General features: G+C 41.1%; 1 protein-coding gene across 1 annotated transcript; it reads left to right on the top strand.

The window, feature by feature from the left end:
- Positions 1–27,471: 27,471 nt before the first annotated feature.
- COL22A1 (collagen type XXII alpha 1 chain) lies at positions 27,472–193,018 on the top strand (the record flags this gene model as incomplete). Its single annotated transcript, XM_081324712.1, has 64 exons — positions 27,472–27,559; positions 31,132–31,698; positions 62,634–62,708; positions 67,286–67,397; positions 70,682–70,805; positions 74,429–74,704; positions 78,306–78,386; positions 81,408–81,521; positions 84,571–84,615; positions 86,195–86,248; positions 87,953–87,991; positions 89,543–89,596; positions 91,686–91,739; positions 95,143–95,196; positions 97,321–97,374; positions 99,942–99,986; positions 101,154–101,207; positions 101,634–101,687; positions 104,970–105,005; positions 106,157–106,184; positions 106,793–106,842; positions 108,168–108,221; positions 111,260–111,313; positions 114,281–114,334; positions 114,962–115,006; positions 118,762–118,815; positions 119,977–120,021; positions 120,482–120,526; positions 121,525–121,587; positions 123,358–123,411; positions 126,391–126,432; positions 127,659–127,691; positions 131,027–131,080; positions 132,884–132,937; positions 135,848–135,901; positions 136,238–136,291; positions 138,584–138,637; positions 142,429–142,533; positions 144,774–144,818; positions 147,132–147,209; positions 148,277–148,312; positions 149,846–149,899; positions 153,723–153,767; positions 154,743–154,790; positions 155,550–155,663; positions 159,270–159,323; positions 161,236–161,289; positions 166,277–166,330; positions 167,401–167,454; positions 168,980–169,033; positions 172,062–172,115; positions 173,002–173,055; positions 174,952–174,996; positions 175,651–175,704; positions 176,465–176,518; positions 176,939–176,992; positions 178,854–178,925; positions 179,742–179,777; positions 180,045–180,089; positions 181,707–181,886; positions 182,761–182,827; positions 186,625–186,807; positions 189,677–189,754; positions 192,831–193,018. The coding sequence occupies 64 exons, from the start codon at positions 27,472–27,474 to the stop codon at positions 193,016–193,018; spliced, it is 4,830 nt and encodes a 1,609-aa protein (XP_081180838.1).
- Between the last annotated feature and the right edge of the window lie 77,915 nt (positions 193,019–270,933).

Raw genomic sequence — 270,933 nt, 5'->3', positions numbered from 1 at the left:
TTCAAAGCCGAAGAGCCAGCGCTTGTCCGAGGACGTCTCCGTGGTCATGTGGCCGGCATGACTAGACGCCAAAGGCACATGGAACGCTGTTACCTTCCCACCGGAGTGGTCCCTATTTTTCTACTTGCATTTTTACGTGCTTTAGAACTGCTAGGTTGGCAGAAGCTGGGACGAGTAACAGGCACTCACTCTGTTGCGCGGCACTCGGGATTCGACCCGCCAAACTGCCGACCTTCTGATCGACAAGCTCAGCATCCTAACCCACTGAGCCACCGCGTCCCTTATGTATTGGGTAGCACTGTTAATTTATGGCAGACCCTGGGTTATTCTTTTAGATTTAGGAATTTTCTTTTTCTTTTCTCCCAGCAGGTAAGATAAGATAAGATAACCTTTATTGTCATATTTTTTTTTACTGTGGGCACAACGGCACGCATCAAAAATGAAATTTAGTTGCCCACCCTCAAAGTGGAACACATACATGGCACACACCTAACCATACTATATACACATATGTATAAACCCACACCCCTACATATACATAACAAATAAATATTAAATACTGTCCATCTTAAATATATAACGGAAAGAGGAAGCTTGAGAGTTCACAAGGTTAATGCTGTGTGGAATGAAACTATGGTTGAATCTGGATGTTCTGTTATGGATACCACGAAGCCTTCTATAACTAAAGTCACTTTTTGAATGAACTTCTTTCCCTCCCAACTTTTTCCCAGTTGGGCTGAAAATAGAATTTTCAGCTGTTTCTTGCATAAATTATAATCCTGGAGTTCTACAAAGTTACGGGTGGTCCCTCTTTAATGGCCACTTGTTCAGCAACCGTACTGAACGTATGTCACTGCTGGATGAGTGGGAGTTCTGACAGCTCCTCAGAAACAGCCATTGCAGTGTCCCACAGTCCTGTGGTCACAATTTGCAACTTTCTCGGCCAGCTTCCAACAAACAAAGTCAATGGAGAAGCCGATGGGAAGACACAGTTTGTGTTCACAGGAGGTCTGTCTTCACTTTATGACCCATGCAGTTCTTATTTAAGATTGGCCACTGAGATTGCTTTTGCTCAGTGGCATGGTCATTTGGTTCCCCGTCCCCCACTTGCATCTGTATCACCTGACTATTGTCAGCCTGTCCAAGTAAACTAAATAGGAAATGTGACTAGATGAGCTAATTCTGCTTTATTGTTGCATTAGCGCAGGGGTTTTTCAAACTTGGCCCTTTTATGGCTTGTGGACTTCAACTCCCAGAATTCCTCAGCCAGGCACGCTGGATGAGAAATTCTGAGAGTTGAAGCCCACAAGCCATAAAAGGGCCAAGTTTGAAGACCCCTGGTATAGCAGAATCCCACAAGACTGAAGGTTTCAACTTTTCACAGGGACTTTTAAGCCCCTGATTAATTAGGGTGGGTCCTCCCTAAGTTTCTTCCTTTGACAGTTAAGCTTTAGAACAGGGTAGGCAACCTCGGCTCTTTTATGACTCATGGACTTCAACTCCCAGAATTCCTGAGTCAGCTATGCCGAGGTTGCCTACCCCTGCTTTAGACAATAACCTCTCTCTCTCTCTCTCAACTGATGGTTTCTAGCAGTGCTTTTTTTGTAAAAGAAAAAGGTGCCGGAACTCATACATGTCATACAACCCGCCTTGCCTACCCTACAAGGCTCCATCCAAAAAAGGTGCTGGAACTCCGTTCTGAGCGTTCTATGAGAAAAAAAGCCCTGGTTTCTAGGCAGCAAGGTTTTTGGTCCCAATTAGCATCCGTAAATGAGGACTGCCTGTATTTTAACAGAATTACCCCCCCCCCCAAAAAAAAAACTACTAACTCCTTCAAAACGATCCTGCCCCACTTCTTGCCATAAACGTGACGCTATTGGTCAGGGATCTCCAAGTTTGGCAACTTTAAGACTTGTGGACTTCAGCTCCCAGAATTCCTCAGCCAGCATGGGGAATTGTGACAGACAGTCCACAAAGTTGCAAGTTTTGGAGACCCCTGCTCTTGGTCTGTGTTCTTCTACTCACGCTTTTTTCTTCAAGTATGTCTTCCTTTACATCTGTGATGTGAGGTCTCATCCAGTGGTGGGATTCAGCCGGTTTGCACCAGTTTGGCAGAACCGGTAGCTATATTTTTTTTGTTGCCCAGGCCCAGAACGGATTTCCAGAAGCAGCATCCACACAGAGAACCAGTTGTTCACCTATTTGAATCCCACCACTGGTTTCATCCACATTTGGTCTTAGCAATAGCAATAGCCTTATATACCACTTCAAAGTGCTTTACAGCCCTCTCTAAGTGGTTTATAGAGTCAGCATTTTATCCCCAACAATTTGGGTCTTCATATTACCGGCCTCAGAAGGATGGAAGGCTGAGTCAACCTTGGAGCCGGACAGGATTGAACTCCTAGCAGTGGGCAGAGTTAGCCTGCGAAACTGCATTCTAACCATTGCGCCACCACAGCTCTTAGGACATGACATTATGGTCTCTGCTTGCTTTTGAGAACAATACAGAACTATAATTTATAGTAACTGTGCTACATCCCCTCTGGAACCTTTCCATGATTTTGCACATCTGGCCGAACCTCAGTTAGTGGCTGATGGTTCCGCTAGCCCAAGAATCTATGTCTCATAGCACCTGAAGCTGTCAATCAAATGTCCAAGCAACTTCCTCTAATAACAGAGTTTAGGACTTCCTGTCTTCTCCTCCCATCTTTGGGCAAACGTAGCTGCCGAATTACAGACCACATAATAACAAGTAGCTAACCACTTAATGGCAGATGCCAGAAAAAGAACAGCATCCCAAAATAGACATATTTTGTGTGAAAAGAAATAGCTGGCGGCCACTTTACAGTGTGGAGGGACAGCTGGAAGATTCATCTGACTTAAAAATCCTGTTTAACAGCTTTTGTCCGCCTTCTTAACATATCCATAATCTTGTCTTTTGCAGCGAAGGAGTTAATTTTAAACGAGGCCTCTTCTGCTCAAGTTGAGATTTAAACTCCCACGTAGAAAGCAAACTAGGAAATAGTAAGACATTGCAGAGATAAAGGTGAAGCCTGGGAAACAAAGCAGAGGAAATGTCCTGACATCTGTTTTAGAAGAAACGTCAGGGTGTAGAGTAGAGTATATATTTTAAACTATATCTTACAGTGGGTGAGGTTTACATTAATTACACATGGATATATCAATCTTGCTGGTTGTTTCCTGCATCCAAGTTGATTTCTTGTACAGCATTCTGTTGAGTGACTGTAAAATTTATTCTTTCTTCTTACATACCAATAGGCATGCCTGACTTTCCCTTTCATTTCTAGAAACAACTCTTCCAGTATCTTGCAGAATATCAGTGCAGTACAATGGAAATATTGGGCTTGCAAAATTTATCTTCTACCACCAATGGACTTAAATGATCTACAAATGCTCTTGCCAATCAGCTTGGAGAAAGCAATTGAAATCAATTATAGTACAACTAAGATCTTGATCTTGGCCAATAGGCCTAAACTACATGCCTGGTCGATAAAAAACTATTGAACAAGTAAAATATTTGGACATGGTTTTCCATAGCTCCAGCAAATACAGTGCGCACCAGTAGTAGTAACAATAGCACTTAGACTTATATACTGCTTCATAGTACTTTACAGCCCTCTCTAAGTGGTTTACAGAGTCAGCATGTTGCCCCCAAAAAACTGGGTCCTCATTTTATTGACCTCAGAAAGATGGGAAGGCTGAGTCAACCTTGAGCCGGTCAGAATCAAACTCCTGGCAATAGGCAGAGTCAGCCTGCAATATTGCATTCTAACCGCTATGCCAGCATGGCACCAAAATTAGATTTTAGATTTAGATTTTATTAGATTTATATACCGCCCTTTCCCGAAGGACTCGGGGCGGTTTACAGGGCATTTTAAAATCACATCAATATAAAATACAAAGTTAAAAGAGAATTAAAAGATTAAATTATCCCTGAAAATAAAACCCCAGTTAAAATTCTCAGCCTGGGTCAGAGAGCTCAAAGAGCCAAGTCTTCAGGTCCTGGCGGAATGAGCATAGGTCAGGGGCAGTCCTGAGCTCCACGGGCAGCTGGTTCCAGAGGGCAGGCACACCCACAGAAAAGGCCCTTTCCCTGGGTGTTATCCGCCGGCAATCTTTTACCGGCGGCACCCTGAGAAGACCCTCCCTGTGGGAGCGCACTGGACGAAGGGAACTTGATGCTGGCAGCAGGTGTTCCCTCAAATATCCCGGACCCAAGCCATTTAGGGCTTTATAGGTCATCACCAGCACCTTGAATCTCACCCGGAGAGCAACCGGAAGCCAATGCAGCTCACGGAGTAGAGGTGTTACAATTAGATTATATAGAAATGCTAAAAAACAACAACACAGTGGCTGCAAATCACTTTTCACTTCATCCAAGAAGAATGGCATATCCTAGAAACACTGAAGCTGCGTTCAGCTAAAGCCGACACCCAATTATTTTTCAGTGCCCAGCTAGGACTTTACCCTTCCTTTACTCCTCCTGAATGGGCCCAATCTACAGTAAATTCCTAAGGGCAATGCTCCAGGTAGCCCCTTGTGTACCAAATGTAATATCAAGGAGAGAGGAGGAGTTGTCTGAAGTCAAAACAGGTGCATAGATCATTATCATAGAACATTGGTTGAAGTTACTATTCTTTCCCACGGATTTGAGTTCCTTCCTTACTGAGGACAATTACAGATCAATATGAATTGAACTGAATACTTTATTTGGCTTCGTGTAATTGGACACTAATTAATTAGTCATTAGACATTAGAATTTGTCTCCAGTACAGAAGCACTCACTGCACATGCAAAGCAACAGAGAGGATAATAGAATAGAATAGAGATGGAAGGGACCTTGGAGGTCTTCTAGTCCAGCCCCCTGCTCAAGCAGGAGAACCGATACCATCTCTGACAGATGATTGTCCAGTCTCTTCTTGAAGATTTCCAGTGATGGAGCACCCATGATTTCTGGAGGCAAGCTATTCCTCACCGACAGGAAGTTTCTCCTTAATTCCAGGTTGTTTCTCTCTCTGATCATTTTCCAACCATTGATTCTCGTCCTTCCCTCTGGTGCTCTGGTGAACAATCTGACCCCCTCCTCTTCTTTGGGGCAGTCCCTCAAATACTGGAACGCTGCTATCATGTCTCCCCTGTTTCTTCTTTTCTTTAGATTAGCCAAACCCAAGTCCTGCAAACGTTCTTCGTATGTTTTAAGTCTCCAGGCCTTGGATCATCTTAGTTGCTCTTCTCTGAACTTTTTCCAAAGTCTCAACATCATTTTTTGCAGTATGGTGACCAAAATTGGTTGCAGTATTCCAGGTGTGGTCTTCCTAGGGCTTCATAAAGCAGTACTAATACTTCACATGATCTTGATTCTATGCCTCTGTTTATACAATCCAGGATTAATACCAATAAAAGGAGGAAGTAATAATAAGAATAAACAATAATAATAATAATAATATACAGCCACACTTTTTGGGTTAATGTACACAGAATTTCACGGGGACGCGGTGGCTCAGTGGGTTAGGACACTGAGCTTGTCAACCAGAAGGTCGGCAGTTTGGCGGGTCAAATCCCAAGTGCCATGTAACAGAGTGAGCGCCTGTTACTCGTCCCAGCTTCTGCCATCCTAGCAGTTCGAAAGCACGTACAAATGCAAGTAGAAAAATAGGGACCAACTACGGTGGGAAGGTAACAGCGCTCTGTGCGCCTTTGGCATCTAGTCATGCCGGCCACATGACCATGGAGACGTCCTCGGACAAGCTCTTGGGCTTTGAAACGGAGATGAGCACCGGTCCCTAGAGTCGGAAACGACTAGCATGCATGTGCGGAGGAACCTTTACCTTTACCTTTACCTTTACACAGATTTTAGGTAGAACCGAGAGACCTTGGCATTTAGCAGAGTAATGGCATGAGGGGAGAAAAACTGTCTCTGTGTCTAGTTGTCTTGGTGTAGAAAGCCCTTTAGTGCCATTTCAAGTGAAGGAGTTGAAATAGTTTATGTCCAGGATCTGAGGGATCTTCAGATATCTTTTCAGCCCTCAACCCTCTTCCTAACCCTTGCAATATACAGATCTTCTATGGAAGGCAGGCTGGTTACAAATAACCTTTTGCAGTCTTAACTATCCATTGGAGTCTGTTCCTCTCCTGTTTGGTTGCTGTACCAAACCAGAGTTTTTTTCACCTTATAATGAGAGTCACTTTCCTTAAGTTCTTTTTTAAGAAACACGTATTCAGTGCTTCTATTTTCACAGGGGCCTATTTCCCCCCTATTCTTAAAAGATTTGCTTGTTATTTCTGGACTTACTACAAAATGGGGGAACCGTTTATGGATGTGCCCTTTTCAGTCCATCTATCTTTTTAACGTTTCGTTTAATTCCACTTCGGTTTGGCCTCTCCAATGCATTAAAAATTCGAGGTAAGATAGTTAAAGGCGAGATAAAATATAAAAGATATTTTTGAAATAACAAATTCAAAATGCCAAAATAGTCCACACGAAATTGACAAGGTAGCTTATCAACCAGAGCTTATCCGAAAAAGAATATCTTTGCCTGGACAGAGAGAATATCAAAGTTGGAACTATCTTGAATTTCCTTGGCAGGAAATCTGAGAGTTTGGGAGCAGACATTTCTTAATTTCTCACCCAAAAAACAACAACAATCTTTTTTTTTCCAATTAGGAGGGCACAGACTGAAGAGATTTAAATGTATCTTACTGAATATTGCAGGAATGGTGTAGTTGTTGCACTAAAGTTAACTAGTAAGATGTGTACACATAAAATATATATCCATAGATGCTTCATTGTTATTATATATTCATAGATGCTTCATTTGTTTCTTTGCTGGGTCCAGGAAAAAAATGTATTCCATGCTCCCATAAGATAGCAACTATGGTTATATATCTGACTTCAGCCAAATATGAACCTCAGGACTCAGGGCTGCATCCATGAGTACATGAAAACCTGAGTTTTCAAGAGAAATGTAACCTTATTTAAGACAAACTGAACATCTATTGACTGCTCTACTTTTTCATGAGAACAGTGTCCCTTCCTTAGTGGATTGCCCTTGAGTTTGTTCCTCCTCATGAACACTCGATTCTAAGTCATCGCTCAGACGTTCCTGCAGGTCCTTCAATGTCATTGTGATAGCTGTTGTCTTTAGGCATGATCTGGCTGGTTCTAGGCAAGGCTACTTAGGGCTTCAGAGACCATTGATCTGGGTTTGCCACAGGGAAAAAAAATATTGCTGGTTTCCAATGCGGCTTCACTCAGTTCCGTGAACTGCAACAACATTTTGGTCTCCAGAGGCTCATCAGCCTTGCTTTCCTCCCTAACCAGTTTGGTCACCAGGAAAGGGCCACCAATGAAGAGATTGTGAAGTCTACTCTACTCTTCTGCTCTGCTCTGCTCTACTCTTATTCTATTCTATTCTATTCTATTCTATTCTATTCTATTCTATTCTATTCTATTCTATTCTATTCTATTCTATTCTATTCTATTCTATTCTATTCTATTCTATTCTATTCTATTCTATTCTATTCTATTCTAAACACACTAATAAATCTTTTTAATGGTCTGCTTTGGGGACTAAATTGCTAATTGGTCAAATGTTTGTCCTGATAAAGTCAATATTTATAGGCAGATTGTAAATAGAAATGCAGGCAGGTTATACTTACCTTCTTTGTAAAAGACTTTGCATTTAGAGCAGCACAGAAGAACATTTTTGGAGGTTTCATGGCTATTAAGGGAGCTCTAGAAAAGAATGCTCTAAAGCTCAAAACTTTGTAACTCCTCCAGATTTTTTTAAAACATTTATTAAAAATAGGTGAGGGCTTCCACCTTGCAAAGTTTAGAAAGCTGGTAGATATTTCTAGCATGGAAACTCTGACATACAGGAGTTATCTTCTAGAAGAGGAAACAAGCAGGCATTTTAATTCATCAGCACAAAAACAGTTAAATAGAATTTGTAGCCTGCCTGAATGAATAGATCTGTCAATCTTTTTCTTCCAAATTCTTTATTTTCCATTCGTGGCAAAACATATGCATTGTGCTTCCTTCTTATCAAAGCACACCTGATTTACATTCTTGTCCTTCTTGCTCTAGAAAAATAACCTTTGCCATCTCTAACACTTTTTGATGGAAATTCACTCCTCTGTCTCCGGTTTTCTCTCTTAACTACAAATTCCAGACAGTGATAAAAAAAAGCCTGTACTTTGATGAATGATAAGCAGGGGAATTCCTGAGCCAAAGGAAAAGGTTTAAAGACCTGTTGCCTCCACTTTGCTTCATGTTTCCAGACATTCTTATTCAGTTTGTTCATTTATCTGTTTCGGCTGTCTGTTATTCCTGCTTCTTTCTGGTGACCACTGTATAGGAAAGAGATATCTCATCGCAGGCAAATTCCAGGCATTTGGAATTCTGGATGTGGGCACATTTGTGAGTTGCCACTGTCACGAAGGATTTGATTTATTGTATTGGAGATTACATTTAGACTAATGAGCAAAAATTCCCCAGGGAGATTAGGTGGTTACCACAATGTAAAAAAGATGTTGAGATTCTGGAAAGAGTGCAGAGAAGAGCAACAAAGATGCTTAGGGGACTGGAGGCTAAAACATATAAGAAACGGCTGCTGGAATTGGGTATCTCTAATGAAGAGAAGGATGAGGGGGGGACATGACAGCAGTCTTCCAGTATCTCAGGGGCTGCCACAAAGAAGAGGGACCCCTGAATTATGATTATGGTGATGGCGATGATGATGATGATGATGGTGACTATGATGATCAAGATCACGTGAAGTACTAATACCACTTTACGATGCCTTGGTAAGGCCACACGTGGAATACTGCATCCAGTTTTGGTCACCACGATGTAAAAAAGATGTCGAGACTCTAGAAAGAGTACAGAGAAGAGCAACAAAGATGATTGGGGGACTGGAGGCTAAAACATATAGGGAACGGTTGCTGGAATTGGGTATGTGTAGTTTAATGAAGAGAAGGGAGAGGGGTGATATGATAGCAGTCTTCCAATATCTCAGGGGCCGCCACAAAGAAGAGGGAGCCAAAGCACCTGAAAGCAGGACAAGAAGCAATGGATGGAAACTAGTCAAGGAGAGAAGCAACCTAGAACTAAGGAGAAACTTCCTGACAGTTAGAACAACTAACCAGTGGAACAACCTGCCTCCAGAAGTGGTGAATGCTCCAACACTGGAAGTTTTTAAGAAGAGACTGGCCAGCCATTTGTCTGAAATGGTATAGGGTTTCCTGCCTTAGCAGGGGGTTGGACTAGATGACCTCCAAGGTACCTTCCAACTTATGATGATGATGATGATGATGATGATGATGATGATGATGATGATGATGATATCTATTCAGTTGTGTCCAGCTCTTGGTGATTCTATGGTCCACGTCTTTCCACATCTTCTGATTTTGCACTACTTCTTTGAGTTTTTCAATTCTCTGGCTGGTGTCAGCTTTGGTGGTGTCTAGCCACCCTCTTCTTTGATGACAACTCTTCCCAACATAATTGATTTCTCCAGCGAATTTCCTCTGCCTGATAAGGCCAATTAAATGAGATGCGGTTTGTGATTTTGTCTTCTAGTGACATGACTGGTGTTCTGCTCTCCAGAATCAGGATAACATTCCTTCAAACCTTGTTCTATGTAAGAGAAACAGAAACCTTTTTTTCCCTAAACCAATTTAAGCTTAGGGGCTCCACCCGTCTTCCCCGGCCCCATGTTCAGTGCCTATAAAAAGGCATGACACATTAGTTCTTTTATTAACACAATTCCAGTACTGTACTAAAAAAGAAAAGGTTAGATTTCATGCCACGGAGCCAGAATAAATTCCCTCCAAAATATAAATAGCAGGAGGCAATTGCCTCTCTCCTTCCCTCTCTCTTTCTCTTTCTGATGGTAAAAACTGTATCCTCTGAACAAAATTCTTAGTGAGCATTTTTTAGAAGTGGAGAATCCCTTGGAGATGATTTTGGTACTCCTCAAAAATGCTCAGGCATAATCACCAATTCAAATTCTACTCGACTTTATTTTTGTTTTAAATTCTATTTCATTTTAAGTTTAAGTTTATTGAATTTATATACTGCCCTTTTCCCATAGGACTCAGGGCGGTTTACAAAGTATTTAAAAAAACGTCAATACAATACAAAAGTTAAAAACAGTTAAAAATAATTAAATTTGATCCCTGAAAAATATAAAACCCCAATTAAAAACTCTTAGCCTGGGCCGGAAAGCTCAAAGAGCCAGGTCTTCAGGTCCCAGCGGAATGACCGAAGGTCGGGGGCAGTCCTAAGCTCCAAAACAACTAACCAGTGGAACATCCTGCCTCCAGAAGTTGTGAATGTTCCAACACTGGAAGTGTTTAAGAAGAAACTAGACAACCATTTGTCTGAAATGGTATAGGATTTCCTGCCTGAGCAGGGGATTAGAGTAGATGACCTCCAAGGTCCCTTCCAACTTTATTATTATTATTATTATTATTATTATTATTATTATTATTATTATTATTATTATTATTATTATTATTATTATTATTATTATTATTATTATTATTTATCCATTAAACATGAACCTCAGTCAACTGAAGTTTCAAATTGACTTGGCACTGATGGTTAACAAGGTTGCTTCCAGCATCCTAGGTATCAACCAGGTACCTCCTTAAAATGTAAGATGTTCTGAGTAGTGCAGTTTTTTGTAGCATTGCTGGAGTTATTGCAGGAAGCGGCAGTTTCTTGATGCATTTTGCAAAGTTTTTGGACATAGTTCCCAGTGCAACGATGACAATAGGTATCACTGTTAAACACTTCATCCATAATTGCGCAGTTTCGATGGCCAGGTTGTGGTATTTCATATTTTTTCCAGTTCTTTTTATTCGACTCTGGAATCTCCTGGTACAGAGAAATCTATGATGATGATGATGATGATGATGATGATGATGATGATGATGATGAGATGGTTGTAAAGTGAATCTGGCTTCCCCATTGACTTTGCTTGTCAGAAGGTCACATGACCCGGGAATACCGCAAGCATCATAAATATGAGTCAGTTGCCAAGTGTCTGAATTTTGATCATGTGACCATGGGGATGCTGCCACAGTCGTAAGTGTGAAAAACGGTCATAAGTGATTTTTTTCAGAGCCGTTGTAACTTTGAATGGTCATTAAACGAACCTTTGTAAGTGAATGGCTAGCTGCAATTGTAACAGTTGTTTTATAAAGGAAGTATGATAGTTTGGAGTGAGCCGAACACACAGTTAAATTTCTGTCCATAACCAGAGATTGTCTTACATGGTCTACGAAATCCACTCCTCATAGTTAGATCTGCAGGAGTGCTTCTCTTACTGATCTAACCAGTCAGATTCTCAGAGAAAGAAATATGATCCTTCAGATGAGCCTGTAGCCACTTGGTTAACACTTGTCTGTGGTGTCTATTTTGAAATTAAAAAGTTCCCACATCAAGGCAGGAATTGAGCCTCACATTCTTTCTGCCTCCTCTGCTTCAAATTCACTCTCTTCTCTTCAAATATGTGTCAATTTGAGGCATGGTGGAAATTCTAATCAGAAGCGGGTTAAAATTATCCCGGCAGATCTTAAGGAAAACAAGTCATGAATGAAAATGACCGTTTAAGAATGGTATCAGATCTAGAGGGGAACTGAAGCGTGAATTGTGCATGCTGATGACTTCAAGAAAAAAAAAAGCCCCTGCTTTGGGGGAAGAAAAATGAATGAAGGCATAGATAAAAACACTGCTATTGCAATGAAATATGAATGAATGGCATCCCTGTGATTTTTTTTGGAATTGTTTTTATATAGCTTGATATGTCCTTTACTACCAAAGTCAGGGGTCTTGGTGGTGTACACTAACATTTGGAATAGGGGTGTTTATGGTCGTTCTCAGTCATCCAGGTCATGGGTGTTTCAAAGGTGATTTGAAACAACCAACAGGCAGCTGGACCTTCTGGTTTTTCTCTGAAGATGTTTTGCTTCTCATCCAAGAAGCTTGTTCAGCTCTGACTAGATGGCGGGAATTGGGAGGATTTATACTCCTTGCAGACGGCTGGTCATTTGCATCCTTGTAGAGAATCATTGAGGCCATTCGGGGTTTTACCTGTGTCCTCAGGGTCATCTGAGTAGTTCAGATGGGCATGGAGCCTTCTTGGCTGCAGGATGTTTTCTGCCCTGGGTCCCTACACTATTGAAGATGGGCGCAGGCAGTTGCGGATGAATCTGTGTAGTCTGAATCTCAAACTCATGTTGGTGAGACTGTTAAAGGTCGTTGGCGCTGTTTGAATTTGTTCTGCCAGCAGCAAGATCTGACTGCTGGCCCAGTGATGGATTCTACTGCAAATCAGGGCTGTTTCCAGAGGAGGCAGAGGAGGAGAGGACCTGGAGCTTATGGGGCAAAGGAACTGGATGAGGCTGTCGGCAGGCCCAGAGGAAGAGAGAGAGAGAGGCTTTTGGAGGAGTTGGTGGCGGCGGCAGCAGCGTGCTCCAGGGGCGAAAAGAAGCAAGGCCTCTTTAAGGAAAAGGTGGAAGAGTCAGGATCAGAAAAAGGAAAGAAGGCGAGGTTGTCCGAATACAAGCTAACTTGAGGGCTAATCTACATGGAGCCCCATTTCCATCTGTCCTGTGTGCCATCGTTCACTCCCTAGAGACTAAAATGGACAATGTGAAATTTGAGCGGGCCACGAACAAGAAGTATATATCGGAGGCGGTGACCCTTTGAGAGCTGTATGCAACGAAATTTCATTTTGATGTATGCCGATTGTTGTACATTCAAAGTGACAATAAAGTTATCATCATCATCAAATGGTTCCTGCAGTCTGCAATGTTTCCTGACAATCCGTTCATCCTCCCTCACCCTTTGAAAGGGGTCCATCCATCCCAAAGTGCATAGCTCAATGTCTGTGGAGTTTCTCCGTCATCCAGGTCACGGTTGTCTCAAAGATGGTTTTCCAAGAGGCAACAGGACTTCCTTTTTTTTTCTTTTTTTTTCTTTGAGGACGTTTCGCTTCTCATCCAAAAAGCTTTTTCAGCTCTGACTGGATGGTGGGGAAATGGAAGGATTTATACTCCTTGCAGACAGCTCGTCATTTGCCTTTTTTTAGCGAGTCGGTAAAGAAGACAGGGGAGGTAGGTAAAATGAGGACCCAGATTGTTGGGGGCAATAAGCTGACTTTGTAATAATGCCACTTGGGGGGGGGGGGCGAAAGCGCTAATAAGCAGGCGTATACTATGAAGGCTATTGCTAAGCACATTGATTTGTGCTTTAGAATTGTAAGCCGCCCTGAGTCTTCGGAGAAGGGCGGGATATAAATGGGATTTAAAATAAAAATAAAAATAAAGTCCACATTTTGGACAGAGAGGACCACTGGTTTGAAAGAGGGGTCAAGGAGGCCATTTATGTCAAAACTGAACAGCCCTCTCTCAACAGAAGGGGGAAGGACACGCCATCATCCATCTCCAGTCTACAACACAGTCCTTTCAAGCAGTTCCAAGAAGGCTCCACACCCATTTGCACCACTCAGGTGACCCTGAGGAGACAGGTAAAATTCCATTTCACCTCAGGGACTCTCTAAAAGAATGAAAATGACCAGCTGTCTGCAAGGAGTATAAATCCTTCCATACCCCCACCATCCAGTCAAAGCTGAAGAAGCTTCTTGGATGAGAAGCGAAACGTCTTCCAAGAAAAAACACAGAAAACCCAGTTGCCTCTTGAAAAAGCACTTTTGAGACGTTTGGAATAGGGTATGCAGTTTTATCTTAGGTGTTCAGCCAGGATGTAGGAAGGTTGGCAACTTGTCAAAAAAAGAGACTCAAAAATAATTCGCAATCCTCTGTTCATAAAGGTTTGTACAGCAGTGAGGACTGATAGGCACTCAGCTCCAGAAATAATTTCCTACATAGATAGTCCTTGACTTACAACCATTTGTTCAGTACCCATTCAAACCTACAACAGCACTGAAAAAAATGACGACCGTTTTTCACAATTACAACCTGTGCACCATCCCCGTGGTTATGTGATCAAAATTTGAATGCTTGGCAAGGGACTCATATTTATGATGGTTGCAGCATCCCGGGGGTGTGTGTGTGTCATGTGATCTCCTTTTGTGACCTTCTGACAAGCAAAGCCAATGGGGAAGCCGGATTCACTTCACAACCATGTTACTAACTGAATAACTGCAATGATTCACTTAACAGCTGTGGCAAGAATGGTCATTAAAATGGGGAAAAAACTCTCGAAACAACTTTCTTGCTTAGCAATGGACATTTTGGACTCAAATATGTCAAGGCCTTGAGCGCCAAAGAATTGAGGCCTTTGAACTATAGTGCTTGAGAAGACTCCTGCGAGTCCCTTGGACTGCAAGGCAATCAAACCAGGCAGCCCTAGAGGAGATCAACCCTGACTGCTCTTTAGAAGGCCAGATCCTGAAGTTGAAACTCAAATACTTTGGCCACCTAATGAGAAGGAAGGACTCACTGGAGAAGAGCCTAATGCTGGGAAAGATTGAGGGCAATAAAAGAAGGGGATGACAGAGAATGAGGTGGCTGGATGGAGTCACTGAAGCAGTAGGCGTGAGCTTAAATGGACTCCAGAAGATGGTAGAGGACAGGAAGGCCTGGAGGAACATTGTCCATGGGGTTGCAATGGGTCGGACACGACTTCGAAGCTAACAACAACGTGTCAAGGCCTTTCCTGACTGCTTTCAAAATTGGAAGCTGAGTATAAAAGGGACATTATTTTGATTCCAGAAGCAGACACAGTATCTGTTTTGAAAATGGGATGAAAATATACTGTACCTTCGTGTGATGCCATTATGTGGTAAAATCATTGTGTGAATGATGTTGTGTGCCTTCCTTCTTCCCTGCTTGTGACTGTCTGTGATGTAGTTATTAAAGAGGAAAAAAGGAACACCGTTTTACAAGGGCAACAAGTTATGATCCTGAACAACAGCAAGAAAAATATGGGTGAGATGATTATATGCCAGAGAATTCCATCAATATTTAGCCACAGACTCCATGTCTCTCTCTCTCTCCAGTGGGCAAAAATATATTTTCAAAGTCTCAGCTGGTCCTTGTTCAGGAATGTTCAAACTTTGTCTCTGTCAGGAACCATTAATAGCTTCTTTTAAGAGCAAGAGATCAATATAGGTGAGAATTCTATTCTAAACATAGTATTTTGAGCAAGGAATTGTACTCAACAACTGCAAAAGAAATTAAACTTAAATTCCATTTTTAGTCTTTTTAAAGGTTTTTTTGGGGTAGTATTTTTATGAAAGCTTACAATTACAACAGCATACGCTAATACAAACTGAAAATGATAAGAAGACAAAAAGAAAGAGTAAGAGGTGCAGAAAAGAAAAAAGAGAGAAAAAAAAGTAAGAATAAAAAGTATCTTCCCACCTTCGTTCGTAGTTAATTTATGATAATACACTACATATGTCTCAAGACGTCTTTAATACATTCTCCAGGAAATGCTTCAGAGAGGCTATTATCTCAATATTTCTTTCATTCCACTCAAGAGCCAAAATGCCAACTTAGATTGTGCATATCAAAAGCTGAATCTCATCAAAATGGGACCATGTCTAGCGCCCAGTATGTTAAACCCTGGCTTGATTTTGTCAGGGTTTATAGAAAAAAAATCCCTACTGCTTAAACAACACATTGTAATATTTCAGAATAATGGTTTACAAAGAGTGGTGGGATTCGGCTGGTTCGCACCACTTCAGCAGAACCGGTAGCTAATTTTTTTTTGTTGCCCAGGCCCAGAATGGACTTCTGGAAGCGGCATCCACACAGAGAACCAGTTGTTCCCATATTCGAATCCCACCACTGTTTACAGCTGCAACACCTAGATACCTGTATAATCTAGGCCTGGATAATAAACCAATTTGAAATATAAATGTACTTAATCTAGACTCTTTTAATAGTGTAGCTTTATAGCTTTTGCCAATAAGATAATTGTAGCAAACTGGGAATAGAGATAATTTAAAACCTCCTAACCAGATCCCAGCCTAATGCTGGGAAAGATTGAGGGCAAAAGAAGAATGGGACGACAAAGAATGAGGTGGCTGGATGGAGTCACTGAAGCAGTAGGCGTGAGCTTAAAGGGACTCCAGAAGATGGTAGAAGACAGGAAGGCCTGGAGGAATGTTGTCCATGGGGTCGCGATGGGTCGGACACGACTTCGCAACTAACAACAACAAACCAGATCCCTCTTTTCAAGGGCTCCCCTTAAAAGTTATTTGGCACTAATCACATTCAACTTCTGGACCAACAATCTGTCTGGGAGTCCTTTCAGCCAGATCCTGAAGTCTTCTCATAGTGATGTGTTTTAAGCCAGAAGATCACAAAGATTGTCTGGGTGTCACTGTGGAAGAGTTAGCCGACTCTATGCCGTTGTCCAGGAGACATCTGAAAGTAAGATTCCTACCCTCTTTGGGGAGGTGACCCCAAAGAAGCTCTTCTCTTTAAAATGTAGCTGTGATGCCCCCCAAAACAGAGAGTGTGACATATTATGGAACATGCCCTCTGAGACATATCAGGAAACCCCAGACATATCCAGTCCCATCATGTATGGGCTATGCCAGAGGTTCCCAACCTTTTGGGCACCGGGAACCAGTTACATGGAGAGAGGCTTTTATACGGACCGGAGGAAGTATGTGCTGCCTATATCCCATGGATGGGGCTTTGCTTGTTTGTGCTTGTTTGTGGAGTTGTTATGCAATTCCATCATGTATGGGCTATGTAAATAGTCTACCTTTGAATTTGCAAATAGAGCAAATAGTTTGATATCTGATCATTGAGAATGTAATTGCCTTGGTGGTGTGGTGGTTAAACTGCAGTATTGCAGGCAATCTCTGCGCAAGGCCTAGGGTTCGATCAGCAAGAACTGACCAATGGAGCAGCTTGCCTTCAGAAGTTGTGGATGTTCCATCATTGGAGGTTTTCAAGAAGAGGTTGTTCAGCAATTTGTCTGAAATGTTATTGGGTCTGCTGCTTGAGCAGGGGGTTGGACGAAAAGATCTCTAAGGTCCCTTCCAACATCTGTTATTCTGTTAATCCATCCTTCCCAGGTCACTAAAATGAGGACCCAGATTGTTGGGGGGTAATATGCTGATATTTGAAACCACCCAGACGTTGCTGTTAAAGCATTACGGGGACGTATATAGGTCTAAGTGCTATGGCTATTGCTAATTGTGATGTGCTTCTTAACATGTTTGTCATAAGCTAAATAAATAATCCAGCCAGAGCTAACCATCATAATTCATCATGCATTTCCACCTTTTTGCACTTGCAACTTGACATTGCAGGCAAGTATCAAAAGGTGACATCTTGAAGCATCTTTTGTTCCTTCATCCTCTCCACCTTCTTCCCTTTGAGGCCTGCAAATCCAGATTTAGAGCAATCCAAAGTTGTGTTTAGAAGTACACCCTAAACTCAATACCTTTTCATCCAGGTTTTCCTTTGAATTGTTAAATGATTAAATCTACAAGTGCCATATTATTATTATTATTATTATTATTATTATTATTATTATTATTATTATTATTATTATTATTATTATTATTATTATTATTATTATTATTATTATGTGTCTTTTATCGGTGCCTCCAACTAAATGATAATAGAATACCTTATGCTAGCAGGTTTTCTTGATTTGGATAGTTCAAAACTGCAATACCTGTGGTCAAATTTAGGTAGCGTACACAAAATTGTACACAGTAACATCTTTCCTGAAAATGAAAAACAAAATAGTTTTAATTGTAATGTAACACGTGCGAACAACCACTTTAAATTTGATTATAAATATTTCGATTTTTATAACACAGTTATAGAAGTCTGACGTACCTTACCCAATTCACTTCTCTCAGCTACTAATTTTTTACAGTCCTAATTCCAACTTAATTTCTGTCGACCTCATCTCATATTGAAGAGGTTCCTAAAGGGGTGTGTATAAGTGCACTGATGTGTCTCTATTGTCCCTGTTCACGTTTTAGGGTTTTTTAAAATTATTATTATTTTGTTCATTTCAAATTTGTAATTTTGGTTTGCTTGAAGAATAAATGAATGAATAAATAAATAAATGATTTCCAAATTCCCAGTCTGGCTATCAGACTGAAAGCTTGCCCAAAATATGTGTTTGTGTATGTGCATTGTCTAGCTGTATTAATATTTAATTACTATTGGCTGAGGTCTCTTTACCAAATTAATTCAAGTACTAATTTGGGAACTGTAATAAAATCTGATTTTATTATTAATGACAGTAAGATGGTTTACCCAAGAGACAGTGGAATGGCTAAGTCCTCTATCACTTTAAGTGCCCTGTGCATATGATGCTGCAACTTATGGTTAATCACACAAAATGCTTCCTGGCTCCTGATTTGTTTAAGTTACATGAAATATATCTCTCATAAAAGAGAGTAGTGAGCATCAAGCTTGGTGAATCATTTTAAATAGACCACATTTAATATCAGGATTTGCTGAACTGGATTGCAGTACTGTATTATTATTTTTGTTTTTGTGTTTGTGTGTGTGTGTGTGTGTGTGTGCATGTGTGTACTTGTCTGCAAAAAAAAAAGCTACAACTGTATATTATGGTGTTCCTAGGACACCTACTGGACAATGCTTAAAATATACAGCCTGGCACAAAACACAGTTTTTAAAAATCAGCTGCCGCGAATGCTGGAAGGTTTCCAGATTCTGAATAAGACTTTAGAATTTGATCTTGAAAGGGGAAAATGTTGCAACTTCATGCAAGATATGTTCACGGGAAATAGTTCTCACTGGTTTCAATGTTTTTTACTAATTGAACAGAGGTGCATAGAATTGCCACTTTATTTATCTATCATTAAACAAATTGTAAAGGGATGCGGTGGCTCAGTGGGTTAGGATGCTGAGCTTGTCGATCAGAAGGTCAGCAGTTTGGCGGGTCGAATCCCGAATGCCGCGTAACAGAGTGAGCGTCTGTTACTTGTCCCAGCTTCTGCCAACCTAGCAGTTCGAAAGCACGTAAAAATGCAAGTAAAAAAATAGGGACCACTACGGTGGGAAGGTAACAGCGTTCTGTGCGCCTTTGGCGTCCAGTCATGCCAGCCACATGACCACGGAGACGTCCTTGGACAAGCGCTGGCTCTTCGGCTTTGAAACGGAGATGACCACCGGCCCCTAGAGTCGGAAATGACTAGCACACATGTGCGGGGGAACCTTTACCTTTACCTAAACAAATTGTGACTTCAGGTATCTTACAGCATTAAAAAATCTACAGTATAAAACCTATAACCCCCCCACCCCAATTATCATTCACAAATGTTTCCTGAAATATTAATAAACATTGTAATTGACGGGTGTTGAAATGCAGACACCATTTTTAAATTTACAACTAAATTTGGTGAAGAGCCCTATAGATTTTGAAGCTTGGCACAAAAATGCAGCAACATGAAACGATGAATAGTGAATCCGGTTCTGAAAGAGAAAAATAACAAATAAAATAATGTCTGCCATTTTTCAATGTTTTGCTTAAAAAATAGGTCTACTTGTCCCATATAATTAGTTCAGCACAACTGCTCTTTAGCTATTCCTTCTAGTATCTCGTCCTTTTTCATGCTTATGTTTGAGCTTAAAAAAAAAGCACAGCTAGTTTAAGAGTTGTATCAAAGCAATCACAATTTATGTGTTACCTCCCCAGGTTGATACAGAAACTTGAAAAAGGACCTGCTAATTTAAAGAATAGCAGAGACATTCTGGGTCATACTCCTGCAACATCTGTCGCGCTTCTTTCAAGTTATTTCCAAAAATAATATTTATGTAGAAACCCAACATAGTAACACATTTCCTGCCAAACGTGCTACTGCACTGAGGCTAGAAATAGCTAATTTCTCTCTTTACTGACACTTCTATTGTATAAATATTCTCGGTGGCTTGGAACCACCTTTATCCCTGATAGAAACTGCCGTAGAAAATATGTGATTGGTCACTCACTTTCCTACTAAGAGATGGAAAACTTGTATTTGAAAACCATTTAAAGGTATAGCTGTAAAAAAAAAATCACAGACATACAATAGGGACACAAATTTGGTATCTATCCAACTTGAATAGGCAAAATTGCTTTATTTATCAAAGCCAGATGGAAGGATTTCTTTGGGGTCCTTGAAATTCTCTGAGCTTGGTTGTTTTCTTGCAGACTTTTCAATGCCCAGCTAGGTAACATCTTCAGTGCTAGGAGGATTTGTCCCTTCCACTGTAGAGTAGAGACCGTCAACATGAAGACAGTAATGTAGAGACAGTAGAGTAGAGACCGTCAACATGAAGACAGTAATGTAGAGACAGTAGAGTGGAGACCGTCAACATGAAGACAGTAATGTAGAGGCAGCAGAGTAGAGACCGTCAACATGAAGACAGTAATGTAGAGACAGTAGAGTAGAGACCGTCAACATGAAGACAGTAATGTAGAGACAGTAGAGTAGAGACCGTCAACATGAAGACAGTAATGTAGAGACAGTAGAGACCGTCAACATGAAGACAGTAATGTAGAGACAGTAGAGTAGAGACCGTCAACCTGAAGACAGTAATGTAGAGGCAGTAGAGTAGAGACCGTCAACATGAAGACAGTAATGTAGAGACAGTAGAGACCGTCAACATGAAGACAGTAATGTAGAGACAGTAGAGTAGAGACCATCAACATGAAGACAGTAATGTAGAGGCAGTAGAGTGGAGACCGTCAACCTGAAGACAGTAATGTAGAGGCAGCAGAGTAGAGACCGTCAACATGAAGACAGTAATGTAGAGACAGTAGAGTAGAGACCGTCAACCTGAAGACAGTAATGTAGAGACAGTAGAGTAGAGACCGTCAACCTGAAGACAGTAATGTAGAGGCAGTAGAGTAGAGACCGTCAACATGAAGACAGTAATGTAGAGGCAGTAGAGTAGAGACCATCAACCTGAAGACAGACTTTCCTCATGTTCCTTGTAAAGTATCTCTGATAACGGGGGATGGAGTAAAGAACTTCTCCCACAAATTCTGTCAGCCAAACAGGTTGCTAGAGAAGAATGTGATCCCACACTGATTCCCAGCAATTCAGGATTTTACATGTTACTCTTCCCACCTTACTTTTTTTTATCTGTGGCAATCCTTTGTATTCACATGTATGTTTTTGTAAACAGGCAAATCTATACATTCATTTATGTTCTTTTTTTTAAAAAAAAAGTCAGGGATGTCCAAGCTATGCTCAATGGAACAAGAGAATTGCTCCTGCAGTCCACTTGAAATGTTTCTGCCAGTTCAGCTTAGAAAGAGCTATTGTAAATAGGCCCAAGTCTCCACAGAAGAAGACACAAAAGCCCTGAGGAAAATTTCCAATCTTCTGTCCTCAACAGTCTCCTGTTCTTTTCCAATAATCTTCTCCCTTTGGTCCTTCAACAAAGACCTTTTAATCTGCTCTTTCAAAACCAGTAACTTTGCAGTTGCTACGTCTGTATATAAAATCCAGCCACTTCAGTTAGAAAGGATTAACAATGTTCCCTTTTTTGGGGGTGGGGGATGATTATCGAGAACAAGGTATCCCTGTGAGAAAGGCACACAGCTGAAAATTGTTTCATGTACAAATGCTTTTGTGTGAGATTCACTTGTGTTCTTCAGTTGCTAAGTCAGGTCCAACCCTTCATGACCCAGGGACCATAGCAGGCCAGCCCCTCTGTTCTCCACTGTCTCCTAGAGTTTGCTCAAATTCATGCTCATTGTGTTCAGTGACACTATCTAACCATCTCATCCTCTGCTGTCCCCTTCTCCTTTTGCCTTTCATCTTTCCAACATCAACTCCAAGGAGTCCTCCCTTCTCGTTAGGTGGCCAAAGTACTTGAGCTTCAGCTTCAGTATGTGAGGGTTACTTTGGGCTATATTTATGTTAGAAACATGATGCAGCTAAGATCCGTTCAAGAGGCTAAATTCAAGAGAGAGCAGAAGTAATTTTGACTTCTTGTTATATCCATCTCTGAACATAAAAATCATGGGCACTCCAAAAGCAAGGTTATGAAATAGTTCATCATATAGCTAGCAGCAAGCCACCACATTTAATTTAATTTAATTTATTATCATTTCTATACCGCCCTTCTCCCGAAGGACTCAGGGCGGTGTACAGGGCAAGAATAAAACACAGAAATTTACAAAAATTAAAAGATAATTAAATACATGCCCGATTAAAATACAATAGATACATAGTAAAAACCCCAATAAGAATGATAAAAAACCCCACCAATCCCCCCTCAGGCCAGGCCGGCTTGCTCGAACAAGTATGTTTTCAGATCGCGGCGAAAGGAGCGCAGATCGGGCGCCGTCCGGAGCTCAACCGGTAACTGGTTCCATAGCTCCGGGGCGCCCACAGAGAAGGATCTCCCCCTGGGGGCCACCAGACGGCATTCTCTGACCGGTGGCACCCTGAGGAGGCCCTCTCTGTGGGAACGCACAGGGCGCAGGGAGCTTGATGCCGGCAGCAGATGTTCCCTGAGGTACTCCGGCCCCATGCCATGGAGGGCTTTGAACACCATTACTAGCACCTTGAATCTCACCCGGAAGACAACTGGCAACCAATGCAGCTCACGGAGCAGAGGTGTCACGTGGGAGTATCGGGAAACTCCCAACACAACTCTCGCGGCTGCATTCTGTACCAGTTGGAGCCTCCGGGTGGTCCTCAAGGGAAGCCCCATGTAGAGGGCGTTGCAGTAGTCTAGACGAGAGGTCACGAGCGCGTGAGTGACCGTGCATAAATCATCCCGGCTTAGATAGGGCCGCAACTGGCGCACCAGGCGAACCTGGGCGAAAGCCCCCCTAGTCACGGCCACCATGTGATCTTCCAAGGTAAGCCGCGAATCTAGGAGGACTCCCAAGTTGCGAGCCCTATCTACGGGGGGTAATAATTCACCCCCCATAGAAAGAGATGGAATATCCGAATAGACCCGGGATGAAGGTATGCAAAGCCACTTGGTCTTGTCGGGGTTGAGTTGAAGTCTGTTCCTCCCCATCCAGACCCGAACCGCCTCCAGGCAACGGGACATCACGTTGAGGGCATCACTGGGGTGGTTTGGGGTAGAAAGAAAAAGCTGGGTATCATCAGCGTACTGATGATACCCAACTCCAAAGCCACGAATGATCTCACCCAGCGGTTTCATATAGATGTTGAACAGGAGAGGCGAGAGGACCGACCCCTGAGGAACTCCACAAACGAGAGACCTCTGCCCTCCTGTCAACACCGACTGCGAGCGTCCCTGGAGATAGGAGGAGAACCACTGTAAAACCGTGCCTCCCACTCCCAATCCCCTGAGACGCCGCAGCAGGATACCATGGTCGATGGTATCGAAAGCCGCTGAGAGGTCCAATAGGACTAGAACAGAGGAATGACCCCTGTCCCGAGCCCTCCAGAGATCATTCACCAGCGCAACCAATGCCGTCTCCGTGCTGTGCCCGGGCCTGAAACCCGATTGGTACGGGTCTAGATAATCCGCTTCATCCAGGACCAAAGGGAGCTGATGCGCCACCACACTCTCAACAACCTTCGCAAGAAAGCGAAGGTTGGAGACCGGACGAAAGTTGTTCAATACAGCTGGGTCCAAGGCAGGCTTCTTGAGGAGGGGCCTCACCACCGCCTCTTTCAAGACGGCAGGGAAGCTACCCTCACTCAAAGAAGCTGATATAACTGCCTGGAACCAGCTGCGTGTCCTCTCCCGGGCTGCATAAATCAGCCAGGAAGGGCACGGGTCCAATAAACATGTGGTGGAGCTCAGTCTCCCCATAATCCTGTCCACTTCCTCCGGAGTCACAGAATCAAACTCCTCCCAAGTGATATCGACAAGACCACCCGCGTCCTGATCGCCAGACTCTGCCCAGTCGGAGTCCAGACCGGTCCGAATCCGAGTGATTTTGTCCAACAGATAATTGTTAAACTCCTCGGCACGACCCTGCAAGGGTTCCTCCCTCACCTCCTGATTAAGGAGGGAGCGAGTCACCCTAAACAGAGCGGCCGGGCGATTATCTGCGGACGCGATAAGGGTAGCGAAGTGATTAGACCTCGCCACCCTTATCGCAGCGAGATAAGACCTAATATGGGTTCTTAGTCGCAATCGGTCGGATTCGGATCGGCTGGACCTCCAACCGCTCTCTAGGCCCCGTCTCCGGCGCTTCATCTCCCGGAGCTCCGCGGAGAACCATGGAGCTCGACGGGATCTGCATCGGGTCAGGGGCCGCAAGGGTACAACTCGGTCAAGAGCCTCAGTGGCTGCCCTTTCCCAAGCTTCCACTAAGGCATCTGCCGAGCTGTGAGTGGGGGAGGCAGGTGGGGACCCCAGCGCTGCCTGGAATCTCGCGGGATCCATTAAGCGTCTGGGGCGGTACCATCTAACTGGTTCCACACACCCACGGCGGGGGGTGGCAAAACGGAAGACCAGCCGCAGGAGATGATGATCGGTCCATGACAGGGGCATAATAATTGGGGAGCCCCCACCAAGATCATCTAACCACCGCCCAGATAAGAAAACTAGGTCAAGGGTGTGGCCTCCCTCATGAGTCGGCCCTGAAATTACTTGCGTCAGGTCCATGGCCGTCATGGAAGCCATGAACTCCCGAGCCAACTCAGATGATCCTCCCAGAGATGGTAGATTGAAGTCCCCCAAAACTATAAGTTTCGGGAACTCAACCACCAACCCAGAGAGGACATCGAGAAGCTCAGGCAGGGCTGCTGCTGCGTGACTAGGCGAAAGGTACACCAGCAGCAAGCCCAACTGCGCACCAGGGCCGCATCTCAAAAAGAGAGACTCACAACCGACTATCTGCGGAACGGTGGCCTCCCGCGGAGCTAAGGTCTCCCTCATAACAACAGCCACTCCCCCACCCCTACCCTGAGCCCGAGGCCGGTGTAGCACCCGGAAACCTGGTGGGCAGAGATCAGCCAGAGGAATACCGCCCTCTGGGCCCAACCAAGTCTCCGTGATGCAAGCCAGGTCCGCCTGCTCACCCTCGACCAAGTCACGGACGAGAGGAGCTTTATTAATGACAGACCTGGCATTCAGGTACACCAGCCGGAGCTCAGGAGGCTGCACATCCTCACTCCCGGGACCTCGGGGTAGAACAAGAGGATCGGAACGCCTCACCGCTTGCAAGTAGCGGAGAGGCCTTCCCTGGAGTCGATACGGCCCTCTGTTCCTGCACCTGCTGCCATTCCCTAACGTCGTGGGAATAGGCATTCCCACGACTTGCCCTGGAGCCCCGGGGGCGACCGACCTCCGCTCCTCCCCTCCGCGATCAATCCCGGCCCTGGCCTGAACAGTGGTTGCTGGACTGCCCCCCATATCCGAACAACCAAAAGAAGTACCCACCCCCCTCCCTAACCTCCTAAAAAATTTAACCAAAAAACTAACCAGGGGCCTCCTATTTGGCTTATATCGGAGGCCCCTACCCATGCCCAGCCATCTCTCAGGGTCCCAACACTCGGGCCCTTCATCAAGAGGAGGTGTAAAAAGTAAGGCGGGTCGCTCCCAGGATGGGGGGGCCCCCCTGAGAGCGTATAAGGTCGTGCTCGAATAAGTCAGACGCATGATCTTAACAAGTCCGTAGTTAACATACTAGTTAATGGATTCTAAGCCTTAAATCCTAAATTAAATCCAAATAATGATGATCTTACCGACATTGGAACAGAGTTTGGGGGAGTTATGTCATAGCTGTTATATGTTCACCTTGTGTGGGTGATCTTCCTTCCCTCGTTCTTATGCTTCCTTCAAAGGGAGTTTCTGCTTTCCCTTGAGATCTGCAAGCAGAGACACAACTTCAGAGTGTTTCCAGAAAGAGGTCCCTGACTACTAGTCTTTCAAATAAGTCCACAGCCCGTAGTGACTTCAGCCTTGTTATCTGAGCATAGTTACTGCTAGACTTCATGATTAGATACAGGTTCTCCTGCTTGAGCAGGGGGCTGGACTAAAACACCTCCATGATCCCTTCCAGCTTCTATTCTGTTCTGTTCTGTTCTGTTCTGTTCCATTCCATTCCATTCCGCTCCACTCCGCTCCATTCCACTCTAATTCTATTCTATTCTATTCTATTCTATTCTATTCTATTCTATTCTATTCTATTCTGTTCTGTTCTGTTCTGTTCTGTTCTGTTCTGTTCTGTTCTATTTTCTGTTCTGTTCTACTCTAATTCTGTTCTATTCTATTCTACTTTACTGTACTCTACTCTAAAAGGTAAAGGTAAAGGTTCCCCCGCACATGCGTGCTAGTCGTTTCCAACTCTAGGGGGCAGTGCTCATCTCCGTTTCAAAGCCAAAGAGCCAGCACTTATCTGAGGACGTATCCATGGTCATGTGGCCAGCATGACTAGATGCCAAAGGTGCATGGAATGCTGTTTGGCAGGTCAAATCCCAAGTGCCGCATAACAGAGTGAGCGCCTGTTACTCATCCCGGCTTCTGCCAACCTACTCTACTCTACTCTACTCTACTCTACTCTACTCTACTCTACTCTACTCTACTCTACTCTACTCTACTCTAATTCTATTCTATTCTATTCTATTCTATTCTATTCTATTCTATTCTATTCTATTCTATTCTATTCTATTCTATTCTATTCTATTCTATTCTATTCTGTTCTGTTCTGTTCTGTTGTGTTCTACTGTAAGTCTGTTCTATTCTGTTCTACTCTACTTTACTCTAATTATATTCTGTTCTGTTCTATTCTGTTCTATTTTCTGTTCTGTTCTACTCAAATTCTGTTCTATTCTATTCTACTTTACTTTACTTTACTCTACTCTACTCTACTCTACTCTACTCTACTCTACTCTACTCTACTCTACTCTACTCTAATTCTATTCTATTCTATTCTATTCTGTTCTGTTCTGTTCTGTTGTGTTCTACTCTAATCTGTTCTATTCTATTCTATTCTATTCTATTCTATTCTATTCTATTCTATTCTATTCTATTCTATTCTATTCTATTCTATTCTATTCTATTCTATTCTATTCGTTTCCATTCTGTTCTATTCATTTCTATTCTATTCATTTCTGTTCTATTCATTTCTATTCTATTCTTGTGTTTTCATATCTTTCTTATCTGATAGCTACAATAGACGGTGCCTCCTTTCCATGAAAATCAATTGTTCAATTTGAAAATGTCTGAGATGTCTCTCAGTGTAACAGAATATACTGAGAGTCCTTCAAAAAAAAAGTCAGGGCAAAGGGAAACCAAGGGAAATCATGTACCTTTGGAGAATCAGATCTGATACCCCCTTTATCTTCTTGGTGCTACCCTATTAAAATGGTGATTTCTTAGTTGAAGAATGTCAGTTACATTATTCTCATGTTTTTGTTTTCTCTCTCTCTCTTTTAAATCTCCTTTTCTCAGGCATGCATCTGCAGAAGAATTCCATATACTAAAGGGGAGAATAAAAAAAAAAGTTGTGTTATCCCTGGGATGTAAGCGGAGATGCCTTTTGTAGGAAGATACGTGATCGTTGCCATCTTGGCGCTCATTCTTCTCTGGGGTGGAGAGAAGATTACAGCTCACAGGGCAGGTATTGTTTGCAAGAAATGTTCATTTGAGAGGGGATCTTTAAAAAGGAGCTCTGAAAATTACAGCGGGCAATATGATTGGGAGTTTTCTCCACCACTTAAGATTATTTTACCTATACAGGTGGTCCTCAATTTACAACAATTCATTTAGTGACTGTTCGAAGTTACAGCAGCACTGGAAAAAGTGATCTATGACCATCTTTAACAGTGTTGCAGCATCCCCAGGGTCACATGATCAAAATTCAGACGCTTGGCAACTGGCACGCACTTATGACGGTTGCAGTGTCCCCGGGGTCACGTGATCCCCTTCTGTGACCCTCCGACAAGCAAAGTCATTGGGGAAGCCAGATTCACTTAACAGTCATTTTCCTAACTTAACAACTGCAGTGATTCCCTTAACACCGGTGGCCAGAAAAGTCTGAAAATGGGGCAAAAGTCATTTAACAACTGTTCCACTTAACAACAGAAAGGTTGGGTTCAATTGTGGCTATAAATCAAGGACCAACTGAGTGGCCTCGCCATTATTTATTGCTCTTGAGAAAACAAGATATGCCTTACTTAGATCGGAAACATGGAAAAAAAACCGGTTTGTTGTTTTTCATAAATTAAATTTCATTTCATTTTTTCATAAATCCCGCTTACAGGAGCCGAGTGAAAGAGGGTCTCTGCCGCTTAAAAACGGAGAATAGCTTCCCACTTCAGTGGAGTTGGAAAGGGACCTTGGAGGCCATCCAGTCCAACCCCATACTGTGTGTAGCTCGGTGTGGCGGCCTCCTTACTAAATCATTCCAAAATACCGGTGTTTGAATCAAACCAATATCCAAACTGATTTGACGGAGTGCATTCGGCACATCAGATTCCTTCAGCGATTCGGTTCGAAGGGTTGTTTTGTAAAGGATGATTTGGTCAAATGGTTTTTCAGGCCCATTTCACAGCCTGCCAAATTCTTCCAGTAGTTGTTGCTCAAAGTGAGATCTTCAGCGAGGCCTCTCTCATGAATAGCTGAGGAATAACTCCACTTAACGTGACAAGACTTGCTTTAGAACTCTGTGTGCGAATACCATTGTAGCTCTCACGTAAAAGCTACACAACCCTGGGCCTCCATGCAATTGTTGAAGCATTTTTGGGAATGACTAAAATTGTTCACTTTAACCTTTGATACATATAGAGGCGAAGGATATGCACAATCTCAGTCATCACTAGCCAGACTTCGTCAAATGTGATAAAACTTTCATCCTGCTATACTTCTTTATTTAAATGGGCTGCCTGATTTTTGGGCAGTATAAAACAAAAGACAAATAAAATAGAATAATTCAAAGATCCGGTCAAAGAGATGTCCGGTGAAAAGAACACCTACACAGGTAGTCTCAACTTACGACCACAACTGAGCCCAAAATTTATGTTGTTAAGTGGGTTTTGCCTCATTTTACGACCTTTCTTGCTACAGCTGTTAAGTGGATCACTGCAGTGGTTAGGTTAGTAACATGGTTGTTTAGTGTGAGTCTGGCTTCCCCATTAACTCTGTTTGTCAGAAGGTCACAAAAAGTGATCCCATGACTCCAGGACATTGCAACCGTCAAAAATATGAGTTGGTTGCCAAGCGTCCGAGTTGTGATCATATGACCACGGGGATGCTACATCAGCTGTAAATGTGAAAAATGGTCATGGGTTACATTTTCAGCGCTGTTGTAACTTCAAATGGTCACTAAGCAAATAATTGTAAGTTGAGGACTATCTGTACTTCAAAAGCAACTTTTCTATCAGGACTTACCAACCAGTCTAGAAGGCCTAGAACAGGGGTAGGCAATTTGGCTCTTTTATGACTCGTGGACTTCAACTCCCAGAATTCCTGAGCCAGCCACGCTGAGGGAAAAGGCAAAGGTTTCCAAGCTGAGCCATGCTGGCTCAGGAATTCTGGGAGTTGAAGTCCACGAGTCATCGTTCCCTCACGCTGGCTGAGGAATTCTGGGAGTTGAAGTCCATGAGTCATAAAAGAGCCAAGGTTGCCTACCCCTGGCCTAGGCCTAGGCTACTTTGTGACTCGTGGACTTCAACTCCCAGAATTCCTGAGCCAGCCATGCTGAGGGGAAAGGGAGAGGTTTCCAAGCTGAGCCATGCTGGCTCAGGAATTCTGGGAGTTAAAGTCCACAAGTCATAAAAGAGCCTTAGTAAGGCCACGCCTAGAATACTGCATCCAATTTTGGTCACCACATTAGAAAACAAGATGTTGAGACTTTGGGAAAAAATGCATAGAAGAGCAACTAAGATGATTAAAGGCCTGGAGACTAAAACATATGAAGAACAGTTGCAGTATTTGGGACTGGCCAGTCTAGCTAAGCTTGTAAGCCGCCCTGAGTCTTCGGAGAAGGGCGGGATATAAATGGAATTAAAATAAAAATAAAAAATAGAGAAAAGAATGACTGGGGGTGCCATGATAGCAGCATTCCAATATTTGAGGGGCTGCCACAAAGAAGAGGGGATCAATTTATTTTACAAAGCACCAGAAGACAAGAAACAACAGATGGCAACTAATCAAGGAGAGAAGCAACCTGGAATTAAGGAGAAACTTCCTAGCATTGAGGACAATTAACCATTGGAACAGCTGGCCTTCAGACATTGTGGGTACTTCATTACCGGAGGTTTTTAAGAAGAGACTGGACAGCCGCTTGTCTGAAATGGTATAAGGTCTCCTGCTTGAGCAGGGGGTTGGACTAGATGACCTCCAAGGTCCCCTTATAGCTCTATTCTGATTCTGATTCAGTAGAAATGGAATTCACACCCAGCTAAATCTACGATCTATTTTCTTTAAAGACTCGCTTCTGAGGACATAGTCTGTAAACCCATGTTTGCCTACTTTATATGAGCTTGCACACAGAGGGAGAGAGAGGCTTCCTTTGGTAAAATAACAATTGTGAACGTTTTGTTCTCAGGGAATCCCCTACAATGTCAGGTTTTGCTCCCATCTCCTTTCGTGAAACCTTTTCCCTGGCGTTAAAGAAAACCCTTCTCCAGACTAATGATTAATAAAATATAATGGCACTGGTTAAGAGAGAATAGGTAGAACTGTGCAAAGAGCGAGACTGGGTTGAAGGCAGACAATCTGATATGCCCAGGCATTTTTCAGCTTGTGGCGTTAAAGCTGGAAAGGAAGGCGGGAGAACAGAGCTTAGTCTGTTGGGAGTTTCTTTCTTTCTTTTTTTTTAAAAAGTTGCCTGATAGACATGCAAACAGAGTAGACAAAAAGGGGCTGAGCCAAGACAGCCGCCGGCGCAAGGGAGAGAGAAGGTGGGGGAGACGAAGTTTGCAAACCACAGCCAAAAAGCTGCATTCGGAACTAGGTTTAGAAACCGCAATTAAGGCAGACCCTGTAAGAAACGATTTAGCAGGGAGAGAGAGAGAGAGAGAGAGGATCCGCCAGGTGAAAAATGTTCCATGCTTTGGAGAAACAGAGGTTTGCTAAGTCCTTTGCTCAGGTAGACTTTGCTATGTTGGACAGAGATGTCTATGAATGTTGCTGTTCTCCTGGCTCTCTTCCTCTCCCTTGCCTCAGGGGCTTCTCCCGTTTCCCTTGCAGGATGTAAGAACGTCCACTACGATCTGATCTTCCTGCTGGACACTTCCTCCAGCGTGGGCAAAGAAGATTTTGAGAAGGTCCGCCAATGGATAGCCCACCTAGTGGACACGTTTGAGATTGGACCAGACAAAACCCGCGTTGGGGTCGTCCGCTACAGTGACAACCCAACTACTGAGTTTGACCTGGGGAGTTATGGGACTCGACAAGAGGTCAAAAAAGCTGCCAAGGGCATCAAATACCTTGGGGGGAACACGAACACTGGCGATGCCCTGCAGTACATCAATAGTTACAGCTTTTCCGCACAGGCCGGCGGGAGGCCAGACAATGAAGCCATCAAGAAAGTAGCGATCCTCCTGACGGACGGCAGGAGCCAGGATTTTGTCTTGAGTCCTGCCTCGGCAGCGCACAAGGCCGGCATCCGGATTTTTGCAGTGGGGGTCGGAGATGCCCTTAAGGAAGAATTGGATGAAATTGCTTCTGAGCCAAAATCGGCCCACGTCTTCCATGTCTCTGATTACAACGCTATTGATAAGATACGGGAGAAGCTGAGAAGAAGGCTTTGCGAGAGTAAGTAAATAAACCAGGGACTAGCCACCGAGAAGCTGTAGAAGGTGAATGGGTTGGTTTAATAAAGAGTAAGCCTATGAATTTTAACTCGCTCTCAGTGCGGGAAAGGGGGCCGTGTTCTCAAAGGCCTCACCCGCAAAATTAAACCAGCCCTTAGTAAGTGTGTTGCAAGATTCACGCCTTGGTTATTTATGCTGAGTTTCCTTTCTATAGGGAAACAAACTGAAGTGTTGTCTATGGAGATTATCAATCAGCCAGGTCAGAGTTGTCTCCAAAAGGCCACTGGATTTTCTTTTTTTCTTTGAAAATGTTTTGCTTCTCACCCAAGAAGCTTCTTCAGCTGTGACTTTAGTTAGAACTGAAGAAGCTTCTTGGATGGGAAGCAAAACATTTTCAAAGAGGGGAAAAAAAACACCTCTGGGACAAACTGATGTCTTTTGCATCAAAGTTTGGAGAGAAATGTGCCACTAGTCATTGGCATTCTGAACTGGGAGAACCCAACTTAACTTTCTTTCCTGTCCTTTTAAGATTTCACCAGGATAAAGTTTGAGAAAATCTTCTTTGCAAGGCACTGAACAAAATATTGGCCAGATTTAGGGCCTGAGAGTTAAGTTGGCTGAAGGATAATCTTCATGAGTGTTCACTTTCAATATTATCCATTGATCATTTTTATGGAGAACGTTGTAATTTTTATTTATTTTTTGTCTTCAAAAAGGAATAAGCACTAATATGATAGAGTGACAGTTGAACAATAACACAAGTAGGATCCTGCAGTGTGTTTGCTCAGATGCTTCCGTTTGGGTAAAGTATGCATGAAATTAGAAGTTTGGAATGGAGATCTGAAGATAAAATAAGACAACCTTTACTGTTGTTTTTTTGAAGATGAGATCTTTGGTGTTGCATTTAGAAGAGCCAATAACACACACACAGACACAGACACACACACAGACACACACACACACACACACATCGAGCCTTTACATCATTTAGGGGCATCTATCAGCTATACTTACAAAGTCAATATGGTAGCTGCAATGATACGATTGAAGTTCCGCTTAGTTTTTCTCTGTGCTGTGTCTTAACTTTTTGGTTAAAATTAACGTAGCACATAAAAAGTAGGTGGGGCTTTGTTCACACCAACGTAGCCACTGGCTTGATTGTTTTGACCCCACCCTGCAAACCACCTTGATACCATGGATGAACAACCATGCAGCTCCACCAAATCTGTGGCAATTAGCTTGCTTTTTGGGACTCAGTCTACACACTGTAGAAGTCTCCTAATTAATGGCGACCAGTGGAAGAGACATCTATCTCCAGGTTAGATCCTGGATATTCTGCAGCTAAGCAGTTGATTGACAGACTAACAGTTCTACTGTACTTGGACAACTGTTTTCCTCAATGCACTAATGGTTTGTGGTTTGACAGGCTGCCAATAAGGGAAGGATTAAAAAATAATAATAAGTGTGAGTGTATGTGTGTATTTGCAGATGTTCATCCTCTTATATGGCATGTTCTGTGCTTTTGATCAATGTTCCGTTCAGTTTAATTGAGTGATCAACAGGTGGACAATTCATCAAATATTACTTGAACAGCATGTTATCCAGTTATCGTGGGGTTTTTCATTTTAATCAAAGTTAATATCTTTGCCTGGTATTTTTAAAAGCTGATAAGTCTTGAATCTGATTTTGTTTTATATGCCCTTTGCATTCTTTATAGTGATTAAGTTGGATTGTCTGGCTAGCTGATGACCCTTATTACTCTCCATAGGGCAGCACATTGGTTGTTTTAAAGCTGCGTGGTTATTTATGTTAGTTAAAATTCAGGGTTCATGTCCTGAACTCTTTAGCAGTAGTGGGATTCAGCCAGATCACACCAGTTTGGCAGAACCAGTAGCTAATTTTTGTTGAGCTTGGTGAACTGGCTGAAGCTCTAGCTCTTTTTCTCAAGGCCCAGAACGACCCTCCGGACGTGAATGGATGCCGCTTCCAGAAGTCTGTTCTGGGCCTCAGAGGCCTGGAGGAGGCCTCCCAGGTCCAGAACAGCCCACTGGAAATGCGTGGATGCCACTTCTGGAAATCCGTTCTGGGTCTCAGAGGCCTGGAAGAGGCCTCCGAGGCCCAGAATGGCCTGCTGGAAGTGCATGGATGCCACTTCCAGAAGTCCGTTCTGGGCCTCAGAGGCACAGGCTAAGAATGGACTTCTGGAAGCGGTGTCCACACAGAGACCTGGTGGTTCGTGTATTTGAATCCCACCACTCTTGCTTACTTCTACCCAAAGGCGAGGCTTCCTACTTTTCAAGCTATGTGAAAATCTCCACATGTTACACAATGTTGAGTCTGGTTGACATTTTCATTTGATCGATGTCACACTTTGCTGTGATCATGCATCACACTCTCTGTTGGAGTTTACAACTTGAAAGGAGGAAAACAATAACCTTCTAGGGGGACACCTGGCATTCCAGATGAAAGGAAAACTATTTTCTGTCCTCTCACACAAGGATTCTGTCAAAAATAATGATAACTGTACTTGTAATGCAGCCTGGATGCAATACCACAAGACTTAGCTGTTTATCTTTTTCTCCCAAAAAGATTTGCAGCTTTTTTGAAAAAAAAAATCCTTAATGATATTATAGTCATTGCTTTGGAATAATCCCTTTCTTTCAAGAAATGATGTCCTCCCTCTGAACTGCCTTTGCCTTCAGTGACATTGTTGTTGTTGTTAGCTGCGAAGTCATGTCCAACCTATCATGACCCCATGGACCACGTTCCTCCAGGCCTTCCTGTCCTCTACCATCTTCTGGAGTCCATCTAGGCTCACGCTTACTGCTTCAGTGACTCCATCCAGCCACCTCATTCTCTGTCGTCCCCTTCTTCTCTTGCCCTCAGCCTTTCCCAGCGTTAGGCTCTTCTCCAGTGAGTCCTTCCTTCTCATTAGGTGGCCAAAGTATTTGAGTTTCAACTTCAGAACCTGGTCTTCTAAAGAGCAGTCAGGGTTGATCTCCTCTAGGATGACCAGTTTGATCGCCTTGCAGTCCAAGGGACTCGCAGGAGTCTTCTCCAGCACCACAGTTCAAAGGCCTCAATTCTTTGGTGCTCAGCCTTTCTTATGGTCCAACTTTCACTGCCATACATTGCAACTGGGAAGACCATAGTCTTGACTATACACACTTTTGTTGGCAGGATGATGTCTCTGCTTTTTAGTGTGCTGTCTAGATTTGCCATGGCTTTCCTCCCCAGGAGCAAGTGTCTTTTAATTTAACATTGATCAAAATCTGAATATGTCTTGTGGTATAGCATTCATTTTGTTTTTATGGGACTGAGTGAAAAAAACAAAAAAAACCCAAATCTGGTCCATTACTTCCTGAATATGAGAAATGATTTAATATTGTCTCCACCAAAGCCAGGTAATACAGGTAGTCCTCAACCTATGACCACCGTTGAGGCCCAAATTTCTGTTGCTAACTGAAACATTGGTTGTGAACTTTTCCCCATTTTATGACCTGTCTTTCTATGGTTGTTAAGTGAATCACTGCAGCTGTTAAGTCAGGAACAGGGTTGGTTAAGGGAATCCGGCTTCCCCATGGACTCTGCTTGTCAGAAGGTCGCAAAAGGGGATCACGTGACCCCGGGAGACTGCGACTGTCGTAAATATGAGACGGTTGCCAAGCATCCGAATTTTGATCACGTGATCATGGAGCTGGTACAGGGGTGGTAAGGGTGAAAAATGATCATAAGTCACTTTTTTCTGTGTTGTTGTGAGTTTGAAAAGTCACCAAATGAACTGTTGTAAGTCAAGGACTACTGGTATGTGTGCTCAGACTCATCTCTCTGTGTGTATGTATGTCTCTCTGTGTGTGTGTGTACACGTGAAGTATTAATACCACTTTACAATGCCTTGGTAAGGCCACACCTGGAGTACTGCATCCAGTTTTGGTCACCATGATGTAAAAAATATGTTGCGACTCTGGAAAGAGTACAGAGAAGAGTAACAAAGATCATTAGGGGACTGGAGGCTAAAACGTATAAGGAACGGTTGCTGGAATTGGCTAGGTCTAGTTTAATAAAGAGAAGGATGAGGGGTGACATGATAGCAGTGTTGCAATATCTCAGGGGCTGCCACAAAGAGGAGAGACTGAAGCTATTCTCCAAAGCACCTGAAGGCAGGAGAAGAAGCAATGGATGGAAACTGATCAAGGAGAGAAGCAGCCTAGAACTAAGGAGAAATTTCCTGACAGTTAGAACAAATAACCCGTGGAACAACCTGCCTCCAGAAGCTGTGGTTGCTCTAAAACTGGACGTTTTTAGGAAGAGACTGGACAGCCATTTGTCTGAAATGGTATAGGGCAGTGATGGCAAACCTTTTAGAGACCGAGTGCCCAAACTGCAACCCAAAACCCACTTATGTATCATCGGGTGCCGGATGGGCGTGGCTCTTTGGGTGGGTGTGGCCAATTGAGTGGGCGTGGCCCATTGGGTAGGCATGGCTGCAGTGGTAGCGGCAGACTGGGTTGGACTAAAAAGTTCAATCAATCAATTCCAACTTTGCAAGATCTTATTTTTTCCTGCGTGAAGTTGAAATTGATTGATTGATTGAACCTTTTTTTCATTTTTTTGCACACGGCAGTGGAGGCCTAAAGCAAAAAGGGTTTATAAAACCCAGCTGAAGGCCTAGGACTGGGGCGAGGGCGTGCGTGCCCACAGAGAGGGCTCTGCGTGCCACCTGTGGCACGCATGCTATAAGTTCGCCACCATGGGCATAGGGTTTCATGCCTGAGCAGAGGTTTGGACTACATAACCTCCAAAGTCCCTTCCAACTTTATTTTATATATGTGTGTGTACGTATGTATGGATAGGGGTTTATTTGTGTGTGGGTTTATATACATAGCCTGCTGTGGATTGCTTTGCCTCTGTTAATTTATCACCTTCAGCTTTTGACAGTGCTTGATATTGCTATTGGTTGCAGTTCAACGGTTTTTGCTATCAGAGTTATTTAGTTCCACCATGACTTACGATTAGTGTTGTGGCTGCTGTGGCTGCCATATTTCTGATTTAGATGCTTCAGTTTTTATCGTGGCGCTTTGAAATATGGCTTTTAATGCCACACGTTGCTGTGCCTGTGGACAACTGGGAAATGTTACAAATGAGAAAAAAATACAGAGAGGATGTTTTCCCATGTGTAGTGTTTGGGGAATAATTGGTCTGGAGGCTCCTTGAGTTACACTATACACGCATGCAACCAGAGAACATGGAAAATCAAGACATACAACTCAGAGTCACCCACATTTCTTTCTGTTGCAAAGGACTCTCCATTAGCAGCTTTATTGCTGTCTCAGTTGCAGAAAAAAAAAAGAATTTCATAGATCAAGAACGGAGATCAAAAATATTCTTTTTTGAGCTGATATATAATAGCTTCTTTTAGAAAATGAGAAATAAAGAAATAAATAAATCTGCGCCCACTTCAGCAGTTGTTTTTATGGTTAGTTGAGGGAAAATGAACGATCTTTTGAAAACAATGCTTGACTTTAATATTCCTTCCACCCTTCCTCTCCCGCTCAGCCACCCACAATTCCAGAATCCGTGCCCTGTCAGAAACTGGATGGTTATTATGTATCTATTTATCTAGTGATTTATCGAGTTGTTTCTCAGATACCGAGAAACAAAAACCCACACAAGTCTGGGGCTTCTTTAAAGACCTTTGTCTGTTTACCATGTCTCCGAATGGTTTTTCCTTTCCTGACCGTATTGCATCTTTCCAATGCTTTGAAGTCTATGAAAAACCTCCTCATTTTAGCTCACGCCAAAGGAATAGAGGAGAATCTGGGAAAAGTATTTCTGCAATCCTGCCAGCTGTTTGGGTGTCGTAGGCACTAGATACTTTGATCTGTTTCCATTCAACTAGAAGTTATTTGCTCATTGTTGTTGTTAGCTGCGAAGTCGTGTCCGACCCATCGCGACCCTATGGACAACATTCCTCCAGGCCTTCCTGTCCTCTACCATCTTCTGGAGTCCATTTAAGCTCACGCCTACTGCTTCAGTGACTCCATCCAGCCACCTCATTCTCTGTCGTCCCCTTCTTCTATTGCCCTCGATCTTTCCCAGCATTAGGCTCTTCTCCAGTGAGTCCTTCCTTCTCATTAGGTGGCCAAAGTATTTGAGTTTTAGCTTCAGGATCTGGCCTTCTAAAGAGCAGTCAGGATTGATCTCCTCTAGGACTGACCGGTTTGATCGCCTTGCAGTCCAAGGGACTCGCAGGAGTCTTCTCCAGCACCATAGTTCAAAGGCCTCAATTCTTTGGCGCTCAGCCTTTCATATGGTCCAACTTTCACTGCCATACATTGCAACTGGGAAGACCATAGCCTTGACTATACGCACTTTTGTTGACAGGGTGATGTCTCTGCTTTTTAGTGTGCTGTCTAGATTTGCCATGGCTTTCCTCCCCAGGAGCAAGCGTCTTTTAATTTCTTGGCTACAGTCCCCATCTGCAGTGATCTTGGAGCCCAGGAAAATAAAATCTGTCACTACTTCCATTTCTTCCCCATCTATTTGCCAGGAATTGAGAGGGCCAGATGCCATGATCTTGGTTTTCTTAATGTTAAGTTTCAACCCAAGTTTTGCACTCTCCTTCTTCACCTGCAACAAGAGGCTCTTTAGTTCTTCTTCACTTTCTGCCATTAGAGTGGTATCATCTGCGTATCTTAGGTTGTTGATATTTCTTCCGGCAATCTTAATTCCAACTTTTGATTCATCTAGCCCTGCCTTTCTCATGATGTGCTCTGCATATAAGTTAAATAGGTAGGGCGACAGTATACAGCCTTGCCGGACTCCTTTCCCAATTTTGAACCAATCAGTGGTTCCGTGTCCAGTTCTCACTGTTGCTTCTTGACCCGCATATAGGTTTCTCAAGAGACAAATAAGATGGTCTGGTACTCCCATCTCTTTAAGAACTTGCCACAGTTTGTTATGATCCACACAATCAAAGGCTTTAGCATAGTCAATGAAGCAGAAGTAGATGTTTTTCTGGAACTCCCTAGCTTTCTCCATGATCCAGCGTATGTTGGCAATTTGATCTCTAGTTCCTCTGCCTCTTCGAAATCCTGCCTGTACTTCTGGTAGTTCTCGATCCACATACTGCTGAAGTCTAGCTTGTAGGATTTTAAGCATGACTTTACTAGCATGAGAAATGAGTGCAATGGTGCGATAGTTTGAACATTCTTTGGCACTGCCTTTCTTTGGAATTGGAATGTAAACTGATCTTTTCCAATCCTGTGGCCACTGTTGAGTTTTCCAAATTTGCTGGCAAATTGAGTGTAGCACTTTTACTGCACTGTCTTTTAAGATTTTGAATAGCTCAGCTGGAATACTGTCACCTCCACTAGCTTTGTTGTTGCTCAGCTTTTCTAAGGCCCACTTCACTTCACATTCTAGGATGTCTGGCTCGAGGTCAGTGACCACCTCATTGTGATTATCAGGGACGTTAAGCTCATTCTTGTATAGTTCTTCTGTGTAATTTTGCCACCTCTTCTTAATCTCTTCTGCCTCTGTTAGGTCCCTGCCATTTTGGTCCTTTATCATGCCCATTTTTGCATTAAACGTTCCCTTCATCTCTCCAATTTTCTTGAAAAGATCTCTGGTCCTCCCTATTCTATTGTTTTCTTCTATTTCTTTGCATTGTTCATTTAAGAAGGCATTCTTATCTCTTCTAGCTATTCTTTGGAATTCTGCATTCAATTGGGCATATCTATGTTTTTCTCCCTTGCCTTTCGCTTCCCTCCTTTCCTCAGCTATTTGCAAAGCTTCCTCAGACAGCCATTTTGCTTTCTTGCATTTCTTTTTCTTTGGGATGGTTTTGGTTGCTACCTGTTGTACAATGTCACGAACCTCTGTCCATAGTTCTTCAGGCACTCTGTCTATCAGATCTAATTCCTTAAATCTATTTGTCACCTCTACTGTATATTCAACAGGGATATGATTTAATTCATACCTGACTGGCCTAGCGCTTTTCCCTACTTTCTTTAATTTAAGCTTAAACTTTGCAACAAGAAGCTCATGGTCTGAGCCACAGTCAGCTCCTGGTCTTGTTTTTACTGACTGTATAGAGCTTCTCCATCTTTGGCTGCAGAGCATATAGTCAATCTGATTTCTGTGTTGACCGTCTGGTGATGTCCATGTGTAGAGCCGTCTCTTGGGTTGTTGGAAAAGAGTGTTTGCTATGACCATCGTATTCTCTTGACAAAATTCTATCAGCCTGTGCCCTGCTTCATTTTGTACTCCAAGGCCAAACTTGCCTGTTATTCCAGTTATCTTTTGGCTTCCTACTTTAGCATTCCAATCCCCCATGATGATAAGGACATCATTTTTTGGTGTTAGTTCTATAAGGTGCTGTAGGGCTTCGTAGAACCGGTCAATTTCATCCTCTTCAGCACCGGTGGTTGGGGCATAGACTTGGACTACTGTGATATTGAATGGTTTGCCTTGGATTCGAACTGAGATCATTCTGTCATTTTGAGGATTGTATCCCAGTATTGCTTTTCCTATTTTTTTATTGACTATGAAGGCTACTCCATTTCTTCTGAGGGATTCTTGCCCGCAGTAGTATACCTGATGGTCATCTGAATTAAATTCACCCATTCCTGTCCATTTTAGTTCGCTGATACCTAAGATGTCAATGTTTAGTCTTGTCATCTCTTGTTTGACCACGTCCAGCTTTCCTTGATTCATGGATCTTACATTCCAGGTTCCTATGGAGAAAAAATCTTTACAGCATCGGACTTTCCTTTCACCACCAGACATATCCACAGCTGAGCGTCCTTTCGGCTTTGGCCCAGTCGCTTCATTCTTTCTGGCGCTACTAGTACTAGCCCTCTGCTCTTCCCCAGTAGCATATTGGACGCCTTCCGACCTGAGGGGCTCATCTTCCAGCGTCATATCGTTTTGCCTTTTGGTACTGTCCATAGGGTTTTCATGGCAAAGATACTGGAGTGGGTTGCTCATTAAAGGTTGCTCATTAAAGGGGCGAATTCCCAGGGCCCTTTTGGAAAAGCAAGTTAACATGCTCCCTTTTAAATTTCTCAGCCTGGAGGTTAATAGGGATGAGAAAAACTAACATCTCTATTGTGGGCGGTGTATAATAGTTTGTTATGGATGTGCCAAGTTTCTATGCTGAATCCATCAGCAGTGCTACAAGTGTCTCATTGGCCTAGCTGAGATGTGTTGAAAAAAAAATCTTCATCAGGGTCCAGTCCAAGCTGGGAATAATCAAAATGGAGACTGCTTTAAAAAGAAGGTTGTAGTTTAGTGAAGAAGAGAGCCAGACAGAAAGATGGCTCTGGAAAAGACTGACCACATGTAGTAAGGAGTGGTGGGTTTTTATAACTTCTTGAGCTTTTGTTTGGAGTTGTTCCTGTGGCATGAACTTTGACCTGAGTCTGTGTCTTTCTGGTATTCTGATGGTGGTGGATTAATCCTATTATGTCCCAAAGGTCATATCCTGCTTCCCTGGAGCTGTGGCTGATGACTGTTAGGTTTTTGGTGTGAGGAATGGTTGATTCTAGAGATCTTTGTCTTTCTAATCCCAGCTTCCTGGCTCCAATCTTTCTGATAAGATTATCACATCTGCATTTCTAGAGACCTAGTTTCTGTTTGGGGCAGAGAGACTTGTGTGTGTGTGTGTGTTGGTTTCTTCCTTTAAATTCTTTTGGGGAAATATATTCTGCTGTTTTTAGGGACGCGGTGGCTCAGTGGGTTAGGACGCTGAGCCTGTCGATCAAAAGGTCGGCAGTTTGGCGGGTCAAATCCCGAGTGCCGCGAAGCAGACTGAGCGCCTGTTACTCGTCCCAGCTTCTGCCAACCTAGCAGTTCGAAAGCATGTAAAAATGCAAGTAGACAAATAGGGACCACTACGGTGGGAAGGTAACAGCGTTCTGTGCGCCTTTGGCGTCTAGTCATGCCGGCCACATGACCACAGAGATGTCCTCGGACAAGCGCTGGCTCTTCGGCTTTGAAACGGAGATGAGCACCGGCCCCTAGAGTCGGAAACGACTAGCACGCATGTGCGGGGGAACCTTTACCTTTACCTTTTTATTCTGCTGTTTTAATATTCCCTAAAATTTTTCTTTCTCTGGATGCTTTCCACAGATGTTTAGGTTGAGTAGCTCTTCCAGAAACTGAAGATAGAAGTAGTCCTTGACAGATGACCTCAATGGTAATACAAAAGAGAAGTTCAAAAGTAATATTAGAAAGTATTCCCAAAAGTGCTTTTTCAAGAGGCAACTGGACTTTCTTGTTTCTTTGAAGACATTTTGCTTCTCATCCAAGAAGCTTCTTCAGCTCTGACTGGGTGGTGGGGGAATGGAAGGATTTATACTCCTTGCAGACAGCTGGTCATTTGCATTCTTTTAGAGGGTTGTTGAGGCCACTTGGAGGCTTACCTGTGTCCTCGGGGTCACCTGAGTAGTGCAAATGGGGGTGGAGCCTTCTTGGCTGCTTTCTATCCTGTGACCAGAGTTACAGGTAGTTTGTTTTTTTTTACAACTTCTTTGCTTAGTGACTGTTCAAAATTACAATGTTACTGACAAAAGTGACTTACAAACATTTTTTCACACTTCAAATTATTGGAGCATCCCCAAGACCACATGCTCAAAATATGGGTGTTGGGCAACTAGCCTGTATTTATGACGGTTGCATGTCCCTGGGTCATGTGATCACTTTTTGCAAAGTCCCCAGAGAAGCCAGATTCAATTAAAAACCATGTTAGCAACTTAACAATTGCAAGGAACTGTGGCAAGACAGGTTGTATAAAATGGGGCAAAACCCACTTGACACCTGTCTTGCTTAGCAATGGAAATTTTGGACTCCATTGTGCTCGCAAGTCAAGGACTACCTGTGTAGCAAAAAAATAAAAAATAAGAATGCGTCATAAGATCATTTAAAAATAAACCCTAACTTTATTTTTCCTTCCAAAATAGGTCTACGTTTAATGTTGCTGAAGGTGGCGTATACATACAGCATTCTCAGCTTGATGCTAGAACACCGAAGGGATTTGTTGCTTGTGGCCATGAGAGAAATTAGCTTGTCTTTTTATAGTTTCAGCTAGAAGGGGAACCCCACCCCACAAAGTTATTTTGGTAAACACAGGTTACTTTGGGGAAATGGGATTCGTCCTTTCATAAAATGCAAACATCACAGGACTTGGGACCACAGAAGCAAACAAATCTGCTATTCGCAAGGGGAGGTTCAGCTAACCACTAACCCTAACCCTAGTTTTTAAATACCAAGGAAAGGTTCTTGCAACAAATTAGAGGTGGCAAACTGTGGCCTTTGGATCCACCTTTTTGTGGTCTCTGAACCCCTCCAAGACTAGAGATGTCTATTAATTTCCCACCATTTCAAATTGGAAGGCAAAGAACAGAGGGCTCAAAAAAGGATGAGCCACAGGGGAGGGACAGAAAAAGGAAGAATTCCAGCTACTGAAAATTGTCACTTCTTGTTATAATGTTTAGTGTTTGCAAAAAAAAATAAACTATTTTTCCTTCACATTTGTGAGCCCAGGTTTCCCATACAAGTAGCCATCAACTTACAACCATTCATGCAGTGACTGTTCGAAGTTACAATTGCACTGGAAAAAGTGGCTTATAAATTTTTCACCCTTACAGCCGTTGCAGCATCCCTCATGGTCATATGATAAAAATGTGGATTTTTGGCAACTGGCTCCTATTTAGGAAAGTTGCAGTGTCCTGGGGTTATGTGATCTCCTTTTGCGATTTTCTGACAAGCAATCAATCAATGGGGAAGCCAGATTCAGTTTACAATAGGGTAATAATATAATACCCTACAACAGGGATCTTCAAACTTGGCCCTTTTATGACTTGTGGACTTCAAGTCCCAGAATTCCTCAGCCAGCGCACTGGCTGAGGAATTCTGGGAGTTGAAGTCCACAAGTCATAAAAGGGCCAAGTTTGAAGACCCACGCCCTACAATATCATACCCTATTTTACAATAAGGTGAAAATATTATACCCTACTAACTTAATAACTGTGGCAAAAAAATGGTCATAATTCACTTAGCAACAGAAATTTTGGGGTCAATTGAGGTCATACATCAAGTCAAGCTGTATTTGATTTAGAAGTCTCAGAGTTTTAGGCTAGCCGAGGATTGTTTGTTGTTGTTGTTGTTTAAAAAAGCAATAGAGAAGCATTTTCATATTGCTGTCTTGAAAATTGCATGGGTGTTTCTATGGAATAATCAAGGTCCATGACTTTTTTTTTTTAATCCCATTTATATCCTGCCCTTCTCCGAAGACTCAGGGCGGCTTACAATTTAAAGCACAAATCAATGTGCTTAGTAATAGCCTTCATTCTATGTATATGCCTGCTTTTTAGGGCTTTCGGCTTGAGGGAAACATTAAGATTTAGCTGAGCTACATATTACTTTGAGGAGTATAGCTTTCCCCAAGTTCAACTATTTATTTATTTATTTATTTATTTATTTATTTATTTATTTATTTATTTATTTGATTTATATACCGCCCTTCTCCTGAAGGACTTAGGGCGGTGTACAGGGCAATAAAAATAAGAATACATTAGTTAAAATAATATTAAAACCCAAATCCATCCAACTATCCAAATATGAACAGAATAACAGAACTGGAAGGGATCATGGAGGTCTTCTAGTCGAACCCCCTGCTCAAGCAGGAGACCCTATACCATTTCAGACAAACAGCAGTCCAATCTCTTCTTAAAACCTCCAGTGTTGGAGCATTCACCACTTCTGGAGGCAGGTTGTTCCACTGATTTAATTGTCCCAACAGTCAGGAAGTTTCTCCTTAGTTCTAGGTTGCTTCTCTCCTTGATTAATTTCCATCCGTTGCTTCTCCTCCTGCCTTCAGGGGCTTTGGAGGACAAGACAATTAATTCATATGCATGCTGTTTTTCATTTCTGTTCCATGTTTTAGTTTTAATATCCTCCTGTTTATTGGAGTTCAGTCTTCTGAGACCACCTTTGGGTCCTGTAATTTTTTTTTTCTGTTCAAATATGATCTGGCAAGAAAGCAAAGTTGATTATTAAAAAAAAAAGGAAACACCATGCCCACACGCACACATTGTTTTTCACACTGATTTCTTAGCCCCCAGCATTCCAACTCCCCTTATGTGAGTCTAGACTCGTAACTCTACCACTCTATTTATTCAGTAATTTCTAGTGAATCAGGGTATCCAAGCAGCCAGAGGATGTGGTCAAAGGGACTGGGGGAGGTGGGAATCCTCTCCAGCAGTTTAGAAAGCAAGACATGTATTTACATAGACAGCGACAAGCAAAGCTGGAGACTTTCTTTGTAAAACATAAAGTAATGGAGGAGGAATCCAGCTTGTTGAAAGAAAAAATCTTCATCAGGGTCCAGTCCAAGCTGAGAATAAACAAACATGGAGATTGCTTGAGAAAGAAGGTTGTAGTTTATTGAAGAGGAGAGACAGACAGAAAGATGGCTCTGGGGAAAAAAAAACTGACCACATGTAGTGGGGTTTTATACCTCCTTGGGCTTTTGGTTGGAGTTGTTCCTGTGGCATGAATTTTGACCTGAGTCTGAGTGTGCCTTTCTAGTATTCTGAGGGTGGTGGGTTAATCCTATTATGTCCCAAAGGTCATATCCTGCTTTCCTGGGGCTGTGGCTGATGATTGTTGGATTTTTTGGTGTGAGGGATTGTTGATTCCAGGAATCTTTGTCTTTCTAATCCAAGCTTTCTGGCCCCAGTCTTTCTGACAAGATGATCACATCTACATTTCTGCAAACCTGGTTTCTGTTTGGGGCAGAGAGACTTGCGTGTTTGGGTGTGCATGTGTTGGTTTCTGTCTTTAAGATTCTTTGGGGAAATATATACTGCCTTTTTAATATTTCCCAAAACATTTCTTTCTCTGGATTCTTCCCACTGTAACATAAAGTAATGGGAAGAATCCAGAGAAAGAAATGTTTTGGGAAATATTAAAAAGGCAGTATATATTAAAAATATATTAAAAATATTAAAAATCCAGCGGCTGCAGGCTCAGAAGCTCTGAAATGATGTTTTGTTGCAATATACAGGTGGGTTGGTGGGTGGGGAGCAAGGTTTTTACTTTCCACTGGGTTGATGAAGCAAATCTAAATTCGCACAGACCTAACTAGCCCTCAATAGAGCTGTGCAAACATTTACTTAGCAGGTAAAAGGTAAAGGTAAAGTTTCCCCCGCACATGCGTGCTAGTCGTTTCCAACTCTAGGGGCCGGTGCTCATCTCCGTTTCAAAGCCGAAGAGCCAGCGCTTGTCCGAGGACGTCTCCGTGGTCATGTGGCCGGCATGACTAGACGCCAAAGGCGCATGGAACACTGTTACCTTCCCACCGTAGTGGTCCCTATTTTTCTACTTGCATTTTTACGTGCTTTCGAACTGCTAGGTTGGCAGAAGCTGGGACGAGTAACAGGCACTCACTATGTTACGCGGCACTCGGGATTCGACCGGCCAAACTGCCGACCTTCTGATCAACCAGCTCAGCATCCTAACCCACTGAGCCACCGAAAAAGGCTCAGGAGATCTCAGGATTGAAGCTAGCGAGGGAAAAATAAAAGCTACGCATTAAGCAAAGATGTCCACCTTCCAAGCTGGGGAAAGAATAGCCAAGAGGCTATTGATATTTGAAAAGTGGGCAGAAAACCCCTAGAATTGTTAAAGGTTTAAAGGCAGAGGATTTGGTTCCCACAAATTGACCTTCTGCACACTTACCACTCCTTTTGCCGCCACAATAAAAGCTATTTATTTAGCCCTGCTATGCATTTGAGCTTGGCACATTTAGTTATTGAGTGGGGAATTGAATTCTTGAGGGAAGCGTTATTTCTAGGCCTGACAGCACGGCATTGTTCATTGTGCTGGGGTGTTAAATGGAGAACAACAGAAGGCAAGTTATGGGATGGCACTTGCAAATGGAAACGGAAGAGATCTGTAATCAAATTAAACCATGAACTTGTGAGCACCCCGTGGCAAACATGCTAGCAATTTGTGGCTGTGGAATAAGAAAAACCCCTTGTACATTGTGGGAATAAATATTGGAGAAAGTGCCGATAAATGCACTCGCTAATGATGAACTTTTTCTACCCACTCTCCTACGGAACGGTAATAGGCACCACTGTGAAAGGATTAGGAATGGAGGCAGCGGCCGAGGGACTCCATGACTGATCCTCTCTTTCTCCATGAGTTGGGAAGACAGCGGTCTTTCTTCCAAGCTTTCCTCCTATAGGAAGAACAGAGTCCATCCTCCTTCCCTCTCCTGCCTCTTTCCTTCCTCCTTCCTTCCTACTCATTTCCCTTCCGCCCTCCTTCCTTCCTCGTTTCCCTTCTCCCTCTCTCTCATTCTCCCTCCCTCCCTTCCATCCTTCCTCCCTCCCTCCCTTCCTTCCTTCCTTCCTCCCTCCTCCCTCCCTTCCATCCTTCCCTCCCTCCCTCCCTCCCTCCCTTCCTTCCTCCCTCCCTCCCTCTCTCTTTCCTTCCTTCCTTCCTTCCTTCCTTCCTTCCTTCCTTCCTTCCTTCCATCCTTCCCTCCCTCCCTCGCTTCCTCCCTCCCTTCCTCCCTTCTTTTCTTCCTCCCTTCCTTCCATCCTTCCTCCCTCCCTTCCTTCCTTCCTTCCTCCCTCCTCCCTCCCTTCCATCCTTCCCTCCCTCCCTCCCTCCCTCCCTCCCTTCCTTCCTCCCTCCCTCCTCCCTCCCTTCCATCCTTCCCTCCCTCCCTCCCTCTTTCCTTCCTTCCTTCCTTCCTTCCTTCCCTCCCTCCCTCGCTTCCTCCCTTCCTCCCTCCCTTCCTTCCTTCCTTCCTTCCTTCCTTCCTTCCTTCCTTCCTTCCTCCTCTCTCCCTTCTCTCCTTTCCTTTCACTATTTTTCCTGTTACCCTAAGGCAGAAAACTTGGAAATTAAGGCTATTAGGACCCAAGTTTTTGTTTTGTTTTTAAAGTAAACCTCTCCGCAAATAACGTTTTGCAATATACATTTCTCTAATATGAGCACCTTTTAAAGGAACCTCATTTCACTTTATGTATGCAATTTTCAGAAACAGGTTCCCTTTAATACTTTTCCATAAATGTATGTTTTTTTTCTATCTCTCAATCTTTCTCTCTCTCCATGAACACCAAAGAGAAAGATAGATATCACATACCAAAGTTATTAAGTTCTGTAACACTTACAAATAGGTGTTACATTTCTCCCTTTTTACTAGTTAGCAAAGCTTTTGCTCTATTTCTGCCTTTCCCAGAGACTACATGCTAATAACACACTCATTCATTAATCATATATCTGTTCCTTCAACTTCTCCATACATCCAATAAGTGCTTCGCCCAATCTTGAAAAATGAACTTGTCGGCTGAAAGTACATTTTCATATCTCATTCCACCTTTGCATTTAGGAGCTCTCTTGGAGACATTCACCCTGCAATATTAAATAGTGAGGGGTCCTTGATGCCCTCTGACCTTGTTGTTTTCTTGCAGACATTTCATTACCCAAAGTAGGTAACATCAACAGTGCACTGATAATATTACCCAGTGCTTTTTTTGTAAAAGAAAAAGGTGCCGGAACTCACAAATGTTATACAACCCACCTTGCCTACCCTACAAGGTTACATCCAAAAAAGGTGCCGGAACTCCGTTCTGAGCGTTCTATGAGAAAAAAAGCCCTGATGTTACCTAGTTGGAGAAATAAAACATCTGCAAGAAAACAACCAAGGTCAGAGAACACAAGACCCCACAGTCCTCCTCCTCCTCTTTCTCCTCCTCCTCCTTCTCCTCCTCCACCTCTCTTCTTGATTGTCTATCTGGTGCCTAGTTTAAATATTCTTCTTTACTGATATTAAATGCACCCATGAACATGTGGTACACCATTAGTCAGTAAATAGTGCCATCGTGTCACAGCTGCAAAACATAGTAGCCCAGAGTTATCTGATGGTAGCAAATCTTTGTCCAAGAATCAGGGTGGTTTCTTTCTTGACATGGACTAAGTTGGTGGGTCTCATGGAACTTTGGCTTTGACACCTGAAACATGGTTGCCAAAAGTCTGGCCTTGGAAAAGGAACGAAGGCAAAAGGAAATTCTAAATGAAGCTCAGTAGTGGGTTAGGACGCTGAGCCTGTCGATCAGAAGGTCAGCAGTTTGGCGGGTTGAATCCCGAGTGCCACGTAACAGAGTGAGCGCCTGTTACTCGTCCCAGCTTCTGCCAACCTAGCAGTTCGAAAGCACGTAAAAATGCAAGTAGAAAAATAGGGACCATTACGGTGGGAAGGTAACAGCGTTCCGTGCGCCTTTGGCGTCTAGTCATGCCGGCCACATGACCACGGAGACGTCCTCGGACAAGCGCTGGCTCTTCGGCTTTGAAACGGAGATGAGCACCGGCCCCCTAGAGTTGGAAATGACTAGCACGCATGTGCGGGGGAACCTTTACCTTTTACCTAGCAATTTTTGTGGGAGCACATGACCTGGCCAGGCACATGCAGTTACCAACTCTTGGGAATAAGACTGAGAAAAAAATGTGCATTCTTTACCCACAAGGTATCTTAACTGCTGCGTATGTGATGACATTTAGGAGCAGGTGAGATCCTGCATTTTTGCAGATTTGCCAAGGCCACTTTTCCAAGTATTATTTCCCCTCCCCCACCCCACCCCGTCATCTGTCTAAAAGCTTCAAACCTTTCTCTCATTCTTATAAAAGTAAGGAACAAATAATGCCTCTAAAATGTTTTCCTGCCAATTCGTATAGATCTCCAGTTGTTCAGAAAAATGGAGTATACAATTGTCGAGTCACACCCCAATCCTGCTTGTTATGGTTCCTAGTTTTCTCCATTATCTCCCTTGAGTCCACCTTTTTTGACCAGTTTTTTTTTTAATAGTTCAGAGGAATTAATTGACTCTATCCAGGAAGGCTTCGTCAAACAGGAAATCCTTTTCCCTGCTTTAATTTACAAAATTTAAAAACAGCTCCAGGAATGTATATATATATATATACATTGTGTATATGTACATACATATATATACATTTGTTTCTATTTTTAGACTCAATGTTACTGTTAATTAAACTATATTAAAGTTAATATATAAAGTAATTTAATTTAATTAATGTAATTTAAAATTAAATAAAATTAAAGTCAGCATCTTTAGAATTAGTTCACCGTTAAGAACATTTTTTTCCCCAAAGTACAATTCCCAAGAGTAAACAGGAAACAGCATTTTGGCCAGAAGAAGCCAACATCAGATGTTCTTGCTTGACATTATATTGGATAAAATTTACATTTAATTTAAATTAATTTCATTGTGATTCATGCTGTTATTCTCTACACATTTAATGCCTTTCTTTCTTTGTTAAATTAAATTAAAAATTGAAACCTGGCAGCACTTTTTGGAGAAATACTATTCAGTATTTTTAAATTTGTTTATTTTAAAACAAGATACAAAGAAAATACATAAAATGGCAAACTAATTGGGGGTGGGGGTGGAAACCAAGAAAGAAAAAAATTATAAATAGAAATAAAAAGAGAAGCATGGTTAATGATAAACTTTAATAAACAAATCAGAAAAAGGAAATCACATCTCTTACTTATGAAGTGTTAAAAAACCCCCAGAAAAGTTCAACTATTCAGGGTAACTAGAAAACTATTTAAAATTGTTTGGCAAAAGAGAAAAAGCGAATTTGATTAGCAGACAGAAAACACAAGAGTACAACTTTTTTGGTGTCCCTTTATTGTGATAAAACTTAATAATAAAGGAACAATCCTAAAATCTGTTGATTATTCTGTCTGTCAAATTTCACTGAGGTTTGTCAGAGTTAAAATCGGTTTAGTAAGAAGGCCATTTGATCCTAGAGGATGAAAACAACAAAGTTGGTAAAACAACACCTGTCTAATTAAGAATATCACCCTCTTTTATTTTCTTTTTGATGGTAAACATGCCAGAATTAAATCTAATAACCTTTTGCCTGTGTGGGTCATTAAAAGTCTCCAGTTGCAGATCAAATGTTAAATGAACTGGTCTTTTAATTATTGTCGGTGCCTGGGAATTTTAACCTCACTGAGCAAGATTAACTTTTCACCATTATTTTTTTTCCCTTTGCTTTGAACTGATGTCACGTTGAATAAGAGGATAAATGGGTCTATAAAAGTCATTTGTGAACCTTGTCAACTCTCAAGTTTCCTTTTTCCACCATGCATTCAAAATGCACAGTGATTAATAACACACACACACACACACACATATATATATATATGTATATATGTGTGTGTGTGTGTGTGTGTGTGTGTGTGTGTGTGTGTGTGGTATATGTATGTTATGTATGTGTATGGGTAGTTATATATTGTAAAGTCGCGTGCTTCACATAGAGACGGACACAGAGCTGGGGTAAAGATGAGTTTATTCTGAACAGAACGAACTGGGGAAACAGGGAAGCCTGGCGTCTATTTGTACCTGCCCAGGTGGATGGCATCCAATCAGTTCAAACCTGGGCTTCCTGCCAGTGCAGGTGACAATGGGTGTAGATCCTGGCTTCCCACCAGGCTGACCATGCCTGGGGCTGTCAACAGCTTAACTCAATAGGCTTATCCTGAGTGAGCAGTTATCGCCAGGAGCTGTCCAACCCCTCTGCTGATCTGCACCATCAGCCTCCTGCTGTGCTGTCCTTTGTGTATGCTGGGAGGCATGCACTGCATATATTTTCTTTTGAGAGCAGACAACAGAATTTCATTTTTAATGTGGGCCAGTGTGCTCATAGTAAAAAAATAACAATAAATCATCTTATCTCATCTCTTATCTTTTATCTCTTAATCATCTTCCTTTCCTTTCCTTTCCTTTCCTTTCCTTTCCTTTCCTTTCCTTTCCTTTCCTTTCCTTTCCTTTCCTTTCCTTTCCTTTCCTTTCCTTTCCTTTCCTTTCCTTTCCTATCCTATCCTATCCTATCCTATCCTATCCTATCCTATCCTATCCTATCCTATCCTATCTAATCTAAAAGCTTTTCTTGTGGATGATTCATGACCAAAACACATAGAAACAACCTTCTAAGACAGTGGACAACTCCTTTATAGGCAGCTATAATTTTACATTTTTTTAAAAAAATATTTTAGGGTGGCCACTTATCTGATACTATAGATAAATATTAACATCTAAAGAACTGCAGAATATCAACAACTCCACTTTGTTATGGGAACTGTCTGCTTCAAATCCACACCTGTTCTTGTGTCCTTGACAAAGCTTCAGGCTCCCACGGTCTGCAGCTGAATCGAAGAAGTTTCATTTTGCCACCTACCCACTTGAAAATTACATCTCCTTCCACCATTATCTTAAGGCAAGTTGAAACACAGAGGCACATAGCTGCCCAGGTTGCATCCTTGACAATGGAACACTGAATTAACACAAGCGGGTGCAACAGGACATATTCTTCTGGGACTACTCTGAAGTCACCAGATTCCCTTTTATTCAGGAGGCCAATATCAACAGAGCACCATCACTGCCAAGAGCTGTGAGAATATGCTCCTGAACATTACACTGAAAAAGAGCGCAAGAAGAAAAACTAACAACGGTGCTTGAAAAATTAGGAATGTTTTCACTCTAGTTGATTGGTGGTTACTTCACATTTCCATTGAACTGTGGATGCTCGGCGCCTCCATTTCAATATATTAAAAGGACTGATCAACAGACAGATGACACCTAGAGGAAGAGAGATAGGCAGAAAGACAGATAGACAAACAGCTTTGGATCTGCCCCTCAGCAAAACTGAATCCGATCTTCCTTTGAAAGGTTTCCGCATTCCGAGTTTTTTTTTTTTAACTGCTCAGTTTGCTCTGAGGTCTGAATTCTTGCCAGAGGCCAAATGAGCAGAACAGCTGCCGTTCCTGTCTCGTCTCTAATTTTGCCTCTGGAAATAGCATGAGCCGAAACCCCCAGCTGATTCACTTGCTCTCCAAATTGGCACTTGGTTTACCGAGACACAAGGGGTTAAATGAAAGTTAGAGGGTCCGATTTTATAAGAAGACAAGTCGTCACTGTAATTGTTTTGTCGTTCCCTGTAATTTGCTGTAGACAAAACAAGGGTGAAACACTAGTTGGTTTTAGATCTGCATAAGGGCCTCTGTATGATTGTTAACATTTCTAAAATGCTTGCTTAATAGGTTTGGTGAGTTGTGTTTTTCTTACTCTTTTACAGTATGGGAGTAAACGTGTCTTGTTTTTCATGAATGGGTCTAAGATATTTTTTTTCCCCCTTGATTTTCATCTATCAAAAATTCACATTTGATGGCAGTTGACAACAACAACAAAAAAATGCCCGAGGCGTCCTTGGTGCTCTCTGATCTTGGTAGTTTTCTTGCAGAGATTTCATTACGCAACTAGGCAGCATCATCAGTGCTAGTAAGGAGTGGGATTTGCTGTCATTTTATATTCCATTCTAGTGGCTTGTCCTGTCAGTATTGATGGGGTGTGATCTTGGCAGTTCCTTGAATAGGCTGTTTACTGGTAGCTTGTTTGAGAATTCCTTGATTGGGGTATTGTTTATTTATTTAGGAAATTGATTTGCTGCCCATCTTGTATCCAATGATTTACAATGCGTTTACAATGCCTTAGTAAGGCCACACTTGGAAGACTACGTCCTGTTTTGGTCACCAAGATGTTAAAAAAAAGATGTTGAGGCTCTAGAAAGAGTAAAGAGAAGAGCAACAAAGATGATTGGGGGACTGGAGGCTAAAACATATAGGGAACAGTTGCTGGAATTGGGTATGTGTAGTTTAATGAAGAGAAGGATGAGAGGGGGGGGCATGGTAGCAGTGTTCCAATATCTCAGGGGCTGCCCCAAAGAAGAGGGAGTCAAGCTATTCTCCAAAGCACCTGAAGGCAGGACAAGAAGCAATGGATGGAAACTAACCCAAGAGAGAAGCAACCTAGAACTAAGGAGAAATTTCCTGACAGAACAATTAATCAGTGGAACAACCTGCCTCTGATTCTGGGTGGAATCTTCTTGATTGTCAATCTGATACCTACTCTGGGTAATGAAATGTCTGCAAGAAAACGAAGCTCGGAGAGCACCGAGGTCCCCTCCTTTCAACCGGCAGCCACAAATATTCTCCTTTACTGGTACCACATATGGGTGTCAAATGCTTCAGAAAGCATGCAAATGGTGAAAAGGGACTCAGTTAAGGAAAGGAGAAGACACTAGAAAAAAATGAATGGATGGTATGAAAGACAGTTGCGCAACTATCTCTGACCCCTTAACCCTTTGTATTCTGTATAAATGAACGCATATTTCGTTCTAGTTGCCATATTAAAATTGGTAGACAATCCACTCATAGGTGGCCAGTGCAATCCACTGAGAGAAAGTGGACATAGATTGTTTATTTCCAATGGGGCAATATTAGTCTTTTGGTCATAGCAAGGATAGGGAGAATCCATTCATGTTCTTCAAAGAGTGAAGCAACCTGGAATTAAGGAGAAACTTCCTAACAGTGAGAATAATCAACCAATGGCAACAGCTTGCCTTCAGAAGTTGTGGGTGCTCCATCACTGGAGGCTTTTAAGAACAGGCTGGACAGCCACTTGTCTGAAATAGTATAGGCTATCCTGCTTGAGCAGGGGGTTGGACTAGAAGACCTCCAAGGTCCCTTCCAGCTCTATTTTGATTTGTTTGGTTGTTAAATTCCTTGTTCCAGGTATGTATTTTAAGAGAATAATATCCTCCAAGAATTTTAGCTGTTGTTGTGCAGTCACATATGTTTATATAGTCTCCTACTTTCTCCCAAGCCTTAATAAGTATAGGGCATTGTAAAAACATGCATTTTAAAGAAGCATTATCCTTATTACATTCCTAACAAAAGGCTGGTTTTGACAGTCCTTCTCCTTACAAATGTAACGGAGTCCAAGAAATTCTAAACATTATTTTTGTGCTGGATGAGTTGTAATTTGTGGCCTATAGACACTCTTGTTATGGACATTAAGACACTCTCTCCTAGCCCAGACAACTTTCCTTGGAATATAAATCAACTTCTAACCTTAACAACTTCAGTTCGGATCTACTTCCCCTTGGTTTTGATTTGATTTGGCTTGTTTCTCTCAGATGTGGCCTCTCTTTAGGAGATTCAGTCTCTAGAATCTAGATCATCCTGTCACCTGAAAACAAGTAACATTTTATTTACATGTCTGTAAGAGAATTCCTTGGGAGGAAAGCCATGGCAAATCTAGACAGCACACTAAAAAGCAGAGACATCACCCTGTCAACAAAAGTGCGTATAGTCAAGGCTATGGTCTTCCCAGTTGCAATGTATGGCAGTGAAAGCTGGACCATAAGAAAGGCTGAGCGCCAAAGAATTGAAGCCTTTGAACTAAGGTGCTGGAGAAGACTCCTGCGAGTCCCTTGGACTGCAAGGCGATCAAACCGGTCAGTCCTAGAGGAGATCAACCCTGACTGCTCTTTAGAAGGCCAGATGCTGAAGTTGAAACTCAAATACTTTGGCCACCTAATGAGAAGGGAGGACTCACTGGAGAAGAGCCTAATGCTGGGAAAGGTTTGAGGGCAAGAGAAGAAGGGGACAACAGAGAATGAGGTGGGTGGATGGAGTCACTGAAGCAGGAGACGTGAGCTTAAATGGACTCCAGAAGATGGTAGAGGACAGGAAGGCCTGGAGGAACATTGTCCATAGGGTCGCGATGGGTCGGACACGACTTCGCAACTAACAACAACAACAAAGAGAATTACCAACAAGGCTGGAAGTCTATTCAAGAGATGGAGGCTACTCTTCAGAGGAGAATGCTAAAGAACTGGCGGAAAAAAGAAGTGCTCTGGAAAAGTTTGAATGAAGAAAATGTATTTTAGGGAGTCAAAGAATTGGTGTACGTACAGTTGCCTTCCATCCTCCAGATGTGTGCCTTTTAACTCCCTGAATTCCTCACTTTAGAACTTCAGAATCCAGGGACTCTATAATATGCCTTGTGCCTCATGACTGAGATCCTACTAACTTGTGATATCAAAGACCTTTCTGCATGAAAACCATAATAATGCAACTCATAGATGGATTATCAACGATCTGATTAACAAGAGGGAACAAAAAAAAAAGATCTAGTTATTCCCAATCCCAATCTATAGGAGGTTTCATGTGTGATTCAAAGAACAAGGTGGTTCGCTCTTAATTAATCCTCCTACACACACTGGCAATTGTTCCCGTTAATGAAAGATTCCAGACCTTGGACTCATTCTTGCAAGCTTGAGTGCCTGCTCTGTTAGAGGCTCATTTGTCTCCAGGGCCTTGATTTCACTTTGTTCTCTCTCACCATTTGAGTTTCCTGTGTCTCGTTCCCCTTCATTTCCTTAAATCAATTCTGGGGCTCTGTTCTTTGAAGACCAGCTGGAAGGCAAAGGAACGTGTACACTTTTGACTTAAAACTTGTTAGCGAAGGAGGAAGCTGTTTTTCTTGGCACTGGCAGTTTGAATGCATGATAAATGGACAGGAATTGAAAGGTATTTAGGTGGTGGTGTTTTTTTACAAGGAAATATATTTATTTTAATTCCATTTATATCCCGCGCTTCTCCGAAGACTCAGGGCGGCTTACAAGCTTAGCAGTAGCCTTCATTCTATGTATATGCCTGCTTATTAGGGCTTTCACACACACCCCAAGCGGCATTATTACAAAGTCAGCTTAATATGTATGTCCTCTGCGTCTTAGCGTGTTATTTTCAGTTTTAACCCCATTAAATTGTGATATAGTTAGAAATGAAAGATTGTTAGATTGTCTGTCTGTCTGTTTATCATCTCCCTCTCCCTGCCCCTTTTCTTCCCACTCCCCTCCCCCTCTCTTTCCCCCTCTCCCTCTCTGTTCCTTCTCCTTCTTCCTCTCCCTCTCCCCCTTCCACTCCATCTCATCTCTCTCTTCATCTACTGTATCTGTGTGTGTGTGTGTGTGTTTCTCTGTGTCTCTGTCTCTCTGTGTCTCTGTCTCTTTCTCAGTATATATATATGTATATATACATATACATCAGAAAATAAATATATATACATACATATATATAAATACATATATATATATATATATATATATATATATATATATATATATATATATATATATATATATATATATATATATATATATATATATATATATACAGTAGATAGATAGATAGATGTAGATGTATAGATATAGATATAGATATAGATATAGATATAGATGAGGGACGCGGTGGCTCAGTGAGTTAGGACGCTGAGCTTGTCGATCGGAAGGTCGGCAGTTTGGCGGGTCGAATCCCGAGTGCCGCGTAACAGAGTGAGCGCCTGTTACTCGTCCCAGCTTCTGCCAACCTAGCAGTTCGAAAGCACGTAAAAATGCAAGTAGAAAAATAGGGACCACTACGGTGGGAAGGTAACAGCGTTCCGTGCGCCTTTGGCGTCTTGTCATGCCGGCCACATGACCACGGACATGTCCTCGGACAAGCGCTGGCTCTTCGGCTTTGAAACGGAGATGAGCACCGACCCCTAGAGTCGGAAACGACTAGCACGCATGTGCGGGGGAACCTTTACCTTTACCTTATAGATATAGATATAGACATAGATGATATAGATAGATATAGATATAGATTGGAAACCTATATGCGGGCCAAGAAGCAACAGTGAGAACTGGACACGGAACCACTGATTGGTTCAAAATTGGGAAAGGAGTCCGGCAAGGCTGTATACTGTCGCCCTGCCTATTTAACTTATATGCAGAGCACATCATGAGAAAGGCAGGGCTAGATGAATCAAAAGTTGGAATTAAGATTGCCGGAAGAAATATCAACAACCTAAGATATGCAGATGATACCACTCTAATGGCAGAAAGTGAAGAAGAACTAAAGAGCCTCTTGTTGCGGGTGAAGAAGGAGAGTGCAAAACTTGGGTTGAAACTAAACATTAAGAAAACCAAGATCATGGCATCCGGCCCTCTCAATTCCTGGCAAATAGATGGGGAAGAAATGGAGGTAGTGACAGATTTTATTTTCCTGGGCTCCAAGATCACTGCAGATGGGGAATGTAGCCAAGAAATTAAAAGACGCTTGCTCCTCGGGAGGAAAGCCATGGCAAATCTAGACAGTACACTAAAAAGCAGAGACATCTCCCTGTCAACAAAAGTGAGTATAGTCAAGGCTATGGTCTTCCCAGTTGCAATGTATGGCAGTGAAAGTTGGACCATAAAAAAGGCTGAGCGCCAAAGAATTGAGACCTTTGAACTATGGTGCTGGAGAAGACTCCTGCAAGTCCCTTGGACTGCAAGGTGATCAAACCGGTCAGTCCTAGAGGAGATCAACCCTGACTGCTCTTTAGAAGGCCAGATCCTGAAGCTAAAACTCAAATACTTTGGCCACCTAATGAGAAGGAAGGACTCACTGGAGAAGAGCCTAATGCTGGGAAAGATTGAGGGCAAGAGAAGAAGGGGACGACAGAGAATGAGGTGGCTGGATGGAGTCACTGAAGCAATAGGCGTGAGCTTAAATGGACTCCAGAAGATGGTAGAGGACAGGAAGGCCTTGGAGGAACATTGTCCATAGGGTCGCGATGGGTCAGACACGACTTCGCAGCTAACAACAAATAGATACAGATAGATATACAGTATGTATGTATGTATGTATGTATGTATGTATGTATGTATGTATGTACGTACACATATAAATATAAAAAAATCCCATAGGTGGAGTTCTTTCATCCTTTCCATTTAGATTCTCCATTGCTGATATGGGATAAATACAAACCTTTAGCCCTTAATGAGTGAATGTGGTACAGAAAGTCAACTGTGGTTGATTTGCTTTACCAGACATTTGGGAAAACCCCTTGGAAAAAAAATAGGAATGGATACAATATGAAGTCATCAGTTGTGAAAGGTTGTACTGGAACCCCACATGTATTATGAAAATATCTTTAACTATTGCAGTTCTTTGGGAAAGATCCAACAAAAACAACAACAACAACAACAACAACAACAACAACAACAACAACAACAACAACAACAACAACAATAATAATAATAATAATAATAATAATAATAATAATAATAATAATAATAATAATAAAGTTTCAGATCCGGGCACCACTTATAGATTGTATGTAAATTGCAATCCTCCTTCTCCTCCTTCTCCCCCCCAACCCCCCCCCCCCCAATGCTTTTCTTATCTCCAGCTCTCTGGAGTTCTTCATCTATCCATAGGCAAAGAATTTCAACAGTAGGTGTTCATTTCCTCCGTCTTTTGTGTTTCCGAAGAAAGAACGTTGGATGTAAAAAAAAATGAATCTGCCTCTGGTTACTACCACACTGAGATCAATTGTGTGTTCCACACTCCAATAAATAAATCAAAATTATGTACCATCTGTGATGAAAGAACGTTCAGAGGGTTGGGGAAAAGAAAAAACAAAGGAAAACAGTTGCCCAGAGATGAGCTGAGATGGACTATTTTGCTTGAGATGCTTTGGGACTTTTTTCTATACCTTGCTGATTGCTGTGTGGAGTTTCTTTCTTACACCATGAGTCATCACACAGATATACTCTCTGTTTTGATACACCCCACTTAATGATTGCTTCTCAGCTGAAGGTCAATAGCTGTGGTTTTTAACCACTTTATACAAATCTGGAAACCCTGAAAACGTTTGGGGATGAATGGAGAAGCAACCTGCTCACCATCCAAAAGAGAGAAGAGACTCCATATTTATAAGCACAAGCCTACTGCATAAATAAGCCTCCTTTGGTTTTGAATGTTTCATTTCTTCCTCCCCTGCATCTATTTATGTATCTGTTTATTCATATTGGTGGCGTACCATAATCTGGTCATAATTGTTAGATACGTAGTATCGTGCATTGGTTGAACAAACATATGCGGTGCATATTTATTAAAGTTAGGTCCAAAATTATGCGCCCGATCTTGGTAAATCAGTTTTGCTTTTTGCTAGGGTTTTGTGTGTGTGTGTGTGTGTGTGTGTGTGTGTGTGTGCTATTTCTTCTACTTTTCAATCAGCCCCATTGTGGCTACGTGGGTTCATTTTGCAAACAAAATACTGCCTGGTTTCATGATTACATAAGGTAGGGCAGGATTATTGGAGAGTTCAGCAGGCAACAGATTGTGAAGACCTTCCCTCCAAGGGCAACGGTATGTGTCAGAGGACAAGCATTCTTAGAAGAGAATAGAGCTGGAAGAGACCTTGGAGGTCTTCTAGTCCATCTCCCTGCTCAAGCAGGAGAATCTATACCATCTCAGACAGGCGACTGTCTAGTCTCTTCTTAAAAATCTCCAGTGATGGAGCACCCACGATTTCTGGAGGCCAGCTGTTCCACTGTTTGGTTGTCCTCACCGTCAGGAAGTTTCTCCTTAATTCTAGGTTGCCTGTCTCTTTGATCAGTTTCCAACCATTGTTTCTCCTCCTTCCCCCTGGTGCTCTGGTGAACAACCTGGCCCCTCTACCTTGTGGAAGCCCCTCAGATACCAGAACACTGCTATCATGTCTCCCCTATTTCTTCTTTTCTTTAGACTAGCCAGACAGAAATCCCGCAGCCGTTCTTCATATGTTTTGGTCTCCAGGCCTTTAATCATCTTAGTTGCTCTTCTCTGAATTAGTATGAGATTAATGAGTTAAATGATGCATGTCATAGATGAAAATAGTATGTTCTAGTGCTATATAGGGACACGGTGGCTCAGTGGGTTAGGATGCTGAGCTTGTCGATCAGAAGGTCGGCAGTTTGGCAGGTCAAATCCCGGGTGCCGCGTAACACAGTGAGCGCCTGTTACTCGTCCCAGCTTCTGCCAACCTAGCAGTTTGAAAGCACGTAAAAATGCAAGTAGGAAAATAGGGACCACTACGGTGGGAAGGTAACAGCGTTCCGTGCGCCTTTGGCGTCTAGTCATGCCGGCCACATGACCACGGAGACGTCCTCGGACAAGCGCTGGCTCTTCAGCTTTGAAACGGAGATGAGCACCGGCCCCTAGAGTCAGAAACGACTAGCACGCATGTGCGGGGGAACCTTTACCTCTACCTTAGTGCTATATATTGATATGCACAGTTTAACTAGCTATCTTCAGTTGTTGCTTGGCTTTCCTGAGAATAAAACAATAACAGAGTTGGAAGGGACCTTGGAGGTCTTCTAGCCCAACCCCTTGCTCAAGCAGGAGAACCTATACCACTTCAGAGAAATCATCATCCAGAATTTTCTTAAAAGCCTCCAGTGATGGGGCACCCACAACTTCTGAAGGCAAGCAGTTCCACGGGTTAATTGTTCTAGCTGTCAGGAAATTTCAGACCCAGCTCGCTTTGCTTGTTAAAAAAGACTTGGATTTTCTTTTCCAAGTTGACCAAATAAAGACAATTTCAATAATTCCATATTTATGTCTGCCGGACAGCAGGATAGATGGAAGGTCAGAGTAAATTTCTTTCGTAATCAAATAGGTGTTGTTGTTGTGTTTTTTTTTAGATTTGATCATTATCTAACCTCCTTCACGCTGGGCTAGAATCATGGAGACAATTATTTCTTCTAATACTTTGAAGCAATATATAAATGAACATAGAAAGAATACCTTCATTGTGCAAAGGGATGCGGCTGAATATCATATAATTTCCAACAAGTTGTTATGATGAGTTTCTTTGGGGACAATTCTCTTCATTGTGGTTAATGCACTGGTTGATTCTCAACAGTTGAGGAAGGGCATCTGGTTTTGCATCCTCAGACTAGATTCATCCATCCGCTGTGACTGGTTGCAACTTGGTGATATATTGCTTGCATGGTGAGAAAACTCTATGAGTTTTTCTAGCAACAGAAGGGATTTCTCGGCTGCCCATCCCGTGCAACTCTTTTCCTTAGTCAGCCATGGCTTCTTGATGAATCTGCCTTGGTGTGCAAAGGCATTTTATTATCTGGTAAACTACTGTCTTGAGCAAAGGTGCTTTTCCAAAGAAGAGAAAGGGAAGAGAATAAAAATAGTCTGATCCCAGTGGAAACCACAGCTGGTCTATTCATTGATTGGAATAGAGGTAGACTGGGCTTTCCTTGAGGGTCTATGGCAGTGGTCTTCAAACGTGGCCCTTTTATGACTTGTCGGCTTCAACTCCCAGAATCCCTCAGCCAGCGTGCCTGGCTGAGGAATTCTGGGAGTTGAAGTTCATTGTCATAAAAGGGCCATGAAGTTCAAAGTCATAAAAGGGCCACGTTTGAAGACCCCTGGCCTATGGGCTTGGGAAGGTCTGCCCCAAAGCATAGATGACAAATTCTGCAGACATTTCCCTGTACATTCTAATGTAGCTTCATCACTACAGTGATCCAGAAATGGGCTTGCCTTGCTGTATTTATGTTAATCCATGTGGGCTTGAATTCTGGGCTGTTGATTGGGGGTAATTCTGTTCTGATTGGTCTGTCTTGTCGGTCTGATGTGAATGGTTTGGGTCTTGTGTCTGATAGGACGTAAATCTTATCCAATGTTAGGGTACCGGAGTGCCAGACTTCCAGAAATTCATGATTCTTCTGCGGTTTGCTTGGTTGATTCTTTCTCCAGTCAAATGTGTGGATGATCTGAGGGCATAGGTAGCTATGAGATATTCTGGTCTTGTTCTTTTGCGGCTGTGTGTTCATTGTTACTTTACTGTAATTGGGGTCCTATTCACCCTCATGTGGTGCTGGTTGCAATCTTGGCAGTCAATTCTGTTTGTGATGCCAGTTTCTTTCTCGGTGAAGTGTGCGAATTTTTTTTTTTGGCTTATACAACTTCCTTTGTAGTGTTTTTGTGGGTAAGAAAGATGCCCAGGACTCATAGAGTCTCCACAATCTATCAAAAAAATAATAAAAAAGTACTAAATGTTGGTTCTACTTTGCCAAGACATGATAACACAAAAACAAAAGAAAAAAAATCAATGGATATCTTAGCAATAACTCTGGTTTAAATATCTCTTTCTTGATATTCCCTCTGTGCAGATGTCCTGTGTCCAAATGTTCACGTAGAAGCAGACCGGTTCCAACACACCAATGGAGAAATGGATGACATACCAGGTAATGCAATATGAAAGACAACCAGTTCTTCTTTTTTTGATGATAACTGATGATAACTTTATTGTCACTTTGAATGTACACCAATCGGCAAACATCAAAAAGAAATTTCGTTGCATACAGCTCTCAAAGGGTCACCACCTCCGATATATACTTCTTGTTCGTGGCCCGCTCAAATTTCACATTGTCCATTTTAGTCTCTAGGGAGTGAACGATGGCAAACAGGACAGATGGAAATGGGGCTCCATGTGGATTAGCCCTCAAATTTGCTTGTATTCTGACAACCTCGCCTTCTTTCCTTTTTCTGATCCTGACTCTTCCACCTTTTCCTTAAAGAGGCCTTGCTTCTTTTCGCCCCTGGAGCACGCTGCTGCCGCCTCCACCAACTCCTCCAAAAGCCTCTCTCTCTTCCTCTGGGCCTGTCGACAGCCTCATCCAGTTCCTTCGCCCCATAAGCTCCAGGTCCTCTCCTCCTCTGCCTGCTCTGGAAACAGCCCTGATTTGCAATACAATCCATCACTGGGCCAGCAGTCAGATCTTGCTGCTGGTAGAACAAATTCAAACAGTGCCAACGACTTTTAACGGTCTCACCAACAGTTCCAAAACAACTAGAAACTCGCCAGGCCAGCAAAGATTGTCGGTCGTATGTTGTGTGTTACCTTAGTTCCACCATGTTGCTCAAACACATTAAAATCTTCCTGATCATGTGGCCTATAGCCCTTACTATCCCTCCCAAAACTATTCGCCTTCAAGAGCCAATGCAGCCGCAGCCATTCCAGGTGCCGCCATCTTAGAATTCTTCTCATCACATCAGAAAGCAGAGATATATTTTATATACTAAGAGCCTGTATTAAGCCCCAAAGTGCCATTTATTACTGGCCAGGACAGAACCTGCTCTTGAGAATAGAACAGAACAGAATGGAACGGAACAGAACGGAACGGAATGGAATGGAATGGAATGGAATGGAATGGAGTAGAGCTGGAAGGGACCGTGGAGGTCTTCTAGTCCAGCCCCCTGCACAAGCAGGAGAACCTATACCAGGGGTAGGCAACCTTGGCTCTTTTATGACTCGTGGACTTCAACTCCTAGAATTCCTGAGCCACAAGTCATAAAAGAGCCAAGGTTGCCTTCTCCTGACCTATACCATCTCAGACAACTGATTGTCCAGTCTCTTCTTAAAAACCTCGAGTGATGGAGCGCCCACGATTTCTGGAGGCAAGCTGTTGCACTGGAAAGAGAACAAGCATCCTTAGAATAGAATACAGCTGAAAGGGACCTTGAGGTCTTCTAGTCCAGCATCCTGTGCAAGAAGGAGAACCTATGCTATCTCAGACAAGTGACTGTCCAGTCTCTTCTTAAAAACCTCCATTGATGGAGCACCCACGATTTCTGAAGGCAAGCTGTTCCACTGGTTAATTGTCCTCACTGTCAGGAAGTTTCTCCTTAATCTCAGGTTGCTTTTCTCTTTGATCAGTTTCCAACCATTGTTTCTTCTCCTTCCCTCTGGTGCTTTGGAGAATCATTCGACACCCTCCTCTTTGTGGCAGCCCCTCAAATACTACTCAAATACTGCTCTCATTTCACCCCTATTTCTTTTTTTCTTTAGACTAGCCAAATCCAAGTCCTGCAGCTGTAATTCATATGTTTTAATCTCCATGCCTTGGATCATCTTAGTTGCTCTTCTCTGCACTTTTTTCCAAAGTCTCAACATCTTTTTTGTAGTACGGTGGCAAAAATTGGATAGAAATAGATAGAATTATTTAAGAGTGCCAGGCTGTCTTTATCGGTCAATGAGCGGAATATGAGATGGGAATAGTTTGGATCCACTTACCTGCTTAGCATCAGCTTCAGGAATAATAGCACTGAAGCAAAGCTTTTTCTTTGGTGGAGTTTATCTTTAGTGGTAAAAGGAAACCAGGCCATCCAAGAATAGGGTGGCCGGACACCATCAAAGCTGATACCAACCAGAGCATAGAACAACTCAAAGAAGTAGTACAAGATCAGAAGATGTGGAGAGACTCGGTTCATAGAATCACCAAAAGTCAGACACGACTGAATTGATAACATCATGATCACCACCAGGGCTTTTTTTCTCATTGAACGCTCAGAACGGAGTTCCGGCACCTTTTTTGGATGGAACCTTGTAGGGTAGGCAAGGCGGGTTGTATGACGTGTGTGACTTCCGGCACCTTTTTTTTTTTTACAAAAAAAGCACTGATCACCACCATTATCATAATGATTATCATCATCATCTTCAAAATCGTAAGGAATAATAATGGGATTCCCCCCAAAAAGAGGGGGTTTTGTTTCTTCATTGAAGTACTTCAAGGGGAGTTTAGGGACAGTTGGATCTTTATGTGTGTGTGTGTGTGTGTGTGTGTGTGTGTGTGTGTGTGTGTGTGTGTTTATTTTGTTTTGCATCTGTGTCTCTTTTGGTGGGGAAAGAATTTTACGAGGTTGCAAGGAGCAGTGCCATTTCCATGCATTATATTTCCCCATCTAGTCAAGCTCTTAGAAATGGCGCTACATACCGACATAATGATACATCATCATGTCCTCCAGAAATAATGTTCTTGGAGCAGAAATATGGTAGATCCATTTGACCATCAGTGAAAAAAAAACACATGCATTTGATGCAATGCAGGGGAGAAAAACTGGCCCTACAAATATTTTCAATAAATTCTTCTTTCGTGCAATATGTATATAAGCATTTTTTTTGAAAAAAAAAATGAAAACGAACAGGTCAAAGCCAATAGATATTTACTCTCCCAGGAGGGTCTGATGATTTTTTTTTTAAAAAAAGCAAAATGCGTTTCAAAATGGAAAAATAGACATAGGTTTCTCCCCTATTAATACAGAATTTCCATAGCTCGGTATGTTTGAGCCAGTAAGGTTCTCTCTCAAGTAGCAGTAAATCGTGGCTGCAGTTTGCAAGACCATTTGCAACAGTGGTAATATATCAAAAATGACCTCATTATAGTTCTTTCCAGGGTCTTTCATGGGGTGAAGCCTATGGGCACTGGACAAGAATATTTACTACTAATTACTTCTCTTGATTGACAAAAAAAGAGAAAGCACAGAATAAAGGGAGGAAAGAAAAATGTTCAGGAAATAAAGAAAGTACCAGCCAAGTAATTATTTCCAAGCTGTAATATCTCCAAAATTACAGGCTTGGCAAAGGATCACAGTACACTTTCTACCGTGCCAAATGACATCACTTTCTGAAGAGATTGAAAATTCTAATAGAGGTTCCTGAACTGAAACCGTTTGTGTTTTATTTGTATGTTTGTTTGTGTGTGTTTTTTTTGTGTGTGTGTGTGTAAAGATGCTGCCTGGGTTTATATAGCCTCCAACTCTTACAAAGTGCTCTGTTTGCATAAGGTGCTAAGCCCAAACCAATTAATCATGATATGAGAGATAGCCAGGGTTATGCAAAAATGGTTGGATCCTCGTCAACATGTTGCATCGCAAATGGATCAATCTTAGTTTAATTAAGCATTCTTGACTCTGGCACTGAAAAGAAGCTGCTGGTCCCTTCCCTACTCTAAGGACATATGCAACACTGCAGATTTAGATGGCTATTGTACTGTGCCCCGTGGAAACAGGTTGCCACAATTAACTGGAAAAATACAAAGAAGCTGTGTGCCAATGGACTTATTTTTTAAAATAAAATACAGGAAAAATAGTAATAAATAAAGGAATTTCTAGCTGCGTTGAGGAAAGGTCTTAGAAGAAGCGATTGTGCAGTCCAGGCATTGAGGAAAGAGTGAGAAAGAAACATCCCATCTTGGTTTTGTTACACCTAGCCATCTCTTTGGCGGCACATTTCAGGATGCCTTTATTGCTTAATAGCTAACTCGAGGTGGTGAACATGAATAACAATCTTTCCTCATCCTATTTTCCCCAGAAGAACATAGACCATAGAATAACAAAGTTGGAAGGGACCTTGGAGATCTTCTAGTCCAACCCCCTGCTTCACCGGGAGACTCTACACCATTTCTGATAAATGGCTGCCAGTCTTTTCTTGAAAACCTCCAGCAATGGGGCACTCAGAACTTCTAAACACAAGCTTATTCCATAGGTTGATTGTTCTCACTGTTAGGAAATTTCTCCTTAATTCTAGGTTGCTTCTCTCCTTATTTAGCTTCCATCCCTTGCTTCATGTTTTGCCTTATTGATGCTTTGAAACATGCATAGACTCCCTCTTCTTTGTTGACAGCCCTTCAAATATTGGAACACTGTGATCATGTCTTCCCTGGTCCTTTTCACTAGACTAGACAAACCCAACTGTGTAAGGTATAAGAAGTGTGTCAAGGTGGGTTAGGCTGAGAGAGAGTGAGGATCCAAAGTCACCTAGCCAGCTTTCAAAGCAAAGGCAGACTAGAACTCCCATTTTCCTGGTTTCTAGGCAACCACATTCAGCACTACACCAAACTGGCCCTCTTTTCATAATGAAAGGTATGCTAATTTTAACTATTATTAATTCATATCAGTAGATATGAATAAATAATATCTATCAGCAGCTAAACAGTCTTTCTTTGGCCTTTTATGTTTGCTTTTGTTATTGTTGTTTTGGTAGGGTTTGACTTGATGGAATTATTTAGTGTGCGGGAGATATTCCGAATGAAAGACAATGGAGTCCAGAGCTCTTATGTTCGGCTTGGAAGCGTTCCCATTGTTCAGCAAACACAGTAAGTTCCTCCTCTTCCTTTGAACCTTTTCTTTTATTATTTCAGATCCCTGATTCAGGGTGGCACTGGCGAATTGAAATCATCCAGACTTATAATACACCAATAAGACTTAAACATAGAGTCCAGATTGGCCATTGTCTAAATTTCCTCAAGATCTAGATCAGCGGTTTTCAAACTTGGCCCTTTGATGACTTGTGGACTTCAACTCCCAGAATTCCTCAGCCAGGCACGCTGGCTGAGGAATTCTAGGAGTTGAAGTCCACAAGTCATCAAAGGGCCAAGTTTGAAGACCCCCCCACCCTTTGATGACTTGTGGCCTTCAACTCCCAGAATTGCCTGGCTGAGGAATTCTGGGAGTTGAAGTCCACAAGTCATCACAGGGCCAAGTTTGAAGACACCCCTGCCCTTTGATGACTTATGGCCTTCAACTCCCAGAATTGCCTGGCTGAGGAATTCTGGGAGTTGAAGTCTACAAGTCATAAAAGGTCCACGTTTGAAGACCCCTGATCTAGATAATGACCAGTGGAAAGATGATATTGGTCCCATTTTTCCCCAAACAGATAAGATAAGATGATAAGATAAGATAAGATAAGATAAGATAAGATAAGATAAGATAAGATAAGATAAGATAAGATAAGATAAGATAAGATAAGATAAGATAAGATAAGATAAGATAAGATAAGATTTATTGTCATTTTTTACTGTGGGCACAACAATACACATCAAAATGAAATTTAGTTGCCTGCTCTCAAAGTGAGCACATACATGACACACACCTAAACAACATATACATACTATATACAACATGCAGAAAATGAAACGGAAAATGAAAGTGGTAACAAAGGACTTAATGAATGGAAACTCCTATTTCCCAGTTGGTTTTGAAGAATTTCTCCTTTTTCTATGATTTATCAGGACCTTAGAGGTAGAAATATATTTTCTATTTATTCATAACAGAGGTAACTTTCTAGATCAACAAAATGGCTATGCTCTAGAACAGCAGATCATGCCAGGAAAAACAAAAGTGGCAACAGTCCTAGATATGGTCCTAAGGGACAGAACGAGCCGAAGGGCTGTTGATATTGATCTGAGCATTTTTGGTTCTTTTGAAAATAGGAAGGAATGCTGAAATACAAGTGTGTTGTCATCAAAGTCGACTCTAGTCATAACAAAGAAAAAAATCAACAAGGCAAAAAGGGTACAACAATACCAAAAACACCCCCCCCCACACCCCTACCAGCAATCAACATCCAGATGAGCCTAGATCAGTGATGGTGAACCTTTTAGAGACCGAGTGCCCAAACTGCATTGCCGGGTGCCAGGTGGGCATGGCCATTTGGGTGGATGTGGCAATTGGGTGGGCATGGCCCATTGGGTGTGTGGCCCATTGGGTGGGTGTGGCCCATTGGGTGGGTGTGGCCCATTATTTGGGTGTGGCTGCAGTAGTAACGGCAGACTGGGTGAGACTAAAAAGTTCAATCAATCAATTCCAACTTTGTGAAATCTTTTTTTTTTTCCACGAGAAGTTGAAATTGATTGATTGATTGAACTTTTTTTTTTGCACACGGCGGTGGAGGCCTAAAGCGAAAATGTTTTATAAAACCCAGCTGAAGGCCTAGGACTGGGCCGACGGCACGCGGGCCCACAGAGAGGGCTCTGCATGCCACCTGTGTCACGCGTGCTATAGGTTCTCCACCATGAGCCTAGATTAACGTCAAGAATAAGATCAGACCAACAATCCAGAACTAAATGATGAAGGAACTGCCAAACAAGCTAACAGTAAACAACCCACCCAAAGACCACTCTCGCCAACAATAAGAAAACAAATCGGTAGACTATAAATTGAGAGCAAACTCCGATGATGTTACCTAGCTTGGGTAATGCAACAAAATAGCCAAGCTCAGAGACCACCAAGGATCCCTCAAAGAATCTTAGTTAGCTCAAATGTGTACTGGAGATGAAGACAGTTTCAAATGATTTCAAGTGGAATCCAACCTCATTAGGAAAACTGAAGGAGAGAAACAAAGAGGGCAAAACAGTTTTTCCAAACTGGAAATTTGTCCAAATAAGGAAAGGAGAAAAAAACCCAGATTCTAGCAGACACCACCAGCAGACAATAAAGGCTATGTCTGTGTAGGGCTGAGAGAGAGAATAAGGGCTTCATATGATAAAACAATTTGAAACACTTCGTGTCTGATTAGTTCATTAGTTCATTTAATTCTGCATCAGCACCAGGCAGGTTCCAAGGAGGAGCAAATTCTCACTGAGCCCTTTCATTCTAGAATATCACAGAAGAGTGGACATCATTTAAAAGCCAACTGAGAGAAGGGTATTTCCATTCATTATACCCACTTCTGCTTCTTTCATTTCCTGTATGAATAAGACAACACGGTTCCAACTGCTCCTTTTCCAGCACATGCTGCCAACTATTACTGAAGTAGCCAAAGGCCCAAGCATGAACATTTAAGTACTGAAGTTACTGGACATGACACCAGAGGTTCTCAGATTTTCTGTCAATGCAGAAGTTTGCAAACTTCTTCTTAAATCAAGGTTCACTCAATGTGCTTAAGGGCATACACATGTAGTGTGGGAGCTCTAGTAATGAAAGTCACTTAAAGGGGAGTTAAAGCACATTATGAATTTGCTTAATTGTATATTATGCACAATTTTTATTTAGAATATGATTATTGTAACTATAATCCTGTATTTAGCTCTGGGAAGTGGGGGGGGGAAGTGGGTGGGTTTGGGGTGGGAGGGATTTGGGGGTATATTGTAAAATTTTGTTTTTGTAAAACTCTTTAATAAAAAAAAAAGAAAGTCAGGAGCACAACGAAAATAGGAAACAAACTGAAATATACAGTAGAACAGACATGTCAAACAGAAGGCCCGGATCCGGCCCATGAAGTGGTTTCATGTGGCCCGCGAAGCCATCCTGGAAACACTGAGGGAACGGTCCCCACTGCCTTGGCCCTGGCCCAGAGACCCTCCTTCTGCCAGAGACCCTCAGATCTGTCCCACTCCTGCCCAGGCCCCCAAAGGCACCCTCGATGCGAACAATGTAGAGCTGGCCACGCCCACCCAGTAGGCCACACACACTCTAGCCATGCCCACCCAGTAGGCCACACCCACCCTGGCCACACCCACCCGGCCCCCTGAGGGCAACCTCAATGCTGATGCGGCCCTCAATGATATTGAGTTTGACACCCCTGCAGTAGAATAATGATAGGTATATATAAAACTTAATGCTTTTCATTATTTTTTATCCCCTCACCTCCTTCTTCCAGAGATGTCTTTCCACAAGGACTTCCAGATGAGTATGGCTTTGTTGCCACTTTCAAGTTCCGCAAGTCATCCAGGCGAGAAGATTGGTACATTTGGCAGATCATTGACAAATATGGCATACCACAGGTAAGGTTGCTTGTTCAGCCTTAAAGAAATTGGGTTATTTCTCTCCAGCTTATTGCACAGCACTGTTGGCTTGAAGTCCACAAGTCATAAAAGGGCCAAGTTTGAAGACTCCTGTCCTAGAGTTCTTGTTGGCTGTGGTACCATTGACATCTTTGGACTGCCTGCTGAGATGGTCCTTCATTTGGCAAGGGGCTGCCATGATAAGAATTGTCTTTCTGTTGTTTTGATTGCTTTTGGGTATTACTCACTAAAATTGAAAGGTGGGAAATAATTGTACTCAGTATAGGACAACTATTCTGGTCTAGTGGTTAAGATGTTTTATGGAGACTGGAAATCTTAAGTTCAAAGGCATCATAAGCTACAGAATCTTACTATGTGAGTTTGGGCTAGTTCAGAATTTCAATTGTCTAAATTTCCTCAAAATCTAGATCAGGGGTCTTCAAACTTGGCCCTTTTATGACTTGTGGACTTCAACTCCAAAAATTCCTCAGCCTGGCATGCTGGATGAGGAATTCTGGGAGTTGAAGTCCACAAGTCATAAAAGGGCCAAGTTTGAAGATCCCGGCATGTAGCACCTTGATTAACAAAATTGATTGGTATGTAGATGGGCTAGGTGCCAATATTTAAGAAGGCCTGACTCTCCAAAAATTAAGGAAGATTATGTTAATTAGAACATAGAATAATAGACTTGGAAGAGATCTTGTAGGTCTTCTAGTCCAACCCCCTGCTCGAGCAGGAGAGCCTACACCATTTCAGACAAATGTTTGTCCAGTCTTCTTCTGAAAGTCGCCAGTGATGGAGCATCCATGACCTCTGATGGCAAGCCATCCAACAGTTGATTACTCTCACCATTAGGAAATTTATCCTTAGTTCTAGATTGCTTCTCTCCTTGGATAGTTTCCAACCATTCTTCATACTTTAGTGGGAGTCCATATGCCAAGAAAAGAACATGGATAGTTCCATGAAGCTTTATACTGCACTTGGAATATTGCATCACAATATTTGATCACAAAGATGTTGAGACTCTAAAAAGAGTGTGGAGAAGCACAATAAAAATGATTAAGGGACTGAAGGCAAAATTAACAGTTGCAGGAATTGTATAGGTCTAGTCCAGGGGTCTTCAAACTTAGCCCTTTTATGACTTGTGGACTTCAACTCCCAGAATTCCTCAGCCAGCATGCCTCGCTGAGGAATTTTGGGAGTTGAAGTCCACAAGTCATACAAGGGCCAATTTTTGAAGACCCCTGGTCTAGTCTAACAAAAAGGAGAAGCAGCGATGACATGATAGCAGTCTTCCTATATTTGAGGGGTTGTCACAGAGAAGAGGAGGTTGAACTATTCTTCAAAGCACCTGAGGGCAAGAGAAGAAGTAATGGATGGAAGCTTATCAAGGAGAGATCCTAGAATTAAAGAGAAATTTTCTTTCAGTGAGGACAATTGATCAATGAGATGTCTTGCCTCCAGAAGTTATGGGTGCTCATCACTGGAGCTTTTAAAGAAGACGGTGCGGCCATTTGTCCAGAATAGTATACAGTCTCTTGCTTAAGTAGGGGGTTGGACTAGAAGACCTCCAAGGTCTCTTCCAACTCTGTTATTCTGTTAAGTCACCAGGAGATGAATTTATTTATTTATTTAATTTAATTTGTATACTGCCCTTCTCCCAAAGGACTCAGGGTGGTGAACAGGGCAATAAATATCAAAATACCGAAATACAAAAATTAAGAACAGATTAAACCATAGTGCCCAATACAATAAATAAATTACATTAAAACAATAATTTAAAACCCAAACCCATCAGACCAGGCCGGATTGTTCAAACAAGTAGGTTTTTAGATCACGTCGGAAGGAGCGAATGTCGGGAACCATCCGGAGCTCAACCGGTAAACGGTTCCAAAGGTCAGGCACACCCACAGAGAACGCCCTCCCCCTGGGGGCCACCAGTCGACATTCTCTGACCGGTGGCACCCTGAGGAGGCCCTCTCTGTGGGAGCGCACTGGGCGGAGGGAAGTTGATGCCGGCCGTAGGTGCTCCCTAAGGTATTCCGGACCCATGCCATTTAGGGCTTTATAGGTCATTACCAGCACCTTGAATCTCACCTGGAAGGCAACTGGAAGCCAATGCAGCTCATGAAGCAGAGGTGTAACATGGGAGTATCGGGAGACCCCCAACACAACTCTCGCGGCTGCATTCTGCACCAGTTGGAGCCTCCGAGTGGTCCTCAAGGGAAGCCCCATGTAGAGAGCGTTGCAGTAGTCTAACCGAGAGGTCACGAGCGCATGAGTGATTCTGATTCAGAACAGAATGGTTCAAAACAGAATTGTTGTATTAGAGTTATTTGCTCTCCAAGGGCTCTACACAGCACAGCATGGCAATTCTAAACACAATACTTTAATTACAACACACACCTTCCCTAACTACAGGCTATTGCTCTGGATCATCTCCGCCCTTCAAGGACTTTGCAAGGTGATGTTGCCAATTAACAACATGTTTAATATTCAGTCCTTTACGCCCAGTTTAAAGAAAAATCTCAAAGTCTTTAAAATAGCACACACCCTTTCTCCAAAAAGGTTCTTGTGCTAATGAGGATGAGGTATGGCTTCAGTGTGGTTGTTCCTTTTTGTAATTGCTACTGAGCTTTCAGCAAAGCTCCAAGCTCCTGGCAGGATTTGTACCAGGACATGCTGCTCAGCGTAGTTTGCAGACCTGGCAGTTGACTGAAAGTCCTCACGCAAGATTGTAATAGGTGCCAACCTGCACGCATCACCTCCGCTTCTCTGTCTGTAGGTGATTTGCATTCCATGTTTCGTGCTACACACACCCTTTCCCCAGTCTGCCTTAGCATTTGCTTTCTGTAAGCTCGAAAGACTGGGTGGGGTGAAGTTGCCTCTGGACATATAGCATGTCCTCGAAAGCACCAGAGTGTGGCTCATTTAACACAGCCATCTGCAACAAGGGCTTGAATGCTTGTGAGTAAATTTATGAGTGCATGTCTGAATGCACGAAGGAAGTGCAGAGATGCGTTTCTGCCTGGCTGCAGCTGACCGCAGAGCTGTGGTGGTGCGGTGGTTAGAATGCAGTATTACAGGAAACTAGTCAAGGAGAGAAGCAACCTAGAACTAAGGAGAAATTTCCTGACAGTTAGGACAATTAATCAGTGGAACAACCTGCCTCCAGAAGTTGTGAATGCTCCAACACTGGAAGTTTTTCAGAAGTCACTGGACAACCATTTGCCTATCTTGCACAGTTATGCTTTTTTCTTGTCTTTTGTGTCTAGCATGTTGATCGTATATAGTAATGAACCAGGAATAATGAATCCTCAGAATCAGGGATACCCCTAGCTGCAGATTAGAACTTATTAAAGCCATCAACATTCTGGGTCCTCCAAGGCTGTTAAATTTGATTTACTGCTACACTCAACCTAGGGTCTTCCATAATTCCTCATAATTGGCAATGCCAGCTGTAGCATTTGAGTTTGTGGTGCAAAACATGTGGGGCACATAGAAATGGATTCTCTGTCTGATGAAGTTTGTTCTTACCCTTCTTCTCATGACTGATCGCTCCTTTGTTGGGTATTTGTTCTATATAGATTCCTCTCCTTACAGTAATATCTCTGTTTTCAAAGGTTTCCATTCGGTTAGATGGGGAGAACAAAGCCTTGGAGTACAATGCAGTTGGACTCACCAGAGATGCTGTGAGAGTGGTTTTCAAAAATGGACCTGTCAGTGACCTGTTTGATCGTAACTGGCATAAGATTGCCCTGAGCATCCAGTCCCAGATGGTCTCCTTATACATCGATTGCAAACTGGTCCAGATATTACCTATTGAAGACAGAGAAAATATTGACATCCAAGGGAAAACAGTGATCGGCAAACGCCTTTATGACAGTGTGCCAATTGATGTAAGTACCAGGGACAAAGCCTACCCAAAAAAGGGGTGGGAATCAGTTCTACCACCAATCATATCCCTAAAATATCCTCTATATTTATTGAAACTATGTTTTTTTTAAGTCCCTTTAATTTGGTGTGGGGTTGAGACAATTGGGTGGAGCTGAGCGTTTACTGGCTGGATGCCCTTCCTGACACCTATGTGGAGTTTGCAGCAGATATTTTCGCTTTGTACCCTTGAGAGAGAAACATCGTCCATTACTTAGGATCGAACTCTCAACCTTCCAAGTGGGAGAGGAGCATCTTCATCACTAGGCCACTGTATCTCTCATTTATTTAAATTATGAATACAGACTTTTCAAGGAGTCTGTGGCATTAAAATGTCTTCAGTGCAGTATAGAATAATGGTAGATTTAATATTTAGCCAGTGGCCACATTTCTATTTTTATCTTATGTATATATATATATATATATATATATATATATATATATATATATATATATATATATATATATATGTATATATGCTGCCTATGCCCTCTATAAGATGACTCTGGGTGGCTGACAAGTTTAAAAAAACAAGTACAAATAATTAAAATATTAGACATTAAAATTATGCAGATTGAAATATTATTAACGAAGTGTACTAAAACCAAAACTATTGGTAGTTCTCTGAAGACAAAGTGTACTAGGGGTTGTCATGATAGCAGTGTTCCAATATTTGAGAGTGGGTCAATCTATTTTCCAAAGCACCTCAAAGCAGGACAAGAAACAATGGATGGAAACTAACTGAGGAGAGAAGCAATGCAGAACTAAGGAGAAACTTCCTGACAGAGAGAGCAATGAACCAAAGAAATAACTTGCTATCAGAGGTTTTGGGTGCTCCATCACTGGAGGGTTTTAAGAAGAGACTGGACAGCCATTTGTCTGGAGTGGTATAGGGTCTCCTGGTTGAACACGGCTTGGACTAGAAGACTTCCAAGATCTTTTGCAATTCAGTTATTCTGTTAAACTGGATGACTTCTGAGGTCCCTTCTGTTGTGATTCAGAGTCAGCCTGTGGGTTCGGCAGTTGGGTCAGACGACTCAGAGGAGGAGGAGGGGGGTGTTGAAGAGCTTGCTGAGGGGATTGGACAGCTTGATGAGAGCCCCCAGCAAGGCCCCTCTCATCTGGTCACGATGCAGACCCAGCTGTGTGAGCCTGACAGCGTGGATGAAGATGACCCACAGCTGGCCCTGTTCAAGGACGCCCGACGCAGGAGGCAGTCAGTCAGGAGTAAACAGAGGAAGGCTATGGGGCACCTCGGAAGGAGGCACAGAGAGGCCACGCCCTGAACTGTATTTAAGGGGAATGTGTGGGAGGGCTGGTTTGCTGAAGGCAACCACTTGGATTGTTCCTGCTTCTTAGCTACTGTTTTATGGTTGGTGTCTTGTCTTGCTCTGTTTTATGTGAATAAATTTGGCAGGCGTATTCCAGCCTCTTGCCATTTGTAAAGGGGTTGTCCCTGCCTTCTCTGCAGGGCCGGTAGCAGGCTGGTACAGAAAACCTTCCCCCCTTTGATTCTATAAGCTATTCACATTGTAAGGTTGGTTCCTGTACCTGTTATCATTATTCTACTTTGTGTGTGTGTGTTTGTGTATGTGTGTGTGTGTGTGTGTGTGTGTGTGCTTCCTTTTTTCATTGTGCTCCTGACTTTCATTACTAGAGATTTATTATTTTCATTACTAGACCATTCCAACTCTGTTATTCTGTTAGATTCAGATTCAGATTTATTAAATTTATATGCCACCCTTCTCCCCAAGGACTCAGGGCAGCTCACAACAATAAAAATTAAAAAAAAACATAAAGTACAAAATTTTAAAAAGAATTAAACAATGAGTATAATAAATAAATGACAATTTAACCCAATAAAAGCCAAATTTAAAACCATAGTCAGTCCAGGCCCGCTTGTTGGAACATCCATGTCTTCAGGTCATGGTGGAAGGACCGAAGGTCAGGGGCCATCCGCAGCTCCGAAGGCAGTTCATTCCAGAGGGTTGGCACGCCCATAGAGAAGGCTTTCCCCATGGGGGTCGCCAGCCGGCATTGCTTAGCCGACGGAACCCTGAGGAGGCCGACTCTGTGGGAGCGAACCGGGCAATGGGAGGTTGACCATGGCAGCAGGTGGTCTCACAAGTACCCCAGGCCTAAGCCATGTAGGGCTTTAAAGGTAATTACCAGCACCTTGAATCACACCCGGAGGGGAACCGGAAGCCAATGCAGCTCGTGCAGGAGTGGTGTAACATGGAAGTATCGAGATCCTCCCATAAGCACCCGCGAGGCCACATTTTGCACCAGCTGAAGCCTCCGGGTGCACTTCAAGGGCAGCCCCATGTAGACAGCATTACAGTAATCCAGGCGAGAAGTGACAAGGGCGTGGGTGACCGTGCATAGGGCATATCGGTCCAAAAAGGGGCGCAACTGGCGCACCAGGCAAACCTGTGCAAAGGCCCCCCTGGTCACAGCAGTTAGAATCACACCCTCTTTTTTTTCTACCATCTTTAGCATATGCAATTTCTGGACCTTAAACTTTGATAAGCAGACCAATCATTCATGAAATGGAACAGAGTTTTTAAACCTTGCCAGAAATTTCTGAATTCTGACACTGGTTCTAAAATCATCAACGTAAATAAAAGCGGCACACAGAAGATGGAGAGAACGGTGAAACATTTACTGCTCGTCTTCCTATCCTGACATGGATTTTAAAACCTGGAATTACCCAGAGAAGGACTTTGAGGGTTAGACTTCTACATGACAGAAATATTTGCAGTTTCATTCCCCCAAACAATTAACCAGTTTTCTAAAATGTCTCACCTATCTTTTGCCTTCTCTTGTTCCAAGCTTTCTGCACCTGTAAATGTTCACACATTCTTCCACTATTTTTTTTCTCCTTGCAAGAGCAAATGTAAGTCTTACCTTCGCTCCTTCCGTCGCGATCTGAAGACATTCTTATTTGAACAAGCCGGCCTGGCCTGATGGGGGATGGGTTGGGTTTTATGGTCTTTTTTAATATTTGTATTTACTGTTTTTATTTTTTGTTTTTATTTTTTATTTTAATTCCATTTATATCCTGCCCTTCTCCGAAGACTCAGGGCAGCTTACAAGCTTAGCAGTAGCCTTCATTCTATGTATATGCCTGCTTATTAGGGCTTTCACACACCCCCGCAAGCGGCATTATTACAAAGTCAGCTTAATTGCCCCCAACAATCTGGGTCCTCATTTTACCTACCTCGGAAGGATGGAAGGCTGAGTCAACCTTGAGCCTGGTGGGATGCGAACCTGCACTGATTGCAGGCAGCTGGTGTTACTTAAGGAGGCATATGTTTGCAGGCAGCTGGTGTTACTTTTAGTCGGGCATATGTTTAATTTTCTTTTAACTTTTGTATTTTTGTATTTTTTATATATTTGCCCTGTTCACCACCCTGAGTCCTTCAGGAGAAGGGCGGTATATAAACAACATTATTATTAAATTATTATTATTATTACGATTGGCATTATGTCAGCAAATACTCTTGTGGGCCTATTATTCTGCTACAAATGCAGGAAGTGAACTGATGCCATTTCTTTTTCTTTCAGTTTGACCTTCAGCGGATGGTTATTTATTGTGATTCACGACACGCTGAATTTGAAACCTGTTGTGATATTTCTCCTGGACCTGTAAGTTTAAACTGTGAACCTGTTTTGCAAATGTGCTTAAGGACATACTGTACCCTTATGACAATGGTTCCTTGTTATACCTTTGGATGGAAGGGTTACATTTGACTGAGATACATGAACAAACCAGCCACCATTCTAGGGAAAATATAGCTAGTCCTCCCTTTACAACTATGGTTTGGTTTGGAATTTCCATCATAAGTCTCTGTGGCTAGAAGTCAAATCAGACCTGATCTTATAGCCAGTTTTACAGCAGTTCTTAAGTGAATCCAGCCACCCCGCAAAAAATAAAAAAGGTCACAAATCATGACTACAGGATATTGCAACCGGTTGTAAAAGTGAGCTGGTTGCCAAACACTCAAATAGCTATCACATGACCATGTGGGTGTTGGAACAGTTGTAAATGTAAGTGCAGGTCATACTGTATGTCACTTTTTCTGGGGCTGTCATAACTTTGAACTGTTGTGAAACAAAAGGTTGTAAATTGAGGCCCACCTGTGTTGATTTTAATAGTGATGTATTAAATAAATATAGTTCAGTGTTGAGTTGTTGGGTTCTTAGCAATCTCTGAACTTCTTCTCATTCCTCTTAGATGTTTTGTGCCAGCCATGGCAGTTACCCAAAAAGGTCATCAGATGGGAGCAAAGAGCCTTCTTTGCTTCCACTGATGGGTTAGGGATCCCCGGCCCCTGCAGCCCCATTGGCGAGAGAGTTTTATGGTTAGGGAGGGGCTGAGACCCCCCATAAATACCTCTGCTCAAGGGGCTGCTCTTTGTTCTAGTTCTGCTCTCTTCTAGTCTACTTTTGTTCTCTCTCACATGCAGGCATGGATGCCACCATGCCAAGTAATTCTTTCTCTCTAATCTATCGTTGAATAAAGCTTCATATGATTGCATCTCTGCGTTCTGCTTTTCACTTGGAAGCACCATAATGATACATCTACCTCATGAGACCATCTCACAATTCCAGACATTTCTTTACAGACTAGGCAATGAATCATCAGTGTATGGGGGAGTAAAGTTGGCAAACCTTCCCTTGTGCTCTGATTTTGTTACTTAGCCTGGTGATAAAATGTCTGCAAGATCCTCAGGATATTCGTTGCCATGTAGCCATAGTACACATTCAAAATATCCCAATCAGACTGGGAGTAATCATCTCTGATGATCTTTCAGTTCTCTCTAGAATCTCCTTGAAGCTTTATTTATACTGTTAAAATAAACCATACAGATATTTGTTTCTTTGTTTTATTACTCCTTCCCCTTTTCTTCTCTCTGTTCCTTACTCCTCCCTTTTCTCTGGCCTTGGCATGGTGAAAAGTTCAACCACAATTTTTTAGAGAAAAGCAAGTTTTGCAGGATCACCATAATACGTACACTCTTTATTCCAGAATCAGTACAGTGGTAGGGCACCCTTGGTTTTGTACTCATGCAAACATGGCTATCTAGAGCAGATTCGGTTTAAAATGCAGCATTTCTAATCCTGTCACTGATTCAATAGTGGTGTTTTGCAAGACTGACAAATTCTGCTTCATGCACACCTATCCTGGCCACGAAAAGCCCACCAATGAAGAAGCTTTGACAATAGTATTGCATCATTATTGTGCAGTTGGAATCAATAGGAGTACAGATAGTCCTTGACTTACAATCTTTTGTTTAGTAACCATGTAAAGTTACAACAGCGAGACACTGGTGAAGCGGGCACAGCAGCGCCTGCATTTTCTGCATCGCATGAGAAAAGCTCATCTTCCTTCCCCTGTCCTGACCACTTTCTACAGAGAGACGATTGAGAGCATCCTGTCATACAGCATCACAGTCTGGTTTGGTAGCATCCCTGCTTCAGACAGGAAGGCAGTGCAGAGAGTGGTGAGGATGGCAGAAAAGATCATTGGAAGTTCACTTCCTTCTATCTAGGACGTGGCACATAAGCGATGCTTGAGCAGGGTCCGCAAAATTGTCTGGGACGCTACACATCTTTTCCATGACCTGCTTCCTTTGTTACCTTCTGGGAGGGGACTTTGTGGTATCCGAAGCAGAACATCCAGATTCAATCACAGTTTTGTTCCATACAGTATTAATCTTGTGAACTCTCAAGTTTCCTCTTTCTGCTATGTATTCAAGATGGACAGTGATTAATATTTATATGTTATTTATATGTAAGAGTGTAGGTCTATATATATGTTGTATATACTATGTTTAAATGTGTGTTATGTATGTGTACACTTTTGTGAGCAAGCAACAAAATTTCATTTTTAATATGTGCCGGTGTGTCCATAGTAAAAAAAAAGACAATAAGGGTTATCTATCTATCTATCTATCTATCTATCTATCTATCTATCTATCTATCTATCTATCTATCTATCTTTCTTTCTTTCTTTCTTTCTTTCTTTCTTTCTTTCTTTCTTTCTTTCTTTCTTTCTTTCTTTCTTTCTTTCTTGCTAGCTATCATCTATTATCTATCTATCTAAATATCTATTATCTATCTATCTATCTATCTATCTATCTATCTATCTATCTATCTATCTATCTATCTATCTATCTATCTATCATCTATCTACAACGGCACTGAGTTATGACCGTTTTTCACATTGACAGCATCTCCATGGTCTTTTGAAAAATATTTGGACTCTTGGCAATTGATTCATATTTATGATGGTTGCAGTGTCCTGGGATCATGTCACCCCCTTTTGCGACCTGACAAGCAAAGACAATGGGGGAACCAGATTCACTTCTCAACTGTGTTATTGCACCTACAACTGTAGTGCTTTGCTTAACTATTGGGACAAGGAAGGTCATAAAATGGGGCAAAACAACAACTGTCTCACTTAACAAAAAAAATGTTGGGTACCACTGTGTTCATAAGTCAAGGACAATCTGTAGTGCCAAATATTCTCCAGTTATAAATTGTTGATAAAAGTGAACTATTTCCTTCTTCTTGAAAACACATCCATACACATCTTTTCTTTTTAAAATCCTGTTTAAATCCTATTGATGCAGTTTTATTACTGTTTCTGTTTTTTACCAGAACTGTGAAGTGACAGTTGTTACAGATGTTCCCACTCCGGTAATTCCATCAACTGTTCCAAATGAGCAGATTGGACCTACCAAGACAGTCAATTGTTCCTGTACTCCAGGAGAAAAGGTTTGTTTCCAATAGTGCCGAATATCTGTAGCTCAGGTGTAGGATGAGGGTGAAGATTCATTTTTGTGGGTTGGTTTCCAAACATTTTGTTACCAGGCTAGGTAAGCTCTTCAATGGAGTATAAGGGGTGTCAGTGTTGGTGTTCTTCTGTGTACAGCGGCTTTGTGTGGTCAGTAGGTCTTGTGATGGAGAGGTCACATCAGATAGAAGATAGACAGGTAGATAGACAGATGATAGATAGATAAATGGATAGATAGATTGATAGACAGACATATAGATAGATAGATAGATAGATAGATAGATAGATAGATAGATAGATAGATAGATAGATAGATAGATAGATAGAGACAGATGGATGGATGGATAGATAGATAGATAGATAGATAGATAGATAGATAGATAGATAGATAGATAGATAGATAGATAGAGACAGATGGATGGATGGATAGATAGATAGATAGATAGATAGATAGATAGATAGATAGATAGATAGATAGATAGATAGATAGATAGATAGATAGAGATGATAGAGATTTGCAATACTGGCAAATTTCTGTAGCTCAGGTGTAGGATGAGGGTGAAAGTTCATTTTCCGAGCTTGTGGGTTGGTTCCTGAACATTTCATTACCAGGCTAGGTAACATCTTCAGCGGAGTTGAAGGGATATCATTGTCTTCTGTTTATAAGGGCTTCAAGTGTGGGTGTTTCAGGTGAGGTCTGTGAAAAGGTTTGTATCTGAATTCACCCTGTTATAAATAAGGGTTACTTAAAGCCCAGCATATCATAGCAGGAATGGATAACAAAGTCTTGTGCCACTTTTGAGCTGGGAAGCTAATTAAAACTCTAATGTAAACCCTAAAATAGGTGTAGAGCTATCAGGAATTAAACCCAGGAAATCATTTTTAACAGCCTCATATGCTTGCCTTATGAGGCCCCACATCTGTTCCTTCTCAGAAGTTATGCATGGGCATAAAAATTGTCGACTTCTGTTCTACAAGAAAAGAAAGATAGATACTGTGTTTCCCCAAAAGTTAGACCCAGCCTGACAGTAAGCCCTAGCTTGATTTTGGGGGGTGGACCTAATATAACCCCTACTCCAAAACTAAGCCATAGTTCTAGGGCGAGGCACACCCTTAAAAGTCAATCGGATAAGAAAGCCAGCTGCATAACACATGGATAAAGAGGCTCAGAAGGGACTCTGCCTAACTTGCCAGGCTGTAAAGGAAATGGTGGGAGAGCTATACTTTCAGACCTGCAAGATTCTATTAACATATTTTTACAATAAAATAGCCCACCTAATATTTTTCCCCCTCATCTGTTATACCTGGGAAGGCTGACATCATTTTTGCAAGTCTGTAAATGTAAACTTCCTGCTATTTGCTTTGCATCCTGAGAGGTTAGGATCCCTGGTGACACAATGGTGAGAATGCAGTATTGCAGACTAACTCTGCCCTTAGCCAGGAATTCGATCAAGGACAAATTCAACCTAGAAATAAGGAGAAATTTCCTGACAGTGAGAACAATCAACCAATGGAACAGGTGGCCTTCAAAGGTTATGGGAGCTTCATCACTGGAAGCTTTCAAGAAGAGACTGGATTGCTATCTGTCAGAAATGGTGTAGGGCAGGGATGCCAAACTGCTGGCCTGCAGGCTGGATGCGTCACACGGAAGCCGTGCCCACCCCAGCTCCAGCAAGGGGGAAAAAGTCACGATGCGTCACGACACGTCACGTGACGTGGTGAGTTTGACACCCTCGGTGTAGGGTCTCCTGCTTGGGTGGGGGGGGGTTGGACTAGATGACCTACAAGATCCCTTCCAACTCTGTTATTCTATTCTAATAGAGCCTTTGATACTTTTGAGGTTCGTAAAATGAGGAGCCAGATTGATGGGAACAATACGCTGATGTTGTAAACTGCTTAGACAGGGCTATAGAGCACCACAAAGAGGTATATACGTCTAAGTGCTTCTGTGCATTTTTCTCCATCTGTTATGCAGCTCTGGGCACACCCTCTCTTATCTGATCATTCTCTAGGCAACATTTCTTGCCCCTGTTTCTCAAGGTCTTTCTCACCTACAATTACATCATCTGAATTTTACAGCCCAAATATGGTAGCCTCAGTTAAAACCACTATAATAATAATAATAATATAAAGTTCGAAGGGACCTTGGAGGTCATCTAGTCCAACCCCCTGCTAAGGCAGGAAACCCTATACCATTTCAGACAAATGGCTGTCCAGTCTCTTCTTAAAAACTTCCAGTGTTGGAGCATTCACCACCTCTGGAGGCAGGTTGTTCCACTGGTTAATTGTTCTAACTGTAAGGAAGTTTCTCCTTAGTTCCAGGTTGCTTCTCTCCTTGACTAGTTTCCATCCGTTGCTTCTTGTCCTGCTTTCAGGTGCTTTGGAGAATAGCTTGACTCCCTCTTCTTTGGGGCGGCCCCTGAGATATTGGAACACTGCTATCATGTCACCCCTCACCCTTCTCTTCATTAAACTACACATACCCAATTCCAGCAACCGTTCCCTATATGTTTTAGCCTCCAGCCCCCTAATCATCTTGGTTGCTCTTCTCTGTACCCTTTCTAGAGTCTCGACATCTTTTTTACATCGTGGTGACCAAAACTGGATGCAGTATTCCAGGTGTGGCCTTACCAAAGCATTGTAAAGTGGTATTACTACTTCACTTGATCTTGATTCTATCCCTCTGTTAATGCGGGCTAGCACTGTGTTGGCTTTTTTGGCAGCTGCAGCACACGGCTGGCTCATATTGAAGTGATTGTCCACTAGGACTCTGAGTTCCCTCTCACAGTTACTGCTATTGAGCAAGGTACCACCTATACTATACCTGTGCATTTGATTTTTCCTGCCTAAATGCAGAACCTTACTTTTTTCACCATTATGTTTTGGGTCCCCCCCCAATCCCATGTAGTTGTTTTTAGCAGTTATTGTAGATGTGCAGACTGCTTACACCAGACCACTAAGTCAGGATTCATAACACGTTAGAAGCAATGATGAATTTTGCTATTAAACAGCCTACATTTTTCATTTCAGGGGCAGAGAGGCCTTCCTGGAGCTGACGGACCAAGAGGACAAAAGGTCAGCCTTGTCCGAAGAATAAAACATATTTTTAAAAGGAAACATAAACTCCAAACCTTTTCTTAAGGGTTTCTTCTTCTTTTCAGGATTATACCCTTTTATTGTTGTTTTTTTCCCCCAGCCTTAAACAGGGTGGCCATATTTTTTAATTTAACTAATAAGGGAGGCTTTCGCAGAAAGAATGAGAAATTGCTAAAAGAAAAAAAAAAACAACTATTCAGTGGTGGGATTCAGCCGGTTCGCACCACTTCGGCAGAAACGGTAGCTAATTTTTTTGTTGCCCAGGCCCAGAGTGGACTTTCCGGAAGCAGCATCCACGCAGAGAACCGGTTGTTCACATATTTGAATCCCGCCACAGGAACTATTGTCTGATGAGCACAACACTCTTATCTTGTAATAGCCATCGCCTTAACCACGGCTGGCACTCAAGATGATTCCAAAGATGCCAAACCCCAGCCAACTTAATAGAACAAAATGCAATTATTGAACAGGATTCTGCCTGTGTAAGAAATCAACCTTAAAAAACTCATTCCATTTGTGGTGTCCCATAGCATTTCCAAAATAGTGCCAGATACAATACAGATTCCTGTTTAACTCTCAAAGCAGACCTGCCTACACGATTGGTTTGATGTGTCAAGTGGTTTGTTTGACGCTGACATCGCATTAAAGGCTTCTGCTTTTTTGTTTTCTCCTTTTAATGTTGTTTTTTTTCCACCCATGATTTATGTTTTCACAGAGTAATGGTGGGATGGTAATATTTTCCATCAACATCTTTGCAGATGGCATCTGTAAATGCTTTACATTTATTTTGCCGTCTTAGTTGATTAGAATTTAGAAAAAAGACAGTATAATAAGACTAAGGATATGACACATTGTAGTTTTATTTATTCTAATTTATTCAGAACGTTTGTGGATGTGTATTTTCTGACTAACTCTATAGCTCTGGAAATGATAGATACCATTTGAACATATGCACAGAAGCAATATTCTTGGATGTAGATCTTATCTATGCAATCTTCTCATTATCCTCCCCTCCCTTCCTTCCTTCCTTCCTTCCTTCCTTCCTTCCTTCCTTCCTTCCTTCCTTCCTTCCTTCCTTCCTTCCTTCCTTCCTTCCTTCCTTTCTTCCTCTCCATGTTAGATAAAGAGATGCATGTTTCACCATTAAGTTTTTATATAAAAAAACTGGCTATGGTAATAAAGGTCAGTGGGGGAAAATCATTTCCTTCTTGCTATAAAAGGTAAAGTTTCCCCCGCACATGCATGCTAGTCGTTTCCAACTCTAGGGGCCAGTGCTCATCTCTGTTTCAAAGCTGAAGAGCCAGTGCTTGTCTGAGGACGTCTCCGTGGTCATGTGGCCGGCATGACTAGACACCAAAGGCGCACGGAACGCTGTTACCTTCCCACCGTAGTGGTCCCTATTTTTCTACTTGCATTTTTATGTGCTTTCGAACTGCTAGGTTGGCAGAAGCTGGGACGAGTAACAGGCGCTCACTCTGTTACGCGGCACTCGGAATTCAACCTGTCAAACTGCCAACCTTCTGATTCTTCTTGCTAACATATCTTTATTTTTGTCAAGGGAGACATTGGACCAATTGGACCTTCTGGCCCAAAGGGAGACAAAGGAGAACCAGTAAGAAAATTTATGAGACCCTAAATATTCTTTTTTTCCAATCCTAATGTAATCATATACTTGTGAGAAAACTCACACAGTTTAAAAATAATCAGAATAAGTCCTGACGGACTAACTTAAATAAATTCTAAATCCAGATATGGAAGAGCCCAGTTGAATATTTTAAAATAATTAGTTATGGAGGAGGTCTGCAGTGGTCTCAGGAACTCTGCCCACAGTAATATCCTTGACCTTCTCATCATAGGAAAAACAGATGGTAGAAACTTCCTCTTCAGAGAGCCAAAGTCATAGTCATCGAAAAATAGTTATAAATTCTATTTAGATCAGGGATGTCCAACTTTGGCAACTTTAAGATTGGTGGACTTCAACTCCCAGAATTCCCCAAACAGCCACTCTGAGAATTGAAGTCCACAGGTCTTAAAGTTGTTAAGATTGGACACCCCTGATTTAGATCCTTGCCCATCCATATGGAGAAATCTTGGTTGGAGGAGACATAAATCAATGTGTTCATATATGTGTGTTTTCCCTGATTCAACATCTCACTACAGCCAAAGTTTTGTTATGAATTATTTCTGAAGGGATCTAAAGAACTAGCTTAAAAAAATGGGAGCAGAGATAATATTGACTTTCACAAAATTAGAGAGATTGTCCTTGAATCTACCTCCTTGCTTGCAGGAGAAATTCTAATTAGAATTTTTCAGATCTCATTTACCAGAACATATACCTAAAGTTTTACAACCTTTCATAAAAATATTTACTTCAGCTATCTTTCAAAGACCTCTTGTTATTATTGTGAAGTATAAAATAGTTGTCATGGTTCTGACAGATGAAACCCTTCCAAAGAACTTTGAGGCATTGTTTACCTTAAATAATATTTTATTCGGGAAACAAAGTATCGGCACTGCATAGTTGAACCCCAAAACTAAATTCACCTCCCCTGAATACAAAGTAACAAAGTACAATTCCCACCTCCAATAAACAGTCATAAATCACATTCCCCAATTAGCTTGACGTGCGGGCTTCCTCCCCAGCTCTCCAGCCTGCCAAAATGCTATCAGCTCTGGGCCCAATGACCTTGGGTTCCCACAGCCGAGTATTTATTGTTATGACTAGCTGGACTCTCATCCCTATCCCTCCTCCCAGCATCAACTAATTCTAAAAGCATAGAGAAAATGGCTGCATTTTCATCTGTTATCAAAGCAAGAATATCCGAGGTTAGCAGCATTGACAATAGTGTTCTGATCCTTCCCAATTTCAAAGAAATTATGTGACACGGCTAATAAAGGTGAGGTTTTCAAGTGTTAAATTCTACACCACCCTGTCAATTGGGTTGTTATCCAGTTGTATCAAAGAAATTATCCCACCCCCTTACAATTATCTGTATTAGCTGGGGATTATGGAAGCTGAAGTTCAACATACCTGGACAGCACCTGTTTGATGGAAGTTCCTCTTGATTCTAGTTAAGGTCGTAATAGTAGGGACTTTTCCTTGACCTCTTGGTTAGAATCTTCCACACAATCTGGTTCATGCTTTACAACCTTGATGCTAGCAGAAGATACAATGGTTTATTAATCGGATGTGTTCAATTAATCAGTGTGCTGTTTCATAGCTTGATATAGCTGTCATCATTGTGTATTACTTCTGACCTTTCATATCCTTATCCTTGCATCTGTGGATCCTGGATTTATTAATTTCTCTTTTCAGGGTGGGGAAACATTTGGACGAGGAGAAAAAGGACAAAAGGTATCACTGAAATATAAGTTCAAGAGCATCTTGAGTGTATGGTCTAGTTTGTGTTAATTTCCTGTGTCTCCCAGTTTCATTCCAGGTTCAAATTCAAAATCCTGGTTAGCACCTTCAAAATTCTACTTGGCATAAGGCCAGATATAATTAGTGGATTGCCACTCCCATAGGATATCTGCCAGCCCCATCAAATCAGATAGTTGGGGTGCTTTCGAGGTCCCCTCTAATAAATGATGCCATCTGACAGGATCTGGGATGTGGGCTTTTTCAGTAGTGGTACCTGCCCTATAGAATTGTGTTCACAAGTTATCCAGAAGGCCCTTAACCTCTTGGCCTTTGGAATGCCTTTTAAGACCTCATTGTTTTCCCAGGTATTGACCCTCTGTCTCTCCATCCATCCATCCATCCATCCATCCATCCATCCATCCATCCATCCATCCATCTGCCATCTACCTGCCCAACTATCTACCTATCTACTCTTCTACCCGTCTATCTGTCCATCCATGGATTAAAATCTGCTAGATGGAAAGTGCCCACATCACAGTCCAAGGCCTACCTTCTCTGCATGTGTGTGAGAGACATATATAGGTAAAAAAAAAAAGGAATGGGGCTTGGCTCATGATGCTTCATGTAACTTCTTGAAGGTCACAACTTCTCCCTTCCCTGTCAGGGTGTGTATCTGTCTCTCTGTTTGTCCTGTCAGGAGTAAAAAGATGCCGCCTGAAGTCCTCATGGCCTAGTTGTCTCCTAAATTCAGCACCATTCAGCTCTGATTCTGATCGATTTTGCTCCCTACTTCACTAAGAAGACAAAGAACTTGTGTACATCATTGCTGCATTTTCCCCCTTTTCCCCTCCCCCTTATTTCATCTTATGTTTTGATTCAAAGAGGTGACAGGCAGAAAATGTCACCCTATGCTACTTCTTACTGTGAGGAAGATCTGTCTTTCAAAGGCTTCAGAATATCAGCTTACTTGTCCCTTCATGCCCAGATAAGAAAACTAAGATTTGTGTGTGTGTGTGTGTGTTGTGTTGGTTGTGTCTTGATTTTTCTTTCCCCTTTGGAACACAGCAATTACAGGGTTTCTGTTTTATTCACTGACCCAAAATACTAAGCATATAATTGTTTTGAGATCCTGTAATTGCCTGTCTCAGCAGCTGATTTCTCAGCCACCACAGAAATTTCAGGGAGGGCAGATGGGCTGGCAAGTTTATTTGGTTCTTCTTGGCTTTAGAAGGGCCTACAACATTTTATTCTGATTTTTCATCCTTCCCTGGAAAGCAAATGGTCTTTCATGGCAATGCACTGACATCTACTGGATGCGTTGATAAGGTGAAAATTTTCCCTTGCAGGAAACATTTGAGCAAAAATTGGCATACAAATCTTGAGAAACTGAGAAATTTGCCTTGTTAGCAAACCCTGTGAATAATTTCCTTTTCAAAAAATATCAACAGGACTCCTTGTGGATTGTAGTGCTTGTACTCCTTTTACCTATTTTAGGAGAATGCTATATTTTATACAAATATTTTTTTTCCCATTCTGCTCTTTTAGGGTGAAAAGGGACCCCAAGGTTTACCTGGTTTAATGGGTGAGAGAGGAGAAAGGGTAAGTATCTCTACAATAATAAAATAAAATATAAAATGATAACATAACACAACAAAACACAGCACAGCACAGCACAACAGAACACAACATAATATAACATTTTCAGGGGCATAAAAATAAACACATCTAAGCAATAGCGCTTAGATTTATACACCACTTCATAGTGCGTTACAGCACTCTCTATGCAGTTTACAAAATCAAAATATTACCCCCAGTTTGGTTATTCTTAATCTATTTGGTTATTCTAAAGCTTAATATAAAATATTCCATTTCCCACATCGTTAATTTCTTGGATCTGATTTAATATCTGTTCATTGAAACATTTTCCTTCAAGATAGCTTGAAAGGAAAAAAAAGAGAAAGAAAGAAAAGATAGATCAAGTGCTACGGAACCAGTTCTTAAAAAAAAAACCTATTACTTGAGTGCTAAAATATTTCTTGGCTGTTATCATTACAGAACAGAGATTTTTTTCCTGGCCTTTTAAGCATCTGAGGGACAGAGAGATTACAATTTAACTGCCTTATTAATATTTTACTTCTCTGGGGATGCGTGGAGAAAGGAAAAGAGAAGAAGGTTGAACACATTTTGATGGCATTTTTAAGGGTACTAAAACATGAGCACTTGTTTATCTTGAACTGCTCATGGTTTAGTTAAGAGAGAAGTGGCTTTCTAGAAGATTATTATCCTCTGCCTTGCATTGGCTGAACCTAGAAATCCTTCAAGCACCATTCTCACAGAATCTCTTTAGTAAGTTTTATTAAGAAAAAAGGGAGGGGACTGTAGGAATTATGACAACTAAACTCTTTACAATTTACAACCAATATGTGTCGAAGAACACTTACTGAAAGAGAATATTTTAGCTCAAGAGTTCAACCGTAGAGTCCTTGATGTTCCCTCAGCTTGGTTGTTTGCAGATGTTTGAACACAATCAGTATGAGGTTTACTGCTTGCTCTGTGTGTGTTTGTGTGTGTATGTACACACATGATATTGCAGTGGGGTTTTTTTAATCCCATTTATATCCCGCCCTTCTCCGAAGACTCAGGGCGGCTTAACAATTTAAAGCACAAATCAATGTGCTTAGCAGTAGCCTTCATTCTATGTATATGCCTGCTTATTAGGGCATTCACACACACACCCCAAGCGGCATTATTACAAAGTCAGCTTATTGCCCCCAACAATCTGGGTCCTCATTTTACCTACCTCGGAAGGATGGAAGGCTGAGTCAACCTTGAGCCTGGTGGGACTCGAACCTGCACTAATTGCAGGCAGCTGGTGTTACTTAAGGAGGCATTAGCCCACTGCTCCACCAAGGCTCTATGGAACATAGATATGTTCCAATATCTATGGGGCTGCCACAAAGAATCTATTTTCCAAAGTACCAGAAGGCAGGAAAAGAAGCAATGGATGGAAACTAACCAAGGAGAGAAAGCAACCTAGATGCAAGGAGAAATTTCCTGACAGTGAGAACAATAAAACAGTAGAAACGCTTGCCTCTAGAAGTTGTGGGTGCTCCCATCACTGGAGGCTTTTAAGAAGAGACTGGACAGACACTTGTCTGAAATGGTACAGGGTCTCCTGCTTGAGCAGGGGGCTGGACTAGAAGACCTCCAAGGTGCCTTCCAACTGTGTTATTACACCACCAAAACTGGCAGGGCAACCTACTTAGTTGAGTAATGAAATGTCCGCAAGCAAAACCAAGCTCAGAGAGCATGAAGAATTCCCAAATATATTCAAGGGGACTTTGTCCCCATTTTTTGAAAAACCGTATGATCTCTTCATAGACAGAGGGGGAAAAAATTGCAATTAGTTATTTATAAAAGAATCCACTGAACCTTTTGAGTTTGGAAATTGGCGTTGTGGTACATCACTCCAACAAGCATTTATCAAATAATTAATTCGCTGCTTAATCCCTGTATTTCGGAAGTGATGATATGTCAGCTGTGAGATCACAAATTAATGTGGCTCGAGATGAACGTGTCAAGATTTGTCTTCTTTATTATTCAGGCCCTCCTGCTTTTAGCCAATGCTGTTTTAAAATCTCATTATGATTTGCCATTTATTTTGCCATCATAATCTCTATCCTTTTAGGGTTCCACTGGTGCATCTGGCGTCCCAGGGAACGATGGAGCCAAAGGAGAAACTGTAAGCTTTTTTCTTCTCTTTTTTTTTTAAAAAAAATCCTCTTTTCCTTGTAACGTAAACCAGCTCTTTGGATCAATCATTACTGAATGGAACATGTCTAGGGGATTAATATTGTGGTTCCAGATGTAAGAAAACAAATAAAAGCAGGTTATTTACCTATTGTTGGGCCAAGGGAGAAAACAGACTTCTTATAGATTATTGGTTCTGGGAAGCTCCGAGGAGGAATTTCTGTTATCATCCATTAAAATGTTACATTGTGACTAGAGATTTCTCAAAAGCAGTTGAGCAAAACAGTTCAATAAAATGCAGTTATTTATTTATCTGCAAACAAAAGTATGCCATCTGAAATTCAGTGGGTGGAAACACAGGAACTCTGGCGGGATCTGAAAAAAATTGTTATCCACTTCTATGCCTCCAAGGGCATGAGCAATATTCTTCAGCAATAGTACCCATTTTTTTAAGGTAAATGTTTACCCTGTCCAGCAGTGTCCAACTCTAGGACACTGTCTCTGTTTCCTAGCCAAAGAAGCCAGCATTGCCCAAAGATGCTTCCATGGTTCTGTGGTCAGCGTACATCAAGGGGCATGGAATCCTGTTATATTCCTACTGAAGTGGTACCTATTGATCTACTCACATTTGCATGCTTTTGAACTGCTAGTTGTGCAGCAGCTGAGGCAAGTAATGGGAGCTTACACCATCGCATGATGCTAGAGTCTCAAATTGTCAGCCTTCCAGTCAACAAATGCAACATCTGAGCAATAGCAATAGTACTTAGACTTATATATCATTTCATAGTGTTTAAAGCCCTCTCTAAGTGGTTTACAGAGTCATCATATTGCCCCCCAAAACCTGGATCCTCATTTCAAACCACCTTGGAAGGATGGAAGGTTGATTGAACCTTGAGCTGGTCAGAATTGAATTGCTGGCAGTTGGCAGAACTAGCCTGCAATACTGAATTCTAACCACTGCACCACCACGTCTCTTAACCACTAAGGTGCCAAAAAGATTTCGAGTAATGAAGTCAGCGAATCCCCTTTCCCTGGGATGTAGACTTCCATATCCCAAGATGTGACCTGTTGTAATGGTATGCGAGAACAACCTTGGGAGGCAGGGTGAAGACCAGCAGCCTAGGCTTTGGACTGATATAGGACACCTCAGTCCATAGATGGGGGTAGGGGAAAATTAGAGGGAGCTTCTCTAACTTCCCAAAGACTAGAAATAGAGACGGCAAGAATTATTTTTCAGTCTTGCAAGATCGATGTCAGCCTTGCAAGGTAGTCCAGACAAGAAAGATACCCAAATAAATTAATCCTACTTTATTGTAAGGTGACATTAAAAGAACCTGTCAGGCTAGGTTCTGCTTCCCAAGGTCGTTGTTGTTGTTAGCTGCGAAGTTGTGTCTGACCCATCGTGACCCTATGGACAATGTTCCTCCAGGCCTTCCTGTCCTCTACCATCTTCTGGAGTCCATTTAAGCTCACGCCTACTGCTTCAGTGACTCCATCCAGCCACCTCATTCTCTGTCGTCCCCTTCTTCTATTGCCCTCGATCTTTCCCAGCATTAGGCTCTTCTCCAGTGAGTCCTTCCTTCTCATTAGGTGGCCAAAGTACTTGAGTTTTAGCTTCAGGATCTGGCCTTCTAAAGAGCAGTCAGGGTTGATCTCCTCTAGGACTGACCGGTTTGATCGCCTTGCGGTCCAAGGGACTCGCAGGAGTCTTCTCCAGCACCATAGTTCAAAGGCCTCAATTCTTTGGCGCTCAGCCTTTCTTATGGTCCAACTTTCACTGCCATACATTGCAACTGGGAAGACCATAGCCTTGACTATACGCACTTTTGTTGACAGAGTGATGTCTCTGCTTTTTAGTGTGCTGTCTAGATTTGCCATGGCTTTCCTCCCGAGGAGCAAGCGTCTTTTAATTTCTTGACTACAGTCCCCATCTGCAGTGATCTTGGAGCCCAAGAAAATAAAATCTGTCACTACCTCCATTTCTTCCCCATCTATTTGCCAGGAATTGAGAGGGCTGGATGCCATGATCTTGGTTTTCTTAATGTTCCCAAGGTCATTCCTACATAAATTACATGTGCTTGTCATTCAGTTGCATGTCCTTATAAGATGTGTACTCTGCTTTTCCTTAAAATAGGACTTCCCCCCCCAGATAACGTATGGAGCCAGATTCTATCAGCGGGGAAGAATGGCAGTTTAGCTATCTGGGCCAGCTAAACATTGATAGACACCATTGTTGGACCTTTTTTTTTTGGGTGATAGCTCTTCTTCCCACAGTTGTGAACAGTTTCCACAGAGGTGAACCTGTCCAAACATCTTGCTGTTGCATCATATAGGTTCTTGCAGATCATGTTGCACCTTTGGATTTATTTATTTATTTATTTATTTATTTATTTATTTATTTATTTATTTATTTATTTATTTATTTATTTATTTATTTATTTATTTATTTATTTTTGAGCTGGGAGATAAATTTAAAAATTCAGCAAATTTATGGTAAAGGATATTAAGAAGGCTTGATTTTAAAGTGCACATCTTGAAATCACGTTTTTGACCTGTTGATTAAACCATATCTTTAAAATGTTCATAACAGGACTGAGCAACCAGTGGATCGTAAAAAAAATGTTCATTTTTGTTCAATGCGAAGACATTTTTTTTTTCCTCCCACAGACATAACTAAATGGAAGGGTGGGACTTCCAATGCGGAAGATCTGATTTTCTTCCCCTTGAATCTCCAGCTGGAGGATATTACACTATACAGCAAATCTGGTGAACCTAAAGGTCCTTTTTTAAAAAGGCAACTGGACTTCATTTTTTCCTTTGAAGACATTTTGCTTCTCATTCAAGAAGGGTCTTCAGAGCTGAAGAAACTTCTTGGATAAGAAGCAAAACGTCTTCCACCATACCCTGATGATTGAGAATCTCCATAGACAACACTGGTGAAGTTCTCTCTTCCAGAAAACCTGGAGTTATTGCGTGAAAAAAACTTTCCATTTCTCTCAAAATAAGCATCTCTTTTGGTTTCATAGATCAACTACTTTACGGCTTTTCAGTATACCCTGGTTCTTAAGGTGTGTAAGTCTTTGCTGTCCAGTTTTTTAAGAAGAGACTGGACAGCCATTCGTCTGAAATGGTATAGGGTTTCCTGCCTTAGCAGGGGGTTGGACTAGATGACCTCCAAGGTCCCTTCCAACTTCTTCTTCTTCTTCTTCTTCTTCTTCTTCTTCTTCTTCTTCTTCTTCTTCTTCTTCTTCTTCTTCTTCTTCTTCTTCTTCTTCTTCTTCTTCTTCTTCTTCTTCTTCTTCTTATTCTTATTATTATTATTATTATTATTATTATTATTATTATTATTATTATTATTATTATTATTATTATTATTATTTTCCTTCTTTTTTTAGGGAGAACCTGGTCTTCCTGGAGCATCTGGTCTTCCTGGACCATCCGGCCCAAAGGTGACTATATACAAATCTTTTTGAAATTTCTTTTTTTTTTTTAAAAAAAAGATGTGATTCTAGAAAGAGCACAGAGAAGAGCAACAAAGATGATCAGGGGACTGGAGGCTAAAAGATATGAAGAACGGTTGCTGGAATTGGCTATGTCTGGTCTGTCGAAGAGAAGGATGAGGGGTGACATGACAGCAGTCTTCCAGTATCTCAGGGGCTGCCCCAAAGAAGAGGGAGTCAAGCTATTCTCCAAAGCGCCCGAAGGCAGGAAAAGAAGCAATGGATGGAAACTCATCCAGGAGAGAAGCAGCCTAGAACTAAGGAGGAATTTCCTGGCAGTTCGAACAATTAACCAGTGGAACAACTTGCCTCCAGAAATGTTACAGGGTTTCCTACCTGAGGAGGAGGTTGGACTAGAAGACCCAAAAGGTCCCTTCCAACTCTATTATTGTTATTTATTGTTTTGTTCTGTTTTGTTTTGTTTTAAAATGAATGAGATTCACCGGAGCTTCAGGAAAGATTTACAGTTAGTGATTTCCAGCTTAAATATGTCAGGGGCTCAGATGCACCAGGTTACTGGTAAGAAGAGATCCCTAACTCCTATTCCTACATTAACAGTTTGTCTAAAATCTGATTCACTGGAAAATGTAGTATTGTTGATTCTATATAGAATGATCACGTATAGAGGCTTTTTGATTGTCCCTTTGTCCCCTTAAATAATATTATTTTTTCCAAACAGCTGCAAAGCAATATTTACTTATTTCCACTCTAATAAAATAGTACTACTGCAATATAATTCTGTAAAGTTGTCAGCATATTTTTCCCCCCTTATTCCCTTACTTCCTTAGTCAGCTTTTTACCCTAATGTAATGACTCATTTATTAATGTGCCAATATTTGACTATACTGAGAATGTTGTGTTTGATTTCTAAAATACAGTAATAATAGCTTGCCTGGCTGAAAGCCTATTTGAGTCATCAAAGATTAATAGCGATACTAATTTTGATTTATAATCTCCTTTGTACTTAAGTTTCTGGTGTGTTTTTTACAGTTTCAGCAAAATATCCGCCAGCATTTGTATTAATGTTTTTGCAACCTAAAAAAAGTCAATACAACTCTATACTATTTCTTATCAAATTTTGACTCAGGGAGTTGTAGACCATCACGCATAACCTCCAAACCTAGCCACACCTTCAGTGTCTCCCCTACAGTGGAAAATGCAAGACTGGGATCCTGATTTTTCTTAAAGGACAACTAATTTGGAAATTCTTAGGGGAAAAGTAACACCATTGGACAATAGATTAGTTTTGGGTCCTGGTACATTAGTCCATTTTGATGCCACCCTTTCCCTCCTTCATACCTCAACCTCCTTGGATTTACAAATTTATATTTTCAACATCCCTTCCTTCCACGTAAATGAGACATAAACCATTCTTCCCAGCCAGCATGTATAAGGCTGAAGGCTTGGTGACCTCATGGATACATCATGTAATGGATGTTCTTCCAGGATAACTTTCTGAGACATTCTCTGGATTTGGGCAGCTAATAAATTTGAATGAATGAATGAATGAATGAATGAATGAATGAATGAATGAATGAATGAATCCGTATGTACATACATGCATACATATAAACATACTTTTTTTATTATTTCCCAGTCTAGGCCTTAGTTCTTAGTTTATCTGAAGCTTCTGACTTCAGAGGAGATCAGCTAAGTGCTTTCTCTTAGTTGAGTCAAACACATGCAACCCCTCCTAAATTTGTTGCGGGCTTAATCCAGTTAAACCATAAATTAATCCAGGTGTGTGACATGCACATGATGGCTTAATCCTGTGATGGAATAAGTAGCTGATGCGGCCTTTATCATCTGTTGCAACATATAGACAATGCCATGACTTTTCATCTTTATGTCAGGTGATTCGGTCTGAAGCAAAAAATATATATGCTGTTGATGAGACACAAATAGCCACCTGCTTTTAGCGCTCAAGTAGTTTGCTTTTCAGCAAGGCTAACAAGATGTTTACAGTATTGTAGAATTACTTTTTAAAGAGGTTTTACACTTGTTCATGTAAATAAATTACCATAGATTTGGATTGTGTCCTCAAGACCTTGTTTTCCTTTCATTTTTGCTTAGGGAGAAGAAGGGCGTCTTGGTCCCCCAGGTCGTCAAGGTTATGTGGGAGCACCTGTAAGTCAGGATTTGTTGTTGTTGTTAATTTAATATTCTAAATGGAAACAATCTAATTTGAAAAATTGTCTGGGGCAAGAAGATACGTGATTCTCAAACCAGAACCAGAGAATTGGCATATTGTTGTTGTTAGCTGAGAAATCGTGTCTGACCCATCGTGACCCTATGGACAACGTTCCTCCAGGCTTTCCTGTTCTCTACCATCTTCTGGAGTCCATTTAAGCTCACGCCTACTGCTTCAGTGACTCCATCCAGCCACCTCATTCTCTGTCGTCCCCTTCTTCTATTGCCCTCAATCTTTCCCAGCATTAGGCTCTTCTCCAGTGAGTCCTTCCTTCTCATTAGGTGGCCAAAGTATTTGAGTTTTAGCTTCAGGATCTGGCCTTCTAAAGAGCAGTCAGGGTTGATCTCCTCTAGGACTGACTGGTTTGATTGCCTTGCAGTCCAAGGGACTCGCAGGAGTCTTCTCCAGCACCATAGTTCAAAGGCACTCAGCCTTTCTTATGGTCCAGCTTTCACTGCCATACATTGCAACTGGGAAGACCATAGCCTTGACTATACGCACTTTTGTTGACAGGGTGATGTCTCTGCTTTTTAGTGTGCTGTCTAGATTTGCCATGGCTTTCCTCCCCAGGAGCAAGCGTCTTTTAATTTCTTGGCTACAGTCCCCATCTGCAGTGATCTTGGAGCCCAGGAAAATAAAATTTGTCACTACCTCCATTTCTTCCCCATCTATTTGCCAGGAATTGAGAGGGCCGGAAGCCATGATCTTGGTTTTCTTAATGTTTAGTTTCAACCCAAGTTTTGCACTCTCCTTCTTCACCTGCAACAAGAGGCTCTTTAGTTCTTCTTCACTTTCTGCCATTAGAGTGGTATCATCTGCATATCTTAGGTTGTTGATATTTCTTCCGGCAATCTTAATTCCAACTTTTGATTCATCTAGCCCTGCCTTTCTCATGATGTGCTCTGCATATAAGTTAAATAGGCATTATACATAGATATTTGGTGGGTTATAAAAGTTAAGGAAGGTAGAACAATTCCATGCAATAAGGTCAAAGGCATAGCTATTCAGCCCTTCTGATTCAGTTCATAAGATATATTTTCTGATAGTCCAACCCTGGAGAAGATGAAGGGTGGAGAAGCAGCTTCTTTAATATCCCTCGAAGTTTGGAATCAAATGCAGAACAGATTTACTCAAAAGTCCATTTAATGTGTGTCATGCATCTGAGGTCAACTATGGACGTAATAGTTCCTTAGGAATTTGTGTTTGGGCCATACTATTTTGCAATCTGCAGGTAACACATTGATAAGCCTGTACAATGAATTTATATAGGCTTATCAATATGTACAGTAGACAAATGAATTGTAGTTTCTTTTACTGTCTTTAGAACCTTTAAGTCTGCATTACCTGTTCAGACATCTGAACCAGCTTGAGTATTTGCATAATCCAAATGGGCAAAATAGAAAAGGATTAGTAATTAACGTATGCCAGATGTAAGTATTCCTTGTAGACATGCCCTCTCTTTCCCATTCATTCATCATATTCTAGACACATTGTGTAACAGTGTTTGTTGCTTAATGAGAAATGAATACATTTTTAAAGTATTTTACATCTTCATAGTAATTAGGTTTTTTGGTCTCAGCTTGTCTTTTATAGGTTGCAATTATATCCCATTTACCTGATATTAGTTTTCACAAAATATTGAGGAATAATTTAGATTGTTCTTTGCAATAATTTTGACTCCAAGGAATTTATACACATAGATTTATCCCTTCGTTGAGCTGCTGTACACAATTAAGTTCAAGGAGATGGTCAATTTTGTATAACTTATCCATAGCAAGTGTGCATATATTGACCTCAACAAAGCTCATCTAGATTGATTCTAATTCTATGGGTTCTCATCACATGGATTATACTGTACATCTTTTTCCTTTATAATGTCAGCTTTTACTTGTTGAATAATGTCCCTGTTCATCAGAGGAGACCATGTCTTTTGTTGGAGAAGGTTACTCAGTTTTCACTAGCTTCCTTTTGCTGGCTGCAAAACAGCTTACTTTTTATTTATTTATTTTTTTAAAATAGCTTAAAGTCAAAATATTGAGTTTGTTGATCAATGCTCCAAGGCCAGTTAGCACAGAAGTTTTGAAAATTGCTGTATAGTGTTATTCTATGTGGGGTCCTTGCTGCTCTCTGAGCTTGGTTGTTGTTGTTGTTTTTTTTTTGGGGGGGGGGGTTGGTTTCTGTTTTTTTGCAGATTTTTCCTTACCAAACTGCCATCACTGATGATGTTACCTAGTTTGGTTTTGAAATGTCAGCAAGAAGACAACCAAGCTCAAGCTCATTTCAATCCTGAGCTACAAATATTTTCCTCTATCAGTTTTATTCAAGAAAGGTACTTAATAAATTGAGTCTAAAATAACTTCTAACAGCACTCAACATTTATTAAGCCACTCTGAGAACATTCCTAGCCTGTTAATAACTCATCCAGTTATTCTCAGAGGTGTTGGTGTCAATATGATTCCTGTAATTTTCTACTTTCTTTCTTTCTTTTTCTTCTTTTTTTTAGGGTTTGCAAGGTGAAAGAGGAGAAAAAGGACCCCGTGGTGACAAGGTGCGAATAATTTATCAAATAATATACCACGAATATGAGTACAAGTTTGGAACAGAAATTGGCTCATGAAAGACATTCCTTGCCAAATATGTTATACTTAGGAAAATACGTTTCTTTGGAAGTCCATGTTGTGATTCAGGGTCAGCCTGTGGGTTCGGCAGTTGGGTCAGATGACTCAGAGGAGGAGGAGGAGGGGGGTGTTGAAGAGCTTGCTGAGGGGATTGGACAGCTTGATGAGAGCCCTCAGCCAGGCCCCTCTCACCTGGTCACGACGCAGACCCAGCTGTGTGAGCCTGACAGCGTGGATGAAGATGAACCACAGCTGGCCCTGTTCAAGGACGCCCGACGCAGGAGGCAGTCAATCAGGAGTAAACAGAGGAAGGCAATGGGGCACCTCGGAAGGAGGCAGAGAGAAGCCACGCCCTGAACTGTATAAAAGGGGAATGCGTGGGAGGGCTGGTTTGCTGAAGGCAACCGCTTGAATAGTTCCTGTTTCTTGGTTTGTGTCTTGTTCTATTTGTTTTTGTAGCAATAAATTTGGCAGGCTTAGTTCCAGCCTCTTGCCTTCTTGTAAAAGGGGTTGTCCCTGCCTTTTCTGCAGGGCCGGTAGCAGGCTGGTACAGAACAGTCCACTTGAGTTAGATCATTTTATAACTCATGTTTTATATATCATGTATTCTATGCAGGCTACATAGACGTAACATGACCAGGAATCTTCACCCTTGTCATTGATCAAACACGGTCTGCATAAAGATATCAGTTCATTATTTGAATTTATCAGATTCATCAAATAATTAACTCACTGCTTTTCGGGTGTTCTCAATCTCAGCACTGAAGCAAGCAAACATGGGATTTTCTGGGTTTAATTTTGGAAACACTATGTAGGGAATAGATTGGAGATATTGTCCAAAGATGGGGTGGTCATTGGGTGTCACGCTGGGCAAATGAGAACAAAACAATCAAAACCAGGTACACAATTCAGTTCAGGTTGGAGTTTAGAATCCATGACAGGAAATCAAACAAGAAATGATTTTTTAAAAGCTAGCAGTTCAAAACAATCTACTTCCATATTTAATCCCATGCAGATGTGTTCATGATAATGCAGCTTTTTCAAGATTACTTCACAGAATAAGATGTCCAACAGAGCTTTTATGTTTGTTTGTTCAGGGAGAACGTGGCCTTGACGGTTTTCCTGGGAAGCCTGGCTTGGATGGAAAACAGGTATGTGGTTAATTTTTAAATTAAAAAAAAAAATAGAATCCTTTTTAGAACTAGTTATGCATATGCAATACAAAGACTTAGGACTGGTAATCAACTTCTGCAATGAAGGCTTTGCATAAACCTAAGACCAAGTTCTACCACACATCCTTTATGACTTATGGACTTCAACTCCCAGAATTCCTCACCAGAGCGGCTGGCTGAGGAATTCTGGGAACTGAAGTCCACAAGTCATAAAAGGGCCAAGTTTGAAGACCCCTGCTCTACATTTACAATGGTGGCTCCTCAAGTGGCCTGATGGGGCGACAGAAAAGCATTATGGCCTCTACAAAATGGTTTAGATGAACAACCTTAAGAAAACCCAATGATCATCTCTTTGATCCTCGTCTTTATTTTAAACCTTCTGATATCTGGTTATTTTTATTTCAGGGTGCCAAAGGAAGTCCTGGTCAACCTGGCCCTGTAGGACTGCAAGGAGAGAAGGTAAAATGAAGATTATATAAAGGAATGTTGTATGTGTTCATGATTTGAAAATTATTTTTTAAAATAATTGGAATGTAGGGGACAGCAAGCTTGAAAGCAGATGCATTTTTTAAAAAAATTGCACTGAAGATACAGCTACCATAATAAATAACCTCTTTTTTGGGGGGGACTTCCGGGTGGCGCTTCAGCGGCGAGGACGGTCGGATTCGACGGCCGGCCCTTCAATCCTGTTGAAGCGGTGGAATAGCCAACGATCAGCTGCTCCGCTGCTTGAAAACCCTTCTCCTTGGGCAAAGAGGGGAGGGGGAGCTTCCAGGTAGGGGTAGAGCTCCCCTAGAGCCCCAGAACATTTGTTCTGGGGCATGAAGGGTGAGAGCCCCCCCAAAGCCTGGAAATGCTCCGGACGAAGGACTCTTCTGCTTTAGCAGAACAAGACGCTGAATCCACTCCTGCTGGATCTGATTGACATCTCAAGTGACTGTAGCAGCAGAGCTGATGCAGGAGCAGTATAAATATTAAGTACAAAGCTTTAACTCTGAAACTTAAACTCTCTTCCTGCTCCAACGATCGTTTTGAAAGAAGGGGAATATGGCGCCTGACTGATTTTTTTTTCTTGTTAACAAGAAGCAAAAGTGTTTTTTTTTCAAAGTAAAGTGACTGTTTGAACTGAGTAGGAATATGTAAAATGGACTTTTAAACCTTAAAAGAGCTAGTTATAATTTGGAGGTGTTAAAAAGTTATTTTCAAGATTTGGTTATTTCACAGTTTAACTACAAAGTAATAAATGGACTAGAAAGTGAAAGTGTGTATTGAAAGTTATTAGTTGCAAAATTGGCTCCCAAACCACATAGACCCGTTTTTAAAAGTGCAGAGGTATTGTTTGTTCAGCAATCTGGAACACAGTCTTTGAAGTTACCTCCCAAAGCTGCTGCATCTGTATTGACTTTAAAAGATTTACAATATGCTCTAAATGATGCCTTAAAAATTCAGTCTGAAAAAATATTTGAGAAGGTGGCAGAATTTATTGGAAAGGAGAGCAAGAAAATAAGGGAGGATACTTTGATGGCACTTCAAGTGTTTTCAGGCTGTATTGAGAATCTGGATGAATGTGTGGAAGAAGTGAAACAAAATAATCTGATGCTGGAGGCTAAAATGGGTGAAGTGGAGAATAAAATGGAAAAACTTGAAGATGAAATGATGATGATGAAATATAGAGATATGGAATTCGCCTTGAGGATCAGAGGCTTGAAAGAAAATCCGCAGGAGAATCTGGAAGAGATGTTGGTGGATGCCCTGGCGCCTATTTTGAGGTTTCAACTTGAGGATTTTTGGGGGAAGATAGATAAAGTATTTCGTGTTAATTCTTGGATTGCTAAACAAAGGAAACTGCCAAGGGATGTGGTTGTGTATTTTACAAAGAGAAAGATTAGAAATGAGATCATTCAAATCTCTAATAATAAAAGACTTAAAGTGGCTAATCAGGATTCTGAAAGAGATTCCTCCAAGAATTTTGAGAAAAAGGAGTTTTTTCTTTTCTTTCTGACAGATGAATTAATGAAACAACAGCTTTGGTTCAGGTGGGAGATACCAGTGGGGATTGTGGTGAATTATTCTGGAGAAAGATATTGTCTTAATACAGTAGAGAAGGCACATGATTTTTATTTTAATGTATTGAAAGCAGGCTTACCGTCATCCTCAGAAGTCAAAAAAGGAAAGGAAGAAGGAGAGCGACAGTTACAAGAAATAGTTTCGGAAGCTGTGCAATCCTTGGTTAAGGACCTTAAGATTCAAAGAATGACACGGGCTGCATTTAGATTTAAGGAATAATAATAATAACAGTAGAGATTAATGGAGGACTTTGATAGAAATAAGATTTAGAAATGGAACTTGTTAAAGATTGTAGGATAATCAAGATCTAATAATGGTGGATATTTGGGGATGGTATTTACAGTATATCTTAAAAATTAGTATGTATGTATTTAAATTGTTAGTCTAAATGTTGAAGATGTGGTTGTGATGATGTAATGCATTATTATGTATGGTTGAATTGTAAAAGATTACAATTTTAAAAGTTAAAGTAATTTAGTGGAATATATAAGATCTTTAAGATATTGGAAGAAGGCTGATTTCTTTATTATAGAAGAATGGATTTTGAAAGTTTTGAATCAGATAGAAATGGTAGAATTTGGAATATGTGAAGAATATTTGTAATGGAGATATATTATGATGTTTAAGGAGAGTTAAAGCGCGACTGGATTTAAAGTGTAATTATAGTTAGTTAGTATGTTTTAGATTAAGATTGTGAAAATAATACCCTGTATTCTGCTTTGGGAAGTCGGGGGGGGGGGGGCTGGGGGAGGTAGGGGTATTGGGTGGGTTAGGGTATGGGTTAGGGGTAGGGGGGTTGGGGTTTATGTTCAAAAATGTACTTTAAAACTTTTTAATAAAAAATAAATAAATAACCTCTTTTTTAAAAAAACAAACAAAAAAACCCTGCATCTTTTTCAGGCAAATGCCTGAAATTTTTCTGTTTTCAGACTTGAAAATAGATATTGCCACTTTAAAAAAAAATCCTATGCTTGCAGTCCCTCCAAACCATTCGTACTTCATTTTTGTCCAGTAACTTCTATAGAAATGCTGCAAGTATCTATTATTTATAACCTGCTTATATTCAGTTTATTCATTCGGTTTCATTTACCATCAGGAACAAAATCTATTTAGTCCATAAGAGTTTCTTACTGGCTTGATGGCACGCAATCAATATTATCTAAATAATTATCATTATGCCACCAATACAGTAATCATATTTTAACAATCGTAGTTTTTGCATATTTCAGTAGCTGCAATCTGTAGGGATAAGTCATTGATGTAGCTTTTCCCTTTTTGTTACACATTTGTTGTTGTTGCTTATTCCACATTGGAAATTTATGGAAGTTCTTGTGATCTAGTGGTAAGATACGTCTATGGAGTATATGTAGAGACAGATCACTGTTTTTGGCATCTGGGGAGGTCTAGGAAGGCTGGGGTGGGGTGCTCACCCCTTTTTCGGTTCTTCCCAGACAATTTTTATATAAATCAGTGTTTCTCAGCATGGACAACTTTAAGAGATGAAGACTTTAGCTCTCAGAGTCATGCTGGTTGAGGAATTCTGACAGTTTATGTTCTCGTATCTTATAGTTGCTAGGGTTGAAAAACATTGGCATAAATCAGTTAACAAGGCTGTAGGAGACTCTTTCAGGTCATCCATGTAATTATTTGTCTCTGATTTCTTTTCAAATATAGGGTGAAATTGGACCTCCTGGGAAAGCAGGCTCAGCAGTAAGATTTATTTTATGCACAGCTTTAGTGTGGGATGGTGGGAAAAAAATAATTCTCTGGTATTGATGTGAGATTTGTAACTCTTGTGGATATCTCCTATCTTTGATAAAAGGAAGACATGCTCGTGTCCATGGATTAATGCTAAAAAAAAAAGTCTGAAATTGGAATCTGTCCAACGGGTATTTGTGCTTTGCAGGTTGGGGATCAAGAGGAAGAAATTTTGAGGAGAGAATAATATGGGAATAATGAAGTGAAGGCTAATTCCTGACACCTGGTCCTTATGATTAAGGATCATTAATCAAGATTATGATTAAGCTTACAGCCCTGAAATAGGTTAGAAATTGACAGGCAAATCAATTGTGTTGTACACATGGATACCAAACAGCCTAATATATCATTAATGGTAATAATGATTTGATTATAGATGTACCATATGCCACTTTATATAGATTGGATAACATTTTGAATTGCTCTAACTGCTGTTACCATGTGTTCATTTTTCAATGGGTTCTGAAGTTGTCCTATAAATTCTATTAAAATCTCATTACTGATATTGTTATTCCAGTGTGTATAAAATGCCACAGGCTGAAGGGACCATTTCACATAACAATTCAAAGCAAAATGGTCTCATTTTTCATAGTCATTACTATTTTTTGGTCAGGCTATTGAAACAGATTTCATAGGTTAACCTCTTGCCAGATTTAAGCTGAGTTGCATTACTTACGAAGATTCCCCATGCAAGCCAACCTGTAGTTTTATCAAACAGTGTAGCTGACTCAAGAGTTGTGTCGTAGCAAATAAGTTACTTGCTTCCAATTCAGTTTGGAAGCAATGTATAATATGTACGTTTACTCTGAGCTTTGCTACTCACAGTGGTCATTATTGCCGGCGCCAAGTCAGATAGAAATAGTTTCTCAAATGTAATTTCACACAATTGTTGAGATAATCACTAGTGTTTCAATAGTATGTTTGGTTTACATTTGTATGCTGTAAATCTCTTTCACTGTCTTCCCTCCCTCCATCCCCCCACCCAAAACTAAGTGTCTTCCTATATGGACCTCAAATATAGTCCCTATGTAACCCTGAAGACTATCTCTTGGCTACCAAAAATGTCATTTTTATAGATAATCTTTTTTGTTGGTTTGTTTCAGATCGAAGGCTTGAAAGGAGAGCAAGTAAGTGTTCCTAAATTCTTTAGTACAGGTGATACATGTACAGGTCGATTTTCAAGGTTACTTAAACTCATTCTCTTTGTGCTCAGAAATGATATTTCTATCTCTTAATTTTTTAAGTCAAGAAAACTGACATATACAGTATATGCACTACTTAAAAGCTGGGTGCTGCATAACTTTCTACTATCTAAAACAACAGCATCTAATTAAAAAAGGGGTACCAAACATAATCAAGACCATTTGATAAGGCCCACCCCAGAAAATCACCAGAAAACGATTAACTCTTAATAGATGTAAAAAGGAACTTATCAATCAAGTATCTGAAACAAAAGCCTTGATTCATTCTTCTGCACTTTAGATGGATCTTGTCAATATGTTAAAAAAACATGATACAAAAATGCTAGTCATCTCAGATAATATAATGCTACACTTACCTTCAATGCTATTTTTGTTGTTTTAACTTGAGGTGTAAAATAAAAATTCTTCCACTTAAGAGCTTGATGAAGAGTAAATATTATAAACCTGAGATCCCATAATACATCCCATCAGGAGAGTTTGAATGCAAAACAAAACTTCACCGTGCCTTTTTTAACTTTGAAATTTGTTTATAGGGAGCTCCTGGCCCACGGGGACCTATGGGGCCTCCAGGAACTCCTGGTATTTTAGTAAGTAATTTTATTTCTGAATGAATAATTTCTAATCTGAATAATCTATCTGTCAGGTGCAAGAAACCAGGAACCAAGGTTGTTCAGATGAGTACAAGTTTATTGTATGCTAACTCTCTACAAGAATCTGAACTACTAATGGTCAAGGTAAATTGGTTAGATACAGTAAGAGTCAGTGGAATTCAAGGAGGGCTGAACTTAGATCTTTTGTGGGCATGAAGGGATTCCAAACTGATGGCACACTTGACCCCTCCCTCAGGCTCAGACTCCTACACTACTGTATACAATAATAGAATACATTAAACATCACCTGAAGCTCGACTACATTTCATTTTGAAGTTAGGAAATAATGCAGTGGTGATTTGAGAAACCAGGTTTGAGAAATACTTCTGTTAAATGTCTAGGAGAATCACTGTAGTACACAATACAGGTTTATCAGATCAGCAGTATAGCTTAGTGGAAAGAAGGTCGGTACATATTTAATTGTATTGCTTTACTTGTCTTTATAATTACATAGTTGGCCTGGGGTGCCAAAGCGGGGAGCACCATTCTGGAGTGCCTATCGGATTAAGAGAAGACCTCAGCTCCTCTGTATAATTCCCCCATCTTTTAATTGTAAATTATTGTTATTTATTTTTTTAATATTTACCAGTTTTTAATGTTTGTAAGCTGCCCAGAGTTCACCTCTACATGAGAAGGGCGGCACACAAATCTAATAAAATAAAATAAAAAAATAAAATAATTATCCATCACTCTTGATGCACCTTTTCTATCTCCTATGTAAATCTTTGTCACTCTGTTAGCAGAGTTCTCATTTGGATATCACCATTTAAGAGGGGTTGTTTTGTATCCCATTGCTTTGGTTCATGCAGACATGTCAAACACAAGGCCCGGGGGCCAGATCCGGCCCGCGAAGTGGTTTCATGCGGCCCGCGAAGCCATCCTGGAAACAGTGAGGGAACGGCCCCCACTGCCTTGGCCCTGGCCCAGAGACCCTCCTCCTGCCAGAGACCCTCAGATCTGTCCCACTCCTGCCCAGGCCCCCATAGGCACCCTTGATGCAAACGATGTAGAGCTGGCCACGCCCACCCAGTAGGCCATACGCACTCTAGCCACGCCCACCCAGTAGGCCACGCCCACCCTGGCCATACCCACCCGGCCCCCTGAGGGCAACCACAATGCTGATGCGGCCCTCAATGAAATTGAGTTTGACACCCCTGTATAGGGGATACCTATTTTTTTCCATGACATCCCCCCAAAATAGAAATCATTTAATATCATTGGCCCTGTATGCAACGTAAAGGAAAAAAAAATCTTTTTTTCAGGGACCACCTGGACCAGAAGGCAAGATGGGACCTCCAGGTCTACAAGGTCTACGGGTGAGCAATCATTCTTGTTTTTAGATGCGTCCATCTAAAAACCTCTCCTTCCTAACAGAGTTCTCTATTTTATTTCAGAAGAAAAAAATGCTACCCATCTTTTTTTTCCCCTTTTCTTGCTTTGAGCTTAGAAAATTATTTTAAAAATCACTTGTCCCAAATGTCCCCTTTCAAAGGGCAATTGGCCTTTTTCTGACTGAATGGTGGAGGATGAAAGGATTTATGTTTCTTGCAGTCATCTGGTTGTTAAGACTCTTTCTCAGAGTTATTGAGGCCACTTGGGGCTTTATCTGTGCCTTCACGGACACCTGGATAGTGCAAATGGGTGCGGAACCTTCTTGGAACTGCTGAAAGGACTGTATTGTAGATAGGAGATAGGTGATGTCATATTAGTCCCCTCCTGTTGAGAGAGAGGGACACAGATAAACGGCCAAGTGGCCTCAATGATTCTCAGAAAGAGGACTAACAACCAGATGACTGTAAGGAGTATAAATCTTTCCATTCTCCACCATTCAAGCCAGAACTAAAGAGGCTTCTTAGATGAGAAGCAAAAAGTCCAGTTGCACTTTGAAAAAGCAGCTTTGGGACAACCATGACTTGGATGACTGAGAATCTCCACAGACATTGGAAAATCGCTTCTTTCTTCTCGTGCTAAGATAGTGCAGCAATGTAAATGTAAAACTTTATGGGACAGCTTTGCAATGGAGACGCCCCTCCAGACTGCCAAGTTTCCAGAAGAAAGAGTTCATTTTCCTCTTCTCTTTTGCCTATTGGTATCCATGATTTATAACGGCTCTTATGTTCCTGAGATGTAACAGGAAATCCCCAGTGATAGTTGCCAATTCTGAGAATGCATTCTCGGATTCATGTTCTGCCTCAGGGCTGGCTATGTACTCTTTGCTGATCAATACAGAAAGAGGAAGGTGGATGATATAACACTTTAGAATGACCCCCCCCCCCACACAGCAAATCATTATGTGAGCATCATTAGGGATAGAGTAGTAAAATGAAAGAGGTATTTGCTGCCATGCTGATAAATCTGTGTATTTACAATAGGCAGGTGTGGAATATACTATAGATTACCAGAGAGATAGGCAGCATATTTATACACCGAGCAGGTTGTTCGCTTGTCTATAAAACTTATTTTAAGAATACACAAAGTAAGTAATCGATCATAGCCTAATAGGAAAATCTCATTACACGCCTCTTGATAGATTTTTGAACAGTTACTGTAAGAGCAGCCAAGTTTTATAAGAGTTATAGAGACATTCATTAATGAGGATTAAGCTACTAGTGAGTAGTAATTTTCATGAATGCTTGCTACCTCTTAAATCCTAGGCACCGTGTGTTCGAATCCTTCAATTTTTTTTCCTGTCTCTTCCTTGTACTTTACTTATATAGATTTTTATAGAAAGAAAATTTTGGATTTTTATTTCATTGCTAAAGATCCATGTTTGATCCTATTTGGGACTATACTGGAAAAGTGGATAAACATGCTATTCTGCTGCTTGGATGAAAAGCAATATATATATAAATATATATATATTGCTTTTCATCCAAGAAGCTTCTTTAGTTCTAACTGGATTTATATTCTAAGGATTTATATTCTTTGCAGTCATCTGAGGGTCACTGAGGCTGCTTGGGGGTTTATCTGTATCCTCAAGTCATCTGAATCACAGTGCAAATTGGGATGACTGCAAAGAATATAAACTGTTCCATTCCTCACCATTCAGTTAGAACTGAAGAAGCTTTTCGGATGAGAAGCGAAACCTTTTCAAGGGGGGAAAAAAGTGAGAAAGTCCAGTTCCCTTTTGGAAAAGCACCTTTGAGACTATCCTTAGGTAATGTTGAAACAAGGAAAGAAATCTTTTTGCTAAACACTGTTGCAATTAAGAGTGATCTAAGAATCTTTTTATTAAGGAAGGCAGAAAAAAATGACGCCCTGTGTTCTTTTAGGAGGAAATAGAAACATGACACAGACATTGACATAAAAACAGATAATCTATATGGGGTTGGTTGGCTTTGAAAGCTCATTCCCAAATTCTTTGTATTACCTTGGAATAAAATATCTAGTTCAATTAAAGTTTTCTCTGTTAGAACACTTGTTTGGTTGAGTTTAAATATGAACCATCTTCTTCTCCTTTCATTCCTTTCCCTATGCTTATCTGTCTGGGTTATTGTTTTTAATTGCTTATTTCTGCACTCTGGGTGCAGAATGAGAATTCATTCTTTGTTTTTTCCTGGCATAATTCTATTCTGCTGTAGTAATGAAAATTGTACGAGGTAACCCATAAAAAATAATGCAATGGACTCTGGGATAATAAATTCTCATATAGAAATGAGATTAAACTGTCCCTTTGTGTGCTATAAATCTGTACTGAATTACAGGTTTATTTTCCTTAGCTCCTTCATTTTACAGAAGCCAAAGAGGATCTGTTTAATAGCCCTGCTTGCAATGAGAGGAACATGGACTTTTTCAAAAAGCAACATATTTTTTTTCTCTCGTTTAATCATGTTGTTCATTTGGATTGTATTTTGCACAAAAAAAATGCCTTCAGCCCAGTGTGGAAATGACACCGATGGTGATATTCCAAAGCAATTGCTATGTCAAAAATCTAATCATGGCTGACAAATTCTACTTAAATTGCAACATAGCACCAACAATTCAATTCCTGAGTCTTCATGAATTTTCATTGATTTCTCCTTGTAACAGAATAACAGAATTCAAAGGGACCTTGGAGGTTTTCTAGTCCAATATGGCTGCAGCATTTTGGTCCAGTTAAAATATCTGGACACCTTTTTTTTTTAAGGAAAGCTCCCCATGAAGCATGTTGCAGCACTGTAATCCTCATCAAAATTAAGGATTATAAATTCTGTGTAAAGCAGGTGCTGTAAAATTAAGAAGACCCCTTGAACCCAAGGAATTATTTTACTTCAAATCTAGTTTTAGTTTATGACTCAGAGTGAATTGGCCAAATAATCAGTTCAACTTGTTTCTTTTCGTGATGCCGTTCATAACTTTCAATCCTCTTTTGTAGGGCAAGAAAGGAGAAGCAGGTCTCCCCGGAGTTGATGGATTATCTGGACCTGCTGTAAGTAAGGCTGAAAGGGATACAAATCTGATCTCTCTCCAAGTTTCTTGGAAATCAAGCTTACATAACGTTTGCAATGTGTAAGATCAAGAAGCTCTTCTCTAATGTGGAAACTTGAATGTCAGCCTCTGTACTGTTTTATTTACTGAACTTGTTTTACTTGAAAGGCCCTCCATGACTAGGTATACAAAATGCATTTGGTTCTTGGCTTCATGCAAAGCCATTTCTTTATACTTTGTCAGGGAATTGCGTGGCCGGTGTCCAAATGAAGTCCTAGATGCTGACAAGTAATTGTAGTTTTATATAAATAAATATATTTTACATCAACATCTACAGCGAAATAGATAGTCAGGCAAAGAGGAGCATCATGAGGTAAATCACAGAGCACACAAGAAAACACAGATGAAAAAGGCGGGAAAAAAGGGAAACTCCCCCTACATACTCACACCAACCAATCACAGCGCAAATTACCTCACACAAGTAACGATCTGGTAACAATCAACCACAATTGTGTGTTCTGCCTCACTGCACAACCCCATTGCTCCAACTACTACATTTAAATATTTTAACACACTTTGAATTGCCCTTTGAAGTGCAAATGATCTACACACAGAGGGCAGAATGCCCCTTGTGTAAGTGATGCTTTAAAGAATATCAAAACACAAATTCCAGGCGTTGAGAATTTACTGTCTGAATTTTCTTGGAGAAGGCTCAAAACCTACAATACGTTACCTAGAGTGAACTACTCAAATGAATTATTCACTTTTGTTTTTGTTTTGTTTTTTTTTAAAAATCATGACTTGTTTTGGGATCACTGTGCAAGAAGAGCCTGGAAATTCTTGCTCTTTGGACTTTTATTTTTCATTAGTTTTTCATTCCATGTTAGTTACCGGAAAAAAGAATTGATGAAAACATCCACCTTGACATTTTCTCATTACAGCTTGAAATGTGACATGAACCCAAACAACATAGAACAAATCTTAAAAAAGCTCTACCTTTTCCGATGTTAAGATTGACCTTTGGCTAACTCAGTTTCTCTTTTAGCCTGGCTAGGCTTTTTTTAATTAGTATAAAATGTCTGGTAAATTGAGTTGCTTGTGGAGAGAGGAACAGGAGGTGGGGGGAAAAAAACAACCCACCAAATATATCTAGCAATATTTTTTTTTAGAGGAGATTGGAGCTAGGGAAGATATTTCAAAGATATTTCTTAACAGAATAACAGAGTTTGAAGGGATCTCAGAGGTCTTCTAGTCCAACCCAGGCTCAAGCAGGTTCAAGATGACAGAGACTCCGTACATTCTTCTGGAACAAGATCACAAACGGATTTGGGGAACATGAGAAATATTGCTATATGCTAATCACTTCTTTGTTATGAATCAGAGTGGATTTTGTCTTCAACAATTCACAGAATAATACTGAGTATTGACTTTATTTAGCTCACTTATCATTTCACTTAGCATTTGCCCAGATTCGCCTAATATACCAATTGCGCCCCTTTCTGGACCGAGATGCCCTACGTACAGTCACCCACGCACTCGTTACCTCCCGTATAGACTACTGCAATGCTCTCTACATGGTGCTGCCCTTGAAAACCACCCGGAGGCTTCAGCTGGTGCAGAATGTGGCTGCACGGGTAGTGATGGGAGCTCCCCAATACTCCCATATAACACCTCTGCTCCATGAGCTGCATTGGTTACCGGTTGCCCTCTGGGTGAGATTTAAGCTGCGGGTACTTACCTTTAAAGCCCTACATGGCTTAGGCCCGGGATACTTGCAGGACCATCTGCTACCGGGAACGAATTCCCATCGCCCAGTACGCTCACACAGAGAAGGCCTCCTCAGGGTACCGTCGGCTAGACAATGTTGGCTGGCAACCCCCAGGGGGAGGGCCTTCTCTGTGGGAGCGCCAGCCCTATGGAACCAGCTCCCCCCCGAGCTTCGGATGGCCCCAGATCTCCAGTCCTTTCGCCGCGGCCTCAAAACACTCCTTTTCCACCTGGCTGACCTGGACTGACAGGGATTTTAATTATGTTTACAATTTTTAATTTATTTTTAATTTTAATTTATTGCACAGATGATTTTAATTTTATTTTTATCTTAATTTCTGTACTTATTATATGTTATTGTTGTTAGCCGCCCTGAGCCCTTCGGGAGATAGGGCGGGATATAAATCCCATAAGGGACGCGGTGGCTCAGTGGGTTAAGATGCTGAGCTTGTCGATCAGAAGGTCGGCAGTTTGGCAGGTCGAATCCCGAGTGCCGCGTAGCAGAGTGAGCGCCTGTTACTCGTCCCAGCTTCTGCCAACCTAGCAGTTCGAAAGCACGTAAAAATGCAAGTAGAAAAATAGGGACCACTCCGGTGGGAAGGTAACAGCGTTCCGTGCGCCTTTGGCGTCCAGTCATGCCGGCCACATGACCACGGAGACGTCCTCGGACAAGCGCTGGCTCTTCGGCTTTGAAACGGAGATGAGCACCGGCCCCTAGAGTCGGAAACGACTAGCACGCATGTGCGGGGGAACCTTTACCTTTACCTTTATAAATCCCATAAATAAATAAATAAATAAATAAATAAATAAATATCTCTGAAAAGGCAGGTGTCACTCAAGCGCCATTCACTGGCAGAAAAAAAAGGGGGTTTACACTGAACAAAGCAATACAAACTCATTTTTATTATTTATACTTTTCAGTACTCCCATCCGTTAAACTGTTTTCTGGGCAAACTGCACCATAAAACTATAATGGTAGGAAAAGTAGTAGACAGAGAAGAGACATCCTACTTCTAGAGGGTAAAGAACAGTTATTCATCTCTGCTAAAATGGAAAATTAGAAACAATGCTTGTGGGGAAAAAATCTGTTGATGGATGGATTCATTCATTCATTCATGCAATTTCTATAGCCGCCCATTTCAATCAATGACTCCTGGACAGGTTATAATTTAATGTAATTGTCTTCTACGTTTCTTTTCAGGGTCCCCCAGGACCTCCTGGAATTTCTGGTTCTCCTGGACTTGCTGGATCTCCAGTAAGGAAATATATATATATATATATTTCTAAAAATAGGAAAGTTAGCAAAGTTAGATAGCACTCTTTATCTAAGATTTAGAGGTGATCTCTGGCAGTGCAATCTGCTTGGCCAATCTCAACTTCATGGTCAGCCTAGGATGCAAAAGATAAGTTAGATAAAGGAAGGCATGAAAACAATATTTTTTTCCTATATTCATGAACCAGGTATGAAGAGAGGAGAATGCAGGCTGAATTCAGTACTGACTCTAGTAAATAATCTAAAAATAAGCATAAGTGACTGCCAGTTTGGTATAATGAGTAAGGCACCAGGCTAAAAACCAAGACATCATGAGTTCTAATTTTGCCTTAGACTCAAAGCCAGCTGGGTGATTTTGGCCAGTCATTCACTCTCAGCTCTAGGAAACAGGCAATGGCAAGCGACTTTTGAAATCTTGCCAAGGAAACTGCAGGGACTTGTCCAGGCAGTGACTAAGAACCATGACTGACTTGAAGACAGCCCCAAAACAAAGCAGAACAGAACCCATAGGAGCTTTTGTTGTGGAAATGGCTGAAAAGGGGGTGGGAGATAACATCAGGGAAACCTCAATATTACAATTTGTTTTTACTGTGCTTTATATTGCCCTAGGGTCAACCTGGAGAAGCTGGCAGAAATGGTGAACGAGGGCCACCGGTGAGTTCGTGTCATAGAATATTCAATGTGCATTTGGGTGGATATATAGTTAAAAATAAGGGACACGGTGGCTCAGTGGGTTAGGATGCTGAGCTTGTCGATCAGATGGTTGGCAGTTTGGCGGGTCACATCCCGAGTGCCGCGTAACAGAGTGAGCGCCTGTTCCTCGTCCCAGCTTCTGCCAACCTAGCAGTTTGAAAGCACATAAAAATGCAAGTAGAAAAATAGGGACCACTACGGTGGGAAGGTAACAACGTTCCGTGCGCCTTTGGCGTCTAGTCATGCCGGCCACATGACCATGGAGACATCCTCGGACAAGCGCTGGCTCTTCGGCTTTGAAATGGAGATGAGCACCAGCCCCTAAAGTCGGAAACGACTAGCACACATGTGTGGGGGAGCCTTTACCTTTACCTTTATAGTTAAAATAAGCAAACAGCTTTCTCCTAGGTCAGCCTTTAAAATGTTGCTTTTAAAGGTAGTGAGATAATTAAAAAGAGTAACAAGACTATGAGTTAGTCCTATTATCATTTGCTAGCATCAGCCCATATGCCTCCAGTTCTTATCTAGGACTCTGATTTATGCCACTGATTAATTGTTTTCACTCTCAGGAAATTTCTCCTTAGTTGCAGGTTGAATCTCTCTCTAATGAGCTTCCATCCATTCCATTCCCCTCTTCCCTGTGACAACCCTTCAAGTATTGGAAGACAGCTATCAAGTCACTCCTCATTATTATTTTTTTGTTAGTCTAGACCAGGGATAGGCAACCTTGGCTCTTTTATGACTCGTGGACTTCAACTCCCCAAATTCCTGAGCCAGCATGCCTAGCTGAGGAATGCTGGGAGTTGAAGTCCACAAGTCATAAATGGGCCACGTTTGAAGACCCCTAGTCTCTAGACAGTACCTGGTTCCCTTAAATGTCCATTAAATTAGGCTATAGACCCCTTAATATCTTTGCTGTACTCCTTCTAGGGTCTCAGCATCTTTTTTTTTTGGTATCACAGTGACCAAAACTGGATGCAATATTCCAAGTGTGGCCTCACTAGTCCAGCATAAAATGGTATTGTCACTTCATGTGATCTTGATGCTATTTCTCTGTTGATGCAGCCTAGGCCTTTTTGGCAGCTGCAGTGCATTGCTGGTTCACATGTAAGTAGTTGCCCACTAGGATATCTTTCCTTTTGAGGCAGGTACCATCTATTCTGTATCTGTGCATTTGGTTTTTCCTGCCTAAGTGCAGGAGATTAATTTTCTCAACACTGAATTGCAACTTGTGGGCTAGGCCCAATGCTCAAGTTTTAGCAATTCCTCACAGCTTGATGTCATCTGCAAATTTGATGAGTTCTCCATCTATCCCTTCACTTACATCAAACTGCTGGCCCAAAGGCTGGATGCATCATGGCGAAAGCGCGCCCACCCCATTGCCGGCAATGGAAAAAAAGTTATGATACATTGTGACATGTCATGTGATATTGTGAGTTTAACACCCCTGATCTACATCATTTATGAAGAAGTTGAAGAGCGCTGGCCTTAATCTTAAAGTCGATGAGATCAGGAATTACTGGCGTAGTCTAATAAAAATGCAGCCTCTTGTGGCTTATTTTATAACCAAGATGTAGCAACTTGTGTATTAAGTTGATCATAGTTTGCTGAATTTCAGTAACTATTTTTAACTATTTCCAAGTTTTCAACTAGCCTTTCGATCCTTTTCTTAGCCAGTGCTGACATCTTGTGGTCAGTTCTGAGATTGCTCTCTTGAATTGTTTTAAAAGGAGTTCCTGACCATAGTTACTCAGATAAGACACCTGCTGAGCTCAAATGTTTTTAGCCTTGGTTCCTTTTCTCCAAACATGGGATAAATATCTAGTACTGCATTGGCAAATCTCTGAGACAGAATCTCACCTTTCCCAACCTTGGCCTTATGCAAAGATTGTCATCCTTCAGAGGAGCTGTGTGCCTCTCAACTTGTTTTTCAGTTAATTGGTGGAACGAAGGAAAGCTTCACAAACATTTGCCATGCCATTTGAAAGCTGCGTGGTGATGCTTTAGTAGAAATCAGCACATTATCCCAGATTGATTAAAATTGTCAGCTAGGTGCAAAAGGTTTTTATTCAAATTGTCCGTTTGATTCACTAAAAAGAGTGGTTTCACATGTACAAAAATTTGTCAGTTAACAAAGCTATCCTAACTCACCTGATCTGATTTTAAAAGGGAACTTGACTGAACCATGTTTAAACCATATCCTGTATCTGAAGGGAAGCTTTACAGAATAACAGTGTTATTCTAGTCCAACTTCCTGCTCAAGGAAGAGATTTTATACCATTCGGACAAATGGCTATCCCATCTCTTCTTAAAAACCACCAGTGATGGGCACCCAAAGCTACTGTATTCCACTTGTCAGGAAATGCCCCCTTATTTCTTTTTATAATGCAGAAAATTATTTTTTTTTTTAAAAAAAACACCACCTTTATAAAGTAAAACCAGGCATAACACAACCCAGGTGGCCAGAAAGGCCCAACAGAGTCTCCACTTCCTCAGGGTCTTGCGGAAGAAGAGGGTAGAACAACAGCTAATGACCCTCTTTATTTTTTTATTTATTTGTTTTTATTTAATCCCATTTATATCCCGCCCTTCTCCGAAGACTCAGGGCGGCTTACAATCTGTTCTGTACCAGCCTGCTACCAGCCCTGCAGAAAAGGCAGGGACAACCCCTTTTACAAGAAGGCAAGAGGCTGGAATTAAGCCTGCCAAATTTATTAACATAAAAACACAGAGCAAAGAGAGCAAACACGAACCATGAAACAGGAGCTTTTCAAGCGGTTGCCTTCAGCAAACCAGCCCTCCCAGACATTCCCCTTATATAGAGTTCAGGGCGTGGCTTCTCTCTGCCTCCTTCCAAGAAGCCCCATTGCCTTCCTCTGTTTACTCCTGATTGACTGCCTCCTGCGTTGGGCGTCCTTGAACAGGGCCAGCTGTGGGTCATCTTCATCCACGCTGTCAGGCTCACACAGCTGGGTCTCTGTCGTGACCAGGTGGGAGGGGCCTGGCTGAGGGCTCTGCGGAGCCTCAAGGCCATCATCAGCAAGCTCTTCAACACCCCCCTCCTCCTCCTCTGAGTCGTCCGACAGAACTGCCGAACCCACAGGCTGACCCTGAATCACAACACAATCTAAGCACAAATCAAATGTGCTTAGCAATTTTACCGGTCTACTATAGAGAGCGTCCTCTCGTATGGTATTGTGGTTTGGTATGCTGGTCTGACAGCCGCGGACAGGAAAGTATTACAGAGGGTAGTGAGCACAGCACAAGACATTGTGGGCTGTTCCCTGACACCACTGGATGACATCGCCAGGGCTCGTTGCCTTGGAAGAGTGAGGAAGATTCTCAGGGATGACTCACACCCTGGACGGTATCTCTTTACTCTCCTACCATCCGGTAGGAGATATAGGAATATAGCCAGCCATACCAACAGGCTGAAAAATAGCTTTTATCCGTGGGCTGTTAGGCTTTTGAATGGGATATAATCTCTGTGAACTTATGCAGAATTGACTTGGGAGGCCGGTATGTGGTGCAATTAGTTCACATGGTGTAATAAGATGGAGGGTTTGTTGTCACTGTGAGTTGGGGGGAGGGAGCACGGGGGGGGGGAGGCTCAGCTAATCTCAATGTACACATGTTGTACTTTGACAATAAAGGTTTATTTATTATATGACGAAACCAGAAATTAATGTGCATTGTTTTTCTTTTCTTTTCTTTAGGGTTTACCTGGAAAATCTGGTCAAAATGGTTTTCCTGGTCTTCCAGGCTCAAAAGTAAGTCAGCTTAGTGGCAAATCTTTGCTGGAAAGGCTTAAATTGATCATTCCATGTTCTGATAATTTCAAACAGTCATTAAGTTTCTTGCTTCTTTACTTAGTACTAGGATTCATGATGAATTTCTGGCTAAATTCAGTGGCTAGTGGCTGAAATGTTGTGGCTTATTGATTCCAAACTAAGCATATTGGAAAAGGGAAAGAAAAATCAGAAGCCATAATATGTGTTTAAATATCTGGAAGCTACAATGTTGTTAGCTGCGAAGTCGTGTCCGACCCATCGCAACCCCATGGACAACATTCCTCCTGGCCTTCCTGTCCTCTACCATCTTCTGGAGTCCCTTTAAGCTCACGCCTACTGCTTCAGTGACTCCATCCAGCCACCTCATTCTCTGTCGTCCCCTTCTTCTCTTGCCCTCCACCTTTCCCAGCATGAGGCTCTTCTCCAGCGAGTCCTTCCCTCTCATTAGGTGGCCAAAGGATTTGAGTTTTAGCTTCAGGATCTGGCCTTCTAAAGAGCAGTCAGGGTTGATCTCCTCTAGGACTGACCGGTTTGATTGCCTTGCAGTCCAAGGGACTCGCAGGAGTCTTCTCCAGCACTGTAGTTCAAAGGCTTCAATTCTTTGGCGCTCAGCCTTTCTTATGGTCCAACTTTCACAGCCATACATTGCAACTGGGAAGACCACAGCCTTGACTATACGCACTTTTGTTGCCAGGGTGATGTCTCTGCTTTTTAGTGTGCTGTCTAGATTTGCCATGGCTTTCCTCCCCAGGAGCAAGCGTCTTTTAATTTCTTGGCTGCAGTGTCCATCTACGGTGAAGCTACAATGCAGGACATCAGATATAGAGGTTTTTCAGGAACTTTTGTCTCAGTTTCAAAATTTCCTTGCACAAATAAGGTAGCCTCCATATTTGCATGTGCAAAACACGTCAGCCACCATTCTTTCACCCTTTTTTGTACTTGAATTTAATAAATCAAAATTTATGATTCTTCATTTACTTAGAAGGAACAAGTAGAACTGATAAACGGAAAATGTGAGGAAGCATTTTTCAGTAACCCCCAAGTGTTCTTTGAAACATTTAATTCTGTCCTTATTCAACAATTGTATTTCATATTGTCTTTTTTTTTTTGGCTAAAGTTTCTTCTATGATTTTTTTACAGGGAGAACAAGGGGAAAGGGGAGAAGCTGGTGAAGCAGGCTCTAAGGTTGGAAAAAAAATTCATTTTTTATAAAATATGAGAAATATTGTAAATAACTAAAAGTAAATAATTACTGGAGCTGGCTGCTGGGGTAGGAAAGAAGATATGATTCATATTAATCTTAATGGTTTTATATTTATGTTTCTATTGTATTGTAAGTCACCCAGAAAATAAACATTTTCGAGCAGGCAAGAATGACTTAAATAACTATCAATAACATTTAATGGCATAATATAATACATCTTTCTATGTGCTTAATAAAGACATGCATAGCATTCTTCACAAATCCTTGTTTGAAAGAGATTGAAATGTTTGCAGTAGGTTCTTCCTTCACTGGAGCAAAAAAAAAAATAACTAAAGGGAATTCTGCTTTCTTGTTCATACATTAGTTTTAGAGATAGATATATAAAAGTTTAGAAAATAAGACAAAAGCCCTGGGAAACTTGCTATTTTTTCTATTTTTCAGGGTGAATCAGGCCCCTCTGGACCCCCTGGCATAGTGGGGGAGAGGGTAAGTATTGTTCATGCCAAAGTAGTCTAAGTCTATAAGGTTAATTTGTTGTTTATTTGTTCGATTTATATTGTAACTCCTTCGCTTCTGAATGCTGAAGGCAGCTCACATGGAAATCTTGCTTCATTATATAATCACAGTAACACTCTGTGGAAAAGGATGAACTGACAGTGAGTGAGTGGCTCAAAGTTCTCCTTGAAATTGTGATGAAGCAAGGTGGACAACCTGGATTTTCCGTGGCTTAGTCCAGGGGGATAGGCAACCTTGGCTCTTTTATGACTCGTGGACTTCAACTCCCAGAATTCCTGAGCCAGCCATGCTGAGGAGAAAGGGAGAGGTTTCCAAGCTGAGCCATGCTGGCTCAGGAATTCTGGGAGTTGAAGTCCACGAGTCATAAAAGAGCCAAGGTTGCCTACCCCTGGCCTAGGCCTAGGCAACTTTATGACTGGTGGACTTAAACTCCCAGAATTCCTGAGCCAGCCATGCTGAGGGGAAAGGGAGAGGTCTCCAAGCTGAGCCATGCTGGCTCAGGAATTCTGGGAGTTGAAGTCCACAAGTCATAAAAGACCCAAGGTTGCCTACCCCTGGCTTAGTCTTACAACTATAACCACTACTCCTCACTTATGGCACTGTTTCTAAGTGCTCATTTTATTGAAGCAAAAAATCCTTCCTAAAACACCCAGCAGTCAACAGTGTCTCTACAGCAGTGTTAGCAGCAATCTCAGTTGGAAAGATTAAGAGGATACATGCATAGAGCCTCAAAAGAATATTTATGCGACTCCTATTAGATGTTAAAAATGAAACAAAAACCTTGGCAGAAGTTTGTCAAAATCGCTGAATCAGTTCAGCGGCACCCAGTCTGATTTGCTGCATTAAATCCGTGGAGTAGTAAAACTCTCAAATGGTTACATTCAGAAGGGGCAATGAAACTGAAATTTCAAATCAAATTCCTTGCAGCTGAATTTTCTACAACTCTAAGAATAGTATATATTTTTTAGGGTGAATCTGGTCTTCCAGGCCCACCTGGTTTGCCTGGTCCAAGAGGAGAAAAAGGGAACCAGGTATGTAATTCAGGATGTCTACCCATTTTTGTTTGATTCATGTTAGTTGTTGTTAGTTGTGAAGTCGTGTCCAACCCATCATGACCCCATGGACCACGTTCCTCCAGGCCTTCCTGTTCTCTACCATCTTCTGGAGTCCATTTAAGCTCATACCTACTGCTTCAGTGACTCCATCCAGCCACCTCATTCTCTGTCGTCCCCTTCTTCTCTTGCCCTCAATCTTTCCCAGCATTAGGCTCTTCTCCACTGAGTCCTTCCTTCTCATTAGGTGGCCAAGGTATTTGAGTTTCATCTTCAGGATCTGGCCTTCTAAAGAGCAGTCAGGGTTGATCTCCTCTAGGACTGACTGGTTTGATCACCTTGCAGTCCAAGGGACTCGCAAGTCTTCTCCAGCACCATAGTTCAAAGGCCTTAATTCTTTGGTGCTCAGCCTTTCTTGTGGTCCAACTTTCACAGCCATACATTGCAACTGGGAAGACCACGGCCTTGACTATACGCATTTTTGTTGGCAGGGTGATGTCTCTGCTTTTTAGTGTGCTGTCTAGATTTGCCATGGCTTTCCTCCCCAGGAGCAAGCATCTTAATTTCTTGGCCTTTCTTATGATTCTTTTGATTAATAAAAGAGCGGAAACTTCTACTTGAAGAACAGTTGGATCTGTCAACCTTCTAGACCAGGGGTGGGCAATTAATTTTCCCAAGAAGCCACATAAGAAATGGGGGCTGCTGTGGAGGGCCTCCATCACCAACCCACCGCCTAATGCCCCACTGTCCTGCTGTCCCATACCTGACCACCGTCTACACTGCGGGCAGATGTGGCCTGTGGGCTATAAAATGCTGAGGTCTGTTCTAGACTTTCCCATAAGGAAGTGATCTGTCTCTTTGTTAACCTCTCTTTTACTGCAATTTGTTGCTTTTTACATGTTCTTTTTTTAACCCTGTGTTTGAGAGACACATCATAGGGGATGAGGTGCTGCTTTAAGATGGTGGTTGTCATTTTCAAACCTTTCATGGTTCACGCTCTAAGGATCTACTGGACTTTTTTTTTGACAGGGGGACATTTCTGCTCACCCAACTTGGTGAGAAAGACAGAGTTTGACTTTCATAAAGAATATCATCTACAGAACCTTTTGGATTGTTGTGCGCTGTCCCTGGAACAGCATTGTCCCCGAAGTTTCACATGCCTTAATATAATTTGGATTTAGAAAGGCAGTGAAATCTTATTAATTAAGCTTGCCACGGGTGGCAAGGGGAATAATCTGAGAAGGATCGCTCCACTGTAGAGGTGCAGCAGTTAGGATATAGTATAGCAGGACTTTTCAACCAGTGGTACGGGTACCACCTGTGGTACATTGACACCTGGCAGGTGGTACGCGACCATCCTAGAAAAGTGGTAGTGGGGGAATGGGAATGAGCTGAACCGGTGGCAGCACTGCACAAGCCTGAGCGAGTGATGGCTGGAGCTGCAGGGCTGTCAGGGCTGAGCGGAAGCGCCAAGATCAGTGCTTCTTCGGGTTGTCAGGACTCAGTGGAAGTGCCAGAATCAGTGCCAGGCTCCAGCTGGAGCTCAGCGCTGTTCCTGGCATTTCTGCTGAGCCCAGAAGAAGTGCCGATCAGCTGGAATGCTGCAGCATCTCCAGGGTCTTGTGATCTACATTCAGATGCTTGGCAACTGATTCATATTTATGATGGTCACAGTGTCCCAGGGTCATGTGAAGTGATCACAACCTGCTGCAAGGATCACACAAGCTCTTGGGTTATTTGTGTTTACAGGGTGAAAAAGGAAGAACTGGGCTCACTGGCTTCAAAGGTGAGAGAGGAGAAAAGGTAAGTTACCAGATAACTGATGAATTTCTATGGTTTATATGTACACGGACAAATCCATTTGTTTTGTAGGTCACATCATTGTTTCTGTATGACCTATAACGGACCATATATGCTTATAGGATTATTAGCTGCATTGAGCACACTAGATAGACTATAAAATAGATATTCCCAAGTTTATGCTGTGATGGGACATTAGAACTGTCACTCAAAGAAAGATAAGGAAGAGTATTTTCCTCCCATTTTAAAGTTCAGATTAATGAAATTAATCTGATTAAAAACCAAGGATTTTTGTAAGAATTTCATGGGTTTTTACTTGCAAACCACACAGAATCATGTGGGTAATGAGATGTGCAGTGTACAAATTTGGAGAAAAGAGAAAGAAAGAAAGAAAGAAAGAAAGAAAGAAAGAAAGAAAGAAAGAAAGAAAGAAAGAAAGAAAGAAAGAAAGAAAGAAAGAAAGAAAGAGAAAGAAAGAAAGAAAGAAAGAAAGAAAGAAAGAAAGAAAGAAAGAAAGAAAGAAAGAGACCTACATATACACATAGTATGCACAGATGTCTGCATTTCTGTATATATATATAAAATGAAGCATATTTCCTTTTTAAATGAGACCCCTGATTATTTCAGTTACATCTTAATTTTGAAATAAGGAAAAATCAGAAAAAGGAGGCTATCCAACAGAGCATGGAGGGTGTCAATCAACTAAAGCAAAATGATCAAGCATCCAGCTGAGTCAGGTGTAATTGCTCTTTGGAGATCATACATCTTTGAAGTGGAAATAATAATAACAATAATAATAGTGAAAGTCTTCTTGTGGCTTCAGTCAGGGCTTGCCTACCTTCCAAACTTGAAAACATTCCTTATGATCTATCTTGGGAAAACAGAGCTGAATGTGAGAATGATGCACACAAGACAGGGGGTCAAATTTCAAGATGGTAGACACATGCAAGACTCCCATTGTGCAGTTGTGACTGCCATCTTTTGGACTCCTCCATGGAGGCTTCCCTGGGCATTCTTGAGTTATTGCAATGGCCTGTGAGAATATCCATGGGAGACAGGAGGAAGAAGAGATGCCACCAGGGCAATGGAGAGATAAGAGACATCTCAGCTTGTAAAAGGAATTGGACCATGGAAAGTTGCATTAACAGAAGGATTCAGTTAAGATCACGCGAGGCAGTAATACCCCTTTGTAAAGCCTTAGTAAGACCACACCTAGAATACTGCAATCAATTTTGGTCTCCACACTATAAAAAAGATGTTGAGACTCTAGAAAGAGGGCAGAGAAGAGCAACAAGGATGATTGGGAGACTGGAGGCTAAAACATATGAAGAACAGTTGCAGGAACTGGGCATGGCTAGTCTACTGAAGAGAAGGACCAGGGGAGACATGATTGCAGTGTTCCAATATTTGAGGGGCTGTCACAGAAAGGTCAACCTATTATCCAAAGCACCTGAAGGCCAGACGAGAAATAACAGATGGAAACTGATCAAGGAGAGATTCAACCTGGAAATAAGGAGAAATCTCCTGACAGTGAGAACAATCAACCAATGGAACAGACTGCCTTTGGATGTTGTTGGTGCTTCATCACTGGAGGCTTTCAAGAAGAGACTGGGCTGTCATCTGTCAGAAATGGTGTAGAGACTCCTGCATGGCCAGAGGATTGGACTAGAGGACCTACAACCTCTCTTTTAACGTTGTTATTCTATTCTGTCCCACAAGGGATCATCCCTAGTTTCCCTAGGAAGCAAAGGTGGGTGGGAGGAATGTGGTTTCACACTTGCAAGATTCTGTTAATGTAACCTTACAACAAGGGTAGTGATAGTACTCACGGATTGCCTCAAAAGGCTAACAACAGCCATCTTGGAACCATCTAAAGCAGAAGTCATGACCTAGGCTGGTGTCAGCCAAGTCAAGAAACGGACTGAACTGGAAGAAGTGCTTTAAGGTAGAACAAAAGAAGCTTGAAAGCTTAACTACAGTAGGCCTATCTCTGTCTAAGCATACGCCGCACAGAATTAAAGTGGGATTATTTTGGGGTTGCTTTATCACATTTTGCTCTTTTTCCGGGATGAGTAGTCTTCCCTTTAAGTCCCCCCTCCCCCCTTAGTGGACCATTTGTTCCTTCCCTAATCCCCAAGCTCAACTCTACATTCTTTTTCATCTGATCGCTAAACCAATACGCTTGAGAGCTGATACAATTAGATCAGAGTCACTTTGGGGGAGGTTAAAAGGAATAAGATTTAGGGTGATATTTAGGGTAAAGGTCAGGAAATTGGCAGGGGAAAAAAACACCTTATTTTTACCCTGCACTGGTCTAATTAAAACTTCCTATTCAAAGAGAAACCATTGTCTACAACTGCCAAAAAATAAAAACAAAAATATTTTATCATGTCTATTTTAATTGCATACCATCAATTCAATGAATACTTATGGAATGTAGCAATATAAATGTCATGAATATTTATTAGATTTATGGCACATCCTCCCCTTATTGCAGGGGTGTCAAACTCAATTTCATTGAGGGCCGCATCAGCATTGCGGTTGCCCTCAGGGGGCCGGGTGGGTGTGGCCTGGGTGGGCGTGGCCTACTGGGTGGGCGTGGTTAGAGTGCATATGGCCTACTGGGTGGGCGTGGCCAGCTCTACATCGTTCACATCAAGGGTGCCTATGGGGGCCTGGGCAGGAGTGGGACAGATCTGAGGGTCTCTGGCAGAAGGAGGGTCTCTGGGCCAGGGCCAAGGCAGTGGGGGTCGTTCCCTCACTGTTTCCAGGATGGCTTTGTGGGCCGCATGAAACCACTTCGTGGGCCGGATCTGGCCCCCGGGCCTTGTGTTTGACATGCCTGCCTTATTGGAAGATGAAGTTGTATACCATAGTTTTACGTTTAATAAATTCAGATACAAGACTGGCTTCTCCGTTTCTTTCTTTAATCCTTCCTCTCTTCCTTCTCTATATCTTTCTCCCTCCATCCTTCTTTCCTAGGGTGAAATTGGTGCTCCTGGTCTGCCAGGCCAACCTGGAAAAGTAAGTAGAACTGCATTTAAAAAGCTGTAAGGACAACTAGTTAAACCTGGCTGATTTCAATCAGCTAAGCAAGATTAGATCCCATTATTTCCTGGTGGGGTAATCCTACCACTATAGACTATCCACCATGTCTGTCTGTCTGTTCAGTCCATGAAATCATTGCAAGTAGAACTTGAAGTGTCTTTACCTTAAGGAAAAAAAAACCTGTAAGGATTATAAATGGAATGAGGACATAAGGGTGGAAAAAGTAAACCAATGTTTCTGAAAAGAAAAGTTTTTCTGTTATTTAATATGTTGTTATAAACAATAATCCACAAACAATAACCCCATCAACCAATCAACATGTAACAACACAGCCAACCAACCCGCTTACAGCAACAAAGCCAGTACCCCACACAACCCCACCAATATTTATAGAGAGACGGCAGCTCCGATCACGCTTTGCTCGCACAAACACGAAGCCAAAGATACCAGCCTGAAGATGACGAGTGGGACCTTGTCGAAACGTCGCCAAGACACCCTCAATCTTACACGGGAAAAGACCCGAATATGCCAAGACCTACACACACACACACACACACACACACAGATATATATATATATATATTAACCAGTGGAACCACCTGCCTCCAGAGGTGGTGAATGCTCCAACACTGGAGGTTTTTAAGAAGAGACTGGACAGCCATTTGCCTGAAATGGTATAAGGTTTCCTGCCTGAGCAGGGGGTTGGACTAGATGACCTCCAAGGTCCCTTCCAACTTTATTATTATTATTATTATTATTATTATTATTATTATTATTATTATTATTATTATTATTATTATTAATGTATCTATGTGTGTGTGTATGTATATGTATGTATATGTATGTATATGTGTGTGTGTGTATATATATATATATACTCCTACAAAATTTTTGCTTTGTGTTGCAAGCTTTTGTGTAGCCCTCCATGGAGTTACTGAGTCACAAGTTTTATGGCCCATCAATAGCAAGTGATGCTGAACATTGAGAATCAGCACATTTGGAGACCCACACTTAGAGCATTCGTATGATGAGTTTCCATTGCCTTTGGGATATGTTATGTTTTTGAACTATTTTGAAGCAATAATAAAAAAGGAGCCTTACCATGTATTTATCACCGTAATGCAATCACCCTTATGTTGTTGCTGTTATTATTTTATGAAGTTTGATACTGAAACCTCTTATTTCCATTGTTTGCACTCTAGGTTACCTCATTTACACCAAGGCCTAGTATTCCTGTAAGTAATTTTAAATTCTTTGACATCCTATGGTTATGCTTATATTTAACATGCTTAAAAGGGAAACTGTATTAAACATTAAGCCATGGAATTTCATATAAATGTACTTTTCAAAAAGATATACATAAAGAACAGAGGCTGATGAGAATCCTGCAGTTCCTTCTTACAATGGGAAGGAAGATCCAGCAAATATCCATGGAAGCCAAAATGTCATGGGAATCTGGGATCTTACAACATCAGATCTTCAACTGGATAAAATGAACCACTGGAATGGCCAGAGATGGTCTGGATGTCCACCTAACTTGGACATCAGAATAAAATCTCCATGTTCCATCTCTACTTTAGCATTAGGTAAGACCTGCCTCAAAAACAGCGACTGTGAGAGGGACCTTGGAGTCCTAGTGGACGATCACTTGACTATGAGCCAGCAATGTGCAGCAGCAGCCAAAAAAGCTAATACAATCCTGGGTTGTATAAACAGAGGCATAGAAGCAAGATTATGCGAAGTATTAGTACCACTTTATAACACCTTAGTAAGACCACACTTGGAATACTGTAACCAATTTTGGTCACCATACTACAAAAAAAGATGTTGAGACCTTGGAAAAAGTCCAGATAAATGCAACTAAAATGATCCAAGGCCTGGAGGCTAAAACATATGAAGAACGGCTGCAGGACTTGGGTTGGCTAGTCTAAAGAAAAGAAGAAATAGAGGTGACATGATAGCAGTATTCCAATATTTGAGGGACTGCCACAAAAAAAGAGGGGGGTCAAACTATTTTCCAAAGCATCAGTGGGCAGGACAAGAAACAATGGTTGGAAACTGACCAGAGAGAGAAGCAACCTGGAATCAAGGATAAACTTCCTAACAGTGAGGACAATTAATCAGTGGATCAGCTTGCCACCAGAAATCATGGGAGCTCCATCACTGGAGATTTTTAAGAAGAGGCTAGACAGTCACTTGTCTGAAATAGTATAGGTTCTCCTGCTTGAGCAGGGGGCTGGACTAGAAGACCTTCAAGATCCCTTCCAGTTCTACTCTACTCTACTCTACTCTACTCTACTCTACTCTACTCTACTCTACTCTACTCTACTCTACTCTACTCTACTCTACTCTACTCTATTCTATTCTATTCTATTCTATTCTATTCTATTCTATTCTATTCTATTCTATTCTATTCTATTCTATTCTATTCTATTCTATTCTATTCTATTATCAGTTGGCCTATGGGAACAAGATTTCATATTGCCCATGATAGATCTGAACTGAAATCCAGTGCAATTTTTCCTCTGTAATTTTAGGTCATTTGCTGAAAACAAGTTGACCTACAAAGAAGGATTAATTCTGTTGATACGTCATCATCATTCTGTACGATATAAGAAAGGAAATTTTGTCTGGGTTAGCAAATCCAATTATTTCTTGTTCCCTCAATTTTAACAGGTGGGATATCCATGCTTTTCCAATCTTCTTTCCAATCTGTCTTAAAATATTTCAAAACAAGCAAAGAAAAACAATTGAAGGCAGAGAATATCAGGCTGCTTCCCAAGATTAACTTCCTATCTTAGTTTCTACAACAATAAGAGCTTCCTTTTATCCTTACCTGGTATAATCCTTTTTCTTAATCTAATTATTACAAAATATTGCACTTTAGGCAACTTTGTGGTTAAAGAAGGGATTATAAACTTGCAAAAGTGTTGTTAATATTTTCCCAAGTGAGCAATCAGAAGAAGCTGTTAGTAAATTAAAGACAGTTCAAATAGTTTGCCTTAATTCAGATAGTTCACATTTCCCTGTCATGTTCCTCTAGACCAGAAGAGGACAGCAGATGTTCTTCATAAAAAATAATCTTGTTTAACTCTGTCTTAAAGTTTATCTTGTTGATTATCTGTATTGGTTTATGACAGCAATAAATTGAAAATTAATTGAATTGATGCAGTCATGTTACAAGTAGTCCTCAACTTATAGCCACACTTACGTTGCTAAGTAAGAGCTTTGCCCCATTTACGACCTTTCTTGCCAAAGTTGTTAAGTGAATCACTACATTAAGTTACTAATATGGTTGTTAATTGAATCTGGCTTCCCCATTGACTTTGCTTGTCAGAAGGTCACAAAAGGGGATCACATGAACCCGGGACACTGCCACCGTCATAAATATGAGTCAATTGTCAAGCGTCAGAATTTTGATCATGTGACCACAGGAATGTTGCAGTGGTCATAAGCATGAAAATGATCATAAACCATTTTTTCCAGCATTGTTGTAACTTTGAATACTCACTAAACGAGCTGTTGTAAGTTGAGGACTACCTGTACTTTACAAAGATATTTAAATTTTGCAAAACCCTTTAAAACAAGAGAATAAGTGTTCCCTGTTCATCCACCCTCTTTCTGAGGGATAGATTTCTGCCACAGCATATTTTCCTCTATAGAATTTGTGTTTTGTAGTATTTTTCCACTGGGGGAAAAATTGCACAATATTCATGGACTTTTTGAGAATTTGAGAGTCAGAGATGGAAGTTTTCCAGAACTTGATGATGCTTAATTTGGGGACTTAATAGAACTTTATCAGCTGTACTCTGAAAAAAATGACAATGCCAAGCCACTTCTATAGGGTTGCTAAGAAAACTACAGGAGTTGTCCATGTCAGGCCTGAGTCCCGGAGATGATATCTTGAGATCTACTAAAGCAGAGGTCCCTAACCTTTTGGGCACCAGGGACCGGTTCAGTGGAGAGAGGTTTTTCCACGGACCTGAGAAGGTGTGGTTTTGTGTGCTGCCTGCATCCCACGGATGGGGTTTTTCTAGTTTGTGTGGACCGGTTGCTGGCATGGCACAGACCAGTACCAGTCCACGAACTGGGGGTTGGGGACCCCTGTACTAAAGGCCAGTTCTTTGTTTATAGCTAATAGACAGAATCTTGCCAGACTAAAGCTATAACCTTCTAACCTAACAAATATATCCTGAAAGTTTCTAAGGTATGGCTACTGCTGACTTTCCCTCCTCTCTTCTCCTTTAGTTGCACATTCCATCATAGCCTATGAAGTCACTACAAGTCAAGCTTGACTCTAGAGAGACTTTATTTTTAACTACTCTCGCAAAATGTGGAATCAGACCATGTTCCTGCAAAGTTGCCTGTGGCCATTTAATTAATATGAGTGTCACCTTCGGAACAGAAGAATCAATTCCGCAGCTGGAATGGACTTGCTAATGAATTTCTATCTCTTCACAGATAGGAGCCAGATCATTCTGCTGTATTGGGGGCTGTCGTCTTTAGCAGTTCTATCACTCTTTATCTAAACCAACATACCATTATTTCCTTTTTTTCTGTTTTACTCCAGGGAGAACAAGGGCCAAAAGGTGAAAAAGGTGATCGTGGAGAAAGAGGTGAACCCGTAAGCAGATTATTATACTCTTTCTTTTCAGATAAACCATTTCAAATGAGTAGAAAGTTAAAATATAGACAGTGTGGTGATTTTTTTTTAAAAAAAACAAATTATAGAGAAAGATGGTAGAAGATAAACAGATAATAGATCTGATCCAACTATCTATGTACAGTATCTACTTAAGCATTATTTATGTATCATATATCATGGATAATACATCTATAGTACATCTATAGTTTATAAGTAGATCGATGTATTATAGCTACTATTTCTATTTTTTTTTAAAATAATCATTTACATTAATAAACTAAGATGGATAATGTTAGGAAAATAAACAGAGTAAATTGTTGGTCTTATGTTATAACTGTGTTGGTCTTATGTTATGAACTGGAATTTTATTTATTTATATAGCTGCCCATCCCACAAAACGTGATTCTGGGTGCCCTATAAGAATTGAATGATAAATATAAAAACATAAAATCCGGATAAAAATGAACATTATAAAAAGAAATATACCAACACTAGTCAAAGGGAGGGTGACAATGGGTATTTAGCAATGGAACTGTCTGAGCATATCTTCTGTTACCTGTGAACTTCTGGCCTGATCATATAACCAGGTCTTGAGGGGATTCCAAAATATTAGAAGGGATGGAGCTTATCTGATTTTGGAGGAAAAAATGTTCCATAAAGCGGGCACCATGACAGAGAAGGCACATCTCCTGGGAGCCAATAAATTTAGATCTACAGCTGATGGTACTCATAGGATGGAATGGGACAACTTGTAGCCAACTTGCCATGGTCAACTCACCACAGCCAACTCACCACGGCCAACTTGCTACAGGACAACTCAACTGTGGGACTATTCAATAATTCAATTTAATTATTTACAAATATTTTAATTTTTGTCATTCACATTTCATTTTGTCCCTCCTTTGGCATCCTTTCTTTAATGATTGTATTCCACTATTTTTTCGATGTTAGCGAAACTCTTATCCCATGGTGAGTTGGCCACAGCATGTTGGCTGTGGTAATTTGGCCATGGCGAGTTGGCAACAGTGAGTTGTCATAGACCTGAGCACGGAATGGGACAACTCATAGCATGCCTTCTCCGCCAGATCTAATGGGGCAGTCTGATAAAAGTGGAGAGAGACAGTCCCTCAGATATTCCCCTTGTCTAGGTTTTAAAATGGTTTTGGTGCAGGAGAAGGTAAAATTCCTCTTCTGATGCTTTCATAATTTTTTATTTTATTCAAAAGATTGAGATACAAAATCCAAAGGGGGGAAAAAATAACAAAGACCAAACAAATCTAGACAAGAGCATTAAAAATGTGAATTGAAAAGGTTAAAAAACAAAAACACATATTATTATCACTACTTGTACACTGACCAATCTATTGCAACAGGAATAGCTTCCCCCCCTATGCAAAGCAGGTCCAAAATGTATAAACTTCTACAGCTATTTGCAACCTGATTGACCTGTCATACATTGAATATATGGGGGGGGGAAGTGTTAATGGGTTAAACAACCACAACATTAAACTTCAAGATCCTCTGTTAACAATCTGTTATTGCAATTCACTCCTAGAAAATCTACAACAGTTTCTTCTCTGACACAGATTACCCCAATCATTATCTCTGATATGTCCAGGATCAAATACCCTCATTTGGCTCTTAATAATGAACCTTTTCTGATGCTAAAAGAACATCTCTTTCTTAGATCAAGATACTCTGATTCACTACATTGGAAAACAAATCACCTAAAACTGAGATCATTTATGTGTGTGTTTTTTTTCTGCTTCTTCCTTTCTATAGGGAGAACAAGGTGTTCCAGGAAAACACGGTCCAATCGGACCTGCGGGGCAACCGGTAAGTTAAGCTAAAATGAAACCACTAAACTAGCTCATATATATCATAGAGTGGTGAAAACTGTTCATAGGACCACTGATTAAGACATTGATAAAAGGTAAAGGAAAAGGTTCCCCCGCACGTGCGTGCTAGTCGTTTCCGACTCTAGGGGCCGGTGCTCATCTCCGTTTCAAAGCCGAAAAGCCAGCGCTTGTCCGAGGACGTCTCCGTGGTCATGTGGCTGGCATGACTAGACACCAAAGGCGCACGGAACGCTGTTACCTTCCCACCGGAGTGGTCCCTATTTTTCTACTTGCATTTTTACGTGCTTTCGAACTGCTAGGTTGGCAGAAGCTGGGACGAGTAACAGGTGCTTACTCTGTTACGCAGCACTCGGGATTCGACCCGCCAAACTGCGGACCTTCTGATCGACAGGCTCAGCGTCCTAACCCACTGAGTCACCACATCCCTTAAGACATTGATACAGCTAACCTAAAGTCCTCTTGTACTGTCTGAATTGGCAATCCCAACTGAGCTGTCTTTTATGTATTGATTTGCTTGCTTGGCCATCTGAGGAGATAGCCATCCCAATGTTTCAAGGGGACCTGGTCACTTCAGTGGTATCCTTGAAAGTCAGATGATAAACAGGCAGAATTTATTTATTTATTATTTATTTATTAATTTAATTTGTATACCGCCCTTCTCCCTAGGGACTCAGGGCGGTGAACAGGGCAATACATAAAAACTAGATACAAAAATTAAAATTATTAAAACATGATTAAACAATGCCCATAAATTAATACAAATTTAAAATTAAAGTCATTTATAAAAATCCCACCCCATCCCATCAGGCCAGAATTGATCTTTAAGAGGTTTATAAGTTAATATTCATCCATCTGTCTCTCTTCCCATCTGTGGAGTGAAATCAGAATGGTTGGACAAAACTAACCAAGGAGAGAAGCAACCTAGAACTAAGGAGAAATTTTCTGACAGTTAGAACAATCAATCAGTGGAACAACCTGTCTCCAGAAGTTGTGAATTCTCCAACACTGGAAGTCTTTAAGAAGAGACAGGACAGCCATTTGTCTGAAATAGTATAGGGTTTCCTGCCTGAGCAGGGGGTTGGACTAGATAACCCCCAAGGTCCCTTTCATTGTCATTATCATTATTATTGTTGTTGTTGTTGTTCTTGTTGTGCTTTGGAATGGAATGGGTTCAAAAAATAATATAAAAACAAACATTCATTGTTTATAGGTATAAGTAAAAATACATCAAACTCATACTCTAAGATTAAATTTGTCTCCCGATACTCCCATGTAACACCTCTACTCCGCGAGCTGCATTGGCTTCCGGTTGCCCTTCGGGTGAGATTCAAGGTGCTGGTGATGACCTATAAAGCCCTAAATGGCTTGGGTCCGGGATATCTGAGGGAACACCTGCTGCCAGCATCAAGCTCCCTTCGTCCAGTGCGCTCCCACAGGGAGGGTCTTCTCAGGGTGCCGCCGGTTAAAGATTGCTGGCGGGTAACACCCAGGGGTAGGGCCTTTTCAGTGGGTGCGCCTGCCCTGTGGAACCAGCTGCCTGCGGAGCTTAGGACTGTCCCCGACCTCCGTTCATTCCGCCGGGACCTGAAGACCTGGCTCTTCGAGCTCTCTGGCCCAGGCTGAGAATTTTTTAATTTTAATTTTAATTGGGTTTTTTACTGTTCTCAGGGTTTTATTTAATCTTTTTTAATTTGTTTTAACGTTTGTATTGACTCTCTTTTAAATGCCCTGTAAACTGCCCTGAGTCCTTCGGGAAAGGGCGGTATATAAATCTAAATAAATAAAATAAATAAATAAATAAATAAATTATTTCCATAATCCCAAATAATTCTAATTATCAATTCAACTTTTCAGTTGTTTTTTTTAAAAAATCAGTAGGAATAAATATAACAATTTCTGTACTGACTTTAACCATGTGTACTTGAATATAGAATAAGCAAATCTTCTAATTTGTCGCACATTCTGATTGAATTTAAGATTCTATTGTTGATCATGTGACAGACTTCATGCTTTTCCAGTATAATTAATTGCTGGACATAGAAACTGCAATATAATTGTTATGATCACTATGAACATATCAGAGTAATTAAAATCTCACATAAATATAACTTTATTTCTTCTTCATTTTTCAAAAGATCTGCCACTGGTGTTTGAAAGTATCATCTGTGTCTTCTCCTTTGTTGGCCAGGTTGTTGTGACCAACAACATTATAACTTTTATTTGTTGTTCATCTTATTGTTATCACATCTCCAAGTTCATTTATGTCAGGGGTCTTCAAACATGCCGGCTGAGGAATTCTGGGAGTTGAAGTCCATGAGTCATAAAAGGGCCAAGTTTGAAGACCCCTGCTTGTGGACTTGAAGTCCCAGAATTCCTCAGCCAGGCATGCTGGCTGAGGAATTCTGGGAGTTGAAGTCCACGAGTCATAAAAGGGCCAAGTTTGAAGACCCCTGCTTGTGGACTTGAAGTCCCAGAATTCCTCAGCCAGGCATGCTGGCTGAGGAATTCTGGGAGTTGAAGTCCATGAGTCATAAAAGGGCCAAGTTTGAAGACCCCTGATTTATGGAGATTGCTGAGTAGGAATGAATACCCTTAACACTTCTCCTTTCCTTTTGCTTCTGCTTCTCCTTTCCTTTTGCTTCTGTTCCTTTTGAACAAATAGTATCCTTTAAAATAAGATGATAAAGACCTGGGTATCTCAGCTTGATGTTCAGGTGTTATTATCTTTTAGTGAATGAAACCAAGGCGCAGCATTATTTTCCTTCAGTTATTGAAATTCCTTCAACCACTATCTTGGCATGGAGTCAACTTGCTATATTGACTTCCTCAGCTTCTGCATCTTTGACTCTTCTATCTATTAGACTGAACCCTTGTTTCTTTTCCTTAGGGACTGAAAGGAGAAGAAGGGGAAGTTGGTCATCCTGGACCTCCAGGAGAAATTGTAAGTAACTGCCTTAAGAATATTTTTTTCCAGGTAGATAAAGATTTAACAAACACTGGGATATTTAAGAGCCTTTCCATACCTGAACCAGTGTCATTGCAGTGTTGATCCCGAAAATAAATCTAGGGAATAAATATTGTTAGCAGACAAAACACAAAGGTGATTCTGTGTGAGAGTCCACCCCTTTCTCCTATTTATAGGGAGAGTCCACAGGCATCGAGTGGCCACTAGATTTAAAGGAAGAAATAAAATAACACTTGAGACCAAATTTACATAAATATCGTTTATGAGCACCAATATATTCTTCAAACCTGTGGTTATGATTTATTTTAACAGGGTATCCCTGGACTTGCAGGACCACCTGGCCCACGTGGTTTGCCTGGGAATGTGGTGCGTATACAATGACAAGGAAAAGCCAGTTATTTGGAAGAAGAGCAGTTGTGCATTTGTTCACCAGCTAAATCCACACTGATTGTGCTGGTGATTCATCACCTTTGAAGGGGATGGGATTTTACCTCTATCAACTGCACCCACAACTTGCATGACTTCTTCCTTGGGACCTGCTGTCCACATCTTCTTCCCTTCTTGTTTACTTCCTGTTTTATTGCTTTGGGTGTCTAGGGAGATACAAAGTTCTGTTTCTTGCTCTTCTAGCATTCTCAGCCACTGTTATTTGATGCTATTATTTGATAATGTTGTCTCTCCATCTTCTTCCGGGTCTGCCTCGTGTCTTTGGCCATCTCCTCTTTCTGTATATGTCTTGCACAGTATGGAATCCTATTTTATTAGTTAAATACAGGAACAAGGTTGCAATGGACTGGAAGTACAGGAAGTCTTCAAATTACAGCTGGTCTCTTACCATGAAAAAAAAGTTACTTATGTCCATCCTCAAAGTTATGACTGCCACATACCCTACAGTCATGTGAGGGGTATTTTGACAGCTTGGCAATCAGCTGACATTCATGATGGGTTGCAGCATCTTGTGGTCATGTGACTGTGTTTTGCAACTATTTTACCATTTTCCAGCAAACAACTCCCATTGGATAAGCTAGATTTGGACTTACAATCATATGACTTGCTTAGTAAACACATGACTCATTTATTAACTGTCATAAAATTGAGTCCAGTGATATGGTGACTCAACATATGACTCCATGATTTGCAACCAAAATTCCAGGCAAAACTGAGGTTGTAAGTTGAGGATTTACACCCACGGACTCTGAGTTAAAATGTCAGCGAAAGGATCCATGATGTGTACTATGTAGTTTTTTTTTTTTTGCTTCAACTCATCCTGGGAAAATGAGTTCAATGCCTTTCTTGTAGTCTGTTGAACTGTTCTTATGAGTCAAGATTTTTTTTCCCCCCAACATGAACTTGGAATCTATCTCCCTGTAACGTAACTGCAAGAAGCAGGTTTTCTAAAAGACTCTGGAGTATATATCTGGCTGTTTCAATGTGATGTCATTTTGTGGGAACAAGTCGTCTTCCCAATAAAAGGAAAGGAACTTTCAGTGCAAAAAATGGTCCTTGCTGTTTTCTTATCCTTTTTCTCTCTGCTTCGAAAGAGCTATGGGACTCCGGTCACATTCTTTGAAAAATAATTGAAATCCGTTGCAAGACACAAAGCTATATTTTACTTCAACATGCAGCTGCAAGGATGCCTTTAATTGCCCTTGGATGAAAAAGTACAGCGTCTGCTGCCCAATATAGCATACAAATATTTACGATAAACAATGTTGAGGTGTTTTTAATGGGAAATGATGTACAAACATCCTCAAGGAATAAATATGGAACATTTAATAAAAATTCCATGACAAAATATTCACGAGTAGTAATTAAAGTGATGATTACAATTTTCATTAGTTTGTTTGTTTGTTTGCATCCTGTTTTTATTTTTATTTTTTACAAATAAAAAAGTCCTTCAGGAATAGGGCGGTATATAAATTCAACTAATAATAATAATAATAATAATAATAATAATAATAATAATAATAATAATAATAATAATAATAATAATAATAAATAACTCAATGTAGTTAACATATTCCATACATCTTCCTCCTCCTATTTTCCCCACAAAAAACAACCCTGTGAAGTGAGCTGGGATGACGTATAGTGACTGGCCCCAAGTCACCCAGCTTGCTTTCAGAACTAAGGCAGGGCTAGAAATCACTATCTCCTAACTGATTGGTCCAAAGTTACCCAACCGGCTTTCAGGCCTAAGGTGGGACTAGAACTCTCAATCTCCTGGTGATTGGCCCAAAGTCACCCAGCCAGCTTTCATGTCTAAAGTGGGACTAGAACTCACAATCTCTTGGTGATTAGCCCAAAGTCACCCAGCCAGCTTTCATGTCTAAAGTGGGACTAGAACTCACAATCTCTTGGTGATTAGCCCAAAGTCACATAGCCAGCTTTCAGGCCTAAGGCGATACTAGAATTCATAGTTTACTGATGATTATCCCAAAGTCACCCAGCTGGTTTTCATGCCTAAGATGAAACTAGAACTCACCCTATCTTGCTTTCTAGCCTGGTGGGTTAACCATTAGACCAAACTGGCTCTTCAGGTTTATTGTTGCAAATAATCTGTTTAATTTTCCACATACCTGAATCAAGCTCATATAATTCCCAATCAACTTGTTCAATAGAAAAAAAATGATTTGTTGCATTTTGTTTTCTTCACAGGGTATACCAGGAGCTGCTGGTCAGCCAGGAACTGTTGGACAAAAGGGAGAAAAGGTGAAAAGATGGATCCACAGCTAAGTTGTAATGGTTATTTGCAGGAGGGAAAGGGTGACGGCTAAACATTAAAAGAGTTACAGGTAGTCCTTGACTTATGACCACAGTTGGAACTTCCGTCACTAAGTCATTAAATGAATTGCACCGGCATCTTGGGAATTTCAGATTATTCCACCTTTAACCATGGGGGGGTGAGATATTACCCCCCCCCGTAGATAGGGCTCGCAACTTGGGTGTCCTCCTAGACTCACATCATATAGGAGCCGTGACTAGGGGGGCCTTCGCCCAGGTTCGCCTGGTGTGCCAGTTGCGGCCCTATCTGGACTGAGATGCCTTGCGCACAGTCACTCATGCGCTCATGACCTCCCGTTTGGACTACTGCAATGCTCTCTACATGGGGCTGCCCTTGAGGACTACTCAGAGGCTTCAGCTGGTGCAGAATGCAGCCGCGCGAGTGGTGGGGGGGTTTCCCGATACTCCCATGTAACACTTCTACTCCGCGAGCTGCATTGGCTTCCGGTTGCCCTCCGGGTAAGATTCAAGGTGCTGGTAATGACCTATAAAGCCCTAAATGGCATGGGTCCAGGTTACTTACGGGAGCACCTGCTGCCGGCATAAAACTTCCCTCCGCCCAGGGCGCTCCCACAGAGAGGGCCTCCTCAGGGTGCCACCAGTCAGAGAATGCCGACTGATGGCCCCCAGGGGGAGGGCATTCTCTGTGGGTGCGCCTGACCTTTGGAACTGTTTACTGGTTGAGCTCTGGATGGCTCCCGACCTTCGCTCCTTCTGACGTGACCTAAAAACATACTTATTTGAACAAGCCGGCCTGGTCTGATGGGTTTGGGGTATTTTAATATTAACTGTATTAATTTTTATTGGAATTGGGCTGTATTATTTAATTATTTTTGAACTTTTGTACATTGTATTTTTATTGTATTTGCCCTGTACACCGCCCTGAGTCCTTCGGGAGAAGGGCGGTATAGAAATTAAATTATTATTATTATTATTATTATTATTATTATTATTATTATTATTATTATTATTATTATTATTATTATTATTATTATTATTATTATTATTATCATCATCATCATCTTTTTGACATGGTCATTAAGCAAACCGCTGTGGTCATTAAACAAATCATAATGTCATTAAGCAAATCTGTCTTCTACCATTGATTTTGCTATTGGAAGACCACTGGGAAGGTTGCAAATGGTTGTAACATGTTTATGGGATGCTGCAACCATTATAAATATACAACAGTTGTCACATCCCCAAATTTTGACCATGGGATACTAGGGTGGTTGTAAGTGTGAGGAGTCAGTTTTTTCAGTGCTTTCATAACTATGAATGGTCATTAAATGAAATGGGTGCAAGTCAAGGATGACCTGTATAGTGACATAAAATGCCATATCTTACAAATGCCATCAAACATTGTGATGCTAGTATGTTACAGTGGCATTGGCCTGACAAAATTACCATGTATGGGTCATCAATTTGGCTTGCTGTAGATACTACTTAAATCAGAGGTCCCCAACCTTTTGGGTACCCGGGACCAGTTCCGTGGAGAAAGCTTTTTCCACAGACCGGAGAGTGTGTGGTTTTGTGTGCTGCCTGCATCCTGCAAATGGGGCTTCGCTTGTTTGTGCTGACCAGTTGCTGGCATGTCGTGGCCCGGTACCAGTCCATGGACCGGGGGTTGGGGACCCCTGGCTTAAATAATATGCAAACCTCATTATGCATTAATTAAAGTAGTTTCCTGTACAGTCTTTTATCTCCTCTATCTGATGTTGTGCATGTCAAATATTGTCCTGTACTAGCTGAACAGCAGTAAGCAGCAATTAGTACTCTTCAAACAGTTTTATTAGCTCAGCCATGGCAGTTAATGCTAGAGCTATCGTCTGTAAATTAGACAGAGAAAGCTTTGCAGGGAAGTCACCTCTTCTTGTAGTTTGTAGCAGTGGCTTAAACACAACCAAGAAGAGAATGTCTGATAGTCTAAGGCCAAAGAAGTCTACAATATCCAGGCTGGAGGTTGTAATCCAAACAACTGCTGGTAGGACAAGAAATCAGGAGAAATCAAGAATACGAAGCCAGAGGAATGCAGGTCTAACACGGCAAACAGAGCAAAGGAGTTTGAACCTTTGCATAATTAGAGGATTTAATGCAGGGGTGTCAAACTCAATTTCATTGAGGGCCGCATCAGCATTGCGGTTGCCCTCAGGGGGCCGGGTGGGTGTGGCCAGAGTGGGCGTGGCCTACTGGGTGGGCGTGGCTAGAGTGTGTATGGCCTACTGGGGGGGCATGGCCAGCTCTACATCGTTCGCATCAAGGGTGCCTATGGGGGCCTGGGCAGGAGTGGGACAGATCTGAGGGTCTTTGGCAGAAGGAGGGTCTCTGGGCCAGGGCCAAGGCAGTGGGGGCCGTTCCCTCACTGTTTCCAGGATGGCTTCGTGGGCCACATGAACCCACTTCACGGGCTGGATCTGGCCCCCGGGCCTTGTGTTTGACATGTTTGATTTAATGCCTTTTTTCTATAGGGGAGGCATGTCAATGTTGGCTGCTCAGACCTCCATAGCTAGCAATGTGGTTTTGAGCCTCCAAGTTCCCAAATTGAAGGTTCAGCTTCTTATTCTCCAAATTGGTAATGATTAGGTCTCAGTCATCATTCCTGGGAAGCTAATAGCATATTTCCTACCTAACTATAGGCTGAGAATCTGCCTATTCAGCTTCCAGATTAGAGAAATTGATGATACATACTTCCTTTTGCTAGCCTTTACATTCCAAATGTCTTCAATTGGGTGTTGTTGTGATATTGGTTCCTCCAAACCATGCATGGGTGACAAAGGAAGACAAATGATGTAAGTCTGAGGGTCTCATCATGCAAATGGCACAACCTGCACACTTGTGTCTGCAATCTGATTATAGAATTGTTCCATTTGTGATGATGTCATCATTACATATGGTCATCATGGCAAAATCACTGGTTTGGGCCTGTATTTTTTTATTACTTCTGTGTCATTATCCTCAAAGTCACACAGAGGGTATTGAAGAGTTAGGATATATCCAAATCCTTCAGGTCAGTTTTGTGATTTTATACCAATGAGATATTTTAGAGATTATAATATAACATAAAATAGGTCTGATGGGTTTGGGGTTGGATTTAGTTTTAACACAGTTTTATTATTGTATTATATTGGGCATAATTATTTAATCCTTTTTAACTTCTTTTTAACTTTTGTATTTATATTTTGATATTTATTGCCCTGTACACCACCCTGAGTCCTTCGGGAGAAGGGCGGTATAAAAATTTAATAAAATAAATAAATAAATAAATAAATAAATAAATAAATAAATAAATAAATAAATAAATAAATAAAAATAAAAACTTGTTAAGGATAACTTAAGGATGTGTTTTTCACGTCCTACATTCTCCTCATTGGTGGTTGCTTTAGTTTCATTATTTCTTTGTCATGCAAAGATGGATGGATAAACTGTATAAACTCCATGCTCGAAGGAAAGCTGGTGCAACGAGGCTATTAAAAGTCCATGTGATGTAAAGAAGTATTTGCAGTCCAAATACTGAAGTGCTTATATTGATTTCCACAAGGTTTTTAGAAGAAAGTTCTAGATTTTTTTTTCTTGGCTTCTCTATTGAGGAGAAACAGGTGGTGAGCCATCCAGAGACCTTCCCAGTCTGAATGAAAACCTTTGATGTTGATTAATGAAATACGTAGCCTGCCGCATAGCCTGTCTTAATTGTCAATCTATTCCCGTTGCCTTTTCTGCAGGGAGAACCTGGTAAGGATGGAAAATTAGGTCCACCTGGTCCTACAGGTGAACCAGGAGCTGTTGGACAACCTGGATTACCTGGAAAGGGTCGAGATGGAGAAAGGGTAAATTTAATTCCTAAACTAGTTGTAAAAGCAGATACCTGAGACTCCCTTGGCTTGCAAGGAGATCAAATCAGTCAATCTAAGAGAAACCAACCCTGTCTATTCTTTGGAAGGGCTGAAGATGAAGATGAAGCTCAAATACATTGGCCACCTAATGAGAAGAGAGGACTCATTGGAAAAGAACCTGATGTTGAGAAAGATGGAAGACAAAATGAGAACAACAGAGGATGAGATGGTTAGATAGTGTCATCGACAAAATGAACATGAATTTAGGCAGACTCCAGGAGACACTGGAGAATGGGGAGGGGTCTGGCATACTGTGGTCCATGGGGTTGCAAAGAGTCAGTAACTTAGTAACTGATCAACAAAAGCAGACACTTGTCACTTTTAAAATGATTGGTCCAATTTACTCATTTTATGAGTTATAATTCTATGCCACAGTATTCTCTACTTTGTCATTGGTTTGCCTGAACAACATTTTTTGCATTTTCAATGTCATCCCTTCTCTTACGAACTGTGAATATGCCCAGAAACACAGTATCAGGGGGAAAAAAAGCATATTAAAAAGACTATGTCAGAAATGCCGCTACTATTATTCACTCCTGCCAAGTTTTAATTTGATTGGGTTGCATGTATCCTTCTGCATCCTGGCAACCATTAGAGCAAAGAAACTGAAATTGGAAGAACAATAGGTTGAACAAATTGTGCAATTAAAGATGAAAGCACAAAACTTGTGAGCTCTTGTAATTAGGCAATCTTCTCTGTGATTCAATGACTGTGTTTGCCAGTGATTTAGTGATTGGCATAGCTGCTTTTCTGGGTTCATGAACTACACTGAATCATCAACTAACCCAGTAAGCTGGGCTTGTAGAAGTGTTATGCCACACCTACACATACACAGTTAAAACTAAGTGAGATATGTACAAACAGAGCTTATGTATAAATTTGGAAGAAGAAAATTTCTTTAGCACCTCGTGCAATAGACTCCAAAGAGAAGCTAATTATTAGAAGACTAAATATTAACTAGGCTTTTAGGAAGCAAGCAATAGTTATTCATTTATTTAATGTATATGCCACCCATCTCACTCTAAAAAGGGGATTTGGGAGGACATTAAAGGAATTTGATGGAATGACACGTAGGAAGTGAAAGTACTTTCAATTGGTCTCCATCCCAAAAAAACAACATGTAAATTACTTCCTCAAACTTAAAAGGCCCTATTACATTCTGTTTAGTTCAAAAAAGAAAGAATATCGGATTACTTGGTATACAAAGTATTAGCAGTTCACTCCAAATGTCAGAAAAGAGAAGAAAATCCCATCCTAGTTGTGATCTATTCAAACCTTTTCACCCTATAGCTTGCATTTACCTGTCAGTGATACAATTAAAATAATTTCCTTGATTCAAAAGAAGTGTTTCCTGATTGGTTTCTTAAGAATAACAGAGTGGCAAACAGCTTCAAGATTGTTGACTTCTTGTCCAAGCCCCTGAAGCACATCATAGCTTGGTTGAGATAACACAACCTGTTGGTTGGCGAACATGGCTTGAGTAGTTTGTGGGTTTGTAGGCCATTGTCTTTGTAAGTTATATGAACTGGACCAACAAAGTAAGCAGCTAAAGCACCAATTGGTTTGAAAATACTGTGCCATGTTTTCTGAACATAGTAATATACTGAACCTCAATGTAGTGGACCATTTGGGAATGGAACTATCAAATTTCTGTTGAATTTGAAAGGATGTGGATTGAATTTATGATATTTTGCTGTAGCCAAATTTAATGTAAATATAAATGGACCATCAAGACTACTTTGAATAACTTATCTATTATTTCAGAATAGAATTTCCAAACAAAAATGTTTCCCATTCCATCCAAAGTCTATTAAATTGAGGGTTTCTTTGTAACATATTCATCACCCAAGGGTTAAAGGCAGTGGTGGGATTCAGATATGTGAACAACCAGTTCTCTGATTGGATGCTGCTTCTGGAAGTTATTCTGGGCCTGGGCAACAAAAAAAAAATAGCTACCGGTTCTGCCGAAGTGGTGCGAACTGGCTGAATCCCACTACTGGTTAGGGGTTATTATTTGTTCTTTGTAAATGGGTTCCCCACATGTCTGTTCTTGAGAGTAAGCAGACCCAGGGCTGGAGTTCATGTTCATTTTCAGAGATCTAATAAATGGGTGTATTTGCTTTTCCAGTTGGGAGGATCATGCTAACTTCTTTTATATTTGTGTGTCTTTCCAGGGCGAAAGAGGTCCACCAGGTTTATCTGGATCCTTTGGGCCGAAGGTGAATATCTGCTTTGCCATTCTATGATAAACTAAGGATGGAGGTGCATTTCATGCTTGCAGAGGAACAGATCTGGCCAGACATTATTTCAGCAGGACTGGAGTGAAGGATGCCTCTACCCTGCTCAGAGATGATCTTTACCCAAGGTCTCTCAATCAGATGTAGTAGTTTCCCACCTCTGCTGGTGCAAAGAATGCTGTTTGGTCCATCTTTGGTCACTGCTGGGCTTCTGGCCATGAAAAGGTGGACTCTTGTGTTATGTTCAGCAGAGGAACATAACCCTTCCTCCTTCACTCCCTCCCTCCCCTCCCCTCCCCTGCCCTTCCTCCCTCCCCCCTCCCTCCCTCCCTCCCTCCCTCCCTTCCTTCCTTCCTCTTTTCCTACCTCCCTCCCTCCCTCCCTCCCCTGCCCTTCCTTCTTTCTTTCCTTCCTTCCTCCCTCCCTCCCCTGCCCTCCCTTCCTTCCTTCCTCCTTCCTTCCTTTCTTCCTTCCTTCCTTCCTTCCTTCCTTCTTTCCTTCCTTCCTTCCTTCCTTCCTTCCTTCCTTCCTCCCTCCTTCCCTCCCTCCCTCCCTTCCATTTGCCTTTCTAATCCAAGCAATAGGAAGTGCTATGAAACTCATCCTTTTATCCACCAGTTTTCAGAAGATCTTCCCACAGAAGATCTCCCTCCCTCCCTCCCTGCCCTTCCTTCTTTCCTTCCTTCCTTCCTCCCTCCCTCCCCTGCCCTTCCTTCCTTCCTTCCTTCCTTCCTTCCTTCCTTCCTTCCTTCCTTCCTTCCTTCCTTCCTTCCTTCCTTCTTTCCTTCCTTCCTTCCTTCCTTCCTTCCTTCCTTCCTTCCTTCCTCCCTCCCTCCTTCCCTCCCTCCCTCCCTTCCATTTGCCTTTCTAATCCAAGCAATAGGAAGTGCTATGAAACTCATCCTTTTTTCCACCAGTTTTCAGAAGATCTTCCCACAGAAGATCTCCCTCCCTCCCTCCCTGCCCTTCCTTCTTTCTTTCCTTCCTCCCTCCCTCGCTCCCCTGCCCTTCCTTCCTTCCCTCCCACCCTCCATCCCTTCCTTCATCCCTCCCTCCCCCCTTCCCACCCCCTCCATCCTTTCCTTCCTTCCTTCCTTCCTTCCTTCCTTCCTTCCTTCCCTCCTTCCCTCCTTCCTTCCTTCCTTCCTTCCTTCCTTCCTCCCTACCTTCCATTTGCCTTTCTAATCCAAGCAATAGAAAGTGCTATGAAACTCATCCTTTTTTCCACCAGTTTTCAGAAGATCTTCCCACAGAAGGGGAGACGATTGGATCTTTGTTTCCTGGCACAGTTGTGTGTGAGGGAGGCAAGGGAATCAGGGACTTTGATAATAGTGGTATGAAATAACGGGTCATCGTTGTAGTGAACTAGAGGAAGGGGGTGAAATCTGGGAAAGGATTCTTAAACCAGCTTCATTTGCAACCATTTGCAGGTGCAAGAGAAACAATTGAGAGATGCAACACACAAAAGCTCTAATTTTGTAGTAGGGGGCAGCATTAAACATAACAGCTATACAACAATGGGGGCTGATAATGAAAAGCCAGTTTTCTCTTTTTAAGCCAGGACTTATTTTTAATTGCAAGACAGAAAGCCATTTCAGAAAAGAATTTTGTCAGTGCAGATATTGATTTAAAAGTGAATGGTTCCATTAGAGAGTTTAAAGTCGATTTTGCACAAATTTCAACTTTGTCCGAATGTTTCAGTTTGGATTCCACTCAATTTTAAGTGAGTGCTTAAATCTTGAGAAGTAACAGAGACAAATTCTTTTAAAACATTAAAACAGAATAATGTGAATTGTCTTTGTGTTAAATTTTCAATCACAACATGTAGTTTAGAAATTAAAAAAAAGAAAGGAGGAAATAATACTGATGATAAATTCTATCTTTTCTGCCCAGTAAGGAAATTATTTGCAAAAATGTAAGTTTAAAGATTCATGTAAAACACATGAATGTATCACTCTTTATATTTGTATAACACTTTATAAAAAAAAATTCAATATAGGAATAAGATGGAATTACCTTAAAATTGGCAAGCCAAAGCACAGTAAAAGTCACCTTAATCAAATCTAGCCATCCCTACTTCTGTTTCTGTTATCTCTCTCTCTCTCTCTCTCTCTCTCTCTCTCTCTCTCTCTCTCTCTCTCTCTCTCTCTCTCTCTCTCTCTCTCTCTCTCTCTCTCTCTCTCTCTCTCTCTCTCTCTCTCCTTTTTTAATGTAAGATGGATATAACATAGTTGTTATAATTGGTCTGGAAAATAAATTTATTGATATATGCACTATTTAACTTGCCCTTGTCAGGGAGACAGAGGTGCTCCAGGTGTTCCAGGTCAACCAGGAGATAGAGGAACCCCAGGTGTTGGACTTTCAGGACCACTAGTAAGTATGGGACGTATTACTCACTAATTTGTGATGAATTTCAATGAGTCTTTCAAAGGTGAATCATGTTTGAAATGGTGGTCCACGTCTTCTACCTTGGGGCATGAATGATATCAATACATCACACAGACTAAGTTGCCTGCATCTCTACCAGAAGCAAAAATAAAAAAATAAAATGCTGATTATTTGACCAATAAAGGATCTGTCATAACAGTTCCCTTTTTGTCCTGCATCTTTAATACTTTCTGGGTAGCTTTGATTATTACTAATAGTCAGTGATTTTTTTGTAAAAAGGTGCCGGAACTCACGCATGTCATACAACCCACCTTGCCTACCCTACAAGGTTCCATCCAAAAAAGGTGCCAGAACTCCGTTCTGGGCATTCAATGACAAAAAAGCCCTGCTAATAGTATATTAATGTTGAAAAATAAAGCAAGTGGCATAATTAATTCTAAGATTAAATTTGTTGTGTAGAAAATTCACCAGATATAAAGTAAAAACAGGTCAAACATAATCCCTTGGTGAGTCAGTCATATTCTGAATCAAATCATTGATTTAGATTTGCAAAATCAATCCCATTTGAATCGGTCATTCCTATTGAAATGTCAAATTGTTTTTTTGGGGGGAAAAAACAATTCTGCCCATGTGCAGAAACATCCAAAACAGTTTGGAAACAGTCAAGTGTATGATTTAAGCAGACTTCTGGATTTTATTTGGAAAGTCAGTTCAGTTCTTAATCGCATTGCCTTCAAATTCAATTCTGTCTCAAACCTGAATGTTTGTAAAACTGTATAATTTTCAAAAGAATTAGCCAGAAATTTAGGGAGGGTTTGTTTGGGATAACTGTACCCTCTGATTAACATACATTTTCAGAATTTGTCCCTGTTGTAACATTCATTTGCTATTTAAGTGCCCACCTGTGTCAATGTTATTCATTATACACATGAAAGCATTGACTGAGATAGGTGGCTGCAAAAATTGAATGAATGAATGAATGAATGAATGAATGAATGAATGAATGAATGAATGAATAAATAAATTGAATGATTGCTGTCAATATTTTTCAGGGACCTATGGGACCTCCTGGAGACAAAGGGCCACCGGTACAGTAGGTCTTTCTAATTATATGCAGTGTGTGGTAGGAAATAGGATGGGAAGATTATTGTATTATATCACCTTTTGGTTTGCCAATGATAGTAGTAAATTCAGGTACATATCGTATCAGTAGCATCAATTACTCTAGAAATATTGAGTTGATTCTACATTCCCAAATGTCCTGCCTTATGACATTGCTTAGGCTCTATAGATATCCAGGCCCTAATGCCTTCCACAACTTCTGAGCCTTTTGAACAGAATACTCAAGGGCTGGATTATTAGGGGATTCATGAAAGGATAATTGTGCTGGTCATCTCTATTTCCATACTCTGTTCATTTGCTTCCACCTCCTTGGATAGAATGCATTTTCAGATGTTAGAGATCAGAGCATTATGCATAGTTCATCACCTTTAGAAAAAAAATCCTATACTGTATGTATAAGACAAGCTTGTCAAGGACAAGCTTCTCTTTGACATGGTTGCCTAGAAAGCTTTCATATATATATATATATATATATATATATATATATATATATATATATATATATATATATATATATATATATATATATATATATATATAATCTACTTTATTAATTTATTGCATTAATCATTATTTGGTTTATTTCAATTTCAACTCACTTGAAAAGGTGAAGTATGAAATTTCTGTAGAAGCATTGTTGAAAACTGCAGTACCCGAAGGTTGTTGTGATGAAAACATAACAAAGGAAACAGAGCAGCGTAACCTCTGTAGATGATGTCTGGGTAATTTAGACAAGCAAAGCTGATAAAATTCTAGGTGTGTTTAGTGTATGGATAAAACTTAGCAGGTGATGGATTCTACTATGTATCGCTTATGCTTTGACCGTTCGTTATTTTCTCTTTAAATCAACGGTATACAGGGGGACTCAGAACCACATGTCAGAGCGACCTTCAAAACTGTTAGCAAACTGTAATTTTAACATAAGAGGATAAATCAATAAAACACACGACCAGAGATTATTGGATTAATTAGTAATTAATGCTTATAGAAGCATACATTATTGAGGTTTCTTTTCCCCCTTCCTTCTGATCTCTACCATAACTATTTATTTTATTTTATTTATTTTTATTTTATTTTTATTACATTTATATCCCACCCTTCTCCGAAGACTCAGGGCGGCTTACAAGCTTAGCAGTAGCCTTCATTCTATGTATATGCCTGCTTATTAGGGCTTTCACACACACCCCAAGCGGCATCATTACAAAGTCAGCTTAATTGCCCCCAACAATCTGGGTCCTCATTTTACCTACCTGGGAAGGATGGAAGGCTGAGTCAACCTTGAGCCTGGTGGGACTCGAACCTGCACTAATTGCAGGCAGCTGGTGTTACTTAAGGAGGCATTAGCCCACTGCTCCACCAAGGCTCTTTAGACTCTTTAGAACGCTCTTGAAGACCAAGGATAATTCTTGCCCCAGATAAGTTTCTCCATCCATGATATAGAAAAATATAGTATCTAAGGTTTGAAATAATGCATCAAATCCTTCTTCTTCTTTCACCAGGGTCCTCGTGGTTTACCCGGCATCCAAGGCCCTCCTGGATTGACTGGTCAGGATGTACGTAAAAAGACCGATGGTTTATTAATTTATGAAATGCAATGGATTGTTGAGCAAAAATTGTGATACCAGAGGTAGCATAGTTTTCCTTGTCCAATCAGGAATATAATGGAATGCGCAGAAATGAATAGATTAACAATAATGATTAAAGATAAGACAGAGTGGGAGTATTATGAAATTTGGGGAAAATTTTACGAGTGGGTGAAAAAGAGAATATGCTTAAAAGACAGCTAATACAAATTTAGATGGAAGAAAAATGAGGAGATAAGGATATTATCATACCCAATATAGACATTGAAAATCCTGTAGCAAGTCACAAGGATTTTGGCAAATGATTTGGACATGGCTAAAAGAAATATTAAGACAAGAAGTTGAGTTTTGTCCAGAATTTTTCCTATTCGGCATAACAAAAGAGAAATACCCCAAAGACGAGTTGTATCTGATGATTCACATTATTACAGCAGCAAGAATGTCATTTGCCCAGAATTGGAAAAGGAGTGAAATTCCAGTAGAAAACGAGGTAATAAGGAAAATTTGGGAATGCGCAGAAATGGATAAATTAACTTTGGAAATTAAAAATAAAGACCAATCAGGTTACTACAAAATTTGGAATAAATTTTATCTTTGGCGGGAACAAAAGGAAGGTCTCTATTAGAATTTATAGATTGGTTGATTGTTCTAAGTATTGTATTATATATAATTGATTTGTATCTTAAGTGTATTTTATGTGTACATATACATATATGAATATTGTAGACAAGAAGGTATATCAGTCCATTTGTACCGTGTCCAATGTTTTAAATAATAAATTTAATAAAGTAAAAAAAAAAATTAAAAAAAAGAAAATCCAAGGAGAGGAGCTGCTCTGACATCACCCCTGAACTGTATCGGAAGAGGCATGGGAGGGAAGAAAGGAGAGGAGAGAGGGAAGAGAGTAGAGGAGGGGGAAGTAAGTAGGAAGGTTGGAGGGAAAGAGGAGGAGAAGTGGGGAGAAACGGGAGGGGAGTGGTGAGGGAAAGAGGAGAGGAGAGGAAGAAGAGGGAAGTAGGAAAGAAAGGAGAAAGGGAGAAAGAAAGTAGAAAAGAGGGAAGAGAGAGAAGGAGGGTGGATACAGTGAAAGGGGAAATGGACGAGCAGCACCCAAACTTACGTGTATGTATTTATGTATGGAGCGCCTGTTACTCGTCCCAGCTTCTGCCAACCTAGCAGTTTGAAAGCACATAAAAATGCAAGTAGAAAAATAGGGACCACTGCGGTGGGAAGGTAACAGCGTTCCGTGGGCCTTTGGCGTCTAGTCATGCCGGCCACATGACCACGGAGACGTCCTCGAACAAGCGCTGGCTCTTCGGCTTTGAAACAGAGATGAGCACCGGTCCCTAGAGTCGGAAACGACTAGCACGCATGTGCGGGGGAACCTTTACCTTTACCTTTACATCATTACTGATATAACAAATGTTAAATACTTGAAAAAAGGTTTATATTTCATTGGTTAGTTTGTGGTATATTAAAGGAACGGTGAAAAATAAAATAAATAAATAATATTTTGTTTAAAAAAACACACACCAGAAAACTAAAAAAAAAAATCACCCACAGAGACAATGCAGTTTCTTTTTAACTTGTTAGTGAAATAATAGCTCGTTGGTGAAGTAATTCCCTCAGCAGCGTACAAAGCAAAGAAGGTTACAACATAAGATGTAATCATTTCAATAATGCAATATTGATGAAGCAACCCATATAATCAATAAATAGAATGAACTCCCCTGTCTTAAAGGAAGAGGAAGTTTTGAGCAACAGGGAGGGAAAAAAATTGTCAGGACTCTAGCAATCCTGCCTAAAAGTATGTGATTAACCAATAAAAATCCATTCTTTTAATAACATTGGGTCTGTTTCATAATGCCCAAGGATGTGCAATTCGAAGAATAACTTATTATCCATACCTCATCTTTGCAGGACTTCAATCTGCAGTAATTGCTTCCTAGAAATCTTTCCTTTTCTATTTGTAAGGGAGATGGAAGCATAGAATGATGCAAACTTGCAAAAGGGAAATAATCGGTGAATTTCTTCTTGGTTTCTCTTCCCACGTGTCTCCTCTTCTAGCTGAGCTCAGCAAAGTAGAAACAGATAATTGCAGTAGTCAGCCAGCAGAAAGAAAGAAAGAAAGAAAGAAAGAAAGAAAGAAAGAAAGAAAGAAAGAAAGAAAGAAAGAAAGAAAGAGAGGAAGGAAGGAAGGAAGGAAGGAAGGAAGGAAGAAAGAAAGAGAAAGAAAGAAAGAAAGAAAGAAAGAAAGAAAGAAAGAAAGAAAGAAAGAAAGAAAGAAAGAAAGAAAGAAAGAAAGAAAGAAAGAAAGAAAGGAAAATATAGACAGATAGAAATAGGGGATAGAATTGATTCTCCCAAAATCTACTTTTACGCAAAGTGACATTGATGAATTAACTGAAAAACTCTAAATACAATCTCTTCTCTTTTTCAAAGACCTAGGTGGAAAGATTTCAAGTTATGATGGACTGTTTTCTTTTCAATGAGAAAAGAAATGGTCAACAAATTGCCCCCAGGTGGCCTCCAAGGTCTTTTTTTTAATATTTCCCCAGATTACATCAGGACCATGTCACCAGAATTCAGCAGAGACCCCTGAACATCAACATATGATGTAGAAACATCTTAAATGAAAACTGAACATAGAAAGACATGAACAGTACAGAATAACAGAGTTGGAAGGGACCTTGGAGGTCTTCTAGTCCAACCCCCTGTTCAGGCAGGAAACTATACCATTTCAAACAAATGGTTGTCCAGTCTCTTTTTAAAAACCTGAAGTGTTGGAGTACTGACAACTTCTGGAGGAAGGTTGTTCCAATGATTAATTGTTTTCACTGTCAGGAAATTCCTCCTGAGTTCTAGGTTGCTTCTCTCCTTGATTTAATTTCCATCCGTTGCTTCTTCTCCTGCCTTCAGATGTTTTGGAGAATAGGTTGACCCCATCTTCTTTGTTGCAACCTCTGAGATGTTGGAACACTGCTATCATGCCACCTTAGTCCTTCTTTTCATTAAATTAAACATATCCAATTCCTGTATTGACCACAAGAAACCGTGTTTTGTATTAAATTTGAAGACTTTAGGAAGCTCTCATAACTTCCTGAATCTTGCTACTTAGATGAATATGACTATTGTGAAAATAATTTTACGAATGGAACACATGGTAGCTAAAGAGAAAAACAAAACAAAACTTGGCATCTATGTATAAGGTAAAGGTTCCCCCGCACATGCGTGCTAGTCGTTTCCGACTCTAGGGGCCGGTGCTCATCTCCATTTCAAAGCCGAAGAGCCAGCGCTTGTCCGAGGACGTCTCCGTGGTCATCTGTCCGGCATGACTAGATGCCAAAGGCGCACAGAACGCTGTTACCTTCCCACCGGAGTGGTCCCTATTTTTCTACTTGCATTTTTACGTGCTTTCGAACTGCTAGGTTGGCAGAAGCTGGGACGAGTAACAGGCACTCACTCTGTTATGCGGCACTCGGGATTCGGCCCGCTAAACTTCCGACCTTCTGATCAACAAGCTCAGCATCCTAACCCACTGAGCCACCGTGTCCCTATCTATGTATACTTGAGTGTAATTGCATTGTATGGATGAACAACATATCCTTTGTGAAGCGTTTGATACCCATACGTGGTACCAAGAGAAGAGAATATTTGTAGTTCAGGTTCATCTATGAGACCCTTGAAGTGATAATGTTACGTAGTTTGGTAATGAAACATCTACAAGAACACCACTGTTCAGAGAGCAACAAGGACCCTATTGTTCTTTTTTTCTCTCCCTTTCTTTCTACAGGGTTTACCTGGAAATCCAGGAGAAAGAGGACTGCCAGGAAAACCAGTAGGTCACTGCACAACCTTTCTCTCTTTCTGTTCTCTTTCTTTTCATTGGCACGTTTCATTGAGAAATCAACAACTTTGTTCCAAGCAAGTATTTGTACTGCAGTACAGGACGTGAATACCTGAGAAGAAAACCATACCGTGTTGTACAAGGGTGGGCAACTAGGGCTCCTCCACAACCTGTGGGCTTCAACACCCAGATTTCCTGAGCCAGGAAATTTATTTATTTATTTATTTATTTATTTATTTATTTATTTATTTATTTATTTATTTATTTATTTATTTATTTATTTATTAAATTTTTATACTGCCCTTCTCCCGAAGAACTCAGGGCGGTGTATATCAAAATGTAAATACAAAAGTTAAAAAAGAGTTAAAAAGAATTAAATAATTATGCCCAATATAATACAATAATAAAAGTGTGTTAAAACTAAATCCAACCCCAAACCCATCAGACCAGGCCAGATTGTTCAAATAAATAACTTTTTAAATCGCGCCGGAAGGAGCGAAGGTCGGGAGCCATCCGGAGCTCAACCGGCAAGCGGTTCCACAGGTCTGGCACGCCCACAGAGAATGCCCTCCCCCTGGGGGCCACCAATCAACATTCTCTGATCGGAGACACCCTGAGGAGGCCCTCTCTGTGGGAGCGCACTGGACGGAGGGAAGTTGATGCCGGCCGCAGGTGTTGCCGTAGGTAATCCGGACCCATGCCATGTAGGGCTTTGTAGGTCATAACCAGCACCAATTGAATCCCACAGGTTACAAAGGGGCCATAGTTGCCCACCCCTAATGTTGTAGACATCTCTATCACTCTTAACTTACATCAGTGGTAGTGGAGCTGCTTCTCCTTTGTGGTCCTTCAAAAAGGCGTTTGATCAATGGGAAGATGATCTTTTACGTTTCTACCTTTGACACCAGATTTTCTGAAATGATCTCCGTAAGTGATATAGGTGTTTGTTTGTTTTTCTTCTCTTAGGGTTCCCCTCCTCTCCTTAACCCTGATGACATCAGACTGTTAGTTAAGGTAAGTTCTTTCCCCAGGTGTCCAAAGACCTACCTAACACTCAGGGAGCATTAATGTAAACCATCAAAGTCTATAAATGCTTGTAAAATGTATTGTGCATGCAGATTATAAGAAGGAGAGACTCAGGAGAAAATGTAGATCTGCCGAGGATGTTCATGAGAAGAAAAGAAATGCATTTATTTACTTCTCTTTTTTTCTCTCCTCTTGAGTAGTCTTCTTCAAGTCAAGATTAACTTTTGGTAAACATCATGAGCACATTTCTCTCTCTCTCTCTCTCTCTCTCTCTCTCTCTCTCTCTCTCTCTCTCTCTCTCTCTCTCTCTCTCTCTCTCTCTCTCTCTCTCTCTCTCTCTCTCTCTCTCTCTTGTTGTGAGGGGGTAGCAATATAAAAATCATTTGTCATTGTCTTCTTCTGGGACTTTTTTCCCACAGCTTCCCAATCTACTGCACAGTCTTGCTAGTCAGTACTGATCTTCCATTCTACATTTGGAAGGACCTTTACTGGGGCCGGTGCTGGCTCAAGGACTGATAGAGAGCACTAACTCAACTATGAGAAAGACACCAGAAGAGCTTTTTGAAGTGTATGATGTATGAAATAGTAAAGCATGGCTGTAATGTGTCGTGCCACAAGTCCACAGACAGAAACAAAGGCTTCTTCAATTTACATTCAATTCATAATTCACTACAACAAAGTCAAGGTAGACTTGCATCTGAGAAGAATTGTCTGCTGCTTCAATAACACTATGATTCCCCTCTTTAGGATATTTGCACTGATTGTCCCCCTGGACCATCTGGTCTCCCTGGAATGCCAGGACAGAAGGGTGATAAAGGCCTTCGAGGCTCACCCGGGAGTGATGGACCAGTTGGAAAAAGGGTAAGAAAGACTTCAAGCATAAGAGACAGAATAACAGAGTTGAAAGGGACTTTGGAGGCCTTCTAGTGCAACCCTCTGCTCAAGCAGGAGACCCTATACCATTTCAGACAATGGCTGTTCAATTTCTTCTTATAAACCCCCAGTGATGGAGCACCCGCAACTTCTGAAGGGAGGCCGTTCCACTGATTGACTGTTCTAACTGTTAGGAGATTTCTCCTTATTTCCAAGTTGGTTTTCTCCCTGATTAGTTTCCATCCTTGCTTCTTGTCCTGCCCTCTGGTGTTCTGAAGAATAGGTTGACCCCCTCTTCCTTGTGGCAGCCCCTCAAATATTGCTATCAGGTCGTCTCTTGTCCTTCTCTTGATTAGAATAGGATTATCTGCAGACTTTGCTGTACTTCCTTGTAGATGTACTCCTACAGGCTAGAGGGAGAAAGAGATTACCTCTGCTAGGATATTGGACAGATTGCCCTTGCATTAATAATAATCATTCTTTGGACACTTCACATTAGTGATTTATTGGGCTGCCTCTGTGATCTCCGTACATTTCTAATGTATCCCCAAGCAATGTCTAGGACAGGGGTAGGCAACCTCAGCTCTTTTATGACTCATGGACTTCAATTCCCAGAATTCCTGAGCCAGCTTGAAGTCCATGAGTCATAAAAGAGCCAAGGTTGCCTACCCCTGGTCTAGGAGATGTTATAAATCACTTAGGCTAGAAGTCCTGCCTGATTCTGTTTAGATGGTATCGAGATCTATGGCAAAATCATCAAACTGGTTCTTGTACAAGGTCCTAAAGTTCAGGCTTTTTCCTCCAAACATTAGGCCAGTCTATGGGGTAAGCCCATATTTTTATTTATTTTATTTAGATTTATATACCGCCCTTTCCCGAAGGACTCAGGGCGGTTTACAGGGCATTTAAAAAACAGTCAATACAAACGTTAAAACAAATTAAAAGAGATTAAATAGAACCCTGAGAAAATTAAAACCCAGTTAAAATTAAAATTAAAAATATTCTCAGCCTGGGCCAGAGAGCTCGAAGAGCCAGATCTTCAGGTCCCGGCGGAAAGAACGGAGGGTGGGGGCAGTCCTAAGCTCCGCAGGCAGCTGTTTCCACAGGGCAGGCGCACCCACTGAGAAGGCCCTACCCCTGGGTGTTACCCGCCGGCAGTCTTTAACCGGCGGCACCCTGAGGAGACCCTCCCTGTGGGAGCGCACTGGACGAAAGGAACATGATGCTGGCAGCAGGTGTTCCCTCAAATATCCCGGGCCCTCACCATTTAGGGCTTTATAGGTCATCACCAGCACCTTGAATCTCACCCGAAGGGCAACTGGAAGCCAATGCAGCTCGCAGAGTAGAGGTGTTACATGGGAGTATCGGGAGACCCCCATCACGACTCGCGCGGCTGCATTCTGCACCAGTTGAAGCCTCCGGGTGGTCCTCAAGGGCAGCCCCATGTAGAGAGCGTTGCAGTAGTCTAAACGGGAGGTCACGAGCGCATGAGTGACTGTGCGTAGGGCATCTCGGTCCAGGTAGGGTCGCAACTGGCACACCAGGTGAACCTGGGCAAAAGCCCCCCTGGTCACAGCTCCTATATGGTCTTCAAAAGTGAGCTGTGAGTCCAGGAGGACACCCAAGTTGCGAGCCCTATCAACAGGGGGTAACACCTCACCCCCCCATCGTTAGAGATGGAATAGTCTGGTTGACCCGAGATGCCGGTATGCACAGCCACTCAGTCTTGGCAGGATTGAGACGAAGCCTGTTTCTCCCCATCCAGACCCGGACCGCTTCCAGGCAACGGGACTACAGGATAAGACCCTGAATGAGAGATGTATCAATTGGCTTTTGCTGTTTCTGTTATGTGTGCTGTATAATCAGCCAGATGTTCAGACCTGGCATTTTTTCCCCACCTATTGAGTCCTTCCCAAAGACCTGGGATATGCAGATGTGGATGCTTGATGATGTTACACATATTATCCTAGGATGTAAGCTGTTTCAAGTAAAACTGCCTTTTGCAATTGACTGATGATCAATGTGCCAACGCCAATAGTGATCAAGTGGTGCTCAAGTAATATTGGGATTCCACCTAAGGCATCTATTACTATTGGTGTTACTTGTTTCTGTTATTATTGTTGTTCTTATTATTCTATTAACCTGGTTTTGTTCAGATTTATTTATTGAGGGGTCCTTGCTGCTCTCTGAGCTTGCTTGTTTTCTTGCAGACATTTCATGACCCAACTAGGTAACATCATCAGTGCTAGTAAGGAGTGCTGTTTGCTGTCAGTTTATATTCTGGTTTCTTGCCTGTCTGGGTGGGTCGGGGCGTTTTTAGAGATTCTTTGGTTGGGCTATTTACTAATGGCTCTTTGGCAGTTTCTTGATTGGGGTATTGCTTACTTGACTGTTGGTCTGATGTTAACCTTGGAGTTAATCTATGCTGATCTGAGTGCTGATTACTGGTGGAGAGGTGCTGGAGTCTTTTTCTCTTTTTGACTGGTTGATTGTCTCTCTTGCATAGTCTATGGATGTTGTTAATGTCTATGTGTTTATTGATGGCTGATTTGTCAGAGTGCTAGAAATTCTAGAAATTCCCTGGCGTTTTTGGATTTGCCCTGGTCTAGGATTGTCACATTTTCCCAATTGAAACTATGGTTAAATCTACCTATATAATTTTCATCATGGCTTTTGACTGCCAGTTGGTGTTCATGGATGCGTTCTGCCAGTTTTCTGCCTGTTTGTCCTACATACTGGTTGTTGAAGTTCTTACTTTATATGCTGTAGCTGACTCCTTATATATATATATATTCTGTGGTTGCTGGGTCTATTGGTTTGCTTAGAATGTTTTGAAGGGCTTTAAAAGCCAGTTGGGTGACTTTGGGCCAATCACCAGGAGACTGTGTGTTCTAGACCTGCCTCAGCCAAAGAAGCCAATTAAGTGACTTTGGGCCAGTCATTCTCTCTCAACCCAACCCACCTCACAGGGTTGTTCTTGTGGGGACAATAGGAGGAGGGAAGGCTATTAAATATGTTATTCATGCAAATAATAAATAATAAATCATTCATCAGTTTAATAAATAAATCAAATTAATATAAATATCAAAGGATCTCATGCAATAAACCCAACAGGAAGAGGGGGGGTCTCATCTGCACCAACAAATGGCATGATGAATCTGTGACAGCCCTTCCTTACCAAGGTATAGTAAGTCAGATTCAAAAGTAACATGAATTAATCAAACTCATCATCTAAGGTTATCTCCTTCTTCTATGTTTAAAACAACAAAATTTGGTGCCAGCTATAGCAAAGGCACTGGGAAATGTGTAGAAAGCTTTGAGTGGAGACCATATGGTAACATCAAATGGTCTGTCCCTATGGGAGGACGGGGTGACCCCATTTATCTGTGTAAGAGAAAGAGGACACAGGTTGGAGCAATGGCATGTGCTTCCCCATTGATTCAACCTGTGCCCTCTTTCTCTTGAGCAGACAAATGGGGTCACCCTGTCCTCCCATAGGCACAAACCATTTGATGATGCCGGATGTTGCCAGGATACTATAGGAATGAACAATCGAGCTAGAAAACATCTGTTTGTAAACTGTGTTTCTTTCAGGGAGAACCTGGACTCAGAGGTCCCCCTGGATCTCCAGGAGGGGAAGGTCCCAAGGTAAGACGTACATTCTATCTTATATGACTCTTGCTTCCCCTCAAAAATACATATTTGAAAATAACTGGCATAAGCAGGGAAGACTCTTTTTACTAATAGAAAATAACTATTCAAAGGGAAAAGCATTCCAATTTCAAGGTCCATCAAACCCTGCTTTCTACAAAAAAAAAAATACTTATTCTAGCATTTAACAGTTGGGATATGTTTGTGTCTCCTATTCCTTTTTTAAAGAAAAGCGACAAGGCTGTTATACGTGAAACAGTTGCAGGAATGTGACCTCATAGGCAAGCTCAAGTTAGCATGAAAGACAACTTCTTGTCTGAAGAGAATTGACTTTCCAAAACACTTGTTCCTCCAAAGCTGGAGGAAAATTAGATGAGTGGAACATCAGTGGAATCAGCTTCCGTGCAACATCTGTTTCAAGTAGCTCTTACATCTTTAACAAGAAATTTCCTGAGCCACAACTCTACTGTATAAAACTAAGAATAAGCCCTAACAATGCACCAGTTAGATCATTGATGCACAGAACCCTAACCCTAACCTAATGCCTGTTCTGTACCAGCCTGCTACCGGCCCTGAAGAAAAAGCAGGGACAACCCCCTTTACAAACGGCAAGAGGCTGGAATAAAGCCTGCCAAATTTATTAACATAAAACAGAGCAAAACAAGACACCAACCATGAAACAGGAGCTATGAAACAGGAACTATTCAAGCGGTTGCCTTCAGCAAACCAGCCCTCCCACACATTCCCCTTTTATACAGTTCAGGGCATGGCTTCTCTCTGCCTCCTTCCGAGGTGCCCCATTGCCTTCCTCTGTTTACTCCTGATTGACTGCCTCCTGCGTCGGGCGTCCTTGAACAGGGCCAGCTGTGGGTCATCTTCATCCACGCTGTCAGGCTCACACAGCTGGGTCTCCGTCGTGACCAGGTGGGAGGGGCCTGGCTGAGGGCTCTGCGGAGCCTCAAGGCCATCATCAGCAAGCTCTTCAACACCCCCCTCCTCCTCCTCTGAGTCGTCCGACCCAACTGCCGAACCCACAGGCTGACCCTGAATCACAACAATGCCCTCCAATTGTATTGACTCCTCACAAGTCCCAGAAATCAGCACTTCCCCAGTCAGATTGTGCAATTTGAGAGGGTCTTCTTGGAGTCATGGCTTCTGCTCAAGGAGCAGTTGGCAGCGATGGCTAGAGTGGCTTTTTCACAGGTTCATCTTGGGCAGAAATGCTTCCATTCTGGACTGGGCAATCTCATGCCTTAGATACCTCCCACAGTATGTGAGGCTACTATTGTGTAGTGGGTTCTGGAACGCATGGATGACGCCAGGCACAGGAGTACAGCATAACCGTCTTTATTAAGAGGTAGATTGTACTGGGGAAATAGGGGTTACCTGTGCCCTATTTGTACCTGCCCAGGTACACTTCCAGCCAATGGATTTAAACCTGGCTTTCCCGCCGAGAGTCCAGGTACACTTCCAGCCAATAGATTTAAACCTGGCTTTCCCGCCGAAACGCTGCTCCCCTGCCACAGCAGTTTCAGCCCAGCGCCACCTGGTGGTATCGGTAGAGCTGTTGCTTGCAGTGTTATTAAACCCCATACATAACAGCTACCTTTGAAGATCATTCAGATGTTTCTGCTGGTACAGAAGTGAAGCTGGTCCAGAATGCAAAGGTGTGGGCAGTTTGGGTCATCTCTCGATGTGCTCATATAAGAACACTTTTCTATGAACCATGTTGGAAGCTAGAAGGCTTCTGTCTGCTTCACAGTGCTAGTTACCACCTATCAAGCCTTAGATGGCACAAGAACTGCCTATCACCCTTTGTTTTTGCCCAGCCGCCTGGTCCATTAAGGAGGGTACGCTCCTAATCTCTTCCATTAAACCAAGTCATCTTATTGGATTTTTTTTTAATTAGGGTTCTAAAGGAGAGGCTGGGGCATCTGGTGAAGCTGGACTGAAGGGTGAACAGGTGAGAGAAAATAAGGAATCAGCATGACTTTTTAAAAAAAAAACCACTCAGTAACAACAAAATCTCTAACTTGACTTTTCTTCACTTCCCAAAGAAAGTTCTGTGCCCTGCTTTTGAGTTATTGTGCCAAAATATTCATATGCCTTTAGTCTTTAGTCATCATGAAAGTCGTAGGTTGTACGATAGACATGAAAACTTGGCCATTAAGACGACATCTGGTTTTGCATAAGTGATAAAAATGTGAGAGGAAAATTGAAAACATTTAAACAATAATAATTTCCTTTGAAGGTAGCATATAATTTGGAGTGTGTGTGTGTGTGAGAGAGAGAGAGATTACTCCATCACATTTGACTTTTTTGAATTGTTATTAAGCAGCACAATTTATCTGGGAAGATAAATCCTGATGTTATATGAAAAAATGGTGATGGGATAGCTGTTGATATTTCTCCTGAGAGTATTAGCAAGCTAAAAATGAAAGGAAATTTTGTTCTATCTCTTTAATGAGTTTCTATTACCCTCAAGATCTAGACATCTGCTTTGCTTGTCTGCCACAAGAGAGATTTGATCCCAGCAGCTGCCATCCCGTTTAAGTATGCTGTTTATCAATCTCTGCTGCAATAGAGAAAACACTTAAGATGCATCACAACAGCACATGTAGCAAATGCAGCTGCTGCACACAGGTTTACACAGGGTGAGCGCACAGGAGAGAGGAAGATTTGAAACTTCTCTGGAACTCAGAGTTGCTGTTTATAAGTAGGGAGTTTGGCCTAGAGCACATTTTTCAATCTCAACAACTTTAAGATATGTCAACTTCAACTCCCAGAGTTTTTTAGCCAGTTGAAATTAACACATCCTACACTTGGTGAAGTTGAGAAACACTGTTGTAGAATTTCAAATCAACCTTAAGCAACTCAGTCTAATGATATCTAGCAATGTAACCATTCATTGCAAAGATTGTTTGGAGGTAAGAGAAACTTCTAATGTAATTTACCAGTTGGGAGAAGATGGGGCGGAATCTAACTACCAGATTGCAAGAACATGAGCCAGTGTTTAGATGAGGAGACCCAAATTCATTGGTAGCCTCACACTGCAATGAACAAGGACACACATTCAGTTTCACAGCTACTAAGATTGTTGGCTGAGCAGTACAAAAATAGCCAGGAAAAGACTGAAGCCTGGGAAGGCAGCCACTTGTTAGTCAATAGGAGTGCTAATTTACCACCAGCCTACAAGATACTTAGGAGCCAAGGGCACAGCAGCACTAGGAAGCAACCCACAACTTAATAGCTGGCCACCAATACTCCAATTAACAACTGAAAACAACACAACCACAGAAACAACATAAATATTATGCACAGAACAGTCCAGCACACATGTAGAGAGAGAGGTTCCCAAGGATGGGCTCCAGCATGAGTCCAGAAGCTTGTGGGATTAAATCTCTGGCCCCAGTGACCAACTTAGTTGGGTTCTGCATGATACCTAGTCTCCAAGATACTTGGAAAACTTGGAAAGTGAGTTATTAGAAATAGAATACTATCATACTTCAGAGGAGGAACAATACAACAAAGTTATTTGTCTCTCCATGGTATCATCTCTTCGGTATTTTGTCACCCTCCAAGACCGGGGACAGGAAAATATGACAAATTATTTTTCTTCCACCACCACCCTCCAAAAAAAAAATATTTTCTTTGGAAGCAGTGCCAGGAAAATTTCACTAGCACATAAGTCACCATATTCAGTCATCAGACTCACTGTGAACAAATGGCATTGTGTTCTTGGAGTAATGAACATCCATGTTTATCCTACACGTGATGTCCAGATTTAGCCATGGATGATACTTAAATAGATGCTGTGAACATTGGCTTTGTGCTATGATTAGGAGAGGAAAAATTGCAAAGGGAGATTTTTTCTCACTCTGATAGTTCCCATATTCTTCTATCTCAAGTTGCTTTTCATAAAGAAAGTTTAAAGTTGCAAGACTTGATTTCAACGTGAGGTTGAAATTACTGCTTAAATTGAACCAGCTATGTTAAATCCTCAAGGAGGTCTCAGTAGCACTTTGTCATTCCTCAAACCTTTGTTCTTCACACACAACAAAAATAATAATAAGAAAAAAAACCCAGTATAATTCAGATGTATTGCAGATGCTTATTTTTATTTATGTGCATTTCTGATGCAGATACACACAGAGAAGAGTATTTATTTATTCAGAAACTGGGCTTGCTATGTTCTTAATGGAAAAATAACATGCTGTATTATGTTGAAACTATATTCCTGGGGAAAATAATAAACAGAACTAAGGTTGAATGTAGATGAGATACTTTGCCGTTCATACTTTTCTTAAAATAGCGATAGGGCCAAGAAAGTGGTTTATAGTCTGGAACCCAAACATTTTGCCTGGTAGATTGTGTGCATACAGAAATGTACACAAAGCCTTGATTCTATTCCCTTTTGGCGTAAATAGAATAATGCAGAGCGCAGAAAGCATAAAAAAAATAGCCAATGGAATTAAAGATGTTGGATTTTAATAAGAAAAGAAAATATACCCAAACCAATTTATACCAAGACTTTTTCTTATCTTTATCTTCTAATAAACCATTCTTGCTTACACCATGCCCAGAGACTGCTTCCTACATTGCTTTTTAAATAACACAACTCATTTCATTTTATAAAGATGTTATGCCCTCTCTTCAGTTATATCTTTCTTAGTCTTCTCCAGTTGACTTTGCCTTTATATATTTATTTTGTAATTTAATTCTCATCCATACCTCTGCATGGAGGTAGCCATCTATCTAACATTCAGTACACATTAGTCACAGTGTTAAACACAGACTTCTCTGCATAGGCATGCAATTATGGATTCACCAATGTACCTATTAAGTGTTCACACATGTATTTCTTATATATTTGTCCATCAATACTGTGAGGTGTTCTCACAATGAATCGTTAAAGGTGCTTCCAAGCAAAGGCATCACGCAGAGATGCAATCATATTAGCTTTATTCAATGATAGATCAAAGAGAAAGAAATACTTGGCATGAAAGCATTCATGCCTGCATGTGAGAGAGAAATAAAATAAAAAGAAATAAGCTAGTATTACATGACTAAAATAGAGGTTAGGAGTAGAGATAGAACTGGAACAAAGAAGCTAGAAAATGGAGAACAAAGAGCAGCCCCTCGTGCAGAGGTATTTATGGGGGGTCTTGGCCCCTCCTTGACCATAAAACACTCTCACCAATGGGGCTGTGGGTCCGAGACCCTTGGCTCATCAGTGGAAGCAAAGAAGCCTCTTTGCCTCCATCTGATGACCCTTTTGGGGAACTGCCAATGGCTGGCACTAATCATCTAACAATTACACCAAAAAACCAAGAGGATATCATATTCCTCCTTAATTTACTAGTTGCACAGTGTCAAAACACCAGTTAAACATTGTATTTATTCTCATTCAAACTTCACTTCCACATATGCTTTTTTCATTATGTTCAGCAACTGTTTTTACAACAAATCTATAATTAGTTCGCATTCATTGTTATCCCATGCTTTCACTAACTCAAAAACAGTCTCACTTTCATGCTTTCCTCAAGAACCTTCTGAAAAGCAAAATCTAACTGCCATAAAGCTGCATTGCACTCCAATTTGGCTCGCCATCACCTCTTGTGTCTTGTGAATTATAATTCTGCAAGACCCTTTGGCTGGGTTTTTTCCCCCCATTCACTCTTGCTATATTTCCTTTGGTGTAATAGCAGTGTTTTTTAGGTGTCAAGCATAAGTGCAGCCTTTATACACCTATGAAAATCTTACAATAACTCCAGAAGTAAACCACATCCACATTTTGAATTTTTTCACTTATACTTAGGCGTTGTTTGGTGGGGGGGGGATCATAATGTTTTTTAACATGCTGTAGACTTGCTAACTTTTAACATAGTGTAGAACATGGAAAGCATGGTTTAGACTTGGTACTGTGCCTTAGTCATACCCATGTTCAATGAAACTTTCCATCCTGATGATAAAGATAAGTCCCATCAGTTTGGACATATTATGGTTAGTATGTCAGAAGTCCAATCATAGCTCAATCTTACCCAAAGCAGGATCTCACTGTTCAGTACAACCTAAAACCCCTATCGAGGTACCATCTTGGAAATCCTGTCCCATTTGTGTTGGAAGCAACCAGATGCTTCTGGGTTGAAAGGATTAACCAGTGACATCACTGTTGCCCAGGGGATGCTGGTGGGGGCTCCTTTCAACATGCCCACCAAAGTGGTACTTATGTATCGACACGTTTGCACACTTTTGAATTGAGCAGAAGCTAGAGCAAGGGTCTTCAAACTTGGCCCTTCCTTTTATGTCTTGTGGACTTCAATTCCCAGAATTCCTCAGCCAGTGTGCTGAGCTTGAAGTTCCCTGAGCTAGAGCCTTGGTGGAGCCTTGGTGGAGCAGTGGGCTAATGCCTCCTTAAGTAACACCAGCTGCCTGCAATTAGTGCAGGTTCGCATCCCACCAGGCTCAAGGTTGACTCAGCCTTCCATCCTTCCGAGGTAGGTAAAATGAGGACCAAGATTGTTGGGGGCAATAAGCTGACTTTGTAATAATGCCGCTTGGGGTGTGTGTGAAAGCCCTAATAAGCAGGCATATACATAGAATGAAGGCTACTGCTAAGCTTGTAAGCCGCCCTGAGTCTTCGGAGAAGGGCGGGATATAAATGGAATTAAAATAAAAATAAAATAAAAATAAATAGAGCGAATGCCAGGAACTCACTCCATTATACAGCAGCATTTGGGTCTCAAACGTGGGCTTGCAAATTGTCAACCCAGTATTCTAACCACATGAGCCACGGTGCTTCCACCTTGAAATTAATGTATGTTACTGTAGCTGTTCTTCAAGAATGTCACATTTAGGGTGGCAAATTGTTTGCTTGTAACACTTAAGAAGAACATGAACTATACTGTAGAAATAATAACATGTATGATAAATATTGTTCTTGTCTGTAGGGTCATCCTGGAATACCTGGCTTCATGGGTCCCCCTGGGAATCCAGGCCCAGCTGTAAGATTTTCATTTACATGTTAATTTTTAACCTTCATCTACTACAGTAGAATATAAGGCAAATTGTTTTTGTAAATCTATTTGTGATGATGGTGACGATGATTCAGTAATTTTGATTATTGTTGATTATAATTCAATAATGCTGATGTTATTGATGATGATTCAGTTATTGATGATGATTTCAATAATATTTTTATGAGGTTGTTATTGATGGTAATTCAATAATTTTGTCCCACGGTACCTTGGAGCATTATCTAGACTTCTACAGTCTAGATCTCAGAGCTGTAGCAAATATTGTACCATGATAGATGGATTGTCCTTTATAGGTGCTCATCTTATTAAAGTCTGTCCATCTATTGTGGGAAGTCAGATCCCATGCCCCGAGAAGGAAATATTAAAAGGGCAGAATATTATATTTCCTCAGAGGATCTTAAAGAGGCAGAAAAGCATGGCCAGTTTTTCTTAATAGCCCCAACTCTCTCTCCCCCAAGCAGAAACCAGTTCTGTAGAAATGCAGATGTGATAATCCATTCAGGAAGGCTGGAGCCCTCCAGCTAGAAGCTCAGGAAGACACCTAAAACTGCATACCCCACCCAAACTCTAACCCACAGATGCCAAGGGGGCACACTCAGATTCAGTTCAAAGTACATGACACAGGAAATACAAAGCCTCAGACAGGAACAGGAAGCAACCTCAAGAGCCCCAGAGGGTATGAAAACCCACTCCCTACACGTGCTCTCTCTCTTTTCTTCCAGAGCCATCTTTCAGTCTGGCTCCCCCCTTCAATAAACTACAACCTTCTTTCTAAAGCAGTCACCATGTTGTTTATTCCCAGCTTGGACTGGACCTTGATGAAGACTTTTCCTTCCACACTATCATGGTACAATATTCGTTACAGCAAGTACAGAGAGTTTCAGCACTAATGTGCAAAAACTATCTTCAAGCCATATGAGAGAGAGGTTTCTCCAGAGATACAAATTTTGCATCAACTATCAATTGAAAACTTCAAGGCCATCATATCTAGGATAAAGAATTGCTACATTAAATATATTTTTTTCATTGTTGTTTAGGGAGCAGAGGGCTCCCCGGGACCCATAGGCTCTCCGGGACCTCCAGGAGAAATGGTAAGTTGCTGTTCAGAATAGAATAGAATAGAATAGAATAGAATAGAATAGAATAGAATAGAATAGAATAGAATAGAATAGAATAGAATGGAATGGAATGGAGGAAAGAATAGAATAGAATAGAATAGAATAGAATATGGAATAGATAGAATAGAATAGAATAGAATAGAATAGAAATAGAATAGAATAGAATAGAATAGAATAGAATAGAATAGAATAGAATAGAATAGAATAGATAAATAGAATAGAATAGAATAGAATAGAATAGAATAGAATAGAATAGAATAGAATAGGAATAGAATGGAATGAAGAATGGAATGGAATAGAATAGAATAGAATAGAATAGAATAGAATAGAATAGAATAGAATAGAATAGAATAGAATAGAATAGAATAGAATAGAATAGAATAGAATAATACTTTCTTGGCCAAGTGTGCTTGGACACACAAGGAATTTGTTTCCAGTGTGTGAGGTCCCAGTGTACATACCAAGTAATAGTGGTAATCATGATCATATACAACATGAAAATGCTTTCAACATAAATTGTGAAATACAACACTTCATCATAAAATCATAAGATGCAACACTTAGTGATAGTCTTAGAGTACTAGCTAAGCAAACAACATAAATCATACTAGGGTACAAAAAAATATAAATTGTAACATACAAGCAGCAAGTTATAGTCATAAGAAAATAAGGATAAGTAATAGGAAAGATGAGGAGTATCATAGTAATACAGCTTTACTAGTATTTTGACAGTGTTGTAAGAATTCGTTGTTAAGCAGAGTGACAGCATGGGGGGGGGGGAAACCCTATCCTTATGCCTAGTCCTTCTGGTGTGCAATGCGCTGTAGTGTCATCTTGAGGGAAGAAGTTGATATTCTTCATATTCTAATATTCATTCCGAATATTAGAGAATCCCCACAAAAGGGGCCTCAGAACTTTTAGAACTTTGGAAAAGATCTGAGAGAGTTGAGTCTATGAATGGCTGAGATTATCAACCATCCAGGTCAAAGTTATCCCAAAGCTTCTTTTTTCCAAAAGTCAGCTGGAGTTTTACATCTCATCCAAGAAACGTCTTCAGTTCTTCTTCAGAGAAGTGAAGAAGCTTCTTGGATGAGAACATTTTCAGATTAAAAATCAAGAAAGTCTAGTTGTCTTTGGGGGAGAAAAACACCTTTGGGGTGTCTATGAGTGATGGGTTCCAATGAAGGGGAAAATCTAAAAGCTGCAAGAATGTTTCACTAAGACTCTGAGAGATTTCTTAAGACTTCTGGAGTTTTGCTTTTTTTCCTCTCTGAATTGATTGCGGTGGTAAAAAAAAAAAAATTTGGGGGGGGGGCAAATGGGAGGGATGAATGGAGTGGGATATTTCTTCCCACAAAGCTATTATAGTTCTTCAGATGTGTGGGAGAGACAGGATCTGATATAATGATTGTACAAAGCAAGGACTTGATTTCAGATCTTCCTCATCCAGGCACCTTAATGATTCTAATGTAGTATCATGTCTGGGTCTCTTTGACAGGGGAAAGAAGGTCCCCCTGGACCTCAGGGACCCCCAGGATTGCCTGGACTCATGGTGAGTACGAACATTTGCAACTATTGATGGAAGATAAAATTTATAAAATAGGGTCTACTCTGAATTTCAGGCCCCTGTAGAAGTATTTTGTCAGAAGAGTAGAAAAGCTCTATCAGAGGGGATGGATCGTGGTTCATTTTTAATGCATGATAAACAAAAAAAAAACCCCGAAGCGTATATTCTTCTATTTAACCTTTTAATTACAAAGCAACTTATAAAAACACAGAAAGAAAATCATGGCTACATGTCTATCTCACCAGAGAGCACAAAGAAGAGGAGAGAGAAAGTAACTTTTGCTTTGGACATGCGCACACAGAAGTAAACTGGCTGAACATGTAACACTTACCATGGTTACAATGATAAGATAACAAGACTGCTTGCAAAGTACACACTATAACTTGCTTTACTGAAAAAACAGGAAAAAACCGCAGTGACATATTTCTATTGGATCCTGAAATAATTCAACTGGAATGGAGGTGCCACATGTATATCAGAGCTAAAGAGAAGCATGTATGGTTGTCTACAGGTTTTGTTCCCAATATCTTCCCATCCTCACCCCCATGTAGCTACATAGCATGTTAAGATAGTAGGCTGTGCACATATTGCTTGACTTTAGTGTCTCCTGGTAAGGAGAGAGAAATCTATTAAGGTATCAAAGTAATCCAATACCATGGTGATAGAAAGGCGACTTCGTTTGCAGACAAGTTCAAAATCTCCACAGTCAAAGGATCTTAGGAGATCCTTTTACAGCCCTGCTTCGCATCATCTCGAAGATCTGTTCTACCCAGAATCAAGATTATTGGCCAAGAAGAATCCATATTTTGACTCAAAATAGTTTCACATGGATATCTTTACTGCTATGTTCAATCCTCTGGTAATCCTCTCCCACACTCAATCTTCTTTTCTGAGTTTGCGTTTTACAACAAAGTAGGACAAGGCTGTTCAAGGGTCAAAGCCATCCATCAGAATGAGTAGGAAGATTGGGAGCATGGTGTCAAGGATGCAGAAAGGAGGAGAGATTCCAAGAGTCAGGAGGCGAGCTGGAGCAAGCATTTCCACCACTGAGAAATGGCCTTGCTAAACAACTCTGGAGGAACCCTACAAAACTGCCTTACAGTGTTTAAGGTCAGGAAATGAACCAATAGTTAATCAACTTAGTTTTTAGAGCTTCCTAAGGTCAAGGAGATATAGGAGACACACTGACTTAAGATTAGTGGTGCCCTCTCATGTGTGAAATGGCTCCAGATTATATTCACCATGGAACCAGGACCTCAACTATATTATCATTCTTAGACATCTAATGGAAAAAGACGTGGAATTATCTTTTTTTTAAAAAAAAAAAACAGTGAGTGAAGTATGTGTGATGACTTAGGTCAACCTCAATATCCACCCCCTCTAAACGAAACCCTTCTGCACTCGTGAATCTAGCTGTGGCTCGAGATCTTGACTAATAATGACAGATTTTCTAATTACGCACCTTGCGGTAAAAGATAATAGAACTATGAGGCATGGGGGTGGTTTGAATTTTAGTACAGGGATATCTGACTGTGAGCAAAACCTCAGAGGTTGAGTTAGCGAAAAAGACTCCAGTGTAGAATCATAACTGGAAGACTATGTACTCTAAAAAGCTTCCTGTCAAACAGAATATCAATTTTTGGTCAGGTGTATAAATGTGTGAAGCTATGTTAGCATGGGGCAACAGCACAAAACTGCATCTCACTTACTTTGGACACTTCATGAGGGGGAAATCACTGGAGAAAGAAATTGTGTTTGGAAGAGTTAGCAGTGAAAAGACCAGGCCGCCAAAGAACATGAACACCAGCCAAAGCATACAACAACTCAAAGAAGTAGTGCAAGATCAGAAGATGTGGAGAGACCTGATCCATAGAATTACCAACAGTAGGACACTTAGAGAGGAAATTTGACCGAGAAATTTCCTGACAATTAGAACAATTAATCAGTGGAAGGACTTGATTCCAGAAGTTGTGGATTGAATGAACCTTTATTGTCAAAGTACAACCATGTATACATTGAGATTGGCTGAGCCTCACTTCGTGCCCCCACCCCCCAACTCACAGGATGTTCTAATGCTGGAGAGACTGGACAGCCATTTGTCTGAAATGGTATAGGGTTTCCTGCCAGAATAAGGGGTTGGACTAGAAGACCTCCAAGGTCCCTTCCAACTCTATTGTTCTGTTATTCTGACTGAAAACATAACACCATCGTCATATTGGCATGGAACTAAACTGCAGTAAACACCATTAACGAACTCATTAACCACTTTTTGCTCCACTGTTGGAAGCATGGCCTGACGCGTTTGAGGTGTTTATCTATGAAAGGGGATACATCATTTTAGATAAGTGAAGTATTATTTGGTGTGCACGTACATTATGCATTTCATTGGCTGGGACACTAAAGCAACAAACCCTTAGTTGGTTTGACTTGCTCCTTTTCATACAGCCTAGTTTTTCTCTATGGATTTTCCACAGCATGGAGTTGGCAGGTTTGCTACTGGGTATATAGTCTATAGATGTGGTGGCTCAGTGGGTTAGGACACTGAGCTTGTTGATCAGAAGATTGGTAGTTTGGCGGGTCGAATCCCGAGTGCCGCGTAACAGAGTGAGCACCTGTTACTCGTCCCAGCTTCTGCCAACCTAGCAGTTCGAAAGCATGTAAAAATGCAAGTATAATAATAGGGACCACTACGGTGGGAAGGTAACAGCGTTCTGTGCGCCTTTGGTATCTAGTCATGCCGGCCACATGACCACAGAGTCATCCTCGGACAAGCGCTGGCTCTTCGGCTTTGAAACGGAGATGAGCACCGGCCCCTAGAGTCGGAAACGACTAGCACGCATGTGTGGGGGAACCTTTACCTTTACCTTATATAGTCTAATTTTGTCTAATTTTGCTAAAATAGTCATCTTTGGTCAGTTTTTTCTTTTATTGTCATAAGCACCTCCCCCCAAAAAAATATTGCAGAATGTCTTTGCATCTTTAATCTTGTTTATCAATTTGGGTTCTGTTTTAGGGTGTATCTGGAAATGATGGCAAAGATGGCAAGCCGGGATCACCTGGGGAACCAGTAAGAAGATAGTTTGTTGTTAATATGATCATCTATTGTTCTCTGTCACTGTTCTTTGTTCTTTGACTACGATGTCACAGTCTCTCCTTATATTCATAAATTTGGGTGAGGAAAGAGACTTTTCATGCTATGCTGTCGTACATTTGTATGTCACTCAGTGAGGGAACTAAAATGGCATTTAGTCTCAGAAGAAAAACTCTGAATAAGTGAGACCCATGACAGTTGAGAATGTAGACTAAACAAAGCCAACTTGCTAGTTGAAGTCTGCTGTATAGGAAGATAGAGAATATTCCTTGGTTGTTGTTGCTGTTTTCAGTTTGGCCTGACAGATTCATTTGATCACAATCATAGGATTTACGTTCAGCACTTTAGAATCAGTTTCTCTTTAATATATCCCGAAAAATTGGGGTGGATTGGACTTCATTTGTTTTCAGCTGGGTGACCTTGGGCTAGTCCAGCAGTAGGCAACCTCGGCTCTTTTATGACTCATGGACTTCAACTCCCAGAATTCCTGAATCAGCTGACTAAGGAATTCTGGGAGTTGAAGTCCACGAGTCATAAAAGAGCCGAGGTTGCCTACCCCTGGGCTAGTCACTTTCCCTCAGCCAAACCCACCTCACAAAGTGGAGAAAATTGGAGGAGGGAAGTCTGTGGGATGTGTTTGCTGCCTTTAGTTATTTGTGAAAATAATAAAGGCAAGATATAAATAAGTAAATAAGAACCGTGCCACATTATCATTGGTCAAAATGTTCCACAGCTCCCTCAAAATGCATTGTTTTTTTGTGTGGCATTGTGCATTGTGTAAACTATGCCAAAGCAGTATGGAAATCTGATTTATGGCTTAGCAGTACAAGAATTTATTCTAAATGTGCTTTGACTTTTTCAGGGTAAGCCTGGAGAACCGGGGCTACCAGGCCAAGAAGGGGCCAGAGGACCACCAGTAAGTCCCATTGCAGGCTGTTCAGGGACAGAATAAATAAACTTTTTTTTTTAATTTAACAAATGGCATGAAATACATGGATAGCAGCAGTACAGATTATAAAAAGAACACATAGTGATATAATGAGAGAAGCAACTTAGAACTAAGGAGAAATTTCCTGACAGTGGGAATGATTAATCAGTGGAACAACCTGCCTCCAGAAGCTGTGAATACTTAAACACTGGAAGTTTTTAAGAAGAGACTGGACAGCCATTTGTCTGAAATGGTATAGGGCAGGGGTAGGCAACCTTGGCTCTTTTATGACTCGTGGACTTCAACTCCCAGAATTCCTGAGCCAGCCGTACTGAGGGGAAAGGGAGAGGTTTCCAAGCTGAGCCGTGTGGCTCAGGAATTCTGGGAGTTGAAGTCCACGAGTCATAAAAGAGGCAAGGTTGTCTACCCCTGTTATAGGGATTCCTGCCTAAGTGGGGGGTTGTACTAGATGACCTCCAATGATCCTTCCAAATTATTATTATTATTATTATTATTATTATTATTATTATTATTATTATTATTATTATTATTATTATTATTATTATTATTCCAAGATAAAAATGTGTGCTCCGTTTTGTAAAATGTAAAAACAAAACAAAACAAGGAGCTGTCTATTAAGTTATAAGCTACATTTCAAAATACATTAGTTCATAAAATAAAATAAGTGCTTTACACACAAATATCTAGGCCATTTATCTAATGAAGTACAGTATTTATTAGTGGGACAAAATCTGCTTTTCGTCCTGTATAAGCTCTCAAATGAAAGCTGGTCACTCTATGATCCAGTGTCTGATGAGGAACCACATTCAGGGGAGGATACTCTGCCCCATTTAAACAGGGAGTTTTGACAAATGCCATGTAATGTGTGAATGCTATTCAAAGTTTTCCAGCCCTTGGGGGAGGGGGTAGCATCGAGGGAAAAGTGTTGACTTTTTTTCAGCGAGATCATTCTCAGTGGAGTGTTTGATGTGTAGGCCCACTCTCAGTGACTCTGGGCAGTTTACAAAGATAAAAGCCCAATGCAAAAAGAATAAAAAAGCAATACCCCCCACCCAATCAAACAACAACAATCAAATGAGGCACTTGGTAGGCTCCATCCCATTCAGAGGTCCACAGGCCCATTGGCCAAACCACATCTTTAGGGCCTTGAGAAAGCATGTTAAAGTGGGGGGCAATCTTATCTCTGTAGGCATGATATTCTACAGGGAGGAGGTCACCACAGAGAAGGTCCTTCTTCTTGGTCCCGCTAGAAGGATCTCTTTAAGAGAGGAGACCCGTAACATTTCGTACTTCATCTCTTGGGTTGGTTTAGGTAGAAGTGACTGGAACAAGTCAGTCCTTCAACTAACCCAGGGTTAGACAACCTTGGCTCTTTTATGACTCATGGACTTCAACTCCCAGAATTCCTCAGCCAGCCATGCTGAGGGGAAAGGGAGAGGTTTCCATGCTGAGCCATGCTGGCTCAGGAATTCTGGGAGTTGAAGTCCACGAGTCATAAAAGAGCCAAGGTTGCCTACCCCTGAACTAACCTGTTCCCAAGACATGTAGAGCTTTGAAGGCGAGAACCAGCACACTTTGAATTGGACCCATTATTGCCCAATAATACTTCCCAAATATTGTCTCACCATGGAACTCACTGCTGTCTCTGTGTCTGTTGTATTCCATGTGTGTCAGGCTCTCTCTTTAAACTTGGAAGCAAACTAGACACCATCTCAAGGAAATGAGATAGAGAGATATAAAGAGAAAAGGAATATGAGAATGGAGATTGAGTCAAAGGTTGGGAGGAGGTTAAGGAACCATTTTCAGGGGCTCAGTTTTGTAGGGAGAATATTTACAGATTTCCATTCTATTTCTTTATTTCAGGGTTTTAAGGGTCCAAGAGGAGATGCAGGAAATCCTGGCATGAGAGTAAGTAATACAGATATGCACAAGTATAATTGGGTGCAAAAATGTGGGGTTTTTTTTTGGGGGGGAGGTCACTGTTGCCCCTTATATCTTTGGGGATGGAGAAAATGGAATCCACTGGATTTCTGAAGAAGAAAATGTAGAGATTGAAACCATGTAAAATAACCATGGGGTTAATTGTTCCCTTTTGAAAGTTGATATGCAATGTTGCACACACAAAGGATGTAAATTTCATTTTTAATGTGTGCCTTTGTGCTCACAGTAAAAATGACAATAAAGGTTATCTATCTATCTATCTATCTATTTATCTATCTATCTATCTATCTATCTATCTATCTATCTATCTATCTATCTATCTATCAAGAAGTACCTCATACAAAGCATATCCATCCCCACCCTATGTTACCAGTGTCAAATATGGACCCTAACAATAAAACATTAAAAAAAAAAATAGTTACCACAGAAATGAAATGTTTGAGGAAAGATGCTGGAGTGACCAGAAGAGATAAAATCAGGAATGAGATCATAAAAGAAAAGAAAATGGCATAGAAGCAATCTTAAACTATATACAGCAAATAAAGTGTGGGATTCCATACCACACAAGGCATATAAGAATTCTAAATTTTGTTTTTCTTCATCCTTTTTTCTTTATTACAGGGAGAACCAGGTCAACCTGGAACTCCGGGCCGGGAGGGGCAATCAGGAAAAGATGTAAGTGTTAAGCACAATGAAAGCTCTTCAAAAGTGATTAAAACTACTGGTAATACTAACAATATTTCTAAAAGTCCACCATCTGACAGTCCAAAAGTCTACCATCTGACAGTCATTCTGTACTGATTTATTTTATTAAATTTGTATCCTGACTCTCATCAACTCCATAGCTCATCCTCCTGTTTTAACATTACAATATAATCACGGAGCATCGTTAAGATGTGGGTTGTTTCTGAAATAGCCTCCAGAGGTAAAGACTAAAGAAGTAAAGCAATATCAAAGATAAGAATGAGAGAGGACATGATAACTGCCTTCCAGTACTTGGGCTGTCATAGAGAAGAGGGGTTTGACTTATTCTTCAGAGCACCAGAGGCAGGACAAGAGGTAATAGCTGGAAAACCTGTTAAAGAGACATCCAAGCTAGAAGTAAGGAGAAATTTTCTGACAGTGAGAACAATTAACCAATGGAATAGTTTGCCTCCCAGAACTGTGGGAGCTCCACTGCTGGAGATTTTCAAAAATAGCTGGGGGTTGATTGACCAAGTCCTAGAAGACCTCTACGGTCCCTTCCAAGCCTATGATTCTATGTTCTAAAAATGTCTGCCTCCATAACAGGTTGGATCTGTGGCCATCAGGCACAGGAATCATTTTTGAGGGTGTTTTTTTTGAGTTCTAAGATATCTTTGGATTCTCACTTTCTTAACCTTCAATGAGGCTATAATGTATGATATATATTATTTTTTGCTCTCTTCTGTTCCAGGGAGATCCAGGGCCTGTGGGACCAGAAGGACCCCGGGGTCTTCGAGGAATAGCAGTGAGTTACTTTGCCTAGTGAACGAGTTGTTCTGAGATGAACATCTCCTTCTGATTCTAGGAGACCTCTTACAGTCTCCAAGTCTTCGGGATAATTTATGTATATAGATCCTATGCTGTGAAGATGTAGTGAAGTGAAAAATTTGCTTTGGTTGGGGTTAATTAATGATGATTGCATGGGACAGAGGCATCCTTTCCTTCCTCTTCCTCTTCCTCCCTCCCCTTCCTCTCCTCTCCTCTCCTCTCCTCTCCTCTCCTCTCCTCTCCTCTCCTCTCCTCTCCTCTCCTCTCCTCTCCTTTCCTTTTGTAGATATTGAAAATTATCAAAAATATCATGAATTTGGATGGTCATAGGACTTTGGTGCCATTCATTGAGGTTCTTCATATACTTTGAGATTGATTGTTGTCTTCCTTTCTTTAGGGCAAGACTGGACCTCCAGGTGCCACCGGGGAACCTGGTCCTGCAGGTAACCCAGTAAGTACTGTATTTACCATCTCCATCACAAGTATGAACTCACAACAGCATAGGCAACCCCAGCAGCTGTATGTCTGTGGAGATTCTCAGTCATCCAGGTCATGGTTGTTCCAAAGATGCTTTTCCAAAAGGCAATTGAACTTTCTTTCTTTTTTCCTCCCTTGAAGATATTTCATCTTCTCATCCAAGAAGCTTCAGTCAGAACTGTCAGAACTAAAGAAGCTTCTTGGATGTCTTGCAAAATGTCTTCAAGGAAAAACAAGAAAATCCGGTTGTCTTTTGAAAAAGTACCTTTGGCACAGCAGTTACAGTGAGGCCATATGCATCATGACGTCATTTTGTAACCTGCATAGTTAACCATGCATTATTCGTGTCATGTGCAGGATAAAATGTATGACATTGGTTGTCCCATCCCGGCAGATGCCTGTATACAACAAGATTGTAGGAATAGCTACTAAGAATGACAGGCCTTGATTTTAGCTGTACATGGAGAAAACCTCTTGAAGTTAGTGTTCTTCAGATGACACAGAAGATAGCCCTCTTCTATTCTCTTATTTTGGAAAGCAAGATCTATAATAATGGATTTAAAAATAAGAGCAGTTCAAATGGAAGCTTGACAGCCATCCTAGGGGATGAGTAGGGGATTGGAATAAAGTATTAAGTAGATAGGAAATAGACCAGAATAATTTATCCATGGCAGGAAATGTGAAAGAATGCTTTGGGGATTGATGAGAACTTATAGGTCATGACACTGTGATAAAATTGGACAGATTCTTACTGGAATCAAATTGCCCTTGTCAAAACTCCAAGAAAGAGCATTCTTAAGATGTCTCTAATCTTATTGATGTGTGAAAATAAGTATAACAGTTGCTGGTTGCTTTTCAAGGCCTAATCAAAGTGCTCATTTTGATATGCTAAGGCTAACATACATTTGGCCCAAACTATTTTGCAATAATTATCTGTTCTCGTATAGACACTCAAATCTTGTCGCAAAATTGGTGGATTTTTCATATGCTATGAAGGAACTGCTATTGGAGCTCAGTCTAGCCTGCTCCCCCCGCCCTTCAGCCCAGGATAGGGCTCAAAATGTATTTTTTTAAAGTCAATTTGAGATTTTTAAAAATATACTGTGGTCTAGATGGTTTTAATATCAAAATCATAGCAGGCCTGGCAGAGTTATTTGGGAGTAGCTGACATATGCATTTGTAATATAATCTCAAAATAAAATCATTACTTTTGATCACTACTTTTGAGAACAGTTTGTGGATAAAACCACAGGAAGTCTTAAGCTTGCAGAATGTCCATCCTTTCCCTAAATTAAAGTTCTCCCTAAAGGAGAAGAGTGTCTGATGTATTGATTTGTCCACATCTAGTGGTCACCAGAACCAAGAGATGCCACATTTTTCCACGGGTGTCTCAAAGAAGTATCTAAAATTAATTATTTACCAAAGTTTTGCTTGGGAGACGTCATCAGCATCTCTCATTCAAGTAATAAGTCATATATAAATGAGGTGGCTGGATGGAGTCACTGAAGCAGTAGGCGTGAGCCTAAATGGACTCCAGAAGATGGTAGATGACAGGAAGGCCTGGAGGAACATTGTCCATGGGGCCGCGATGGGTCGGACATGACTTTGCAGCTAACAACAAGTTTAATAAATAATAAATAAATAATAAGCGTGTTGTGCGGTCATTAAGATAATGTGCAAATGTTACCACTTTGATTGCTTCTGGCAAGTCATTGTGTTTGTTATGATTTGCAGGATTGGGGCAGAAAGTGCTTCTTGAGTTTAACCTTCTTCTTTCAGAATGATAGTGATCAGAGTATTCTTTAGCCTTTGTGTCTTCTCTTTTTCACCCCAAGGGCGCCAAGGGAAGCAAAGGTGAACCTGGTAGCCCAGGCGTTCCTGGTTTCATTGGGCCACGAGGACTTCCTGTAAGTAGCAAATTGATGATGGCCATGCTGGTGTTAAAATGAGAACGTAGAGTAATTAGGAAGTGCTCATTAAGGTAAGGTAAAGATGAATAGGAGTTGGTTTTAACTCTGCAAGAATATTTTTATACCTTCCTTTGCAATAGCGATGAAGGGGTTAACCATTGCCATCTTTCAAGATATTCCTTTGACTTCTCATCTATCTTGGGATACCTTGATGGTCTCCTAAACAGTTCTAGCCCTACTCAGCTTCCAACCCAAGACAAAGTTGGCTTTTCCTTTCTGTTGGAAAGGGGATTTTGTTTTTTTTTAAAGAACGCATTTGTGACTTGCAAGTTACTTGCTATGTAATGTAGGTAATCAATCTCCAAGAGAAATGGGTGGTTAAGAACTGTGAAATATAAATGAATGAATTAATGAATGGCTTAAAGTTAACATCCCCATTGCACAGTGTTATTTCTTAGCATACATACATACATGCATGCATGCATATATACACACACATACACGTTTGTATGTGTGTGTACATCTTTTGTGTATGCCTGTGCATGTGTGTATGTACACACCTACATGTTAACGAAAGAAAAAAAAATCGGCGAACAAAGTAAATTAAAAAAATAAAATACCAAAAAAATAAAAAAGAGAAAAACTGACCCCCCCCCTTATAAACCAAACTGAAGATCAGGTTTTCCCAAACTTGACAGCTATAAAATGTGTGTATTCTGGGAGTTGAAGCCTATTAAAGCTGCAAAGTCTGAGAAACACTGTTGTAGATTATTTGCCATGCTGCATAATCTGGTTTATCGTTCTTTTCCATAGGGAGAAGCAGGTGAAAAGGGGGTCCCAGGGAAAGAGGTGTGTATTGTGCTACCTTCCTCACATTAAAAAAAAAGTTGATTTATGAGTGCTACTGAGAGTGACTGCAAACTGCAAACACCTCCGAAGCTGTTTCCCCCCCCAAAAAAATAATAATCTGCTTGCTACTATAAACACTTTTATAATTCATGCAATATAATTAATGTTCCCTTTCACATTAGTATGTATCGGTGAAAGAGAGATGACACACATACAGACAAAATATTAGCTTTATTGCTGGTCTTTAGAACCCTCCTGTCTTTTCAGGGCACCTCAGGCAGTCCAGGAGAACACGGACAAAAAGGGGATAGGGTAAGTATGAGAGCTTCCTTCCTATCCCAAAATTTTAAACCGAAACCCAAATGTCAGGGTCAGCCCTCTGTGGACAATTCAATAGCAGTTGGCGTGCAATCATACTGTATTTGTTCATAGGTAAACAAATTCTTAGGGACGCGGTGGCTCAGTGGGTTAGGACACTGAGCTTGTCGATCAGAAGGTCGGCAGTTTGGCGGGTCGAATCCCGAGTGCCGCGTAACAGAGTGAGCGCCTGTTACGCGTCCCAGCTTCTGCCAACCTAGCAGTTCGAAAGCACATAAAAAATGCAAGTAGAAAAATAGGGACCACTCCGGTGGGAAGGGAACAGTGTTCCGTGCGCCTTTGGCATCTAGTCATGCCGGCCACATGACCACGGAGACGTCCTTGGACAAGCGCTGGCTCTTCGGCTTTGAAACGTAGATGAGCACCGGCCCCTAGAGTCGGAAACGACTAGCACGCATGTGCGGGGGAACCTTTACCTTTAAACAAATTCTTGCTATTTCTGAACCAATGCCATTCCGATTGTTCGTCACCCCAGCTATAAGAAGAGACTAGGCAGTCACTTGTCTGAAATGGTGTAGGTTCTCCTGCTTGAGCAGGGGGCTGGACTAGAAGGCCTCCAAGGTCCCTTCCAGCTCTATTCTATTCTATAATTTCACAATTTGAAGGATTCTCAGGTCCCTGACTGTCACTGGAGGTTTTGAAGAAAAGATGGGACAACCACATGTCTGCAATGGTATAAGGTTTCCTGTTGGACCAGGGGGTTGGACTAGAAGGCCTGCAAGGTCCCTTCCAGTTCTATTCTATTCTATTATTCTGATAACTGATAGCCTCATTTCCTGATTGTAATGGATGAAGCTCTCCCTGTTTACCCAGAAAGGACATTTGCAGCAAGTTAAGAGTTCCATGGAAGACGAGTGACTCTACAACCTGCTTTCCCACCCCCCACCATATTACCTAAAGTGGTAGGGTCTGGTTTATCCATCCAGCATTTTTAATGGCTCTCCACTGAAGAGGTATCACCCTTTATTTGCTTAATTAGAGAGCCAGGTTGATTTAGTGATTAAGACACTAAGCTAGAAACCCAGTTAGCTCTAGTCACACCTTAGGCGTAAAATCTAACTGGCGACATTGGGCCAGTTCTTCTCTTTGAGCCCAGGATGTCAGGCTCAGGTGAGAAGCGGGTTGGTAAATCCCTTGGCAACCAAATCCCTTAGCAACCAAATCCCTTAGCAACCAATGGATGAAAACTCGGTTGATCTGGAAAAAAACAAACAGGATCCCGCACTTGCAGAAAAATGGTAGCGGGGAAGAGGTGGAAGAGGAGGAGGAGGAGGAAGTGGAAGAGGAAGAGGAAGAGGAAGAGGAAGAGGGGGAAGGAGCGATTTGAAGTGAAATGGGTCTCAATCAATCAAATATATATATATATATATATATATATATATATATATATCTCTTTGGTTATTCGGGTTTTTCCCCGCGTAGAACTAAAGGTGTAGGGGCGACGTTTCGACGGAATCCCATCCGTCATCATCAGGCTGGTGGCTTCTGCTTCCTTCTTATATATATATTTGTTTATTTCAATCCAATCTATCTCTTTTTTTTCTCCATCAGGGAGATCCTGGAGCCAAAGGTGAAAGAGGCCCTGCAGGAGTAAAGGGACCACCAGGTGATCCAGGAGTTCCCGGCCGCAAAGGACACACAGGATTAATGGGTCCCCCGGGACCATCAGGAGAGTCAGGACAAGTTGGTCCTTCTGGTCCTCCAGGACAACCTGGTTTTCCTGGGCCTAGAGTGAGTTTAGGGGGAAATGTACTTTGGGTTGGCTACCCCAAAATGTCCGCCACTGGGCAGGCAACCAAGTAATTGAACACGTGGCGAGGTTATGATACAAAGGCTGGCTTGATTTTACCTTCGTTGAAATCATGCCTTGCTGCAGAGGCCTCTGTATGCCTCTTACCTGCTGTATTTTATTATTATTTTTAACTCATCCACTACGAAATGCAGCAGAATATTTTTTTTAAAAAAAAAACTATTGTTGGATCATTACCCAATAGTTCATGTCCATTGCGATGTGAACTATTCATTGTTATCAATTATTGGCAGCCTAGTTATTTTCACATATTGTTGAGGGCCCCAGGAAGAATTTGATAAGACTGGAGTATTTGGAATTCCTGCAAAGGACCAATTTGAAGAATAGCTTCTGGAAGAAATGCGGTTTGGGTTTTAGGTTTCCTTCGGAATCATAAAATGCCTTCAAAACCATTGTTGGCCTCGCCAAATGGATATATTATAGCATTTACATGCTATTAAGATAGAGAAATATTGAGGAACAAGCTCATGCTTCCTTCATGAATGATTCCATCTTCTTGCAAATACAGCATGCCTAACCCTTTCCTGCAATTAAAGTTGGATCCATTTAGAATTATTACACAGTAGTTACTCCTATTCTTTCACAGGTTTGTTACCAAAGGCCCTCTGAAGTCTTTGAAATGCTAGAATGTGCCTCCTAAAGTCTTTTTTTTTTTAAAAATGCTACTGTATTACACATTTTAGCTTTAGAAAAATAGGACAAACTTTTTTAGCTGCTTAAAAAAGGAATTAAACTCATTCATAAGCATCCGTATTTTAAGCTCTGGTATCTTAAGGCATCTTCTTTGTCTGCTAGGGAGATCCTCCATCAACAGAAACATTGCGAAGACTCATCCAAGAAGAGTTAGGAAAACAGCTTGATGGTAAGGACTTGTATTATGAAGTCCAAAAGTGGGTGAGTGATTCCAACAGGCTAAAGAGGATCAGAAGAGCAAGGAAGGAAGGAAGGAAGGAAGGAAGGAAGGAAGGAAGGAAGGAAGGAAGGAAGGAAGGAAGGAAGGAAGGAAGGAAGGAAGGAAGGAAGGAAGGAAGGAAGGAAGGAGTTTTCTGCTTCTCTTTTATATTGTACAAAACTAAACAGTGCTATGCTTTTTAATTGTGTCTCTGACTTTCTCTCTTTTTATATGGATTTTATATATTTTTTTTATTTGTAAAGCACCTAAGGTCACTGCCGTAGTGAGATAAGCAGTGCATAATTTTGATAAATAAATAAACAAAATGCTTTTGATGTGTGTCATCCTATTGTTTTCACCTTCTAGCAAATATATAGATAATAGAAAAGATAATAAGCCCCTTTAGCATTCCTTGGAATGTTAAAATTCTTGCCTGTCAATACCTTTTCTTTTCGACTTTTCACCTCCTACCGTATATTTGCCCTTGAAATTTCTTAAGCTTTTTTTTTTTTTAGCTACATTGTTTAATTTTTTTTGGAACTTTCTAATTCTATTTTTAAATACACACACACGCCTCCATCTATCTTGTTCTCCTTTTCCCACTAGCTTCCCCTGCCGTGGATTCTATATATTATTGTTCTAAGTCCGTGGTGGTGAACCTATGGCACGTGTGCCACAGGTGGCACGCAGAGCCCTCTCTGTGGACACGCATGCCGTTGCCCCAGTCCTAGGCCTTCAGCTGGGTTTTATAAAACCTTTTTGCTTTAGGCCTCCGCCGCCGTGTGCAAAAAAAAAAAAAGGTTCAATCAATCAATCAATTTCAACTTCTCGCGGGAAAAAACAAGATCTCGCAAAGTGGGAATTGATTGAACTTTTTAGTCCCACCCAGTCTGCCGTTACCACCGCAGCCACGCCCACCCAATGGGCCACGCCCACCCGGCACCTGATGATACATAAGTGGGTTTTGGGTTGCAGTTTGGGCACTCGGTCTCTAAAAGGTTCGCCATCACTGTTCTAGGTTAATTAAAATTCCCCTTTCTGAAGTCTAAGCTATGAATAACAGAGTTGGAAGGGACATTAGTGGTTTTTTAGTCCAACCCCCTGCTCAGGCAGGAGACCCTATACCTTTCCAGTCTCTTCTTAAAAGTCTCCAGTGATGGAGCATCTACAACTTCTGAAGGGAAGAAGTTCTCACTGTTAGGAAATATCTACTTAGTTTTAGATTGCTTCTCTCTATTTGTCTTGTTTTCTTTGTGCTTTGGAAAATACGTCGACCCCTTCCCCCCCTCTTCTTTGTGGCTGTCCTGCAAATATTGGAACACTACTATCATATCACCCTTCATTCTTCTTTTCTCTAGACTAGACTTGTCAAATTCCTGCAATCGTTCTTCATGTGTTTTATGCAGGGCTTTTTTTTGCCATAGAACGCTCAGAACGGAGTTCCGGCACCTTTTTTGGATGGAACCTTGTAGGATAGGCAAGGCGGGTTGTATGACACGTGTGAGTTCCAACACCTTTTTCTTTTACAAAAAAAGCACTGGTTTTATATAAGTGGTTTAGCTCAGAATCAAAAAATCTGTTGAATTGCTTGGTCATTCTCTCCCAGGGTTTCTTCGGTTTTCATTTTTTCCCCAGTAAAATCAGAGGTGTTGGACACTCAGCTTCTCCCCTTCCTCTGAAAGACAAAGTTGTAATCAAGGCAGGGCAAGGCAAGAATTGCTGGAAGGACTTTGTCTAGCAGTTTCCAAACAAGTATCAATGTAATTAAGATTTCCCACTACTATTCTCTCATGCCTCTTTGATTTGGTTGCAGGAATTGGGTTTGGATAGACTAGAGAAAAGGACTAGGAGTGACATGATAGCAGTATTCCAGTATTTGAGGGGCTGCCACAAAGAAGAAAGGGGGGGTCAGGGGGGGTCAAAGTATTCTCCAAAGCACCTGAAAGCAGGACAAGAAACAATGGATGGAAACTAATCAAGGAGAGAAGCAACCTGGAGTTAAGCAGAAATTTCCTAACAGAGTAATTAGTTGGAATTGTTTGCCCTTAGAGGTTGTGGGTGCTTCATCATTGGAGGCTTTTAAGAAGAGACAAGATGTCCATTTGTCTGAAATGGTATTGGGTCTCCTGCCTGAGCAGGGAGATGGACTAGAAGACCTCCAAGGTCCCATCCAGCTCTATTCTGATTGATAAAGCAAATTCTTCTCCAGTGGATCTGTGATAGTAGACACTAGTAAGAGCATTTCTTTTAATTTTGTTCTTGTTATTTTTTTTTAAATCTAATTGTTCTCTACAACATTGCCAAATTAATTCATTTGGGTTTCTGGGGGTGGCTGTTTCTAACATGCATACAGCCATTGCTTTTCTTATAGTTTCTGAATTCGGTGTTAAGGAGAAGCTTTGCATGCTGCCCTTTCCTCAGTAGATTATAGAGTGGTAAATAATAAATATCATAAAATAGTAAAATATGCATGAAAGAAAGAAAAAAAAATAACAATGCTATGCGGCAGCGGCTAAAAATATTCTGCAAACTAAAGCATTTTTCAAAATAATTTCCCAGGGAAAATAAAAATGTCTTCACTTGGTGGAAGAAGCACATTAATATAAAGGTGCATTGTTATTTATTACTTCACAGTTGTGAGGGTTTTTTTTTTCCTTTTCTTCTTCTTGTTCTCTTTGGAACATTTAAAAAGGCAGGCTGTGTGTTTCAAGCCCAGCTGTTACTTGCTCTGTGCTCCTGAGGGTGTCACAACTACCCCTAAGGATATCACTGTGAGCTTGTAAGCAAAACTTTTTCACATCGCTCCTTCTGCACACGACTTTGCAACTTGTCTTGTTCAAAAAAAATGGGGAATAAAAACTTCCTCTCTCTCCCAAAGACCAAACCTACAATTTTATGATTCGTTGCAGAAAGATATTTGGCCAGTCACCTGCTGTCACGTGGCTTTTTTTCTCTGCGTCAGGCAGGAAAAATCAAATGCACAGGTATAGTATAGGTGGTACCTTGCTCAATTGTAGTAACTGTGAGAGGGATCTTGGAGTCCTAGTGGACAATCACTTAAATATGAGCCAGCAGTGTGCTGCAGCTGCCAAAAAAGCCAACACAGTGCTAGGCTGCATTAACAGAGGGATAGAATCAAGATCACGTGAAGTATTAATACCACTTTACAATGCCTTGGTAAGGCCACACTTGGAATACTGCATCCAGTTTTGGTCACCACGATGTAAAAAAGATGTTGAGACTCTAGAAAGAGTACAGAGAAGAGCAACAAAGATGATTGGGGGATGGAGGCTAAAACATATAGGGAACGGTTGCTGGAATTGGGTATGTGTAGTTTAATGAAGAGAAGGGTGAGGGGTGACATGATAGCAGTGTTCCAATATCTCAGGGGTTGCCACAAAAAGGAGGGAGTCAAGCTATTCTCCAAAGCACCTGAAAGCAGGACAAGAAGCAATGGATGGAAACTAGTCAAGGAGAGAAGCAACCTAGAACTAAGGAGAAATTTCCTCACAGTTAGAACAATTAACCAGTGGAACAACCTGCCTCCAGAACTGGTGAATGCTCCAACACTGGAAGTTTTTAAGAAGAGACTGGACAGCCATTTGTCTGAAATGGTATAGGGTTTCCTGCCTTAGCAGGGGGTTGGACTAGATGACCTCCAAGGTCCCTTCCAAATTATTGTTATTGTTATTGTTATCTATTCATTAAGAATATTTTCTCTCATTCTTCTCTGTGTGTCTCCGTGTGTTTTTTTTCCTCCCCTGCAGCCAGACTGCCCTACCTCATAAGTCAGTTGCAGCCATCCCAAATCAAAGCACCCCAAGGTAGACCAGGGCCTCCTGGATCACCTGGAAAAGAAGGTCCTCCTGGTAGAGTTGGCCCTCCAGGACAACCTGGCAGACCTGGACAACCAGGTTCAGAAGGTCCATTGGGACCTATGGGACCAAAAGGTGAGTAGCTCCTTAGCTGGAAAGCAGCTTTAGGTCCAAATTTTCCTTCCAGTTTAGATCTTTTAAGGACTATGGACACTTTTTGCAATGTGAAATGGGGTGTTCTCAAATAAATGGAAATGATTATGGTGTTGAAGGAAGTCCTCATCATGGTTCAGTCCAAGCCGGGAATAAACAACATGGCGACTCCTTTAGAAAGAAGGTTGCAGTTTATTGAAGAGGAGAGCCAGACGGGAATATGGCTCTAAAAGAAGAAAAAAAAAGAGTGAGCATATATAGGGAGTGGGTTTTTATACCCTCCGGAGCCTTTTGTTTGGAGTTGTTCCTGTGCCACGTATTATGACCTGAGTCTGGGTGTGCCTTTCTGGTATTCTGATGGTGGTGGGTTAATCCTATTATGTCCCAAGGGTCATATCCTGCTTCCCTGTGGCTGTGGCTGATGCCTCTTAGATTTTTGGTGTTGATTCTAGGGATCTTTCTTCCTAATCCCAGTTTCTTGATTCCAGTCTTTCTGACAAGATCATCTGCATTTCTACCAAGCTGGTTTCTGCTTGGGGGAGGGAGACTTGGGGCTATTAAAAAAAACTGAGCATGTTTTTCTGCCTCTTTAAGATCCTTTGAGGAAATATATTTTTCTGCCCTTTTAATATTTCCTTCTCTGGGGGGGCTGACTTCTCACAAATCCCCCTTTGTGCCATAAGTGTGTATTTATTTATTTAGCGTATGTCTGGTCACACACAATATTAAAAGCACTTCATATTTTACAAGTTAAAACAGTTATAACAATTTTTTAAAAAGAAGCAGTAATAAAACCTAAAAGGAAAAGAGAAATAACATTTCAGAGTTTAATGTCGAGTTTGGAAATCCAGTCAGTAGCTGTCGTTGTAACGCAGAGGAAGTCCTTAAAATCTCCTGGGTAAATAAATAAATAAGTGTGTAAATAACGCACTTACTGGCACAAGATTAAAATTGATCTGGTCAGGGAGACTTGATAAACAAGCTTTAAACTGTTAATGCAAAAAAAGGGGGGAGGCAGTAATAGAGTTCAACCATGAAGGTCTAAAGCCAGAGTAATATTTCCTTCTCTGGGGGTGGGGCTGACTTCCCACAATGGCAAAACGTTTCTGAATGTGCATTTTCAAATGGAATGACACATCGTAGGAGGTAGAAGGGAATATCAGCTTGATAGCTTTTAACCCCCCCTGGACTGAGGGGGTTTTTAGTTTTAAGTTTTAACATTGTTTTATTGTTGGGCTATTATTAATTTAATTCTTTTTAATTCTATTTGTATCTTAATTTATATTGTCTTTTAAATATTGCCCTGTAAACCGCCCTGAGTCCTTCGGGAATAGGGCGGTATAGAAACCTAATTAAATAAAATAAATAAAATAAATAAATTTATTGAGTTACTTCCACCCTCTTCTCCATATGGTTTTTATAGTACAACTGAAACCAAAGTCAGATTTTCCTTCCCCCCAAACACTGTGGGTGGATAAAGCATGTAGAATAGCAGAAGACAGAGCCAAATGTGTTTAAATTTCTGCTTTTAAATGCAGTCTATATGTCCATCCATCTGTCATAATCAATTTTCACATTTAATGAAAAATCGCAGGCGAATTCAGAAGTATTCCCAAAAGTGCTCATTCAGTCTGTTCATATTGTTTCAGATCTTCCACAAGTGTAACAAGTGTAGAACACCTCCCTAATATTAATGAAAATAGCCCAACTTTGTTTCTGCAATGACTTAAAAATAAATAAATACCGATTTAAAGAATTCACCAAGTTATTTTGGTTCTTAAAGCAACTGCCTTTCTCTCCTTCCTCACAAATTTGCATGATCTTGAAAAAATAATGTAGGCCGTTTTTTATGAATAGCAGCGAAATCTTACCTTCCCTGAGGGACTGCACAGCTTCCAGGTAATTTTACTGTTCGATGTCACCCAAATGGGACTTGAAATACCTTAAACATATAGAATAAGACTACATTTAACAGAATAGCCAAGTCGGAAGGGACCTTGGAGGTCATCTAGTCCAACCCCCTGCTCAGGCAGGAAACCGTATACCGTTTCAGACAAATGGTTGTCCAATCTCTTCTTAAAAAGCCTCCAGTGTTGGAGCAACCCAAACTTCTGGAGGCAGGTTGCTCCACTGGTTAAGTGTTCTCACTGTCAGGAAGTTTCTCCTTAGTTCTAGGTTGCTTCTCTCCTTGATTATTTTCCATCCGTGGCTTCTTGTCCTGCCTTCAGGCGCTTTGGAGAATAGCTTGACTCCCTCTTCTTTGGGGCAGCCCCTGAGATATTGGAAGGCTGCTATGATGTCCCCCCTCACCCTTCTCTTCCTTAAACTAGACATACCCAGTTCTGGCAATTATTCTTCACATGGTTTAGCCTCCAGTCACCTAATCTTTCAAACATTCTGAAATTTTCAAATATTCTACTTGCTAATTTTTTCAAACATTCTGAGCAATAGCCAAGATTTCACATTGACGAGGGAAACATGCCCCATTATTTGAAATCGCCATATTTTGCACATTCTGTAACCCTGCATGAGGGTCTTCCCGGAAAATGCAAAGAGGCCGGATTTCTCCATTTGTGTTCATTCAGTAAACCTTCTTTTCTGCAAGTATATTAAAACTCAGTAATGCCTGTTTCTGGATAAAAATGGAAAGGAGAGCAGATCTGGGGCCTTGACATTTGAGCATAGCAACAGAAAAGGATGGATCACATGTAAATTAAAATGGAAGGATGGCTATTGGTATCGTATCGATAAGGAGTGAATGGGTACTGATCAAGAATGCTTTATATCTGCACTCTGCAAAACAGTGGAAGTCTGATTCTGTAATTGAAATGTATTTCATTTTCTCCAACAGGTGACGGAGGAGAGAAAGGCGAGAAGGGAGATCCTGGCGTTGGCCAGAGAGGTGAAACTGGTCCTCCAGGAATAGCAGGTGGGTGGTTGAGCTTAGTCTCTGCAAAGAGGGATTTATGTGGTTGATGGCAACTTTCCCCATACTTGACCAAGCCAGAACCACCAATAGAAGAGAATATCTGTAGTGCAGGTTGAGCTTTGTAGTCCTTGGTGTTCTCTGAGCTTGGTTGTTTGCTTACAAGCTAGAAGTTGCAGAATTTCTAGACAACATCATTTGAAATACTTATTGATCAAGTCCTCAATTTTACCACAGTTCATTGAATGACTGCTCCAAGTTACAACAACACTGAAAAAAGCAACTTGTGACTGCTTTTCACACATACGATCGTTGCGGCATCCCCATGGCCCCCATGATAAAAATCCAGACACTTGGCAATTGTCCAAGTGTCCTGGAGTCATGTGGTCACTTTTTGTGACCTTCTGACAAGCAATGCTTTTCTTTGCTTGTCAGAAACTCTTGTCAGATTCGCTTAACAACCGTGTGACTAACTTAACAGCTGCAGTGATTCACTTTACAGCTGCAGCAAAAAAAGTCATAGAACAGAGTGAAACTCACTTAACTCTCTTGGTTAGCAACAGAAAATTTGGTTCAGTGCAGTCATAAGTCAAGGACTATCTGTGTTCCGCAATAAGCTTCAAAGATTCCTTGTTGCCAGCTGCCTCGTGATCAGGGAATCCTATTTTCACAGATGATCTTTCTCTCTCTCTCTCTCTCTCTCTCTCTCTCTCTCTCTCTCTCTCTCTCTCTCTCTCTCTCTCTCTCTCTCTCTCTCTCTCTCTCTCTCTCTCTCTCTCTCTCTCTCTCTCTCTCTCTCTCTCTCTCTCTCTCTCCTAAGCCCTTTTTCTATAAATATTTGCAGTGCTTTTTTTGTAAAAGAAAAAGGTGCCGGAACTTACACATGTCATACAACCCACCTTGCCTATTCTGCAAGGTTCCATCCAAAAAAGGTGCCGGAACTCCATTCTGGGCGTTCTATGAGAAAAAAAGCCCTGAATATTTGTGAATGTGACCTTACATGCATACTTTGGGGTTCATCGGTTGACATGAGGTTGACTTCCCTGCTCTAATGTCCACCCAAAGCTTCCTTTTGACTTTTCCATATTTCCACAAGACAAATACTCCAAGAGGTCCACATTTTCCATTCAGGAAGTAGAAATAAGTGGTTTTAGGAGCATGAAAACAATTCTCTCTACCATTTGCTTTGTACATTTTTAGCAGGTGGTGCTGCTAAAAAAAGGCACAGCTGTTTGAAGTCAAGCAGGTGGCTAAAACAAAGAGAAGCTGTCATAGTTTGAAAAAAAGGGTTCCTGAGAAATGGGGTGAAAATCTGCCAAGTTTTCTCTTGGTGGAGAAAACACCCTGCTGATGGAGAAAACTGTTGAGTTGGTCCTTTGATTGCGCTTTTTTCCTTAAAGCAGTGCTTTGTAGACAGATTGACAGAGCAATGCATGAAGCCGCTGTGTCCTGAATTGCCAATTTTGCCGTATAGGTATTCCTCGGCTTATGTCCAAAATTGAGGCCAGAATTTCTGTTGTTAAGCAAGGTGGTGGTGGTTAAGAGAGTTGCACCCAATTTTACAATTGGGTTTTGCCATGGTTGTTAAGCAAGTCACTGCAGTTGATAAATGATTCATGTGGTCATTAAACAAATCTGGCTTCCTGTTCTGTACCAGCCTGCTACCGGCCCGGCAGAAAAGGCAGGGACAACCCCTTTTACAAGAAGGCAAGAGGCTGGAACTAAGCCTGCCAAATTTATGGATACAAAAGCAAACAGAACAAGACACGAACCATGAAACAGGAGCTATTCAAGCGGTTGCCTTCAGCAAACCAGCTCTCCCACGCATTCCCCTTTTATACAGTTCAGGGCGTGGCTTCTCTCTGCCTCCTTCCAAAGTGCCCCATTGCCTTCCTCTGTTTACTCCTGATTGACTGCCTCCTGCGCCGGGCGTCCTTGAACAGGGCCAGCTGTGGGTCATCTTCATCCACGCTGTCAGGCTCACACAGCTGGGTCTGTGTCGTGACCAGGTGGGAGGGGCCTGGCTGAGGGCTCTCATCAGCAAGCTCTCCAACCCCCTCAGCAAGCTCTCCAACACCCCCCTCCTCCTCCTCTGAGTCGTCCGACCCAACTGCCAAACCCACAGGCTGACCCTGAATCACAACACTTCCTTCATTGACTTGCTTGATGGAAGACTAGATTAGATAACCTTTATTGTCATTTTTTTTTCTGTGGGCACAATGGCACACATTAAAAATGAAATTTAGTTGCTTCCTCTCAAGTGTACTCATAGATAACACCCATTTAAACATACTATGTACTACATATGTATAGAACTACACCCTTACATATAAGTGACGTATAAATGTTAATCACTGTCCATCTTGAATACATAATGGAAGGCGGAAGCTTTAGAGTTCACAAGGTTAACACTGTATGCAGCAAAGCTGTGATGAATCTGGAAGCTGACTGGGAAATTTGACAAATGACATTCACACGACCTCGGCACAGTGGAACTGTTGTTAAATACATGTCAGTTGCCAAGTGCCCAAATTTTGATCCCATGACTTTGGGCATGCTGCAATGAGTGAGGACCAGTTGTAGGTCACTTTTTCCAGCGCTGTTGCAACTTTGAGCGGTCACTAAACGAACGGTTGTAAGTCGAGGACTACAGGTAGTAGCAGTGACCCATTCAAAGTTACCACCGCACTGAAAACATGATCACTTTTCACAGCTGTGACCTTGGCAGCATCCCCATGATCACGTGGTCAAAATTCAGATGCTTGGCAACTGGTTCACACTTAGGACCTTTGCATTGTCCCGGGGTCATGGGATCACCTTTTACAACCTTTTGACAAGCAAAGTCAAGTGGGGGGAGGCAGATTCACTTACCAAGCGTGTTACTAACTTATCAGCTTCAGTGACTCACTGAACAACTGTGTCAAGAAAGGTTGTAAAATGGGGCGAAACTCACTTTAACAAATGTCCCACTTAGCAACAGAAATGTTGGGCTCAGATGGGCTTGCAACGTTGTAGTTTTGTCTACTAAGCTTGCCCACCCCATAGCAAACCCACTTACCCATACCACTTTGTTTTGTAGGTATTCCAGGTGAACCTGGCTATGGTAAAGATGGACTTCCTGGAGCACAAGGTCCTCAAGGTGAATCTGGGACTCCTGGCCTTATGGGCCCCCCAGGACCTCCAGGGGCCAATGGACAATGTGACCCCTCCCAATGTGCTTATTACGCAAGCCTAGCCGCTCGGCCCAGCAACATCAAAGGACCTTAAAAAACGTAGCCTCCATCGCTGCTTGTGGACCTACCATGGGAGATCCTGTCTCTTCCGTTCTTTGACAAGGAGCATGGAGACTCTGAAAATCAAATGCTGCCGGACAGTCGAGTTTTTATGATGAAGAAATGATTAATTTTGCATTATTTTATGCAGTGAGAAGTGATTTTTCTGGGAAGATTTTCTTTTCTTTGTTCTTTTTTAAGAATATTTTTATATAAAGATTTGAGGATGATTTCCCTCCCCTCCCCCCCCCCCCGTTTTATAGATGGTTTTCTGGAAAGTTCACCTAAAATAGGAAGGAAAGGAAAAGGGTGGGCAAGTAGATGCTAGGGGCCCTTGAGAGATATTTAGATTTCTGTTTGCTAGCTTAGCCACCATTCATGGGTGAAACATCTGGAGATGCTGTGATATTGGCTGTTAAGGATTTGTCCCGCAAGCGTTCAGGAGAGGTTTAGACGTAGCAATCTCAGTCTCCTGAGGGCAACAGGAAAGATGGAAGAGGCAATTTGCACGTGTCTTTGCACACTCCTTAGGAAGCTCTTTTGCTCACCATGGCTGAGCACAGACCTCTTGTGTCAAACGTAGGAGGAAAATGAGGACGAGAAAAGTCCAGGCGACAGTGGCAGACAGGAGCACGGACAATTAAAGACTTCATGCTTCTTCTGTTGTATCTTCCAACTCGCAGGTTGGAATGACCTTTTGAAAAACCTTGTGGGCTCCTAATCATATCTTTCTAATTGCAACCAGAGACTTTCACCAGATCCAGCTTTTTTTTTTTAAACGAACAGTTGATTTTGCAGTTATTTGCTTGTTCAGTAAAATGCATCTGTGAAAATTCATATTTCATCTTTTTTTTTTTAACCTTTGGCTTAATTGCTCGTAGGATAACTGATCTTTTAACAGTGCAACTGTGGGTATGTATGCTCAAAAGCATACTTTGGGTGCTTGATCTCTTATAAACAGGACCAGCAATGCATCTTCAAAACAAATTCCTGGGAAATTATGAAAAGAATTCTTCTGCCATCACCATCATCTTCCCCCAAAGATTATTCAGCTAACCCTGTCACTGTCTTCTGGAGCTGCTTAGCAGCAGTTCCCTAAGAAAACTAAGCAACCAATAAAAAAGAATATTTGGAGCTCACAGTTGAATGGTGGGCTCCTTGGTGCTCTCTGAGCTTCGTGGTTCCCTTGAAAATGTTTCATGATCCAACTAGGTAACTTCATCAGTGCACTGATGATGTTCTCTGGTTGGGTCATGAAATATCTGCAAGAAAACAACCAAGCTCAGAGAGCACCAAGGACCCCACAGCCCTCTTCCACTCCACAACCTTACCCCCTCCTAGCACTGATGATGTTACCTAGTTGGGTCATGAAATGTCTGCAAGAAAACCATCAGGTTCAGAGAGCACCAGGGACCCTGCAGCTTAAGAAACATTATTTCCCAGTCCTAGCATTCTTTCTTCCTTAAAGAAAGATGGCAAAGTTTGAACTAGGATTTTATGCACACGAAGAAATTGTTTTCAATTTGGATTCTTGTACTGTGTGAATTGTATCTTTTAATACATGTTGCCATGACAGGACATGTTCTTTGTGCCCAAGGTCATCATGTATGTGTGCGTGTACACAGAAGATCTTCCCTTGTAAAATGATCTAACCTTTAACTTTGTGTTCTGAACCAAGAAATGTTCACAGGATCCAGCCAACTATTCACCAGGGGTTTGGCGGCATGAGGGAGATGCTTACACATAAAGAAACAAAAGTCCTACTATTTTTCAAATCCAGTTCTTGGGCTACCCTGTTTAAAAGTGCTTAAAAGGAGTACTTTATACCACAATCAAATGTTACTTATGTGTTTTAAAAGGAGCTGTTTTTAATGTGGATTTCACCACATCAGCAAGATTTCTCTATTTATCTTGTGTGCCTGTGCATAAAATGTGTCTAAATTGTGTTTATAGCAGGTGGGCTATTCTCCAAGTAATTAGGATGCTTGCTTTGCTTTGTTTCTAGAAGATAAAGCATAGAATATTTCTTTTTTTTTCTGGCAAGGAAATATGCTTGCTTAATTATTTAGAAAGGAAATAGCTTTGCTATTTCTTTTCTTTCTGTATGGCAATCTTTGATTGATGTTGAATGAGGCGGAGGTTTATATATATAACTATAACACACACATATATGTGTGTTTAAATGTGTGTGTGTGTGTGTGTGTGTGTGTAAATGTTCGTTGTTATTATTATTTCTTTATTTTCTCTTCTATCATTTGTGAATGGTTTATTTTCTGCAACATTTCCTTGAGATGTTAGTGGTTGGAAATGGTGCTATTGCAGTTCCAAACAGAGCTCTGAAACAGTTTCCTGCCTAGTTGTTCCAAAGTCTGGAAAAGTGGATACTGTATATAAGAAAAAAAAGTGCTTTGGGGTCAGCAGGTAGAATAAACCCCAAATCATATACTGTGTTACCTTTTTCCCAGTCCATTTTGGCTGTTTTCTGACTGAACTTTAAGGGTTTGGAATGCTAATCAAAGGCTAATCAAGATGCATATTCCTACCTTTCAAGGTAGGAATCCCACTGAATGAAGAATTACAAAATTAGGCAGATCAGGCTATGAGGAAGCGAGAAGTGACACAGACCAAGAATGTTAATTTGGATTAATTTTGCTTATTCAATGTATGATCATAGATCAGGGGTATTAAACTACCGGCCCACAGGTTGGATGTGTGACACAGAAGCCATGCCCACCCCATTGCTGGCAATGGCAAAACAGTCCCGATACATTAGATAGATAGATAGATAGATAGATAGATAGATAGATAGATAGATAGATAGATAGATAGATAGATAGATAGATAGATAGATAGATGATAGATAGATATAGATAGATAATAGATAGATGATAGAAAGATAGATAGATAAATAGATAGATAGATAGATAGATAGATAGATAGATAGATAGATAGATAGATAGATAGATAGATAGATAGATAGATAGATAGATAGATAGGAAGGAAGGAAGGAAGGAAGGAAGGAAGGAAGGAAGGAAGGAAGGAAGGAAGGAAGGAAGGAAGGAAGGAATTCCTTTTGCAAACAATACAGAGTTCCATATATTTATCTGTTTTGGTGTTTGAATCTCAGCTTAATTGTTTAGATTCAGCCTGCTCAAAGTCATTCAAGTAGAAAAAAGAAGGAAGGGGGGAATTGGAAGGAAGGAAGGAGGGAGAGAGGGAGGGAAGGAAAGATCAAATCATTATTCAGGAACAAGGTGTTTATCTTACTGGGTTATAGGCTGAAGGGACCTAGGGTGAAACACCTTGAGAAGTTATACAGCCCATAGATGAGATATGGATTGATATGTCCACACATCCAACAATATTGGATATTACTTGGTCCATCTCCTACATCAAGTGTTTTTTTCCCCAAACTGGACATCTTGCAAATGTGGATTTCAACCACCAACGCTCCAAAAAGTAACTGAGGAATTTTTGCAAGTTGAAATCACACAGAGAGAACCCGTTGTTAACCTATTTGAATCCCATCACTGACTTATTTGCTCTTACAGAGAAGACAGGATGAGAACCAGTGACTTAAGTTTACAGAGAAAGAGAGTCAGGCTTAGAGGGATTCATTCTACTGTAGAAATGGCAACCAGCGGAACAAATGGATCATGATATGTTGTGTTCTCCTTCATTGAGATACCTTAAAGCAGAGGCCAGATGGTCCTCTATTAGGGAGATTCTAGTGCAGGGGTCTTCAGACTTGGCCCTTTTATGACTTATGGACTTCAACTGCCAGAATTCCTCAGCCAGGCATGCTGGCTGAAGAATTCTGGGAGTTGAAGTCCACAAGTCATAAAAGGGCCTAGTTTGAAGACCCCTGCTCTAGTGGATCTTTCACTGAGCAGGTCATTGGATTATATAATCCATAAGATCTTTTCCAGTTCTATTATTCTGTCATTGCAGGTTGCCAAAATGAGGAAACCTTGTTTTCCTGTCCAGGTAGTCAACTTACAATCATTTGCTTACTGACTGTTCAGTTACAATGGCAGTGAAAAAAGTGACTTAGGACCATTTTCCACACTTGCGACTGTTGCAGCATCCCTGTGGTCATGTGATCAAAATTCCACCACTTGGCAACTGACTCATATTTATGATGGTTACAGTGTCCCTGGGTCAGGTGATCTCATATGGCAGGGGTAGACAACCTTGACTCTTTTATGTAGACTTCAACTCCCAGAATTCCTGAGCCAGCCATGCTGAGGGGAAAGGGAGAGGTTTCCAAGCTGAGCCAAGCTGGCTCAGGAATTCTGGGAGTTGAAGTCCACGAGTCATAAAAGAGCCAAGGTTGCCTACTTCTGGCTAGGCCTAGGCCGCTTCATGACATGGACTTCAACTCCCAGAATTCCTGAGCCAGCCATGCTGAGGGGAAAGGGAGAGGTTTCCAAGCTGAGCCACGCTGGCTCAGGAATTCTGGGAGTTGAAGTCCACGAGTCATAAAAGAGCCAAGGTTGCCTACCCCTGGCTTAGGCCACTTTATGACTCGTGGACTTCAACTCCCAGAATTCCTGAGCCAGCCATGCTGAGGGGAAAGGGAGAGGTTTCCAAGCTGAGCCCTGCTGGCTCAGGAATTCTGGGAGTTGAAGTCCATGAGTCATAAAAGAGCCAAAGTTGCCTACCCCTGGCCTATTGCAACCTTCTGACAAGCAAAATCAATGGGGGAAGCCAGATTTACTTAACCACCATGTTGCTAATTTAACAACTGCAGTGATTCACTTAACAAGTGTGGCAAGAAATGTCGTAAAATGGGGCACAACTCACTTAATGACTGTCTCACTTAGCAGCAGAATTTTTGGACTCAGTTATGGCCGCATGTTGAGGCTTACCTGTATATGATTCATCCTATTTCTGAAGTCAAAGATAATCCTACTCTGTATGCCATTCCAAGCATCCAGTATGATATCCCTTATGAAGTGAAAGTTTTGGTCTCTTTTTAGCATTTATAAAACCACACCTTTTAAAATAGATTTATTACTTTAATTATTTTATCCGGACTACCTTTGAATTTATACCGATCGTGGAGCGATCGCTAGTTGATGGCATGGGAAATCAGCAAGTAGACATGTTCATAACTCTGAAAGCAAATAATTGTGCCACTAAAAATGCCTGTGGGTCCAGGAGCCAGGTGTGCTCCCCATAAAATTTAATTAAGCATAAATTTAGGTTACATTAAATTTTGTTTCTGCATCTGATCCTGCCAAGATACTTCTCCTGGCTACAAGCATTTTGGGAAATGTGTTCCCCAGCATGCCATCAAAACCCAAGTACTGTATAGTTGTGGGCTGCCTCCCCATTGCAGATCTCTGTGTTATATGCAGAGAATAAGAGATACCCAGTATCTCTACCGACAAATTGGTATTACTTTCTTGAGCAGAGAAAGGGATTCTTACAGAGAGTCAAGTTATTTCCTTAAGAAGATCCAAAAGCTTCAAAGAATCATCCGAGGTACTAGCAAAGGTGAAGACGCGATGGAGAAGATTGCTTCTCTTAAGCCCTCTATCCACATTGAATTAATCACAGTGATGTGCTAGCTACAGTGGACGGAGGTGAGATTAACAGAGCTATTTGTGGTAATTGCTGAGCATTAGGCTGTTTATGTCTTAGAGAAAATCTATGTGATCACTAAGAGTTAATCAAGTTACACATACCCTTAGCAGCAGCTTCTTAGTTTCTGTGCCTGAAGAAATAGGAAGCCTCCAGAGACTTTTCAGCAAACAATGCTCCAAAGCAGTAGAGTGATAGTGCAACAGCAAAAGCAACAATCACAAAATTGGGGTATAAAATGATTCAAACCGCCCTCCCCCATTTTTTTTTCCTCAAAACAGAGGCAGATTTTTTTCTCGAGAAGAATTTTAGAATTAGAATTAGAATTAATTAGAATTAGAATTAGTATTCTTTATTGGCCAAGTGGGATTGGAGACAGAGAGAATTTGCATCTGGTGCATAAGCTCTTGGTGTACATACAAGTAACAAGTGATAAATCATGATTATAATCATAAAATACATTCATCGTAAATCATAAGATGCAACACTCAGTGATGGTCATAGGATACTAAATAAGCAATCAGCATAAATCATACTAGGATGCTAAATAAAACAATATCAATCCTAAGATACAAGAGAGTGATGGCATGGAGGTAAGGGCGTGCAATGCCCTATAGCATCATTGTGAGGGAAGAAGCTGAATCTTGATGAAGGGAAGAATCCATGGGAGGGGAGGGAATCCTAGCTACTAGTGAGGTCCACCTAAGAGTGGTGGACTGTGTGATTAGTCTTACTTTAAATGTTGAAGGATGCCAAATGGTTTCAGCAACACTAACTTTATTGAAACTATTAAAAGCCTCTTCCACTTACAGCTCTGCTGAGCTTACAAAAGGTTTCTCTTTTTCTTCCAATGATAAGGCCAACTAGAAGCATTTATTTATTTATTTATTTATTTATTTATTTATTTATTTATTTATTTATTTATTTATTTAAATTTTTATACCGCCCTATTCTCAAAGGACTGAGGGCGGTTTACAGGGCAGCATAAAATACAATATAAAAATAGTATAAAATTAAAATAGATTAAATTAATTAAGCCCAACAATTAGAACAATATTAAAAGCTAAAACCCCTTCAGTCCAGGCCTGATAGATCAAAAAACCAGGTTTTCAGGTCCCGGCGAAATGAACGCAGATCATTCATTCCAAGAAATGTCATGTCTCCTTGCAAAAAGTTTATCGCTGCTCTGAATGTGCTGGGATTTTTTTTTAAAGGTTAGACATCATTGGGAAGATATATTTTTTGGGGGGAGGGCACTATGTACATTATAGAAAAAGTAATTCCATTTCCTGTTCATGTTGCCTGCTGTGTGTGTGTTTGTGTGTATGAAATATGTACATATGTATTATACGTGGAGAAACGCTGAAGTAAAAACGTCCTAGCAATTAGATTTTTGAAGATCAACACATGTACACGTTTTAGAATACTTGAGTAGAAATTAGTATTATAAAAGTAATGCGAGAATTAGAGCTTTGGAAAGCATAATTGAAGACTATTGAATCCAACTTCCTGCTTCCCAGAGAGATCTAAATTAAATTATTTTGGGTAGATGATTAACCGTTTCTCTTTGACCACATTTAATAAAAAAAACACCCCTTGGTAATTGATTCTATTGTCGAATCAGTCTTAGTTTCTCTCCTCCATATTTTCAACCACAATGAGTCTTCATAAATAGAATTGTATAGCTTAGTTACCTGAAGCCAGCTGTAATGAAGACCAAGCAATAACATTATGAAGAAAAATCTCTTCAAACTTCTCCTCAGTATACACCTTTCCGTTTTTATTTCTTGCTGGTTTAGAATTTTAGAACCTCTAAGTTTTCATTCTGAAGTACTGGTAGTTCTCAACTTACAATAATTTATTAATGACTGTTCAGAGTTACAGTGGCACTGAAGACAGTGAGTTATAACATTTTTTCACACTTACGACCTCTGCAGAATCCCCAAAATTCAGACCGTTAACAACTGTCTCACATTTATGACGGTTGCAGTGTCCTGGGCTCATGTAATCACAAGCAAAGTGAATGGGGAAGCCAGTTTCACTTTACAACTGTGTCACTAACATAACAACTGCGGTGATTTATTTAACAATTGTGGCAAGGAGGGTTATAAAATGGGGCAAAACCAGTGGTGGGATTAAGCCAGTTGGCACGACTTCGGCAGAACCGGTAGCTAATTTTTTTGTTGCCCAGGCCCAGAATGAACTTCTGGAAGCGGAATTCACACTGAGAACCAATCGTTCACATATTTGAATCCCATCACTGGGCAGAACTCACTTAACAACGATCTCGCTTAGCGATAGAAATGTTGGGGTCAGTTGCAGCCTTTAGTCAAGGAAGACCTGTAGTAAATTCGAGTTCTGATTTTCAGATCTGAAACTCGTCATGCAGAGAGAGACTGGACTCTGGCCATTCACCAAATTAATATATAAACTAACACCCTTGAAATGAAAGTTAATGCTTGGCAAAAGAAAAAAGAAAAGAAAAAAAAGAAAGAAAAAAGAAAAATGCTTAGGAGTGGAAGGCTCTAAAGGTCATCTCTAAATATGAATCACCTGTAACATCCTATTTGCAAATTAGCATGCTAATTTACAAGTATTTGAAGAAGGCATGGCTGGTGGGTTGTGTTTTTATTTTTTTATTTTATTTTAATCCCATTTATATCCCGCCCTTCTCCGAAGACTCAGGGCGGCTTACAAGCTTAGCAGTAGCCTTCATTCTATGTATATGCCTGCTTATTAGGGCTTTCACACACACACCCCCAAGCGGCATTATTACAAAGTCAGCTTAATTGCCCCCAACAATTGCCCCTCATTTTACCTACCTTGGAAGGATGGAAGGCTGAGTCAACCTTGAGCCTGGTGGGACTCGAACCTGCACTAATTGCAGGCAGCTGGTGTTACTTAAGGAGGCATTAGCCCACTGCTCCACCAAGGCTCTTTGTTTTGTTTTGTTTTCTGAAATACCATTTTGTATTAATATTTTATTTTATTTATTTTAATTTAATTCCATTTATATCCCGCCCTTCTCCGAAGACTCAGGGCAGCTTACAAGCTTAGCAGTAGCCTTCATTCTATGTATATGCCTGCTTATTAGGGCTTTCACACACACACCCCCAAGCGGCATTATTACAAAGTCAGCTTAATTGCCCCCAACAATTGCCCCTCATTTTACCTACCTTGGAAGGATGGAAGGCTGAGTCAACCTTGAGCCTGGTGGGACTCGAACCTGCACTAATTGCAGGCAGCTGGTGTTACTTAAGGAGGCATTAGCCCACTGCTCCACCAAGGCTCTTTGTTTTGTTTTGTTTTCTGAAATACCATTTTGTATTAGCAAATGGCAAACCTTTTGTGTGGATTAGGGTGCCCAAAATGATAGAGGACATTCAATAAAATCAAGAGGAAGGAGGTATATTAACATATTAACATCCATGTATGAAATTAATGTTTAGCCCCAAGCATCAACTCACCAGGTACTATCAAGAAACACACAAGAAAGGAAGAAATTTAGCTTTTAGTGTGTTCCCTTTGAAGGTCAATTTTCCTTCCTTTTCCATGATTCTATCTCCTACAGTCATTAATGTATTGAAACATCATTCTCCAAGACTAATTAAAACCTCTTAGCTTCAACTGAAAACAACAACAACAACAACACACTATTACTATGCCTTTGCTTAATTCCCTCAGGACCTGTTTACCCTGCAGGTTAATTTCCTCAGATATATTTTTGTATTTATCTGTCTTACACGTATTTGTTTTCTTCTATCCAATGTGGACAACTGTGAACAGATGGCGCATCTGATACCTTTTGAACACCGTGCAAGATTCAGAGCCCAATTATGCAGAGCTGGAGGTTGTTGAAAAGGTTCCATGTCCGCTGCGTGCTTTTTGTCTTTGTACGTAGTAAGGGCATTCTTCTGTACATGCATATCTTGTAGATCTTGTGATTCCAAGTCAGCGTGTGCTCCCAGCAGCTGAGTCCGAGGGATCTGAGGAGGAGGAGGAGGAGGGGTTTGGAGAGCCTGCGGTGTCGGAGGGATGCTCCGATGCATTACAGGACTCTCAGTCAGAGGAAGAGCCGGGCCCCTCCAGTCCTGTTCATTATGAGGCTCAGCTGTGTGAGGAGGAGGGTTCAGACTCAGAGGAGTCACAGCTGAATCTGTTTAGAGACGCTAGAAGCAGAAGGCAGTTGAGCAGAGCAGACCAGAGGAAGTCTATGAAGCAACTCAGTGAAAGGAGGAGAAGGCATTGAGAAGCCACGCCTTGGGGCTGTTAATAAAAGGGGAAGGTGTGGGCAGTGCTGGTTGCTGAAGGCAACCGTTCAGAGACATTCAAAGACAATCCTGGTCTGTTCTTGCTAATCTTCCTGTTTGACTCTTGTTTGATGTTTGAATCATTTATTTTTGTTAAGGAAAATATTCTGCTGGTTTTTTGTTTTGTTTTGTTTTGTTTTGTTTGAAGGACTTTATGATTTGGAACTGTAAATAAATTTGGGTTGGGTTTTTCCAGCCTATTGATTTAAAAAGAAAAAAAAAGGGGTTGTCCTTGAAGCAAACTGTGACGTAGCTGGAACAGAACACTGTATAGTATTCATAAAAGGGGGAAAAATACAAAAAGACTTTTTTTGCATTAATTCAGGGAGAATTCTATTCAAGTTTAATATTTTATTTTATTTATTTTAATTTAATTCCATTTATATCCCGCCCTTCTCCGAAGACTCAGGGCAGCTTACAAGCTTAGCAGTAGCCTTCATTCTATGTATATGCCTGCTTATTAGGGCTTTCACACACACACCCCCAAGCGGCATTATTACAAAGTCAGCTTAATTGCCCCCAACAATCTGGGTCCTCATTTTACCTACCTCGGAAGGATGGAAGGCTGAGTCAACCTTGAGCCTGGGGGGACTTGAACCTGCACTAATTGCAGGCAGCTGGTGTTACTTAAGGAGGCTGTACTGTGTAAAGGTGTTTCCCATTCTGGGTAATAGTTTGGTGACTCATGAAATCTAAGTCTGTTACTCTTTGAACTATAATTTGGGAATCTACTCATAAGAGAATCAAAAGTTTCTAACAATATGACTTAAATTGCTCAAGATACAAAGATAAAGTCCTGGGACCTTTCCTTATTTTGAATGTAATTAAATTTTGCTTTCTATTAGGAATGCCCTGATACGGTTCAATCTGACTCAAATTATACCCATTATGTTCATGTTGTTGGGTCATCTGAATTCCAATCCTTGACTCAGTTTGGTAAACTGGTCCCACTTCATGGGATTGCCTAAATGAATTCAAATTAAACTGTGTGAATCAGGCCATTTTGGTATAATCTCAATCAAGCTGGATGCTAAGAATGCATGTATGCTCATGGAAAAGTCATCCAAGAGGATTCAGTAAAATTAAATTGATTCAAAAATCCCCAGTTCAAGTGAGTTCAAGTTCAAATTGAATTATTGCTTTGACATTTGATTGGGAAACCTGACGACACTGCCTTTTGATTCAAATCAAACATTCATGCATATTTTGTTTATTCCAATTGGTTTAAAGAATCTCTTATCTCTGTAGCAGCTTGGCCAGATGGACAAAATAATTTGAGAACTGAGAGACTTCCATGGCTAGCCATATCACTGCCAATCCATATTTGATCTGGAAAAGATAATTTTCCTGATTCCAAAACAGATGATCAGATGCTAGGTTCACATATGCAACTATCAAACTGAATTCTGGGATAACAATTTTGAACAGCAATTTACAATTTCAGTAGAAACCTACTGGAAAGGTGTTGGGTGTTTTCCCATCAAACCATTTAGTAAACAATGCAAATCATGGAAATTAAAGACGTCCATCCTGCTTCAAATGAGTTAAAAGGAGCTTAAATCACTCTGAACCATCCAGAATATTTCCTGATCTGGAACAGGTCCTCAGATTCTATTACAAATAGAATTTCAGTCTGTATCCTTCAGGTGGATTAAAAGGAGATTGGGAAAGGTTATACTTCTTGCTTTAAAAAAAAGGGAAAAAAAGGAAAGAAAAATATTGTTTATCCTTTCCTTTTTAAGATGAAAATGGATATTGTATTACACTCTTAAACCAAGAGTCAAAATATCAGTGTTCCTTATATCCTTAAGGTAAAGGTAAAGGTTCCCCCGCAAATGCGTGCTAGTCATTTCCAACTCTAGGGGCCGGTGCTCATCTCCGTTTCAAAGCCGAAGAGCCAGCGCTTGTCCGAGGACATCTCCATGGTCATGTGGCCGGCATGACTCGATGCCAAAGGCGCACAGAACGCTGTTACCTTCCCACCGTAGTGGTCCCTATTTTTCTACTTGCATTTTTATGTGCTTTCGAACTGCTAGGTTGGCAGAAGCTGGGACAAGTAACAGGTGCTCACTCTGTTACACGGCAGTCAGGATTTGACCCGCCAAACTGCCGACCTTCTGATCAACAAGCTCAGTGTCCTAACACACTGAGCCACTGCGTCCCTTGTGGCCAGCATGACTAGACGCCAAAGGCGGATGGAATGCTATTACCTTCCCACCATAGTGGTTCCTATTTTTCTACTTGCATTTTTACGTGCTTTCGAACTGCTAGGTTGGCGGAAGCTGGGACGAGTAACAGGTGCTCACTCTGTTACACGGCACTGGGGATTTGACCCGCCAAACTGCCGACCTTCTGATCGACAAGCTCAGCGTCCTAACCCACTGAGCCACTGCGTCCTTAGAAGAAGTCATTTCCGTCTTTCTATATTTATTTATTTATAGTATATTTTTATTATAGTTTGTCACACACAGTCAGCTAGATGTTCAAATTGGATTTGGAATTTCTATCCACCTATCGGGTTCTTCCAAAGGACCTGGGATAGACTGATGTGGATATTTGATAGTCTTAAGGGTATCATTTTTATTTTTATCATGATGGCTTGTCTCAAAGTCAGCCAGATGTTCAGATTGGATTTAGCATTTTTGTCTGCCCATCTCAGGGGTAGGGAACCTTGGCTCTTTTATGACTCGTGGACTTCAAATCCCAGAATGCCATGCTGACTCAGGAATTCTGGGAGTTGAAGTCCACGAGTCATAAAAGAGCCAAGGTTGCCTGCCTCTGGCCTATCTAGTCCTTCCCAAGGACCAGAGAAAGGCAGATGTGGATGGTTGATGGTGTTACAGATGTCACCACAGGATATAAGCTATTCCAAGTAAAGCTGTCTTTGGCAATTGACCGATGGTGAATTTGTCAATGCTGATGGTGTGGTTATTATTATCAAATTCATTTGCCACCTATCTCCCAGTTCAAGGGGACTCTGAGCAGCTTATAGTTCCTTTTTCCTTATACCTCTTTACACTTCTATCCTCCTGAAGTTGAAACTCAAAGACTTTGGCCACCTAATGAGAAGGAAGGACTCCCTGGAGAAGAGCCTAATGCTCAGAAAGGTTGAGGGCAAGAGAAGAAGGGGACGACGGAGAAGGACACCGCTGGATGGACTCCCTGAAGCAGTAGGCGTGAGCCTAAATGGACTCCAGAAGATGGTAGAGGACAGGAAGGCCTGGAGGAACGTTGTCCATGGGGTCATGATGGGTCGGACACGACTTCGCAACTAACAACAACAACAACACTTCTATCCCTATTTTCTTTGTATTCTTTATCTTTTCTATTTTGTAAGTTTATGTCATTTTTATGTGTTTGCTTTATAGAATTTAATAAGATGACAAAAAAATATGAAACCGATACTGTTCTTTACCATCAATGTCCTGATTTTTCCCTCAAATTCTTCTGCTCCTTTCCTAAAGTTTATTCCAAGAGAAGAATCTCGAAGCAGAACCATAAATTGGATCCCAAAGTGCCAGATGGCTGAAAAGACAGTTTCTGTAGATAACAAGGCGCTTCCTTATTATTATAAAATCTTGTTGTGTAAAAATTTAATTATAAGTCCCCTTGGGAGCAGCTTTTTGTTTGAGAGGCAGATGTAAACAAATACAGCTCAACCCAAAAAGAATTTAATAGGTGATGCTACTTCAACCTTCATCATCTGCTCTCTGTGTTGAGTTCCTGGGGGGGGGGGAGGGAACAATTTTAATTAAATTCACATTGCATGATCTATTCCAACCCTTAAAGTCAAAGGACTCCTGACTCTTTCCAATAACAGTTTAAGCCACTGGATATTCCACATCATAATTTCATCCCTGATATTGGCCATGTTCTGGCATTTTGAGCAGCAGGCCCATTTAAAAAAAATAATAAAAAATAATAATGGAAGGTTCCCTCACTGGATCTCTGCCTATTTTGTAAGATCCATGAGTGCTTGGAAGAGTTTTCTCCTTGGCAGGAAATGAAAGGGATTAGCATAAGGCAAATGCTATTTTGGGCCCTATGACTCATATTTTGGGGAGAGAGAAAAAAAAACTATGCTGCCGAGATGCTCTACATAAGCATTCATTAGAATTTGTACGGTAATTGGGAGTGAAATCATGGTCTGGAGCAATTTACTTTTTAATTCCTTTGCCATTTAATCATTTGCTGGGAGATTACTGCAACTCTGTGTAGCTATTGAATTTAGAATAGAATACAGCTGGAAGGGACCTTAGAGGTCTTCTAGTCCAGCCCCCTGCTCAAGCAGGATAACCTATACCATCTCAGACAAGTGACTGTCCAGTCTCCAGTGATGGAGCGGTCACAACTTCTGGAGGCAAGCTGTCTCACTGGTTAATTGTCCTCACTGTCAGGAAGTTTCTTCTTAATTCCAGGTTGCTTCTCTCCTTGATCAGCTTCCAACCATTGTTTCTCGTCCTGCCCTCTGGTGCTTTGGAGAATAATTTGACCCCCTCTTCTTTGTGGTAACCCCTCAAATACTGGAACACTGCTATCATATCTTTATTATTATTATTATTATTATTATTATTATTATTATTATTATTATTATTATTATTATTATTATTATTATTATTATTATTATTATTCCCATTTATATCCTGCCCTTCTCCGAAGACTCAGGGCGACTTACAATCTAAGAAGCACAAATCAATGTGCTTAGCAATAGCCTTCATCCTATGTATATGCCTGCTTATTAGCGCTTTTGCCCCCCCCAAGCGGCATTTTTACAAAGTCAGCTTATTGCCCCCAACAATCTGGGTCCTCATTTTACCTACCTCAGAAGGATGGAAGGCTGAGTCAACCTTGAGCCTGGTGGGACTCGAACCTGCACTAATTGCAGGCAGCTGGTGTTACTTAAGGAGGCATTAGCCCACTGCTCCACCAAGGCTCTTTTATTATTATTATTATTATTATTATTATTATTATTATTATTATTATTATTATTATTATTATTATTATTATTATTATTATTATTATTATTATTATTATTATTATTATTATTATTCCCATTTATATCCTGCCCTTCTCCGAAGACTCAGGGCGACTTACAATCTAAGAAGCACAAATCAATGTGCTTAGCAATAGCCTTCATCCTATGTATATGCCTGCTTATTAGCGCTTTTGCCCCCCCCCAAGCGGCATTTTTACAAAGTCAGCTTATTGCCCCCAACAATCTGGGTCCTCATTTTACCTACCTCAGAAGGATGGAAGGCTGAGTCAACCTTGAGCCTGGTGGGACTCGAACCTGCACTAATTGCAGGCAGCTGGTGTTACTTAAGGAGGCATTAGCCCACTGCTCCACCAAGGCTCTTTTATTATTATTATTATTATTATTATTATTATTATTATTATTATTATTATTATTATTATTTTCTTTAGACTAGCCAAACCCAAGTCCTGCAACCGTTCTTCCTATGTTTTAGTCTCCAGGCCTTGGATCATCTTAGTTGCTCTTCTCTGAACTTTTCCCAAAGTCTCTACATCTTTTTTGTAGTATGGTGACCAAACCTGTGGCAGCATTCCAGGTGTGGTCTCACCAGGGTTTTATAAAGCGGTACTAATACTTTGTGTGATGTTGAGACTTCTTCCCCAGCCAACTCCTTGATGCACAAAATGATCCAAAACTTTTCATGTGCTTAACAACTTATATGGCATAGGGTTATGCTAAGAATTCCCTTATAATCAACTCCAACAATGCTACAGCACAGTCACAAACAGTTCTGTAGCATAAAATCCCAATTATTTATTAGGCTATTCCTCAGAATGTGGGCAGAAGATAAACTAGAACTAGATGTTTTGCCTTGCGCAAACTGCACACTAAATCATTCTAACTGTTGCGCTAGTACCTTTGTTGCACAAATCGATAAAGAATATCAGCAGTATAATATCTAGAATGGATTTTGCCAGAAGAATTACGAGAACTTGATAGACAAAAAATAAGATAGAAAATCAAGAAAGAAAACAAGGAAAAGATCTTCAATGAATATAAAGGGGCAAAACCTTCCCATAAAAACATCTTACCTGTTTTGCCTTTTTTACCTGCAACAATTATAAGATTATGGGAAGATTCTTTGATTCATTGAAACATATTGAGCAGGAAAGATGTTGGGGGGAAAAAAGAAGGCTAAAGTGAGAATTAAGAAATTAGATGATGGGAATTACAAGAGGGAGTATTTAAAAATTAAACGTGTGTTTGAATATGGTTAAAGAAATAGAAAGATTTTGAGTATAAATGAAGATTAGTTTAAGAGGGATGAACCCCTCAAGTAATATAGTATGCCTTTTTTTCTTTTTTTTTTCTTTTGTGTTTGGTTTTTTGACATGAGAAATATAAAAATGTTGGGATGGTTTATATAAAAGAAATGTTTTCTCTGTTTTTTCCTCTTATTTTTGTTTCAACTATGAGGAATGTAAAAAATGTGATGGCTTGTATGAGAAAAGAGACTTAAATACTTAAATGTAACTAATTTTGAGAAAATCTTAACCAGTAAGAATGTGTTGAATATTGTGGAGAAAACAAATTTAAATAAGAATGTAAACAGGATTTATGACAAGGCAATCAAGATGATCAATGAAAAGGAGCTCTATTTTGATGTGGGTATTATTTGCAGAAAAGTGAGAAAAATGTTTAATTGTCATTTATTTAAATAAGAACTGTATTAACTTAAGGTTGGCAAGAGAGAATGTTATTGGAAGAAGAGGAAATCAAGAAAAGCTATTATATGGACTATGGAATTATAGAAATTAATTGTTACTGATTATAAGGTGTATGTTAAAAAATCATACACACACACACACACACACACACACACACACACACACACACACATATATATATATATATATATATATATATATATATATATATATATATATATATATATATAATAAAATTTTCTAACACCAGGATGGATAAAAAACGGCCAATGAGCAGAGCGCGGAACTAAACAAGCTTCAATGCTTTCTCTGATGACGATGGCAGAGGATCAGCGAAAGCTTAGATTAGGTAGATATGCTTTAAACAGTTACTTTTTATTGTTTATTATGATCTTTTAGCAATAAAGGACTGTTTTTTATCCATCCCGGTGTTTGAAGATTTTATACTTTAAGTAAATATGCCTGGGATACGATTTGGATGAGGGGATAGATGGGGAACTCATCAAATTTGCAGATGACACCAAGCTGGCAGGAATAGCCAATACTCCAGAAGATAGGCTTAAGATACAGGAGGATCTGGACAGACTCGAACACTGGGCACTATCTAACAAAATGAAATTCAATGGTGAAAAAAGTAAGGTTCTGCATTTAGGCAGGAAAAATCAAATGCACAGGTATAGTATAGGTGGTACCTTGCTCAATAGTAGTAACTGTGAGAGGGAGGGATCTCGGAGTCCTAGTGGACAATCACTTCAATATGAGCCAGCAGTGTGCTGCAGCTGCCAAAAAAGCCAACACAACAGGGATGGTTGAGGGACTGGAGGCTAGAACATATAGGGAACAGTTGCTGGAATTGGGTATGTGTAGTTTAATGAAGAGAAGGATTAGGGGTGACATGATAGCAGTGTTCCAATATCTCAGGGGCTGCCACAAAGAAGAGGGAGCCAAGCTATTATACACATATATAGGAGAAGGGCGGGATATAAATGGAATTAAAATAAATAAATAAATAAATAAATACATATATAATGGATTTTGAAGATAGTGCAGAAGATTGGCTTTCTTAACAGATCTAATGATCAACTAATAGGTTATGACTAAGACGGGCCACCTGAGGAAACTCAGAGCTTTTGATTAGACTTGAAAGTCAACAGATATCATGAAAGAAGGTAATTTCAATGTATGCACTGATTCAGAAAAGTGAAATTAGATTGCAGGATCCAATCTGGGTCAGTCAATCTGGGCCATATTCTCAGGGAGCTACTCTCTCTCCAGAATGTGTGCACTGGGCTGATGTATGCATCATTTTTATATGGTGCCTGGTTGGGTGTGGACTTCTTATTGGTTGATTGGGGTGTTAATGGCCAGCTGTTGTCATTGGCTGTTGTTTCCTTGTGCTGCCAAGTCCTTAGCTCCTAAGTACTTCATAAGTTGGTGATAAATCAGCACTCTTGTTGAGTGGCAAACAGCCCATTTCCAAGGCTTCAATCATTTTCCTGGCTGTCTTTGTACCTGTTCAGCCAACAACCTTAATAGTTCCAAAATTGAACGACTAAACCTCAGTCATGTGAGATTAGGGTGTGTGGTTCCCCCTCCCCCACCCCGATGATCTATAAATGAACATTTCCATCATTCACTAGTGAGAGATTCCTCTCTTAAACTCCAGAAAGTCATTAACAGTCCTTATTGAAATTATCCTGATAGGTGGATTATTATTGGACTAAACCAAGGGTCTTAAAATTTTACAAATGTTATTTGAAGAAGTCTACTTGAACATTCAGGCTACAGTATTGAAGCCTTTTTTTACACTGCTACAAAAGTCTCCAGTAAATTGTTAATGAAGAATATTTAAGGACCATTTAGCCCCAAAGCAATGCTTGCTCTCACTCATGCTGAATAATTTTTGCAAAAGAAGCCTACTTCACCTGGCTACATAGCCAGCAGCATTTTTCATTAAACGGAACAGTAATCTTTGATTTTATGACTAGGTGGAATTGCAATACATTTTCAAGGTCATATCTAGCTTGTGTGGTGTGAGAAATCCATCCTAGTAATTGCTGCCCAGAAATGAAACGTCCTGACAGTGAGGACAATTAACCAGTGGAACAGTTTGCCTCCACCACTGGAGATTTTTAAGAAGAGGCTGGACAAACTTGTCTGAAATGGCATATAGGTTCTCCTGCTTGAGTGGGGGGCTAGGCTAGAAGACCTCCAAGGTCCCTTCCTGCTCTATTCTATTCTATTATACACCAGTCATCTGAGAACATGATGATGATGATGATGATGATGATAATGATGATGATGATGATAATGATGATGATGCTTATGTTGGAAGGGTCCTTTGAGGTAATCTAGTCCAACCCCTGCCCAGGCAGGAAACCCTATACCATTTCAGAAAAAATGGCTGTCCAGTTTCTTCTCAAAAATGTCCAGTGTTGGATGGAGCATTCACAGCTTCTGCAGGCAGGTTGTTCCACTGGTTAATTGTTCTAACTGTCAGGAAGTTTCTCCTTAGTTCCAGGTTGCTTCTCTCCTTGACTAATTTCCATCCATTGCTTCTTGTCCTGCCTTCAGGTGCTTTGCAGAATAGCTTGACTCTCTCTTCTTTGCGGCAACCTGACGACCTGATGGATTGGACAAAGGTGACCCATCAACCCTATCATGATTCTCTTCTTGGATGGTTTCCATGATCTAACCTGTGCCCTCATCCTATCAGGCAACACTGCCAGTTGGGCAACGTTATCAGAGTAGAGTCCTTGGTGCTCTCTGAGTTTGCATGCTTTCTTGCAGACGTTTCATTACCAGACTAGGTAACATATTAGTGCAGTGATGATGTTCTTAGTTTGGTAATGAAATGTCTGCAACAAAACAATTAAGCTCAGAGAGCACGAAAGACCCCACAGTTCAACCAGAATGATCTATATTCATTCCTATTGGTAAAATTGTCAGTCTCTGTAAATAAAGTTATGGGTTCCAGAAAATGATTTGGAAGGCTACAAAAGGACCTTAAGCTGAAACTTTGAGAACTCTTGGTTGATTAAATATATGGTTCACTGGTCAGATCCACAGATTCCCCTAATCCATAACTATGGCTCATTTGCTTTTTAATTGAATATGTAAAGATATACATTGGCTACTTATTGAACAAAGGATAGTTAAAAATATGAATCAGTAAAAGCTATATGTTTCCCATTTCTGCAGATTTGGTAGTATCTTCTGAAAGGTTCCACAGGAAATTAGAACTCCTCAACGTGGTCTTATCATGATTGGCCTGCAAGGGAAAATTTATCAAGGAACGACCTATTCCCATGAGTTCTGAGACTCAAAATGTTACTATAATTAAGAGGATTCTGAACGGGCGGGACTGATAATTGTCTTATTAAGTCGTTGCAAATTAGTTTATTATCGGTGCCTCACTCAGTGATAGCAAGAGCAGCCTCAGTAATACGAGTCAGTGACTTTTCAGAAAAAATGCTCAAGGGAGACAAAGTTGAATCCAGGTCATTCTCCAAGACCCAGTGGGGAATATCAAGCTGAAGTCCCTGTCAATCTCCTCCTCGTCCTCTTTTTTGGTTTTGTCTGCTGAGTTCCCTTCTCCATGATCAGGATATTGGAATAGAATAGAATAACAGAGTTGTAAGGGTATAACAACAACAACATTAATAATAACAACAACAACAACAATAATACATTTTAAGGAGATACCTGGTTGATACCTAGGATGCTGGCAGCAACCCATGTCAACCATTAGTGCAAGTCAATTTGAGTGTTCACTTGACTGAGTTTCATGTTTTATGAATAAAAGTTTTATAACAAGAAGAAGAAGAAGGAGAAGGAGAAGGAGAAGGAGAAGAAGAAGAAGAAGAAGAAGAAGAAGAAGAAGAAGAAGAAGAAGAAGAAGAAGAAGAAGAAGAACAAGAAGAAGAAGAAGAAGAAGAAGAAGAAGAAGAAGAAGAAGAAGAAGAAGAAGAACAAGAAGAAGAAGAAGAAGAAGAAGAAGAAGAAGAAGAAGAAGAAGAAGAAGAAGAAGAAGAAGAAGAAGAAGAAGAAGAAGAAGAAGAAGAAGAAGAAGAAGTTGGAAGGGACCTTGGAGATAATCTAGTCCAACCCCCTGCTCAGGCAGGAAACCTTATACCATTTCAGACAAATGGCTGTCCGGTCTCTTCTTAAAAACTTCCAGTGTTGGAGCATTCACAGCTTCTGAAGGAAGGTTGTTCCACTGGTCAATTGTTCTCACTGTCAGGAAATTTCTCTTTAGTTCTAGGTTGCTTGTCTCCTTGATGAGTTTCCATCCTTTGCTTCTTGTCCTGCCTTTGGGCACTTTGGAGAATAGCTTGGCTCCCTCTTCTTTGCCCCTGAGATATTGGAACATGGCTATCATGTCACCCCTCACCCTTCTCTTCATTAAACTAGACATACCCAATTCCAGCAACCGTTCCTTATATGTTTTAGCCTCCAGTCCCTTAATCATCTTTGCTGCTCTTTTCTGCATTCTTTCTAGAGTCTCAACATCTTTTTTACATTGTGGCGACAAAAACTGTATATTTCCTCTGAAGCTGACAGCTGAAGCTTTGCTCCCTGTCTTCATCTCAGCAGGTTGCACCACACTAAACAAGCTGCCCCACTGTGTCAAGGCCACACGTTCCAGCCAATAGCATCCCTGAAGCAGATGGTAACAAGGTCCCGGGCTGTTCACATTGTGCCAGTTGGCACAGAACTCTCTTGCCTGCCTGCCTCCCTCTGCAGATAGATTTATCACTATGGCAGCTAAAGACATAAACATGGGGTGATCAGGTCCAACTTGCAGGTGTGTTTCCAGGTGCAATTTAAGATGCCGATTGTCCCCTTTAAAGCCCTACATGACTCGGGAGAAGCTTATCTGAGGGACTGTCCATTTTCCAAAATTTCTACCCATCCAACTTGATGTTTATGGAGATTCTCTGTCATTCCAGGTTATGGTTTCCCAAACATGCTTTTTCAGGAGACAACTGGACTTTTTTTGTTTTTCTTTTGAAGACGTTTCCTTTCTCATCCAAGAAGCTTCTTCAGCTCTGACCAGATGGTGGGGAATGGAAGGATTTATATTCTTTGCAGACAGCTGGTCATTTGCATTCTTTTTAGAGAGGCCAGACTTGTCTGTGTCCTCAGGCTGCACTACTCACAACTGTGAAAAGGAAAAGCCATAAAATGGGCAAAACTCACTTAACAAATGTTTTGCTTACCAACATAAATTTTGGGCTCGATTGTGGCCGTACGTTGAGGACTTCCTATAATTGCTTCATCATCTTGGCTGTCATTTGTACTTACTTACTTACTTACTTACTTACTTACCTACTTACTTACTTACTTACTTACTTACTTACTTGTTTGTTTGTTCGTTTGTTTGTTTAGTGGCTGTTTTTACTGTTTTGCCATTTTTAATTGTTTTATAATTTTAGTATTGCAAGCTGCCCACTTAATTGAGTTGGGTGGCTATAGAAATTGAATCAATCAATCAATCAGTCTGGGAGTCTGATATAAATTTTGTGGCTGACAAAGAGTTAAAAGGAGACTAGTATAGGTATTTCAAGCTCTTTAGCTCTCATCAGCTAGTCTTACCCCTATGGGATTTGAACCTGGGCAGCTTTCATGTTGGGCATCTGTATTAACCTCTAGGCCACAGGTTCCCCTCGTTCCTGTCAGTATAAACCAGGGATGATGTATACTATACTAGCTATACTAGTCTCCCATTTACTCTTTGTCAGCCACAGAATTTTGAATTTACAGTTATCACAGTAGTGACGTCTGCCTGCAAAAATGCTCCTAGACTGGAGCGAAACGTAGAGCCGATTGCTTTCTCCTATATTTGGTAGACCGGGTGCTTCACCCAACATATAGATATATATCTCAATCCACATCTTTTCAGTCTGCCAGGATGGTCAAGAATGGCAGGAGACAGAGCACTTGAAGCCAGCAGATGCACCCTTCAAGGACTTTTGGGTCTACACTGAAATTCAAGCTCTCTGAAGAGGAAGGGATGACCATCTTTGACAAAATTGTTAAGACGACAAGGAGTATAAGTAGTAATATCTGGGGATGGTTTAGCCGAGCACAATTATGGAGGACTTGGTCATGGCTTTAAGCTATGGAACTCCCACCAAGAGTATTTTAAGGGAGGAAGGTCTCTAGCCAGGGGTGGGATTCAAATATGTGAACAACCGGTTCTCTATGTGGATGCCGCTTCTGGAAGTCCATTCTGGGCCTGGGCAACAAAAAAGTAGCTACCGGTTCTGCTGATCTGGTGCAAACTGGCTGAATCCCACCACTGTCTCTGGCAGAGGGCATCTGAGGATGCTGATTGTCCCTCCTCTCCTTGGCATGTGATCAGTGATTTCCTTCCCCCACCCCCCAAATTCCTTTGATTAGGGAGCTGCTGCTGTCCTCTTTCTCTTAATGGTTGCAAACAGCAATTCAGATAAGAAGCAAGCATTAAGGATACAATGGTGGTAATCTGCAAAGCTCTGATAAGTAATTTCTTTTAAGCGTGCCTTTCTTTTGATTGCAGGGTGGAGAAATAATGAAAAGGCCTCAGCCAATCTAAATAACCCTTTTTTTGGAACAGATATTTCTTGCATGTGCCAGGAAAAAAAGGAGTTCACATCTCTCATCTCTTTGGGTGTCAATAAAGGAACTTAGCTAGAAAGAAAGGTGGACCCTCCAATTGTCACGTGAAGTGGCTTCAAGCCCAGGTTCTCTGCATTTCTCATGGAGATGCGATCCTCAACATCGCCTCTTCATGCATAAAGGGACTGGATAAGATAAGGTAAGGTAAGGTAAGGTAAGGTAAGGTAAGGTAAGATGAGATAAAGTGAGATAAGAGAAGGCAAGGTAAGATGAGATAAAGTGAGATAAGAGAAGGCAAGGCAAGGTAAGGTATGACAGGGTAAGATAAGATAAAGTAAGATAAGACAAGGCAAGATAAGGCAAGATAAGGTAAGGCAAGATAAGGTAAGACAAGACAAGATAATCTTTATTGTCATTTTTTTTACTGTGGGCACAACGGCACACATCAAAAATGAAATTTAGTAGCTCACTCTCAAAGTGAAGCACATACTGTAAATGACACACACCTAACCATACCATATACAACCTATGTATAGACCCACCCACCCTACATAAACATAACAAATAAATATTAAATACTGTCCATCTTGAATATATAAGGGAAGGAGGAAGCTTGAGAGTTCACAAGGTTAATGCTGTATGGAATGAAACAATGGTTGAATCTGGATGTTCCGCTTCAGATACCATGGAGTCCCCTCCTCCTAGAAGGTAACAAGGAAAACAGCATGGGTGGCTCAGGAATTCTGGGAGTTGAAGTCCACGAGTCATAAAAGAGCCAAGGTTGCCTACCCCTGGTACAGGGTCTCCTGCTTGAGAAGGGGGTTGGACTAGAAGACCTCCAAGGTCCCTTCCATCTCTATTCTCATTGATTGATTGATTGACATTCATACTTCTTAACTTTCCCAAGGCTGAGAAACAATGCCACTTCTTGATAATATAGCTCATCCTTACTAACATTCTTTACTGCTTCAACATTTCTGTCCCTAAAATTATTCATATTCAGCAATTTCAGCCAGCCCAATTAATAAATTGGTTGGTTAGACAAATGGCTTGCTTTAGAGACTACTGAGGTTAGATCTGACTGAACTGCCTACATTTTAGCAATTGGAAATGTCTAGCAGTTTACTTGCAACAATTCCACGGGACTATCAGCCTTACACAGGGGAGACATATCCTTGGTGTTCTCTGAGCTTGTTTCCTTCCAGATGTTTCATAACCCAAACTAGATAACATCATCAACAGCAAAATCAACAACCTCACAGGGTTGTTATTGTGGGCAAAATAGGAGGAAGATGACGTATTAGGTGTATTCATCACTTTGAGTTATTTATAAAAATAATAAAGTCAGGATTAAAACAACAACAAAAATCTCATCTCCAAGTAGTTGTGTTTTAAGTTCTAATCATTTTAAAACTCTCTTTCCTGCCTTTCTCTACCATAATGTATTTTATTCATCGAGCCATCTCTGAACGTTCCCCATGGCATCATTTCTATTTTGATGTTCCTGTTTTCACCATTTGTGGATTTTTATATTCTTGCTGGCGTCAAAGACTCAGTCAGAGAGAAGTGTTTCCATTAATTATATTTTCCCTTTGGAGCCCTGCCTGATTGCACAATGAATTCACACACTCACACACGCCTACATATTTTTTTTAGTTTGGAACTCGATATATCTCAATCCCCCTGAGACATAATAAATCGCACATTTCTAAGAGAAACAGCAAATCTTGAGTCAGGAGGTCATTAGCTGACTTCAGGAACCTGCTAGCATATAATCTTCAAGAGAAAAAAGCGATCTGGCTGCAATATCATTTTTTTATATATACCAAGGTTGATTCATTGCTGGGCGTCATTGCTTTATATGGGTATTCAACGGAAGTTATAGTACAATGATGGCAAACCTTTTAGAGGCCAAGTGCCCAAACTGCAACCCAAAACCCACTTATGTATCGTCAGGTGCTGGGTGGGTGTGGCCCATTGGGTGGGTGTGGCCCATTGGGTGGGCGTGGCTGCAGTGGTAACGGCAGACTGGGTGGGACTAAAAAGTTCAATCAATCAATTCCAACTTTTTTTTTTCCCGGAAGAAGTTGAAATTGATTGATTGAACCTTTTTTTTTTTTGCACATGGTGGCGGAGGGCTAAAGCGAAAAGGTTTTATAAAACCCAGCTGAAGGCCTAGGACTGGGTCAACGGCTCGCATGCCGACAGAGAGGGCTCTGTGTGCCACCTGTGGCACTCGTGCCATAGGTTCTCCACCATGGTTATAGTATATATACTGCTCAAAAAAATAAAGGGAACAGAAAATAAGACATCCTGCTATTAAATACAGTACATTGTGTTGTTTAAGTGTTCCCTTTTTTTTGAGCAGTATATATATTTTTTGCCTGTTCTTTTTTTTTATTGAAAAGTTTTATAAAAGTTACAATATTATCCCATCCCCAACCCACCCCTAAACCCCCCTCCCCCTCCCCCACTTCCCAATGCTGATTACAGGGTTACAAATATATAATAATCATAATCTAACTGACATTAACCAACTATATAAATAACCAAATACATAATGCACTTTAACCCGCCTATAACATAATTACAAACAATCTAAAAGTATCCAACTTATACTAATACAATAATAATACCGTATAATATATATATTATTATAACTAATAATAATAAAAAAAGGAAAAAAAAAGATTTAAGTTATAACAATCTAAAATTTACTCATAAGCTAAATGGAACTTTTTGGTCCCATATTTTTTCTGAATATAATCTATCCATCTTCTCCAAACCGAAATGTATCTTTCTTGTGAATGATCCTTCAAGTAAGCAGAAATCTTAGCCATTTCTGCTAAATTTGACACTTTAAGCATCCATTCCTCTATAGTAGGCAGGCAATCCTTCTTCCAATATTGTCCTACCAATAACCTCGCAGCTGTTATCAAATTCAACATCAAGTTAATTTCTTTAGTATCACAATCTGTAATAACACCCAATAAAAATAATTGTGGGGTAAACTTTATCTTTCTCTTAAAAATCTTTTGAATGTTCCACCAAATTTTAATCCAAAAAGCTTTTATATTTCTACAAGTCCACCAAATATGAAAATAAGTAGCGTCCAAACTACCACATCTCCAACATTTGGGCTGTAAATTGGAATACATACAAGACAGTTTTTTAGGATCCAAATGCCATCTATAAAAGATTTTATAAAAATTTTCTCTTAAGTTTTGGGCTTGAGTAAATTTTACATTTCTAACCCAAATTACCTCCCAAACATCCAATGGGATCGATTCTTGAATATTTTGAGCCCACTTTACCATGCAGTCTTTCACCAATTCCGTTTCCGAATCCAATTCTATTAAAGCATTGTAAATTCTCTTTATATGCGCTCGAGATTGATCTTTAATCTGTTTTACCAAATTTTCATCCATCAGTGTCAAACCAACCTTCTGATCTAATTTCCACCTAGCTTGCAATTGGGTATACTGAAACCAAGACTGTACGATATTTTCTTGTTTTAACTCGGTTACCGACCTTAATTGCCAATCATTCCCTACCAATCTAAGTAATTGCTTATAAGAAATCAGTATATTGCTTATAAGAGCAGTATATTTTTGAAGGTGGACAACCTTCTCACGTATGATGGTCATTTTTCTAGGCAAATAATGTATAATACTTCTGTTCTCCTTCCAGTAGACCGAAAAATCATAATCTACAAGAACACATCAACCAGAGAGTGATTAGGAATGAATTTAAATGAATGGCCAATAGAAACGCAGACAATAATACACTACAAAATAGTACAGAGTGTCCCATAACATAAAAACAGTTGGCATTTAAATATTATAGTGGGTGAGAAAGATGGATTGTCCAGTTGTGAAGCTTTTTCCTCGTTCTTGTTGCAGTGCAGTACACACTCCCGTGCACCGCATCGTCACATTCTCAATAGTAGTAGTAGTAGTAATAGTAGTAGTGTGTTTATTCTAAACCTAAAAGAACAAGAAGAAATTCATTTAGGTGACCTTGCAAGCTTGCTAAGAGGGCATAGGAAGGCTACAGTAATGATCCCTGTAATATTTGCATTGCAACAACTCCTGCTCATCTGTTTGAACATCTGCTGAGCTGCAAAGAAATGATGATTAAAAGGAGATTTATTTAGCCAGGCCTGTTACTGGGCAGAGATAGACAATGATGGCAACTCTAGATTGTTTTTCTTGAGCTACTGGGTCCTTCCTTCCTTCCTTCCTTCCTTCCTTCCTTCCTTCCTTCCTTCCTTCCTTCCTTCCTTCCTTCTTTCCTACAACTAAACACACATACCAGTAGACACACACAGAGACACACACACACACAGAGAAAAACACAGAGGGAGAGAATCATAATATATAATAAGCTTTAGGGACCTTCTAAATCTGCTCAATCCAGTACTGTAGACATAAATATCTATACCTAATTGTTGAAATTGAAAAAGAGGTGATGGAAACGCTATGGTGACCAAACTCTTCCCCCATGCATAGCACAGATGCTACCATAAACGGTTAGCTGAGATTCCTTGAATAGACACTTGAGGGTATCTTGGTTGTGGATCTAATTCTCACATGTTCCCCAATTTATTTATCTCTTTGCTCCATGACCTTTTCTCTGAGTGTTATGTGTGGCAAACATTGGACTCGCCCTTAATTTTATGACCATAACTATCATATCCCAGTGAGGTATGCTGGGTTGTAGGATAGGAGGTGTGATGCAGAGACTGGACCCAAGTCATCTGTGAATACCTCTCAGGCACAAGGAACCAGAAAAACTCTGAGCAGGCTAGAGCAATTTCTTTGTTGTTGATCACCTATTTTACAAGAATCACACCAGACTGACAACATTCCCTTGGGAACCAGCGACAAAGGCTTCAATAATTTAGCGTCTGGGGTTTCCTCCCATGGAATGACGCCATGCTGCAATCCTTTTTTTTATTTCCACCTCTCCTTTAGATGATGATTGCACCACAATTCGCCAGCTGAGTGGAAACTTGAATACAGCTTCCCTTTGTCTCAAGTCTAACCTTCAGTGACTATTCTTGACTACAGGAGCTTTTTTTTTCTTTCTTTCTCTCTAGTGCTCTTATCATGGGCTGCCAGGATGAGGCAGCCAACTATGTAGAGATCCTACAAAGACAGCTTTAAATCTGGACTGCCAAAGCCAGCAGGAAAAGGAAAAACCTCATTGAGATTAGAAATATAGCTCTCCATGTAAACATCGTCCCATTCAACTACCTTAGGGAGTAACTCGATTGAAATTGATCTCACTTGCCTGCCAAGGTAATGCAGAATTCAGTTTACTGGGCTATTTGTGCTGAGTTGTGCTGATGGATGGATTGTTATTTTTTTTTTTCCCTTCCTCTTCGACACAAATATTAAAAGAGTATCCTTGTGGTCTGGCAGAAATTTGGCTTTTGCAAAACTGTATTTTATTTTTTTTTTATTTTTTATTTTAATTCCATTTATATCCCGCCCTTCTCCGAAGACTCAGGGCGGCTTACAAGCTTAGCAGTAGCCTTCATTCTATGTATATGCCTGCTTATTAGGGCTTTCACACACCCCCAAGCGGCATTATTACAAAGTCAGCTTAATTGCCCCCAACAATCTGGGTCCTCATTTTACCTACCTCGGAAGGATGGAAGGCTGAGTCAACCTTGAGCCTGGTGGGACTCGAACCTGCACTAATTGCAGGCAGCTGGTGTTACTTAAGGAGGCATCAGCCCACTGCTCCAAGGCTCCTTTTGTTCCTGTGACAGATTTAGCCTTGTGACACTAAGCTCTTTTATTGCTTCTTTATCAAGAAGCATTGGTTTGAAACTATAACAGATAGACCTTATTCAAATTATATTCTCCTTTTCTCTATATCTTTCCCTATGTGTTCTGGAGTTGTGAGATTCAATTCAACTTAACTAAATAGCATACACAGGAAGTCCCACTTTCTATCCTCAAACTCCTAAAGTACAAGGATGGGAAAAGTTGCTCCAAACTCTGGGGAACTATTGTCAGGGAAGATCAGAGATCTCCTACTTAGCTTCTTCCACCTTTTATTCTCAGCAGCCCATACAGCATTTTGTGAGTTGTCCATTTGTGAGTCAGCCATCTGGAGAAATTCAGGCTGTAGACACAGACAATTCTGAATTAGGTGAGCCAATGGTCAGACACATCCACAAGGAAGATACGTGATGGTTTGGATCCATATTGGGACCTTCTTTGGTTAATATTATAATGAGGATGTCTAGAGAGAGTCTCAAACTTCCAGATCATGGCTGTTCCAAAGGTACTTTAGGCAACTGGATATTCTTGTGTGTGTGTGTTTTCTTGAAAACATTTCACATTTCACTTCTTTTCCAAAAAAGAGAATTGAAGAAGCTTCTTGGATGAGAAGCAAAGCATTTTCAAAGACAAAAAAACAAGAAGAAGAAAGTCCAGGTGCCCTTTGAAAAAAGCATCTTTGAAACAAGATCTTTGATGGTATGGATCCAGACTGGGGGCCTTCTTTGGTTAATGTTATAATGAGGAAGTTAGTTGTAACCTACCTATTAGCAGATTAGGAGATGACCAGCTTGAGTCTGAGAGAGGAATCAAGATTTTCATTAGTCTAGACTTCCTTCACTCTGACAGGAGATCTAAGTCGAGCCCACCTTGAATTCTGTTGACTCTTATCTACTGCCAATTTGCTTTGACCATTAGTAGTTCAGACTCTTGTAGAGAGCATTAGCAAGTGATAAAACTGTAGTCATTTCAACCACCTTGCTTCCTGATTTATTGTACCTGATACAACAAGAATGACTCAAGCTATTCAACCTTGATCTCCAAAGCTAAGTGTCAAAGCTCGTCCTGCAGCAAGCAGGGCAGAGTGCTGAACACAGGAACGAGAGACCTCCGCTGCGATCTGCAAGCACTTTATTCTCCAAGGCAACAGCCGCAACAAGAAACAAAGCCAGCGTTGGCCGCTACCTGCAGCCAACGCTGTTATATACACACCCAAAACACCCACCCAGACTCCACCCAAACACGTCCACACCCTCCCATTCCCTATAACTTTCCCACCCCTCCCCTACAAGTCCCTTCGCCCGTCGCCCAACCAGGTAAGCCTCCTCCCGCGTGCTGCCGCCACCGTGCTCCACCCCCTCACCACCTCCCTGCCGCGCCCAACTCCGAAACCCCCTGTGGTCGTTCACGCCTGAGGCTCCCAGCCACCCAGGCACCGCGGCGGGAAGGGACCCGTCCCCCAACGGATCCGCCGGCTCCCAGGCCATACAGCCCTGCGCCCGACTGTCCAGTGCCCCGGCCTGCCTTGCCAAACGCGTCGTGCTGCGGGCTCCCGAAACGGCAGTCCCGCCACCAGCCGTAGCTCTTGTACCCTCCCAGGCCGCCGTGAGTGGGCCCGAGCCTCCGCCGGTCAGCTGTGGCGCAGAAGAAGACAACCGAAGCGGCGGCGCGGCCTCCTGGGCCTTCCGGGCCGCCGACGCGCCGCCAGGCGAAGACAGCTGCTGTGCCACGGAGGAAGACGTCCGAAGCGGCGGCGCGGCCTCCGGAGCCTTCCGGGCCGCCGACGCGCCGCCAGGCGAGGACAGCTGCTGTGCGGTGGAGGAGGAAGACATCCGAAGCGGCGGCGCGGCCTCCGGAGCCTTCCGGGCCGCCGACGCGCCGCCAGGCGAGGACAGCTGCTGTGCGGTGGTGGAGGACGGTCGACGCGGCGGCGCGGCCCCCGGAGCCTTCCGGGCCGCTACGGAGCCGGTCACGTCCGGCGCGACCTCAGGAGCCTCGCGGACTGCTGGGGAGGCAGGCAAGTCCGGCGGGCGGCAGGCGGGGGTTGCTGGGGGGGTGGAGGGCCCCCCCCTCGAGTGTCGGGCTCCCGAGGCCCGACACTAAGGAGGGTTGGTTTGGATTAGGACTTGCCTGGGAAGCAACCAAAGAGTTCCATAATAATTAGACTGAAGAGTCAACTCCAAAGAATATACCTGTGATGGTTCCGACAGATGCAATTCTTCAAAGAACCTCGAGGCATTGTTTACCTTAAGGAGTTTTAATCAAAAGAGCATAGCTTCGGCACACACATGATCAAGCTGAAATCTGGATTCCCCTCCCTAACCACACAGTATTAAAGCACAGTTCCTCCCTCTAATTAAGTGTCATAAATCACATTCTCCAATTAGTTTGAATTGTAAGCTTTCCCTCCTGTTAAACAACCCACCAAATTCTTATCTTCTCTTATTTCAAAACAGCCTTGAGAGAGAATCTTCCTACTGCCCCCCCAGCATCAACTAATTCTAAGTCTAAAAGTAACACACAAGTTTTAAAGAAGCAAAGCTGCCTCTCCACATGTTGTCAAAGCAAGAACATCTGATGTTAGCAGCATTGACAATACCCAAAAATGTGTTTTCCCCAAAATAAGACCTACTCCAAAAATAAGCCCTAGCTTGATTTTTTGGGGGGTGGGCCTAATTATAAGTCCTACCCCCAAAATAAGGCCTAGTTTTGGGACCAAGCCCACACCTAAAAATCAAGCTGGGGCAGGGGTGGGGAGCTGGAGATGCCCCACATGCTCCATATCCACTTACCATTGCAGCCAGGCCTCCATGCCCAACAGTTGCCTCTCCTTGCCAGCCCACTTCTTCTGTGGCCACTCACCGCCACTCACACGTGTCACCCCAAGCCTCCATTTTGCCTTCAGAGGCCTTCAGGGGACACCACCTGCATCATCCAGAGCTCAGCTCTCGGCTGCAGAGGACTTTCCTGAAGGCCTCTGAAGGCAAAATGGAGGCTGGGGAGTACCACGCGCATCAATCTGGAGCTCCATTCTCAGCTGCAGAGGTCTTTCCTGAAGGCCACTGAAGGCAAAATGGAGGCTGGGGGGCACTGCGTGCATAAATCTGGAGCTCCATTCTCAGGACTTTCCTGAAGGCCTCTGATGGTGAAATGGAAGCTGGGGACAATGTGCACAAGCGGTGGTGAGTGGCTGCAGAAGAAGTGGGATGGCTGGGTGAGGCTGTCGGTGCCTCTGTTGCGAGGTGAGACATGGAAAAAGACATCCCCCCAAAATAAGAGCTGGTGCCTCATTTGGAGGCAAAAATAAATAAACAAACAAGACTGTGTCTTTATATATACATATATACCATATAGAATCATGGATTAAAATTGAGTTTGGCTTATCCATGAATGAGTTTAGCTATGAATTTACGGGCAGTTCTTGACTTATGGCCACAAGTGAGCCCAAAATTTATCAGATATTTGTTAAGTGAATTCTGTCTCCTATTATGACCTCTCTTTTCAGAGTTGTTAAGTGAATCGCTTGCAGTTATTAAGCTTGTAACATGGTTGTTAAGTGAATCTGGCTTCCCCATTGACTTTGCTTTTCAAAAAGTCACAAAAGAGGATCACGTGACCCCGGGACACTGAAACCATCATAAGTACATGCCAGTTGCCAAGTGTCTGAATTTTGATCACGTGTTCATGGGATGCTGCAATGGTCATAAGTGTGAAAAACGATCACAAATCACTGCCATTATTACTCTGAATGGTCACTAAATGAATTGTTGTAAATTGAAGACTACCTGTATATGGCAATGCATTTTATTTTTATTTTTTTAAAAAAATATATTTCATTGACTTTTTACGATAACAATCTTTAGTGCTTTAGTGTTGTCTGTGTTCATATATTGAAAACCAATAAATAATGTTTAATTTCTATAATTCCATACTCAATATATTAATTAATAGTATATTTCGTTGATCTTCTCTTCTTCTGGTAGTATTCTCCTTTGTCAACATTAAACAAATATAATTCTTAATATTTTCGATACATACAAGGTTGGATATATGTAAACATTTTTCTTGTGTTTGTACAAATAACAATAACATCAATATATAACCTCTTTTCTGGTCAGCTTATGTTTCAATTGTATTTGTAAAAGTCATGTTATTAGGTCACTATGTTTCCTGTTTTAAATTTTTTATTTAAGCTTAATTTCCCCTCAGTATTCAAACTCTTCTTATCAGTCATAATTTTCTCAAAATTGATTACCTTTAAATATCCAAACTTTTCATTCACATACATGATCCCAATATTTTCACATTTTATATATTATAAAAAAATACTATACTACTTATATATCTTATATAACATCCACATATAACATCTTTTCTGATTGGTTTATGTTTCAATTGTATTTGTAAAAGTCATCTTATTAAGTCACTCTGTGTCCTGTTTTCAAGATTTTTATTTAAGCTTGATGGTTGTTGTTGTTGTTAGTTGCGAAGTCGTGTCCGACCCATCGCGACCCTATGGACAATGTTCCTCCAGGCCTTCCTGTCCTCTACCATCTTCTGGAGTCCATTTAAGCTCACGCCTACTGCTTCAGTGACTCCATCCAGCCACCTCATTCTCTGTCGTCCCCTTCTTCTCTTGCCCTCCACCTTTCCCAGCATTAGGCTCTTCTCCAGTGAGTCCTTCCTTCTCATTAGGTGGCCAAAGTATTTGAGTTTTAGCTTCAGGATCTGGCCTTCTAAAGAGCAGTCAGGGTTGATCTCCTCTAGGACTGACCGGTTTGATCGCCTTGCAGTCCAAGGGACTCGAAGGAGTCTTCTCCAGCACCATAGTTCAAAGGCTTCAATTCTTTGGCGCTCAGCCTTTCTTATGGTCCAGCTTTCACTGCCATACATTGCAACTGGGAAGACCATAGCCTTGACTATACACACTTTTGTTGACAGGGTGATGTCTCTGCTTTTTAGTGTGCTGTCTAGATTTGCCATGGCTTTCCTCCCAAGGAGCAAACGTCTTTTAATTTCTTGGCTACACTCCTCTGTATTCAAATGTATGGCAATACATTTTAAAAGTACTATACATACTCATGTATAAGCCCATCTGTGATAAGCAGACCCTCACATTTTTAACCAAAATACCATGAAAAATGTGCCACCCACAGATAAGACAATTGAGGAATGGGGTTCTTGTCAATTGAAGCCAAGAGAAATTCCAACATCTGTTGTGGTACTTTGTGTTAGAACAAAATGGTGATCAGGAAGTCTGTATTGTGAAAGCCTGGAGATTCACTCCAATGCCCCCTGGCCATCTTATTAGTAGATCAGCAGGGGGGAAAAACCATTGCATTCTGATGTCCAGAGATTCTAAATTATAGGAAAACACTTTTTGGGAGATCTTATAAATGACCTGACATTGTTTATAAATGATGCAGAGTTAAGTCTGAACAGAGAAGTGGCCAGATCTACTGGCGATAATGAATCCATTCGTGGAGGAAAGTAATTGTTGTGAAGCCTTCAGAAGAATTTCTTGGGAGTTGATGAATGGATCTTAAAATGGAAAGTGGAGATCTGTATATGCAAGCAGGGCATGATGTTTGTTGGTTTTAAAATTCAGACTCAGCAATATGTCGCACTATATTAATGGGGTCTGAGTTTATGCTGGCTAATCAGGAAATGGATTTCAGAGGCCTGCTGAGAGACTCAAGGAACGTCAGTCAAACTTCTGGGAGAAGGCGAAATGCAAATTCCATTTGAGGGACCCTTGGAAAAGAAATTGACAACGAAACTGCCAATAAATTAATATTGTGATGTAGTTTGTCCTCAAAATGCTGAATAAAGTACATAGAGTTACTCTCATGCACAGCATGAGCTGGGAAAGGTGCAGCAAAGGAAAATCAAAACTGGAGTAGAGTTCTGCATTTAGGCAGAAAAAATCAAATGCACAGGTATAGTATAGGTGGTACCTTGCTCAATAGTAGCAACTGTGAGAGGGATCTCGGAGTCCTAGTGGACAATCACTTAAATATGAGCCAGCAGTGTGCTGCAGCTGCCAAAAAAGCCAACACAGTGCTAGGCTGCATTAACAGAGGGATAGAATCAAGATCACGTGAAGTACTAATAACACTTTACAATGCCTTGGTAAGGCCACACCTGGAATACTGCATCCAGTTTTGATCACCACGATGTAAAAAAGATGTCGAGACTCTAGAAAGGGTACAGAGAAGAGCAACCAAGATGATTAGGGGGCTGGAGGCTAAAACATATAAGGAACGGTTGCTGGAATTGGGTATGTGTAGTTTAATGAAGAGAAGGGTGAGGGGTGACATGATAGCAGTGTTCCAATATCTCAGGGGCTGCCACAAAGAAGAGGCAGTCAAGCTATTCTCCAAAGCACCTGAAAGCAGGACAAGAAGCGATGGATGGAAACTAGTCAAGGAGAGAAGCAACCTAGAACTAAGGAGAAACTTCCTGACAGTGAGAACAACTAACCAGTGGAACAACCTGCCTCCAGAAGTGGTGAATGCTCCAACACTGGACGTTTTTAAGAAGAGACTGGACAGCCATTTGTCTGAAATGGTATAGGGTTTCCTGCCTTAGCAGGGGGTTGGACTAGATGACCTCCAAGGTCCTTTCCAACTTATTATTATTATTATTATTATTATTATTATTATTATTATTATTATTATTATTATTATTATTATTATTATTATTATTATTATTATTATTATTATTATTATTATTATTATTACTATTACTACTAGAGCTGTTTAGATTAGTGGGTGCATAAGAAGAGGCTGGCATCAATGGTGTAGTATGTATGGAGAAAGTTTCTCTCCCCCTCTTAGCATCCCAGGACTGAAGTTGTTGAATAAAATAGAGACAATGCAGGAGGTGACCAGGCTGAGCTAGAGGGAGAGGTCAAACCGGTCATCAGTCATGAGTCCCTGCATGCCCACAAGAGATCTATCTCCAGCCCACCTTGAATCCTTTTCGATTTTAACTCCCGCTATTCAGATTCTTGTCGAGAGCCAAACCTGCAATTTTTTTTTATATTCATTTGAACTGCCTGAATCTCCTGATTTCTCCACCACTTGATAGGTGGAAATATTATGAGAAAATAGCAATAACATTTAGACTTATATACCATTCCACAATGCTTTCTAGCCCTCTCTAAGTGGTTTTTCAGAGTCTGAATATTGGCCCCAACAACCTGGGTCCTTATTTTACTGACCTCGGAAGGATGGAAGGCTGAGTCTACCTTGAACTGGTCAGGATCGAACTGCCAAACTGTAGGCAGCTGGCAGTCAGCAGAAATAGCCTTCATTCTAAGCACTGCACCCCCCCCCACACACACACCTTTACAGAGTATGCAACTGAATCCCAGAATTTAGTAGCACTAGATCTCTTGGTGGCCTCCCATACAGACGATCTTAATAGAAATTCATGGAATATATTATAATTGATTATGCAACCTTGCATGAGAAGCACTAAGTGGTTTTGGACAGAGTTCTTGCTGGCTAAGAGCTGTGGTATATTAGTAAATCTATTACAACTGGCTCTGCCCACCACCTTTATGTTTCACTAGCTGACAAACAGCTGATCGACATATTAAGCTCTGCTCTTCCCATCTAGCAAAATGTCAAAGCATGTAACACTTAGCTCTCATGTGCTGGATCCAGCCTAGCCCTGGTTAAGAGGATCCCCTTCTTTTAGAAAGTCATTGTCTTTCTCCTTGCACCCTTCCTGAGAAGAAATCTGAAATAGTAATTTCATCTGGGGAGCAAGAAATGGACCAAATCATCCAATGAAACGGCTAATTGTTGTTGTTTACTCACTAAGTTGTGTCCAACCCCATGGACCACAGCATCCCAAGCCCTCCCTGTCTCCCAGAGCTTGCCCAAGCTCATTGTGTTGATGACGCTGTCAAACCATCTCATCCTCTGCCATCTTCTTCTCCTTTTGCCTTCCATCTTTCTCAGTGTCAGGGTCTTTTCCCACGACTCCCATTCATAGATCACAACCTTGTTGCAGTAAAGGTGTGTGTGAGGGGCTTGCATAGCTCAAAAAAGTTATGAACTCAGCTGTGCCGGGCCACTCAAGACGGAGAGGTCATAGTGCAGAGTTCTGACAAAATGTACTCCACTGGAGAAGGAAATGGCAACCCACTCCAGTATCCTTGTCAAGAAAACTCCATGGGCAGAAATCCACAGGGTATGCTAAAATATATAAAGTATTTCAAGGGTCATAGGATTGATTGGGTTTTCTGGTTGAGGAAGACCCATAAAATTTCCCACTACTCTCCATTTCTACAGCATCAGCAACAATAGGGAGCAACTAACTTCCCATACCATCGAAAGGGGATGCCAAGAAGATAGGTTGGAGAAACCTGGGATTCCTTGATTCCTGAGTTATCTCAATTCTTTACTGTATTCCCTGAGATGCCAGGGGTATTCTGTTCTGCTCTTACTATGTTGTTGTTAGTTGCAAAGTCATGTCCGACCCATCATGACCCCATTGTTGTGATTCAGGGTCAGTCTGTGGGTTCGGCAGTTGGGTCAGATGATTCAGAGGAGGAGGAGGGGGGTGTTGGAGAGCTTGCTGAGAATAATATTGAGGCTCCACAGAGCCCTCAGCCAGGCCCCTCCCATCTGGTCATGACGCAGACCCAGCTGTGTGAGCCTGACAGCGTGGATGAAGATGACCCACAGCTGGCCCTGTTCAAGGACGCCCGACACAGGAGGCAGTCAATCAGGAGTAAACAGAGGAAGACAATGGGGCACCTCGGAAGGAGGCAGATAGAAGCCACGCCCTGAACTGTTTAAAAGGGGAATGTGTGGGAGGGCTGGTTTGCTGAAGGCAACCGTTTGAATAGCTCCTGTTTCATGGTTCGTGTTTTGTTTTGCTCTGTTTTATTATTTATTTATTATTATTTATTATTTAAATTTATATACCGCCCTATTCCCGTAGGACTCAGGGCGGTTTACAGGGAGAATTAAAATACATAACATACAAAATTAAAATCAGTTAAAACTATGATTAAGTTACAGTCCCTGAAGTTAAACTAAAACCCAATAAATTACGTTAATAAATTTGGCAGGCTTAGTTCCAGCCTCTTGCCGTTTGTAAAGGGGTTGTCCCTGCCTTTTCTGCAGGGCCGGTAGTAGGCTGGTACAGAACACCCATGGACAACGTTCCTCCAGGCCTTCCTGTCCTCTACCATCTTCTGGAGTCCATTTAGGCTCACGCCTACTGCTTCAGTGACTCCATCCAGCCACCTCATTCTCTGTCTTCCCCTTCTTTTCTTGCCCTCAATCTTTCCCAGCATTAGGCTCTTCTCCAGTGAGTCCTTCCTTCTCATGAGGTGGCCAAAGTATTTGGGTTTCAACTTCTTACTATAAATTGGGCCAATAGCTGGGATTTAATTTAAGGGGGTGTCAGAACTCAGAAAAAAGAGCACATTTGTGTCTTCCTACTTTTACCATGATGATGCATAGCTACAAAGGGTTTGGTTAGGTTGAAGAATTGGTGCTCCCTAATACCAGGGTGCCCCAATAAGACTTTGGGATTGCTCTTTTATGTTGGCCACTTGTGACACTTGCGGCATTATTCTCTCAGTCTACAGCTGCTGATTGGCTTTGTAGGAGAACGTTGACTACTACTCACCGTGCTCATGAGCTCATCAAAGCCTGGCACCCACAAGCAATTCCATCAACAGGCACATTGGCCTAAAACCAGCCTACAAACCCGCTCAGAATCCAAATCTGTCTGTTAGCACAGCTAACCAAAGATGGCACCAACCCTAAACCAACCCATGCAAGCTCCCCCCCACCAACAGTCCACCTCCCAATGACCCTGACATGATGTAATGTAGCCTCCCCATAATAAGACCCATCAGAAGACTCTTACAGAGGAAAGAGTACATAGAAGAGCAACAAACAAGATCAGGGGAATGGCGGCTAAAACATATGAAGAACGGTTACAGGAATTAGGTATGTGTAGTTTAATGAAGAGAAGGGTGAGGGGTGACATGATAGCTGTGTTCCAATATCTCAGGGGCTGCCCCACAGAAGAGGGAGTCAAGCTATTCTCCAAAGCACCTGAAGGCAGGACAAGAAGCAATGGATGGAAACTAGTCAAGGAGAGAAGCAACCTAGAACTAAGGAGAAACTTCCTCACAGTTAGAACAATTAATCAGTGGAACAACCTGCCTCCAGAAGTTGTGAATGCTCCAACACTGGAAGTTTTTAAGAAGAGACTAGACAGCCATTTGTCTGAAATGGGTTTCCTGCCTGAGCAGGGGGTTGGACTAGAAGGCCTGCAAGGTCCCTTCCAATTTTATTTTTATTATTATTGATCATCACACAGTCAGCCAGATGTTCAGACTGGATTTGACATTTTGTCTACCTATCGAGTCCTTACCAAGGACCTGGGATAGGCAGATGTGGATGTTTGATGGTATTACAGATATCATCGCAGGATGGAAGCAGTTCTTAGTAAGAACGCATTATCATCATCATCATCATCATCATCATCATCATCATCATCATCATCATCATCATCATCATCATCATTATTATTATTATTATTATTATTATTATTATTATTATTATTATTATTATTATTATTATTATTATTATTATTATTTGATGCAAGATTTTTTCCCAGTCCATACTTAACGTAATACTGAGGTAAGAGAAGCATAAAAATCAATACCTACTAAAACTGATCTATCCCCTTTGGCTTATATAAGAGAGCTGAAGAGAACATCAGATTTTATTTGATGACTACTTTTATGATTCTGGCTCTCAGACAGTGTCCACAATTTAACAACAGGGGAGAGGGGAAGTCTTCAAATAAAACACTACAGCAAAAATGTTAAGTCTCCTTTGAGTAGAATTGGCTCCTGGTAACTTCCAGCAGCTGTTCAAAAGCTGTTAATCATTGCCTTCTCTCAGAGCATTTACCCATGCCCAGCTATGAGTCTAGTGGCTAGCCTAAAGCCCATGGCTTCACGGGGTTGTTGTTGTTGTTTTTTTGGCATTCATTACTAACCAGATTGAAATCTGCTTTGCTGTTTATTTTTGTTGTTGTTAGTTGCGAAGTCGTGTCTGACCCATCACAACCCCATGGACAAAATTCCTCCAGGCCTTCCTGTCCCCTTCCATCTTCTGGAGTTCATTTAAGCTCACACCTACTGCTTCAGTGACTCCATCCAGCCACCTCATTCTCTGTCGTCCCCTTCTTCTCTTGCCCTCAATCTTTCCCAGCATTAGGCTCTTCTCCAGTGAGTCCTTCCTTCTCATTAGGTGGCCAAAGTATTTGAGTTTCCACTTCAGCATCTGGCCTTCTAAAAAGCAGTCAGGGTTGATCTCCTCTAGGACTGACTGGTTTGATCGCCTTGCAGTCCAGGGGACTCATAGGAGTCTTCTCCAGCACTACTGTTTATTGCATTCTGCCTTGACTCCTGCTGACTACACTGATACACCCCTGCAACATTTTTATAAATTGTTTCCCCTTGCCTTCTCCATTCTAGGGCCTAGAAAGAGGGACTGGCTCAAAGTCACCCAGCTGGCATCATACCTAAAGGAGGGTTGGAACTCAGATTCCCAAGTTTCTAGCCTAAAGCCTAGAACTACTACATCAAAGTGATCTTTGCTCAGTTTTTGAAGACCAACCAAATCTTCTCCAATATGCCAAGTTGAGCCTGACTCCTTTATATCTTTTCTTGGAAACAGGTCATGTTCCTCAAAAATAATAAAAGGTGTACCTCTAAATACATTAATTACAAACGTAAAACCCAGAACAACATTCTGGATATTCTACCCACCAGTGGTATTCATCCTATTGCTCCAACCTCATAACATCAGACTAGGAGTTCTTTTAGGCAAATTTAGAAAATTCCCCAATAATCTGAATGAGTTTACATGTAAATGGTGTGTCTGAATCGTGAAATGTAATATACGTTTACACTAGGATCATAGCATCGTAGGGCTGGAAGGGACATTGGAGGTCTTCTAGTCCAGGGGTCCCCAACCCCTGGACTGTGGACCAGTACCAGTTTGCAGCATGCCAGCAACCGATCTGCACAAACAAGCAAAGCCCCATTCGTAGGATGCAAGCAACACACAAAACCACACTCCCTCTGGTCTGGGACCAATCCTTGGTGCCCAAATGTTTTGGGACCTCTATTCTAGTCCAATCTCTTGCCCAAGGCAGGAGATCTTATACCATCCCCAATAAATAGAATTTTTGTCAGTTCTGATAAGGCTTTCCCAAACCAAACTTTGCTTCCCTTTCTGCTGTAAAAAAAATCAGTTTTTATCTATGGTAGATGTCATACCAAGAGCTTCTGTAGTATGAAGATTTTTTTTTAATTTGTTTAGGTTCATATGCAGCCTACTATTCTTCTTGGATAATCCTGTTATCTTTTATTTAGACTAAGCTGATGTGTAACCTAAGCTACCTTTCAAGACGATCCCATTTCAGTTGACTTTGATGGTTTGAGTGCTATCTCAACCTCTGATCATATTTGGTTGGGATTAAATGTATATTCTCAACTCCTACCTTGTTTCCAGGCCCTGATAACGTTAATCTATAAATCCTATCACAGCCCAAGGTGCATTTTCTCTCTTAATCTTTAGTGAGGCTTGTAAATATCATCAGAAGCCTTGTTCAATGTCCTTTCTTCGATAGAAAACATGGTTGGGGTGGAACGTTTTCCCCAGTACACTAAAATAGGCAAGACTGTCAAATGCTTAGCATATTATTCTATGTCAGATTAAGTCGGTTTTAATCTCTCAGTTCATCTAGACCTCCCCCCTACACACAGACCCTGTTTCTCTTTCTAAGTCTTATCTACAAATAGTCATTAATCTTCCCCTTGCTTCCACTTCCGCTGTTTTCAATGGTTTCATTGATATTGCTGATTCTCCTTGATTTATATGGCTTTCTGATTTTCCTTTTGGGATTGTACTGGCAGCTGCCTCAAGAGCTATTAACACTGGTTTTATTTACTAGATGTGAAGGAAAGAGTGGCAGAACCTGGGGATGGAGTTAAAAGAGGGATCAGCCTAGCATCTCTACATAATCACAGGTGGATTAAGTCCAACCTCCCTTGAATTCTGTTGACCCTTATCTAACTCCTAGCATGTGCTGACTGTTAGTTGAGAATTCTCTTTTGCATAGGCATGAGTGGCAATAAATCAGTTTAATTGGACCTTCAGGTGCCTGACAATGACTTACTTATTGAAGTAGAAGAGTGACCTACAGTTTAAAAGTAGGGAGACCTTAGAAATTGAATTAAGTGGTAAGGCAGGTCTGCATGATGTCACATTTGGATTTGTTGCTATGTCTCTCCTGAAAGCAATCAAGGCTAAAAATGCAAATGGCAAGAAGACACGGGAAAAGCTGACTTTAGTAGATGATGCTTGCAAACAACCTTGCTAGAGTTATGCCTCTCCAGGGACATCAGTTGTCTCCAACTACTGAGTTACCGCACCATTTAGCCTTTCTGTATTAACTGCACCTATGAAGAGTCCTTTCATCTAATGATAATTGAGTATGTGCATGCCAATATGCCAATGGCTTGGTATCCCAACACTGTAAAATAAAAGGCTAAGTAATCACAGCAGGACATATATTATTAACATCACAAGAATTATCTGCAGGTTTCAAATTGCAAGTCTGTTTAAAACCTGCTTGCCTTGTACTATATGTTTCTGATAAGCAGGGGTTCATTCCATTTCAAACTTTTCTTTGCATCCTTGACCGCTTCAGCTACGTTCACTTTAGAACAGTGGTGGGATTAAGCCAGTTGACACTGCTTTGGCAGAACCGGTAGCTCAGTTTTGCTGAGTTCGGAGAACTGAATGCACACTGCTTCTGGAACTCCAATCTAGGCCTCAGAGGCCTGGATGAGGCCTCCCAGGCCTAGAACGGCCCACCGGAAGTGCATGGATGCCACTTCCAGAAGTCTGTTCTGGGCCTCAAGAGGCCCAGGCCTGCATTCAATAAGAGAACTGGTTGTTCAGGTATTTGAATCCCACCACTGCTTTAGAACATCATAGGATTCACCTCAAACAAGCGAACATTAGGAATTTAATGTTCACCTTGCATTTTTATTCTGGATTCCAGAGACGATAATGGGTGGTTTTCATTTCCAAACTTCCAGTGACTTTTTGAATGGGTAGATCAATCAACCTTTCTTCCCCACCCAAGAAGAAATTCCCTAGGTTCAGAAAGTTTCTTGGAAGTTTGAGAATATTTTTATGCTGTACCACTCTCAGGGGTTGTGTGACCTGCATAGTATAAATGGGATTACATCTAATAGATTTTTCTGATGTGCAGGAGATAGTACTTTAAAAAAAAGGCAACATTGTGTTCAGGATAGTGACATTAATTTGCAGGTACACTTTGTTCTCACAGAATGTTTTGAACTCCCCATGAAGGAATAGGAAACAGAGATCTGTATCTTCTTAAAATAAGGTTGGGGATAGAAAGAAAACACATTTTTAAAACCCCAAGATCTCACACAAGGGATGCATTATCCACTCTAACCCAAAGTCTTCAAGGTAGAGTCATTTTTTAAAATACAAATCGGAAGGGGTGGAGTGGGGAATCGAGTTCCAGAAGGCAAGTGCCTTAATAGAGGAGGCCAACCTCTTGGGTCCCACCAAATAACATTGTTTGATCAAAGGGTCTTGAGACATGATGGCCCTGTCTAAACATGTGAGATGGGCAAAAAGACAAGTGATTCTTCAAACAACTAGGTCCTATGCCATGAAGGTCTTTGTAGATGACAACCAGGACCTTTAATTACATTCAGAAGCTCACTGGTCACCAGGGCAGTTCATGAAGTAGAAATGTTACATAGATTTGCCATTGCAAGCCCATATCTGTCTATGCTGCTGCATTCTAAACCACCTGCACCTTCTAAGTGGTCTTCAAGACCATTGCAATAGTGCAGTGATGGGGAAAACAAAACATAAATGGTTATTTTAAGGACCTTCAGATCTAGGTTTAGGCACAAATGGCATACTAGGTAAATTTGTGGAAAGACCATTCTAAGAACTACAGCACTTATTGCTCAAGCAGGAGTTGGATGTCCAAAAACAGTCCACAAATTGTGTTGTCAGGTCCACCATGCCATTCTGATGGAGGGGGCAGGGGAGGCTGGGCTGGCATTCTTCGCATTCTTTCGCTTTTGCAGTAACTACTTAGGAATTAGAGAGGGGGATTGTCTTCAGAGACGAAGCTGACTCCTTCCCAGCCAGTAACAGCCTGGTTCCAAGGCCAGTGCACCCTGGGGGTGACCCGTTATCTGCCTTGCACCTCAGCATTTTCAAAATAACCTTGCAACAATTCATTGGCTGCCTGTGGACTGGAGTGTGAAGAATTGCTTTGTGCAGGACTGTTAGATTCTGCCTGTCTGTACTGCATCCACTTTATCTCAGTAAAAGTTCTTTTGATTAACCTTAATGGAGTCAAGAGTCGTGCTTTCCTAAGAGGACCACTTGGGGTAGGTACTTACATGTGTTCTATTCCTGAAAAGGGGGATGCCCTCCTACTCAGGAGCAAAGATTGAACCAAAATTTCATTATCAGTCAGTTTTGCTAAGATTGAACCCCAACCTGTTCTTCCCCATCCAAGTCCATCCAGGGACTGGAAGATGAAATTGTCAGAATCACCTGGTTGGCCCAAGGCTGAGATGCACTGTATAGTTATGTGAATGTGTTTATTGTTTTAATGTCTTTTAAGTTGTTTTAAAATTTTAGACTCATAAGCCTTTCAGAGTCACTTGGTTAAGTAGGGCAGCCATAGAAATTGAATGGAGAGAGAGAGAGACAGACACACACACACACACACACACACACAGAGAGAGAGAGAGAGAGAGAGAGAGGGAGAGGGAGAGGGAGAGAGGTGATAGAGACAGACATAGATAGATGATATTCTTAGCATAAAGGTAAAGGTAAAGGTAAAGGTTCCCCCGCACATGCGTGCTAGTCGTTTCTGACTCTAGGGGCCGGTGCTCATCTCCGTTTCAAAGCCGAAGAGCCAGCGCTTGTCCGAGGACGTCTCCGTGGTCATGAGGCCGGCATGACTAGATGCCAAAGGCGCACGGAACGCTGTTACCTTCCCACCGTAGTGGTTCCTATTTTTCTACTTGCATTTTTACGTGCTTTCAAACTGCTAGGTTGGCAGAAGCTGGGACGAGTAACAGGCGCTCACTCTGTTACGCGGCACTTGGGATTCGACCCGCCAAACTGCCAACCTTCTGATCGACAAGCTCAGCGTCCTAACCCACTGAGCCACCGCGTCCCTTATTCTTAGCATACTGATGACATTGAACCCCAAAATTATGGATGAGCACACCCAATGGCATCTTAGGTATGTTAAACAGGAAACTGCCAAATCTTGAAATACCTAATGTAAGAGAGCATCTCTATCTTGATATCTCTTCTGTCAACCCCAAATGACCCTAGTAAAAGGAGAACCAGCAAAACCCCAAGTTCCCTCCCGTCTAATCCTTGCAAGTGGTCCAGAATGATACTATAATCAATGACATCAAAACTTGCCAAGAAATCAAGTAGAACCAGGACAGATGCACTACCTCTGTCCCACGTCTATTAAAGGTCAACAATAAATGCAATCAATGGACAGATATGGGGAGCTCAGCATTTTTAACCTGGAGTGTCTTCAGCTTGCGAAGTGTAAAAATCCAGCGCCACTAAATACCTCAACAGAATTCCTTTCAAACCTTATTGAACACCATCCTCTTGTTTTTTCAGTGATTTGATCTTGGCCTAAATGCTGACAGCCCAGCACCACCTTGGCTTGCTATCCCAAGAACAAGGAGTGCAAATGCTGCAAAAAACAAACAAAAAACCTCCTTTTGCAGAGTTCCAGAGCTCTTGTCCAGAAATAATATAAGAGCTAAGTTAGCTGCAGCTGAGTTTTTGCTTATAAAGTTATTTAAAGTATCCCCACCCTATCTCCTAGTCCATTCTGCTCCCTCACCTTTCCTTTTCTCACTGTGGTCTTTAAGGAAGTTCTCCTAAGATGTTCTTCCGATTTGTTTGAAGTTTAGAAACTTCTCTTTGTTGGTAGTATTATGCAGTGCTTTTTTTGTAAAAAAAAAAAGGTGCCGGAACTCACACATGTCATACAACCCGCCTTGCCTACCCTACAAGGTTCCATCCAAAAAAGGTGCTGGAACTCCATTCTGAGCGTTCTATGACAAAAAAAGCCCTGGTATTATGTAAAGAGGATGCTGGCAGGACGGCTTAAGGTTGTGGTTTTGGGAACATTCAGCCACCTGCTGACTGAATTGAAATTAATTAATTGGTAGAAGGAAAAGTAATGGATCCTCTGATTTCACATTACTGCAGAAGAAGCTCATTGACTGCAGTCTCTAAGAAGAAACCTTCAACAATGATCTGGACGAGGGGATAGATGGAAAACTCACCAAATTTGCAGACGACACCAAGCTGGCAGGAAGAGCCAGTGCTCCAGAAGACAGGCTGAAGATACAGGAGGATCTGGACAGACTCGAACACTGGGTGCTATCTAACAAAGTGAAATTCAATGGTGAAAAAAGTAAGATTCTACATTTAGGCAAGAAAAACCATATACACAGGTATACTATAGGTGGTTCCTTGCTCAATAGCAGCAACTGTGAGAGGGATCTCGGAGTCCTAGTGGACAATCATTTAAATATGAGCCAGCAGTGTGCTGCAGCTGCCAAAAAAGCCAACACAGTGCTAGGCTGCATTAACAGAGGGATAGAATCAAGATCATGTGAAGTACTAATACCACTTTACAATGCCTTGGTAAGGCCACACCTGGAATACTGCATCCAGTTTTGGTCACCACGATGTAAAAAAGATGTTGAGACTAGAAAGAGTACAGAGAAGAGCAACAAAAATGATTAGGGGACTGGAGGCTAAAACATATAAGGAACGGCTGCTGGAATTGGGTATGTCTACTAACATCAAGCTGCGTATTTGTTTCTACTTAGGAAAAAGACTTGTACCTTTGAGGACTGATGGAATTTTCTGTGTGTTTGTGGCATACTTGCGATTCAAATTTTGAGCCGCACAAAATTATCTCCGTACTACAGGTAGATGATGGTATGACAGGAAAAAAAAAACAAAGACAAGTCGTAACTGTTATGTACTGGGCTTTTGGAATATCACCACGTGCTTCGCTGGAGAACTAACGGTTCTCCAGCAACTCAGACAGGATGTCTCCAGTCCGGCTATTGGTCAACTTTGGGCGGCAAGTATAGCTTCAATCCGATTGGTTAATACCATAGGGCCAGGCTATATGTATTGAGGCAGGGTGACTCCAATCTCTTAGTAAAGTTTCTGCTTAAATCAGGGGTGTCAAACTCAATTTCATTGAGGGCCGCATCAGCATTGCGGTTGCCCTCAAGGGGCCGGGTGGGTGTGACCTGGGTGGGTGTGGCCTACTGCGTGGGCATGGCTAGAGTGTGTATGGCCTACTGGGTGGGCGTGGCCAGCTCTACATCATTTGCATCAAGGGTGCCTATGGGGGCCTGGGCAGGAGTGGGACAGATCTGAGGGTCTCTGGCAGAAGGGGGGTCTCCGGGCCAGGGCCAAGGCAGTGGGGGCCATTCCCTCACTGTTTCCAGGATGGCTTCACGGGCCACATGAAAGCACTTCGCGGGCCGGATCTGGCCCCGGGCCTTGTGTTTGACATGTCTGGCTTAAATAAAGTATGTGTTTGTCTGTACTCCTCTGCGTGTTCTCGTTCCTGCTCATCAGAGCCCACGACATAATAGTAACCAAGATGTCCTGGGAACTAATGGACTTTATGGAGAAACCCCTCATTCTAGCCCAACTCAGTAATGTCTTTACCATTTGCAAGCCGATCTCTGCATTTCTTAGAAATTGCAAGGGAGTCTCGAGAACTCTCCTTCTCTGTGAGCCTTTGGATTGATGATCCTGCAGGGAAATATTCACACATGTGTGTCTAAATTATGATCTGCCAGGCTTCTACAACGGACTTATAAATTGACCGAGCAGACAGATGGGTTCTTTGTTTAAGGGTTTGTTTTCCCTGATGCTTGTTTAATGGTTTTTAGAGTTGACAGTGTAAAAGTACTGTTTGGCACTGTAGTATGAGATGTTTCTGGCTAGACGTTTGCAGACAGTGCACTTGGAAGCAGTTTGTGCAACTGATATGTACAGCCATTTATGAGAATAATAGTAATAATAGTAAAGTTGGAATGGACCTTGGAGGTCATCTAGCACAACCCCTGCTCAGGAAAGAAACCTATACCATTTCAGACAAATGGCTGTCCAATCTCTTCTTAAAAACTTCCAGTGTTGGAGCATTCACCACTTCTGGAGGCAGATATTTCCACTGGTTAATTGTTCTAACTGTCATGAAGTTTCTCCTTAGTTTTAGGTTGCTTCTCTCTTTGGTCAGTTTCCATCTGTTGCTTCTTGTCCTCCCTTCAGGTGCTTTTGGAGAATAGCTTGACTCCCTCTTCTTTGGGGCAGCCCCTGAGATACTGGGACACTGCAATCATGTCCCCCCTCATCCTTCTGTTCATTAAACTAAAAAGGTAAAGGTTCCCCCACACATGCGTGCTAGTCATTTCCAACTCTAGGGGGCGGTGTTCATCTCCGTTCCAAAGCCGAAGAGCCAGCGCTTGTCCGAGGACGTCTCCGTGGTCATGTGGCCGGCATGACTAGATGCCAAAGGCGCACGGAACGCTGTTACCTTCCCACCGGAGTGGTCCCTATTTTTCTACTTGCATTTTTACGTGCTTTAGAATATATTATTTTAAGGCAGCCATATCTCAATTTATTTTTCATTTTTTTTTAAATCTAAACCCTCCTCCCAACTGTTTAATATTTCCACAGAGGCAAGTTTCTCCACCTTTTGGTTATTTTCTTTTTCTTCATTTGATCCTGACAGAACACCAACGTTTTTTTATTCCTTTCCTAGGTTTGCTTGCCTCCAATTTAATGAGGATTTCTGAACTTTGGCTCTGTAGTTACAACCACCTATATAATTTGATGTTTTGAGTAATCATTGCCACTTCACTGCTCACTCTAAATCCCAGACTGTGTCTATATGTGTTTTATGAGCACATTAAAAATAGTTTGTTTTTTTTTTTTGGAAAAAGCCATTGGAGGAAGTAAAATGGATCCAGTGCTGCCCAAAGTCACTTTTTGTGAGTTAAGCAGCTCTATAAGTATAATTAATAAAGAAATCAATAAATTCTGCTGAAATCAATGATATTTCTCAAGAAGGGCTTAAGACCCCCAAATGAGTGTGTTATGACTGAACCTGCTAATACGATTTTCTTTTGTGAAAATCAGCTGTATGCATGTGGACAGATGCTTAATTATTTTTTTCCAAGCCATCTACTCTGGGGGCGCAGTGGTTAGAATGCAGTATTGCAAGCTAATTCTGCTGCCAGAAGTTTGGCAGTTTGATTCTCACTGGCTCAAGGTTGACTCAGCCTTCCATCCTTCCAAGGGCGGTAAAATGAGGACCAAGATTGTTGGGGACAGTAGGCTGACTCTGTAAAAGTGCATAGAAAGGGCTGTAAAGCACTATGAAGTGCTATATAAGTCTAAGTGCTATTGCTATAGCTGCCTACAGACCTCTCATATCCTAGACATAAATTGTTTCATTCCCTCTGGATGCCGGTACAGGGCATTGCATGCCAAAACAACTAGAAACGGAGAGTTTTTTTTTCCCTTGTGCAGTCACTCTGCTGAACACCTAATTATCACAGCACTGTCTTATGTCTAAGGATATTTACCCATGTAGCAGGGCTGCATTAGTATTATCCTTCTGACTTTTTCTACCACCTTTTTCTATTGTTATCTTGGGTGTCCTCCTTGACTTTGAAGATCATATAAGGAGCCGTGACCAGGGGGGCCTTCACCCAGGTTCGCCTGGTGCGCCAGTTGCGACCCTATCTGGACCGAGATGCCCTACGCACAGTCATTCATGCACTCGTGACCTCCCATTTAGACTACTGCAACACTCTCTACATGGGGCTACCCTTGAGGACCACTCGGAGGCTTCAGCTGGTGCAGAATGCGGCCGCGCGAATTGTGATGGGGGTCTCCCGATACTCCCATGTAACACCTCTACTCCACGAGCTGCATTGGCTCCCGGTTGCCTTCCGGGTGAGATTCAAGGTGCTGCTGATGACCTGTAAAGTCCTAAATGGCTTGGGTCCGGGATATCTGAGGGAACACCTGCTGCCGGCATCAAGCTCCCTTCGTCCAGTGCGCTCCCACAGGGAGGGTCTTCTCAGGGTGCTGCCGGTAAAAGATTGCTGGCGGGTAACACCCAGGGGTAGGGCCTTCTCAGTGGGTGCGCCTGCCCTTTGGAACCAGCTGCCAGTGGAGCTTAGGACTGCCCCCGACCTCCGTTCATTCTGCCGGGACCTGAAGACCTGGCTTTTCGAGCTCTCTGGCCCAGGCTGAGAATTTTAATTTTAATTTTAACTGGGGTTTTTATTTGTTCAGGGATTGATATAATTTTTTAAATTGTTTTTAACTCTTGTATTTTTCGTTTTAATCACCCTGTAAACCGCCCTGAGTCCTTCGGGAAAGGGCGGTATATAAATATAATAAAATAAATAAATAAATAAATCTTATGACTATATCACTTTGTTGCTTGTATGTACACTGAGAGCTTCTGCACTGGAGGCCAATTCCTTATGTGTCCAATCACACTTGGCCAATAAAGGATTCTATTCACAAGTGCCCTCTTGCCTGCAATTTCCTTTAGCCAGGAAAGAGGAGATAAGGGAACTAAAATGGGAACTCCATCACTGGAGGATTTAAGAAGAGACTAGACAGTCACTTGTCTGAGATGGTATAGGTTTTCCAGCAGGAGGCTTGACTAAGAAGACCTCCAAGGTCCCTTCCAGCTTCTATTCTATTCTATTCTATTCTATTCTATTCTATTCTATTCTATTCTATTCTATTCTATTCTATTCTATTCTATTCTATTCTATTCTATTCTATTCTATTCTATTCTATTCTATTCTATTCTATTCTATTCTATTCTATTCTATTCCATTCCATTCCATTCCATTCCATATTTTCTATTCTATTCTATTCTATTCTATTCTATTCTATTCTATTCTATTCTATTCTATTCTATTCTATTCTATTCTATTCTATTCTATTCTATTCTATTCTATTCTATTCTACTCTACTCTACTCTACTCTACTCTACTCTACTCTACTCTACTCTACTCTACTCTACTCTACTCTACTCTACTCTACTCTATTCTATTCTATTCTATTCTATTCTATTCTATTCTATTCTATTCTATTCTATTCTATTCTATTCTACTATACCATACCATGCCATGCCATGCCATACTATACTATGCTATACTATGCTATATTATATTACAAGAACTTTCATTTTCTTCCTCCACATTCTTATAATTTCTATATAAGTTTTAGATTGTATCCTTTGTTTCCCCCTCAATGTCACAACACTGACCCATATTCCTAGCATCCTAGCAGAGATTTAGAAAGGGAAATTTCACCCTCTGAATCCAAAACCCTGTTTAGGCTATATTGCAAATAAGGCCATCCTATCAAAGAATCTGTGACTGATAACCATGTAAAGATAATCCTTGACTTACAACAGTTCATTTAGTGATGGTTCAAAATTACGACGACACTGAAAAAAGTGACTTAGGGGATAATTTTTTCACTTATGTCCATTGCCGCCTCCCCATGTTCGTGTGATCAAAATTTGGATGATTGACAACTGGTTCATATTTATGACGTTCGCAGTGTCCTGGGGTCATGTGATCCTCTTTTGCGACCTTCTGACAAGCAAAGTCAAAGGGGAAGCCAGATTCACTTAACAAATGTGGCAAGAAAAGTCGTAAAATGGGGCAAAACTCGCTTAACAAATTTCTCACTTAACCTAAATTTGCAGCTCAACTGTGGTCGTAAGAGGAGGACTACCTGTTGTCTCTCTATGAGAACTTCTAGCAAAGGGGAACTCACCATTTATAATGATAATGATAATGATAATGAAAATGATAATGATAATGATAATGATAATAACAATAACAACAACAACAACAATAACAACAGAAAGCTTAATACTGGCTGCTCAAGAACAAGCACTACAAACTAATGCCATGAAAGCAAAGATCTACTGACAATCCAAATTGCCAACTTTGCAATGGCAAAGTTGAAACTGTTTCACATTTAATATGTGAGTGCAGCAAAATCGGGCAAGTTGATTACAAAGCTAGACATGACCGAGTTGCTAAACTAATCCACTGGGCATTGTGTAAAAAATACGACTTGCCTGTGTCCGAAAAATTGTGGGAACATAGGGTGGAAAAAGTTGTTAAGAATGAGAGGGTGAAGATCTTGTGGGACTTCCAAATACAGACAGATCGCCATTTGGAACACAACACGCCAGATATCACAGTTGTAGAGAACCGAAGCATACAGTTGATTGATATTGCTGTATCAGAAGATCCGAGAGTTGAAGAAAAAGAACTAGAAAAATTATGAAATACTGTGATCTGGCCATCAAAACTGTGTGATTATGAATGAAATGTGTAACAGTGATACCCATTGTCATCGGGGCACTAGGAACTATGTCCGAAAACTGCAAAATACATCAAGAAATTGCAGCTTCCTGCAATAACTCCAGCAAAGCTACAAAGATTGTGCTACTCGGAACATCTTACATTTTAAGGAGAGACCTGGTTGATACCTAGGATGCGGGCAGCAACCCGTGTCAACCATTAGTGCCAGTCAATTTGAGTGTTCAGTTGACTGAGTTTATAAAAGTTTTATAATAATAGTAAAGTTGAAAAGGGAATTTAGGTCATCGACTTGTACTAGATGATGATGATGATAATGATGATAATGATGATAATGATGATAATAATAATAATAATAATAATAATAATAATAATAATAATAATAATAATAATAATATTAGAAGTGACCTTTGAAGTCTAGTTCAATCCCCTGCTCAGGCAGGAGACCCTATACCATTTCAGACATTTTTAGTATGAACTCTCTCTGATAACACAAAGGCTTCTCTCTCTCTCTCTCCTGAGCCAGCCATACTGAGGGGAAAGGGAGAGGTTTCCAAGATGAGCCATGCTGGCTCATGAATTCTGGGAGTTGAAGTCCACCAGTCATAAAAGAACCAAGGTTGCCTGCCCCTGGCCTAGAAGATATTCAAGTTTCTTCCAACTCTGTTATTCTACTATTCAGAAGATACTCCCACCATGGGATAAAGGCAAGGCCCTTTATTCCTCTTATCCTGCAAATAGATTAAGCTGCTAATCCCTTTTATAATAGAATTCACTGGTTAGAGATTCTACCAACTCTCTCTGAGAATTATTTGGAATCATGCTAAAGCTATGATTGTATTAATAAGCATTGGTATCTATCATCTCTCTCTCTCTCTCTCTCTCTCTCTCTCTCTCTCTCTGTATCTATCTATCTATCTATCTATCTATCTATCTATCTATCTATCTATCTATCTATCTATCTATCTATCTATCTATCTATCTATCTCTATCTATCTATCTATCTATCTATCTATCTATCTATCTATCTATCTATCTATCTATATCTATCATCTCTCTCTCTCTCTCTCTCTCTCTCTCTCTCACACACACACACACACACACACACACACACACACATCCTCTTTCTCTCTTCTGTCTCTTCAGTATGAAGTCTAATATCACACTGAAAATTGAATTCAGCCTGATCAATAAAGTTGCATCCCAACTAATACATTGGGGGACCCTACAGCTTCTAATAGATTCCCTTTGGACAATATGATCATCTGAAGTTCACATTTGACCTAATATTGGATGCTGTTCCTTTTCATTAGAATAGAATAATAGAATAACACAGTTGGTAGGGGCCTTGGAGGTCTTCTAGTCCAACCCCCTGGTCAGGCAGGAAACCCTATACCATGTCAGACAAATGGCTGTCCAGTCTGTTCTTAAAAGCTTCCAGTGTTGGAGCATTCACCGCTTCTGGAAGGAGGTTGTTCCACTGGTTAATTGTTCTGTCAGGAAGTTTCTCCTTAGTTCTAGGTTGCTTCTCTCCTTGACTAGTTTCCATCCGTTGCTTCTTATTCTGCCTTTAATATGATAGACTGCTCCATTGGCATGTTATTTCATACAGTTAGAAGTTTCTCCTGGTATTTAATGTGTATATGCTTCCTTGCAGTTTTAATCGATTGGTTCTTGCCTTGCCCTCTGCAGCGATAGAGAATTTCTCTACTCTTCCTTTTATGTGACATCCATTTAATTATCTGCAGATGGCTATCATATTTCCTCTAGAATGAAAAAAGTGATTGTGTTCTCTCTGAATAAAAATTAATTTCCAGTTTCGTGATCAACCTTGTTGCCTTTTGCGCATCTCCCAGGTTTTTTTCCCCCCTTAAAATGTTGGGCAAGAACTGGGCCTGATATACCTGAGATAGAATTTATCCAATGCTGAGAACAATTACTGCTCATGAAATGCAAAATATATTTTATTAATGGAGCTTAAAGTTGCATTTACTTTTCTAGCAGCTGTGTAACAGATCTTAATCTTCTTCGGACTTTGATATCAACCATATCTCCCAAATGTTACAGGTGCACTTTTTTATACGTAAAATCATCATCATCATCATCGTCATCATCATCATCTTTCTCCTATATTCTATATTCTATATTCCCTGAGTCCTTGGGGAGAAGGGCGGTATACAAATCAAATAAATAAATAAATAAATAAATATTTGTTAAAAATTCTAATCATTTCTATTTTGCTTGGGGGAATTTTTCTAGGTTTTATGCATTTTAATGCAAAAATAAAATAAAATAAAATGACATTCTTGATTATTTGCACTGATCCATATTCATTAGATAGAAATGATTTTTGCATTGGGAAGGCTACCATCTCTCTCTCTCTCTCTCTCTCTCTCTCTCTCTCTCTCTCTCTCTCTCTCTCTCTCTCTCTCTCTCTCTCTCTCTCTCTCTCTCTCTCTCTCTCTCTCTGATCTATTTATGATTTGTCTGTCTATCTATCCATCTATCCAGGGCTTTTTTTCTCATAGAACGCTCAGAACGGAGTTCCGGCACCTTTTTTGGATGGAACCTTGTAGGGTAGGCAAGGTGGTTTGTATGACATGTGTGAGTTCCGGCACCTTTTTCTTTTACAAAAAAAGCACTGCATCTATCTATCTATCTATCTATCTATCTATCTATCTATCTATCTATCTATCTATCTATCTATCTATCTATCTATCCTGTCTATCTATCATGTATTATCTATACAGTGTTCCAGTATCTGAGGGGCTGCCACAAGGCAGAGGGGGACAGGTTGTTCACCAGAGCGCCAGAGGGAACGATGAGAAACAATGGTTGGAAAATGATCAAGGAGAGAAGCAACCTAGAATTAAGGAGAAACTTCCTGACAGTCAAGACAATTAACCAGTGGAACAGCTTGCCTCCAGAAATCATGGGTACTCCATCACTGGAGATTTTTAAGAAGAGACTAGACATTCACCTCTCTGAGATGGTATAGGTTCTCCTGCTTGAGCAGGGGGCTGGACTAGAAGACCTCTAAGGTACCTTCCAACTTTACTATTATGATTATGATTATTCTATTTTATATTGATCATCTATCAATCTTATGCAGGTAATAAAACTGAATAACCTTAGATGACAAGTCTAATTCAGCATTCCATATTAAGGTTAAGATGTGGTGTTTTTTTAAAAAAAAAATCACTGTTTTTTCCCCTCTTTCACTGATGAAGAATTCCATCTATTTTGATCACTTTTTTTTCCATTTTTTTAAAACATAGCTGAATAAACATTTGACTCTCTGCCCCATAATTCTTCACTCCTTTTGGATGAAATAAAAAAAAAAAAGACAACTGCAAGATTTCACCACGCGTTGTGTGCTGGACATTTTCTAAGCCTCTTCGATTATACTAATATATCAGTTTACAAATTTATATAATAATAATAATAATAATAATAATAATAATAATAATAATAATAATAATAATAATAATAATAATAATAATAGTAATAATAATAAAGTTGGAAGGGACCTTGGAGGTCATCTAGTCCAACCCCCTGCTCAGGCAGGAAACCCTATACCATTTCAGGCAAATGGCTGTCCAGTCTCTTCTTAAAAACCTCCAGTGTTGGAGCATTCACCACTTCTGGAGGCAGGTTGTTCCACTGGTTAATTGTTCTAACTGTCAGGAAGTTTCTCCTTAGTTCTAGGCTGCTTCTCTCCTTGACTAGTTTCCATCCGTTGCTTCTTGTCCTGCTTTCAGGTGCTTTGGAGAATAGCTTGACTCCCTCTTCTTTGGGGCAGCCCCTGAGATATTGGAAGACTGCTATCATGTCACCCCTCACCCTTCTCTTCATTAAACTACACATACCCAATTCCAGCAACCGTTCCCTATATGTTTTAGCCTCCAGTCCCCCAATCATCTTTGTTGCCCTTCTCTGTACCCTTTCTAGACTCTCGACATCTTTTTTACATCGTGGTGACCAAAACTGGATGCAGTATTCCAGGTGTGGCCTTACCAAAGCATTGTAAAGTGGTATTAGATAAGCCTTTGTACCAAGATAAGATAAGCCTTTGTACCAAGACCCATGGAAACGTCAGTTGGTTCTTCTCTTCTTCCTTAAGTTTCTTTGAATACTTCCTCCATTTCTTTTTTTTTCTGTTTCTATGAGAATATCATTCGGCCTTGCAGATCTCAGGTACACCATGATATTTTATTTTTATTTTATTTATTTTTAATTCCATTTATATCCCGCCCTTCTCCGAAGACTCAGGGCGGCTTACAAGCTTAGCAGTAGCCTTCATTCTATGTATATGCCTGCTTGTTAGGGCTTTCACACACACCCCCAAGCGGCATTATTACAAAGTCAGCTTAATTGCCCCCAACAATCTGGGTATTGTTTACCATTGCTATTCATTGCTGGTTGTTTTTTTTTTAAATCTCACTTGTATACGTCATCTTCTTGGGTCTGCTGAAGGATTCCTGATTTTAACGTGGATTTTTTTTTTTAAGGGACTAAATAAGCAATACATCCCTTTGGCAGTTCCTATGGTTCTTTCTGTTCCACATTCTTCCTGTTCTTCTTGAACAGGATATTTTCTGTCTCCATCTTCTGAGAAGGAGACGGTGTCAGAAGCTTGGAGCCTGATCAAGAACTGCTATGTGACACCACAACTCTAATCTGGCAATTACTTTCGGCTTGTACTGCAACTCGCTTTTGGGTCCTGCCTGGAAAAGAAAGAAACAGGGGTTCTAGCAGCTGTTGCACTGTGGAGTACTGCCAAGTTCCGTCACCATAGCAACAGCATCAGCAGCATCCACCTCCTCCTCCTCCTCCTCCTCCTCCTCCTCCTCCTCTTTAGCATCATCGATATCAGGAAAAGCAGCAGCAGTCCTGGTAAGAGCCAGAGGCTGGTAGCATTGGCTGCATTTTTACAAAGTGGCTTGGTTGGACTGCTCAGCCGCTACAATCGAGAGATGCAGCAATCACCCCTCTGTCGTTTTCTGGAAGATGGACAGATAGAAAAGGAGGGAGAAAGAAAGAAATGAAAAAGAGTGCATTGCAGAGCAGCCAAAGGTAAATATTCCCACCTCCTCATTTCTGGTTCTGATTGCATTTGGATTATTTATGTTATCTTTTTTTATGGCTAATACCTTTAAAAACAAGTAATATTTTTCCCCCGTTAGCAATGCTTGCTTCCTCCCCCTTCTTATTCTTCTTTTTTAAAAAAGAGAATCTTCTGTTTTTCCTCCTTTATCAGCAACTGAGGGGGGGGGGGAGAGAAATCACATATGTTTAAAAAGAAAAAAAAAGATTGGTCAAATGTTGATATAGGTTGTTAAAGGGAAATGCTATGGGGGGAAAAACACAGTATAGTATACGGAGAAGGTTAAAAAGAGAGGCTGGCAGAGTTGATTCAGAATAAAAAGTGAGCAGTTGCTTAGATAAGAGGCTGGCATAGCAGTAGATAATCTTCTTAAACATACACACACACACACACACACACACACACACAACAACCCCCCACACACAGAGGGATATTGCTACACTTTGGCAGAACATCTGTCAGAGTGATTTAATTGACATTGACTCATATCTGTTTGTGTCTCTCCGACTGTGTGCTGTTGGTGTGCATGTGCAGCTCTATATATTGTGTACAATGCCCAAAGGTTACATCTTGGGGAAATAATAAGAAAAAAAAAAGCTAAGATGGAATTGGGGGTAGTGAGCTCATGAAAGCCCATGTTATCAAAACACTGGGTGACATAGTTGATGCCTTATCATGCGTCAGAGTATTGGATCACCTAACATAGTATTAGATACACAGAGAGACTGCCCCTTTCTCCGAGGTTTATGGCAGGGATCGGCTACAGCTTTTCCAGCTCTGATGTTTCGGCAATAGACATAGATAGCAACAGAGCTTGCTTGCAATCTTCTCTTTCTACAAAACATGTGAACCACAATATTTTGTACCTACCTTTAAATCGGGGATAAAGCCTCGCTATAACTCTGGGACTTATTTGGAGTGAGCCAGCGCGTGATTCTGCTGCAAATCCGGCGCGTCCAATATAAGTTGAAAGAAGCACCGTTAGTTGCATTTTTTTTTCTGAAAAAAATGTGAGCTGTGGATTATAACCCACACTCACAACATCTCATGTTTGTGCTCCTGTGTTTCACCAACCCACAATCCTAGGAACTTCTAATTTTGTTCCTGACTTGGACAGCTTCTTCATTTCTTAAGTGCATAAAGCTTGATCATTTGTATGAACAAAGCTAGAATTGTAAAGTTGAAAAGGGAATTTAGGTCATCGATTTGTACTAGATGATGATAATGATAATGATAATGATAATGATAATGATAATGATAATGATAATGATAATGATAATGATAATGATCATCATCATCATCATCATCATCATCATCAATAAAAAATAGAGTTGGAAGGGACCTTGGAGATCATCAAGTCCAACCTTCTGCTCAGACCGGAAATCCTGGAGGTAGGTTGTTTCACTGATTAGTTCTAATTGTCAGGAAATTTCTCCTTAGTTCTAGGTTGCTTCTCTCCTTGATTAGTTTCCATCCGTTGCTTCTTGTCCTGCCTTCAGGTGCTTTGGAGGATAGCTTGACTGCCTCTTCTTTGTGGCAGCCCCTGAGATACTGGAAGACTGTTATCATGTCACCCCTCATCCTTCTCTTCATTAAACTAGACATACCCAATTCCTGCAACCATTCTTTGTATGTTTTAGCCTTTAGTTCAGTTCCTGTTTTTTAAATTAAAAGTTGTTGAAAACTGCTAATTTCCTTGTAAAGCATGCAGAATGAAGGAGGAGGAGGAGGAGGAGGAGGAGGAGGTGGAGGAGGAGGAAGAGGAGGAAGAAATAACTTTTGCATAATTAGCTCTTAAAAAATCTAAATCTACTGAATTAAAGTGGAATGTCTGAAATGCTTAGACATATTCTTTTCAGCGGATTCATAATTTGCATTTGCTGGTTCTTAATTGGTAAAAAAAATAGTTTATTTTGTAGTATATTGTACCATATCAAATTTCTAGTAATGTGTTTTCTGGATCCAAACTATGTTATTCTGGAAACATGTAAGGAAGTGGTGTAACTTTTGTCCTAAATGTATCTCACAGGAGATATGGAATGCTATCAATTTATTTCATTCTCTAAAAGTCACACGTAGGGAAGTACATATTGACAAACACACACATGCATACACAAACTAACAGGTCCTGTCAAGCGCCGGGAGAAGATCAGAAGATCCAAACAGTTCAAATGGGTATAAAAATGTATTTCAAGCTTAAGCTCTCTACAAGAATCTGGATTACTCACGGTCACAGCAAATTGGCAATAGATAAAAGTCAAAGTCAAATCCAAAGGGCTGGATTTAGTTCTCTTGTGAGCATGAAGGGGTTCAATAATGCCTTTGACGCTTCTCTCAGGCTCATCCTGGTAATCTCCTACAGCTCCTATTCTTTTACTATTATGCATTATTTTTATCTGCTACATAATCCTAAATTTGAAAAAAAAGCTGTCTCTTGTCATTTCTGTTGGCAGGAATGATGAAGGAAGGATTATAAGGGGCAGTTGCACAGAGGATTGTGGCAAAAAAAGGGACCAAATTCCTAAGCACATCAGAATATTCTCCATCTCCTTTTTTTCCTCTGGGTTTGACTGATTTTTAAGGCCAAGTAAATTCTGGTTTTTAAGTACAATTTAAAAGTAATATTCAACTTCTCTGGAGAATTTTTCAACTTTGACTCCTTAAATATAAATAACGATTTGTTTATAAGAGCTTTGGGTGTGGGTGTGTCAAGTGAGGGTCTTGTGATGGGTCTTGTGATGGGTCAAGGGTGTCACAAGATCCTCACTTGACATACCTACACCTGAAGCCCTTATAAACAGAAGAACACTGACATTGATATCCCCTAAACTCAGGGCTTTTTTTTCTCATAGAACGCTCAGAACGGAGTTCCGGCACCTTTTTTGGATGGAACCTTGTAGGGTAGGCAAAGTGGGTTGTATGAGTTGTGTGAGTTCCGGCACCTTTTTCTTTTACAAAAAAAGCACTGCCTAAACTTCTCTGAAGATGTTACTTAGCCTGGTAACAAAATGTTCGGAAACCAACCTACAAGCTCGGAGAATGAAATTTCACCCTCATCCTACACACGAGCTACAGATATTTGCCATTATTGCATAAATAACAATTTACTGTGAAATAACTCAGATTAGTTGAAAGCACACGTGGCCATCAACTTATGACAATGATTGGGCCAAGACTTTCCTTTGCTAAGGATGACACTTGCTGAGTGAATTGTGCCCCATTTTATGACTTTATTATTTTGCCACGGGCATTAAGCAATTTTGACTTCCCCCATTGATTGTTGTTGTTGTTGAAAGCCAGATGGGAAGGTCACAAATGACAATCATGTGATTCTAGGATGCTACAACTGTCATAAATACATATCTGTTGCCAAGCGCCTAAATTTTGATTGCGTGGCTGGAGACATTGCAACAATTCTAAGTGTGGGGGGCAGTCTTAAGTCTTTTTTTCAGTGCTCTTGTAATTTTGAACAGTCGCTAAATGAATGGTTGCTAACCGAGGACTAGCTATTATGGGATCTTTGCACTGAGTATGTTCAAGCTGAGATTGGATTGAAATTCTGCATTCAGTTTTGGTCATGACGATGTAAAAAAGATGTTGACACTCTAGAAAGAGTGCAGAGAAGAGCAACAAAGATGATTAAGGGGACTGGAGGCTAAAACATATAGGGAAAGAGAACGGTACTGTAGATTTTTGGACTTGGCCCTCTGGAAGTTGGACCCATGCACATTCGAAGGAAGAAAGGAAGGAAGGAAGGAAGGAAGGAAGGAAGGAAGGAAGGAAGGAAGGAAGGAAGGAAGGAAGGAAGGAAGGAAGGGCATGTGCTGAACCATTCATGCATTCCCCTTGGATTGAGTTTAGGCAGAAGTGCCAGGGGAAGAGGGGGTTATTTCTTCCTAAGAAAATAGCTAAAATGTTAGTCTTAAACATTCCTCCCTATGTTCATGTTTCATTTGAATGGGAAGTTTTAAGGGCTTTATTGCAGAACAAGAAATATGAACTTCAAAGAGGCTGCTGTAAGAATTTTCCCTGAATTAAAAAAGATCGGAGCTGGGCCTGAGAAGAATATTTGATGCAGCCTTTCTCCATCTCTGTGGCTTTTTACTATCTCTAAAATTTTCCCACAATTAGGGAGAGGTAAAAAGCAACTCTATGATTGGGACTGTGCTCTGAAGACTATATGCCAGGAATAGCTTTCCTTCCTTCCTCCCTCCCTCTCTCCCTTCCTTCCTTCCTTCCTTCCTTCCTTCCTTCCTTCCTTCCTTCCTTCCTTCCTTCCTTCCTTCCTTCCTTCCTTCCTTCATCACTTAACAACTGTCTCATTTAGCAAAAAATAAATAAATGTTGGGCTCACTTGTGGTTGAAAGTTAAGGACTACGTGTAGTATATACTAGCCATTTCTATAACTATGGATCTAATTAATCGCCAAAACTAAAATCAAATTTTCATTTTTTTTCCATCCCATGCACAAAATCCAGAAATGGTTTCCAAACAGAAACAAATTTAGATATGTTCTTTTAATAGAATAAAACAATCAATATAACCGTGTCTGCTATTTTCCTTGCTGTGGGAAGCAGTATGTATTTCTGTTTTATTTATTAACTTCTGTTTATTAATTGTTATATAGAACAGTGGTGGGATTCAAATAGGTGAACATCCGGTTCTCTGTGTGGAAGTCTGTTCTAGGCCTGGGCAACAAAAAATTAGCTAACGGTTCTGCTGAAGTGGTGCAAACCGGCTGAATCCCACCACTGGTTATAGACCAGCATCATTGTATTAAAAAAATTCACTACATTCTTTCAGATTCTTTAACCTGAATGGGAAAAACATTTCCCCCCCACCAATGTATATATTTATATTAAGTGTACTTGCGTTTGTAAACAGTATGTCCATGTGTAACCAAGACTGGAGTTTATACAATTAGTGTATTTATGGCAGGGAAGGGAACTTTCTAATGGAAAAAAAAATGTGTATTCGGGACTTAAACAACAATAGCTACCTGGATTGCTCTGTTAGACTTAAAGCAATCCTTCAGTGATGACATTTCCCCCCCCTCTTCCTATTTCTCAGGCAGTTTGTTCTCTAAGTAAATATTAAAATATTGTAATCTTTAATGTGTTACTTTCATTTCATGCATCACCATTACTGCAATCGTGCCGAAAGCTGATTTTAAACATTGCCCTTAGATGCAATTTTAAGAGAATAAACTGTTTCAATAGTTGGATTCAATAACCTTGCCAACTGCAGCTTTTCCACAGGATTTTATTTTATTTCAGGCGTCCCTGACTTATGAAACGCTATGCTGGCAAATGTATCCCAGAGAATGTGTCTGTGGCTGGCTACAGATAATAAAACAGGAATAGAAAAGTAGGCATGAATAAACTAGGACATTTAGGGGAAAGCATGAATTACATTCTCTTCTTTACAGTCCTGTGTTATGTGTCCAGTACAGGTGTGCCTTTAAAAAAGGATGTGAGATTATTTAAACTTGCAGTCTTCTTATTTATAATCTGGAGCCAGACCTATTTGAAACACCTATTTCATTTTTTTTTAAGAAAAGAAATGGTGGGGAAGCCAGACTGAAGGACTTAGGGTAAAATAATAACTTTAAATTTTGGTGATCCTATCCTCAAGTTTAAGGAACAATCAGAAGGACATGTCTGCCACTGGTTTACATATTTACAATTGAAAGAAAGATTTAAATTAGACAAAAAGAGCTATGGATTTTACTCTCTTAAAAATGAATTGGAAATGCTATTGTGCGGTAGCGACGAACATATTACTGCTAAATGTTATTGAATTTGAATTTGGAAAGTGAATACGTAAAGCATTGTATGATTCAGTGGGCAAGGAATTTTGGATACAATATAAAGCTTGAACAATGGGAGAATATGTGGACAGAAGGTTTAAAATTTACATTAAATTACAATTTACAAGATTTTTTTATAAGATACTGTATATGTATCATTGGTATTTAACACCAGATAAGCTATCAAGGATGTATTAAGGTATTTCAAATGAATGTTGGAAATGCAAATGTAAAGAAGGGACTTTTTATCATTTATGGTCGACATCTGATAAAAACAAAGAAATGTCAGAGTAGGATTTATATTCCAATACAGAAGATTCTCAAAGTGAATATAAAGATAAAACCAGAAACTTTTCTCTTGGGTTTAACGAAAAAAAGATTTGGAAAATAATTTTGGAACTTTGATGTTATATATGTTGACAGCAGCAAGATTACTTTAGGCACAAAAACGGAAGGACTTTTTAATCCCCACAGTGGGGATGAATGGTTGGAAAAGCTGATGGATTTAGCAGAGATGGCTAAATTGACTGCTTTGAGAAAAGAAAGGGGAAAAAAACTTGGAAGCTGCTTCTGGACTTTCGCTTGAGGTGGGGGGAAAAATGAAACTTTGATTTCGGGTTTTACCAATTAGATAGGTTTGTTGTTATAGAAATGGATAGTTTATATACTATTGTGTGAAAGTAAAAAGTTGAGGTTTGATGTTACTTCTTATTCTATTGCACCAACTGGAATCGGAATCAGAAGTCAAAATACCAACTGCTAGTATAATGAGATGGTTATACAGATCTTAGGTGCAACAGTTCTTCAAATGTATGTAAAGTTCTTTGGATATATGTACAGTTCTAGCTACCACCTTCATTTTTTAAAAAAGTGTATCTGAAATGAGGGTAGAAAAGGACAGTAATAAATTAATATGAGACTAGAACCATTCCTCAAGAATTATGGCTATAGAATATAACAACAACAACAACAATAACAATAAAGTTGGAAGGGACCTTGGAGGTCATCTAGTCCAACCACCTGCTTAGGCAGGAAACCCTATACCGTTTCAGACAAATGGCTGTCCAGTCTCTTCTTAAAAACTTCCAGTGTTGGAGCATTCACTGCTTCTGGAGGCAGGTAGTTGCACTGGTTAATTATTCTAACTGTCAGGAAGTTTCTCCTTAGTTCTAGGTTGCTTCTCTCTTTGGTTAGTTTCCATCCATTGCTTCTTGTCCTGCCTTCAGGTGCTTTGCAGAATAGCTTGACTCCATCTTTTTTGGGTAGCCCCTGAGATATTGGAAGGCTGCTATCATGTCACCCCTCATCTTTCTCTTCATTAAACTAGACATACCCAATTCCAGCAACCGTTCCTCATATGTTTTAGCTTCCAGTCCCTTAATCATCTTTGTTGCTCTTCTCTGCACTCTTTCTAGAGTCTCAACATCTTTTTTACATCATGGTGACCAAAACTGGATGCAAAACATGATGTTCAGAACAAAGTTAAACAAGGTAAAGGGGTGATAGAGTTCTATGAATCATGGGTAACATGGACAGCATAGTTCCTCTCCGCTTCTCACAAATTTGAGTCACCCATTGATAAGAAATAAGATGCAGAAGGAATCAGCCTGTTTACTGATGTCATAACCCATGTTAGACATTTCGTTACCAAACTAGCTAACATCATCAGTGCTTTGGTAAGAGATTTTGGTTTGACCTCCTGTATGTCTCTTTTTGTTGCTTCATATTGTCTTTCATTTAAGAATTGTTTTGCATGCTAAGCCTAGGGTTAACTTCATATATCTGATATGGAATCTGTCTTTCCCACTATCTCTCTGTGTGTTTCATTCACCATTAAAAGAACACATAGAAGGATCGAATTATAGATTCCTGCAACTGTTCAATGAAAATCATGGAGCCATTTACACCCACATGATCCTATATTTGTATTTGTGTAGAGTTGCCACCTCTTCTTTTTTCCTGGATTTCTCTCTTCCATCAATACCTAAGCCCTCCCCCCCAATTGTTCTATTCTGCTAGATTACTTGCATTCTAACTCAGTAGATCTGTAAGTTGAACTATCTGTCTGTCTATCTAACTAACTTGGAAGAATAATGCAGGGACAAACAATTTCAATAATATTGTCAGGAAACCTACATAAAGATGTCCCTGAAGTCCCCAGAAGTGCAAGCTTGACTTAAGGTAACCTTTACCTCGAATAGATGGCATCTCTTACCTGTCCTTCAAAAACTCAGTAACTTCTCATTGTCCTCATGAAAAGTTGATAAGTAGACTATCTCCAAAATAATCTCTTTCCAAATTGGTCTTCCAGATCTATCAATAGTAATACATTGCTGTAATTGAGTCTATCTGCTCTGTTGGGCATCCTCTTTTTCTCTTTCCTCCCTTTCCAGCATTATAGACTTCTCCAAAGAGCTAATTGTCAAGGTTCTGACTGACGAACCCAACAGAGCAAGCACCGTTGAGATGATCCAATCACTTAACGCAAAACTTTATTGAGTACATCATTTCGGCACAGATGAAAGCAAAACCAGCTCTGGTTATTTCCCACCCAAACCACTATAATTAAAGTATAGGATTCTCTCTCCCCTATTAGTCCAGGTCACATAGTCCAATCAGGTATCAAAATATTGTTATGAGAAAGTGTCTCTGTAGGTTTGCAAACACCTGCTGAAATGTCCTTGGTTCACACGGGCTGACTTCTTGTTGTCTGCATTCCATTTCTCCCTCTCTTCCCCTCTAGGATGAATGAATGAACCTTTATTATCAAAGTACAACATGTATAGAGTGATACTGGCTGAGCCTCCCTTCGTGCCCCCCCCACCACAACTCACAGTGACAACAAACCCACCATCTTGTTAAACCATGTGAGCTAATTGCACAACACACCAGCCTTGCAAGTCAATAAATACATAGAGTTATTTCCTGTTCAGGAGCCTGACAGCCCATGGATAAAAGCTGTTCTTCAGCCTGTTGGTATGGCTGTTTATACTCCTGTATCTCCTACCCGATGGTAGGAGAGTAAAGAGGTAGCGACCAGGGTGTGAGTCGTCCCTGAAAATTTTCCTCACTCTTCCAAGGCAGTGGGCCCTGGCGATGTCATCCAGTGGTATCAGGGGACAGCCCATGATGTTTTGTGCTGTGCTCTCCACCCTCTGTAATATCTTCCTATCCACGGCTGTCAGGCCAGCATACCAAACCACAATACAGTGCAAGAGAACGCTCTCTATAGTAGACCGGTAAAAGAAGGTCATTAGTCATTGTTCTACCCTGTTCTTCCGCAAGACCCTGAGGAAGTGGAGTCTCTGTTGGGCCTTTCTGACCACCTGGGTTGTATTGACTTTCCAGGTAGGAGCTCAGAAGAAATAATGGTGGCAACATCATATGCACACCTCAAGCTCAACACTTAAGATTTCAAATAATGAATCAAAGGAGAATAATGTGTGCCTCAATTTAGTCAATGGGCATACTGATAAAGGAAGCTGGATTTAGAAGAAGCTGAGCCTGGCTTTAAAATTGGAGACAGGGATATCAATGATTTGTGCTGTGCTGAAGACACCACTCAGCTAAAAATGCAAATGATCTGCAAGCTCTACTAGTGAAAGCCAAGGAGCCCAGTGGGGGATAAAAAAGGTCACTAAGCTTAAATAAAAAGATGACCAATGTAATGACAACAGTTCTGGAGTTCTTGGTGCATTCTAAGCTTGGTTGTTTCCTTCCAGATTCTTCTTGTATTGAAGATGCTATCTAGTTGTCTAATTAAATGTCTGCAAGAAAACAACTAAGCTCAGAGAGCATCAAGGACTGCACAGTTTAATCTCAAGCTACAAATATTTTCCACTATTGGTAATGACAAGTACAGGAAACAGACCTTGAACGGGCAGCGGAGACATTAAAGTAGCATCTGCTTTTAAGTCTATCAACAGTAAAAGTGTCAGCCATCAAATTCTCTACCGATTACCATTGATCAATTTATTTGGGGGCGGGGGCTGTCTAAAACAAGTATCTCTTTACCTTTCTTTGTTTCCAGACAATTGAATAATTTATTCTAGTGACATAGTTTCTGAGTCTGACATATTTTATGTTATCCCTGTGAAAAAAAAATAAAAAATGGAGACATTTTTAAAGATATTTGTAAGGGTTGCAATATTTTTATTGTTAGGAAAAGTGACCTACACTGCCACAAAGTAAGGGGGGAAAGGAAATAGAAAATCTGTGGAAATTCTCAGTCATCCAGCTCATGGTTGCTTCAAAGATGCTTTTTCAAAAGGCAACTGGACTTTATTTTTTTTTCTTTGAAGACAGATTCCTTCAGTCAGAACTGAAGAAGCTCCTTGGACGAGAAGTAAAACCTCTTCAAGGAAAAAACAAATTCCAATTGCCTTTTGGGGAAAAAAAAACTTTAGGAAAAAGAAAGGAAAATGAAAAGAACACACACACACACACACACACAAACACAAACACACATCTGAATAAAAGACATATTCAGATACAATACTTCTTTGCATTACTGATAAATCAGATGTTCCAGTTTTATTTTATTGTTTAAAAAAAACTATTGCTTTATTTTATGGAATTATGAAAGCATAAAATAACAATGGAGATGCTCTTAAAATATTAACTAGTTTTGCAAAATAGCCTTTGTCCTTGTGATAGGGATGTGAAGCTACAAACTAATGTCCAGCAATTTTATGTTCTTTCCTATGTCATAATTCTTACTGAAGTTCATTGTCAATGGAGCATTATCCATAATTCATCTCTGAAGTCAGTAAAGAACTAATTTCCTGATGCTTAACCCAAACAAAAGAACATCAGATCTAGTGAAGTAGATCATATTGCTCTTGTACTCTTTCTTTATTCCTTGACAACTGGATTCCTGGCTTGACTCCAAGACTCAACTTCTCCTCAATCTCCATCATGAAAATGTAGAATCAAAACTCTGGGTGAGATTTTAAAAATATTTTCTCCCACCAGCTCTACTTATTAAAGTGCTTACTTTATTCTCGGAGGGCTTAAGAATTTCCTTCCAAATTTTTTTTGGCATTAACTTTTTAAGTTTACTTGATTTGGGGGGGGGGGGAAGTGGTCAAGGGTTGACAGCTATTTTGTCTCACACATATTACCATCCCTCTGATACCTGACTGCTGACCTTACCAATTTTAGAAAGTTCAGTGGATGGACCTCCACCATAATATCTTTAAATGAGACACTGTGGAGGCTACAAAAGGATGAAAGATGATTATACTGTAATTTTCTTTTCCTGTGAAAGAAAGTTCACAAGCCATTTATCTCACCAAACTGAATGAAAGCTGGAAAAACAAACAAACTTGGTATTTTTTCTGCATATATATATACATATACATATACATATACATATACATATACATATACATATACATATACATATACATATACATATACATATACATATACATATACATATACATATACATATACATATACATATACATATACATATACATATACATAAGGGACGCGGTGGCTCAGTGGGTTAGGACGCTGAGCTTGTCGATCGGAAGGTCGGCAGTTTGGCGGGTCGAATCCCGAGTGCCGCGTAGCAGAGTGAGCGCCTGTTACTTGTCCCAGCTTCTGCCCACCTAGCAGTTCGAAAGCATGTAAAAATGCAAGTAGAAAAATAGGGACCACTACGGTGGGAAGGTAACAGCGTTCCGTGCGCCTTTGGCGTCTAGTCATGCCGGCCACATGACCACAGAGATGTCCTCGGACAAGCGCTGGCTCTTCGGCTATGAAACGGAGATGAGCACCGGCCCCTAGAGTCGGAAACGACTAGCACACATGTGCGGGGGAACCTTTACCTTTACCTTTACCTATACCTATACATATACATATACATATACATATACATATACATATACATATACATATACATATACATATACATATACATATACATATACATATACATATACATATACATATACATATACATATACATATACATATACATATACATATACATATACATATACATATTGTTGTTGTTGTTGTTGTTGTTGTTAGTTGCGAAGTCGTGTCCAACCCATCGCGACCCTATGAACAATGTTCCTCCAGGCCTTCCTGTCCTCTACCATCTTCTGGAGTCCATTTAAGCTCACGCCTACTGCTTCAGTGACTCCAATCAGCCACCTCATTCTCTGTCGTCCCTTTCTTCTCTTGCCCTCCATCTTTCCCAGCATTAGGCTCTCCTCCAGTGAGTCCTTCCTTCTCATTAGGTGGCCAAAGTATTTGAGTTTTAGCTTCAGGATCTGGCCTTCTAAAGAGCAGTCAGGACTGATCTCCTCTAGGACTGACCGGTTTGATCGCCTTGCAGTCCAAGGGACTCGCAGGAGTCTTCTCCAGCACCAGAGTTCAAAGGCCTCAATTCTTTGGTGCTCAGCCTTTCTTATGGTGAGCATGGTTCTCCTAAATAGCGAATTGGGAAACTGTGGCCCACTTCTGAATGACACAGTTTTAATGGTACGGAGTATATGAACCAGGTCTTTGTATTTAAAAACTAGGACTCACAACACTTGGGATTCAAGGGGAAATTAATAATTGTGTAGGACAGGCACTGAGTATGCACTGTCAACTCCTTCCAGTCCTCAGAGATGATAAAGTTACTTTAAGGAATGTTGGTTGTGTGTCTCCAAACATTTTGAACAATCTTCTCCCTTGAAATCAAATATTCTATCTCGCCCTATTAAAAGCATTGCAAGATCTTCAACTTTAAAGACTGAAAAGTGTGTTCATTAGAGTAAGAGTAAAATGCTTCTAAACCACACCTTTCCAAAAGGAACAGAGGTTCATCTGTAAATACATAGCCATTCTAACTTGGTCAAGATCTCAGAAGAATAGATATCTTATACATTTCCAGCTATTGTGCAGTATATATCTTTAAATTCCTATCACACTTGGTCAATAAAGAAATTTATTCTACACTCAAGTCTTTAGCCTTCAGCCAGCTAAAGAATCCCATCACAGTCTAAAACTGGTATGAACATGGATAGCTGGAAAAAATAGGCAGCATAGTAACATTATCACAAAAGACAGGAGTCATCATTATGATAGTGAAGAAGCAGAAAGCTTTAAAGATGTAACAGGAAATTCTGGTCATTTGTGAAGATTAAGGAATGTTTGGTAGGAATCAAGGAACGTGCTTTTTTCTCACGTAACACCTGTTTTGGAACACTGACCTGATATTGGATGTCTCCAACCTTGGGGAAATCTCTTCAGAGGTGGCTCTTCTCCCAGGCAAAAGGGCTATGAATTTGTTGAACCTGGGTTAACTGATGGTTAATGGGTTTATTCCCCAGTTGTTATTTTCTGCTTTTATTACATGCTTTACACTTTTTGTGGTAACTTTGGTTTTGATGTGTGAGCTTCACAGAGTTGCTTCGTGAGAAGGAAAGCTATATAAAAGAAAGAAAGAAAGGAAGGAAGGAAGGAAGGAAGGAAGGAAGGAAGGAAGGAAGGAAGGAAGGAAGGAGGGGAAGGGAAGGGAAGGAAGAAAGAAAGAAAGGAAGGAAAGCTTCCAATAACGGAGCATCCACAACTTCTGAAGGGAAGCATTCTGGTTTGAATAACAAATTAACAGAGTTGGAAGGAAACCTGAAGATCTTCTACTCCACCTCTCTGCTCAGGCAGAAGACCTTATACGATGTCAGACAAATGGTTGTCAAATCCCTTCTTAAAAAAAAACCCAGTGCTGGAAAACCCACAACTTCTGGAAGCAAGTTGTTCCACTAGTTAATTGTGCTGTCAGGAAATTTCTCCTTTGTTCTAGGTTGCTTTTCTCCTTGATTAGTTTCCATCCATTGCTTCTCGTCCTGCCTTCAGGTGCTTTGGAGAATATGTTGACCCCCCCTTCTTTGAAGCAGCCCCTTAGATATTGGAACACTGCTATCATATCACCCTTAGTCCTTAGGGATCTTTTTTTTCCCCTTCACATAATGGCAAAATCAACTCATTTCCACTTAATGTTTTGCTCTAAGGAACCAGAAAGAACAATTCTGCTGCATCTTCTCCATGGCAGCTTTTCAGCTACATAAAATCTATCATCTCTCACTTACATTATATCCTTATCTTCCACCACAAAGAAGTTTGCTACTTTTCTACATGCCAAATATCCCCACCCCACCCCCCAAAGTTGGCTTTCTTCTCCAGAAAAGGAAAGAAACAAAGAATTATCTTATTTAGTTCTATGGAGTTCAATTGCTGGTGGTTATCCATGCATCCCAGCTCTGAATTCTGATTTGCAGCTGCACTGAAGTCAGAAGAGAGACAATGGAGAAAGGGAAGGAAAACAGAGAATAACAACAGAAGGAGGTGGACAAAAGGAATGTTTGAGGCTTACTGTGTAGCTGAAGACAAAGAGAAAATCAACACAACACTGTGTTTTCATTTCACAGCAATAAAAATAGATCCCCTGCTAGTCACAATCTTCCGCTCCTGTTTCTTTTCTGCACTTTTAAACATTTCATTCAAATTTGATAAAAAAAAAGTAATTTGGCTTTGATTTTTTTTCCCCTCCCAAAGGAGAAGAAAAAAGATGGTGAAATAGTTGTAGCTGAATTGCAAGATATGGGCTTTTCCTTTAGTTATAAGCAGTGCTTTTTTTGTAGAAGAAAAAGGTGCCGAAAATCCTAAAGGATGCTTGCAACATATGGCTGTGAAAGTTGGACCATAAGAAAGGCTGAGCACCAAAGAATTGAGGCCTTTGAACTATGGAGAAGACTCCTGCAAGTCCCCTGGACTGCAAGGCATTCAAACCAGTCAGTCCTAGAGGAGATCAACCCTGACTGCTCTTTAGAAGGGCAGATCCTGAAGCTAAAACTCAAATACTTTGGCCACCTAATGAGAAGGGAGGACTCACTGGAGAAGAGCCTCATGCTGGGAAAGATCGAGGCCAAGAGAAGAAGGGGACGACAGAGAGTGAGGTGGCTGGATGGAGTCACTGAAGCAGTAGGCATGAGCCTAAATGGACTCCAGAAGATGGTAGAGGACAGGAAGGCCTGGAGGAACGTTGTCCATGGCATCGCGATGGGTCGGACATGACTTCGCAGCTAACAACAACAACAATAGATTTGGAAAATATAAGAAAACAATAGGAATTGGAGCAAAGTTTTCAACAGAGGCGTTCAACGTCCTTACCAAGTAGAAAGAACCTCACAGTTAATTAAGTACACCCAAAGTGGTTTTTGGTATAAATGCACCTCCCCTTAAAGAGAAATTGTAAGATTACAGAGCCAAAATGTCCCATTCCTCTATATAATTTTAATTTCAGGCAGGCTGGTGTGGAAATTAATACTCTGCAGGGGAGATAAAGGGTCTAGTCTGCCCTTTCCATGGAAACTTGCAAAATGACTTTAAGCCAGCCCTTGTCTTCCTCAGAGGGATTGTGGTACAATGGGTCTTTCTCTACACCTAGACATAAATGAAAAATACAAGAAAATGCTGCTAAATAAGAAAGGTCTATAAAATAACATTGTCTCAATTGCCAGGTGATAATTTAAAGAGACAAAACATATTTGTCACTTTTATATTCACTTCTCATTTAATTATACTGTCTGTTCTCTCTGGTTCCCTCTAGTCAACCTTTCATGACCCCACTTATCTTCTGTGTATTTTCCAAGGCACAAAATTTTCCCACAGGAGAGTTTCTTGCAGTTACTTTCAAAATGGTCATATGGTTCTTTTCTTTTTTTTCTTTTCTTTTTTTGGTAAATTTTTAAACAGTTCGCAGGAAAGATTCTTTAAAGTCCATCTAGCCCCTTCCAAAATCAACATTCTGGTTCTCCTTTCATTGTCTTTCCCAAAGGTTAAATCTTTCCCTCTTAATCCTTAAACTTACTTAGAGCTTCTTTCATTCAGGGTAGAAGGAGGTACTCCTGGTGTATTATAGCTTGTCTTTTGGAAGCCTCTCGACATCTCGAAACTCATTAACTACCTAATGTAGATAAGGGAGGGAATTGATGAACACAGGGTCCATTAGAACGGAGGTCCCCAACCTTTTGGGCACCATGGACCGGTTCCGTGGAGAGACGTTTTTCCATGGACCAGAGGGTCCATGATTTTGTGTGTTTTCTGCATCCTGTGGATAGGGTTTTGCTTGTTTGTGTGGACCGGTTGCTGGCATGCCGCAGCCCGGTACCAGTCCATGGACCAGGGGTTGGGGACGCCTAACTTAGAAGGCACTAAAGTTGCACAGCTGGATGTGATGAATTGGCTACAGCAATTTGGCCTCAGCGAGTTGTGGGCCCACAAGTTTGTTTAATAATAATAATAATAATAATAATAATAATAATAATAATAATAATAATAATAATAATAATAATAATAATAATAATAATAATAATAATAATAATGAGGAGGAGGATGAGGAGGAGGAGGAGGAGGAAGAAGAAGAAGTTGTTGTTGGAAGGGACCTTAAAGGTCATCTAGTCCAATCCCCTGCTCAAGCAGGAAACCCTATACTATTTCAGACAAATGGCTGTCCAGTCTCTTCTTAAAAACGTCCAGTGTTGGAGCATTCGCAGCTTCTGGAGGCAGGTTGTTCCACTGGTTAATTGTTCTAACTGACAGGAAGTTTCTCCTTAGTTCTAGGTTGCTTCTCTCCTTGACTAGTTTCCATCCGTTGCTTCTTGTCCTGCTCTCAGGTGCTTTGGAGAATAGCTTGACTCCCTCTTCTTTGTGACAGCCCCTGAGATATTGCAGCGCTGGTATCATGTCACCCCTCGTCCTTCTCTTCATTAAACTACACATACCCAATGAGATGAAATGGAGAAGTAAAGTAGACAGGGGGAAAAAAAAACAACAATCAGCAGTATGGTCAGCATCTTGAGATTTCAGAAAGAACTTTAGCCTGACCTGAAGTATTTATAGCCTAGCTCAATCAGGGAGCAATTCCTGATTGAATCATCTTTTGGAAAATAAGAGTGGGATGTAAGTACTCTGATGATAATGAAGATTATAACTCAAGGGCAGCATGTTGTAAAAAAAAGTAAATAAATCAGCAGTAATCAAGAAACATGACCAAGTAACTGAGTAACAAATCTGTAATGCATGTCCCCCGCTCGTCCTTCTTTTCATTAAACTAGACATACCCAATTCCAAGCAACTCTTCCTTGTATGTTTTAGCCTCCAGTCCCCTAATCATCTTTGTTGCTCTTCTCTGTACTCTTTCTAGAGTCTCAACATCTTTTTTTACATTGTGGTGACCAGAACTGGATGCCATATTCCAAGTGTGGCCTTACCAAGGCATTGTAAAGTGGTATTAATACTTCACGTGGTCATGATTCTATCCCTTTGAATCTGATTCATTGCTGGCATTCTTGCCAACCTCTGAACCTCACTTCTTAAAATTCCTGCACTGAGAGCATTACTTCCTAGGGTAATTCAAGGTCTGGAATCCAGAAAACCCGGCTCGTAGAACAGCCACAAGTCAAGATACAGTAGAGTCAAAGCAACTTTATTGAAACGATAAAAAATATACTGCATGTAGCTTAAGATTAGAATGATGTAGGGCATCTCCGAGGATGTGGGGGCAGGGATTGTTTTGTTTTGTTTTTCTTTATCAGCAATAATCTCACTGTAACATCATCAGGGATATGATCTTGAAGCAATCCGACATTCCTGGGTAGCGGAAAGTGTCCATCCAGGCTTGTCTGTGATTGGGTGGGCTGCAAAATTGGATATGATTGGCTTCTTAATTCTTCCCCGGTTGATGTGCCTACCCAGAAGCACCAAGGATATCTGTGCATTTCCACTTCAAAATAGGGAGTCGTCAATTTACAAAGTTACAACCACACTGGAAAAAAGTGACCTGCCACCATTTTTCACACTTACCACTGTTACAGCATCCACACAGTCACATGTTCAAAATTCGGACACTTGGCAACTGATTCATAGTTATGATGGTGGCATAGTGTCCCAGGATCATGTGATCCTCTTCTGACAGGCAAGGACAAGAAGCAACGGATGGAAACTAACCAAAGAGAGAAGCAACCTAGAACTAAGGAGAAACTTCCTGACAGTGAGAACAACTAACCAGTGGAACAACCTGCCTCCAGAAGCTGTGAATGCTCCAACACTGGAAGTTTTTAAGAACAGACTGGACAGCCTTTTGTCTGAAATGGTATAGGGTTTCCTGCCTGAGCAGGGGTTTGGATTAGATGACCTCCAAGGTCCCTTCCAACATTTTTATTATTGTTGTTGTTATTATTATTATTATTATTATCATTATCATCATCATCATTATCATCATCTAGTACAAGTCGATGACCAGATTCACTTAACCACCAGTGTCACTAATTTATCACCTGCAGTGATTCACTTAAAAGCTGTCCCAAGAAAAGTTGTAAAATGGAGCAAAATTCACTTAACAAATGTCTCACTTAGCAACAGAAATTTTGGGCTCAATTGTGGTCGTAAGTCAAGGACTACCTGTATTACACTCTTCTTACTGATGACATTAGCTCTTTTTTAGTATGAACTCTCTCTGATGACACAAAGATTTCTCTCTCTCTCTCTCTCTCTCTCTCTCTCTCTCTCTCTCTCTCTCTCTCTCTCTCTCTCTCTCACACACACACACACACACACACACACACACACACACACATTCTTTTTCTCTCTTCTGTCTCTTCAGTATGAAGTCTAATATCGCACTGAAAATTGAATTCAGCCTGATCAATAAAGTCGCAGCCCAACTAATACATTGAGGGACCCTATAGCTTCTAATAGATTCCCTTTGGACAATATGATCATCTTAAGTTCACATTTGACCTAATATTGGATGCTGTTCCTTTTCATTAGAATAGAATAATAGAATAACACAGTTGGTAGGGACCTTGGAGGTCTTCTAGTCCCACCCCCTGGTCAGGCAGGAAACCCTATACCATGTCAGACAAATGGTTGTCCAGTCTCTTCTTAAAAAGTTCCAGTGTTGGAGCATTCACCGCTTCTGGAGGCAGGTTGTTCCACTGATCAATTGTTCTCACTGTCAGGAAATTTCTCTTTAGTTCTAGGTTGGTTCTCTCTTTGCTTAGTTTCCATCCGTTGCTTCTCATCCTGCTTTCAGGTGCTTTGGAGAATAGCTTGACCCCCTCTTCTTTGGGGCAGCCCCTGAGATATTGGAACTCTGCTATCATGTCCCCCCTCGGCCTTCTCTTCATTAAACTGGACATACCCAATTCCAGCAACTGAACCTTGGGCTGTTTTAGCCTCCAGTCCCCTGATCATCTTTGTTGCTCTACTCTGCACTCTTTCTTAAAGTCTCAACATCTTTTTAATTAAAGCAAGGCCCTTTTTATCAAAAAGCCACAACAAGTGTGTGCCGACGTCTGCCTGCCAGCAGAATCCCTCATTCCCATTTTGATTAGTAAATGGGATTACATTAAAATTGATTCTCCTTCCGTGCTCCATTTGTATACTCTCCCTTTGATTCAATTAGTTTGCTGGCCCAGTTCCTCAGCCCGGCTTCAGGATAGCAGAATGGCTTCTGTTTTGTCGGTGACTTGCGTCATATTCTTGATTGATCACCGGGAACTCAGGAAGCTTAACCCAAGGATGAACTGTAATTTGTAAATGCATAGCTTTATCCACTGTTCCTCCTGGCCATTTGAGTTGGCTTAATATAGGATCTCCATTAGTGATTTATGGTATCTTCTGGCATCACCCAGGTGTCCTTCAGGTAATAAAAAGCTCATGCTCATTATTGTTATTTCAGCACAACGGTGGTTGATGACTTTGGAAGATGCTAAAGGTTTCCAGTGAGACTCCATCTGAGTAATGCATTCAGATAGAATGAGGAAACAATTCCTGTACTCTGCTGGGTACACTTAGTTCTCCCACACTAAGTATATCCACTTCAAATACTGGGTCTAGTTTTGGACACCAAGGATTCAAAACAGACAGTGACAAATTGGAGCGTGTTCAGAGGCGGATGGCCAAGAAGTGAATAATCTTAAAAACAAGCTCTATCAGGAATGGTGAAAGGAACTGGATACGTTTAGTGCACAGAAAAGATAGCTGAGGAGAGATGCCATAGCAGTCTTCAACTCTCTGATGGTGTCAGACAAAAGGAATGGGTTAAATTTTACAAGGAAGCTCAGCCTAGATCAGGGGTCTTCAAACTCAGCCCTTTTATGACTTGCGGACTTCAGCTCCCAGAATTCCTCAGCCAGGCACGCTGGCTGAGGAATTCTGGGAGTTGAAGTCTGCAAGTCATAAAAGGGCCAGGTTTGAAGACCCCTGGCGTAGATGTTAGGAACAACTTTCCAATCTTACAAGCTGCCAGACAGAAGAATAAACTGCCCAGGTGAATTTCTTTCACTGGGTGTCTTCAAACAGAGAATGGAAGATCCTTGGTTAGATATGTCACAGATCTTGGATTC

This window comes from Vipera berus (assembly GCF_964194415.1).
Source record: "Vipera berus genome assembly, chromosome: 3".
Taxonomy (NCBI): Eukaryota; Metazoa; Chordata; class Lepidosauria; order Squamata; family Viperidae; genus Vipera; species Vipera berus.
This window is presented reverse-complemented; position numbering and strand designations above follow the sequence as displayed.